The sequence below is a fragment of the Ochotona princeps genome, chromosome 6, assembly GCF_030435755.1.
Source record: "Ochotona princeps isolate mOchPri1 chromosome 6, mOchPri1.hap1, whole genome shotgun sequence".
In the NCBI taxonomy this organism is placed as follows: domain Eukaryota; kingdom Metazoa; phylum Chordata; class Mammalia; order Lagomorpha; family Ochotonidae; genus Ochotona; species Ochotona princeps.
This window is the reverse complement of record NC_080837.1, coordinates 16,118,255-16,381,234: the sequence shown is the minus strand read 5'-3', so window position 1 is coordinate 16,381,234 and position 262,980 is coordinate 16,118,255. Positions and strand designations below refer to the sequence as shown.

General features: G+C 42.9%; 4 protein-coding genes and 1 long non-coding RNA gene across 13 annotated transcripts; 3 read left to right on the top strand and 2 right to left on the bottom strand.

The window, feature by feature from the left end:
- Window positions 1-3,324: 3,324 nt before the first annotated feature.
- Window positions 3,325-46,173, top strand: HACD3 (3-hydroxyacyl-CoA dehydratase 3). Its single transcript, XM_004577972.3, has 11 exons — window positions 3,325-3,592; window positions 22,383-22,425; window positions 24,094-24,167; window positions 32,061-32,225; window positions 33,519-33,570; window positions 35,282-35,392; window positions 37,947-38,074; window positions 40,279-40,391; window positions 41,623-41,729; window positions 42,300-42,431; window positions 44,468-46,173. Exons 1-11 carry the CDS (start codon window positions 3,506-3,508, stop codon window positions 44,542-44,544), a joined length of 1,089 nt encoding a protein of 362 aa, XP_004578029.1. The 5' UTR covers window positions 3,325-3,505; the 3' UTR covers window positions 44,545-46,173.
- Window positions 46,174-46,687: 514 nt separating this feature from the next.
- On the bottom strand, window positions 46,688-70,650 carry INTS14 (integrator complex subunit 14). Its single transcript, XM_004577969.4, has 12 exons — window positions 70,337-70,650; window positions 67,561-67,827; window positions 65,759-65,866; window positions 63,266-63,421; window positions 62,109-62,227; window positions 61,264-61,406; window positions 59,918-60,010; window positions 58,152-58,296; window positions 56,694-56,827; window positions 51,049-51,167; window positions 49,002-49,067; window positions 46,688-47,317 (listed from the first exon to the last, which is right to left on the bottom strand). Exons 2-12 carry the CDS (start codon window positions 67,780-67,782, stop codon window positions 47,066-47,068), a joined length of 1,557 nt encoding a protein of 518 aa, XP_004578026.1. The 5' UTR covers window positions 67,783-67,827; window positions 70,337-70,650; the 3' UTR covers window positions 46,688-47,065.
- Window positions 70,651-81,469: 10,819 nt separating this feature from the next.
- Window positions 81,470-101,674, top strand: SLC24A1 (solute carrier family 24 member 1). The gene is made up of 9 exons (XM_058665664.1): window positions 81,470-83,437; window positions 92,717-92,770; window positions 93,837-93,948; window positions 96,182-96,265; window positions 97,053-97,141; window positions 98,341-98,883; window positions 99,550-99,639; window positions 100,282-100,448; window positions 101,304-101,674. The coding sequence occupies exons 1-9, from the start codon at window positions 81,524-81,526 to the stop codon at window positions 101,551-101,553; spliced, it is 3,303 nt and encodes a 1,100-aa protein (XP_058521647.1). The 5' UTR covers window positions 81,470-81,523; the 3' UTR covers window positions 101,554-101,674.
- A 6,212-nt stretch (window positions 101,675-107,886) lies between these two features.
- On the bottom strand, window positions 107,887-224,444 carry DENND4A (DENN domain containing 4A). 9 transcript variants are annotated; one of them, XM_058665656.1, is made up of 33 exons: window positions 224,279-224,444; window positions 192,618-192,695; window positions 183,170-183,502; window positions 179,933-180,182; window positions 168,850-168,919; window positions 166,488-166,657; window positions 165,499-165,740; window positions 162,326-162,392; window positions 160,621-160,679; window positions 158,837-158,981; window positions 158,388-158,563; window positions 154,244-154,344; window positions 150,217-150,435; window positions 148,780-148,925; window positions 140,031-140,164; window positions 138,746-138,881; window positions 138,164-138,370; window positions 137,943-138,071; window positions 137,566-137,707; window positions 133,395-133,511; window positions 132,830-132,961; window positions 127,203-128,302; window positions 121,664-121,853; window positions 118,110-118,204; window positions 115,406-115,581; window positions 115,166-115,312; window positions 114,040-114,238; window positions 113,558-113,812; window positions 112,371-112,488; window positions 112,235-112,261; window positions 111,575-111,737; window positions 111,346-111,410; window positions 107,887-108,524 (listed from the first exon to the last, which is right to left on the bottom strand). In XM_058665656.1, the coding sequence occupies exons 3-33, from the start codon at window positions 183,478-183,480 to the stop codon at window positions 108,388-108,390; spliced, it is 5,625 nt and encodes a 1,874-aa protein (XP_058521639.1). In that variant the 5' UTR covers window positions 183,481-183,502; window positions 192,618-192,695; window positions 224,279-224,444; the 3' UTR covers window positions 107,887-108,387. The 9 variants fall into 9 exon arrangements, with proteins under 9 accessions (XP_058521639.1, XP_058521638.1, XP_058521642.1 ...); XM_058665655.1 differs by lacking the exon at window positions 224,279-224,444 and adding an exon at window positions 216,678-216,918; XM_058665659.1 differs by lacking the exon at window positions 224,279-224,444 and adding an exon at window positions 216,355-216,376.
- On the top strand, window positions 217,294-238,535 carry LOC131480527 (uncharacterized). Its single transcript, XR_009245588.1, has 5 exons — window positions 217,294-217,413; window positions 223,515-223,596; window positions 223,851-223,962; window positions 227,152-227,255; window positions 238,468-238,535. It is a non-coding gene; the product is annotated as an uncharacterized LOC131480527 (long non-coding RNA).
- The last annotated feature ends 24,445 nt before the right edge of the window (window positions 238,536-262,980 follow it).

Below are 262,980 nucleotides of genomic sequence, written 5' to 3'. Positions count from 1 at the left end.
TTGCTAATGAGCCTGGGAGAGAAGCTAAAGATGGCCGAAGTACTTGGGCCCCTGCCATACACGTGGGTAGTCCACAGTAGAGCTCCTGGCTCCGGGCTTTGGCCTGGCCCACACTTGGCTGTTGCAGCCATTTCAGTAAACATAAAGTTTTTCCTTTCTCTTTCCAGTCATTAAGTAGGGGCTGCTTGCAATGCCAGCACACCACATAAATGCTGTTTCAAGTCCTGGCTGCTCCATTTCCAATCCAGGTGAATGCGGATTCAGCGGAGCCAGTCATGTGGACAGGGAAAGGGTCTGGGGATGAATACCAACAGGAGACCAGTGATGGTAGAAGTCTTTGAGAAGTCTCTCTTTATTGCTCCTTCACCTCTCCTTATATACTCTTCCCCCTCAAGTCCTAATTTAGCCAGGAAATTGGATAGAGATGAGTCCAATTAGTCTAGGTGTTTTTAGCGGCAAGCCCAGATCCTGTTCCCCATGCAGCTCAATGAGCGCTAATCAACCCCTTAGCCCACAACAGGTTGAGGCTGGGTTCAGGACCTTGGAGGAGAATGGGGGCACCCACTTCTTGAACCCCACCTCATAGTTCACTGCACGCACTAGAAGGGCCGGCTGTGCAAAGCAAGACCTTGAAGTTGCCAAGACAACCAAGGCAAAGGAAATTTCCCTTCTGCTTCTCTGCCCAGACCTATGGAGTGGGAGGCTGCAGGTCATGTATCCAGAATAGGACAAGATAATGGCTTGAATACTGTCATTCAAGACACCTCTGTCAGCCTAGACACCTGTGTCCCCCCTACACTCATGATTTGGAGAAGAAAGGAAAAAATAACCTAAAAAAAAGGAAAACCAAGCTATTTCCCCTCTAGTTGGACACTCCACTCCCTATTTCTTCATGGGGGCAATGCTTTCCTATTGGTTCACTTTGTTTTTTTTTTACAGATTTATTTATTTTTATTACAAAGTCAGATATACCGAGAGGAGGAGAGGCAGAGAGGAAGATCTTCCATCCAATGATTCACTCCTCAAGTGGCTGCAATGGCTGGAGCTTCTTCCAGGTCTCCCATGCGGGTGCAGGGTCCCAAAGCTTTGGGCCGTCCTCGACTGCCCTCCCAGGCCACAAATAGGGAGATGGATGGGAAGTGGGGCCACCAGGATTGGAACCGGTGCCCATATGCGATCCCAGTGCATGCAAGGTGAGAACTTTAGCCATGAGGCTACTGCACCAGGCCCCAAATATACCTTTAAAATTTCTTTCATTAGATATAAAAGTGTGAATTCTATAGATTTCATGTATGCAAAATTTAAAGACAAACATTACTTTATGGTGACAATTCGGAATAGTAATCATGGAGAGGACAGAGGCAGTGACACTGAGATGAAGTAACTTTGGGAAGCAGCTGAATGCTTCGGATTGCAACCTAGATAATAATAACACAAGCATAAATGTGTGTAAGAATCCATTTCCTGTACAAAAGTTTTCAAAAAAGACACATTTATTTATTTGAAAAAATGGAGTGACAGCAACAGAAGGAGAGAAATACAGAAAGAAACAAAGAGAGATTTCCCATCTATTGGTTTATTCCTGAAATTCCCGCAAAAGCTAAATATGGCTCACACTGAAGTCAGGATCTGGGAACTCCATCTGGGTCTCCCACACAGGTGCCAGGGGCCCAGATACTCCCACTGCCTTCCCAGGCACATCAGCAGGGAGCTGGATTAGAGGCAGAGCAGCTGAGATTCCAACTGGGAGTGACTTCAATATGAGATACTGGCATGGCAAGCCGGGGCTTAATTTACTGTGTCACAATGCTAGTCTGTCCATGTGTAAGCTGTATCTCATCTTTAAAGCAAGTGCGCTCTATTGCATCTGCGTGGTAATGAACATAATGCAATTTTATCATGGGCAAATATCTTATTTTTCAAATTCAAAGCTATGAAGGCTGCTGCTTCCCTTCCCTTACCAAGCCCATATTTGGTTTCTGCTAAGGTCCTGTTGAAGAACCCTTCTGGGTTCTCATGTGATTGTCCCAGGCTGTGCAGGCACCGCACAGCACCTCCGTGAACTAAGGTTTCCTAATCCACTCCCTTTCTGCGTCCTCTGCCGCTGGTCTTCACCCTGGCCCACAGAGCTTTCCAGATCGTCTCACCTTTGGACTCAGCCCTGTGCTTCCCCTGCTCCACCTATGTGGCTTCCGCAGCTCCTCCTCTCCTGTTACATTTGGGCTCTCCAGCAATCACTCTCCAGCGTTCGCCCAGGCTCCTAGCTACCCCAGTCACGGCTCACCTTCCCGCCTCATTTGCCAGATCAGCCATTTTCAGCCCTCTAAGTTACATGATCCACCCACTGAAATGTTTCCTGACAGTGGCTGGCATCATCTCTCTATTGCTGGATCCCTGCCTTCGGGTGCTTTGCTAAATACACATGGAACTGAATTCTAAGTTCCCATTTTTATTTTCCCCATCAGACTTTCTAGTGTTCACAGAAATACTCCTGCCGTGAAGTTATTCATTGCAGGAGAACTTGGAGATGAAAGTGGATACAGATAACAGTTTGGATAAGCACAATGTATCTGCATTGTGGGTCAAGCCATCACTTGTCACACCTGGCTCCCACAGGGGCTGCTGGTTGGAGTCTCAGCTGCTGCAGCTCCCTGGAATGCGCCTGCGAAAACAGTGCAAGATGGTTTGTGTGCTTGGGGCTTTGCACCCACGTGGGAGACCTGGAAGAAGCTCCAGGCTCCTGGTTTTGACCTTGCCCACCCCTGACCCTTGGGATCATCTTGGGATTCAATGTGCGAATAGAAAAATTTCTGACTCTCCCTCTCTCTTTCCAATTTTCAAATAAATAACTATTTAAAAGGACATACTTCCAGACTCCTTTTAAGAAGAGTCTCTTGCATGGCTCAGTAGAATTGCCACCACTCATTTGAGGCCAACTAAAGGGATATAAATTAAAAAAATTAAAATTCTAGAATTACTTGCGTCTTTTGACAGACCGGACTCCTAGACCCGTGGCGGTTGAGGTTGGGCTGCGTCGTGTCCCTGACGCTGGGCTCAGCTGCGAAACTCAAGCACACAGCAGGCGTTTAATCAGTGCTGAATGAGTGACAGCCAGAAGGGACCCTCCAGAGACAGCGGCGCGAAGCCCTTTTCCTATGCTGACCGGCCCTTGACGCGTCAACAGCCTTTCCTTATTTTTAATTTAATTTTTTTTTAAAGCAGCGCTGCAAGTCGGGGAAAGCCGGCGTCCTCGGCTGACGGCGACCCCGCAGGCGGCCGCGGCCCGCGGTGGCGTCATCGCGCCCCGGCCCCGCCCCTCCACGGGCGCGTCACTGCGCAGGCGCGGCCCGCGAGCGCGGTGGGGGTGTCTCGAGGCTGCCGGGTTGCCAGCAGCGTGGAGGCTTTGGGGTTTGCGGCCTGCGTTCGCCCGGCTCCCGCCACGCACTAAGCGAGGCAGCGAGAGAAGCGCGAGCCGAGCCTCTCCTGCGCCCCGGACAGCGTGGCCATGGAGAATCAGGTGTTGACGCCGCACGTCTACTGGGCTCAGCGACACCGCGAGCTGTATCTGCGCGTAGAGCTGAGTGACGTGCAGGTGCGAGAGCGAGGCGGGCGGCGGGCAGCGCGCGGACCGCGACCCCGGCGGGTGGAGGGCGAGCTGCCGCGATCCTGCTCCGCTTTGTCCGTGCGCGCGCGCGGGGCAGCCCTGCAGGGCGCCAGCCAGCGCGGCGAGGCGTGCGGGCCCGGGTCGGGTCACGGCTGACCCCGCACGCCCAGGGCTTGCAGAGACCTGGGGGACCGGGGAAGCTGCCCATCGCCCCGGGCCTTCTCTTTGTTCGCTGTCCGCGGTGGCCCGACGGGAGCCGGCGCCTCCGGCCGCGGGAGGAATTGGGGCTGTTTGAGGGCCTTGGAGACTGGGGTGGGGATGGAGGGGAGAAGGATCGGTTGGTTCTGGGAGTTGCAGAGTGACCGGGGGCGGGGGGCTTGGCTCTGCGGCCAGACTAGACGTGTCTGGTCCTGGAACCTTCACGAGGCTGCGCCTGGCTGGGGGAGGTGGCCACACCCACCTCCTAACCGTTTAGGGGTAGCGATCATTCTAGCATTTTTCATTTTCACATTAACGGGATCCGAAGGAAAACGATCGCCCCCTCTTTCCGCCTCCCCCCCCCCCCCCAAGCCCCGTTCTGAAGGCTGGGAGCTCAGGTTTACTGAGTTGCGTCAAGATTTCTCTTCAGTTGACGAAGCGTTGATGTTTTACGTCATGCCCCGCCCCTCATCTAGGTGCCCCCACTTCCCTGCCCAGACCAACAAGGCTTCCGGTGTGGGGGGCGCTGGAGTTTTCCATCTAGAATGTTCTTTCCCGGTCACGCTGCCTCCTCAGCGCTCCTTGACGTCTGTGGCCCCGGGCCCGCGTCGGTCCCCTTGTCTGGAATCGTGGCCGAAGTGTGGCTGCCCAGGAAGTGTTGTACTTCATGTTTGCTTTGGAAGTGGAAGATGGAAATCGTTCAGAGCCTAGGGCTCCTTCAGTGGGGTGTGTGGCATTGTGTCATGCGTCGTTTAATGGGTTAAAGCTGACTGAACTATATTTTTGGCTCAGAGGGTGAATGAATGAATGGCGCAGTCTCCCTCCACTCGGCTTCAGGGTGCTTTAATCTTAACTGGGAGAAAATCTCTTGCGGGTGGGGACTTTGATCGCTGTCCAGAGCGAGTTCTTGCAACAGTCAAAAGCACAAGTACAGAATGTGTGTTTTTACAGCCTCTTTTAGTGTGTCATTAAGCAATACATAGACCAGGTTAAAGTCAGACTCCCCTTTCTCTAGATGTCTACCACGTGATTAAGTAGAATATTCTGGAATATTTGTGAAGCTACCAGCAGAAACTTTTTTTAAAAAAATGGGGTGATTTTGCAAAGAGGAAATTAGACAAATTAGAAAATGACCCATACTTATATTTTTTCCTGAAATAGCTAAACCTTTTATAGCTAAGAAATGTGAACATAATACTAATCATATTTGGTATGTTTAGAAATACAGAGGTATAGATATGAAATATGTAATAATTATGAGATATTATGGTAGGGAAAGTAAAATTATCTTTTGGAGATAATTTAAAATGGGATGGTGGGGACATTGGAGACCTGGAGGAAACGCCTGGCTTTCAACCAACCTGTTCTGGCTGTTGAGGCCATTTGGGGAATGAACTACTGAATTAAAGATCTTGTTTTCTCTCTGTCTCTCCTTCTCTCTCTTTAAAAATAAATAATTAAAAAAAATTTTTTGAAAAAGGCATTTTTTCCCCAATTGAGGTTTTGTTTTTCTCAGGTTTTGGCATTTGCAGTTCCGAGGCATCCAGTTCAACTACTATATGTTTAAAAACTACAAATAATGCAATTCTTAACAACAAGTCCTCGGACGTGTGTGAGCTGCTACACATTTACAAAGCTGAGTCAGACAGACTTTGGCTTTCCAAGGACATACTGTTTTAGAAGCATGTATATTATTATATATATAGAAAAAACTAAAGTATTTATTTGTTTTTATTCGCAAGGTAGATTTACAGAAAGAGAAAGATCTTCAGTCTGTTGGTTCACTCCCCCAAATGCCTGCAACAGCCAGAGTTGAGCCAATCTGAAGCCAAGAGCCTCTTCTGGGTCATTTCACTTGGGTGCAGGGGTCCAAGCACTGGGCCATCCTCCGTTCCTTTCCCAGGCCATAGGCAGGGAGATGGATTGAAAGTAGAGCAGCAGGGACACGAACTGGTGCCCAAATGGGATGATGGCACTAGCAGGTGGAGTATTAGTATGTTGACCCACAGTGCTGACCCCAGAGAAAAAGTTTTGTTCATGAATTGGTATTGGTAGAATTAGAACTGGGTGTTGCACTAGAATTTGTTCTGTTTCTTTAGAGATATCTTTCAGAAAGAAAAACTATTCACATCAAACTGAGAGAACTTTCCAGAAAGAGAACCAGGAGGACTTGTGGATACTTTATTTATTTATTTATTTATTTAAAGATTTATTTTATTTTTTATTGCAAAGTCAGATATACAGAGAGGAGGAGAGACAGAGAGGAAGATCTTCCATCTGATGTTTCACTCCCCAAGTGAGCGCTACGGATGGTGCTGTGCTGATCCAAAGCCAGGAGCCAGGAACTTCCAGGAACTTCCAGGAACTTCCTCCAGGTCTCCCATGTGGGTGCAGGGTCCCAAAGTCTTGGGCCATCCTCGACTGCTTTCCCAGGCCACAAGCAGGGAGCTGGATGGGAAGTGGAGCTGCCGGGATTAGAACCAGTGCCCATATGGGATCTCTGCACTTTCAAGGTGAGGACTTTAGCCACTAGGCCACGCCGCCGGCCCTATGAGTACTTTTCATTTGACACTCTTTTTTGTGCCATGGCCCCCTATACAATACAGAGACCAGGGGGAACATACCAGTAATTTGAGAGCACACTCTCTAGGGAAGTGTGGGGTGTCTCATTAAAAGGGTGTTGGAACCAGTTCCAGGATTAGGTGTTGATGACTGGGAGAGGGTTTTAGGAAGTAGGCATCCACTTTAGATGCTGTCAGAAAACAGGGCCAATTCTGATATCTGGTTGGCTGTGTGAGTAAGTTACATCTGCTGGATGAGGAGAGTGGGACAAGAAAAAACTTAAACGAAAGAAGTCACTGCCACTTCAATTTGGTTAAGAAAGGGAGGACATTTAGTATTCTGTGAGTGGCCTGCTGGCCGTGGGTTTGTGCTCACACAGAATTATGAAGAAACCCTGCTTCATGCTACCAAGACTTCAGGGCAGCCTGTGGGAGGTTGATGTTTCGTGAGATTGTTTAGCAGAACCACGCGTGGTGGTTCTGCTCTGATGCTGTGTCTGCTCTGCTCTGAAATGTGAGCACTGCTCTTTTTTTTTTTTTTCCTTTCTCTCCCGTCTCTCTCATCAGTTGATTACTCTGTGCAGGGTCTGTTGAAATCAGTGGTTCTGTCTGAAGATGAAGCAATTCATTTGTTCACTAAAAGCCGTTTAGTAGGCTCTCCCCCAGTCTGGTTAATCTAGGTGCTGGTTGCCTGGCCAGCTCCCTCTGCCCCCTGCTTTCTGTAGCATGTCCCACGGCTTTGTGTGCGTTTGGGTTGCAGTTTGGGGGCATCAGCCATGCCACCATCTCACCTGAGACCCAGGGAACTGTCCAGGTGTCACATCCCTTGGATGGTGGTGTTGGAACTGCATGGCTGGTGACTGACAGGAGACCAGCGCCGATGTGAGGAAACAGGAGGCACAAAAAAGGCTTGTGAGGTGAACCGGAGTAGGGGCGGGAACAGCTAAAGCAGTCTTACTTTTGGAATAGAATTTACATTGAAGATGAGAAGAGTGGGCGGGTTTGTCCCAACAAGCAGACTTGCTGGAGCATTTGCTCACTTCCCAGGGCTGTTGTTTGTCTTACGTGTATGTGGACAAAGGGCATAGCTGTGTTGGAAGCCGTGTGAGGTGAAAAGAGTGGAACTGAACGCGTGAGACTGTGCCCTTGCTGTTTCATTTCCTCTCTGATGACTGTGGATAATTCACTTAACCTTTATGAGCTTGGTCTCTTCATCTCAATAAATGGGATTAAGAACCTTTAATTTATAGGACCATTTTGAGGTTTGGATTGGATAATGGGTTTGGCAGAGCTTTGTAAATTGTATTGTGCTATTCAAGTGTGTGGTATGATGATGATGAGGTTGAAGCTCAGGTGTGACAGACACAAAGAACAAAGGATTGGCACACAGTCTCTTAGCCAATCAGCCTCACACAAGCGCTTCGCTGCGTGAAGGAAGTGGTCATCCAGATTATTGGGGAAAACGTGAAATTGGACTGGGACAGTTGGTGATCCAAATGGCCAAAAAAAAGAGTTAAGCCTTGCCCTATTCCATACAGGGAAGATTGTGAATGACCTTTATGCATAAAACAAATTGAAAGAAAATATGGGAGGCTGTTTTTATGCCATTGACACAGGGAAGAATGTCTCAAGCAAGGCACACAAAACACAAGTCTAAATAAAAAGATTGACAAATTTAAGGCAAACTTGAAGAAGATATTTGCAACATATGTTAACAAATGAGTAGCATTTAGGCTGTTTTGAAGAACACTAACAGATCAATAAAAGACTCATTGGGATGGATATTCAGCCAAAATGCTGCTTAGGCTACCTATGTCCTGTATTGATGTGCCTGGCTCAAGTTACAGATCTGCTTCCAATCTGGCTTCCTGCTAAGGTGAACCCTGGGAAGGCAGCAAATGATGGCTCAAGTAGTTAGGTTTCTAATTCCACAGGAGGGATCTAGGTTGAATTTGAAGCTCCTAGCTTTGACCTGAGCCCTGCTCCAGCTGTTGCTGGCATGTGGGGAGTGAGCCACTGGATGGAAATTTCTGTCGTATTTTCTAGTTGCTTTTAAGCAAAATGAAGATAAATCAATACAAATATAAAGCAGAAAAAGACTTGTTATCCAGCAAAGAAAGGGGTAGATCATATTAGCAGGTCAGAATAAAAAGAAACAGGGCCTGGCACGATAGTGTAGCGGCTAAAGTCCTCACCTTGAACGTGCCTGGCTCCCATATAGTTGCCGGTTCTAATCCTGGCCCACCTGCTTCCCATCCAGCTCCCTGCCTGTGGCCTGGGAAAGCAGTTGAGGATGGCCCAAGACTTTGGGACCCTGCACCCGCATGGGAGACCTGGAAGAGGCTTCTGGCTCCTGGCTTCGGATTGGCTCAGCTACAGCCATTGCGGCCCTTGGGGAGTGAATCATCGGGCGGAAGATCTTCCTCTCTGTCTCTCCTCCTCTGTATATCTGACTTTACAATAAAAATAAAATAGATCTTAAAAAAAAATAAAAAGAAACAAGAATGGCCAGTGATCCTGAAATGATGCCCTATCCCAATTCTCAAATTTGACTGGGACGAATGAAAAAAGCCTTATATTAACTGTAAACAGTGAGTGATGACATTCGGTGGAGGGGCTCTATTTATTTATTCATTCACAAATAGAGACAGAGTGGCAGAGAGGGATCTTCCATTGCCTGATTCACTCCCTAAAGCCAGGAAGGAGCCCACTAATTTGGAGTGGGATCTGAAGAAGCAGAGCAGCTGGGACTCAGGATCTCGGTATGGGATACAAGTTGCATCCCAGTATGGGATCCAGATTGCCAGTCTCACAAGTGGAGACCCACCCTGCCATCCCTAGTGGGACATTTCTAACACAGCTGATTTGTAGAACAATTTGGCTTTACCTGAGGGTATGCACACCCTGTGACTGGGGAGAACTCCTTAGTGAACTCTTATCACATGGACAAGGACATAGAATGGGCACTGCAGCCAGAAATTGAAAATGGTCTCAGTTTTTATTTATAGGAGAGTGGATAAATTGTGGTATATTTACACAGTGCCATGCTATACAACAGCCAAAATAAATGCAGCAAGAGCCTTCATCTATAGAGTCAAAGCTTAGAAACATAATATCAAGTGAAAAGCAAGATGAAGAATGACAGTATAAAGCTATAAAGCTGTATGTGTACCTTGTCTATATTGTGAAGATCCAGTGTGTTGTAAATGAATAAAGAAGTGCAGTGGGAATGATAAGCTTAAATTCTAGACCAGTGGTTACCTGCAAACCAGGTGTGTCCGAGGCATCCTGTGAATGTACAGTTGCATCTGTCTGTTTTCTTTCTTTCTTTTTTAAAGATTTATTTATTTATTTAAAATACATTTTATAAAGAGAGAAGGAGAGATAGAGGTCTTCCATCTGCTGGCTAACTCCCCAGATGACCACTATGACAGAGCTCAATCGATCCAAAGCCAGGAGCCAAGGGTTTCTTTTAGGTCTCCCACTTGGGTGCAGAATCTCAAGGACTTGGGCCAGCTTTCTTAGGCCATGAGCATAGAGCTGGATGGGAAGTGGAGCAGCCAGGAGTGGGACTGTTGCCCATGTGGGATACTGGTGCCTCACTGTGCTAATCCTCTGCACCAGTCCGTTTCTTATTTCCTTAAACGTGATTAAAAGGATTTGTTGTTTATTTGAAAGGCAAAATATCAAACAGATATCAAAGATCTTCAGTCTTAGGGTTTCCTCCCCAAATGGCTGTTTCATCCAGGGATGAGTCAGGTTGAAGCCAGGAGCCAGAAACTATTGTGGTCTCTCACATGGAAGGCACAGGCCCAGGAACTTAGGCCATCTTCTGTTGCCTTCACAGGCACATTATCGTGAAACCTGTATATTGAAAGCAGTAATAGCTAAGACTCAGACCAGCATTCCGATATGGGATGCTAGTGTTGCAAATGGCAGTTTAGCTCACTGTACCACAACACTGACCTCTATTAAAAAAAGCATACAAAATGCTAATGGATGGGTGAAATGATGTTTGATATATCTTTTGAGTTATGGCTGGTTGTGATATTTCAGGATAAAAATTCAGAAAGTATAAGCTGCTGATAACCATGGTATAAAAACATCGAGTATAAATTAAGCATTTGGGATTTTGATCACTCAGTGGTTCAGGTGCAGGGCTAAGCATTAAATATTGTGATGAAGCGGTATGTATTAAGACACCACCTTTAGTTTGAGTGAGACAGACAGTAGATAAGTTAATAAAATAATTCTCTAGATAAGTACTGTGAGAGAAATAAAGAGGGTGGTGAGATAGAGTGTGATCGCTTGAAGCTGTTTTATATTGAGCAGTCAGGGAGGGCTTCATGGAGGAAGTGCTAATAGAGCCAAGTGCAACTTGAAGGATAAAATGAATCATAGAGGAAATGGGGAACAGAACATTCCAGCAAGTGCACAGACAGAGTGGATTCCAGGAACAGAACGGATGTTATTATGTGTGGAGTGTACTAAGTGAAGAATAAATGAGAGGGAGATGAGGTTGGGAGGGTTTGCAGGATGTAGGTCATGTAGAGCCTTGTTGCCATGGCAGGGAGCTTGCGTCTTATTGTGAGAGCAAGGACAACTATTAAAGAGGGTGAAACCAAGGAACAGCTTGTTCGAGTCTATGCTTTTAGCCTTGGGATGACAGTGGAGATGGAGAGCCAGGGGAGGGGGTATCTGCAGAGAGTCTTCTGGACTTTAAGTGGGAGAGGGGGAGGGAGGAAGGGATTAACAGCCTGTCTTGAAATTATGCCCCAAGGAGCCGACGCTATGGCTCAGTTAGCTAATCCTCTGCCTGCAAGCACCAACATCCCAAATGGGCACTGGTTCATGTCCTGGCTGCTCCAGTTCCTGTCCAGCTCCATGCTTACAGCCTAGGAAAGCAACAGAGGATGGCCCACTGCTTTGGGACCCTTCACCCACGTGGGAGACCTGCAAGAAGCTTTTGGCTTTGGATCAACTCAGCTGCAGCTGTTGTGGGAGTGAACTAGTGGGTGGAAGATCTTTCTTCTGTCTCTCCTATCTGCCTTTCCAATAAAAGTAAATAAATTTTGAAAGTGCAGAGTGGATAGTGGCACAGTGTACTGAAATGGTTAAGACTGCAGAGGTTGGGGGGATGCAGACATCCAGGGTTCTATCTTCAGATGTAAGTCGGAGCTTTACTTTAAGCAGTTTTCCATGTAGAAATGTGAGCTAGTCATGTAACTATACAGGGTTCAGGGCAGTTGTCTTGGGTGGAAACAGAATTTTAGGATCGTTTGTCTGGGAGACAGACCTGCCTCTCCTGGCTCGCTCTCTCTCTCACCCAGGCCAGGGTCCAATGCTGCTGCCATGCCCTTGGGCAGCCGGTTGCCCCACTGGCCCCTCAGCCCACCTGCCAGCACATCCTCCATCGCCCGCAGCTGCCCAGGTGGCTGTTATCCAGTCGGGTCAGCCAGGCTTCACTGTGTAGATGGTGTCCATGGCCCCTGAGGTCGCATGGGCTCGCCTGTGAGGCACAAGGCGCCCTGACTGCAGCTTGTGCAGCCTGCTCTCCGGCAGGCTGCCACCCACGCTGCTCTCAGCTGCTGCAGATGGGGCCTCTCTCTTGTGAGCTCAAGCAGTTCTTGTTCTGCTTAGCCACTCGAGTGACCTGACCCAGTGTGAGCGCTTCGGCAAGAACCGGAAGCCCTGCAAAACAACCATGGTTGGACTCCTACCTGAAGAGGCTCTTGGAAAACATGAGGTAATGCAGAGGTGGCTCCTGCTGCAGTCTTGCACCCCTGCTTCCTCACTCCCAGCAGGACCACAGTGCTCCTGTGAGTGGGCAGCAAGCAGAGTTTTTTACTTACAAACAGCCCCAGACTCAAATGTACAATTAAAGAGATTTATTGTAGACCGTTAAAAACAAAGAATATCTTAAGCCTACCTGAGTACAAAATGTGCTGCTTTTATATACTGTGAAGGAGAAATGCTGTTGCTGATTAAATGGGTGGTGCTTTCTTATCCCTTCCAAATCTTTTTTAGTGATTGAAATCTCTTTTATTTAAATTGTCAGTGCTGCCCAGCTAAACACTGCTAGAATCATACCTTGTAGTTAGACATGTTGGCTTTCTTGCTTGTCTCGTGAGAGAGACCATGCACCATGGGAAGCAAGTGATGTGTTGGCAAGAGGATGTGACAAAGAGCCAATGGGAATGGAGTTTGTCAGGGTGGGAATGCCCACATCCCTCATCTGAGCGCCCAGGTGCCATGGAGGGCTCTAGCCTCTGACTGCGGCTTCCTGGCAGTGCAGGCTCTGGGAGGAAGCGGTGATGGTCACCCCTGTGGGAGATCTAGATTGAGTTCCTGGCTCTGGTTGAGGGCCCTTTGCAGACTTCTGGGAGTGAATCAGTGGATGGAAGCTCTCTGCTGATCTGACTGTCATGGTATTCCTTCTTGCCTCCCTATTCTTCCTTCCATCCATCCATTCACCACTTACCCCATCCATTCATCCATCATCCTCCAAAGAAAGAACTGATGACAGGATTTGAGCTGTTGGGAGATTGAGAGAGAGCCCAAGCAGGTTCAAATTCCCTTTGGGTTGGATGTTGTCGGAAAGTTGGAACCATTCTGAGTGGGGATTTTGGGGCTGCATACAGGCCTGTGATTAAACAAAATGATGTGATGGTGCTATTTTCCTGTTGTCATGCTCTTGGAGTAACCTGAGGTGGGTTCTTTTTTTTTTTTTAAGATTGTTTATGTTCAACAGAGAACAAAAGGGCTGTGCACCAGGTCCAGCTCTGTGACTATGACATCAGATTAGAGTATCTGTGGCTGCTTCATTATTTTCTTTCAAAACACAGTTTAAATCAAGTCAGTCACTTCCTTTCTTTTTTTTAAAGATTTAATTATTTTATTACAGTCAGATATACAGAGAGGAGTAGAGACAGAGAGGAAGATCTTCCGTCCGATGATTCACTCCCCAAGTGAGCCGCAGCGGCCGGTGCTGTGCCGATCTGAAGCCGGGAACCAGGAACCTCTTCCGGGTCTCCCACGCGGGTGCAGGGTCCCAAAGCATTGGGCCGTCCTCGACTGCTTTCCCAGGCCACAAGCAGGGAGCTGGATGGGAAGTGGAGCTGCCGGGATTAGAACCTGTGCCCATATGGGATCCTGGGGCGTTCAAGGCGAGGACTTTAGCCGCTAGGCCACGCCGCCGGGCCTAAGTCAGTCACTTTCATATATGTGAGTATGAAAATACAGCCCGAAGAAATTGTTGAAGACATGCCTAAATCAGCTTCCCATTTCAGGATCCACTTTTTCACTTAGAGATGTGTACGCTTTCCTATACAGTATTTTTCTTCTGTGCTTTGAAAAACAGTAGTAGGGCAGACATTTGCTGAATAAGTGGCCTTCTTCACATATTGGAGTGCCCAGGGTATATTTCTGGTCCTACTCTCACTCCCGATTCCAGATTCCTGCCAGTGCAGACCCCGGGAAGCAGTGACGGTTCAAGTACTTGGATTCCTTCCACTCACATGGGAGATCTTGGTTAAGTTCCCACCTCTTGGCTTTGGCCTAGCCCAGTACTTACCATTATGGACATTTAGGAGAATAAACCAGTAGATGGAAGCTTTGTCTGTCTCTGTCCCACATATTTAAAAAAAAAAAGCCAGCAAAGAATATTAGTAATATAACATGAAATTTTACTTGAAAGGTAGTTACAGAGAGTAAGAGGCAGAAAGAAGAGGCAATCACAGAGAAGGAGAGGGAAAGGAAGCTCTCTCATCCTGTGGCTTGCTGCTCAAATGGCCACAGCTGTTGGGACCGGGTCTGGAACTGGGCCAGGCCCAAGCTAGTAGTTGGGAGCTCCATCTGTATCTTCCATGTGGGTGGCAGGGGCCTATGTACCTGGCCCATGTCGTAGTGCCCTTTCAGGCACAGTAGCAGGGAACTGGAACAGAAATGGAGCAGCTAGGATGCAAACCAGCATGCATATGGGATGTTGGCAACATAGGCGATGGCTTAACCTGCCGTACAGCCCTGATGTATCACTTTTGAGAGTACTCTGCTGGTATCTCAGAAATTTTTTTAAGCAATCAACATGTATCTGTTAAGTACAGTGTTTGTATTTTTTTTTTTCTCTTAAGAATTTGAGTCAGACAAAGCTATAGAGCAAGATAGAGCAAGTGCCCCTCCTCACCCCTCTCACTGCTGCCTCCCATGGTTTGCATTAGAAGGAAGCTGGAGTCTGGAGCAAAGAGGCAGGTATCAGAGTCAGGCATCCTGACATGTGTCACTGTGACCTGCTAAGTCAAACACCTGCCCCAGCACTTTACTGACCTGAGAAAAAATAGTAACAGAATGCAGGCGAGAACCAAGACACAGGATAGCATGATGGTGCAGTTTCAATTGGCTAATCCTCTGCCTGCAAGCACCTGCATCCTATATGGGCACCTGTTTGTGTCCCAGTTGCTCCACTTCCCACCCAGCTCCCTGCTGTGGCTTGGGAAAGCAGTAGAGGATGACCCAAGGCCTTGGGACCCTGCAACCATGTGGGAGACCTGGAAGAAGCTCAGGTCCAGCTGTTGGGGCCATCTGGGGAGTGAACTAGTGGGTGGAAGATCTTGTCCTTCTTTCCATAAGTCTGCCTTCCCAACAGCAGCAGGAGCAACAGCCACAACAAAAGAATCCTTCTTCCTGTGGCTTGTTGATTGACATGTTGGGAGAGTTGCTGTCCTCTAGTCCTCCCATCTGAAATAACATCCATGCATGTGCATCAGACGGCAATAGCCGAGGCAACGGTTGCTGCTTCTACAGCAGTTGTGAGATGCTGCTCTCTGTCTTTCAGATACATAAAAAGGGATGCTGCTATCAATTGTAATACATATCCAGATTTTTAATGTGAAAAATGTTTTAGATTTGATAAAATACAGCCAGTTGTGGAGTTGTCAGTGAGGTATAGTGTTTAAAGCATTTAAAATGATGAACTTGTTCAGAAACAAGTGTAAATCAGAGGTTCCCAACTCAAGGGCCCAAAATGCGGTGTTGTGATTGGCAGCACGGGCACCCTTTGCTTTGGTTTAAATCTGTTTTTCCACTTGCTCATTTTGTGATCTTGGCCAAGTTGCTCAGCCTTTCTAAGGCTCAGATTTCTCATCTGCACAATTATTACATGTTGCTATGTAACATGTACCTTTGAGAGACACCTGGAGTACAGCTAATGCCTAGTACATAGTAATTAAGCAGTATGGGGGTGGACGGTGCGAGTGCCCAGTACATGGTAATGAAGCAGTATGGGGGTGGACAGTGCAGTCTGATGGAGGGAGAGTGGGAGAGAGAAGGGGAAGCTGGCACATTGGAGGTTGACATATCTAATTTTTGAAAGAAAAGCTGGAAATTCAGATTTTTTTAGTTGAAAAAAAATCCTTGTAGTTCTAAACTTGGAACTTTGTCATTAATATATGTAAATGCCTACTGTGTGGATGGAAGTCTTCCAGACCCTGGGCTCTGATATAAGCTAGGCTGGCATTGTCCCTGGATGCTGAAGTTGCTGCTGGTGGTCAATGTGTGAGACAATTTCAGCTAATCATTGTCAGGAAGAAAGTAAAACAAAACAAAAAAATTTAGATGACATGAGAATTTCAAACTGGATAATTGTGGAGTGGCTTTCTAAAGAGGTGACTTTTGATCAGAAACCTAAATTTTAAGAAGCCATGCAAAAAATTACAGGGACTGAAGATGACAGGGAGAGAACAGCTTCTGGAAAACCCTTAGATAGAGGGTGAATGCAGATTAAACAATTCATGGGCAAGACACCAAACTTCCTTGTAGGCTGTGTAAAATGCTGCAAGCTGCTTTGGTCTTTCTGTGGCAGAGAGCTGTTCAGCAACTGACTGATGGAGGAAAGGAACAGCGTAGGATTGAGGGCTGAGGCCTTCAGAAATGTCAGCATGGATTAGAGGAGAGTGTGAGTGAGCCAGCTGAGACAAAAGGGTAGACCATGCAGCATAAGACCCAGGACAGGAAACATAGTTCCAGGTACCTGCAACACTTGCAGCTCCAAGATATACAAACATTAAATACCAGACAATGAGGGACTGGTGCTGTGTAACATTTTAGGTTGTTGCCTGCAGCATCACCAACCCCCTGTAAGTGCTGGTTCAAGTCTCAGCTGCACCACTTCTGATCCAATTCCCTGCTGATACCCTGAGGAAAAAGCAGTGGGAGATGACCCAAGAGCTTGGGTCACTGCGCCCTAACTGTTGTGGCCATTTGAGGGGTGAACCAGTGGATGAAACATCTGTTTCTGCTTGTCTCTAATTCTGCCTTCAAATAAATCAAAACTTTTTAAAAGAAAGTAAATTTGAGCAGATTTTAGTATGATGACATCATGTTTTCAAAAACTCCTGATTGGTGCTGCGAAGTGAGAGAGATCACACCGGGCACAACTGTAGGATGTTAGGAGCAGTCTTTATTTCCCAAGCTTGGCCAGCAGCTCCCACTACACTCGAGGAACCACTATGATATGTAGCAGAAGTCACGTATTTTTAAGCTGTCATCCTCCAATCAGATTGAGAGTCATACAGAACAAAGTTTCCATGTATTCAGTTACTAAGCACAGGAGGCAGGAAGGGAGCTGCCAGAGTCCAAAGTTTTCCTATAGTTAAGGAACCTAACATAGCACAATAGGAGGCAGGAGGGGCCTAGCACTTGTAGAACTCCAAACCATTTCTGTGCTGAATGGAGTGGGAGGTAAGAGAGGCGGGCACACTGAGGAGCCACCTGAGCAGTTTTCTCCCATTCAATTAACTTGAATGGAGTGGGAGGAGGTAGGAAGGAGGCCCACAGAACTCCATTCCTGTGCTGTCTGCTGTCAACCCAACAAGCGGGTACTAGCCATCAACCAGGATCAACCCCATTGCAGTTGGGAGCAGACTTTGTGCCACAGTGGGTTACAGTTAGACTTGGGATGCCCACATCTGATGTTGGAGTTCCTAGGATCAAGTCCTTCATTCATTTGCAATATAATTGGCTGCAGATGTGCCTGTGATGGGAGCAAATATTTGGGTCCCATCTTTCCATGGGCATGACCTGAATGGCATTCCTGGTTTCTGGCTGTGGCCTGACACAGTCCCAGTTGTTGCTGGCATTTGAACAGTGAACATTTGCACAGTAAATTTCTCTCTCCTCTGTTCCTTCTCTCTCTATGTTACCCTGCTTTCCAAATAAATAAGAAGTCATGAAAATCTCTAGCAAGACCCTTCAAAGAGGAACCTTGAGTATAGTTGTAATTGGTCACTCTTCTTGAAGGGGACCCAAAGCTCCTTGAAGAAATAGCTAGTTGTCCCAAGTCCTTGCTGCAGAAACTACAGAATCCTCAACGCGTACAAAGTCATGTCTGAACAATGAAAGAGCTAGTTTAAGGGGGATGTCTGCTGGCCAAATTTAGGAAAATTTGAACACCTAAAGCTGTGTAGACCTTTGGCTTTGCAGTTGAGACAGCACGTGGGACACCTGCATCTCATGTTGGAGTGCCAGAGTCCAAATCCCCACTACACTCCTGAGTCTGGCTTTCTGCCAGTGATGGTGCAAGTGATTGGTCTACAAGCACAAAGGGGACCTGGATTATGTTGCAAGCTGCTGACTTTGGCTAATGCCTAGTCTGGGCTGTTGCAGGCATCTGGGGTGGTAAGCCAGTGGATGGGATTGTCTCTCTCGTGTTACTGTCTCATTGCTTTTGAAACAATAAGAAAGAAGAGCAACAGATTTTGCACAGTGGATTCAGAAAGAAAACCCTGTGTCCATGGTGATAGCAAATGAAGACCAAGGTTGGGGAGAGAGGCAGAAAGTGGATGTGGTTGTGTGGTTGAAAGGGGTGCCACGAGGGATCAGAACCTGTTTGATACCTTGACTGTGATGGTGAATAGTTGAAATTCACCCTTGTAATAAGCTTCCATAGAACTAAGCATGTGTGTGTACACACACACATGAAAATGAATACAACTGAGTACACCTGAATAAGGTAGGTGGATTGTGTCAGTGTCCTTATACTGATTGTGATATTTTAGCTATGGCTTTGTGGCACTGTTGGGGAAAGCTGGGGTTCAAAGAAGTCGAGTGAGACTCCAAGGCGAGTTAAATGTCTTTATTCTTCAGTCAGGTGGCCACTTTTTTTTTTAAGATTTATTTTTTTATTGGACAATCAAATATACAGAGAAGAGGAGAGACAGAGAGGAAGATCTCCCATTCAATGATTCACTCCCCAAGTGGCTGCAATGGCTGGAGCTCAGCTGATCCAAAGCCAGAGCCAGAAGCTTCTCCATGAGGGTGCAGGGTCCTAAGGCTTGGAGCTGTCCTCAACTGCTTTCCCAGGCCACAGGCAGGGAGCTGGATGGGAAGTGTGGCCGCCTGGATTAGAACCGACGCCCATATGGGATCCTGATGTGTGCAAGGCGAGGACTCCAGCTGCCAGGCCACTGCGCCAGGCCCTAGGTGGCTACTTCTTGCCATGAAAAAGAAGTGCCCCAAACAAAATAAGTGGGGGATTTTATAGTAAGTATCTACATGACAGTGGGTATCTGTGTGATGGTGAGCATCTATGTGACACAACCCGAAAGAAGGTAGTGAAGATTAACAATGTATAAGCACAGGTGTCTGACCTTACACTTCAGTGCAAACAAAACTACAGAATGCTTCAGAGGTAGCTGTCCTGTAAATCTTTAACACTTCCGTTAAGTGTCTCCTGTTTGCTTGTTGGTATTTCAGGAAGCAGAGTGTTTTCATAACGGGGTGCAGGTGTCTTTGGAGGCTCCAGACTTCCAGGCATATAATCGCCTTTACAATTAACCCTTTCATGGGCAAAGTCTACAAGGAATCTCTTGGTGTTTACGAAAGAATGCCAGCTAAAAACGAAATAGGCATGATTGGATGGGAAATGAGAATTTTAAAAAAAGATTCATTTATCTATTATTGGAAAGGCAGATATGCAGAGAGGAGGAAAGATAGAGAGGAAGATCTTCTGACTGATGGTTCACTCCCCAAGTGGCTGCAATGGCTGGAGCTGAGCCAATCCGAAGCCAGGAGACAGGAATCTCTTCCAGGTCTCCCATGTGGGTGCAGGGGCCCAAAGCTTTGGGCTGTCCTCGATTGCTTTCCCAGGCCACAAGCAGGGAGCTGGATGGGAAGCGGGGTACTGCCGGGATTAGAACCGGCGCCCATATGGGATCCCGGTGCGTTCAAAGCGAGGACTTTTAGCTGCTAGGCCATTGTTCCAGGCCCGGAAATGAGCATTTTGTAATCTTTAGTGTAAAGTAGATTGAGACAAGGATTAGCAATGGAAAGTGTAAGGCCCAGTCGGGATGGGTGAGGGTCGGCCTAGGAGGAGGCTGAGAAGAGTGGCTGATGAGGCCGCACTGGAAGAAGGCAGCTCCCTGCTAGGCCAGCAATTACAGGTCCACCAAGGTCGAAGGGAGCCTGTGACACTCTGAAAGGCACATTCCTTTGTCCTCCACCCCCCACCTCTACAGCCCCTTGATAAAAACAACCCATCACGTCCCATGGTTGCGACTTCCCTGGTCTGCTGTCTGTACTGGACCAGTGACCCCTGCCCAGGAGTGCTCCCAGTAAAGCTTGTTTTAAGCTGAACTCTATTCTGTGTGAATTTCTGATTCTGAACACTAACTCTAACCTTACACAAAGGTTGACTTAGGTTCAGCAGGTTCTAGTAAGTCACTTACTGACAGCAAAAGGAAAAGTATATCTTTATAGCAGAGAGCTATGGCAGTCATCTTTTCAATGAAGTCAGCAAATTTGACATCACCATCTGACAGTGTGGAGTTTTGTGCTGCCCTAAGTACCCACATCACCTGTGAAATTTTTTTTTTTGTCAAAAATGTTTAATATGGGTGCCAGCACTGTGATGTAGCTGCTAAAACTGTTGTCTAGGGCCTGGTGTGGTAGCCTAGTGGCTAGAAGTCCTCACCTTGCACACACTGAAATCCCATATGGGCACTGTTTCATATTCTAACTGCTCCACTTCCCATCCAGCTCTCTGCTTGTGGCCTGGGAAAGCAGGACGACCCAAAAGCCTTGGGACCCTGCTTCCACTTAGGGAGACTCAGAGGAAACTCCTGACTCCTGGCTTTGGATCAGTTCAGTTCCTGCCATTGCAGCCACTTGGGAAGTGAACTAGCAGATGGAAAATCTTCCTCTCTCTCTTTCTCTCTCTCTCTGTCCTTCTCTCTGTATATCTAATTTTCCAATAAAAATTTAAAAAAATCTTAAGAAACTACCATCTACACTGCTGGCATCCAATATGCATGCTAGACTCCACTCTCAGTCCAGCTCTCTACTAATCATCATGTATAGCAGATCTGTCTGGCTGGGCCCTGTAAATCTGCAGAATTAGGTGAAATAATAAAATACTTACTATTAGCTGTCCAGATTTTGGACTTTTAAAAATGTTATAGTAAAGAGCTGAAATAATCAAACGTTTTTGGCATGATTGTCTGAATTAGACTGCGCACCTAGATCAGGGGTTGGTCCTGCACCCCTGGGCTGCGGAAACTGCCTGTTTTTACTGCATTAGGATCTGAAACCTGTGGCTCACAGAGCTGTTCCCTGAATTGCAGGAACAGCTTGTGCTGTAGCTGGGCACTTAAGCCTAGGTTGACACATCTCTTTGCCTGAGGCTAGTAAGCCTGGGCACCCAAACTTTTTGTTTCCTTCCCACTCAGTGAGAGCGTGGGGACCACAGGAATGGACCCACTTCTAACACATCCCAGAACCCCAGCCTCCATGACAATTTTTCCATGGAGAGAATGTTCCTCTTACTGAGGAACCCTCCCTCTTCCCAGGCAGCCTTTTCAGGTGAGGTTGCCTCAGTCCTGCTCCAGCACTGAGAGGAGCTGGTCTGTTTCCAGCCCCTGGGGCGAGCTCTTGAGCCTGTAGGCTCTACTCCTGCTGGGAAAGTTCTTCACTGAAGCCTGGCTCAGTTGTTCCTCCTCCCACAGCACCTTCACTTCATCCCCCCTTTTCCTAGCCCTCTTGGCTATAGATAGAGCACTGAGGTCCCCATGGCCTCTTGGTGTACTCCTTCTCCAGCCCTCTGTCCATCGAGGTGTTTCCTCTGATGAATGATGGAGCACAGAAAGCTCCCAACAGGAGACAAAACCCAAGGAATCAGCATACTACCTTTTGCTTATTAACCTTGGACTAGAGGTAGGAGGTGAGTTGTTTTCCGCTACTGAACCAAGTGTTATAGTAGTTTCACTGTAAATTATGCTGCTAAAAGGTATGTAGGGGGGTATATATACCTTCTGGGATTAAATGAACAGCTTGGAAAAATTTGAGCTCTGCAGGTCTTGAGTTGGTTGGGGCCATTAAACTTGAACATCCTATTTTCCTTCAGCCACCTGTCATCCTCAGCCATTTCCTGTCCCCGTGGAGATTAATTTTCTGCATGCATTGCAGGTCCCACCTTTAGCAAAGCCTTCCCCAGCCACTCTTCCCATTGGGCTTACTTTCCTGACTCCCACATACTTACTGCCTTCAGCTACTATGCTGGTCTTACGGGTATGTGCCATGACAAGTATTTGCTAGAAATGACTTGTCTGTTCTACTGGATTCACGTCCTACACTCATGGCCCCAGTCTTTGAGAGTTGTATGTTATCCCTTAGTTTTTACTGTGCACCTTGCATGCTTTACATGCAAGGGACTGATTTGGTTCTGGATTGTTCTGCACAGTTAGGGTCCTTCTTGTAGGAACCTCCAAATATGTGTGGGGAGAATCCCAGTACCTGTGAAACTGTGTCACATAATACAATGTAATTAATGAATAAATTAAAAAAATATGTTTATAACCATGTAAATGTAGTCTGTGGGGAGACACAGTGTAAGAGGTTGAATCGCACGGGGAAAGTAGGAGGAAGGTGAGAAGAAGCTCCTGGGTTCGTTTCATTTTTGTTAAAAAGCTTTCCTGCCTCTCTGTTTCTTTCTTTCTTTCGTTTTCTTTCTTTTTTTTTTTTTTTTTTGGCAGAACCCTGCGATCAGCATCACTGAAAATGTGCTGCATTTCAAAGGTCAGTACTGGGCAGGTGTGTTCAACTTTCTGTACAGTTCAGGACACTGGATGTCTGTTTTACATGTTTTACATGTTCATTGCTGCTCGTGTCTCTGATGCTCTTGGGGTCAAGTCAATGATTTTGTAAGATAAGGTTAGAAAAGGCAAAACTTGTTTAAAACCACTGGACAAGGCAATAGATTTAGTGGGGGGAGGCACGAATCCTGAACTGGAAATCAAGAGTGTCTTTTAGCTGTAATTCTGTTACAACCTCAGACAAGTTATTGCTTGAATGCTGCTAGAAGGTGAAAGTGCTGGGTTATGATTTGTGCTTCTCAAATCTGAGAAGCCACAGATGCATGAGAAAGTCCCATAGGAGCTGGTTGAGCAACACGTGAGGGACTGATATCTCTTGAAATGGCTATTTGGCACAACTGTAGCTCTGAACGTGGACACACATGGCACTGACCTTGTGTGGCAGGCCTTGATTCTAAGCCGGCCATCCAGATGAGCTGGGGAGTGCTGCTTGGTTTAAAAAAAAAAAAAAAAAGGGAGCGTGAATTTAAAAATTGAAGTGTTGTTGGTGATTCCTGGGGCTCTCTGATGTTACACCTGCAGACCAGTTTGAGAAATGCTGCCCTCTGCATGAGGTCTGATGCTCTGATTCTGTGGCTCTGCCTCTCCTCTGTCTACCAGCAGTGTCCTGTTGTGCCTGCAAGGGAAGGTTTCCCTGCTCTGTCACACAGTGGAGCGGAGTGGTTCTCTCTTGGTTCTAGTTTTTGATGTTATTGAAAAGCAGAGTTCCTGTTTTGCACGAGAGTCCCTCTGCCCTACTACATTTGCATGGAAGTGTAGCCTGGTTTCTGTATCTGCTTTTCAATATTAAAGAAACCACTCCGTTTGTAGGACATTCAGAAGCAAGTTAAAGCGATAAAAGTGATTCTTGTCTCCCAGGAACTTATAGAAGATCCTACCTTAAGGGATTTATAACTTTGAGAATAATTACCATGCATAGTACATTTAAGCAGGTGGCCAGAGGAGGGAAGAGGATCTTAGAAGGGAACCAAATTGTAAATGAATCAGAGTGAACTGGGTGAGCCATGCAGCCTCTGAGCTCTGGGTGTGGCACCTGCTTGCCGTGCACTGGGGTAGGGTAATGGCTCTAATCCAGGGACTTCCCTCTCAGTTCCACCTGTGCCATCCTGTCCCCCTGCTGTCTTCATCTTTCTGTTCCATCTGGGAGGTGCTAAAAAAGTGAGCTTAGTCCTGATTGGGAAGTTTTAAATGCAGAGCTGTCTCTAGGATAGCTTTTCTTAGCCACAAGCAAGAAGGTATGTATATACCCTTGATTCTTTTGTGAATTTAAAGTAAAGGTGAAAGTTCAGTTTATATTAATGTGACAAATTTGGGTTTGCTTTCAATATTATTTTTCCTGCCTGTTACTATGATTTGTTGTTAAGGCTTCTTTGAGAGATGGAGTAGGTGACAGGAGCTGATCGTCAGAGGGTGAGAACCTTCTGTGTAGGATTGGCTTACCTAGCTGTTGTGGAGCTTTGCTCACGAGCTCCCATAGGTTTCAGGAGGACCCATTACTCTTTGTGTATTTATGAAAGGACTGTACCAAAATGCTTTTTGGCTGACCTTGTTCTGTTCAAGTTCACAATAACCTCCATTGCTTTCTTTGTAGCTCAGGGACACGGTGCCAAAGGAGACAATGTCTATGAGTTTCACCTGGAGTTTTTTGACCTTGTAAAGCCAGAGGTATGTTCTTTCCTTTCTCCCCTTTCCACTTTAGGAACTGGATACCAGTGGCTTATGGCAATAGGGGGTAGAAGCTATGAGAGACAAAAAGTTAAAAGCCAAAGGGGGCTGGTACCATTCTGTTATTAGGAACTGCCCAGGCTATAGCTCCAGAGGAGTGGGAAATTAGAGAACCAAGGCTGAATCTGGGCTGTGCCATCTGTTAGCACAATGAACTTGAACAAGTCTCATGTGTTGAGTTCTATTTTTCTCTTGTGTTAAATAATTGGACCAAGTGATCTCTAGGATCCCTTCTCTGTAGGGTGTGTGAAAGACCATGCCAGACAAGTCTAGGATGTATTAGGGAGTCTATATTAACCAAGCTTGGTGGTAACAGGGCAAATGACAAGTCCAATGGCAATCCAATCTGAATCCAAACCCTGAGAGGAACAAATGATCATTACCATGAAACCCATCCATTAAACTGAAGACCTATGTCCCAGCTTCCCCAACAATATAAGCTATATTTTTTAAAAAAGCTTAGTGTATTTTTTATTATCATTTTTTAAATTTTATTTTTGATATTTACATAGTTGATTAGGGCAGGAAGGGTCAAGCATTAGGGGAAAGTGGATGAGACTATTGTTTCCACATTTCTTTCTCTTTATCTAGGGGAAAGGGAGAAATAAGGGGAGAAGCCACACCCAGCCTCCCAACTGCCTCGGCACCTGGGGATGGGGAATGGCCACCTGATGTCATCCCAGGGTTCCTGATATGGAGCATGCTCCGAGGGTTCTGCTAAGCGGTTTTGATAGTTCTGACATCTGTCAATCTCACAGATCCCAGGATGAGGAAATCCTTCCAAGATCTGTTGACTGACATAGCCTGCCTTACATCTCCATTCACACAGATATGCTGTCAACACTTGGCTGGGGTAGTTGACCAATTTGTTTTGTACTCCTTCCTCTACTGTAGTACCAGATGTCCTCTACAGACTTGAATGGTCTGCCATATCCTCCTCTCTCTCTCTTTTAAAAAAAATTTATTTTTTATTAATGATTACATGGTTGATCAGGTTGGGAAGGATCAAGGTTTAGGGAAAATTGTGTGAACTCATTGCTTCCAAATTTGCTATTTTTTCTTATTGTTCCTGGGGTAAGGGGAGAGACAAAGGGGGAAACCACACATGCTTTCCACATGTCCCAGGACCCAGGGATGAGGAACCACCACCCAGTATCAACCCCAGGGTCTCCATGTGTACATATTCTGAGGGTTCTGTCCAAGTGGTTTGGATAGTTCTGAAATGCTGCCGATTTCACCGATCCAAGGATGATGTCATCTTCCCGATGTCCATTGGCTCCATTCACCAAGATTTTTAGCTGTCATTGTTTGTTTGGGATAGTTGTCCAGTTTTGTTCTGCTCTCCTTCTTTTGCTACAGCACTAAATGTGCTGCCATATTCTCCTTTTTACAACAGGGCCTGTGTCCACTGCTCCACCTTTTTCATTAAGTAGGACACGTTCTTGCAGGCAAGTCCAATTACTCGGGCCAGGTGACCCAAGCATCACTGGATCCCCTTCCCCTGGGCTCACAAACCTGGCAGCCACCTAGTAGGCAGACCCCAAGACCAGGGCCACATGACCCAATCCCTGCTGGATCCCCCACCCTTGGATCTCACAAACCTGACACTCACCTAGAAGGTGAGCCCCAGGATTTGGGCCAAGTGACCCAAACCCCACCAGTTCCCCCCCATCCCCAGCCATCACTACCCCACCCACATAGGTGGGCCCCAGGACCTGAGCCAAGCTACCCGAGCCCTGTTAGATCACCTGTCCCTGGGACTCACGTATCTGGCCCTTGCTGGGCCCAGGCTGACATGACTTGCCTCACCTCAGTGTCTGAAATTTTACTGCATAGCCTGGCCTAGTCTAGTCTGCCTCATGTTCCAGCTCTTGCTGATGGGTGCTGCAGCCTATCCCAGCCCTGTCTGATTGCTGTCCTAGTCCTAATGTGAGCTGGCTGGTGTTGCGGCCTGATCTGGTTCCTCCTGCCCCCTGCCCTGGTTTTCAGATCCTGGCCCAGACTTGTCTGTCCCCAGACCTGACCTACACACATGCTGGTGAGTACTGTAACCTGGCATGGTCTGGGCTGCTCCTTGCCTTGCTTCTTGCACTCACCTTCATCCCAATGAGGAGTTTCCCAAGCTGCTCCGTCGAGACTCCTCCCAGTGGTAGTTCTCGCACATACCAGTGGGTCATTGGCCCAGACTGACAGTCCACCTCCTGTTCTGACAAGAACAGTGGCCTTGTTCAACTGGCCACACTCATTCTGGTTCTTGTTGTTGGGTGTTGCAGCCCATTGTTACCTTGTTCGTGCCCAGACACAGCTTTCATATAGTTCAGTGGGAGTCAAGACCTAGTCTGGCCTGTTCTACACCCAACCTGGCTCTCACGAGTACCAGTGGGGGCTGGAGTCAAGCCCGATCTGTTGCTCCACAGTCCCAATGCACACCTACGCTGGTGCAGTCTGTAACCATGTCCAGCCACACATACTGCCCTCAGTCCTACTCTGGTCCTCACCAGTGGGAACCCCACCCAGCTGGGGTGCCCCCTTAACTCCCCAGCAAGGCCTGACCCCATCCGCTGTTCTTGGGAGAGCCAGCAGAGATTGTAGTTCCACAGGGGTGAGGTCACATTGCTTCCACAGATTCTGCTATCAGATCCACTTCTCTTGCGCTTGTTCTCTCTTTCAAACCAATTTGGTGTGAGTTCCCTAGTTACATATACATGTTGTGGACTTATCTATGGAAGTTCCTCAGCTGTAATTCCTAGCCTGGGCATAAACACCACAGATCATCTGTCACTACCACCTGTGTGATCCTATCATCCCCCTGTAAATCAAGATCCTCTAAGTGTGAGGGTGCACTGCTGGATGGCCCAAGGGGCTTTGCCCAATGCCTTTGGCATCCAGGCCCTCCTGGGGATGGGGTGTGTGGGAGGGAACCACATAACCCAGTAAAGGCACCCGTGCGGGTTAAAAAACCTAACCTCCAGGATGGGGTGGTCCTGGAGGCCCGCTGAGCTTCCCTCCCCCTAGGGAGCCAGTGTGCTCACTATACATACCTGCACCAGGTTAAAAAATCCTCCAGGCAGAGGGTCTTGAAGGCCTGCCGGTCTGCCATATCCTCCTGTGTGCATCTGGGTATGGCGTCCACTACTCCATCCAAGCGACTGAGGAGGCCCAGTCCTGACACATGTATACCATGGTCAGACCACAGCTCTTGCAATTCTCCTCATGGTTGGAATTCTGAGTCCAGCAGTTTAATTGGAGGTATACCCAAAGAAACCTTATCTGAAGTGGTCCCAGACCTGACTCTTGTATATGCTTGCCAATACAGGGTCCAACTCTGTCCGTGGTAGTTGCAATTACTGGGCCAGTTCTGTCTCCAGCCCCATCCCTTATGTAAACCAATGTATGCTATGGCCCAGCCCAACATTGTGCACCACACATTTGACCCTCACGTACACCAGCAGGAGCTACAGCCTAGTTGGAGTGATCCACAATAACCCTCACTAGGCCCACCCCCAGCCCTGGTTCCTATGCTTGCCAGTATGTGCAGTGGACTGGTCCACTCTGTCCCACATCCCATTCAGCTCTTGTACATGTCAAGGGGTGTTGAAGCCTAGCTCAACTCAACGGATCCTGCTATCCAGCTCATACTCATGCTGATGAGTATCACTGCCTAAATAGCCAGGCCCTCCTCCAGCCCTGGTTTTCATGCTCACCACTAAGAGTTGCAATACATCAGAGAGGTGCTCACCATTTCCCTACTGGGCCCACTCCCTGTCCTGGATCTTGCACTCCTTAGGTGATTCTGCAGTCTAGCTTGGCAGGATTTGCCCTTAGTCCCATCACTTGCCAGCTGATGCTATGGCAAGCCAGACTAACCTGCCCTTACTCTGTCTCATGCATGCCCGAGTGGATACAGTTGGTTCGCCCAGCCTGGCTCTCCCTGTAACCCAGTTCACGTGCAGGCCAACAGGAGTTGTAGCACTGCCCGGCCTGGTCTGCCTCCGTCCTAGTTCTCATACTTTGCCAGTGGGAGCAGTGGCCCAGCAGGGGAGCCTCCTGCAGCCCCCTTACCAGGCTTGCTCCTCCCCCACCCCTCTGGGTCTCTGGTGGCCCAGTCTGACTTGGCCTGCTTCACCTTGGTATTTGCTGGCAAGCGCTGTAGCCTGGCCTAGCCTGGTCTGTCCCCTGTTCCAGCTCATGCTGATGGGTTCTGTAGCCTAGCCTAGCCTAGCCTAGCCAGATAGCTCCCAGTCCCAGCCCTAATGTGAACTTGATGTAGTAGCCTGACCTGGCCTGTCTTGGATCTTGGATCTGCTAATAGGTGTTATGAAATGGCCCAGCCTGGTCCGCCCCAGACCTGATCCACACAAATGCTGCTGGGTACCGTAACCTGGCCTGGCCTGGGCTGCTCCAAGCCTTGGTTCTTGCGCTCACCTGCAGGGACTATGTCCTGACATAGGAGTTCCCCAAGCTCCCCTCTGGTCTACTCCCAGTAGCAGATTTCACGCACACTGGTGGGTTCTTAGCCCAGACTGACAGTCTACTTCCTGTCCTGGCAGGAACAGTGGTCTTGCCCAACTGGCTCACACCCATTCTGGGTCTTACTGTTGGGTACTACAGCTTAGCTACACCTGGTCCACACCCAGACCTAGCTCTCACATGATTCAGTGTACTGAAACCTAGCCCTATACCCTCCCTGCCTCTCATGAGCTCCAGTGGGTGCTGGGGTCTAGTCCAGTCTGGCAAATCCCAGACTGTGTCCACAGCCATGCCAAGGGACATCCTAGTCATGTCTAACCCAGATTGTCACTCCTGTTTCAGTTCTTGTGGTCACCAGTGGGAACCATAACCAGCCAGGCATCTGCTTGGCTCCCCGACCAGACCTGTTCCCAGCTAGATTTTGTGTGTACCATGATAGCTCTGACCCAGCTCAACATAGCCCATCTCTATTCTTGACTTTTGAAGTTGGATGCTTCAGTGTGGCCTGTCCTGTCCTGTCCCACTCTACCCCCAGTCCCAACTCTCACTGGTGGGTGCTACAGTATATAGCCCTGCCCAGTCTGCTCCCATCCCTGGCTCATGCAAACCAGTAGGTGTGATATCCTAGTCTGGCATAACCAACATTCCAACCTGGCTGCTGCACATGCCAGTGAGCTAAGGTTGGCCTGGCTCTGCCTGATCCACCCCCTTCAGAACCAACCCACACACTTGCTGATGGGTGGAGCTACCTTGCCTTGCCTGACCAACACCCAGGCCTGAATCACATGCTCACCAGTGGGAGCTGCGGCCCACCAAAGGAGTTTCCCAAGTTCCTCCACCAGGCCCATTCCCAGATTCAGATCTCACACATGCTGGTGGATTTTAGGCCTTTACCCAGCAAAATTTGCCCCCTCCATCCTGGCCTTTGTATGAGCTGGTGGTTATTGTAACCCAGTCCACCCCACACCCTCTTCTTGGGTATGTCTGTGGGTGCTACAGCCTGAATCAGCCTGGCCTGTTCTCAACCCCAGTACCCATGAGTGTTGGAGGGTCCTATATGATCATGCCTGGCTCAGCCATCACTACCCCAGCTCTTAAGCAAACCAGTAGAAATTGCAGTTCCACAGGGGTGGGTACACATATCCCTCACAGAATCTGCTCCCAGATCTGCTTCTCTCACATGCTGGTTAGTGTCATGGCCCAGCCTAACATGACCTGTCCCTTCTGACACTCACTGATGTATACTGTGATCTAGTCCTGCCAGGCAGACCCCCGGCTTAACTTTTGTGTGCACCAGTGGGTGGTAGTTGGCAGTGGTCGATGCTAACTAGCCCAATTCAGGTCTCCCAAGAGGTTATGTTAACAGACATGCAGCAAACAACCTGGACACACTTACAAAGTAAACATTCGCCTTTTGCTGGCTTCTCTGTCTATATTCCATTACTGCTAGGCTTTACCTCTCCTAAAACTCCTGACAATAGGCAAACTAGAAATACAAAGCACTTAGCATTAAGATCTTCACTGACTCAGCCAAGCAGTGAATAGAAGGTGAGGAATACAGACATACAGCGGTCATGTTCAGGGACCACCTGTTTTTGGAGTTTGTCTGCAGGAAGCCCCAAAGTAAGCAGGTACCGGAGTCAGAGTACAAAGAGCAACAGAAGCATGTAACCAAGAGAGCAAGCCCCTCCCTATCTTGGGCCTTTGTGGGGGGATTGTGAGGGGAGTGGTTCTGCAACAACACAGTACTGCCCTCTCTCAGGTTCCAGGTGGTGACCGGTGAGCATCACAAGTGGGCAGAAAGGACCACGTAAGTGGGGGAGGAGAGACTTTCAAGCTTGTGACCCTGAACTAGGTGCCTAGGACCACAACACTTCCAACTCTCGTGCCCTCTAATTTTATTTATTTGTTTGTTTATTTAAAAAATAATTGTTTATTTGAAAGGGAGGGAAGGAGAAAGATCTCCCATTTTCTGGTTTACTCCCCAAATGGTCACAACAGTTAGGAGCTGGACCAGACCAAAGCCAGAAGCCAGGAATTCTAACTGGATCTTCTGTGTGGGTGGCAAGGACTCCAGTACTCGGACCATTATCTGCTGCCTCCCAAGAGGCATATTATTAAGAAGCTGTTGTAAGTGGAATAGTGGGGACTTGAGCCAGGCACTGGAGTATGGGAGGTAGGCATCTCAAGTGGCAGCTTAACTAACTGTCCCACAATACCCTAATTATATCACCTATTCCCTAATTATAATGATACTGAAGGATTATGACACTGTTTAAAGCAAGGTTCTGTAATGTAGCTGAATAGGGGCTAGCACCATGGTGTAGTAGGCTAAGCCTCTGCCCTATCATACCAGCATCTCTTGTAGACATGGCTTGTGTTCTGGCTACTCCACTTCTGATCCAGCTCCCTGTTAATGTGCCTGGGAAAGCAGCAGAAGATGGCTGAAATGTCCTTGCACCCATGTGGAAGACCTGACTCCTGGCTTTGGATTGGCTCAGCTCTGGCAGTTGTGGCCATTTGGGGAGTGAAACGGCAGATGGAAGATCTCTGTCTCTCCTTCTCGCTCTATACCTCTGCTTTTCACATAAAAATAAATGAACGTAAGAAAAGTAATTAAGAAAGAAAAGACTAGCTGAAGTCTAGAATAGGGATTACTTTCATGTGATTGTTATAGGGGTGGGGAGAAAAAACAGATCAGCAAGGATGAAGGCAGCTGGTCTTAGAAACAGTGTTAGAAACATAATCGAGGGTCCCCTCCCTGAAGCTGAGGAAGCACCCCCGGCTTATAGATGGTGTATTTTGACTTCCCCTTTACTCTGAGTTCACAGGTTGCTCTGAGAATCTGTTTTGGGGCTTGCTTTGAAGGCAAAGGCAGAGGTTGTGTGAACAAAGAGTGAACAGCCATTCTAGGCTTGAGTGTAGTTGGGTGAACTCCTTAGTGGAGGCCAACACTGGAAATGTAACTGAACCGGGACCTCCTGACATGGATGACCTCTGAAACAAGGGTGTGCTAAACCAGGGACCTCATGTTGTTCATGGGAGGAAGCTTTGGAAGCCATGTGTGCCCCAGAGAAGGGGTTTGGAGCTCCCTGGTCCTGGCAAGAGGTTCCTGGGACCTCTCTCTTGGTTAACCAAGAGCCACCTGCCCTTCTCCAGGTTTCCTCCTGTGTCACACAATGAAGAGTAGCACAAGACCATGTTGCTACCACTCAGTCTCTGTACCTGCCTAGGCTGTCAGGCTGGAGGGGGCAGGGAAGAAAAGGGGTAAACCTGCTGCAGAGCTTCACTGGGGAACCCCAAGAGGCTGGTGTGTTATTGGGGAAGGGTGGAAGCCAATCTCACCTTCTCATGTTCTCTTAGCCAGCTTATAAACTGACCCAGAGGCAGGTGAACATTACGGTGCAGAAGAAGATGAGTCAGTGGTGGGAGAGACTCACCAAGCAGGAGAAGCGCCCACTGTTTTTGGCCCCTGACTTTGATCGCTGGCTGGATGAGTCTGACGCAGAGATGGAGCTCAGAGCTAAGGTTGGTAGTCTTGGGAATGAGCTGTTGAAGACGAAAATCGTGAGGTTAAAGTCGCCCAGGTTAACCTGGATGACTCAGGGTCTTGTAGAAGGCAGACAGAGTTATAGATTCCTTCAAAGACCCGGGGATGTGATTTTAGAGAGGTACTGGTTATCTGGTATGTCGAATGCTGCTCAGCTGGGATTTGTCCACTGTTTTCCTTCTGGATGGACAAGGGTGGGGGCTTTTGAGAAAACCACCGATAATGTACACTCTTGCCAGAGTACATGGTGGTGCACCCTCACTGTGCCCCTGAGCTGTCATTGTCATTGCTCACATCGGGCCAGCTGTCGGGGGGTCTCTCCCTGTACCCCTGCCCGTACCTTCTTATTGGAAGCAAGTCACTACACAGCCCACACATCCGGAACGGGGAGGGGTGGGGCTTTGCTTCTTTAGAAAATATCCACCTAATGTATTTTGAATTCTACACCACAGATTTATGTGTCCTCTTCCCATTTAGTTACTTATTAACCATTTATGTATATCAGTGTGAACTCATGTGTATTTATTTTTGTACTTGGAGTCATCATCAAATACCATTTTTATTTTCTCTTGGCCTTTGTCTCCTTTTGAGAAAGTTCTATCCTTGCAGGACTTTTTCGTTCTTGAGTAATTCATTAATTTCTGACACTACAGTCTGTTGCGAGTTTTATCACGGACTTTCTAGCACAGCCATTTCTCCAAAGAGCTCTCTTCTTTTCCTTAAGAATGATGTTGGAAACCAGCCCTGGAGAGCTCTTTGCTGTAGGATGTCCTTACTTTTAGGCCTACTGGACTAGCAGGGCAAGGAGATACCTACTCATGTCCATGTCCTACATACGTGGAGTCTATGTTAAACACAATATGAGTTCATACTTACATTACAGACATTTTCTTGGCTTCTGGAAAAACTGCACTGAAAATCTAAAAGTCTTGAAAAATAAAATAGCCATCCACTTCCCACCTTAAACTTTGTTTCCCTGTGCCAAATCCTCTAGCTCTAGGACTGCAGGGTTGCCCACTTAGCAGTTTGGAAGCCAGTGGATTGACTCAGTGTTAGGAACACTGGAGGGCCATTCTGCAGTGTGGAGGCCTACAACAGGTTGCGCCAGGTATGCCAGGAGCTAGGAATTGGTGCCCTGGGGAGCACTGAACATAGTCGGAGAGGTGGCTGGGCAGGTGGATGAAGATAATTCACTTATCTAAGAATGTGAGCTCCTGCAAATATCTGGGAATGTTAACTGTGTTCTTGGAAAATTTCTGTCTGAATTCCAGGAAGAAGAACGTTTAAACAAGCTCCGTCTGGAAAACGAGGGCTCCCCTGAATGTAAGTCCCCACCGCTGATGTGACGGTTGCCACTTGTAAAGGCAGGGCAAGTGGGACATGCAGGAAAGCTAATGACTTCACCCCAGAGGACTGTGTGAGTGAGCTTGTGGGAATCCTTTATGTCCCGTACCCACATCCAAAGTTTTGCCCTTGGTGTTTGCTTTCTGTTTGAGGCTTGGCATCATCTGAATGACCAACACTGTGCAGGAGAATGGGAGAAGCTCAGTATCCTGGGCTACCTGATGGCAGGTGGCAGCCAGATCTGACACAGACCTGCAGGCGTATGTGTGGGTTCCAGGGCATGCTCCCCTAGCTGTAGAGAAGTGTGCCTGCCAGTTTTGAAGAGGAAGTGTGCTGGCTACTCCTGCTGCTCATTAACCTTTGAAAAGTTCTTTCTATTTCTATTTCTATTTCTATTTCTATTTCTGTTTCTGTTTCTATTTCTATTTCTATTTCTATTTCTATTTCTATTTCTATTTCTATTTCTATTTCTATTTCTATTTCTATTTCTATTTCTATTTCTATTTCTATTTCTCCAACTACAAAAACCAGAAGCTCTTATCTTCTGGGTAACATAGTTAGATTAAATCTAGCAGCTGTCTATTTGCTTTCTGTGGTGTGGGAAACATTTCACGAGGCCCTTGATGGGGAGCCAAGGGAGGCTGCTGTAGCCCCTGGACCCTCAGGAATGAGTATTCAGTGGGATAACTGTGTAGGTCTGTGCATGACCAGCTCTGAGCAGCAGGTTGAAATAAAAGCCCTTCAGCCATCCCACCAGGGACTTGCCCAGGATTCAGTGGCACTGACTTGTGTGCCATGAAGAAGGGGGAAGGTTTAGAGGAGATTTTGCAAATTGCATTCCATAGTACACCAGAGGAATGCTGAGCAAGCTCCCCCAGGCGTCCCGCCCCCTCCAGCAGCTCTTTGTGTTTTATACCTTGGCGTTCTGGATAAGGTTTCTTTTGCAAAGGATTTTTTAAAACAATATTTGAATAGCCACTAATTAGAGAAAGAGTGAGAAAGCTCTTGATTTACTCCCCCAGATGGCTTTAACTGCCAGGGCTGGGCCAGGCTGAAGCCAGAAGTTGCTTTAGCACTTTAGCAGAAAGCTGGATCAAAAGTAGAGCAACTGGACATGAGCCAGTGCCCATATGGGATGTTGGTATTGCAGGTGGCAGCTCTACCTGCCAAGCCACAATGTCAGCCCTCTGAGGGTACTTTTGAGTAGCCACATTTTTAAATGCTATTGAGCATCGGCCAAGAGTCTATGCTAAATTATCTGTAGCCCAGGAATAACTAAATACGTCAACGAAGACTGGTTTTTTTCATTTGGTGTTTCTGCCTCCTTGAGCTAATTTGCCCTACATGGCTGTTAAAAAAATATTCCTGGAGTGAGGAAGCGGCAGGTTATACCAAGATGACTAGAGCAGGAGCTGAGGAGACCTTCAGGGAGGTCAGGCACCATCTGCCCGGGTGGTCCTTTTCCCTGGACTTATCAATCCGCATCTTATCTCTTGGGAAAGACAGAGCTGCACCCCCAATTCTTCTTCATGTGCTTCTCTGGGGGCAGGAGCTTGGCTGCTGAAGACCAGCTTTGCACAGGGGAGTTCACAGGCATGAACAAGGGTTGAGATTACCCAGATGTGCCCCGTTCACCCTTGTCCAGCGGTGCTCTGGCATCTAATGGCTTCTCTCTTGCTTTGCTTTTCAGCTCTCGCAAGCTTGCGGAAGGGATACCTGTTCATGTATAATCTTGTGCAGTTCCTGGGCTTCTCTTGGATTTTTGTCAACTTGACAGTGCGGTTCTTTATCTTGGGAAAAGGCAAGTAAGGAATTCCTTGACCAGTTCTCACTTTGACTGCTCATCAGAGGTAGCACTCTGCACTTCCGATGTTAACAATAACCCGGACATGGATCTAGCCTCTTACCGTGTCTGCCCACACCTTAGTTCCCATGGCCTTGTGACACATACCAACTAGATACTCCTTCCGTTTAGCAGGTGGGAAAACAGACCTAGGGCTGTTGTGCTGGGACACATCTTGGACCAGCACTCTTTTCTGTGTTCACTACTAGTTTGTTAATAGCTGAGAAGGTGACATGAAGTGTCTAGCCAAAGTTAGGCAAGTCCTAGAGGGACTCACTGTCTTAGAACCCAAGTCTATTCTAGAAGAGACTATGCTACAGCAGCATGAAAAAACTTTCATCAAGGTACTAGTTCTTCCTCCATTCATTTCACTAACAGAGTTCTGGCCAAAGTAGGATTATTGAGAATTTGCTCTAAAGTATTCTGAGCTATTAAGAATAAAGAATAAACAGGTAATAACACTAGAGGGTGAAAAAACATGGGAGAGGACATTCTGTATCAGATATTAAAGTGTGGGAATTGAAGGAGGCAGAGCATTGGCGTAGGAGCACTTAGCAAGCAGGGTAAGGTACGGAGGCCTAACTTACACACATCTGAATTACAATGTGTGGTAAAAGAAGAAGTGTGAAACACTGGAAAAGGCAATGTTTTCTAATTGTTATTATTGTTATTTTTGGATGGGAAATCCAGTGTTTCCAAGGAAGGTTACTGGTTTGTGTGCAAGAAATCTGGTTCTGTTACTGTATATAAAAATAGCTCCCCAAAGCATTTGAATCATCTACCAAAAATGGAGTCATGGTAGAAGATTTAAGTACATGTTTCTAAAAATCTCACTTTCTAAACTAAAAGTGCTAAAAGACTATGTGAATTTTAAGAAGCCAGTATATTTGCATAAAATAAATTCCCGTGTCACTAAAAGCCACCCAATAAAGCTGCATTACAGATGAAGAGCACTCTAAGGTGAAAGGCAGCATAGGAATGGGGCCGTTGGTTTCTTTACCTGTAAGGACCTTGAACAAATTAATTGAAAATGTGAAAATTCCACCTAATAGTGACATCCAGACAATTTATGAAACTGATTTCATGTATGGGAAGATGTTTAACCAGTAGGGGTAGAGGAATGAAAAATAAAGATATTATTTGTGATTTGTTCTGCAAAGAAGGCATGTGCTGAAATAGATACAGCTGTGGCCAGTGGGAGGCCACCCACGGCCAGCAGATCTGCATGTGAGAGGTCCCTGGGCAGGCTGCATGGAGAACCTGGGTCCGGTGTGTAACACGGGGTCTGCGTTGGTCCTTTCTGTTAGGGCTCACAGCCTCTTCCTAAGCGCCTGCCAAAAGGGCACTGCTGGCTCAGTCCTTCCCTGAGCAGTCTTCACAGGTGTGATAAGAGCCTGTGGCCTGGCACTGGGGCAGGTACAGTTTTCTCCTTTTGAATAGATAGCGATAAATGGCCAGTTCAACATGTGTGTCTTTTTAATGTAAATAACAAACTTCTGAGGCTCAGTGCACAACAGCAGCCAGCTCTCAAACTCTGCTAAGAAACACTTAGTACATTTAACACTTTTTTTTCTCAACTGAAGTAATTCTTCCAGGTAGACTGTAGAATGTGGAAATGCTTTATACTCTCACATGTTTAGAATGTTTCCACCTTTTAAGAAATGTTTATTTACTTTTTTTTATTTGAAAAACCATGCAGCAGAGAGGGAGAGACAGGAGTGCCTTCATCTGCTGGCTCACTCCCTGAATGGCCTTAACCAGTTCTGGGCCAGGACGAAGCCAGGAGCCAGGAAGCACATCCTGCCCTCCCCAGGGCTTGGCAGGGACCCAAGCACTTGACCTTCACCTTCTGCTTCTCTAGGACTGTGATTATGTTTCAGAGAACAACCTTGTTTATCATTTAAAATGTGTTGCACTAAGGTAGATCTCAGAGTAAGAATTAATAGGTCTAAAGATGTGTTCAGGGAGCTGGCATTTGGCCCTTGAGATTTTTTTTTTTAAATATTTATTCATTTTATTACAGCCAGATATACACAGAGGAGGAGAGACAGAGAGGAAGATCTTCCATCCGATGATTCACTCCCCAAGTGAGCCGCAACGGGCCGGTGCGCTGATCCGATGCCGGGAACCAGGAGCTTCTTCCGGGTCTCCCACGTGGGTGCAGGGTCCCAATGCATTGGGCCGTCCTTGACTGCTTTCCCAGGCCACAGGCAGGGAGCTGGATGGGAAGTGGAGCTGCCGGGGTTAGAACCGGCACCCATATGGGATCCTGGGGCGTTCAAGGCGAGGACTTTAGCTGCTAGGCCACGCCGCCAGGCCCTTTGTCTAAGCCTTTTGAAGATGAGGAAGGCATGGAGTGTGTGTGTGAGCCTTCTGGAATTTGCTGTCACTGACTATGGAGGCTTGGAAGCTGGGATCCACTGATGCTTGCCATGCGTTTCTTAAAGCTCCTCTGCTGGTGAGACCTGTCGCATGTGCTGATGGTTCATGTGACGTGTGCTTGTCTTTGCAGAGTCCTTCTACGACACCTTCCACTCAGTGGCCGACATGATGTATTTCTGCCAGATGCTGGCGGCTGTGGAGACCATCAATGCAGCGATTGGAGTCACTAAGTCCCCGGTGCTGCCTTGTCTCATCCAGGTACTGAACAGCTGAGCTCAGCAGTGGGACTCAAAGATTCTGGTGTTTGTCTACTAGGGGCACCAGCAGTTTGCTCAGGAAGTCTCAGCAAAGACACTTGTTTGCCCAGAAATAACACAGATTATACAAGGGCATTTTCCAGAGCAGGCATTTACCATTTTAGGTCTCTTGTTTGCAGCATGCTCGGAAAATTACCCCCTTCCAAAGAGAGCCTGGAAACTAAAGGAAGTTGATTTTCAGGGGGCAGAAAAACATGCCCTTGATCCACTTAGAAATGCATGTGGCCCCCTCTCTGACTGGGTAGAAGAAGGCAGTGGCATCTTCGGAACGGCTCTCATGCTGGCCTTCCTCAAGTGCATCTGACTCAGGTGTGGGGATGTCCTCCCCACCCCCACCGATGTTACCTGAGGGAGGTGTGGATAGGCACTGTGGGTCTTCACACTCCATGCCCTGTTTGTGGGCTGTGTGATCATGGACCAGGAAGTACCACCCACCCAGGTGCAGGGCGGCCGTGTGACTCTGTGAGAACCATGTTGCTGTCTTTCCCCTTTCCTCTGTAGCAGTAGCAACCATGGCATTCTGGCAGCAGTGGTTACAGGGTTGATTGGCTTTATTGTTTAGGGTTTTCAGCCTCTGGGAAGAAAGTCTGTTGTGCTTGGTTTTAAAGGTAATAAGACATCGTGAGTGACTCGCTAATAACAGAGTAATATTCTGTGTGTGTTGGCAACGCCCGTGTCGCCACGTACCCCGAGCCAAGCGGAGGGACTAGGGTTACAAAAAAGACAACACACAGTGAGACAACACAAGACAACACGCAGTACACAGAATGCCGATAGATGACAGATTGATCTTTATTGAAACTCCTGGCTTTCTTTTATACTCTGCCTAGCTCCTCCCAGTGTTTATCCAGTCCTCAAGTGGCCACCCTAAATCCTTCGAGTTCTTCCCAGTAGTGGCCACCCTAAACCCCTTGAGTTCCTCTCAGTGTTTATCCAATCCTCTAGTGGCCACCCTAAATCCCTTGAGTTCCTCCCAGTGTTTATCCAATCTCTTGGCAGATAACTTGACAAATAGGAAGCAGGAACTTACGGTTAAGCCAGTGGCTAGATGTATCAGGCCAAAATTGCCCAACCTGTTACCCTCTGAGAATCAAGCTAAGCTGTGGAGTTAATCCTTGGGAGACCGGGACCTACATGTGTGCACCAAGGACAATTAAAAACAAGGCTTAAGTGGAACTTGTCAACACTAGTGCAGCACCTGGATCCAAGGAGTGTCTTTGAGGAGTCCAGTATGTGGGGCTGTACAGTGCCTTAGGACTGGGGCAGGGTGGGTTTGATTGGAAACTGGAGCTGCATTGACCTTAGCAGGTAGATGGGGGCAGTTAAGACTGATGAGGACTTTCTGTGTGTACAGGATAAGTTGTCCCAGCCCTCAAGGATCTGAACATCTAGCATGCATTCCCTGGGAAGCAGCTGTGGGAGTGTACAGAGAGATCTCAGGACAGGGCCCAGGAACGGAGGGTACAAGCGGGGGTCACTTTTTGAGTATTTTGCATTATTATCTTTTTTAATTAAAATTTTTTTTATTTATTTGAAAGAGGAAGAAACAGATAAGGAAAGACAGGAAGAGAGAGGAAAGAGAGATCTTCCATCTTCTGTTTCACTCTCCAAATGGTTGCGATGGCTGGAGCTGAGCTGATCCAAGTCCAGGAGCCTGGAGCTTCTTTCTGGGTTTCCCATGTCAATATAAATTAATGCATATTGACTTATTGGAAGTCCTCAACTTAAATGCAAATTGTATTGAAAGTGTTCCTGGCCTGCTGATGTCCTCAGATGCCAGCAGAGGCAAACTCACACTTTTCGACAAGAAATCAACCCTGCCAGGCCTCAGTGACACAGCTGTAAATGGGGGAAGAATCACACAGGGTGGTTATGGAGAGCCATGCTTGTTGGGCCTTATTTCCTGAGTTGGGTTCTGTAGACAGAGGATTATTTGGCAGTGTCCTTCAAATCGTGTGTGTGTGCATGCATGAAAATACTTTACTTACACACACAGAAGTGGATACCAGAAAGATGGGTTTGCACACTCTAACTTGTTCTAAAACTGAAATAGGATGAAACCAGTAAGGCTCAGTGTTTTCCATTTACTGTTTTAGGTAACAGATTTACATTAACCTTTCTCTCTATCTTTGGTCTTTCCAATAGCTTCTAGGAAGAAATTTCATTTTGTTCATCATATTTGGCACCATGGAAGAAATGCAGAACAAAGCCGTGGTTTTCTTTGTGTTTTACCTGTGGAGCATAATAGAGATTTTCAGGTGGGTGGTTCTGTCTCACAGCCTCTCTCTGTCTCTGGAGTAGCTGTCCTGAGGGAGTTGGGGTCTCAGAGTCTTACTGAGTTTGAGTTCAGATTCTGTCTATGTGGAGAAGTCTGGCTGCCTCTGTATGCCCTGCAGGGTTGAGGCTACATTTTTTTTTTTAAATTTGGGGGTTTTTTTGTTTAACTAGTTTATTTGAAAGACAGAGATAGACATACTGACGAAGATCTTACATCTGCTGGTTCACTTCCCGAATGCCCAGAGCAGCCAGGGCCTCGCCAGGCTGAAGCCAGTAGCTGAGAGCCCCAGCCCCAGCCACATCCATCATGTGGAACCCAAGTACTTGAGTGGTCACCCTCACTGTCAGCAGCAGCTTTTGGGGCAGAGCCGGGACCCAAGCACTCTGACAGTTGTGGGTGAATCAAGTGGAGTCTTACCCACTGCACCACCAGTCACTGCAGCACAGGGCCAGCCTGGTGGGCACTTGGGAGTAGAAGGAGAAAAGCAGAGAAACTTAAGATCCATCCTGCTGTGACTTCTGGATCCTGCTATCTGATTGGGAAGACCTGAGGAACCACCCACCTCGAAGAAATCTTGAAAGGACTGAGAGCTGAGAGCTGAGGGCCCCACTTTGGAACTAATCAAGACCAGCTTGCAATAAAATCACTCAAGTTTTAAATTGATCTACTGTCTGATTTTTCCATTCTAAGCTGTCACTAAAACTAATACCTTTAAAACCAATTGACCCAGGGACCAGTGGTGTGGTATTACATGTTAAGCTGATGTTGTCAATACTGGCATTCCCGTATGTTTTGAGTCCCAGCTCCTGTGCTTCCAATACATTTCCATGCTAATGTGCCTGGAAAAGCTTGGAAGATGGCCCAAATGCTTGGGTGCCTGTACTCACCCAGGAGACCCAGATGAAACTGTTGACTTTGGCCGGGCTCAGCCCTGACCATTGCAGCCTTTTGGGGAAGTGAACCAGCAGATGGAAGATTTCTCTGTCTAATTCTGCCTTTCAAATGAATGAATGAATGAATGTATCTTAAAAAAAAAAAAATGAAAAGAAACCAGTGATCCCATTTGTGGGAGGATTGTTGGGAGCTGCCAGTTGAAGAAGCCACATGTGGCTGGTGGAGGGATGGCCCTTCCACACACACTTGGTGCTGTTCCAGACTGGCACTGAGCACCCGAGGTAGCCTCTGACCCCAGAGTTCGCTGTTTCCTTCAGGTACCCCTTCTACATGCTGACCTGCCTTGACATGGATTGGAAGGTGGTCACGTGGCTGCGTTACACCGTTTGGATTCCCACCTACCCCCTGGGATGCTTGGCCGAAGGTATTTTGTGTAGCTTGGTGCTTCACAGCCACAGCTTGGTCCCAAGGGCTTTCCAGTGACTGAGAAGCCAGGCCTTCCTCGTCCCCATGGCCAGCCTGATGTGATGAGTCAGGTGTAGACAACCTCATGGATTTTGCTGTTGTGGCTGTGTTTCATAATACTTGTAGTGCCCAGAATGTTCTCGGGGAAGTAGTTCCTTTTGTAAGGTCTGGAGGCTGAATGGCTGGACTTTGCCTGATTCCTCTTGTGTGTCATTCAGAGCTGGTTCTCACCGCTGACTTCATTGCATCCTGTCAGACACCTGGTGAATGAGGAGGCAGTTTTCTCCCCATTTTGTAGAATGGGAGACTGAGGCCCATTGACGTAACTGTGCCTTCTGCATCTGTTGGCTGAGGAGGCTGAGACCCAAGAAAGCTAGGAGGAAGGGAGGGAAGAGACGTGGCTCTCTGGGCAGGGGAGGGGGCGTGGCCCCCACACACTCAGAGTGAGGGCTTTATAGGACGGGCCTGTCCCTGTCCCTGTCAGCAACATTCCCCTTTGCTTCTGAGCAACACTTGTGCTTGCTTTCAGCTGTGGCCGTGATCCAGTCCATCCCAGTGTTCAATGAGACGGGACGGTTCAGCTTCACCTTGCCATATCCTGTGAATATCAAAGTTAGATTCTCCTTCTTCCTGCAGATTTATCTCATACTGTTGTTTCTGGGTAAGTACTGGCTCTGTAACAGGCTTTTCCCCGCCACGTCTTGGAGGGTAGTGGAAAATGGTTCAAAGGTTCAGAAAAAGCCGCCGTTTCCAGATACAGTGAAGTGGAGCCAGCTTGTTCCGTAAGAACAGACCTGGTCGGGGAGTCCCCGGCGGCTGCATCCCGCCGGAGTGCTCTCGTTCACTGGGCCAAGATGCTTCGTGTTTCAGACAGCCTAGGGCGCATTTGGAAAGGAGGGGAGGCAAGGCCTCCAAGCAGCGCTCAGCTGTCCTGCCACCCATCCCCATGAGAAGGAACCCTTGCTCCTCGTGTCAGACCTGCTCGCCTACCAATTTGTGTTTGTGTGAAATTGCAGTTCCTGCCCTACTGCGTACAAACTAAGAACTAAATTAAGGGGGGGGGGACGAAACATAAAATGAAAGCTTTACAAGTAAGTGAAAACATTCTTAAGACATGTATTCATTTAATTGGAAGTGGAGCAGCCTGGACTAGAACTGGCATCCTGTGGGGTGTTGGTGTAGCAGGCAGTGTCTTAACCCGCTGTCCTCTGGGAATCATTTTTGCAGCTGGCTACTGAAGTCAGCTAGAAGACCACAAGAAGGAAGCCTGGAAGCCCAGTGGTCTAACTTACTTAGTGTAGAGTGGAAGAGACATACATCCCTTCGAGTCCCATGGTATCAGTAAATGGCAGATGTCAGCTTCAGTGACACACATTGAGGAGTCTAGATCATTTGTGAAAGGTTAACTTTTATTCCTTTTTTTTTCTTTATATTTTTCTTATTTATTTATTTATTTATTTATTTATTTCATTGCATTATGTGACACATTTTTTTTATGCACTGGAATTCCCCCCGCCCCTCTCCCAGCCCCCCCCCCCCCCCCCCCGGTGGATTGCTCCACCTTGTTGCATTTCCATAGTTGAAATTCAGTTGAGATTCTTTCATTGGAGGTTTTGACCAATCATAAAGTGCTGGTTCTACCTTATTCCATTTCTTACTCAGCAAAGAGTACAATCCATTTTAGAAAAATGTCTTACCAAAAAAAGTGAAAATATTTTGTTTCTTAGAGTAAACTAGAGTTTGGAAAATGCACTCATTAAAAGAGCTATAAAGAATCCATTATTCTGTTAGCAAAGGTGCAGTGGGTGTGATGGTGATGAAGAGGAATGACAAAGACACTTGAAATCTTACACTGAAAAATGTAGAGGGATATTTTAATGCAACTCACCCTCAGATCTTTGGGTTCTTCCGATTGTTCCATACTCATTTGCCAGGATTTATGCTCATGCTTGTACTGGATGTGTAGTTCTTGCTGTTTTTCAGAATGAAGTAAGCCCTAATTCACGTTTTCAGTTGTGAAACTGTGCAAGCAGTCAGCTTGCAGAGGGGACTGGGTCCTTCTTTGTATACACGTTCATCGTCTCCCAGGAAGTCTGTAAACCCAGGAACAGTTGGGGAAACGGAGGTGCGGCCAAGCCACAGAGCTAGTCAGCTATTGAGCTGGAGTGAAATTTGTCTGACTCTGAAATCCTAGGTTTCCGAATTCACAGTTCCAAATTGTGTTTTCCTGGAAAAGTGACACATGCAATGCCAGACTGTTGCTTCATAGATGTCCTTCATTTGCCTTGAATGAAAAATGGGCTTGTTTCTCTAGGCTTCAGGAGTGTGCCTCTTGCTCTACACAGAAAGGAAAATCCAGTCTGCCCCCGAATTAGCCCCACGTGCAGGGTGCATTGAGAGGCAGGCAGTAACCAGGTCCCTGGGAAAGCCAGTGCAGCCAAACTCTCAAAGTAGGTGGTGATCACGGTGCAGTGACTTCATCTTGTTTGTAATAAAATAGGTGAGATCCAAGATTGGCAGTTCACTGAGGAAGACTTAGGCGGTCCATAGCACATCGCCAACTGTATGTCCTAAGGTGGACTTCTGAGCAGTAACCATAAGTGCAGACCAAAGACCTTCCCTGCTCCAAGAGCTCTTTGGTTATAAATAGATAAAGACACAAATGCTCACTTCTAACCAGCCTCTCTTCTTTTCCAGGGTTATATATAAATTTCCGTCACCTTTATAAGCAGCGCAGGCGGCGCTATGGACAAAAAAAGAAAAAGGTCCACTAAAAGGAGAGCTATAGATGGCTTCTGACCAGTCTGGGCCTAATCTGTGTTCTTACAGTTTTACCTACTTGCACCCATGTAAAAGGTTTTTTTTTTTTTTTTTAAGTTAAATGATTCTGTTCTCAGCGAGACTTTCTTTCTTTTCCCCAGTCACAGTCCTGAAATTCCCGTAGTATCTTAGTGTAGTAGCTGCATGACATGGATTCCTGATATCTGATGACAGGGTCACTCTTGTGTGTTCAGTCAGTTCGGCAGCAGGCTCAGCCCCACCCCCACCCGCTCTGGTCCAGTCTGGTTCATCCACGCCATAGCCCTACGAGCCGCTGGCCATCCTTAGAGTGAGATTTGTCCTTTTTGGCTTTTGCTTGTAAATAAAAGCACGGCTAGACTGCTCTGTGGAAGGAAGGCTGGGAAAGTGACTGGGAAAGGGCTTGATAGAACCCTGCACCCCTGGGGTGGCTTGGTATTGACTTTTGGTGGGGAGGTATTGACTTTTTTAACATTGAATACACTCAGTGATTGATAAAACAGAGGGGCTGAACCTGTTTTACGTCTGACACCTTTTGGCCTAACAACATCTGTTAGCACAGTGCCACTGTGGGCACTGGGAGGCACAAAATCAGTTGAGAAAATCCAGTCAGAACCTGGCGACACTGTGATCATTGTATTCCTAGCTAAAACAGAAACACTTTTTCCAACACCAAAGGAGGATGATATCTCATTTGGAAAACAGTGAGAGTATAAGCATTCCAGAGGAGGAAACAAGTATCTGGGTCCAACTGGCAGTAGTCCAGCCGCTGGCCGTGCAGCCTGAGGCCAGGGGGCAACACAGAGCAGGTCAAACAGGCCCATGAAACTGTCGCAGCACATGCAAGCCCTCATAGTCCATCTCGGTTCCCACACTAGCTGAGTCGATTTATTGCAGTATTTTCTGAGTGAGTGGGAAGACTCCATTTTTGAATCTCAAAGTCCCCATTTGCTCTGCTATCATTATACTGGCTTTTCTCCTTCGTTTTTAGACCCGTCTGTAGTAGGACCCTGCAAATGATGCAGGAACTTTGGCTGCTACCAGCTAATCCTTTAGCAAGGATTTCTGGCAGGAAACCCACCAAATGGGGAACAATAAAAACAAAACTGAAAAAAAAAAAAAACCCAAAACCAAAAAACAAAACCACCTAGCCATTATGGTTGACCACTTAAAAAAATAAGTTTCCTCTAAGACATTCCAAGTGAAGTTGGTAGCACTTGTGTAGAATTCAAGGCCTGGCAGCTCCTGTTCCACCATTGTTCCTGGGGAAAGGACACTCAGGTAATGAGTTACATTACTGTTCACTGAGCCCAGTGTGGAAACTTGCTTGACCTAACTTGTCTGATGAACAAAGGCTGGCTGACTTTAAAATCCATTGCCCTGAAGGGTATTTTGCATGTCTGTAACTTCTGTCAACACTTGTTTGTGCTACTTCTGACGTTCTTTCAACTGATTTTGTGTGACTGGGCAGACCCGCTATGCAGTAGCTGCTGCTGCATCCTTGTGGCAAAACCCTATATTCTCAGTGTTTCTTTCAAATCCCTTTCTTGCTGTCTGAGAAAGTGAGATTGTGTATTTCTATTAAAGCATTTACAATCAAAATCTGGACAGTGTGTGCTCAAGGCTCATTTCATTTCAGTTCAGGCGTTGGTGATAGAGTTCTTTGTTCAGGCAGTGTTCCGTTGGCAGTTCAGCCTGTTGAACCAAGACGCATTCCTCTGGTTGATGTCTGAGGGAGCTGCGTCAGAGGAGGGTCACCGCCTGCTGCAGGAAACAGAGCCTTGAGAAGTCCTGTGACTTGCCTCGGGTCCTGAAGCTAGCTGGTGAATTGGATCCCTAACTGACCTTTTGAGATTTGCTGGCCAGAAGCTGGTTTAAATAATGAGGCTAAATCAGTGTCACGATTGATGAACTTCTGCCATGTGGGAAACTGTAGTTATATGCAAGCAAATAGGACAGACCAAAAAACAATGGACTAGTAAGTTTACAATGAAACCATTTTTATAGAAAATCAAGTATTTATTTTCATTAAAAAAAAAAGGAAATAGGGATCATTTATTTACACATGTGGTTAAAGTTTCAAGTCTGGAACTCAAGCATACCAGAGGTGCTGTGGTGCTGATCTGTACTCTGCAAGCTCCAGGCAGTGTGGATGGCTGTGCATCCCAAGGACAGAAGCTTGAAAATGTCTTCGGTTACAGAGCTGCTTTCAGTGTGCCCTGTGCTCATCTGTCATTCAAGCGTCTCAGGAAATGTGTCCATCCCCAGAGCAACAGCTGTCCCTGTGTCCGTCCCTGAGCGACAGCTGTCCTTTGGGTTTTAAGGCTCTGGGAAGCTAGCACCCTCGAAGCCTTCTCAATCATTCCAACCAGCAAGTGGTAGTTCTGGGGGAGTCTTAGAGAAGCTCCTGGGTGGCTGTTTTAGGGGTGACCATCCTGGAATGGTTTTTACTCATTTTCAACTGATAGGAAAAAGGTTGGCTTCAAAAGGCCAGCTTTACATCCTTTCAGTGCTGCTCCCAGAGAAGTCTGTGTGCAGAGGTGTGATGTTGTGGTCATAGGCGGCGTACTCGGAGGTGCCCGTGCTGGCCAGCTTGAGCTGCTGGGCAGCATGGGTCAGCTGGAAGGCAGCGTCGGGGTGGGCCGTGTCGGGCAGCAGCGTGCACTCCCTCTCCAGCATGTCAGCCACCCCCTTGAGCAGGTCCAGGAAGCCGAAGGCCAGAGCAGCCTTTCGTAAACGGTTCAGCTCCTGAAAGCAGACAGACATGGATGTTCTGAAGCCTTTTCTTGGCATCCCGAGGACTCAGCTGGACACAAGGTCTCCTTCACCCTGAGCTTTAGGGAGTGCTTTCACATATGCACAACACTGTGGGACTTTGTTTACCTGAGAGTGTTCCTCTCATGTGAGCAGCAGGGACCCAAACTACTGAAGCGGTCACCACTGTCTCCCAAGGTGCGTGACAGCGGCTGGTAGCAGGCTGAAGCCATCAACCCAGGCACCACGATAGGGCTGTGGGCATTGCAGGTGCCAAATGCCCAGCCCCGAGATGTAGATGCCAAAACAAAGTGTGAGATGACTGGGATGTGCTTCCTCTACAGGTGGCCAGTTGCTTGGACCAAGGGGATAGCCCACTCACGCACAAGTGGTAGCCATCCTGGTTAATGAATATCTGCTGTCAAACACGGGGGCCGGCCCACTGCATACATTTGATTTACTTGTTAACTACAAGGAGGGTGCTTTCGCTCTGTTACTCCGAAATGGAAAGGGCGTGCACTAAATCTCAGAGATCACTTGGTCCTCTGGGGCCTCTCTGATGAGATCTCAAGCTCTGGTATGCACATGTTGAGAGGAGATAACCACAAAAAGGCCAGGCAGTGGTTGAAGCAGACAGACACGAAGTGCCCACCAGCCTCTTAGTGTGGGATCTGAGGGTGACCCATTTGGTGTCCCCTGCAGGGGCTGATGCAGTCAGATGTCAGAGGTCCTGGCTCCACTGTGTGTAGGATTATAGTCAAGCAGAGGTGAGGAAAGGGCTTCCTGGCTATGTCTCTACCGTTGTCTGAGAAGCGACAAGTTCAGGAGGCTGAGATACCAACATAGTCGCGTAAGCACACTGCCTTGAACAGGGAGCTGGCAGTCATATGTAGAGAGCTCGGCAGGGACAGACGGGAACAGCAGCCAAGGAAGGGTCAGGAAGGGCCTATGTGGATGATGGATTCCAGCTAGGGAAGGGCCGGGCTGGTTGCAACCTGGCACTGAGCTCTGATGAAAGCTGCCTTTGCTTGATTTGTCAGCTTGCTCATGATTGGGTTTGGAAACCATGCCACAGCTAATGAGATTATACCTAGACAGAGCGGTATTGTATGTTCTCTGAGAAGAGTTGGTAGCCCTAGCCCGAGGCTGCCACCTGTGTGTGCCACATTTAGCAAGATTTAGCAAACTAGGACACAAAGAACAACACAGCTCACCTGACACTGTACTTAATTTCAGCCAAGTTCCAGAAACAAGTAAGGAGTGTAACTGTGTACTCCCTTGTAACTTCCTTGGCTTCTCTAATGGTTCAGGATTGAGTCGGGATGATTCAGGAGGGCCCTCCTCTTTGCAAGCCCTGAGTATGTAGCTTGAGAAGTCATTCTGGAAGTGGCTTCTCCAGTGCAGTGAGAATGCTTTGGGCAGCTTAAGCACTGCTTCCCTTCAGCCCTCCATGGCAGTACCCTGCCTTGTACACACCCACCCTCATAAACACGTCCAGTGCTTACATTCTAGGGCAGCAATAGCCAATCATGTTCACTGCTTTTACTGATAACAAAACTGGGGCCCAAGACACACATCTTTCATCCCTGCCCATGTTTACGCTGCTACCTCACATGCTTGTTAGAGTGATCAGTTATTCTGACCACACCTTCTTCCACCATAACACCGACAACCTCACCTTATAGAATGTTTGTGTTTTCTCAGGTAGTTTCCTTGCATTTCTTAAAATCTTCTGCACATCTGTCTGTGAGGAACAAAAAGGATTCAGTCTGAGAAGGCTGTGGTAAGAAGGGAAGCTGCACACAGGGAAGCCTGTAGATGTTTAAGAAATGAAAATGAGAACAGAACGGCTGAGAATCGTTCTGAGTTAATGTTGGCCTTCTGTTTGGCATTAGTAAGGCAAAACCCTCCTTCAACAGGAAAAGAGATTACCTTGTCTCATAAAAACACTTAATAAACCCCATACATCTTTAGCCAGGTGGTTTTCTTTATAAGGAAGCCAAGATCCTTCAATGGGGAAGCACAGTACCCACTAACTGGACCATGCCAGGACCATGGACAGTCTACAGATAAGGGAAGCTGAACACTTACAGCCCACACACCGTCAGCATAAAGAAGATAAACAAATGGCCAATAAGTACATGAAAAGATGTACAGCAACACTAGTTGTTAGGGAAATGCACATAAAGCAACACTCCCTAGGATGGGATCCCTGTAATATTCTATAAAAAGCCAAGAAAGCAAAGTGTTGGTGAAGATGTGAAAACTGGTGAGAATATGGGGAAAATGAAACATTTCTGCACTGTTGGTGTGGCTGCTGTGAGAACGTTCCTCAATAAGTTAAAGGTAGAATCTCTCCATGACCCAGCATGTCATGCACTTCCATTCTTATGTATGTGTCCCAAAGCACTAAACACAGGTTTAACAAGATTTATACACAAATCTTTGTAACAGTGTTATTCATAATAGCCAAAAGGTAGAAGTAATCTTGATGTCCCTCAACTGAATGGATAAACAAAATGTCACTATGTATACATAAGACATTAACACCCAACAGATTAAGGAATAAAGTACTGACATGCTGTCACAAGAATGAAAACATGATGTTAAAGGGAAAAAAGTCAGGGACCAAAGGCCACTAATTACATGATTCGCTGACAGGAATGCTCTAGAATAGGTAAATCCAGCGAGACAGGAGATTAAAGGCTGCTGGGGCCTGGGAGAAGAAAGGAATGTGGAATGACTTGTATAACATTAGTTTGGACTGATTAAATATTCTGGAATTAGACAGTGCTGATGGTGGCAGAACGCTGTGAAATTGTCTCAAATGTCACTGAATCATATGCTTTAAAACGGTACATTTTGTGTTTCATAAAAATGCACACTGAGGATCAAATTTGAAAAATGGTTTAAGAAAAATTCACTTCTAACTAATGATAGAAGTGGCTCCAATGCTTTTTCTGCCTAGCAAGTGATGGCAGGAAAGAGAAGGACTGAGAAGCCTGGCCCTCGTGTCTGTGGCCACATGTGGAAAGGGGCCTGCCCTGTCGTCAGAGGCTACTCTGGCTGCCAGCGGACCCGACTGCCTCCTCTCCTTTGGCTTACGTTGGATTCACTGGAGGAATGAATGTAGAAAATGTCCCTGTGTCTGTTGCCTGAAGGCAGCACTCCCAGAGAACCATGGTACTGTCTTCCCATGAGTGTTCCTGCGGGCTCCCGATGCAGTGCTGTGGCTTGGATGGAAGAAATAGCCACGTGAAGACGCCTGCAGCTTCCTCCAAAACTGTTGTGACAGATAATCCATAATATATTCAAGGCCTCATCATGGGAAGAATACCACTCTCCATGCTGGGCAGGCATGCTGCTCCAGAAGGACAAATTTCCTTTGGTCAGACAAGAAAGACTACACTGTCCCCAGGTTTCCTTTCTGACCTTGGCAGCCGGAAGGTCAGGGCCAAACTGCTCCAACACAGTGCTCATTTCTGCCCTGGCTTTCTGGCCCAATTATCTCTTTTCCTTTCAGGCTTCTTATTGCTCTAAATCTTATTAAAAGCGATTTGTTATATACTTGTTTCACTGAAGGCTATCTCAAATCCTTTTTGGAAATAATGACAAACACTAGAAATAAATGAATTACGAAGTTTCAAAGGAAAGGAAAATTAAAGCACCTGCCCACTGGCGTGTCCCAATACCTGTGGAAAGCGAGCATGCAAGGGTGAAGTTACCTGCAGGCCACTTGGTTTGATCCAGACGGTCACATTCTGGGCATAACTGCGCTTGTTTTTGGGCTGCAGGGGGAATGGGCTCTTATTGTCATCTTCACCATATGGGTTTTCTTTAGCATCTTAAAGGAAAAAAAACAGGCTTTAAATGACACCTAGCAAAATACAATTGCATTTCCGGACAGGCTAACCACTCTTTGAACCCCTAAATCTTTGTGACCCATTTTCTCATTAGTTCTGAAAACTCATTACCTTTCATCAGGTTCTCAATTCAAGCCTTTCTTCCTAACTGGAAAGCACCTAATGTTCTTAAAGAAACAAGCTTCACTTTACCTACTTCATAAGATCAGAGCAAATGAAACAAATACATATGAGATTACAAGGCTTGTTTAAAAAACAGACATACTGAAACTCTGTACTGTCTAGCCTGGGGGCTTTCCACCTGAACCTTCCGTCAGTTCCTAACCTGTACTGTCTAATGTAGCAGCCACAAGCTCCTGAGCATTTAACATGTGGCTAGTCTGAGGAACTGAATTTTAAATCTTAATTTTTAAAATTATATTTAAGTGTCAATAACAGTGGCCCTAGATCATACAAGTTAAAGTGTTAAAGAAAATTAAAAGGTGGGGCTGGCACTGTGGCACAGTGGGTTAAACCACAACTGCAGTGCTGCCTGTGCAGTGCCTGTTTGAGTCCTGAGTGTTCTGCTTCCAATCCAGCCACCTGTTAGTGCACATGGGAAAGCAGCTGGTGAGGGCTCAAGTACTTGTGCCCCTGCCACTCATGTGGGAGATTTGGATGTAGTTCCTCACTACTGGCTTCGGCCCCCAAGTCCCAGAGAGTGAACCAGTGGACAGAAGATCTCTTTCTGTTACTTTGCCTTTCAAACTAAATCTTAAAAAAAAAAAAAAAAAGAAAGAAAATTAATAGAAAATTTTATATGGAACCAAATTAAGAAAAAAGGACTGGGAAGAAATACCCTACCTTATAACATGAGCTCACTGGTTCCAAACATTTAAAGCCAGTTTGGCATTCTTGTCTTTCTTTCTGTCTTTTTTTTTTTTTAAAAGGCAGATTTTACAGAGAAAAGGAGATACAGAGAGAAAGATCTTCCATCCGCTGGTTCACTCCCCAAGTGGATTCAGTGGCTGGAGATGAGCTGATCTGAAGCCAGGAGTCAGGAGTCAGGAGCCAGGAGCCAAGACCTGGTGCCCATATGGGATCCTGGTGCTTGCAAGGTGAGGATTTAGCCACTGAGCCATTGTGCCAGGCCCAGCGAGTTTGGCTTTCTAGTAACATGGATAAATGGGATGTTTACACATGCTTTTTGAGCCAATGTAACACTACCACAACCTACAACGTACACTCACAGTCTAATGGCTCATTTTACCCTTCTTACCACCTTCTGAGGCAGACAGAGGTCAGGGAGCCTGGGTCTCTTGTTCACAAGTTCATGTTGAAAACTGGAATTCGACTAAGTTTTTGAGTCACATGTTCTCTATCAATGCAGCCTACCTCCCAGTAATAAAAAAAATACCGTGCAACTCTAATCATACTTCTATTCATTGCTGTTGATATATAAACCTTTTGTTGGGCTGAACTTCTACATTCCTCTCCCACACTGAAAAAATATGAGCTGTAAAATGGAGAGGGCACAGTGAATGCCCAGCAAAATGACTTAAAACACCAAGGTACAAAGAGGATCCATGGTACAGAGAATACAGGCCAAGGTCAAAGGCTGAGAGGCTGGGAGGCACTAGGCGCTCAGCTGCAGCACTGGCAGCAAGAACACAGAGCAGAGCAATGCTGTACAACCATGAGGGAAAACGCTTCCAACCTAGAACGCACGATCGGACCCAGCTCATCAAGGGAGGGAAAAGAACAGTCAAGTCACTTCCCAACAGGCAAGATTTCTACACATTTCCTCCCCACGCACCCCTCCTTTTTAGGAGTCATGCAACAGGGTTTTCAGAAAAATGTGAAGGAGACTCAGGATGGCACTTTGCAAATGGCCTGGAGAGTATCCAGTGTGCCTGGGAGACGGGAAGATACGGGACGACTCTAAGATAAACACAGGAACTGACAAAATACCACAAATGAAGTGTCAGGTATTTGGAAAACAAGCAGAGGAAAAAAGCAGTAACTAGGACTGGGCCAGGGGACAAAAAGTTGAAAATCAAAGGAATCACAGCTTGGCTCAGGTATAAGGAGCATTTACATCAACTAACAAGGACTGAATCCTGATTCTACAACAACAAAATTATAACTGTTATAACTGCACTGGGAGGACTGAAGTAGGCAAAATCTGCTTCTTGTGTAGTGGCTGGGAGATGATAGGAGAAAGAGAGCTTTCAATAGTGACGACTAAATTTAATATTATCAAGTTATGTATGTATATATATAATTTATATACTTATTTTGAAATGCAAGTGAATATCAAAAGAAGCAAGTGTTGGAAGTATCTCTAGGAACAAAATTAGGCAGAGAAGGGATGGTAGAACAATTTTTTTTTTTTAAACATGATTTATTTATTTGAAAGACAGAGTTAAGACAGAGAGAGGGAGAGACATAGGTCTTCCATCCATTGGTTTACTCTCTAAATGGCTGCAACAGCCGAGGTCAGGAGCCAGGGCCTTCTTTGGCGTCTCGCATGTGGGTGCAGGGGTCCAAACACCCAGGCTAACTTCTGCTGCTTTCCCAAACATGTCAGCAGGGAAGCTGTGTTGGAAGTGGTGTAGCCAGGACATGAGTTGGTGCCCATATGTGATGTTGGCACTGCATTCAGTGGGTTTAACTTGTTATATCACAACACCAGTCCCTAGCAGTGTTGCTTTCATGTTTGTTTTAAAAGCCGCAGCTTTTATTACTATGTGTTATCATAATGCCAATTCTAACTTCCTAAGATTGTTGTGTTAAATGAGATGGCATATTTCCTTGTGTTTAGCACAATGCCTGGCATTAAGTTCAATAGAATGTAAGCTATGGGGCTGGTGCCATGGTGTTGCAGGTCAATTTGTCTATGGTACCAGCATCCCACATGGGCACTGGTTTGTGTCCTGGCTGCTCCACTTTCCATCCAGCTCCCTGCCAATGGCCTGGGAAAGCAGCAGAGGAAAGCTCAGGTCCTTGAGCCCCTGCACCCACATGGGAGAAGTTGTTCCTGGCTTTGGCTCTACTCTACTCAGGCTACTGCAAACATTTAGGGAGTGAACCAGTGGATGAAGGATCTTTCTTTCTTTCTCTCTGTAACTCTGCCTTTCAAGTTTAAAAAAAAAATCTTATTATCCCTATTAAAAAGAATAGATTGGGGGAGGGGGAATAATATGAATTTAAAGCAGAGTAAATGGCAGTTCAGTGTGACTAAAGAATAAGCCTAATAAGCCAAGTGCTGCTAGGCTGGAAACCAGATCAGAAAGGAGTGTGAATGCTACTTAGATTATGGCTGAGCATCTTTGGTGGAAACTGCCACAACAGTCTATGTCAGGGGCTGTCAGCAGTTTTCTGTAAAGGGATAGACAATAAATATTTTAAGACTATGGGGCTCATAGTTTCTGAAGGAAAACAGCCATTATGATGTATAAATGAATGAGTGTAATTGTGTTCCAACAAAATTTTATTTACAAAAACAGCCATGGACCAGTTTGGTCTATGGGTTGCAGTTAACTGACTCCTGGTTTAAGTGAAAGGTAAGGAAAGCCCAGTCAGAGACAATGAAATGAGTGCAAAAGGCAGAATGAATATAGGACAGGATGAAGAGGTAAGCAGTCTGCACACACACACACACACACACACACACACACACACACCTTCCTCTGCTTTGCGGGCCCCTCCTGTTACTGCCCCGGTTCTCTGTCTTCATGTCCTCAGCTTGAACTTCCCCCTCTCCCTGTCTGCTGGCTGACCATCCACACCGCTATTGCCCTTAGAAAGCCACCAATAATTTCCTGTCAAGTTCAGATGACTCTTCTCTCATAGTATTCACTTGCTTCCATTCGTGTTAAAACAACCAACCAAACAACAACAACAATAAAAACCCTTTCTTCTGAAGGCTTGCAGTACTTCAGAGAGAAATGAGGACAGATAGACAAATAGAGAGCGAGTTCCCATCTCTGATTGAGTTCCTGGCTCTTGAACATTTCAGGAGTGGGCTGGTGCATGGAAGCTCTGGCTGTCAAACAAATACAATTAATGAATCAATCAACACAAGGTCTTGGGTCTTGACCTATCAGACAAGGCCTGGCCACCTGCCCCATAATCCATAATCCAGTTTCTTTCCTCTTGAGGTTATTTCATTGCCCAGGATCCCTATTCTTCCTTTACCAGCCCAGCAAATTCCTCTTTCTCTTTATAAGCTGGTTAGGGTCCTTCCTCTGTGAAGATTTTCCTGAGGCCTCTGGACAGAGCTGAGTTCAGTTAGATCCTCTAGGCTAACCCTGACTCTGTGTCAGTCTATTCTTCCACCTTCCAACTATACCCTGAGTAACTCCAAGCTAATGCTTTTGCCAACTAGGCCTGCCACAAAAAAGGTTGCTTGGTAGATGTCCCTGAAACAGAAATGACTTCAAATGAGTCAAGGATGACTCTGCAGTTGGAGGACTGAAAAGTACAAGGGACCCTCAATCAAAAGGAGTCGGAAAATCAGAACACTTTAAAGAGAAAAGGGGGAGAGACAATCGTTTCTGTTAAAACCATGCTGAATCTGAGGCCAGTGGAATATTCATGTCGGGAAAGACCCAACTCAAAACTGGAGACATGATGTACAAATTTCAGGGAGAGGTCAGGTGGGAGTCCCAGATCTGGGACATTTCAAACTGTTACAGCTGATGAAAGAACCAAGCCAGAGGGCCTGGTATGGTAGCCTAGCAGCTAACTTCCTTTCCTTGCATGCGCAGGGATCCCAAATCCTGGCAGCCCTGTTTCCCATCCAGCTCCCTGCTTGTGGCCTGGGAAAGCAGTCGAGGATGGCCTAAAGCCTTGGGACCCTGCACCTGCTCAGGAGACCCGTGAGAAATTCCTCGCTCCTGGCTTTGGATCAGCTCAGCTCCGGCTGTTGCGGTCACTTGAGGAGTGATTCAACGGATGGAAGATCTTCTCTGTCTCTCCTCATCTCTGTATATCTGCCTTTCCAATAAAAATAAAATCTTAAAAAAAAAAAAAGAACCAAGACAGAGTAAGAACCCAAGAGCAGAGGCAAAGAACAACATCATGGAAACTGATGCAAGAAGGAAAAAAACACAAGAAGATAAGAGAAAGAAGTTGTCAAAGAAAAAGTAGCAGAAACAATGTCAGGAAAGTTAAGGGAAAACACCTTCAAGAAGGAGGGGAGGCTAAATATTAATCCAGGAATGACTAGGGACTACTTAGATTGAAAATAAGATGAAAATAGTATAGTAAGAAAAATGTTTCTGGGAGTAGATTCTCACTCTAAGCACTTAGAGTTTCTATTTATTTAGTGCAGTGTGAATGTCTGCTTCCTGGGAGTGGTGAACGTTGATCACACAATAGGCTCTTTGGGAGCTCTCCACACACAGGTCCAGCATCAGAATCCACAGCACACCGGGGAGCCCAGGCTGCCCTGCCTCTGCCAGACTTCAGGACATTAGAGAGAAGATAAAGATAAGACGAGCAAAATCGCATCTTGGTTATACCTGAAATAGGACCCAACTGTGCCATCTTCCCTAGCCACGGGAGCGGTTCTGGGCCAGGCTCAAAAAGAGACATCATGAGGTTTGATTTCTTCTTGCTGTCAGCTTGGGAGTAGAGCATTCCATGCCATTCAGGACTACATGGAGAGAAGATGGAAGATCAGAAGAATATTAAGCCTGGATTGGTCAAGTTCAATAAGTCTAATCTGTAGTGGGTTTTTTTTTTCCTTCTCTTGAGCTTCAGCTTTGAAATTTACATTACATTTACCTAGGCCGAACATTAAACCTCAAAATACATACTGCTGTTAACTACTATTGCTATTCCTCATAAATGTTTATTATTCAGGTGAAATTATGCACCCAAGGAAGTCATAGTCTTAAGAGAAAACCAAGAACAGCAAGTAGTCCCAGGGGTACTGATGAGCAGGAAGGGCTCTGATGTGCAGGTCCTTCCTTCCAGCTGCCTCGTGGAGTCATGCACAGTGGCACCAGTCCAGGGAGCCCTTCTCACACTAGGCACAAGGCCACCACCTTGTTAGGTCTGGGACACCCTATTTTCAGCTTCTCAAAGGGCCTCAGGTGGTTCTCATAATTGGAGCCAGTACAAGTACTTGGAGTGCCAAGAAAAGCAGGAGACCAGTAAGAATTGCATTCTTCCTTTTTGGTAATTCCAACTCAAACAGAAATAGAGACATGCTTCTTCTGATGAAGCTGAACCTGTTGATCTAGACCATCCTAGGCCATGGCCAGAAGGTGTTCAGTCAGTCATCAACTCTTTTCTAACAACAGGCAGCACAGAAAGGGAAGCAATCATTTTTGCAGATTTCAAGATTTCAGAGGATGGAGAAGCTAGAAGGGCTTTCCTCTCAGAGAGAGAGAACCCAGCACAGCAGTCAAAGGTACAGGCTCTGGGTTCAGAACACACAGGTAAGCATCCTTGCTCTTTCATTTATGAGCTTTGTGACTGTGGGGAAGGTCCTTGGCCTCTCCAAATCTTACAATGTTCTCATCTACAAAATGGAGTTCATGTTGATCCTTCCTGCCTGGAGGAAAGGATGCCACAGTGTGGGCAGAGTGCCTGGAAGCAGCTGGCACATGGGAAGATGCTGAACTTATTGCACTTTTTTTCATTGAGCACCATCTGCTCATCTTACAAATGAAGAGTCTGTGATTTCTGCTTGTGATCCTACTGCAAGTTAGCACTGTGGTTACACACAGAGCCCTGATGCTGTAAATAAGATAAGAGAAAGCATATACCATAAAAACAATAATTAAAAGACCAGTCCCTTCTTAATCTAGGGGATGTTTCACAGAGCAGGTTAGAAGGTCATGGCTAGTAGAAAGGGTGTGACCAGGAAAGAAAAATGGAGATGTTCCTCTCTCCAGAAATGGCTGTGTGGTGTTTCACTTTGGGAACCGATTTTCCATTTCATTCAACAAAATGTAAACAATCTTTCCTACCCTAATTGAACAATCGCCACCATTCCTTCCACTTTGAGGCTCCCATGGAGCAGGACACAGAAGTTGGGTATTTTGCCTGCAATCTGGTTGGCTGAGTTTTCATCTTCGTTGTCGTCAGCGATGCCAGGACCCACCTCATCACCCTCTGTAAAAAGAAGAAGAAACAGGCCAGGTTGATTTTAGCCACAAAAGTTGCAGACTCAACTACACCTTTGGCTGCTTGCAGTCTTGAAAGGAAAGTGTACAGAGTTGTAAAAGAATATTGTAACAAACAGAAAAAAGTTATGCCAGCTCTTCAAGTTCATATAAACCATTTTTCAGGTATCATATGAATTTCCTTTATAGAAAGCATTCAGAATAGGCAAATTTATATAGACAAACAGGATATTTGTAGCTATCTGGGGATGGGGAAATGAAGGACTGGAGATTAAGGAAGGGTTATTATTGGAGTGATGAAAAAGTTCTAGAACTAATTGTGATGGTAGCACAACTAAAATGTAATAAATGTAATAAAGTTTTTTTTTTCAAAAGCTTATACATTTTAGAGCAAAAGAGTTTCTTCTTCAACAAGAATAATTTGCCCCGTTTACTTAGCATTCAACAATCCTTAAAACATTGCCCTGGCGTGGTATGAAAGCCTAGCAGCTAAATCCTCATCTTGGATCCCATATGGGTGCTGGTTCGTGTCTCGGCTGCTCTACTTCCCATCCAGCTCCCTGCCTGTGGCCTGGAAAGGCAGTGGAGGACGGCCCAAAGCTTTGGGACCCAGTACTCATGTGGGAGACCTGGAAGAAGTTCCTGGCTCCTAGTTTTGAATCAGCTCAGCTCCGGCCTTTGTGGTCCCTCGGGGAGTGAACCAGCGGATGGAAGTGCTTTCTCTCTGTACTTCCTTCTCTCTGTAAATCTAACTTTCCAATAAAAATAAATATTTTAAAAAAGTAAAAGAAAACATGATTCTATTTTCCTTCCAATATTTTTCTTTCAATCATTCTCCTATGACCTTAGAAATAAGGGAAAGTTGGTTTTTCTCTAAGAATAATAAGGCAAATTACAGACACAGCCACATGTGGGTATCTATCATGTTCTGTGAATACATGATTGAGTGGGTACTGGGTGCTCAGCAGTACAACCAACAAAACCTGGGAGTAAAACAGAAATGATCATAATTCAGTAAGTGGAAATCAGACTGACTACAACAACCTCTCGGAGAGTACTGATAAACAGGGTGGATGGTCGTCAGCCCAGAACAGAGAAAAAGAGAATCTCAAACAACTGATAAACAGAGGGTGGATGGTCGTCAGCCCAGAACAGAGAAAAAAGAGAATCTCAAACAGCTGGGGTCTCACATTCTCTAGAGATGCTAAATTTGGGGATGTGATACGACAGCACATACAGAGTTATAGTTTGAAGTAGTGAGGACTTGAGAGGACCTAGATCTATGCATTCTTTCAAAAATATCTAATGAATATCTACTACATGCTTGACATTAGTGGAACAAAGGACAAGTGTGGCTCTTCTCCCTGGTAGAGCTGCATTTGACTCCCACATTTATTTGGTGGCTACGCTATGCTGGGAAAGGCAGAGTTCTGGATAAAGAACTAGACCTTCTCATTTCTAAAGAGGACCTCCACTGGAACTGCACAAGCCAACATATCATAAAATACCTATCAGAATGTCCAAGATGAGCTCTCCTGCTATCTAATGTTTAAGACTATCTAGACAGTAGGATAGTTCACTTTTGTCCCTGGAATGGGGAGAGAACTTACCTTTGTTAAGTGCTATGGGTAACACTAAATGTCTGGACAGAACAGGGGGACTTGAAATATCAGCTATATCAATAAATCCCACTATTTCCAAATCTGAAAGGAAGGAATCAACATAGAATTAATTCACAGTATGAGAAAGTACATTGTTGTTTGTCTATGTGTTTGATTTCATAAACACACTGAATAGGAGGGGGCTTCAAATATAAAGACTGATAAATTTGTTAAAATTTTTTGTGGATAACTCAAATAGTTATTTTGGGTAGATCATGAAGTAATAATTATCTTTCACTTAATGAATTTTATATGACAAATCAAGTGAACTTCATTTTTATGAGACTAGTTCCCAACCAAGACAAAAACCTTAAAAGATCAAATCCCTTTGTATCAGATGTTGACGCCACCAGAGGGCATCAGTCACACACATTTCCACAACAACTTAATCCAATCTTCCTAGAAAATTAAGCTATTACACTAAAAAATGTTATTCTGAGAAATAGATACATTCGCTATAAAACCAAGATAAGCAGTCTAATGGCAGTAATCCCTTTGCCTTATAGAAGCTGTATTAAAGACCAAAAGTATTTTTTGAATCTAAAATGAACACAAAATAAAAGTTACACTCAAAAGAATTTTAACTTTTTTTCTTACTCTAAATATATAAGTACAAAAGCTTGGATAACACTAGAGATTGTAAAAAAAAATCCATAAAAGTAAAGTTATTTTATTAAATTGCTTTTCACTCTTTAAGCAAATGAAGACTTATGTTCTCAAGACAATTTAAAAAAATCAGAATCATGGTGAATACAATGTAATTCTAACAAATTAGCAAATGTGCTTGATACATGCTGTCTTCACCTCTCTTGGTGACTAACAAATGAATCAGCCCACGCACCAGGTATTCAGAAAGTCAATGGAAAGCCAAGTGAAAAGGCAGGACTAGATCCGGATCGCAGGAGAGAGCTGTCAGGTTGATCCGACTAAGACCAGAGGAAAAGACTCTGCAGTCACACAGCAGGCATCACACAGTTGTCAGTCCAGCAACTAATCCTTTACAGATGTCTCTAGTATCACTTTTAAGAACCATCTCAAGGATTTCAATGCTAGTGAGTACAGCATGTTTTCTAACTCTAATAATTTGTAGATCTGATCTATGACTGGAGATGAACCTCAGCAGAATAGATCAATTCCCATCTTTTAGGTAATATATCCTGCAATGCAATAACAGCACCCTAGATCACAGTATACATTCCTTTCGCCTCCTCTAGGTGGAGGACAGGGTAAAAGCCTCAGGTTAGAAGAAAGCAACGATAACAGAAAAACTAAGAAGTTTGTTTCAAAAACAGTACCTGTATTAATGACTTTCGGTATAGGATCAATTTCTTCATCTATAACAAAAGGCTCTGGCCTGGGGAAGACCTGCACATCTGCTGTCAGGTGGCCACACTTGAGAACAGCATGGAAAGGTGTATATGCCAGATCTATCAGTTTTCTGGAATATGATGGTTAATGTTAATATGATACAAGCAATTTTTCCAAGATGCAAAGTGTTTTCCCTTCAAGTTGGTGCTAAACCTAGGATTAAAACATCTGAGGAACAGAACAAAATCTGCACATGGCTTTGATTCCTTTTAAAAATTAATTTATCTGAGACTGACAGAACTCTCATCTTTTGGTTCACTTTCCAAAAACTTGCTATGCCTAGGACCAGGCCAGGAATGAGACTGTGAAGTAGGAACTCAATCCAGGTCTCCCCTGGGAGTCGAATGTCTGCCTCCTAGGGTCTGCGTTAGTAGGAAGCTGGAATCAGCAGTGCAGTCACATGGGAAACTCAGGCACCACAATGTGGAATGCAGGTGACTTAGCTGCTATACCAAATGCCTGCCTCAAATTTCACATTTTTGGTGACATTTCAATTATGAAGAGTCTAAAAGCAAGGTAACTCTTGAAGTTGCAAAGTCACTATCGGAAAAGTCAGTATCTTGTAGCCTATTTTTTAGAAATAGATTTAGGCATGCTCAGTTGAAAATGGATCAAACTTTTACAGAATCACTACTAATAATCATTTTATCTGAGAAAAGTATAATTTGGGGGAAAAAAAAGGAACAATCCAAAATAGTAAAATAGACATTCCTGCTAGATGTCAAATTCATGATACTGGATTATAAAAAGGCAAATAACTCAATATACTCACCCAAACATAGACTGTACATTTTTCAAGCACAAGGGGCCATCAATGGTGAAAATTTGCCCTTCACCATTGTTTAAATCTATGAGACGTTCAAGGCATTCCAAAGAATCCGTGCTCTGAAGCTACAAAGCAAAAAGGAAAACCCCTTTAAAATGGCACGAAATGCCAGATAACTCCGAATACCAAGGGCGTGGCCATCATAATTATACAGGTAATAAATGACAGATTTGTTTTTTTAAACAACCAATATGAGAAGGAAATAGCTACAGCAATTTGACTCAAGGTTACAAAGGAAGAATGTCCTGGAAATGACACGAGTCCAGCTATCCCATTCCAAAGCAGTTTTCCAGATTCTCAGAGGTTACAAAGCTAGCATGACACAACATCTTCCCTCCAGAGTGGTAAGAACTGTCATTACCTACATTTAACACAGAAAACAATTATGGTGAAGAAAGGTTAAATAACTTTACCGAATAAATGGGAAACCCTACTAATCCAATAACAAACACCAGTCATCATTTTACCTAAAAAATCAACTGTGTACCTCTGTCAACATTTCTATTAATAGACTTAAGAATTTCTAAACAAGGCAAATAAACTAACTCCAAAAGAACATCTCACTCCTTCTGCGCTTGTTAAGACAGACAATAAGTCTGTTTTCAAAATGGGCAACACTGAAATTTCAGTCTTTTCAAATATATAGGTGGTAGGAGCCAGCACAGTGGAGTAGCACGTAAAGCCACTGCCTGCAGCACCAGCATCCCATATGGGTGCTGGCTATGCCACTTCCAGTTCAGCTCCCTGCTAATATGCCTGGGAAACAGGGGAAAATGGCTCAGGTGCTTGGGTCCCTGCATCCATGTGGGAAACTGGAAGAAGATCCCTGCCTCCCGGCTTCAGCCTGGCCCACCCCTTGCCCTTGGGGCCTTTTTGGAAGTGAACCAGTGGATGGAAGATCTTTCTATATATAACCTAGCCTTTCAAATAAATAAAATCAAATCTTAAAAAAAATATGTGTATATATTAAAGGCTCAGCTGAAAACAATGTTTGCAGAATACAATGTTCAAGTATATACAATAAAGTAACAGTATATTAAAAAGTAAACTGAACCCTACAATCTAACTACTCAAACTAAAAAGAATTTAGTAAACAGTATTACCTCCTCAAGATTTGCCATGCACATGATGTACAACTTCGATGGGAAAGGAAAAGGCAGTGGGAACCTGTTGCTCTCACTTCGTTGATTGTGGGTAGCTAGGGAATGCCGCAACGACCCTCTACCAATGCCAAGACAGCCATCCGTCACCAGGACAATCTGTTTGCAAACAGAGAGAGGAGATACATTACTTTACATGAAGCAATTCAATTGAGCAATGTTTTCACTGCTAGAAAGAGGCAAGAGGGAGCTTTGTGCAGGGATAGAAATGTTCAGTATCTTTATGACAGTAGTGGTTACAGAAGTGCACATATTTGTCAAACTCAATGGGGTTGCATGGAGGCATAACAGGCTAATCCTCTGACCATAATGCTCGTATCCCATATAGGGGCTGTGTCGTGTTCCAGCTGCTGCACTTCTGATCCAGTTCCTTGCTAGTGGCCTGGGAAAGCAGCAGAGGATGGCTCAAGTCCTTGGGTCCCTGCACCCGTGTGGGAGACCTGGAGGAAGCTCTTGGCTTCCAATCAGCTTGGCTCCGGCAACTGCAGCCATTTGGGGAGTGAAGCAGCAGACAGAAGACTGATCTTTTCTCTGTAGCTCTGCCTTTCTAATAAAAATAAGTAAATCATATTTTAATTTTTATTGAAAAGGCAGATTTCTAGAGAGAAGGAGACCCAGAGAGAAAGATCTTCCACCTGTGGCTTCACTGCCCAAGTGGCTGCAATGGCCGGAGCTGAGCCAATCCAAAGATAGGAGCCAGGAGCCTTCTCTGGGCTTCCCATGCGCGCACAGGGTCCCATCCTCCTCTGCCCTCCCAGGGCATAAGCAGGGAACTAGATGGCAAGTAGAACAGCTGGGATGCACCTGTATGAGATCCTGGTACCAGCAAGCTGAGCCATCACACCAGGCCCAACAAGATAAAGCTTAAAAAAAAAAAAAATCAATGAACTGGGTACTTAAAATCCATGCATTTTTACTCTGTCCATCTAATTAAATTTTTTTTTTTAAAAAAGCGTTTTTAATTGCTTAAAAAAAGAATAAAAACATTTATAACTAACTCATACTTAATAGTATTAAGAGTAGCACTCCATTTCTTCCATAAAGATGTTCCTAAGTAGTGCTACCAAAGAGACTGGAGTTACGGCACAGGAGGTGGACCCACCAGTGGAGATACCCCATCCCATAGTGGAAGGCTGGCGCGAGTCCTGAATGTTTTTTATTGGAAAGTTGGGTATACAGAGAGAAGAGACAGAGAGGAAAGATCTTCTGTCCAATGATTTACTCCCCAAGTGGCCACAATGGCCAGAGCTGAGCTGATCCAAAGCCAAGAGCCAGGAGCCTCTTCCAGGTCTCCTGCGCGGGTGCAGGGTCCCAAGACTTTGGGCTGTCCTCTACTGCTTTCCCAGGCCAGAGGCAGGGAGCTGGATGGGAAGTGGGGCTGCCAGGACACAAAGCAGAGGCCATATGGGATCCCAGAGCATGCAAGGTGAGGACTTTAGCTGCTAGGCTACCATGCTGGGCCCCTGAATGTTCTTGTTGAAGCAGATGATGGCCCAAGTGCTTGGGCCCCTGCAGCCCATGTGGGAGACCTACATGGAGTGCCAGGCTCCTGGTTTAGGCCTAATCCAACCCCAACTGTTGCAGCCATTTGTGAAGTCAGTTAGTGGATAGAAGATCTCTTTCTGTCTCCCCCTTTTTCTCTGTCACTCTGCCTTTCACATAAATAACTCTTTCACATAAAATAAAGTTTAATTTGATCCACATGCAGGCCTTTTCATTTACTTATTCGTATAGTTGCTTTCATGCTGCAATAGCAGGGTTGAATGGTTGCCACAGAAACCTACAAAGCCTAAAACAAACAAACAAACAAACAAACAAAAGGCCAACTTGTGTTGTAGACCACTATGACTTTCTTTTTCTTTTAGGAATGTGTCTTTTCCCTTCTTCAAAATACGCTGCTACTTCTCACATTACCTGCTTATCGCAAACTTCCAGTTCCCTTTGCTTGTTACTATCTGGTTCCAGTTGGGCGCTAACTAGGGCTCCGATTGTAGGACATTCCCATACCTCCCTTTCCAGACAGCTCGGACCGGAGACGGTGAAGAGCCTGCCGGACAAAGGCTGTGCTGGGATGATGAAGACAGACTATGCTGCACGGAAGCTTACATTCTACTTGTCAAAATTACAACCAGCCCCTCCAGGGAGCACAGTTCTAGAACTATTGTGGATCCTGTGTGTTTTACACAGATAGTACTAGTCTGGGCAGATGCATTCCTTCAGGCATAATTTTCTCACTTTTCGAGCACATTGAAGTGATTTAGGTTAGATTAGTGGGATGTGATTAGAGTGGTTCAGTGCTGTCTTAAAAAGATACCAGTAGCATAAAATGTGGCTTGTAAAAATGACAACATGTGCTATGTCGGAGCCTGAAGAAACTCAGGGCACTTCAGTTGTGTTTAGCTTAGGGCAATAAAAAAGAATTTGGTCCTTCCTTACCTGGCAAGGAATTGCACCACCCCACTCTTGCTGGACGATGTTGCACACACCAACCAAGGCAGACTCCAAACAGGTTTTGTCATAATCATCCATATTACTTAGTGCTTCCTTATAGAATGAAAGAAAATGTGGGCTGTTATTCTTCATTATTTTAAATTTTTTTTGTCAGAAAACATCTACTGTTCCAAGCAGGAATGTAATGCAGGAGATATGGTGTTTGAGAATCTCAGAGCATGCGTTATTAAAATCAAACAGCAGAACCAGTCTACCCCGATGACTGAAGAGCTTCCCCTCACCTGGTCCTCTTACCAAGCGAGAGTTACAAGTCTACTACTTACACCTTCTTTTTTTTTTTAAATTTTTAAAAAAGATTTATTTATTTTTTATTGGAAAGGCAAATATACAGAGAGGAGGAGAGACAGAAAGGAAGATCTTCCGTACAATGGTTCATTCTCCAAGTGGCCACAACTGAGCCAATCTGAAGCCAGGAGACAGGAGCTTCTTTCTGGTCTCCCACGCAGGTGCAGGGTTCAAGGCCTTGGGCTATCCTCGACTGCTTTCCCAGGCCACAAGCAGGTAGCTGGATGGGAAGTGGAGCCACTGGGATTAGAACTGGCGCTCATATGGGATCCCAGGCATTCAAGGTGAGGACTTTAACCACTAAGCTATCACACCGGGCCCTACTTACACCTTCTTAAGTGGACACTGAAGGAAAAAAACTTCTATGAAGAACTCCTAAACATATTATAATAATATTGAGAACATTGGCTGAATAATAACTGTCCAAAACACAATTCTTGGTACTTCACTTGTATTTCATCTTTGTGACTACAATTTAAGATACAGATTAGTAACCCCTTTTTTATGTGAGGAAACAAGACACAAGAAGACCGAGTACCTCTCCCAAGTCTCGTGACCCGAGGTGGTGGAGCCGAGGTCCGAACCCAGGCAGTCTGTCTCCTGTCATAAGCGTTACTGCTCGATCCTCGCAGGGCAATTCTTTACCTTTCACAAGTGCTGCTGTCCAAAAAGTTTGCTTATAAGGAATCCAGCACAATGATGAAGACACTTTTGAGAGGCTTAACATATAGGAGATGATGCTTTAAAAAAAAACAACTTAAACTTCTTTGGTTTTCCTTCTTAAATAGCCCAACCATCATTAAACTATTCTTTTTAATTCCACAAATACTCAGTGACCACTCACTGGGGCCAAGGCACTGTTTTAGGCACTGGGGGAAATATAAATGAGCTAGAGATGCTGCCAGAAAGTAAATTCTTGGGCTCATCATAGAAAACATCTCTGGAATTTAATACCTGTCGGTTAAGGTTTAACAATTATAATTTCTTGGGATCTGTAAATCAAAGCAATTTCTTGGGAAGAAAATAACATTTTGAATTACTCTACAATAAATGTTTTCATAAGAAAGGGCTATTTTTCATTTTTTCAAGTTTTCTTCTTTTTTTTTCATTTCTTCAAGATTTAAAGAGAAAAGGAAGTTGTTGAACATTAAGACCCTGAACTTGAGGGAATGGAGAACCTAATGCCTGCCTTTCCACAAGGAATCTCAAAAAGCCATGAAAACGAGGAAATAGCACATAGCTTTAACCTACAGTTCTGCCAGAGAAAGAGACCTGAATCCTGCTGGTGGGGAACCCTTGTTTGAGAGTGACACGTAAGAAGCACCTATTGATTTTTTATTACATATTTCTGAGTTCTAGAAAGTCAGTATGATATTAAAAGTGATTTAACTTCTAATACATTTAGGCCTTTATACATACAATAACTTAACTCCTTTTTGTACCTGTAGGGTGTTATAATCTCGTGTGAAGGGGACCATCAGCTCCCAGAGGGACGAAAACACCACCAAGGCTGTGAATTCAAGCTTGTAATTTGTGGCCATGTGCTCAAACAGCATCGTCAAGCCATGGGCTGCTAGGTGCTTCCGCTGGTACTCTTCGGAGCCCTCGATGGACACAGGCCGGGTCATGGAGAGGGAGACGTCCATTACCACCACTGTCGGCATGGTGACAAGGATCCCAGCGTGTCCAACCGGAATGCGAACACAGTCCTACAAATGGAAAAATGTTGTAGAAGATAAATAAGATTTCCCGTGTCATGAAGAGAAAAACATTTTTTCCCCCACTAATTTTTAAACCAATTTCTCAGAAGTGAGTGGAGGCAAATCCTACCTGAATGGAAGTGAGGGAACTTTTCAGAGAATTCCACAATGGAAAGCAAGTAGCTTGGCTCACTGTGAGGACCAGCCTTAGAATCAGTCTTGCAATGGCCATCAGTCATGGGCCACAGGGAGTGTACCCGCTGGGTGGGTGGGGAAACATTAAATTCAGGTAGCCCTTGACTTTCTCACTTTGAACTTGTATGCAATGCAATATAATAAACACTCCTACAACAGTTCTCCAACACTTAACTTACTGAAGGATATTTCTATTTGTCATTTGCTGGTGTATTTAACAACTATTTTCTTCTGGCACTTTCGGTATCTTAAGCAATACAACAGTACTAACATGAATGTTTCTTTTGTTACATGGTACATTTTTCAAAAGAAAACAAAAATAAAATATACAAATAGAAGAACTGGTAAAGTCATAATGCAAATTAGACAAAGCTGGAAATCATTAAGCAAACAAAACAACAGACTTAAGCTCAGCAGTACTCACTGTACACAGAGCAAAGTGAAAGAACATGTACAAAAGCTGGAATTGTCTCATGAAATATGCAGAAAAGTAAAAATGCAGAAATGGAAGAAGCAGAGTTGTCTTTTTTTTTAAGTTAGAACTGAGAGTCAGCATGAAGAAAATATTTCTGTGCTCAAAAATAACCTTTCATAGACACAGACCTAGTGAGGCTACAGCTTGCAGAGTACAAGTCTCTTGGCATAATGAAATATCAAAAGGCAACAGAATGACAAGTGGATATCAGAAATTCATAAATGTAAAATTTACCTCAAGAGGCAGAGAGATGAGTGAGGGAGACAGAGAAGGCCCTCCCTTTGGCTGGTTAATTCCCCAAATGCCTGCAACAGCCAGTACTGGGCTGGACTGAAGCTGGGGGCCAATCCAGGCCTTTTATGTAAGTGACAGGAATGCAAGGGCTTGAGCCATCGCCTGCTGTCACGGTCCCTGCTGGCAGGAACCTAGAATTGGGAGCCATAGCCAGGAATCGAACCCAGGCACTCTGCTATGGGTGTCTTAACTACTAAGCCAAATGCTCACTCCATATTGGAAATACTTATGTAAAGAATGCAGAAAATTTGTTTGGAACGATGACATGTATACACTGATAGCAGCTTCATAAAATCATATTGTATTCATCGTATACAATTAAGAAGATTTCAGCGGGCATAAGCAAGTTAGAAATGTAATGTCCAGCATTTTCTTTCTGGGGAATTCATTTAAAAAAAAAAAATTCACCGTGGCCAGACTATTTGTTTTAGTACAGTACGCAACTGCAAATGTGTGGTATTGTAAACCTCCACTGGCAGGTAGGCTGTGGGGAACTCAGAACATAACCAGTCATTGAAACAATGTTACCAGTGTGGGTAAGGAGGTCAGGACAAACAGAAAAAAGCCTTTCACTACCCAATAGCTTGAAATATTGTTATGTTTCATGTATCCATGCTCAACTGGGGTGGGGTGAGATTACTTCTCCAGCCAAAGGAGTCAAAACATTTCACCATTTTGATAGGGGAAAATTGAAATATATTTCGTGGTCTCAGTGTGTGCTAAATGAAAGTCACCCTAGCAACATCACACCAAACACCAACACGACACAGCACAGGATACCCTGGTATTTACCTTGACACCAGCCTCTCAAGTGTGGCTGGCAGGTTACACAGTCCCTGCACTGAAAAGGATCCAGAGGCTGTGGCTCTTTGCTTTGCTGCAGCCTTGGTATAAACCTCAGGCCATTCACCTGCATCCCACTCTGATCACTAGTCCTCTGTCATCATCCTTATTTGCAGCTGCTTGGCTGTGTGGGCTAAGAAGCCCAAGTGACCAAGCTGTCCAAACTAAAACCATGTCCAGGGACTAATGTTTTGGCAGAGTGGGTCTGTGGTTTCAGCATTCCATAGCAACAACAGTTAAGGGTCCCAGCCACTCCACTTCCCATCCAGCTCCTTTGTTAGTTTGTGTCCACTCCCAGGGGTACTGGTGACCAGGTGGCGGGAGCACTCCGATCGTGAGCAGAGGAGTCAAAGAAGGAAGTCAATGTTCCTGATGACCCACTCTGGCAGGCCAGGTCTCATTTTTAAAAAATACAACGGCTCTCTGCCCACCAGGCTAAGCCATCTGGTAAGAAGTCACCGGGCCGAGTTCTCTCGGCCCACCATGCCCACCACCTCCGGTGGGCATGCAGCTGGAGCTGCAGCCAAGTCGGTGTCTTCCTGCCCAAGCTCAGTCTCCCCGTGGGAAGAGACCCCTCGCCATCTGATCTGATGTAGCTAGAAGGACTCCCAGGGTCCCTCCCGAGTTCTCAGCTCCAACTTCGGCTCTAGACACCCCACCTGGAAACAGAGAATCCCCGCACGGTGAACATCTGCAGAATATACTTTTTACCTTGGAAATCAATGCAACACTGTTACGATCTGGAAGTCCAGCACGGGAACACGGGGTGGGGCGGGCGGACTCGTGTCACGCGGAGCTGGAGACCCCGCTGCAGGCTCCGGGTGTGATGGGAAGCCCGCGGCAGGCCCCGCGCTCTCGCCCCGGGAGCTGGCCCTCAGGGCACGGCGAGCCAGCCGGGTGCTGGCGCCTGCACCCCGGCCTCCTCCACACCCACAGCCCCAGCCGGCAGTGCGGGCCCGGAGCCCATCGCAGGTCACAGTCCGTCCGCTTAAACTTTCCGTGCGCGCGCCACAGCCGGAACTAGAGGGCCGCGCGACACAAGGGAAGCGGGCGGGGCGCCCGGGCTGGGCGGGGCTTCGCGGGGCTCGGCGGGGCCGTGGCGCGGCAGGGCCGCCAGGGGGCGCGCGTGCGCCGCAGCGCCTGTCTCCGCCCTCCCCCTGCGCGCCTCGCTCTTTGCTGGACGGCACCTCGTGTTGGCCGCGCGGGGCGCGGGTCCTCCGCTGACCCCCGGGACTGTGTGGCCGCTTCACGCTCCTGTCCCGTCACCTCCCCGCACCTAGTCAACCTCGTCCCTCGTGGCCTCAAGTAGGCGACAGATTCCTTTTCCTCATCTTAAAAAAAAAAAATCAGTTTTGACTGAGGAGGGCTCCTATCTAAGCCCTGTGTCTTTCTTAGCTAGCCTGACCCCGCCCTGCTTCGCTACTCCTTCTTTAAGGCAAGGTTACTTTAGTTCCCTCAAGGCTGAGGGGTTGGTTGGCACCCCTGGCCAGTTGGTAAGACCCTGGAGGGAGCAACGGGCCTGCCCAGCCACGTGAGGAGGCTTGAATGGGTGCCAGCCCGCCCCTGGGCAGTTAGGGGTCAGTGATAGTGTCCTCCACGTAGGCTCCCAGTGGGAACAGACAAGCCCTCGGGAGACCTCTGGTATTGCCCTGGGGGGGTGGAGGGATGAAGCGAGATGCGTGGTGGGACCGGCAGGAGGGCGCTTGGAACTCAGCAGCCAAATGCACCTGCCGTTTCACAGCCTTTTCTGTGGGAGAGTGTGGGCCTCAGGAGCCTCACCGTTCTTTCCTGTCTTCTCTTTTCAAATCAGAGAGAAGAACACGTCAGGTTTCCGGGAGAGCTTTGCCAGCCTTGAGGTCCAGGGAGCTGCTTGTTGGCGTGGGAACTCTCCCCAGCCTGTCTGGTTCCACCATCTGAGGACCCTGTTGTGCTTTGAGCAGGCACGGGGCTCTAGGTAAGTAGGGCTGCAACCTGCTGCCTTGGCCATGGTGTCTGGGGTTGGGTAGGGGCCTCCTCCAGCTTCTCCCCAGGTGGCCGGGATCTTACTAACCTAACCCTGAAAACTGAAGTTGATTTTTTTGCTCAGAAGTGGTCAGATCTTGGTGACCTCATTCTTGTCGATCACAAAGCTTTTAGGAAGACTTGGAAGGTCTAAAGATTCAGGTATTTAAAACCGATGATAAAAATAGAACCACCAAGAGATCTGTGCACCCAGGGCAATTATTCAGAGTTTTGATATTTTTCCCCCTCCTTAGTGGGATCCAATTAAAAAAATCAGAAGTTGGTTTGGTGAATATCAAATCGAAGCCCATCAGCACAGAGGGGGGGACAGAGAGCTTAAGGAGCTGTCTTTCAAAAGCCATGGCTGGTTGATGTTTTCTCCACACAGGAGACCCTCAACACTAGCACGTTTCCACACACACGTTAAGGGAAATCAATAAATAGGCTTTTTAAAGCATAATCTCCCCTCTCTTTTTTTTTAAGATTTATTCATTTTATTACAGCCAGATATACACAGAGGAGGAGAGACAGAGAGGAAGATCTTCCGTCCGATGATTCACTTCTCAAGTGAGCCGCAAAGGGCCAATGCGCGCCGATCCGAAGCCGGGAACCAGGAACCTCTTCCAGGTCTCCCACGTGGGTGCAGTGTCCCAATGCATTGGGCCGTCCTCGACTGCTTTCCCAGGCCACAAGCAGGGAGCTGGCTGGGAAGTGGAGCTGCCAGGATTAGAACCGGAGCCCATATGGGATCCTGGTGCGTTCAAGGCGAGACTTTAGCCGCTAGGCCACGTCGCCGGGCCCTCCCCTCTCTTTTATTATTATTTTTTCTCTTCCTTGAAATACTGAACTGTGGTCATGCAGGCTTTGGAAGGGCCTGTGGTTTGATGCCCAGTCTGGCAGACTCATGGCTGGTGACAAACACCAAGCTACTTTGCAGGGGCTTGGCACTGGGGGCTCCGAGGGGTGGTCCTGAACCCCAAGTCTCATGGAGCATACACGTGTTGAAAAGTGTAGTACCCAGGCCGTGCTGACGAGGTGCAGTTCTGGGGCTTGCTCCCTGGAGAACTCTGTTGCCAAGTTCCCACATGATTTGCCATTGATGGAGATGAAAGTTAAGGAGAAAACACACCAAAAGTATAACATGGTGGGACTTGGGGAAGGGAGCAGTGAGCCCACCTGCCTGTTCCACTTTCCCTTTCCTCTCTCACATCTGTGCTGCCTGAGCCCTTCTCCTTCCTGCCCGCCTGGTCCAGCCTGCATCTGGTCTGTTCCCAAACTGGACTGCCGCACTCCCAGCTCGCTGTGTGCCTCCATCCTTTCTCCAAAGCAGAAGCCCTGAGAAGTCTTAGGTCTCACCTTTCTCTCTTCTGGGGGAAAAAAATCTTATAATGGAGTTTATTTTTGTTCTAAACATCTATTCATTTATCTTTTTGAAAGGCAGATATATATGGAGAGAGAAAGAGAGAGAGAGAGAAAGAGAGAGAGAGAGAGAGAAAGAGAGAGAGAGAGAGAGAGAGAGAGAGAGAGAAATCTTCCATGTCTGGTTCACTCCCCAGATGGCTGCAATGGCCAGAGCTGGGCCAGAATCCAGGAGCTTCTTCCAGGTCTCCCATGTGGGTGGCTGGGACCCAAACACGTCAGCCAGCTTTCAGTTAAATAGTTGCCTCATAAATAGCATAAATTTGGCTTTTTTTTTTTTTTTTGCATTTTGAGTATTTGTATCAGGATCCAGATAAGAAAGATCTCTGAAGCCCTTTTAATCTGTAGGTTTTTCCTCCCATGTCTCTGTTGCGCTACTATATTAGTTGATGAGAAAATCATAGCCCCTTTTCTTTTGGTTGCTCTCAATCCTGTTCCAGTCTTTTCCAGAGCATGGGAGAAAATCACAAAGCTTCTCTCTATTTGAAAATGCTAGAAAGACTCACCTAGTGAAGAGAAGCTGTTACACATTTCCACCTCCAGGGCACTTTGCCTCTGCTTTGTAGGTCAGGGTGAGTCTGGGCCACCCCTGGTTCCCCAGGGTCTGGTGTGGGATGCTGCTTGTGCGTTTGTGGACGGAAGAGAAGGGATTGGGCAAGAAGAGCGGTTGTTAGAAATAAAGCCAAGGGGAAAAGCAGACGAAATTTGGTGGAAAGAGCTTTCTTTCTTTCTTTTTTTTTTTTAAGATTTATTTCTTTTTATTGGAAAGGCAGATTTCCAAGGAGAAAGAGAGATTAAGATCTTCTGTCAGCTGATTCACTCCCCAGTGGCTGCAGTGGCTGCAACTGAGCTGATCTGAAGCCAGAAGCTTCTTCCAGATCTCCCATGTGTGTGCAGGGTCCCAAGGCTTTGGGTGGTCCTTGGCTGCTTTCCCAGGCCACAAGCAGGGAACTGGATGGGAAGTGGAGCATCTGGCACATGAACCGGTACCCATAAGGGGTCCAGGCACATGCAAGGCAAGGCTTTAGCCACTAGGCTATCGCATTGGGCCTAGAAAAAACTTTCTTGAAGAAAGTTAGGTAGCACTCCTTTGGTAGGGATATTCTCTCTGGAAAAATGTTATGAAGTCTACATTTTAAAAGGCTCCTCATGGCCTGGACTCTCACCTGTCTTGCCAGGCTCACCATTCATTCTTTTAAAATATTGATAACATCTTTCAAAGCAGGTGAATGGGACCCGCATGGTGGTACAGGGGATGAAGCAATTGCCTGTAAACCAGCATCATATATCGGAGTTTTGGTTCAAGTTCCAGCTGCTTTATTACTGCTTCAGCTCTCTGGGAAGGCAATGGAAAATGGTTCAGCTGCTTGGGCTTCTGTCACACACATGGGAAATCTGATTGGAAACTCCAGACTTAGGGCTTCAATTAGGAAAATCGATCAATGGACACACCCACCTGTAGCTGCCTGTCAAATAAATAATCTTAAGAAAGAAAATCCAGGGCCCGATGTGATGGCCTAGTAGCCTAAATCCTCCCCTTGCACATGCCGGGATCCCATATTGGCATCAGTTTGTGTCCTGCATGCTCCACTTCCCATCCAGCTCTCTGTGGCCTGCGAAAGCAGTCAAGGGTGGCCTGAATCCTTGGGATCCTGAAACCTCGTGGGAGACCCAGAAGAAGCTCCTGGCTTTGGCTTCAGATTGGCTCAGCTCCAGCTGTTGCGGCCACTTCAGGAGTGAACCAGAGGTTGGAAGATTCTCTCTCCTTCTCTCATAAATCTGCCTTTCCAATAAAACAAATGAAATATATTTTTAAAAATCCAGACAGAACAAAGGGAAATGAAATTAGGTTTCTTATATCTTGAAAGTGATTTAGGCCTTTGGAGAGAAAATCCAAAGCTTCAAAATAACGAAAAATAAACATTTATTTTCCTAGAAGGAGCCATTTGTATCTCCTTGCCTCAGGCATGCTTCTCCAAGCCTTAGAAGTACAGCCACACTTACGTAATCTTTGCAGAATTGTCTCTACATGAGTGTGTGTGTTTGTGTGTGCATGTTTAGTGTATATGAGGGTCTTTAAAAACTTCATGGAAATTGGTGGTATGAAGAAGCTATATGTGGATTTCAAAAATACTTTGCACAGAAATAAACTTTATGGGGCTGATGTTATGGTGCTATGGGTCAAGCTGCTGCCTGTGTTGTCAGCCTTTCAAATGGCTGCCAGTGGAGTTCCAGCTGCTCCACATCTGATCTAGTTCCCTGCTAATGTGCCTGAGACAGCAGTAGAAGACGGCCCAAATGCTTGAGCCCCTGCGTCCAAGTGGAAGACGCAGATGGAGGTCCAGGTTTTTGGCTTAGACCTGGGGGAGTAAATTAGCCAATGGACGATGTCTCATTATGTAACTGTTTTGCAAATAAATTAATAATTTTTAAGATGTGCATAGAAAATGCAATTAAAAGATTAAAAAAACTTAAATTTAGGTTTACTTGTTAAATATTTTTTTTTATTTGAAAGGCAGAGTTACAGAGAAAGAAGAAAAGAGAGATCTGTGATATGCTAGTTCATCCCCGAAAGTCAAAGTCCAGAGCCTGGAGCTCCATCTGGGTCTTCCATGTGGATGCAGGGGCCCAAGTACTTGGCCATCTTTGTCTGCTTTCCTACTTGCATTAGCAGGGAGTTGGATCGAAAGTGGAGCAGCTGGAACTCAAATCGACATCCGTAGGGGGTGCTGGCATTGTGTGTGGTGGCTTAAGCTACTATGCCACGACACTGACCCCTCCATGACCTTTTAGAAGTGCCCTCATATATTCTACTGAATATGATATACCATGTATATGTAAGTACACATATAAGATTTTCTGTATCTTGCTTTCCTTATCATTTGAGGAACTAGCGTATCTTGGACATCTGCTTTCTTCCTTTTTAACTGCTGTGTGTAACGGGCTGTTGCAGAGGTGTGCTGTCATTTATGTAACAGCACGCCACTGACATTTAGCCCGATTTCAGTTTTCCGTGTGACAAGCAGAGCTGCAGTAGCCCTTGCAGACCACTGGCGGGGCACTGATTCTAGCTGACGTGGGAAGCCATTGGGTAGGTTTGCATTGAAGATGGAGGGATATGATCTACTTATGGTTTCATGAGGTCCCCGGGGCCACTGTCCCAGAGTGACACTCCCTCATCTGTATCTTCATCGTCCCTGAGTTTGATTTTTTATTTCTTAGTCCTTATGTATTTACAAGAAAAAAAATGGCAGCTCCCTACCATTGTTGTTTTGTGTTCATTTACAGAGGGGTTGTGAATCCGAAGCCACTGGCATCACTGTACAACCTTCCCTCCGGATCCAGGCACCTGCAGCAGGTACCTGCCTGTGAGACCAAACCCTGTTTCGGTGCCACCTTCAGCCTGAAGTGCCACCGCTGAGGCAGTGGCTGCCTCAGGTACAGTCCCAGCCACTGACTGGGCGCCATGAGGCATCCTGAGCTGCTTGGAGACATATTTGGTTTGTTTGCACCACGTACCAGTGCATCCGGTTTTAATCCCGTAGACAACAGCACATTTAAAAATAGAAGGTTTTAGGCTGTGGCACTGTCTTGTTTGACAGATCAAAGTACCTTCCCACAGAGTGTCTGGCTGTAACTCTTAAAGCAAGAAGCTTGTCTTAGAGAGAAAGCTTGTCGTTCCTGTTCTACTTGTTAAAATTGCAATAAAAATGATTTAGAGAGGCAGAAAGAGACTAGTGAGGTGGGGGGCGGGGCAGAAGCTGGGAGCCAGCAGCTCGGGCCAGCTCACCCACATGATGGCAGGGTGACCGCTTGCGTCATCTCCACTGCCTGCTAGGGTCTGTGGTAGCAGGAAGCTTGGCTCAAGAGGCACAGATGGGAAGCAAACTCACGCACTGACAGGTGAGGCAGTCTTCCCTATAGGCCTCTGACTTCATAAACTAAATACAACATTAGAACCCTCCCTGCACTTTCCTCGTTGGTTGGTTGGTTGGTTGGTTTGAAGATTTATTTGTGGGGCTAGCACTGTGGTGTAGCATGTTAAGCTGCTGCCTGCAGCACTGGCATCCCCAATGGGTGCTGGTTCAAGTCCCAGCTGCACCACTGCTCAGCTCCCTCTCTGCTAATGGGTTAGGGAGTGCAGTAGATGTCCCAATCTCATGCCTCTGCACCACGTTGGAGACCCAGAAGTTCCTGGCTCCCAGCACAGTGGCTCATCTGGCTAATGTTCCACCTGCAAGTACTGGCATTCCATATGGACATCGGTTATGGCCTGGCTGCTTTATCCAACTCCCTGCCTATGACCTGGGAAAACAGCAGAGTATGGCCCAAAGTCTTAGGGCCCTACACTCATGTGGAAGACCTGGAAGAGGTTCCTGGCTCCTGGCTTCAGATCAGCTAAGTTCTGGTCATTGCAGCCATTTGGGGAGTGAACCTGCAGGTGGAAGAGCTTTCTCTGTCTCTCTACATGTAAATCTTCCTTTCCAATAAAAACAAGTAAATCTTACAACAAATGTTTCTGGCTCCTGGCTTCAGTTGAGCCCTGCCTGGGATCATCTGAGGAGTGAGCAGGTGGGAGAGCTCTTTGCCTCTGCCTTTGTTTTGTAAAAACAGCTGAGATAAGTCTGGGTTCGTGTCCTGGTGTCGGTGACAGTTCACAAGACCAGATGCAATGGTGAGAGTAGAAGAAAAGAAGGGATTTTAAGAAGTTTTATTTATTTTTGTTTGAAAGGCAGAGTGATAAAGAGAGGGAGGGACTGAGAGAAAGAGAGAGGGGGAAAAAAGAGAGTTCTTCCATGTGCTGGTTCAGTTTCCAAATTGCTGCAACAGCCAGTGCTGGGCCAAGCCAAAGCCACATCTGGAGCTTCCTGTAGGTCTCCCACGTGGACGCAGGGACCCAAGCATTCTGCTGCCTTCACATGCTGTAAGCAGGCAGCTGGATCGCAAGTGGAGCAGCTGGAACACAAACTGGCACCCATATGGAAGCCAGTGCTGCACACAGAGGATTAGCTTGTTATGCCACCACACTGGCCCCAGAAATGATGTATTATTTGTGTCAGAGAAAGAGAAACTTTGAACTACAGAGAGACTAAACTACTGAGGTCAAGGGATACCACGTCATTACAAAGGAACAAAGAAAATGTTTGCACATCAGGTACTGTGAAGGCTGGGGCAGTCTTAATGGTGCCCTTGTACTTTTTTTATTTTTTAATTTTTAATCAAAACCTAGATCTTGTCATTTTCTTAGTGGGAAAATGGAATCAGAGCTGGGTGGGGGCTGAAGCCTAGGCATTCTAATAGCCGATGTGGGTGTTTCAAGTACCACATGCAGCCCTTGCGTTTTGATACTGCACAGATGACATTGGGAACATAGAGTGATCATTCCAGGAAAAAAAAATCATAAGGTGTAATTATGACATGCTGGACAGCTAGACTGGGGTCCACTGCCAGGAGTAGGACTAGCAGAGTTCAGCCCTTCTCCCCAGGCTCTCAGCAGCCACAGCCACCCCCCGGGGCACTAGAGATGGCCCTGTGCAGGGAGCTGGGCACTTCCGTGGACTTCAGAAGCAGTGCTGGTTCCCTTTGTGTCGTTCCGGGTTATCTGGGTGAAGTGTGGGAGAGATCAGTCTGGGAGGGCTTCCTGCTTTCAGATGAAAGCCGCTTAGGCTGTCCACATCCTAAGTATACTGTGATGTGCCTGGGGTTCAAGTCCCAGGCCTGCTGTCCACTCCAGTATCCTGCTAATATGCACCATGCAGGCAGCAGGTGATGGTTCAAGTGACTGAGTCCCTGCCAACTCACCCAGGCTGAGTGTCTACCTGCCTGTGGCAGACATTTGGGGGAGTGAACCGGCAGAAGGAGATCTCTGTCTCTGTGCCTTTCAAATTCTAAAATAAATGTTAAAATATACTGAAAGTTTACAAAGGATTTTCTCCACAGCCCCTTGGTTTTAATTTTGATTTTCACATGCCTTAGCAAGAGGTAGGGTGCCTATCTGTGTCCCCATGTTGACTTTGGAGTCAGCCAGTAGCAAGGGGAACCTTGTGGTAACCCAGGTGTGCTGATCTCTTAAGCCTCAGACACTTTCTCTTGGTTTCCTTCGAGCTGAGTCACTGCAGGTGTTTCTGCTGCTTAAGCATGAAAACCCTGGGCCACCTCTCCTCCTGTTACAATCAAATTGGAGAAGTCCTCCCAATTCTCCAGTGGCCCCAGGGCTGCATGACAGGTTTTGTGTGGAAGGTCCACCCCTTCCAGCATGGTCAGAGGCCCTGGGACCCAGAACTTGTGCAATGCCCTGATAAGCTTCTTAAAGGAGGCGGGTATTAGCCAGGATTGGATAGTCTTCCCCTGACATGCCCTTCACACTCGACCCTGCCTTGAATTAAGATTACACAGGGGAAATTGGGGACCACAGGGGAAGTTGTGTCCACTGCTGCCTAGCATCGCCCCACTGTTTGAGACACTGGATTCTGACAAGTCCCCAGCCCTGAGAAGACACCTGGATGTGGAGGTTTGAAGGTAAATGAGTTGATGAGCAGGGAGGGATCGGCTGGGGTGCTAGTTCAGTCTGTCACTCCGGCACACCCCAGGTAGCGAGGCCCTCCAGAGTTCCTGCAGGAGAAACAGGGGGCTCATTGCAAAACAAGTTCATGGCAAGGGACAGAGTAGCTGCACTGAGACACTGTAAAGAGAATAACAGTGATCCTGGACACAGAAGGAAGCTTGCTTTGTCCTGCTTCTCCTTTTGTTTGCTGCCTTTTTGCCTTGTAGGACCATGGCTTTTGCATATCTGATCAACATGGGGTGCTTGGAAGACCGGGGAGTCGGAAGGCCCATCGGCTGTGCTGCTGACTAGCTGTGGATCATAGGCATCCTCTGTCTCACACACGCGGTTGTACTAGATGGACCCTCCAGGTTTAGTCAGCTCATTTCCCGCAGCGGGGTACTTCAGAACTCCTTTGAATAATAGAATCAAATGAGTATTTTATTTTGGTGCTGATGGTTTTTAAATTCATGGATACAATTTTTTATGATATATATTTCCCACGAACATTTTAAAGACCTTACATATGTTGCTATCATATGCAAAACTAAACATTCCCAGACATTATTTTATAACAATGCATGGACATTGATCAGAAATGTAATAAATGTCTACTTGGGCTGGGCCTCAATGCTTTTTAATGCACTGAGGCTCGTTGAGGGCCTTTATCTTCTTCCTTCCTGCATCCTTGTACTAAAGTCACCCAGTGCGTCCCTTGCCTTTAACAGAGCTTCTCTGCATGCTTGCTTAGTCAGCATTTCTGTACCATAGGTTTTAGCACTGCATATGGTATTGTGATAACTAGACTAAAATTTAAAATTTTGCAATGTGCATGTGATACAACATTCAAATTCAGAGTGTCCAGTGGGGAGCTTCTTCTCCTGACCTGCTATCTGCAGTTAACCTTCCCCGGATGTCCTTGCAGAAGTCATCTTTGTGTCTTCATGCCCTCTTCAGTGTGAGGCACCATGCCTCAGTTTGTCCAAGGTGATCCAGCAGAGCTGGGAATCCAGGCCTTTGGCCTCCTTCCCCATGTTCCTCATACCACACTGTACTGTGCCACACTGTGTCACACCATCACCCCACATCACACTACACCACCTCATACCACATCCATCACACCACTATACCACCATACCACACCACATCACTTCACACCACACTATACCAACCACCACATTATACCACATCACACCACTACACCACCATACCACACCACGCCACACTACACTTCACATCATACCACACGGCACCACCACACCATATCGCATAGCATCACATTGCACCACAGTGTGCCACACCACACCACACTGCATCACACCATAGTAAACCGGAAAGTTTCATGACACTGACCGCTAAGCGTTGTCTTCTTTGGGTGTTGTGATAGAGTCATTGTAAGTTGGTCCCATAACACATGGAGCCTTAAACCCTTGACATGTGCTCCTCCACTGCTGCCTCATCTTTGTCTACAGCCTAAAACCCTGTTTCCCTGGCCTCTTCCTGCCTTTGGTAAGCTGAGACCTATAGTCTAGATGCTACTTATAGATGACTGAGCTCCTGGCAATATTGGCTTGGGCCTGAGGAGTACCGGAAAACCCTTTGCGGGGAGTCCAGGAAGGATTGTGTGGACAGCCACCTACCAGAGGAGCCCTTTCTCCCAGCATCAGGGGCAGGGCTAGTTTGCTCCAGCAGAAGCAAGGCCCCTGCAGGAGATCTTTGTGTCCCTGAGGCTTTTCCAAAGGACAGCATGGAAGATCCCCTGTCCCCTCAAGGGGTCAAATAACTTATTTCTTTTTCTTCCTCTCCCACCCACCTCCCGCAGGTTAGTGGATCCCCCTCAGCTGGGCTTCATGGAGGAATCCTCCTCGCTCATCTCCCAGAGCAACCTCCACCTTTCCCCGGACAGAATGAGAGGCTGCTAGTGACCTAGCAGCATGGGGAAACTGCTCAGGTTGGGGCCCCAGGAGAGGCGGGGCCTGCGGCCCAAGCGGCTTCTGTGGAGTCGCCTGCTCTTCCTGTTGGGAATGCTGATCGCTGGCTCCACCTATCAGCATTTGAGGCGGCCGCAGGGCCTCCCATCCCTGGAGGCTGAAGTCTTTCCCCAACAGCCTGTCAAGCTGGCCAGCAGGGACCTCTCCCCAGAAGAGGAGGTTCTAACGGTGAGCAGGGCTCCCCCAAAAGCTGACTCTGCATTGGAGGAGAAGGCATTGGCACCCCAAACCACAGCGGGCAGGGAGGAAGCAACAGCACCCAGCCGGACTATAGAGAGCACCCCCAGGATGCCCCAAAGCACAGCCAAGAGCACTCCAGTGACAACGGAGAATCATGACAGCCCACCAGCCACGGGGATGCAAGGAGGAAAGCAAAATATCCCATCAACACTGAGTAGAGGCCTGCACCTGTATTCCCTAATTGCAGGCCGACAAACGGCACGAAGTTCTACCCCAGTACCCAGGAAAGAAGCAGAGAGCTCCAGCTCCACTTGGGCCAGAGGGGAGGAGGAGAATTATACCCCACGCCTGACCAGTGGAGAAACAGACACGTTGGCACCGCCTGTGTTCACAATGACAATGGGAACGAGCCTAGGAACCAGCCAGGCAGTGGCCTTCAGGACCACCATGGAAGGGGGTGCAGCTAGGGCAACCTACAGAGTCTGGGAGACCAGCCCTGCTAGGAGAACTGTGGAAGAAAGCCCTGCTGCTACTCTGCGGGATGTGGCTGAGCACAGCACCCCTCTGCTGGTCCAGGATGCAGAGGCAGAGCCCTGGACATCTGTAAGGGATACGGTGGGAAAGCACACGGTAAACACCCCCAGAAGAGGGGAAGAGAGCACCTCTACTGGTCCCTGGTGGCCGGCGGGCAGGAAGAGCCCAGCTCCCCAGGGAGCCATCCGGCAGCTATCCCTAGCCATCTCCAAAGGGGCGGGGACCATAAGCAGCATGCCCAACCGCAGCCCAGCACACGCTAAGGACTCCACCACTGCCTGGAGGGTGAGGAGTCCCTCATTCAGAACCAGTGCACCTGTCCTCACCACAGCCTCTACCACCACGGAGGGGCTGGTGAGGGAAGCTTCCACAGCACCTGGCACCTCCATGACCCCCAAACTCAGGGGAAACCCTACCACGCAGGTCCGGCACTGCGTGGTGGTGGAGCCGGCCCTGGCTGTGCCTGCTGATCCCTCCCCAAGCTCCACAACAGCCCTACTTCCAGAAGCCCTCAGCCCCAGCCCTTCCACACAGCCCCCCGGCTGGCCAGATCTCCACTCCAAGGGCGAGTACCCCCAGGACCTGTTCAGTGTGGAGGAGCGGCGGCAGGGCTGGGTGGTCCTGCATATCTTTGGCATGACGTATGTGTTTGTGGCCTTGGCCATCGTGTGTGATGAGTACTTCGTTCCGGCTCTGGGTGTCATCACAGAAAAGCTGCAGATCTCCGAGGATGTGGCAGGGGCCACCTTCATGGCTGCCGGAGGCTCAGCCCCGGAACTCTTCACCTCCCTTATCGGTGTCTTCATTTCCCACAGCAATGTGGGCATCGGTACCATCGTGGGCTCCGCCGTGTTCAACATCCTCTTTGTCATCGGCACCTGTGCCCTCTTCTCCCGGGAGATCCTCAACCTCACTTGGTGGCCCTTGTTCCGTGACGTCTCCTTCTACATTCTCGACCTGACCATGCTCATCCTCTTCTTCCTGGACAGCCTCATCGCCTGGTGGGAGAGCCTGCTGCTACTGTTGGCCTATGCCCTCTACGTATTCGCCATGAAGTGGAACAAGCAGATCGAGCTCTGGGTGAAGGAGCAGCTCAGCAAGAGGCCAGCAGCCAAGGTCATGGCCCTGGAAAGCCTCAGCAAGGTATGAGACCAGCTTCTCTTTGTTCATTGGTGAGGGAAGCCAGGGGCTGAGGAAGAGGAGGCGCTGGGGTGCTCTGGTTCCCTCGCAGTCAGTGTTTCCAACATGCTTGTCCTTTGCTGAGTGCCAGGCTGGGGTCTTTGCATATCTGCCTGGGGCTCAGCTCCTTTGCACCCTCTAAGATGGTGGTCATGGGTGATCCCCACTGGCGGGGGGAGGAAGCTGAGGCCAGAGAAGTGAAGCCAGCTGCTTAGGATCACGTTGCGGATGGGGCGAGAATGAGCCTGGGGCGTGTGCCGGGGCCTGTGGAAGTGACGCTGCAGTTGGGCCTTGGAGAACATCCAGGCAGATGCGAGGCAGGGGGGAGGGAGCTTCTCTTCCAGGTGCATGGCATTCAGGGCTTGCCCAGCACCCTCGCCTTCACTGAGGCCTGTTTGCCCACACTGCACACTTGGAGGGGGAAGCTGGTGACTAGGATGTGGCCCGAGGAGGGAGAGGCTTGGGGAAGACAGGCGCTCCACTCATCGTGTGGCGAGCCCTAGGGCAGGGCCTGGCTCCATGTTGACTGGAAGGCAGGCACCTGCTTTCTCCAGGCCCAGAAGATTCTTTCCAGTGTGCAAAGAGGGGGAAGGATTTAGCTACTTAATCCAGAGCAGTTCTGATGAGTGCGCAGGATGGAGCCCAAACTCAGCAAGTCTGTCTGAGAGTACAACAGGCCAGCGAGATTAAATGTATTTCTTTTAGAAATGTTTTCTGTTGTGTTTGAGAGGTAGACACACACACACACACACACACACACACACACACACACACACACACTCCAGGGTGGGAGAGGAAAAGAGAGCACACTCACTTGCTGGATTGTTCCCCAAATGCCAGCCACAGCTGGGGAAGAGGCCAAAACTGGGAGTCCAGGCCTTCCACGCAAAGCAGGGACCCAACAGTTGAGCCATCCCCTGCTGCCTCCCAGGGTGCACGTGAATGGGAACCTGGAGTCAGCAGTGAAACTGGGAGCCCAGGTGTTGCGATATGGGATGTGGGTATCCCAGCTGGCGGTTTCGCTTTGAGGCCAAATACCTGCCTGCCCTGCTTGAGAATTTTTGACACGTGCTATGTTCTCATCAGGGTACAGGACTAAGGGCCAGGAAACCCGAGTCCTAGTCTGCTTTGCCTTTAATCCCGTAGTTCCCGAGTGACCTTTGCAGGAGCAGAGGTGGTGGCACCTACACTCTGATAATGGCCGGCATCTGAGAGCTAAGTTCCGGCAGGTGGCTCTTTGTCTCGTGTGGTCAGACAAGCTCCTCTGGCCTCGTTTACAGATGGCCCACAAAGGGCGCATGTCCTGGCCAGGCCCTCACAGCTGGGAGAACAGCACTGGACCAGGAGCGCAAGCCCCCATCCAGCTCCTTTGCCACCGTGCTGCTGCTCCGTGGAGCCCAAGGCAGAGCAAGGGGAGCTCGGCGCCACACAGCTGGCGTTTCCTTCTTCCTCTGTAAGGCTCTCAGGGCAGGCCTTCCTCAGCGACTGGTCCCACTGTGCTCCTCGGGGCTTGAAAAAATAATGGGAAATGGAATCAGAATATGTTTGCATTTGGTTCAAAATTTTTTAAAAATCTATGCATATATATGTATATATTTAGTGCACACTCTACTGTGGCCTTTCTGCAGACCCCTTGTATGCATGATCAATGGCTTTCAGGATGTTTCCACTTTACCTTCCCAGCCTTCGTAGTATTCTGCCTTTATTTTCATTTTTTAATGTAACTTTTAAGAAGATTTATTTATTTTTATGGGAAAGTCAGATATGCAGAGGAGGAGAGACAGAGAGGAAGATCTTCCATCTGCTGATTCACTCCCCCAAGTGACCGCAATGGCCAGAGCTGAGCCTATCCAAAGCCAGGAGCTTCCTCCAGGTCTCCCAGGCGGATGCAGGGTCTCAAGGCTTTGGGCTGTTCTTGACTGCTTTCCCAGGCCACAAGCAGGGAGCTGGATGGGAAGTGGGGATGCCAGGACATGAACCAGCACCCATATGGGATCCTGGCGCATGTAAGGTGAGGGCTTTAGTTGCTAGGCTACTGTGCTGGGCCCTGCCTTTATTTAAATTTTAACAATGTGCTCTCTGTCTCTATCTCTACTTCTCAAATAAACTGAAGAAAAGGGGCCAGGGGATAGGGTAGCAGCTGTTTTACCTACTAGTTCAGATGCTGTTTAGATGCCTGGGCCACACATCTGATGGCTCGCCTAGGTGTGATGCCCAGCTCTGGCTCCCGACTTCAGCTCCCTGCTCATGCAGGCCCTGGGAGACAGTGGCAATGAGCCAAGGAGAGACCTGGGTTGAGTTCTCAGCTTCTGGCTTCGGTTCAACCTAGACCCAGCTGTTGTGGGCATTTCGGGGAATAAGCCAGTATATGGGAGCTCTGGCTGTCTGTCTTTCTGTTTGCCTCTGTCTCTCCTTTCTGCCTCTCAAATACATTTTTAAAAAGTTAGCCAAGCAAGTGAATATAACTGTAATTTCAAAAGAGACTGTGGCTGTTCTTCGCCAGCCAGTGGGCAGGGTACCGATTGCCACTCTGGTCTGAGCTATTTGTGGAAGCAGATCCAGGAGATTTTTGTTAACAGCATTATTTTTGTTTGTTTGTTTGTTTGATTTTAAAGATTGTTTATTTGAAAGGTGGGATTACAGAGAGATCTTCCATCCACTGGTTCACTCCTCCAAGGGTCCCAAGAGCTGGGGGTGGCCAGCCTGAAGCTACAATCTTCTGGGTCTCCCACGTGGATGCAGGCAGTCAAGCACTTGGGTCATCTTCTGTGAACAGCATTATTTCTTTTTTTTTTTTTTTTTTTTTACATTTATATAATATATATTTAATATATATATGAACAAAATATAGCACATATGTATAAAATGGATTGACAAAAGAAGAGATATAGATAGTAGCTCATTATTGGAAGGAGACTTTGACATTCCATTTTCAAAAACAGGAACAGAACTTTGAGAAGGAAGCCAATAAGGAAATAATGACTTTTTTTTTTTTTTTTTTCCTTTGTCACAACCTCTAATTTTCTTTTTTTTTTTTTTTTTTTTTAATTATTTATTATTTAACTTCAGTAATTACATTGTATTATGTGACACAGTTACATAGATACTTGGGTTCTCCCCACCCCTCCCCAAACCTTCCCACCATGGTGGATTCCTCCACCTTATTGCATAACCACAGCTCAAGTTCAGTTGAGATTTCCCCATTGCAAGCGTACAGCGAACAGCATTATTTCTTAAAGGGAGCATTGACTGTACTTGAAAATAAATCTGTGTTTATTTAAAATTAAAATCTTGTAGTTAGGGCTTTGCACCACGACCAACTGCCTTCTCAAGATTAGTCCAGGGCAGGTGCCTGGCTGAGGGTCAAGGAGTTACGCCCGTTAGCTTCACTACTGACTCCAGCCTCCGGCTGGCGCAGACCCTGGGAGACAAGCAGTGATACGTCAAGAAGTTGCAGCCTGTACTCCATGTGGGAGACCTGCCTGTGGTTCTCCACTGCTGACGTGGGTCCTAGCCAGGAACTGGTGTGGGCATTTGGGGGAGCAGGCAGACGGGAGCGCTGTCTCTTTCTTCCTGCCCCTCCATTTCTCAAATAGTGTTGTTCATTTGCAGGTTTTTTTTTTCCTTTTTAAGCTGAAGATTTATTTATTTACTTGAAAGAGAGAGAGAAAGAGAAAGACAAAGAGAAAGAGAACGAGAAAAGGAGAGACTTTCATCTGCTGGTTCACTCCCTAAATGCCTGCAATAACTGGACCAGCCAAAACTAGAAGCCAGGAACTCCATCTGGATCTCCCGCATGGGTGGCGAGGACCTAAGTCCCAGAGCTGCTGTCCACGCAGGAGTGGGATGGGCAGCAGCGGAGCCAGAACTCCCACTGTCCCTCCAGTGTGGGATGCTCGTGTCCCATTGGCTTACCCTGCTGCAACACGATGCCCATTCCGGATTTAAAGTCCGCCCGCCCTGCTGGGGTTACTGACCACTTTCACTTGTACCTTTACAGCTGTGCTTGGCTGGCCAACATGTGTGATGTGGTGAGGGGGAAATGAATGATCTCACGTGCCACTGACAGATTGAGGGCAAGTTGTTCTGTTCTGAATTCATGAAGCAATTCTATGGAAATCTTCCATCTAGTAAACCACACTGGTTTTCGTTTTTTGGCTTCATCTAAGTCTGTAATATTCTGTCCAGTATTTTGCCCAACTAGGAAAATGATCAGACCTTGCCCAAACACCTGTTCCCACTTACTAGTTCAGGTCTCTTCCTACCTACCAATGAGTCCTTTCTTGGAGCATCACTGTGGGAAGGCAGGTAGTGAGGGAGATGGGGATGACTTAGTTCCAAGACAGTGATGGGAGCCAACGGACAGGGCTGTGGAGGGAACATCACGGTCTTGGCTGCCATTCAGGGCCATGGAGTGGAGGATACTATGGCCAGCTCCTTCCTAGAGAGAAACAGAAGCAGGAAATACACCATTCCCACCCCTCTGGCCTACTCCTTCCCTTGTTACCAGCTTGGCATGCCCCCTGAAGGGGGCAGCCATGATGGCAGGCTCAGAATTGCTGCTAAGTGGGGAAGCATTTTTTATGCTCCCTGAAGGGAAGCCCACCATTTGGAACCCTGTCCATGCAGGTATGTGGATTTAGCAAGAGCAGGGCTAAGAAGAGGGAATCCATGCTTCTGGAGTGCCTGTGGCAGACACATGAGGTTTCAGTGAGTTCTTTTCTTGCGAGGTCCTACACAGGGCAGAGCAGCCCCTCCCACCCCCCATTTTGCAGCTGAGGAAATGGAAACTCAGAGAAGATGATGAGTTCAGCCCAGTGGGACAGCTAGATGGTGGTGTCGACACTGATCGGGAATCAGTCTGTCTGGGTTTTAATCCAGGCTCCACTGCTTAGGACCAGGGCAAGTCACCATCCAGTGTCACAGAGGCGGGGTTAGGCAGAGACCAAACTGACTACAGGGAGCCCTGTGCGAACCTTGTGCCACTCACCTGCAACACAAAAGGGGAGGAAGGAAGGCAAGGGCTGACACACATTTCCTGTGAAGGATGGACAGCAAATCCTTCAGACTGCTCAGGCCGTAAGGTCCCTGTCACCAGCACTCAGCTCTGTCATTGAGTGTGACAGCAGCCGGATAAACAAACAAGTGCAATGGGCTGCTGGTGTTTTGTCAGGACAGCATACTTGAACGTGTCTCTGGCTTGCCAACACCATCAACAGGAAAGCGTTCTTTCTCCTCCTGAAGGGTTGCCCACTGTCACCCGATAGCTTTTGCAGTGGGAGCATGCTGTGAACAAGTGTCTAGATAGAATCAGGATAAAAGGATTGGGATGGGAAGGTGGTGGGGTGGGGGGAGGGATGTTTCTGATCATTCACTGAAGAATATTTCCAGAAAAAACCAAGTGACTTAGTATCAAACACAGCCAGAAACTATCAAAGTCTTTCTTTTGATACTGGCTTAAAACAATTTCAAAACTAAAAGTACTTCAGGCAGGATTGTCAAATTGACATACTTGCTTGAGGGTGCTCTTTAGGACCCCAAGAAGAAACTGGTAAATGTAAATATAGTTACCACTGCAGTCAGGGTCAGTGTTCTTTGGCAGTTACTACTTGGTCTCCCCAACTCCCAATGCATTCATTCTGGTCAAAAATGAGGCATCTCCAACCTGCTTCGGTCGTGCATAGTTGGACAAAGCCAACAGGTTGTATGGCTAAGAAGCGTTATTGGTATTTGAAACTTTTCTTAATTTTTTTTCAGCTTATGTTTGATTTATTTGAGGGAGGGAGGGAGGGAGAGAGGCTTCCAACCACTGACTCACCCCCTAAATGTCACAGCCAGGGCCAGGCTGACACTTGGGGCCTGGAATTCAGTCCGGGCATTCCACGTGGGTGACAGGACCTCAGCTACCTGAGCCATAACCTGTGTGAGCAAGTCACTGGAGTCAGGAGAGCAGCTGGGCTTGAACCCAGGCAGGTCCTCTAAGGATGGCATGTGGGCATCATCAACAGCCAGGCCAGTGCCAGTCCCTGGGTGGGGGACACGGGAGGGCTTCTCTGTACTTGGAGTGCTGAGAACAGCCAGGAAGAACCCGGCTCCTGCATGAGCTGCATCACTGGCAAACAGGGATGCCAGGAGAGAATGAGCCTTACCTAGGCTCAGAGGGGGCATAGCTCAGAGTATGAAACCCTGGGGGAAAATTCTGCCATTTTCCCTGTATACAGTGGGGACTATGTTCTTTCTCTAATATATATTTTTAAAATATTATTTTTTTATGGGAAAGTCAGATTTATAGAGAGGAGGAGAGACAAAGAGAAAGATCTTCCATTTGCTGGTTCACTCCCCAAGTGACTGCAATGGCTGGGACTGAGCCTATTTAAAGCCAGGAGCCAGGAGTTACTTCCAGGTCTCCCAGGCGGGTGCAGGGTCCCAAGGCTTTGGGCTGTCCTCGACTGCTTTCCAGCCTACAAGTAGGGAGCTGGAAAGGAAGCGGAGCAGCCAGGGTACGAATCGGCACCCATATGGGATCCTGGCGCATGCAAGGCAAGGACTTTAGCCACTAGGCTACCATGCTGGGTCCCATTTTTTCTTTTATTCAGTTAATTGGCAAGACCCCAAGCAGCCGAAACAGGTGCCTCCTTAGTGGCTGCTCCTGCCTGTTCTTGCAGTGTTGACATCAGGGGCTCCTTTCAGCCAGCTGCAGGCAGTGGAGCTGGAGTTGGGGGAGGCATAGAAGGGCTGTGGGCAGGAAGCAGCCAGGCTCCTCCTGCCTTGGGTGGGCCCACTCGTCCCTAGCTCCAGGGAATCCAATCTGCTCCCCCAAGAACTGATTCTGGACTGGGCCAGAGGGGCCCCCTCCTTTTGTTTCTTGAACAGCGGTCATCTTCCGTCCAACGGTCAGGGAAAGAAAGTGAATGTAGACTTCTCAATGTTAAGATCTCTTTTTCTCCTAGAATTTTGTTAAGCTTTGCCCATCCACCCGTGAGCAGGTGTCAGCAGATGGCAAAGTGAATGCATGAGGGACAGAGCTTTACAGCAGAGCCCAAGCATCTGACCAGGCCTAGGTCCCCAGTTTGTTGTTTTTGTGTTGTGTGTGAGCTTGTAAGTGAGACTTTGGCATGCATTCACACACAACACAATAATATTTTCTCCTAGTGCATAGGATGGGATTAACTAGGAAGTTGGATGTTTATGGTATTTCGAGAAGAACAGCATGATTTCCATGTGTTCTGCCACCTGAGTCTATTGGAAATATAAAACCAACAGGAAGTTGTTCAGTGTGGGGGAGTGGGCACGAGGGTGACAGGTAAATAAAGTGAATAAAGGAGATGCATAGTTCAGGCTGTGATTGTGCTGAGTGAGGGGACAGGAGCTGGAGGAGGGGCCTCCTCTAGTGAACAAGAACAGGGGTGTGGGGTGGGCTGCTTTCAGGAAATTTTTCATTTATAATTTTCACTTATTTGAAAGGCAGAGAAAAACACACACACACACACACACACACACACACACACACACACACCAACAGAGAGCTGCCATCTGCTGGGTCACTAATCAAATGCCTGCGATAGCCAGGCCCGGGCCAGCCCAAGCCAGGAGCTTGTAACTCCATCTAGGGTTTCCGAAGATGGCAGGGACCCATGTCCTTAAGCTGTCACCTGGCAGTCCCAGGGAGTGCATCATCAGGGTGGAAGCAGAGGCAGGACTTGGCCCCAAGGAGGTGTGTGTGGGTGTCCCAAGCCGACTCCTGACTGCTGTGCCACTTGCCTGTGCTCCAGGGGAGGCTTCTCAGAGAAGTCCAGGGGAAAGATCTACAGAATGAGAAGGGGAATCTTCTTCAAGGTGTTTTTGCACTTTTGGGTCATAAGCACCGACTTCTCTATCTGATCCGGTCGCTGACCTAGCTGGTCGGTGTCTGCAGTGTGTGAACGCCGGACGAAGGGATGATTCCCATCCCTGGCAGGGCAGACGGGGATGATGCAAGCTTTCACCATGTTTGTCAGAGTTACAGGAGATTGAAGAGCTCAGAATTATTCCCTTCTGGAACTTTCCATTTATCATTTTCAGACTGGTTGATGAAGGGTAACTGAAGCCACAGAGAGGAACCATGGACGGTGTAGGGGAGACTGCTGGTATGCGCGCACACGAACGCATGTACATCCTTGAGGCAACTTTTTTTTTTAAGTATGTATTTATTTGAGACACCAAGAAACACACACAGAAATACAGACAGAGACCTTGGAGAAGTGTGTCGGTTTGAGTAGACCTAAAGGGCAGCAGAGTGTGTTCCAAAGTGTCTCTGCGCCTCTGTGGACAGAGCCAGCCATCCCTTGGGGTTCTGCTCCCCTCCTGTGACCCTGCTGCTGCTGGAAGCCACCTGGCTGGATCTGCTCACTGAGCTCGCCTTTCCTAAATACCTGCAGTGTCTGCCTTGTTTGGGAGGGTCCCCAGGCTGCCTCATTTCACAGGGCTTCCCCAAGATACTAGTCCCTGCTGATTGCAGTGTTACACAGAATGCCCACTGCTGTCACACTGCTTTCCTGCAGAAACACATTGTAGCAAGCTGGAGTGAGGGCAAGGATGCTGGCAGAAGGGCACATTTAGGAAAACTCTGCAGGAGTGCATCCTGAGTGTTCTGGAAGCAAGCAGAGGGCTGAGGAGAACATTCTAGGCCTGGAAGGGGCACGAACCTGCCACAGGGGTTGGAATGGATTGTGTGTATTTGGAGGACAGTTCATGCTCTCATTGACTCATTGACGTTCTGGAATGTTCACATGCCGTGAACAAGATGCCTGGTGGGGCCATCAGCTTATACCTACCTGCATATCCAAACACACAAGCAAGTTGGAGAAAGCCCTATGCGGGAAGGCATAGGCCAAGGCACGGAGCTGCACTGGGCCTCTGGGAGGACGGTGACCTCCGAGTGGGGAACTGAGGCCCCAGGAGCACAGGGAAGGGCAGTGCAAGCAGGGGAGCAAGACTGTGGGGGAGAGCAGAGGGTGCCCCCGTGCGAGGCGCAGGCAGGCAGGGATACTGCTGGGCCAGCCCGCCAAGGACCTCTAACGAAGCCGGCAGGTGGGAACTGGGTTTGAAGCAGGTGGCACTGGATGCATGGGCCTGCTAACATGAGGTTCTCTCTGGGGTGTCTGTGTCCCCACCCGAGGAATCCCCTGGAGAGAGAAGGAGGGCGACAGGTCCACCGTGGGAGGGTGTCTCCTGAACGTGTTATGACTGTTTCACTGTTTGCAGACGGGTGACAGGGCCATTGCTGAGGACGAGCCACAGGACGGCCCGAAGCTGAAGGTAGGTGCCGGATAGGGGCGCTGCAGGCTCTCAGGACCTCGCCAGGAACCTAGGGAGTGATGCTTGGGTGGGAAGGGTCCTGGCTGTGCCCAGGCCTGGGAGGCCCCCTGAGAGCGCTGGATAGGGGACTTCTTGGCCAGAGGAGATTGTAGTTACCTGTAGGTGCTAGTTCAGGAGGAAGTCAGGAATTCCACGCCTTGCTGAATAACCTGGGACCTCAGCCCACGCGTCTGTGAAATGACTAGACTAGTTAAGCCCAGCTCCAACACCGCATGATTGATCCAACTAAATTACGTAGTTTTGGAGTGCCCTAGCACCAAAGGAAACGCAGGGAGCGCCTGGAATCGGGTAAGGGTCTGAGGTTCCCAGAGAACTGTTCTCTGACAGTTCTCCTGGCCGGTTTGAAAATAATGCATCACCTCGGCCACTAGATGGCGGAGGAGTTCAGCTCCAGAGGGATGAGGATGGGAGGATGGAGCAGGTGTTAAAGGGGGTTGGCTTTGGATGTCCCCTTGGATGTCAGTAGAGGTTTCTGCGTGTGTCAGTGTGGGTTAGTGTGTGTCCCTTCTGTGTCTGTACAGTGCAGACATCTGTGAGCTGGTGACATGGGTGCATGGGAAATCAGAGAACCTCAGTGCTGGCCTGACACTTCCACTTCCTTTCCAGGGGAGCTTGGATAGGGCCTCCCGGCTTCCTGGGTGTTACCATTGCCTTTTCTATAAATGGGACCACAGCCCCGCTCTTCCCTGGGTCTGTGTGGTGGTGCTGGGTGGGGAGAAAATGGCTGTGAGGTGCACCTGTAGGGTGTGTGCACCCTGGTTGGCATGCTGGCCTCGCTGCATGCTGTCTGCTTGCTCCCTGTTGCGATCCAAGGGATTGCGGAGTACACAGGACCAGATGGTCTGGAGGAGATGAGGGCAGGGGGGCAAGGGAGGTCAGGATCAGGCCTCTATGCAGTCCCCCTGACTCCGTGGGGGAAGAGGCCAGGCAAGGGAGGCCCTGCTGCAGCCCCACCCTGGGCTCGGGCAGGGCTCACTGAGGCCTTGAGTCTCCTCCCCTTGCACAGCTCCCATCCTTGTTGACCAGAGGAAGCAGCTCAGCCTCTCTGCACAACAGCACGATCCGCAGCACCGTCTTCCAGCTCATGATCCACAGCCTGGAGCCCATGGGGTTCGGTGGTAAGCGAGGCCTCCCAGTCCTGCTGTTCAGTCCCCGCCCCCTGCACTCCTCTCCTGGCCGTGGTGGTGGTGGTGGTGGTGGTGGTGGTGGTGGAGGGGGAGGGTTGCAGAGCGGGGAGAGAGAGTTTGCAGAGCAGAGCTGGTGGTAAAAGTCAGACAGCTGCAAGATGGGGTTAGTGACAGACAGGACAGTCACTGGGAGAGGGTTCCATAGAAGGCCGAGGGCACAGGTGGGCTCCCCCGGGTGTTTGCCAGCCTTGGCCTGAGGGCCCCATTCCCTGCAGCCTGTGGGCTGGGGACTTCTCAGTAGGTCTGTCAGCCCCAGCATCCCACAGAGACTCCAGCCAGGCAGCTTGGCCTAGGCTGACTGGTCGGGGCTGCTTCCCTAGGGTCTTGCAGCTCAGGCTTGGAGTGGTCCTTCCTTTATCTCCACATTTTGCTCTGGAACCCCAGGATGGTCAAGGACACACCCTGGCAACTGCCAGGACACCTCTGGGAGGTGGGGGAGGAGAGACCAAGTGCCAAGTGCAGCAGAGGCTGCGGGTCACCTTGACGGATGACTGGCTGCACCACCTTGCCTTTGCCCTCCCTTGCCTGGGGCCACCCCGGAGACCTCTACAGTGACTTGCAGGCTCCCTCCCGCTGTCCTTGGGTCTCTGCCTTTGAGGGGTGGAGGGGAGAGAGGCTCAGATATAAACCCCAGAGCCCCAGCAGGAGGCCCCTCAAGGAAAGGCTGGGCAGGAGGGCTTGCCTGGCTGAGCTCACAGGTTTGAGGCTACAGTTAGGACCTCAGAGTCATCCTCTCCCGAGGCCACACGAGTTGCCAGCTGTTGAAAACCAGCCCTTGTGTATGATGCCATGGGAAGTGGAATGGCTTCAAAGGCAAGTCTCTTCTGGAAATCCCTCTACTCCAGCACAAACAGCCCCTCTGCGGTGGCTACAGCACCAAGTCTGAAGCCCGGGGCAGCTGCTGGGCCAGGAGCCTGGGGCACTCTTAGCCACTTGCAGAGCAACCATGGCCCCGGCAGCCCTGGGCTGCTTCTCTGAGCAGCCGCCAGCTGGCCTACTTGCACTAACAGGATTATGTGATGTCCAGGCTGGCCGAGGGCAGAGGAGATTGATGCTAAAGAGATGATCCGGCTGCATGAGGGCAAAGGCCACGCGAGGAAACCCAGTGGGGAAGCCCAGGGCCTGGGCTGGGGGCAGGACAGGGGTGGCCTTCGTGGCCAGGGGATGCAGTACTGCCCAGAGAGCACCCCGACTGCCCATTGCGTGATTCGGTCAGGGAGGAGCTGGTTTCCAGTATATACAGAAGGCTGCCTGGTGACCTTGGGCCTCCCTCAGAGCTGATCGCAGGAGGGGTGTTCCCCTGCCCTGCAAGAGGGCTCCTCCTCCTCTTCAGCCCCCACCCCTCCCAGTACGCTTGAGAGAGTGTCGGAGAATGGTTGTAGGGAGCAGGGAGTCCCCAGCTGGGGTGTGTGGCAAGGGAAGCTTGGCTTTTCTCACCAGCCCCTGGCAGCCCACTGCCAATAGATCTCTTCAGCACCAGGACTAGAACCCAGTGGTAGGGGGGAGGCCATGGGGCGCCTGGGGGATTTGGGGTGTGCCCTGCCAGGGGGTGACTTTGCCAGTGAACTGAGCCCCTGAATTGCCACCCAGGGAGAACTGCATCCTTGGGCTGGGGTGGTCTCCAGGGCTCTGCCAGCGTCAGCGCTCTGGACTTTGGGCCTTACTGGCCAGGGCAGCTGCTCTCAGTCCTGGTGTCGCCATGGCTGTTGCCGTCACTCTGGCTCCAGCTGATGGCGACGTTTTGGTGCCAGGCAGCATTTTTAGCATATTCATCTATCAGTAAACTTGCTCTGTTGACAACTCTGGAGGAATTTACTGAAGAAGCAAGGACCAATGCTGCCTCTCGATGCATCCACTATATGCTCCCAAAGGAAACAAATCCCTTGCTCCTGCATCCAACCATGACGATTTGCTGGGGGATTACTTGCTCAAGGTCATGGGCAGTTAATGATGGTGCAGGGAATTCATGACACAGATTCGGGAACTGGGCACCATGGATCAATAGTCCTGGGTGGATGGGAATGCAGCTGAGGCAGCTCCTAGGTCAGCCCGCCCTACCGCTCTGCTCAGTCGCTCTGGCTGCCCAGCTGAATGGCCTATGCAAAAGGGCGAAGTGGGGACGGTTAGGGGGTCCTAGCTAAGACTGATTTCTTCTCATTCGCAGCCCGCTCCTCCAAGGAAAAGGAGGAGAGCTTGAATCAGGAGGTCCGAGCCCAGCCCCAGGCCAAAGCTGAAAACAAACCCGAAGGTGAGAGTATGTGTTTGCAGCTGCTGCCTTCTGCCTCCAGGAGGCAGGCTGCCCGGGCCAGGGCCTGAGGGACCCCTCTTGGCCTCTTGGAGCCATGACTGAGTGCTGCCCAGGTCACCGCCCAGGTTACCTCCCGGTGACCTCCTCGGCACTTTGGTCAGATAGTGTAGGTAGGGCAGGCCAGGGTTGTTGTCTGACTCTTACTTTGTGCTTGCTAAATCTCATCCCACCTGAGACTCTGCTGGACTCAGCTTCCTCTCCCCTGCTCGAGGCCTGTGTGGCTGTGACTGCTCTGGTGACAGGCTCTGTCTGGGCTAGAGTTGGGGACAATGGTCACCAGGCTGGGAGAGTGGGGCTGCTGCTGCACCGTAAAGCTCCGTAAAGACACCAGGCCTGTCTGGACCACACGGTTCTAGAGACAAGGAAACTGAAGTGCCGAGGGGTCAGGTGACCCCTGCTGAGCTCTCCACACTTTCCAAGTCTCCTGCCTCTCAATCCTGGCAGAGAAAGCAGCAGGAGCCTCTCCGCAGGCCTCCCCTGGAGTGCCCGGAGCCCTGCCTTCGCTCTACTCCTGGTAGCCATGGCCACAGTGGCCAGTGAACACAGGGAGTAAAGATGGCCACTGCCTAGCCGCCCTTTCACTTGTGGTGCCAGCAGCAGCCAGGCTGGTAAGCACCCAGACCACTACTCTGTTTTCCTGCCAACATGAGACCCTCCCACCCCCAGGGGTTCACCCACACAGAACCCCAACTGCTCTTCTGACGTCACATGCGTTTATCCTTTAAAGAGGAGGAACTGGCCGAGCCCCCAGCAGTCACGGTCACACCAGCCCCTCTGGATGTCCCAGGGGAGGAGGAGGAGGAGCCAGGCGGTCAGGTAGGTACCCAGCCTCACCACAGGTGAAGGGACGGGATGCTGGGGGAGCGGCGCACTGGCCCCCAGTCCTGCCTCCCCTGGGGTCTGAACACTTGCCGAGTCTCACCCCTCTGGGGTGGGTGCTGCTTGGTACATTCACGGTGAGGTAGTAGGGTGAGCTTGTCCTCACCTGTGTGACTGGTGAGCTGTCATGTGCTCTGACAACACAGGGGCATTGTGGGTGGGTCTGGCAGCAGGCAGACAGAAACATAGCAGAGTGGTTGCTGGGTTGCGGGAGCCCATGGCTCCTTCCTGGGCACATCGCTGCCTGCTGCACTTGTGTTTCTAATAAGCTCCCCAGGCAACCAGGTCCAGGCCCCGAGGTGGAATTAGGCCTGGCATGGACTCTCAGTGGTTCAGAGGCGGAAAGCTGGCCTGTGTTTGAATCCCCACTTGATCACTTACGCATTTTGTGGTCTTTGCACAAATTATTCAGCTTCTCTTTATCCTGCTTACTCCGTCTGTAAGATGGGCATAACTCTTTCTAAGCCACTTATTGACCCATGAAATACAGAAAGCACCAGCTTACTATTAGGAAACCGTTTACCATGGTGCCTGGCACATAAAAGTCCACAATCACCATCATTAGTCTATGTAGATAAAGTAACACGGCCACTCGGGTTTCAGTAGCCTCAGCAATGTGCTACTCTGAAGGATTATGGTGTCCTATTCGGCAATATTAACAGAAGTAAAGCGTTAAGACACTGGAGGCGATGGTCCTGTTCCACTTGGTGCAATGGCCTCTCTGTGGTTTTGGATGCTTCTTCATGGAACAGAAGCTAATGAGAAGGAAGTTACAACACTGGGTGACACACTGAGGAGAAAGCGTCCAGTGACAGGCTTGCTCTGTGCTGTGTCACAGACTCAGCCCATACACAAGGGGTGCGGCTTTGGCAGAAGGGTGAATTTCCCCATAAGAGGAGCTGCCAGAGATGACGGGGCGGAGGGGCTGCTTTGGGTTGCCAGCTGTCCACTGGGTACAAGTGTCATGACAGGAGTGTTGCTAAACCGTCTCTCTAGTTCTCTCATATTTGAAAGTTCAGATCCATCCTGAGCCCAGCCACAGGAAGCTGGGAGAAGCTGGGAGAAGCTGGGCGAAGCTGGGAAGGAAAGCAAGCACTGCAATTCCTACCCATTCACCCGTTGGCTTTGGATTGCAGGAAGATGTGGCGCAAGCTGAGAACGCAGGTGACAAGGGAGTGGCTGCTGGCCAAGGTGTCGTCAGGGAGGAAAACAGGGAGGCCGCTCAGCCAGAGGGGGAAGCTGGGCCCGAGGCAGAAGCAGCTGAATGTGGAAGTGGAGGTGAGGCAGAAGGAAGAGGAGACGAACATGGAGGTGAAGAGGAACTTCCAGCTGAAAGCAAAGGGGCCAATGAAAGTACTGGCTGGGGGGGCGTCCCGGCAGAAGATGGAGTTGAAGGGAAAACGGAAGGCCAGGATACCAGTGCTGAAAACCAAGGTGAAGCCAACAACGATGAGAAGGGTGCGGATGGGGAAGGAGGAAACGATGGAGGTGACAGTGAAGAGGAGGAGGAGGAGGAGGATGAAGATGAGGAGGAGGAGGAAGAGGAAGATGATGATGAGGGAAACGAGGAGCCCCTGTCCCTGGACTGGCCTGAGACCAGGCAGAAGCAGGCTCTCTACCTCTTCCTCCTGCCCATCGTGTTCCCACTCTGGCTGACGGTGCCGGATGTCCGGAGGCAGGTGAGTGTCCAGTGTCTCCTGGGAGGCTGTGGGGTCTCCGGGAACCCAGGGCTTGTACTCCGGAGGGAGGTGAGGGGAAACCCAGCTTGGCAGGGCCCCACGGAGAGATCTGAAGGGGCCCTGAACCCAGGGGGGTACAGCACCTCAAATGGGAGACCTTAGACCTCACGTGCATTTATCTTGTTCCCTCCACTACACAGTGTGAACTGTCCTTCCTCTCCCGCTGTCCCCTGCTTCCTATCCCAATTTGTTTAACTGGGGAGTGATGCCACAGCACTCCTCCACACTTCACAGGGATGCCCGGGGGCAGGGTAAACTGCTCTGTGTAACCCAACAGCCCTGTTTATAGGGAAATGTCTAACTAATGTACTGTACTCGAGGGTAGCCATGTCTCTGGGGGCAGGAGCAAGTTGCAAACGCCAGAGCCAACACCTGGGCTGGCATGGTTCCTAGTGCTCTAGAATTTGGCGATGGCTGAGCTGCCCACTGGCCGCACCCCTGGCTGCCCTTCCACCTGCTCCACTCCTGTCCCATCCAGCTTGAGGTCCTCGCCTTAGCTCAAGCCTCCAGACCGCTCCATCACTTCAAGCAGGACAGATCCCCGTCTCTAGGGCTCCCTCAGAAGAGCTGGAGGCCTTTAGTTTCAGCCACTCCTCTTTCCCACAGGAGGCCAGGAAGTTTTTCGTCATCACCTTCCTGGGATCCATCATATGGATTGCCATGTTCTCCTATCTCATGGTGTGGTGGGCTCACCAGGTGAGTGACGGCAAGGGCCAAGTCCTTGGGACGTGGTTTACCTCAAGGACGAGGGACTCTCGAGGGCCAGGTGAACCTGTGCAGTTCTGAAGTAGTGGGGAAAGGCGTAGCAGAAGTCCTCCCGTCCCAGTAGATGCAGGGGCCGCTCCACCCTAGAGTCCTTACCTCGTGTAGCCCAACCCAGAAAGCTGCCCTGTGGCCTCGTGCCCTGCTTGCTCTGCCATGTCCCAACACCCTGTGAGAGCCTACCTACGCCGGCTTATGTTCACCCGCCCACCCACTGAGCACCATGCTCAAGCCCAGGGCTGAGGCTCTTGGTGGCAGCCTCTCCCTACACAGCCCCAGCCGCATGCACCGCCTAGTAACTGCTTAGACTTCCAGCAGTTCCATATTTCTGAAAACCCACCAACACAAGCGGGTCTTTTGAAGTAGGTAGTGTCACAGCTGGAATGAGCAGGAGGCAGACAGGGTGTCCTTCAGGCATTCAGACATTCCTCTCTGTGTCTACCGCAGCCCTCACAGAGGCCCTGGGGAAGGTGCTCACTTTGTGCAGAGTTGTTGTGTGTGTGTGGTTGTGGCTGTGAGGAGTCTCGGGATTTATTCCTACTGTTGTCATGAGGTCTCACTGTTGCTGTTTACCAGGTTGGCGAAACAATAGGGATTTCAGAAGAGATTATGGGATTGACCATCCTAGCAGCAGGTACGTCAATTCCTGACCTCATCACCAGCGTGATTGTCGCCCGGAAAGGCCTGGGAGACATGGCCGTGTCAAGCTCTGTGGGCAGTAACATATTTGACATCACTGTGGGGTGAGTAGCAATACTACCTCCCAGGTAGGGATGACTGGAAAAGCACACTCAGTGGCTCTGTTGGCTGGTCTGCTGCTGCATCGCTCGTTATATGTGGAATAGAAGGGTTCTCATATTATTGGCCAAGGCAACCAAGTGTCTCTATCACGGCCCTGTGGGATAACAGAAGTAAGATGCTCTCTGAAATCTTACTTGGACTTACAGATGAGTTGAAAAGTCAAGTTCATCACATTGTTATCACCAAATCCAACTGCAGAGCTTCAGGGTGATGGCAGCTGGGTTGCTGGAACTAGAACCACTTCTGGGTACTCCTGCTGCTTTGTGCACGGGCTCTGCACACAGACCAGTGGTGCATGCTCCTCCGCAGCCTTCCAACAGCGCCACAGGGGAGCACCTGGCTATTTTCACTTGCCTTGGATTTGTTTCCCCAAATTTGAATCTTTGTAGGGGGTGCAGAAAGGCAGGGCAGGACCCTGATCACTGGAGATTGAAAGAAATGTTATCCTGGGGCAGGCTTTATAAAAATACAGATATCAGAGAGTCAGATTTCACTGATCCAAACTGGTTCTCATCATACAGAAATCATTTTTTTTTAAGCTTCATCCCAGAATGATTCGCTTTAATCCAGGCTCTTTAGTTAGCAGATGTGTCTTTGGGCAAGTAACTCAATTTCCCTGAGCCTTGGTTTCCTCATCCCTGACTTGGGGACAATTGCTGTTCTACTTCAGTCTCCCCCACCCCTCTGGCCTTGCTGGTGCAAAAGTAAGTGCTTTTGCAAAGAATAAGTTACCAGTTATGTCTACCGGCTTACTATAGATGGTGAAGACCATTCATGGTGTTTCTTCACTCTTGCAGCTTGCCTGTTCCGTGGCTGCTTTTCTCTCTCATCAATGGGTTGCTGCCTGTGCCGGTGAGCAGCAACGGCCTGTTCTGCGCCATTGTTTTGCTTTTCCTCATGCTGCTGTTTGTGATCTCGTCCATTGCATCCTGCAAGTGGAGGATGAACAAGATCCTGGGCTTCACCATGTTCCTCCTCTATTTTGTGTTCCTCATCATCAGCGTGATGTTAGAAGACCGGATCATATCCTGTCCTGTGTCCATCTGAGACAGGCACCTTTGCTCCCAATGCACACCCGTCTGAAGACCGTGTCGGAAGTTGTTGTACCTCCTGTTCCGTTACTGAAAGGACGAGCATGCTCCAGGGCAGGGAGTGGAGTGGACTGACCCTCTGCCGTGGAAGGGATCCAGGACTTGGCGTTCTCTTGCAGGGCTGAGTTGCATCCCTCCCGGTTTCTGATCATTTCTGAAAAGCTGCTGGCCCACAGTTACTCCCCTGGTGCCTGCTCCCAGTGCACAGCAGGATTTGATAGCTCCTCTCGGGGTCCAGATGTGAGGTTCTCAGGGGTCTGAGTGCTACAGGTTCAGTTATTGGACTTAGAGGGGTGAAGGCTAAGGACCAAAACCACCAACCATGGCTGCATCCCAGCCCAGGGAAATGGCCAGCAGGTATTTTCTAGCTGAAAAGGACTCCGTGAGCTCTTGGTGCATTTCTGAGAAATGAACCTGTACAATTTGCCCTTGAACTGGAATGAGTGGAGATTAGGGAAGGAGAACAAAACGACGGGTTTCTGCAGAATCTGTGCTCACTAGAGAATTGAGGATTGTGTCGTCTCCGTCAGTGTCACCCTGAAGGAGCGGATGTTCTAACACAGTGCTGCCTCTGTCCCTCCAGCATGTTCTTGTCAGGGCAAGACAGCTGCCACCGTGCAGTGGGAAAGCCAGTCACTTTCAAGAATCTAAAGCTAGAGGAGCCAAAACTGGTTTATGAAGTGGGAGAGCTAGTGGGGCAATCCTATTTTTTCAATGTCAACAAGGATAGGATTATAAAGCCAGAAGACAGCTTGTGTGATTTCTTTTCTTCTTTTTTCAAGATTTTTTTTATTGAAATGTCAGATTTACAGAGAAGATACAGAAAGATCTTCCATTCGCTAATTCACTCTCCAAGTGGCCACAATGGCCAGAGCTGAGCCAATCTAAAGCCAGGAACCAGCAGATTCTTCCAGGTCTCCCACACGAGTACAGGGTCCCAAGGGTTTGGGCTGCCCTTTACTGCTTTCCCAGGCCACACACAGGGAGCTGGATGGGAAGTGGGGCCGCTGGGACATGAACCAGCGCCCATGTGTGATCCTGGTGCTTGCAAGGTGAGAATTTAGCCATTGAGCCATTGTACCAGGCCCATGCTTGTGTGATTTCTAAGTGGGTATTAAGGCAAAACAAAGAGGAAATTCCAGAAATGCTTAACACAGTGACAATATGGTAAGAATAAGTATATTATTCCTTCTAGGTAGCTAGTCTAAAAGAGACTTGTATTTTCCACAACTCTTGTGGTTCTTTGTTGTATGTGGCATTTGATATGCTTGTATCTTCTCCTTGCCTCCTTTATTAGCATCAAGTTACAGGATACATTAGGAATGAATCAGTCTGGGGTGGGGTACCATGGCATAGTGTGTTAAGCTTCTACCTGTGGTGATGGTGTCCCTTATAGGTGCCAGTTCGTGTCCTGGCTGCTCTGCTTGCAAACTAGCTCCCTGCCTAGGGCTAAAGTCTTTGGGCACCTACACCCATGTGGGAGACCTGGAGGAAGCTTCTGGTTCTTGGCTTTGGATTGGGTCAGCTCTAGTCTTTGAGGTCATTTGAGGAGTGAACCAGTGGATGGAAGATCTGTCTCTCCTCTCTGTGGCTCTTTCAAATAAAAATCTTAAATAATAACAATAAAAAGAAAAACGAAACAGTTTTCTGTCATTGGTTTCAGAGCAAAAGCAGCTTAGGTGACTGAATTATGATGGTAAATATGGCTTTAACTGCCAATGCAAGAAATGATTCACTGAAGACAAGAAGATAACAAGACAAATGTGGGTTAAAAAACCAGTGATTTTGATGTTGTAGGGCTATCCTCTTTTAAGATGAGCTGGTTACTTTAATAAATTTCCTCATTACCCCAGGATTCCTATTGCTTGGAAAACAATATGTATCAAATTTTAACTTCATTTAGCAAACATGGATAGGCTCCTCTCTTACCTTTAGGTGACTTGAGTAAGAATGCTGAAAAGAAGAATAAACAAGCATACAAAGTGCTGTTAGCATTCCATAGTCTGCAGCTGGCGTGATTTCCTGATGTCGCTGCACTGTGGGGTCTCCAGAAAACCTGCTTGTGGAAAGGAGATCCCAACGCCCACACCTGGCATCTGCAGCTCCCCTCGGGGCCGTTGGCGTCCTGCATCAGCCTGAGTCTGACTTTTCATTGGACCCACTGAGCAGGGAGGGAGGGACAACACAATGTTCTGTAATGGTCGCGTGCTCAAATGCTCATTTAATGATAGACACCACCTCTCATGGTCTAACGGCCTTTCTCCATTTAGTTTGCTGAAATTCTGGTTTGCCTCAGAAGAAAATTCTGGTGACTTCACACTATGACAGGAAAGAAAAAATATGAAAAAATGGAAGCTGGGTCGTGATGGATGGTGAGGAATTTAGTGAGACAAAAGCTCCCAGAAGATGGAATGCTTACGTGACTTCAAACTTCAATTTGTTATGTTTTAACATTGGAATTTTTTGTCATATATTTATAAAACTGGCAACTATTAAAATCATGTTTACAGGTAAAGTATCATCTAAGCCGTCAAGTTACTATTGAGACAGTCTTCTCATTTGATAGGTGAAATGATCTGTCTAGTTACCTGAGTCAGATTCTACGTCAGTCAGCCTAGAAAAGTCTGAAAGGCCCGATGTCCAATGTGAGTTGGAAGACAGGTAGCTGCCTGGTTGCCTTCATCCCGTGGGGTTGTTTCCTGGATGGAAACAGGTTTGGGCCAGACTTTCTTTAAAAGTTAAGATGCTCCTTAATTTTAATGAGTTATGATTGTATATATTATGAGGAAAAAAGGGATCTATTTCAAACTTTGAAAATTGTTGCTTAAGTCATTATGATATCTTTTGAATATTATATTGCACTGTTCTCAACAGATGTGAAAAAGTTATCAAATTAGAGGTTTGGTCATTTATAGCACTGCTTATATCAGAATTATTATTTATTTAATATATTTTTTAAAGATTTATTTATTTTTATTGGAAAGATGGATATACAGAGAGGAGGAGAGACAGAGAGGAAGATCTTCCATCCGATGGTTCACTCCCCAAGTGGCTGCAATGGCTGGAGCTGAGCCGATCCAAAGCCAGGAACCTAGGGCTTCTTCTGGGTCTCCCATGCGGGTGCAGGGTCCTAAGGCCTTGGGCCGTCCACGACTGCTTTCCCAGGCCACAGGCAGGGAGTTGGATGGGAAGCAGGGCTGCCGGGATTAGAACTGGTGCCATATGGGATCTCAGCGCATTCCAGGTGAGGACTTCAGCTGCTAGGCCATCATGCCAGGCCCTATTAAGTACCAAACAGGGCAGGAATGGGAATGAATGCCTTTGGGCACAGTCCGATAGATAAATGGGAAGAGCTGATTAGCCTTATGTGGGAGAAATCTCCCGGCAGGTGCAACTTGCAGTGTGTTCTGGGCTGGCTCACTAAGAAAGGTGCAAAGGGAGGCTTTAGGCATGGGTCTGTCCATTTCTGAGGGGTCACTAGACCCTGTCAAGACACCCAGGCCCAAGCTGCAACCTGTGCAACCAAAGGTAGGCTCTGGTCTTTGGGCCCTTCCTTGGGAGAACAAAAAAAACCTAGAGAATTTCATATACAGGTAAATTCACTAGTTGCGCCAATCATTTTTATAACAGCACCATATTTGAGATAAAAATATTCTGAATGTGGAAAGAGGGGGCCACACCCCAAAGAACAGCATTGTGGAAGAGAGTCAATGACCATCTCAGGGCACACGCACATACACACAGAACATTCTTATGTTGATTTGTGCAATGCTCATTTTAGAAACAAAAATAATTAAGTCAGAAAACGGGCTTCCTTGGAAGGTGGAGGAAGCAGGCAGAACGGACAAAGTGTAAGTACTGAGGAACTGAGGTAGGCTGGTATGCAGCTGCCACAGAGCTGAAGTCGGAAAGAGGAAGGGGCAGGGCAAGCTGGCTGTAGCAGAGACATGCGGATCCTCTCCGAGGGGCTGCCTGTGCTTTCCCCTCCTGCCCTGGGACAAAGCGCCCTGTACTCCCCGCAGCAACAACAAAAACCCACAACCCCAAACCTACCACCACTACCATAAAATCGGGTGTTTCCTTACCACATGTTTACAAAGTATTTACAAACACATATAATGTCTAGGTGGAACTGGCTAACACTTATTAATTGTACTAAAGCATTATAATTATCAGCATAAATCAGAAATAAGTATTTATTGCCTAAAATGTTGAATCAACATATTCTGGGGTCATTTCTTTATATACAAAAATAGGGAGACATATTAGAAAACCCAATAATAATCTGATGGTTATAGGATTTTAGAGCAAACACAACTGAAAGCATCAGGGGGAAAATAAAGACAAAATCAGATGAACAGCTACATCATTCCCTGTCTGACAATAGCAGGAGAAAGTTGAATATTTGAAACACTATATAAAATACATATGTGTGAATTCCAAATGCAATGAGAGGAAGTCGTGAACAATTACACCAGCACACTGCATGGCTGACTTCAACAGTTTGAGCACAGAACTAACGTACGAAAATAAGAGCTAGACAACAAAGCAACAGAGTATTTCTTGCCAGCACGGGTGGCCGTGATTTTCTGAAGTGTCCGTTCAATAGAGAAGTTGGAGAAATGTTTGCACAGACTCATTTTAAGAAAAAGATGAACTGGATTTTAACTTTCTCTTGAGAAGGATTTATCAGTTTCTCTTCATGGTTTAGGACTAAAGACTTATTCCTTGGTGATTAAAAATATGGGAAATATGATCCTATCCAAACAAAATTCAGGGTGAGGGAAGACACAATCACTGTTCCAAATGATTCTGAGCATAAACAATGAGCGTTGTCGCTCTCTTCGACACACATTTCAAATAAATAAACTATGGCTTCTACATAGTATTTGTATTTTAGAAAAAGTAAACAACAGTGCAAGCTGTCTATGAGAATAAAAAATAAACAACAACCCCAAATTAGAAGAGAACCCCAGAATCCCATTTGGAGGCATTTTTATGGTCAATGCTAAATGGTCCCCTAACAATCTTTCTCTCAGTTGACCACTGTCAAATGACTCGGAGAACAGGAGAATGAATGACGACGTGTGGCTTGGGTCAGACAAGGGAAGAGGAAGCGGACTGGAGGGGTACCGTACCTACACAGGAGAGGCAGACACGTGTGCATAGCACCAGAATTTTCAAGTAAGCAAGTTCAGTCCCAGCTGAATTGAAGTTTTACATTGTTCAACTCTCCATTATTTCCCAGAGTAGAAAGCTGTGCAATGTTTCAGCTGGGTGCTATTCACTAATAGTGTGAACTCAAAAGTGTTTTTTTTTTTGGCAGATGAGCTGATTTTAAGTTTCAGGACTCCCTTGTGTCTCCAGTACAAAAAGCTGTGGACTCAAACTGGCTCTACAGTCTGAACTTGAAACCACTCGTTTTTTTCTGTCTTTAAAACCGGCTAGAGAATACCTCCGTTAGTGGTACTGTGTGCACTAACCCACACACACACTGAAAATCTATAAATAACTCTAATGGCCAAAGGATGCATTTTCTTTCTCAGAAATTACCCAAAGAAAGTGATTAGCAGTGATGCAACTAAAATTTTTAAAGAAATGTTTAATACCCATGATGTTTAAACATTCAATTTATTATCTGATTTCTGGATGTTCCTGTATTCAGATTCTTACAAACTTCAGATACTGAAGTTTGTTAAAAAATATCTAAGTTCCTCAATATGGGAAATTCCATCTGGTTATATACTTTTAGAGGGCTCTCATTGAAAAAAATATTTTAATATTTATATATACTATTAACAGAACACTCCAGAGTCAGTTATATTTCAGATAAATATTCTATAGTACAAGCTGTGTCACACCCAGTATTTTAGACATCAAAGCAAGGGTAAAAGCTGGAGTAGAGCCAACTGTCTTACTTCCCAGTGTAGAATTTTGTGCAGAATATTCATGTTTCCACTGTCATTTGGGTTTGGAGGCTGTTCTTTTTCCTGTGTGTGGTGTGTTTTCATGAGCCACCGAGAGGATTCTGTAGCCACGGCCTAGGATACCTCTCTGGCTCTCCTCTCAGTGGGCTCAACGCGCCGGGTGGCCGGTGCACACTGACCCTGCCACGGCTCACTGCAGACAGACGGTCCCCGAGCCACGCTGACACCAGGCCTGACATTGGAAAGCTCACTCTGCCAAGTCGTAAAAGATACATAGCGAGACATATGTATGTACATACAGAGATCTGCAGCTGTACTGATTACTCCGAAGAGAAGCAGACAAGGAAACTAAATGCTTCATAAGCTTAAATTCATTTTAACTTTGCTCTATTAAATTTAAAAATTAAAAAAATATCAACTTACTATAAACAATTTAAAATATGTATAATACAACTTCATGGTCAAAATATCTTAATGGGCTATGAAAACAGGAGACACTCTGGTCTTACATTTCTGTCGAGTTCCATATATGATTTTTTTCCCACCTGCTTCAAGAGAAACCATAACACAGTTGTCTTATTTTATGGCAACTAGTTTCATTTAGGGATATCCTCAGCACAAAAATACTTAATTCTTTGTTACAGGAGAGATAAAGGTGAGAAAAAAAAAAGAACTGGGAAAAAAGTGGCTCTCTCCTTACTGGTCACGGTTCTCACAGCATTCTGTACAGAAACTACCTGAGCCTTCCAGAGCATTTACAAAAGCATTCTCAAAAATGGGAGAGAAAGGTTTAGAGTCTAAAAGTGATGCTTTATACACCAACTGTACAACATGTAGCGAATGTTTACACCTGCACACACAGCTCAAAGATAAGGTTCTCCGAAGGTTTTCCGACACTCCATCACCCCCGTACTTGGTGGTCTGTCACAGTTGTGTGTACTCTTGACTTGGCTTGGTGTCAGACGGTCATAGGCCATCTTGTACTCCTTATCAAACGCATCTGCAGATATTTAGAAAGAAAGGCGCAAAGAAAAATAAGTGTCAAGCTGACAACAATCACGTTTCTGCGATGTGATGGGCTCACAAAATGACAGGCCAAGAAATCTTTAAGACACTTCCGCCGTCTAAATGATCACAAATTTCAAAGTCCACTGCAGACAGATCAATGAAACCTAACAGTTTCCCAATGCTAAATTTGACTTATTTTTAAACACTTATTAGAAAGAGATAGACTGATTTTGCTTTTTTCCGCTGATTCACTGGTTAAATGCCTGCAGTGGCTAAGCATTTAAATCTGGGATAGGCAGAGCTAGAAGCTGGGAGCCCAATCCAGATCTGCAACGGGAGTGGTGGGACACAGACTCCCCACGTCACGCCTCCAGGGCTCTGCATTAACAGGAAGCTGGAATCACACGTCAGAGCCAGGTACCAACCCCAGGCAACTCCCTGTGTAGTAACAGTGTCCCCAAGCCCTAGGCTAAAGGTCCATTTCATACATGGTTTTCTGCGGGACTGCAGGGGAACACAGCATTTTCCATGCACTTTTTGAAGAGCTCTTATGGCTCCCCCCTCTATTACTTCTTTATGTTTACTAGATATTTTCTAGCATGTCCTTTTAATTTCCTTATCATTTCTTTTATTCTATCTATTTGATTCTCACCTATTCCTGCAAAATATTTACCATAGTAGCCTTGCAGGAACTGTTTTGAACTGTCTTATTTTTTAGTAGTTTCCAGTGTTTTACAACCATTTTAGCAAAACACAAATATGACCATTCTGCTTAAAATCCCCTCATTGCAATTTGAATCTGCTCCTTTTTCCTTTTTCTAGTTGGGAAGTAGCTCAACACATTCATACAGTACTCTTACAAATTTATAGATACACACAGCTACATTTCCTTTAGTGCTTGCTATCAAATATTCCTTAACTCTAAATAATTTGTACTTTTTTCCCTGAACTTCCTGAAATTTTCTGTTTTGTTTCAAATAAGTGGTGAGCATTTAAGGTGAATTCCAAGTACAGTATTTTCTGGGTCATAATTTCTTATTTTTTTTAAACAAAGATAGTAACCTATATTGGCTTGTGTTGAATAGCTAAATCCTTTAAAGCCATTTTGTTATAAGCCAATTTCCCACCACGGTCTTCTATATGAGCAGATTTATTTTCTTTCTAACTAAATTAGTATTGTCCTTCAAGTGCTTGTTTCAGTTAATATCACACCCAGCAGGGCTTGCCACATCACTCACATACTCCTTGGCTCACAGATGCTGTCATCTTTCTCCTGGCCTAAAGGTGACAATTCCCAGTGGTGGGCATCACCTATGGTCAGAGGGTACCCAGTAGGTGCCCAGCGGGGGATGGCTAGCCCTGGAATTCACCGCTTACTGCTCTGTCACTCAGCCCAGAGTGAACCTGCTGGGAAGCCAGCACACAGAGAGCCCTGGCTTTCCAACCAAGCTTCACCTGGTCTGAATAACTTGTAAAAGTGCATATATTTATTAAGCATCATCATTGTGACTCTGATGCCACTAATGAGCGGCTGTATCTCTTAAAAAGTCAGCGGAAGTGCTGATGCTGAAGAATTTAGATTTGTTTTTCTTAAGGTCAGCAATAAATCACCTAAGAGAAGAATGAGCCATATGTACTCTCTCATTAACCAGTGAGTGGAGTTAATTAAGCAAGGCACTCATAGTAGATACCACACAAGTCAGAAGAGTTTTATGTATCAATTTTTACATTCATAAACCTCTTCACTGAATCACAAATTCTCAAAGAGAAGGTCAAAACTCTACCCGAGTCTTTGATAGCTATTAGTCCTCTAAATTCAGTCTAACTCTAATTTTCTCCTCTTTGCCTACCAATGGGCTATAACTCCTTTTTCTTAGGACCCAGAAATGGGAACTTACAAGAAGCTGGAAATGAAAATTTAAAAGAGGTCAAGCATCACAATCACTGAGAGAAGCAGGTGACCAACCAGAAGTCTGGAAACTTCTAAAATACATATTGAGCTATCTCATATTTTTCTTCCCCAAAAAGCTTTACTTATTTGAAAGGCAGAGTGACAGTGACACAGAGAGATCTTTCATCTGCTGGTTCACTCCCCAAACGCCTGCAACAGATGGGGCTGCCCAGGCTAAGGTCAGGAGTCCGGAACTCCATGCTGTGACACGGCTGCCAGGGACCCCAGTATAAGCCATCAAATGCTGTCTCTCAGGGTGTACATGAGCAAGCAGCTAGACTGGAAGTGAAGCAGAGGCTCAAACCCAGGTACTCCAATATGGGGCACAGTGTCGCCAGCTGCACTTTAACATTTCCGCCAACTGCCTGCCTCTATTACATTCTTTATGAATAACTTTAGGGTGGTTAGTAGCATAAACAAATAGTTTAAAGCATGGGATTGAAAAGTAAGACTGCTTGGTTCAAAGATGGCTCTATTATTACTGTGAAACAAATGAGTTTATTGAACCTCTCCGACCTTCTGTATTCTCAATAATATGAAAATGACAATGGTAAAAATGTCATAAGTAAGACTTGGGAGAAAACGTAGGACATGATACATGGAAAGAATTTGCTACAGTTTGAGGCAACTGGTAGACTAGTTAGGTCTTATTATTTATCATTATTTATCATTATAATAATTTATTATTATATCATTATCATTACTATTATGATAATGTAAAGTACCTTTTACACTATAGAAAAACAAAAAAGACACAAAGAAATAACTCTTCTAACAAATCAATAACAAAGGCTACCAATATAAAAACACTGAAAATATACTGACATGCAAACATTAAACATTATGTATTATGATAGATTACCTATGTCGATGTTTTCTCTTCCCAGGGCCACAAGTGACAGAAACAGTATTTCTCTGTATAAACTCCTGGGGTAGGGGAAGATATGCAGAAAAAAAAGTAATACTCATTTAGTCTATATGTGCCTAGAAGTTTTTATGTTAATAGAAGTAAAAGATATAATAACAAATTATTAAGCATGCAATAGAGGAACAGGAGAAGAACAATATATTCACTTACGGGGATGACTCACCTCTGTCTTTTAAAGTGTGGACACTTATTCAGTGTCTCTAAAATCTGACTCATTGGTCCATAGACATCATTCATTTTAATGCTTTTAACTATATTTTTCAACAGCTCTTGGCTAAATGAGCTATCAGTCTTTTGCAATAAATGGACCATGGGATACTTTTGTGCTGTAAAAACAAGAAAAGAGCCAATGAAAAGAGTGTTCTGTGCAGAAAGGAGAAAGAAATCACAGCGCAACGGACAGTTATTGCAGAAGCCACGGAGCACTGAAAATAAATTAAGGGCAACATATGAAGGAACAGAAATATAAGAATGAAGAGAGCCAGAGGGAGAAAAAAAAAAAGGACAACAACCAAAATAGATCCCAGGCTTTCTGTAGTCTTAAACAGACAATAAATAAAGATACTGTTTCCTTTAATAAAAACCCTGAAGGAAATTCCACATCAACAGCCTGAGATGGAATTAAATAAATAAGTAACAAGAATTGGGACAAGCAATGTGCTGAAAAGCTGAACTCCACGGAACACAATCAACCCCTGCAGCACACACATAGCAGCCCTTAAAATAAAACAAAATAAAAGTGAAACTAAAACCCCAAAACCCCAAATCACCTTAACCTCCATAAGAGGTACCACTAAAAAACAAAATTAAACTTAACACTCACTCTCAAACAAAAGAGTACGATTTTGACCTGTAAGACAAAAAGTAGTAGAGCGGAAGTCAGTCTTGGATTAGTTTGGTTATTTAAAGCAAGCCGAGATCGCACTGGAAGCAAGTAGCTGCTTCCTGACGGCACTTACTGTGGGCATTCCAGAGGATGTACAAGGGCTGTCCTGGGTCCTGATGTAATTTCATATTGTCCCACAACATCTGTATTAAGACATGCTTGCTGTCTTCAGACATACAGTGGCGGGGAATCTGTGTTGTAGAATAAACAAACTTCCATTAATGATCTTTACATGACTACTTTTTGGAAATATTTTATACAGTCCTTACGAATTCTTAAGGATGTTTGTGTATAAGAGAAAGAAAATAGCATGACCTATTTACATGCATACGGTATCTACTACAGGACAATCAGCAGAGTTGAGAAGTCAGTGAAAGGAGATTGAACCAAATAACTGAGATGAGTGAGAAAGAGGGCCATGAAAGGCCAATCTTGTCCTGTTCACGTTTGAGTCCAGAGAAAGATGAACTAGCAGTCCCACCCCACATCAGTCCAACAGCCTAGCCCAGACAACTGTGAGTTAACATTTTTGTCACTCATTTGTGCTGTGTTAAAAATCCAAACTATGTGTATAGTTATGGACATGAAGTATAAGAAGGGAGAACACAAAGTTCCTGAACATACAAACTGCAATTTAGTGGTGGTGCCAGCATACGAAAATGTAAAGAGACTCTCCTAGAACAAAGTAAAATTACAAATGAACATATACCAACCTAACTGCTTGAATTTCAAGTAAATTTTCAGAGTAAAGAAATGAAGAGAATGAATTATAGCCTCCTAAAAAAGGGTTAGGCTTGCATGGCATGAATGGGGTCAATTCACAAACTCTTTTTTTTTTTTTTAAAGATTTATTTTTTTTTTATTACAAGGTCAGATATACTGAGAGGAGGAGAGATAGAGAGGAAGTAGAGCTGCCGGGATTAGAACCAGCGGCCATATGGGATCAAGGCGAGGACCTTAGCCACTAGGCCACGCTGCCAAGCCCAATTCACAAACTCTTAAGAGTCATTCTTGGTTTATTTTTGAATATAACAAAGACTCAAACATATTTCGTATAAATTTTTGAAGGTTTCAAAGGCACCTGATTTTGTTGTACCTCTAGATAGTAACAAGGAAAAAAAATCAACTGTAAATGCAACAATTCTAGTTGTGTAATGATTTTGATAGTCGTTGAAACAAATCTTACTTTATCATGAGGGCTGTGCAAACATTACATTGGTGACAGCATGAAGGCCTTAGAGTTCCTTCGGAGCCTCTTACCTTTGAATACTTGTTACAATGTTCAGAAGAAAGAATCAATCCAGGTAAGTTGCTGGGCAAGTCAAGACGTCTAAAATACCACACCAGGTTCCAAAACACAATCGGATGATGGTCCACAAAGTCGGCCACTGTTATGGCGTGATCGCCTTCATTTTCCAATAAGCTTTCTAGTTCCTTCCAGACCACTAGAGGACTAAGATATGGAACAGTGACAGGATCTGGGCTGGGAAGGTGCCATTCTAATCCTAAAGAATCCTGTGAATAAGGAAAAGCCATAAATGGCAAATGTAAGGCTGATGTTATGAAACCAGTTTATAAAAATTCCCATCAACGACATTGAAAGTAATCTGATTACAACATAGAAGAGGCAATCTTCTAGACACTAATAAAATTGAAGCTAATAAGGGTTTTTTTGGGATGAGGGGAGCAAAACTATTTAGAGGCTCTACTTCCAAATTTTAAAAATGTACCAAAATACATACTGTGGCTCCTTGTAAAGTAGCTGGCAGGCTGCCTGTGGGAATGAGCTTCTGCCCACCAGCCTCCTCCTTATCCAAGGGGCTGCAGGCACTGATGCTTCGGGCCATTGGAAAGACTGGGCATTTTGACACAGTTGCCTTTGATCTGTCAGCAGGGATTTGAATACTTCGGGCACAGGAGTTTTCCTGCAGTTTAGAGTTGCTTCAGTGCCGAAAAAAGGAAAAAGCACATCAGTGTCTACATATACTTCATTTCAACTAGAACTACTCTCTCTTTAGAATCAGAACTAGAGACAGCAAAATAATTGAAAGAAATGTGCTACTCATAAGATTGAGAATCTTATTGGAATAAGATATAGTTTTAAGATGTGTAGTCATGTCAACTATCCTTTTTATCAAGGGAACTTCAAGTAGTCAAGATTCATTCACTTATTCAAAAGCAATTGGTGGACAACTGTTACATCGCAGGAACCACACCAGCTCTAGAAATAGGAAGCAGAGAGAAGGGGCACACATTCTTTCAGGAGCCAGCAGGCCATAAAAAGCCAAAGACAACGGCTACAGGAGAACTTGGAGGAGAGGAGGTGTGGGTGTTTTCTGGGTTAGGTATTTAGGATCACACAGGTGTGGCCTGCTGATGCTATATGAGCACTTCTTTAACACAGAGAACTGCCAATAATGTGCCTCCTCTCCAGCCAAATGTGGTCTATTTGGCACTTCTGCAAAACAGAGACAAGTTTTGCATTTACTTATGTTAGGCTTGCTGGGTAAGTCTTAGGTTAGTATTAAATGTTCCAAAGCATGAGTTAGCATTAACTTAATTCTTCAAGAAAGTAATATAAGAAAGATGATCATTATAAACTTCAAGTGTTCTATAGGGTTTTTTTTTTGTCTTTAAGATACTAATTTAATACTTTAAGATCCAAATTTAACATGTAAACATACAACTTAAACTCTGGGGATTCATAAAGCTTAGCATGTAACTGTTTATACTTAATTATCCAGAGTATTAGCTTTAATACAGTTTTAATTAGCTGAGAAAATATAAGATCACAAATTATTTTTTATAGAAATTTATCATACATCTAAAAGATGTGTAATACATGCTGCTCCACTTAATCACAACTACCTGTTTAGGTCAAAATGTTCTTGAACAGAGATAGCGGATGTGTCAAGACCAGAGGCTGATGTTGAAAGGCAAGACTGCCTTGTTTGGCTTGAAAAGGAAGATGGAAAATGAATATTTTCTGTAGATGGACTTGACTTCAAAAAGTACCTGTAATGTGAATCAAAAAAGCCTTTTGAGAAAAAAAATACTCCAGGAAACAAGACACATAAGTTTTAAGGGGAAAAACACTTATAATATTACCTCCCAGGTCGTCTTAAGTCTCTGATTTCAATATTCAGAAAGGGTAGGAAAAGGTTGCCACAGAACGGGCATGTGGTATTGAGATTTGAATCATCTGCTGTCCAGCCAGCCATGATTTCCTCATCATGTACAAGACAATCACAAGTTCTACACCGAGAACAACTTGAGATGAGAACCTGTAGGACAACATGGCACTTTAGAAAGTCAGCTGGCTAGTGTACATTATGAATTAAATACCATTGCACAGATTTGTTGAAAAACTAAAACACAGCAGGATATAGAAATTATACAGACAAAAAATGGATTTACTATATTCACCGCTGCCATCACAGCTAAATCTCTTCCCCAATTTTGGCCTGGAAGAGAAACTTGCATGTACGTGAGCACTGCCTCCAGTTTTCATTACAACATGTGTGCTGGGGTTTTACTAAGGCAAGACTAAACTCCAGCATTAATTTGTTAACAGTCAGAATAAGTACTTATAATCATTTATACATTATGGATCAGTGTTACACAAAGGGTGGTTATCATACCCATGATGGGACATAGGTTCCTATAACTTTGTGATGGGCTAAATAAATTAAGATTTTTAGAAACCTCTGAAATTCTTTGACATTGCTATAACATATAATTGTATACAATGTTAGTTAAAAAAGAAAAAAAAAAGAAAAATTAAACAGATAAAAAAGGCTCTGGGCTCACTTCCGACAGATCCAGAACCATTGCTGTGGGGTCAGCACCGTGGTGCAGCAAGTCAGGCTGCTGACTGTGACCCCAACATCGCACACTGGAGTGCCAGTTCAAGTCCAGGCTCTTCTGTCCTGAGCCAGCGTCCTCCTCATGTGCCTGGGAAGGCAGCAGACTATGGTTCAAGTGCTTGGGCTTCTGTCACTCTGTGGGAGACCCAGAGTTCTAGCTTTTGTTTCCATCTGGGGAATGAACTGGCTAATAGAGGAAGTCTGTCTTCTTCCTTGTCTCCTCCTCTTTCTGTCCCTCTGCTTCTCACATTCATTCACCTTTTATTTAAGTCAATGTAGGGCCAGCATTGTGGCATAGTGGGTAGAGCCACTGCCTGCCTGTGCAGTTGGCATCCCCTGTGGGTGCCAGTTTGTGTCCTGGCTGCTCCATTTTGTTCCAGCTCCCTGCTAATGGCTTGGGAAAGGGAGCAGAAGCTGGCCCAAGTGCTTGGACCCCTGCCTCCCATATGGGAGACCTCAAGAAGTTCCTGGTTTCAACCTTGCCCAGCCCCAGCTTCTGCAGCCCTCTTGGGAGTGGGGCAGATGGAAGATCTGTCTCTTCTTCTTTCTCCATAATTCTGCCTTTCAAAAATAAAGAAATCTTTTTATTCTAAAGAACCATTATAGAGAACTGTAAATGTTGGCACTACAGCATTACAGCAATAAGACATTTTTAAGCCACCAAAATCTGTTTTTTAAATATCTTTTAAAGATTTATTTTTTATTGGAAAGGCAGACTTACAGAGAGAAGGAGATACACAGAGAAAGATCCTCCATCCTCATATTCACTCCCCACATGGCCGCAACAGCTGGAGCTGACTTGGTCTGAAGCCAAGAGCCTCTTCCAGGTCTCCTATGCAGGTATAGTGTCCCAAGACTTTGCGTTATCCTTTACTGCTTTCCTATGCCATAAACAGGGAGCTGGATGGGAGGCAGAGCAGCCAGGACACAAATGGGTGCCCATATGGGATGCCGGCGCTTGTAGGCGGAGATACAGCCACTTCAGCCATGGCACCGGCCCTGCCACCAAAAACTTTGTAAACTGCAATGTCACTGCTCACTTTTTTCCAGCTATCTGTCAATTTATTTTCCATATTTATGCAAATTAGTATGAATTAGCAACGATACAAATGTTTCTGAAAGCAATTTTTACAGAGAGAAACTTTTTAAAGTATAAAAGCATAACTTTTTCACTGTAAGAAAATGGGATACACTTATGGAAGTCTACCCAGCTAACTCACAGAGAATGAAAAATACAATAGAAGAAACTGCTCACCAAAAAGGGACTGTTTGCATAGCAAAACGAGTTGTTTAGTGTATGAAACAAACATTCAAAGAGAACTTATGTGCAACAAGGCGTAACTACAAATGGTGAAAGTGAAAATGCTTTTTGTATGTTGATGACTCCTAAAGTAAGTATGGGATTGTTCTGAGAGAGAGGAAGTAGTATGACTAACAACCTGAAATAATGCATATCTAAAAACTCCATCTTAACTTGATTTAGATGTGATAAAACATTCTGAAATTTTAGAGCTACACATACATTTTTAAAAAAATATTACTCTAGGGCCTGGCGTGGTGGCCTAGCGGGGATCCCATATGGGCGCTGGTTCTAATCCTGGTGACCCTGCTTCCCATCCAGCTCCCTGCTTGTGACCTGGGAAAGCAGTCGAGGACGGCCCAAAGCCTTGGAACCCTGTATCCTTGTGGGAGACCTAGAAGAGCTCCGGACTCCTGGCATTGGATCGGCTCAGCTCCAGCCATTGCGGCCACTTGGGGAGTGAATAATCGGATGGAAGATCTTCCTCTCTGTCTCTCCTCCTCTCTCTATACATCTAACTTTGCAATACATAAATAAATAAATTTAAAAATGCAATTAAAAAAAGTATTACTCTAGGGACCATCAATACCTAAATGAAACATTTATAACACAGTTCAAGAAAATGCCTGTTTGAGTAGAACCGTACCTCCATTGCATAGTTCTGGAAGAGATTGGTATTACTCATGTTGAATGAAGATGTTACTTCTGACTTCCCAGGTAAAGCAAATTTTGACAGGGATCCTGTTCATTATTGAAAAGCAAAGGACAAAACCATTAAAATTAATGAGAAAAGATATAAGAATCTTTCATTTCCATATATTCACTGATAAAAAAGTAACCCGTTCTATGAAAAATATGAATGGCAATTTAGAAATAAGTAAATAATAACTTTTCAACACAGGCATTTTTGTTTTGAGGACAAATATGCTCTATTTCTATCGATTCTCACAGGTTGGTATATTAAGCACCTTCTGTGTGCAGGCTAGAAAGCATTCCAGTTGTTCATAATTACAGTTACTGGTTCTCTTTTTCCAATCTATAAGCACAGTTCCAAGGTCTAAAAATATTAAATAATCAAAAAATATTAAATAATCTTATTTCAAATCACAACAGGATTTAGCGATAATTCCCCGACTTACAAGAATCCTTAAAGAACTGGTAGAGTAATCTTGCATTTAAAGAATTGGGAAGAGTTCTCAGGAGAAGAGAGAAAGGAAAGATCTTCTGGCTGCTGACTTACTCCCAAGTGGCTGCAATGGCTGGAACTAAGCCAAACTGAAGCCAGGAGCCAGGAGCTTCTACTGGGTCTCCCATGTAGGTGCAGGTTCCCAAGGCTTTGGGCCATCTTTAACTGTTTTTCCAGGCCACAAGCAGGGAGCTGGAAGTGGAGCATTGGGACACGAACTGGTGCCCATATGGGATTCCAGTGCTCGCAAGGCAAGGATTTAGCCACTAGGCTATTGCACTGGGCCCTCTCAGGTATATTCTTAAGAGCAATGAGATGTTATAGGTATTGAAACACAAGAAAAAAGCAAGAGAGCCTGTGGTCAAATCCATTGTCCATGTCAACAGTGGCTGTATCTTGTTAGTAAAACTGGAGGTGATCTAAATCTTTTCTATACATTGTTTCCATTTCATCACCAAATATTATGAATGAATATTGATAATTGATACATTTTTTAAAAATATAAAGATTTAAAAATGATATAAACTACCAGTAAATAAGAAACAAAGGGGATAGGAAAACATTCACCACCACCACAAGGATAACAGGTGATGGCTCAGGTCTTGAGCTCCCTGCCACCCGTGCGGGCCTCAGGGTGGCCAGCCCAGGCTGTTGTGGATGTCTGGAGTGCAGACCAGTGGAAGGCAAATCTCTCTCTCTGTCTCTGGTTCTCTGCATTTCAAATACATAATTAATTTTAAGCAGTCTTAAAAAAAGAAAACAAAATGGACTAGAATCCCTTTGAAATGGAAACTCAGCAACTCAAGATAAGGAAGTCCAAAGCGGAAACATGACCTAAAACACCAAAATAGAACAAACTGCCAAACTGTGGCAAAATATAGTATTTGAAACTTATTTGAAACAGAAGATTAATTTCCTAACATGAAGAGAGTAATATCACATAAAGAAACCAAAATTAGTAGGTTTCTGGCACAGCGGGTCAGACCTCCTCTGGGATGCCTGCGTCCTGCCCCAGGTGCCCAGGGTTGAAGCCCAGCTTAACTTCCAGTTTTAGCTTTTGGCCACAGTGTATCCTGCGAGGCAGTGGGTTATGGCACAAGGTGCTGGGTTGTCACTCGTATGAAAGACATGGATGGAGTTCCTGGTTTCCAGGCATTTGGGAAGTAAACCAGAGGATGGGAGTATGTTCCTCCCAACCAGCTGTTCTCAGCCCCAAAAGACTAACTGAGCAAGATGTAAGCAAAGGATAGTTCACAGAGAAATAAAAAATCCTTAAACATATAAATAGGTCATCAACTTGATTTTCATAAAAGAAAAAATGAAAATAAATCTGAATATTTTCCTCACCTATCATATGACACAAAAATTTTCTGACATACTGTGTTGACAAGGTTCTGGGGAAACAAGTACTCTCATATAGCAATAGTAGGGATGCAAAATGAAACAGCTGAGGAAAGAAACTGGCATCATCGCTCTGAGAAAGTGTTGTGAAGTATCTTCCAAAGATATGCTAGAACAAATAAAGTATGATACATACATATTGGAGGACTACAAAGCCTGGACACTTGATGGCCACTGATATGGAAGTGGTTAAAATCAAGTATGATACAGGTACCCAAGGTGAATTAGGCAGATGCAAAAAAGGAGGGGGAAAGAATGGTTGATGTTGCAGTGTGCAAGCTGCCACCTGCAATTCTAGCGTTCCGCATGGGTGCTGGTTGGTGTCCCAGCTGCTCTACTTCGAATCCAGCTCCCTGCTAGTGGCCTGGGGAATACAGCCAAAGGTGGCCCAAGTGTCTGGGCCCTTGCCACCCACATGGGAGACCTGAATGAAGCTTTTGGTGCTTAGGCCCATCGTAGCTGTATGGCCATCTAGGGAGTAAACCAGTGGATGGAAGATTTCTTTCTGTAACTCTTTCAAATATACAAATAAACCCTTCTTTAAAAAAAATAACGAGGATCATTGATCATTCTGTGATGATATGGAGTGATCTTTAGGATAAGAACTATTCGGCCCCGGCACGGTAATGTAATGGCTAAAGTCCTCGCCTTGAACGTGCCAGGGATCCCATATGGGTGCTGGTTCTAATCCCGGCGGCCCTCTTCCCATCCAGTTCCCTGTTTGTGGCCTGGGAAAGCAGTCGAGGATGGCCCAAAGCCTTGGGACCCTGTACCCTCGTGGGAGACCTAGAAGAGCTCCGGACTCCTGGCATCGGATTGGCTCAGCACCGGCCATTGCGGCTCACTTGGGGAGTGAATCATCGGATGGAAGATCTTCCTCTCTGTCTCTCCTCCTCTCTGTATATCTGCCTTTCCAATAAAATAAATAAATCTTAAAAAAAAAAGGGTAAGAACTATCTGGAAGGCAGTGTGTCACAGAGAGGAAGAGAGGTTGGGAGGAAGAGAGAAAAAGAGAGGGAGAGAGAGAGAGAGAGAGAGAGAGAGAGAGAGTGAGAGAGAGAGAGAGTGTTTTCTGTCTGCTGGTTCCCTTCCCTGGTGTCTAAAACAGCCAGGAAAAGGCCAGGCTGAAGAGAGGAGCTAGGAACCCCATCTTCATCTCCCCCATGGGTAGCAGGAGTCCTATTACTTGGGCCAGCGTCTCTGTCTTCCCAGGAAGTTGCATTAGAAGTACAGCAGCCCGAACTTGACCTGCACTTAGCACACTGCCCTCCCCCGACACATAATTAAGTGAAAAACAGCAGTATGTGAGGAACAATTTATAGTATGCTACTTTCACAGCAAGAAGACAGAAGGTAACAAGAATATGAGTTCATAAATGCCCCCACCCTTTTAAAAGCAACAGTGTAAAGATAAACCAAAAACAAATAAAAAGTTATCTCTGGGGACAAGTAGAAAATAGGATGGAGTGAGGATGAGAGGGGAAGTCACATTCCTCTGAAAGGACCCTCTTTTAACTTTAAGGCCATGCAACATCTTTCACAAAATTAAATAATAAAGAAATGAAATAAAGATACTCTAAATCTAGTGCAGTCGGCAGAACTGTTTGCACAAACCTTCTAAGGAGGCAGAGCTTCCAAGGCTTGTTCGGCTGAGTTCAGTTCCCTTGGTCCCTGACGTGGCACTGCTCTCCTGGGAGGAAGAGGCTCCTTCCAGCTCGCGGCCGACCTCTTCATCTGTCAAAGAGGTAGATTCAGAATCCTGGGCTCCCACTGAAGAAAGACTGGTACGATCAGAACTTTGATCCTAAGGACATAATTGTAAGCTTAATTTCCTTCACATTTATAATGATTTTAAAAAGTCCACTTGTCAGGCAGAGGAAAACACTTATCACCCAACTACTGCTGTGGTCATCAGTTAACGCCATAATTTCTGGACAAATAAATCCGACTAATTTTACAGAGGTCTAGTCATTTGGAGAAACATACTAGAAATCAGCATTTAAAAAATAATTTTAAAATTCCAGCCAAATATATATCCCACTAGTAAGGAGAGCTTGTTTTGACTCATTTCATTTTCTTCCCATAAACACCAGTTCAAGATGATACCATTAGAATTTCACCTTTACTCTTTTCCATAAAAATCTAGATTTCAGATATTATTTGTAACTTTGACTTGTAAGAACACTAAAATAATTGTTTTATATCTACACTAAGATTATATAAGAAATTCCGATATACAATTTCTTATGAAAAGCATTTTTAGATATTTCCATTGCACAACTATTTTTTCCCAATTGTGTATTACTATTATTTTTAATTACCAAGGGCTGTTGTACAGTAAATTTTTTTGCATTTATAGGACTCAGGATTTGTATATTTTATTCACTCCAAAAAATGTTTAAAAGGCCATCTTTCTGTGTCTTTCTAATTTAGCTTAGATTTTTAATTCCTCTAGGGTTTACTTTTTAAATATAACACAAGAATCTACCTTTCCTCCTAATTAATAGCTAATTATGTCTACACATTGACTTAAGATTAGTTTGTTCACCACTGATTTGAAATGCAATCTTCTCCCATTCCAAACTTCTGTGTACATTTAGCTTAGTTTCTGGACTTTGCTCCATTCCAGTGCATTAACTGGTAGACTTGGAATTAGTTTTCTAAAAAATTTATTTATTTTATCTGAAAGCGATAGAAGAAGGGCAATCTACCCACTGGTCCACTTCTCAGATGGTCACAGTGGCCAGAGCTGGGCTAATCGGAAGCAGGGAGCCAGGAGCTTCCCCCAAGTCTCTCACGTAGGTGGTGGCTGAACCTACTACTTTAGAGACCATGCTTTCAGGTACGTCTATTCATCCAATCTTATTTGCTTTCTAATTTCCAGAAAAGCCTGAAAATTGCTGACATACGGAAGACATGCTTTTGTAATTTCACGACTATAGAGTTAGTATATTCTTGTATTTTTCAGTTACTTAAAAGGGATTTGGAGAAAGGAAGACAGATGTGTATTTTAGGGCCCTGAACCAGCACTCTTATTGCTACTTCTTAAAAAAATGCACTTACAATGAGATATTAAATTCTTTAGACATAAACATTTAAATGACAATATATAATTCCTTAACTGTAATAGTAATAACAGTTTCCTTTAATGCGTTAAACAGTGGACCAGTCTGACATATATATTATAGGCTTTCATCCACAGTTCCTGGATCATAACTTCTATAGCTCTTGTTAATTTCTGAATAACTCCAAAGCATTAAAAGTGAAATATAGGGGGCCCGGTGGCGTGGCCTAGCGGCTAAGGTCCTCGCCTTGAACGCACCGGGATCCCATTTGGGCGCCAGTTCTAATCCCGGCAGCTACACTTCCCATCCAGCTCCCTGCTTGTGGCCTGGGAAAGCAGTTGAGGACGGCCCAAAGCTTTGGGACCCTGCACCTGTGTGGGAGACCCGGAAGAGGTTCCTGGTTCCCTGCATTGGATTGGCGCGCACCGGCCCGTTGCGGCTCACTTGGTGAGTGAATCATCGGATGGAAGATCTTCCTCTCTGTCTCTCCTCCTCTCTGTATATCTGACTTTGTAATAAAAAATAAATCTTTAAAAAAAAGTGAAATATAGTCTTTTGCTATAATATTGGGGACCTTTTGGCCTCAGAAAGTTAAAAAAACAAAGAAACAAAAAAACTGACCTTCTTGTCTCCTTTCATCCATTCCCTTCTGTTCCTCGAGGCTGTTTTAGTGAGACTGGCATTGTGATACAGCATGCTCACCACAGTGTCAGTTTGGGTCCTGGATACCCCACTTTTTTTGCTTTGTTTTGTTTTGTTTTGAAAGGCAGAAGGTAGGGAACAGATAGAAGCAGAGGTGGGAGCAGAGAAAGAAGTCTTCCCTCTCCTGGTTTACTCCCCGCATGGCTGTAAAGCTAGAGCTGTGCCAGCCTGAAGCCAGGAGCCCAGAGCTTCTCCTGGGTCTCCCATGTGGGTGGTAGAGGCACCTGGACCATCCTCCACTGCTTTCCTAGGTACCTTGTGTGGGGAGCTGTATCAGATGTGGAGCAGCTGGGATTGAAACTGGTGGGATGCTGGTGCTATGCCACAGCCCTGGCCCTGACATTCCGCTTCTGATTGACGTTCCTGTTAATGTGCCTGGAAGACCACAGATGATGGTACAAGTAGTTGAGTCCTTGTTGCTGAAGTAGGAGGCCCTAATGGAGTTCCGGGATCCTGGTTTCAGCCTGTGCCTGCCTTCGATGCTGTGGGCATTTGGGGAGTGAACCAGATGTAAGGTCTCTTTCTCTTCTGCTACTCTTTCAAATAAGCAACTCTTTTTTAAACAGACTTGAATTTCTCTCCCCTAGTCCCGGTCAAGAAACTAAAACTATAATTTTATCCTGCCCTTTGATCTTGGAGCTGGTCTGAAAGAACTGGCTGACCTGTATTGGCTGACAGATCATCAGATCCCCATTTCAGAGTGGTCTCTGCCCCATATCTGGGAGGAAGGGATGCTGAAGAGACCAGCCTCTCTCAACCTCTCAGCAGGCCATATAATTTTTGTCTAGTTACATTTCTACATGGCTGTCCACACTACTTATTTATGCAATGAATTCTCCATAAAACCCCCAAAAGACAGCATATGGAGAGTTTCTGGACAGCACAACACCTGCCAAGTTCCTGAAAGGTGAGCCCAGACAGAGTATGGAAGCTCTGAGCCCCTCCCATGTGTCTTACCCCATACATCATATAATTCTTTACGATAATAAATATATTTTTCTTAAGCAAATGAATTGAGCCTGAAAAAGGGATTGTGCAAACCCCTAGTCAAAGCTGGTCAGCCAGAAGCACAGGTGAGACAGTCTGGGCTTGTGCCTGGTATCTGACGTGACAGCCCCCCACCTGTGTGCGCTGATGCAGTCTCCAGGTGCAGTTGGACTTGAACCGACTGAGAGGATGTCCGGCTGGAGTCTGCTGCTTGCTTGTTGGTGGAGATAAACTCACACATTTTGCTATCACAGAAATGACCTGTGTCCTGAGTAGGCAGTAGAAGAAGCTATGTTTATTTTTCCTTTTCTATGTTCAGAATTAGGCTTTAAAAACATTATTCACTTTAGTCCTTAATTCTATTTAGAGAAAGAAGAAAGCAATATCACTGTGAGGTCTTTTTGATATTGGTGATTTGTCATTCTCCTTGAGTTTTCTAACAGGGTGAGCGTTGATTTTAATGCTCTTTTTAAAGATTCGGCTTCGGGCTTCATCGATTTTCTTGTTTTATCTCTCCAGGTTTATTGATCCACTTTATTTTTAGCATTTTCTCCTTTTTACTTTGAACTCTGCTTCTATTTTTCTAGTTTCTTGTGTAGAAAAATTATTTTTAAGTGCAGGGGTGGTTTTCTCTGAGTTCATCCTTTCTGTAGTTTTCTGAATCTTAGGCATCTATTTCTTCCAACAAATTTGTAGAAGTTTAAGTCACTGTCCAAATACCTTTTCTGCTTCAATCACTTTCTTCAATTCTTCTGGAACTTTAATGATACATATATGTATGTTATTTGTATCTTTTCATATTGTTCTAGTTATCCCTGGAGCTCTCTGCTCATTTTTAAAAGTCTTTTCTCTCTCTGTTCTTCAAACTGGGTTTTTGTTAAGTTTCAAGCTGGTTCTTTTTGTTTTCATCTCCACTCTGCTATTGAGATCATCCAATGAATTTATTCTAGATAGTGTATTTTTTTTCCAATGAATAAGTTTGTTTTTAATAGTCTCTACTTCTTGCTGAGAATTCTTTTTGTTTCAAATATGCTTTTTCTTACCCTATGTATAGTAGATGCTTCAAAGTTTCTGTAAAATAATTCCTCTGTTTGTCTTGGGGTTGTACTTCCCTTAAAAATTAGTCAATTTTTTCTGGCCCTTGACATGAAATAATTTTGGATTTTATCTTGAACACTGAATATTATATTATGCAGCCTGGTAACTCTTGAAATTGTTTTCAGAATATTAATGTTCTGTTTTACCAGGCAATCAACTTCATTTTGTTTAGACTGTGTTTTGTGTGTATATATGTGTTGCTTTTAAAATTTTATCAATTCGTAAGGCACAAAAACAGAGCAACAGATGGTGAGAGGAGGAAAGTAGAGGGCAGTAAAGGGAGGGTTTGGGGAGGGGGAGAGAAAGAGGGAGAGATGAGTGACAGAGAGATCTCTGGGGTCAGCACTGTGGCATAATAGGTCAAGCCTCTACCTGAGACACTGATGTCCAGCATCTCCTATGGGTCCTTGTTCAAATCCCAGCTGCTACACTTCTCATCCAGTGCCCTGATAATGCGACTGGGAAATAATGGAAGATGATCCAAGTCTGTGGGCCCCTGCTCCTACCTGGGAGACCTGGAATAAGCTTTGGGTTCTTCTCTCCTAACTCTGCCTTTCAAATACATTAAAAAAAAAAAAAAAAAAAAAGCAGCAGCAGCTTGAAAAAAACAGAGTATCTCCCATCTGGTGGTTTACTCTTCAGATACTCATAATGGCTGATATCGGGCTGGGCCAGCAGGTCTCTAACATGGGTGGTAGTACACCAACTGTTTGAACCATTATCTGCTCTCTCTCAGGGTGTGCATCATTGGGAAGCTGGAGATGGGAGTAGAGCCAGAACTCAAACTCAGGCACTCGGACGTGTGTGTGTGTGTATGTGTGTGTGTGTGTGTGTCTAGTTCAAGGATTAGGGACTAGTGAGGGATTTCCCTTAGTCATTGCAATAAACCTCCATGTTTGTTCAAGGGAGGCAGGCAGGTCTACCAGAAGCTATTCTATTCTAATCAGAAAGAGAAACTGGATGCCTAACCAGTCAATTTTGGAGGCATACTGGATTCTCTATTTTTAAAGAATGTGTTGAAGGAAATGTTGAGTCTTAGTAAGCACTTTTATGTAACAACTCTTATTACAGTTTCAAATTAAAACTTTCAATATAACATAGATGGAATTTTCTCTCCTTTAGAGGTTATTATTTTAGTTCAAATTTTGATACTTATAAAACATATATATTCTAGTACCTGTTTTTTTCTTTTTTCTTAGAGCTGTATTTAACAAGAATGGCAATTGCTTACATCTTTGCAAGTTAAGGGACTTCTAGTAATGGTGGTGGGGGCTGCTAAAATCAATGTAGGAGACACTTACCTTGGATGATGTCGTATACATGGTGAATCTTGAATACCATTTGCTTGCTTTCTCTGCAACTCCTTTTCCAGCTGTGAACATACTATTCCTTAGAACATCTAATTTAGGTACCAGTAGTGTATCTAAATTAAACGAAGGTGCTGAATGGGTTAATGCATCTTGAGATTCTTCTCTAAAAGGGCAAGTTTGCGAGAAGGCTGGAGAAGACCACAATCTATCCCGTGGTCTCTCCTCACTTTTTGTGTAACTTTTAGATTTGGTGAGTCTGGCTGGCCTTGGAGAATTAGGAGGTAAGCTACATCTTCTGCAGGCCTTGGCCAGCGTTGGGCTTTTCTTATTGTTTGGTTTATCATCACAGGCCCGTTGTAAATCAATGCTTGGTGTTCGACTTGTCAAAGGACTGCTCATGTTATTCATATACATCACAATTTCTTCAGCTAAATCACGCCTTGCAGATGGTGTTGACACGCTTTTACTATCATCTTCATCCTCCTCTTCCTCGTCTTTTTGCTGCTGCTCGGTCTCAGCAACTAAAAGAGAGAGGGGATCAAATCCTGCTGCAACGTCAGTTTTTTCAGAAGGTTTCACTGAGAAGCTGCTGTTCATTCGCTGAATTCTCTTGGGATGCTGTGCGGCAACATATCCCACTTTGGATCCATCTGTTTCACTGTCTAAGTCCTCCAAGTCAAAAATAACAGGAGAATCCACCTTATCAGCCAAGCGATTCGCACCATCAAAAGGTGTGTCATCATCACTAGATTCCTTTTCTAGACTGTCTCTTTTAGATCTTAAAGGTGGCTTCCCAATATCAAGACTATTTGGTCTTCTATTTCTTGTAATAACATTTGAAAGAATTTTTGCATCAGCTCCTAATTTTTCAACTATATCTCCAGGATTTGCTTCCTGATTAATTCTGTTGAGCATAAATCCCATCAGTACCCCTCCACTAAGATTACGGTTTCTATTTCCCCAGGCCATGTGCTGCTGCAAATTAGATTCATTGTCACTTTTATGTCTTTTCCTGAAGCATCTACTTTCAATGCTTCCTGTTTCATTTGTATCCTCAAGAGATGATCTTAAGAGCATTTCAGGTGTGTTTTCTGAAACACAAGCAAAGTGTTTTATTCGTGAGAATGTAATGCACATATATAAATCTTCTTAAGTATTTAAAATTCTACTAATGAAGATGATACTATGCTAGGCACTCTACTTATATTATCTACTGTAGACATTACAACATCATTATGTGTTGAGGAAAAAAAAAAAACCAAAAGATCGGAGAGACAAATTATCTAGCCCAAAGTTACCCATAGGAGATAGACTTGGGATTCAAATCCAGATTTGTGTAATAAAGAGTATGCTCCTAGAGAGCAGGATGCTCTACTTTTCAAAACACCTAAGAACTAATATCCATATTTAATAATAATGAACTTGCATTAATTCTATGAAACTGATTAATTAATAAGTAGTTATATATTTGTGGTGATGCTAGAGAACCATGACATTCTTGTCTTCTGCATATTTAAATGAAAAGCAAAACTCAAATCATCAAACCAAAAAGAGTCACACAGAAAAACTGTTCATCCCTGAATTTTTTATTTGGGAAAATCACAGTTCAACCTGTGTAAGGCATTGTTCATCACATTTTCTGAGATTTACACTGCAAGCATGCTTTCTGACACATTAGACTTCTCTCAGATCACTGAACATGCTGTGTTTCCTTCCTGCTACCCAGCCTTTTTACAGAGGGTTCCCTCTGCTTCAGATACACTGTCCTTCTCTTCTTCCTTCATTTATTGTCTAATAAATAATTTGCACTAATCTTTTATGTTGAAGTGCAAAAATCATATTTTGACATTTTTCACAAACGACCCTCCAATCCTAGTTCACAGAAACTCACCCTCTTGCTTTCTCTTTAAAAAACAAATGTGATCCTTAACAATATTTAATTATTTATTTGAGATAAAGGGAGAGAGAAAGAGAGACAGAGAGCGAGACAGCGAGAGGGAGGGAGAGAGAAAGAGAGAGAGAGAGAGAGAGAGATTCCCAGTGGTTAATTAACTCTCCAAATGTCTGTGATAGTTGAGGCAGGCCAGGCCCAAACCAGGAGCTGGGGACTCAATCCAGGTCTCCCTGAGGATCACAGAGATCCACCTACTGGAGTCACCAGCTACTACCACATAAGGTCTGCACAGGCAGGAAGCTGGAACTGAAACTTGAACTCAGCTACTTTGCTATGGGGATGCAGGTATTTTAACCACTAGGACAAATGTCCACCCACCACTTTTCTCATGAAGGCAGGGACTTGGTTTATTTTTTTATTCCTTATCATATCCCTAGTAGCACCTGGCATTTGGAGGCATGCAGGAGCTCAAAACTATTTATCAACTGAATATTATACATTAGACAGCAACCATAGCCAAACATTCAAGCTGGAACATATATTTTTCTGAACCAACACATAGTACATTACAATATGATATAGTATGAATACCTGAAGATAAAAATGTATAGAGTAAAATCAGAATTAGGGGCAGGTGTTTAGCCTAGTGGTGAAGACATCTACATTCCATTATCAGAGTGCTTGGAATACCTGCTTCTGGCCTCTAACTCTGGCTTCCTCCTGATGCAGACCCTGGGAGGAAGTAGTGATGATTCTAGGAATGAGGGTCCCACCACCCATGCAGGATACCTGGAGTGACTTCCCAGCTCTTGTCTTGACTTGGTCTATCCCCAGCTGTTGTCAGCATTTGAGGAGTGGTTCTCACTCTTTCTCTCCAATACAGAATATAAATAACATTAGAAATTCAGAATTAGGTTTACAGAAACATTTCAGAGTTAAACTTTCTAGTGGTTGAATTACCAGTAATTTAATATATGACCATCAAAATGTTAAATTCTGAAGATAATGATAATGAAAAAAGAGTAATTTCAGTTCAATACATAAAATTACAATATCTTTTTGCTTATTCTATTGTTATAATTTTAGAAGCTATCATATATATATGTATACATATATATCCAATTAGAATAAAATACCTGTACATTATACTATAAAATACAAATAAACCTGAAAAATTCTTTGTATGTACTAGTATGTAACATGATTAAGAAGTTATTGAAAAGTAAACATTCCCATAAATCTCATATACAGTGTTTAGCAGTAGTGATAAACTCATAGTATACAACACATGGGAAAGTTTCTAAGCTAAAAATATCAAAGATAAACTAACAATTCTAATTCATACCAAGGAAAGACATCACAGGCTTTTATGACTAATAAGCATATAAGGCAACTGAAAAACAGGATCAGATGCTTATTCTGGGTTGAGAATCATTTGAACAAAAAGTTCATAAAAGCAGATATTAAGAAAAAAGCAAGCATGAAGACAGTAATGACATAAACTAAGACCAAAAGACAAGATTCTGGGTTACATGAAAAAAGTTAGGAAGGAGATTATACGGGTGTGAAGCAATTTCATGATACCAATGATTTTAAATTGTTAGCAACTATCCAACAAAGAAATTTAAGAAAGATAGTTACAGGTCATCTGACTTGCTTGTTTGGATAACTACAGTTGGGTTCCATAGGTTTTTTTCTGTAAAGGTCTAGGTAGTAAATACTTCAGTCTTTACAAGCCACATAGTCTCTGTCACAACTGTTCAACTCTGCAGTTACAGTACGACAGCAGACATACACAACTGGTGAGCATGGCAGGGCTCCAATAAATCTTTATTTGTAACACTGAAGTTGGAAACTGAAGGATCTTCATATGCTACCAAAGAACTTGTATTAGTATTCTTTTGATTTTTTGCCAACCATTCAAAATATAAAAGCCATTATTATTTTGTGGGCCAGTACAGAACAGGCTGCAGGCCAATGGGCCACTGTTTGTCTACTTCTGAACCAGAGGTATATTTACCTACGTTACAGAAAGATTACCAGCAAGGCAAAGCTATTTAAAAAGAGATATTTCAGCCCTGACAGCACAATTCCTTCTCTGTCCTTTAGACTATAATAAAATTAAGCCAATAGCAATGTAAAGGTAATTATGTAATTAGATTATTAACATTAGAAGCTCTGCATCTATGTCTGTTTAACTCCCCAAATAGTCTGGTGAAAAATTTAGCGAAGCCAATAGGATCCCAGATCCTAATCTCATGTTTGTATTAACAATTGATAACTTTTGTAACTTGTCAAAAATCAACTTATGTCTTAGTTTTCTCATCTTTTTATTTAATACATACTTTTAAAAAGACTTATTTTTATTGGAAAGGCAGATTTACAGAGAGAAGACAAGACAGAAAGATCTTCCATCTGCTGGTTTACTCCCCATGTGGCTGCAATGGTCAGAGCTAAGCTGATCTGAAACTAGGAGCCAGGAGCTTCTTCCAGATCTTCTACATGGGTGCAGGGTCCCAAGGCTTGTGTCATCCTCTGCTGCTTTATCAGGCCATAAGCAGAGAAATGGATGGGAAGTACAGCAGCTGGGACATGAACTAGCACCCATATGGGATCCCAGTGATTGGAGGTGGAGGATTAGCCAACTGAGGCATCATGCTGGGCCCTAGTTTTCTCATCTTTAAAACAGTGTTAAAAGTTCTTTCTCAAAATATAAGCAATATTTCTATTATTTTATATTATATTACTTATACTTAATAAATATAATCTACAAAAGCACTTTTTAAGAAGAAAAAATATTAGGTGCTATTACCTAAACTGTCTGAGGGGACTGTTCAACAAACGACAATATGAGGCCCAGTGTGATAGCCTACTGACTGAATTCATTCCCTGAGGAAGCTCCTGGCTCTTGGTTTCCAACTGGCTCAGCCCTGGCTGTTGGTGCCACTTGGGGAGTGAACCTGTGGATGGAAGATCTTTTCTTTCTTTCCTTTTCTCTGTAAATCTGCCTTTATAATAAAAATAAATAAATTTTAAGCAAAAACAAAAAGAACAATATGAAGACCAAGGAACCATATCTTTCGTATAAAACTTGGCTGAAGAGTGGGTTTTTTTGAGATGGTTCTTAGAATGTTTGCATCCCATATTGGAGTTCCTGGTTGTGAGGCCTGGCTCTGCTTGCCGTTCTAGCTTCCTACGATTGCACAGCTTGGCAGGCAGGCAGCAGAGGATGGCTTAAGTACTTGGGTTCGACCACCCACAAGGCAGATTTAGGTTGGGTTCCAGGCTCCTGGCTTTAGCCTGGCTTTCTCCTAGCTATTGTATGCATTTGGAGAGTACAATAGAAGATGAAAGACTTCCTTTCCTTTTCTCTTTAAAATGAAATGAAAATAAACTCTTATTAAGAGTTTAAAGAGAATAAAATTGAAAAATAAATAAAACTTGGCTAGGTGTATGACACTCTAAGCCTTTCCTGCTTCTATTTCTCAGCTCAGTTCACTCAGAAGACAGCAAGTGTAGTCTGGATGCTTTCCTCTATACAGGGGTAATAATAAAATCTTTGACAAAGTATCACAAAACACATATCTCAACCCACTGAGCTACACCATGAGAAGCTGCACAAATACATTTTAAAAGAGAATGGAAAATTAGGATTTTTGGAAAATGTTATTCATTAGACACACAATCTATCCTGCATGTAACAGATGTATAATGTTCAACTCACCCCTGTTTTCTCCTGATATTTTATCAGCACTGTTGTTACCTGTACCATTGAGGCGAACAATATTGGAAGAACTTTGCAAATTGATCTTTGGAAGACAATCAGTACTTCCTTTTGTACTCTCGCTCTCTGATACTATAGAAATAGAGATGAAAAAGTCAGCTAAGTGCAATCTATATTGTAAAAGGCCCAGAGAAGCAGCTTTTAGTTCTAAAATTTCTACCTACAAATAGGTAATAAGAATATTATAATGGTATATCTAATTAAGTAGTTCCACTTATTTGAAGCCTCAAAATGAAGTAAAAAGCCTCAAAATGAAGAAAGAGTATTCTGTGAATACATGGTATTAACTTTAATAGTTTTTGATTGGAGAGTGTTTTGTCACTGAGACTATATTTCATACAGAAGCACTTTTATGAAAATTTTTAGGTGGTGGAGAGGCCTCTGGATGGGAGGAAGAAAGTTATAAAGGAAAATGTAAATTAAAACTGATATTTTTGCACTTAAAAGTCAATATTTTTCTATGAATATAAAGTCACAGATTTAACCAATTTTAAACAGTACGTACAGGAACCAGAATCACTCCCTTTTTTATCTTTTTCTTCTGAAATGTCCTCAGCAGAATTATTCCCTCTTCTAATTTCATCCTTAGACAATAAATTATATCCCAGATCAGACTGACCACCTAGAAAAACAAAGAGAAAAAAAACCCCTATATTTGTTTATCATAAACTCCACTGGAAATTTTCCTGGGTAATTCCAATTGAAAGCTTTATTTTGTTAGCTATCTTTCCCTATCTCCAGTAATGTAAGAAAGAAAAGATATCAAAATAATTTATTTTGGCTTTACAATGCAGTCAGAAGGAGTCATGTGTATTCACACTACTATGTGGGATTCCAAATCACAGACATTCTTTATATAAGTCCATGACTCCTCCAGGTGAAACTGAGTTCCAACTAAGCAAAGGCGATAAGGGCAGTTCAGCCCAGAGCATTCAATACAGAGTATTGGAGATGAGTATCTAAATGGGTTTACCCAAGAACTGGGGCTTCCCAAGTTACTGATAATTAAATTTTCTGAAAACTCAATTGAATAATTAACTGAATTGCACAAGAGGAAAAATACATGAGAGGAAAAAACCAATGTTACCAAAAAAAGCAAGTTACATTAATAAACTTCTTTTGTTAAACAGCCTATATATAATTTTCAGCAAATTGTTTTCTCAGGACTAGCATAAAAAAAGTTCTGAATCATGCTGTATCTTAGATGATTTTAAGGAATCATTTATCCTCTTTGTTTAGATCTCATGCTTCCAGATTTGTAAAACACAATTTATGATTATATGGGCCTAGACGTGAAACGGCTTTATAAGTTTTGGGAGCACTATATAAAGAAATGATATTTGGTATCGCTAGGTATTATTTTGAGTTGGTATTTTTTCTAATAAAACTGCCAGGTCCATTTCCATTAAAAATTTTAAAATAGAAAAATTTGAAGATGATTTTGTTGAAACTCATGCTTTTATGGCTAACTTTTTAAAAAGTCATAGCTAAAAATAAAACATTTCCTAATATTAAGAGGTAAGGATGACTACTATAACAGATTAAAATAATTTGCATTAGTTTAATGCAAAGGCAGCGAAGGAAGAATAGCTATGCATACTGCATTTCAATATAATGAGTTATACTTATTAATATTAAAAGTAGACATAAAAGGAGATAGACCAAAATAATGTCATGTGCAGAGATAGATGCCTTCATATTTATTGGTGGCATTTCAATTTTTATAGTTTTTGTCCACAGAGCTTATGTTTATACTGCATCCAAAAGACATGCATAATTTTAAAATGCAATAACAAAAGGGAAAAAAGTAAGCAAATAATTTATTTTTAAGGTTGTCAATTTTAATGATAGTTAGAAAAAGCTTGTGTCCAGGGGTGGGTATTTGGCTTAGCAGTTGGGATGCCTGCATCCTGGATCACAGGATCACAGTACGTGGGTTCAGGTCCCAGCTCTATTTCCTGTTCCAGCTGCTTGCTAAGGTGCATTCTGGGAGGCACAGTGATGCCTTAGCGAGCCGAGTTCCTGCCACCCACAGAGGAGAGACCTAAACTGAGTTTCCTGCTCTCAGCTTCAGCCCAAGACAGGGTGCTGAAGGCATATGGGGAGTGAACTAGTGGATAGTTCTGCGTTTTTTTCTGTAGTATTTTGTATTTCAAATAAAATAAAATTTAAAAACTATGTAAAAATATTGTATTTCAATAATCAGTATCACCTTCACTGTTAGAATAATATTTTTGAAACTTATTTAAGCAGTCAGTATTGTGGTGCAATGGTTAAACCATTGTCTGTGAGGCTGGCATTTCATAGGAGCACCAGTCTGAGTCCTGGCCTTTCTACTTTAAATCCAATTTGCTGCTAATATGCTTGGGAAAGCAGCTAAAGATGGTTCAGGTACTGTGGCTTCTGCCTCCCTTGCAGGAGGTGTGAATGAAGCTCCTGGCTTCAGCCTGGCCCAGCAGCAGCTGTTGTGGCCTTTAGGGGGAATAAACAAGCAGATGGAAGATCTCTCTCCATAACTGCCTTTCAAAAGAAAAAAAAAATTTAAGCTACTTGAAAGATTATTTAAAAATTTTTAAGGTAGTTTAAACATGCACAAGAAATTGGAAAAAATAGTACAGTGAATTACTGGGCACCTTTCATCGAGCTTCTCCGAATAATGTCCTACCATTGCTATAACCAGGACCTGACATTATTATAGTAGTATTAATTTAGAAAAGGAGATAGAAGTTTCTTTTTTTAAAATTTATTTTACTTGAAAGGGTTATAGAGAAAGAGGGAGAAACCCACAGAGAGAAATTTTCCATCTGCTGGTTCATTTCCCAAATGGCCACAAATAACCAGAGCTGGGCAGATCTCAACCCATTAGCCAAGAGCTTCTTGCAGATCTTCTAGGTAGGTGCAGAGACCCAAAGCCTTGGGCCATCATCTGCTGCCATCCTTGGCCATTAACAGAGAGCAGGATTGGAAAGTGGAGCAGCCAGGACTTGAACCGGTGCCCACATGGGATGCTGGCACCACAGGCAGAGGACTAGCCTGCTAATACCACTGTGTCAGCCCCAGAAACTTCTTTAAACTCTAATCATATTTTCATAATTATAAAGGATTGATCTTAGGAAAATTATATGGTAAAAAGATATGTGTAATGCAGAATTAATTGAATTATCATGGACAAAGTATTTGAATAAAGTACTTCATAGCTGTCTTGAATTTTTGTTTATATTCAAATAGAAGAAATACTGTACATAGCTATTAAATGTGCTACCTATTACCTAACTTATAAAATTCAAAGGTGACACAGTTCATGGAAATATACCATTCAAAACTTAAAAAATACAGGCTAGCAAATTCAGTATTTAAGTTGCCATAGATGTAAACATAGGCATATACAAACCTTCACTAGATCTATTATCAGTAGCATACACTTTGATAAAACCCAAATTAAAAGGTGCTTCCTCCACAGTGTGTGTCCCATGAGTACTATCCATGCTGCCATGACGAACAGCAAAAAGGTCATGGGCATCTGCTTGAAAACACACTTTAATAGCATTTTACTACTCAAGGAGATACCAAAAATATCCATTAGTTGTTGTTCAAGTTTATAAACTACTAAAGCAATAAAGTAAAAACTGCCACATAATCAGCAAATTACAATTATATCAAAGAAACGTCTTGTGAATTAAGAAATACTAAAACAAGATCACTAAAGGCTGACAATTTAACAGCTGGAAAAATAAAAGAGAAATCTATTTTTAAAAAAAAGTTTTTAAGGTAGGAAAAGGACTCTAACTCAGATTGATCACACCTAATCCAAAATCAAAACCTTTTAAAATTCCTCCAAAAGTTTCAACATGACATCATAAAATTCCACATTTGATCCCAAGATGGGTCATAGTCAAATGCAGCTGCATTAAAATAGTGTATAAAATTACCTTCAGGATAAATATTAGATGTCTGTGAAACACCAGTAAATTTAGTGTTTAAATATGGGTCCCATGGCAGGCCATGGTACACACAGAGGATATGGTAGATCATTGGGGTCTGCAGAGGACATCTGGTACCATAGCAGAGAATGGAGAACATAACAAATGGACAAGTATCCCAGCCAAACTAGATGAATGGAGACTCTATGGTACACTGTGCCAGCCAACGGACATCCATAGATCAGCAAGACTGACAGTATTTCAGAACTATCGCATCCACCTGGGCAGAACCCTCGGAGCGTGTGCCGCATTGGGACCCTGGGTTGATATCGGGTGGCTATTCTCTATTCTCGGACAGTGGGGTGGTTGGGAAGCTGGGTATGGCTTCTCTCCTTATCTCCCTACTCACCCCAGAAATGGGAAGAAGAAATAGGAAGCTTGGAAACATGATCACATCCACTTTTCCCAATTTTCCCTAACCCTGGGTCTTTCCCACTCTGATCAACTATGTAAACATCATCTAAAATTTAAAAATAAAGTTAAAAATAAATAAATATGGGCCCCAACCCAAATATATCATATATATGTAAATATTTTAAAACCCAAAATTTGAAGTCCTTCTGGTCTCTAGTATTCAGTGACAATAATAACAGACCAAAGTATTTAAAAGTTCCTAAAAATATGAAGTATAACTAACCCGTTAATTTTAGGAAAAAAAAAAAAAAACACATACAACCCTTAAAAGCCTTTAATTACCTGAGAGAGTTGTTTGTGATAAGTATGCATGTTTCTTTAAAGCTCTTTTGAACTGTGCTACTCCTAAAATAACATTTCTTACTTTTGTCCAAAGAAAGTAGCCACTACGACTTCTTGAAGGCCAGGTACTTTCCAAAACAGCCTATTCATTCAACAAAATAAAATAATCAGAAAAATAAATTTTGTAAGTTAACATTCAGAATCATCAAGCTATCATCAAGATATCAAAACATTGCATAAAACAAAGAAAATTAGCAAGTCATACTTGATTTATAAAATATACTTTAGATATTCTAATATAAATATCAAATAAGCTCTGATTATTTGTCTTTAAATTAAGGGGGTATAGTGACAAAAATAATGCTATTTGTCCATACCTTATTATAATAACCATAAGTAATGGCATTGGGGTCAATGCCAGCTTTCTGCATTTCAAACAGCACACGCACGGCAAGCACTGGCTGATCATACTGTCCGCAGAGCTGCATAAGAATGCGGTAGCACACCTGAAACACAAGTTTGAAAGTGTGTAGAAACAAGGATATGTATGTATATAAATCTGAAGCAGAATAGTGCGGTTTACAAAAAAAACTGTTACCTCATCAGGTGGATCCATCCTCTTGGATTGCATTTTTTTTAGCACATCATAGGCTGTTTTCAGAGCCCTGACTTTTGAATGACATACTTTCACATAAGCTGGGAGACAAATAAACCACAATCCATAACAGTGACGCAACAGACACCTGGACCACATTTGAGGGATGGAAGAATATCTCTTGGCAATTTTATGGGCTGACTTAATTTCCTAGAAAAAAATGCAAGGTTTTCATGGATAACTTTACATACTTTAACATCCTTATTTAATTGAATGCTGAAAAAAAGTGACACATTTTTGTAACATTTCCATAAGAATCTGTTACATATTTTCAAACCTCTTCTTGAATCTGTATTATAAAACATGTAAACTTCTAGGACACAATAATAAATTAATTTATTGAAGTCAGATTTTTCTAAATTATCTTTGGAAGACATTCAAAACATCATCTCTTATTATCTTCGGTGAGCATTAACCATTAACAACTGTGCATAGGGTGATAAAATATATTAAAGAAGATAAATGCCAAATTTACTGTTTGCTTGATTATTTGATTTCATGAAGATGGCTAAATTCTCAAAGCACCTGTTTTGTTCTCCTGAACATGGGAGAAGGGCTACTAGGACTACTTGATTTTGAAGGCAGTTTGTTCTTTCGAGCTTGCAGAAATCCTTCTGGTCTCTCAAATAAATTGTTCCTAAGAACTGGAAATCCATTATAGCTGTTTCAGAAAAGAAAAAAAAATTCAAGTACACATAGATGATCACAATGGTTATAAACAGAAAAAACAAACTTACATGTATTTTGTTTGTTTTTATTCATTTCAGAGACACAGTAAGTGATTTCCACTCACTGATTTATGCGCCCCCCCAACCCCCCGCCCCAAATGCCTACAACAGCTATGTCTGAGCCAGGCTGAATTCAGGAGCCTGGAACTCAATCTGGATCTCCCATGTAGTTGGCAGGGACCAAAGTACTTGAGCCATCATCATTGTCTCCCAGGTTACACAGGAAGTTAGAATTGGACCTGCAGCAGGACTCAAACCCAGGCACTCCAATAAGGGTTGCAGGCATCTCAACTGGTATCTTAACTGCTGCACCAAACACCTAGTCCTCAATTAATAACTTCTTAAAATTCAACTATAAATTTTTCAATCAGACTTTGACAGATAGTCAATAAATGTTCACACTAATTATGTGCTTTTACTGCAATATTTAGAAACATAACAGCTACTTACAAACTCTAGTACATAGAGGGAATATATTTAACTTATCTTTAATGTCATCAAATTTCATAGTAACTCAAGTAAATGACTAAAGGTTAATATTTAGACAAATATGCAGCAAACATATTAGAAAACAAGACAGTTGGTAAGGGGCCCACCAAATAAATTTTTTTCAAACAAGGCATCTATTATTTTCACAGTTTCAGATTACCACATTTACAACAGACTCTCCTTGTTAAAAATGCAAATAACAATCAGGGCTATCTTTCATATTATCATGAATTGACTAATCAGGTTAGTCCAGGTTCAGGGCCTAATTCATAAGATGGTGTTATTCAAAATTCTTTAATAAAAGTACTCCAATGGGTGGGGAAATCTAACTGAATTTAATCAATATTTATGAGGATACTTGGGTAGACATGGAGAGCTTCCCAAATCTACAGTACACACACACACACATACACACACACTTCTGTTTATACCTCAAAACTTAATAATGGATGTGGGATAAGCTTGCTTACCACCTAAAAATTATGAATCTGTAAAGTTTGGAATTTTGAAAATACCACACTCCTTAGAAAGCTATGTCTCAGATGATGGATTGCTTCTCACTTTCAATCTCAACCAGTCTGCCTCTTGAATACCTGTACTGCAAAGGGGGTTCTTCGCCATTGGGCAGATAGGGAATCTCGGGTGGCGTTACAAAAACAGTATGTTCACTTTTGAAAGATTCATCCAGTTCTATAAGTCGTACTTCACCACTCTTGTCCATATCCACCTGAGTTAAAAAATAACGTACATTATAAAACCCAAAATAGTTAGCAAAAGTTTATCTATATGATATGTTGGAGCTTCTAATTGATCGAGGTGACGCTCTGCTGGCTCTGCCTTCAAACCTGAGAGGGCCTCCCTAAGAGGCCGTTGAACTTGACTGGACAGTGGGATGCTGGACTCTGTATGGTGTGAGCTTGTAATCAGGGAATCCCAACGGAACCTGAGCTGTGGTTATGCATCACGGTGAAGGAATTCACCATGGGGGAAGGGTTTGGGGTGAAGGGGGGAGAATCCCAGTACCTATGAAATTATGCCATGTAATACAATGTAATTAATGAATAAAAAAATAAACAAATATTAAAAAAAGTTTATCTATAGCATTGATTTGCACACATACTGAAGTTATTTAATAATACAAGTGGAATAAGTTCTCTATGTATCACTACAGAAAGAATTCCAAAATAAAGGTGAAAATTATTAGGCATGCTATACTATCTTTGGAGTAAAAAAATGGTGAAAATAAGAGCATGCTTTCATTCTAAGTTGCCACACCTCATTTTAAAATGCTTTTAATAGTTCATCTATCATTTGCAGCAAGCTGGACAACATGTGGACATGTTTTAGAACTTTTAATTAATTGCAAGAGAAAATGTTAACCAAATAATGATAAATGAAATAAAATGGTTATATATGTATGTGCTGAAATTTTTAAAGATCTTACATATATTATATAGATATAATTGGGTTCTCTTTTCTCTCTCACATATTACTACCAGGATGTTCGTTCTAGATAGTGTATTACCAGCAATTTAATTAATTCACTTATGTGTATTACTGCTTTTCAATTCAAAATGATAACTAAAAATTCCACAAGGGAGAATATGTAGTTTTTATATCAAGCACTTATTATTTCAATTCTGTTGAAGACTATTTACATGAATTTATGTTTAAAAAGGTACTTTTAAATTTCTGAGCTAGTCAAAGAGGCATTTATATGGTGAAACTAGCTATGATACAGTAAAATAAATTGAACCGGGTAACCACATACCCTACTATTATTCAAAGTTGGTACAGTCATTTTTCCACCCAGATAGGTCAGGGTGGAAAAGTGCTAGGTGCCCTTTAAGATAGGGGTACAGCTGGGATTGCATCAGAAGAACTAGCCAAAAGCCTCCATTTAAAGAACTCCCAGGTCCCTGTCCTAACTTCTACAGTTAAGACACTGTTCTCTAACACTAGCACTATTAGTATAGAGTTATCACTATATTATTACAGTATTAGTATTAACACTATATTCTCTAATACTACCTTTCTGTCTAAACTCTGCTTTTCAAATTAATCAATCAATCTTTTTAAAAAAATGCTTTTAGAAAACATCAGTAGAAACATGGCGACAGGGAAGGGTATTTGGTCTAGAGGTGAAGACACTGTTAGATTCCTGCTTTCAGCTCTTGCTTGTGGCTTCCTGATAACCTGGACCCTGCAAGGCAGTGGCAGTGGCTCAGGGAATTGAGTTCCTGCTGCCACCCAAAGGAAGGACCTGCATTGAAGGCCCAGCTTCTACTTCTGCTGGTGTGGGTATTTGGAGAGTAAAGCAACAAATGGAAACTGTCTTGATTTCTACCTTTCAAATGAAAAAAATAAATAGTTAATGACAAATCATAGGCATCTTTGTAGGATATGGTGCTCAAGACCAAATAAGATTTTATATTCACAAACATTTTTATGCAGATAAAAATGGAGCAAATTTAATGAATAAGGATGCAATGACAACAAGATAGAAGGCATGAGCCAGAACAAACATCCAAGGTCATCGGGAACAAGTGTGCCAGCCACCCCTGTCCCAACAATGGCACACTGCAAGAGGACTGTTTTGCCTGTGGGTACCAGATGTTCAACTGGTTCTTACTTAATAGTTACTTATTTCATAGTTTCTTCCTCTTTTTTTGTTTTGATAGCTTTTCCCTTTTTAGATCTATGCCTTATGTCCTACTCTTAAGTCATTTTGTTCATGTGAAAAAACCTTGAGTTCTGGGACAACTGCTTGAATCCTCCACAATGGAACATTTATGAAGATATTAAAATTTTGCCCTGTACATTAAACAGTTTGTTGAAAAAAGTTTCCTTTTACTTGTAGACCAATACACTTTCATCTTGACATATAGTAAATCCCACGTTTATCATTATTTAGGTACCTCTGTCTTTTGGAAAGCACAGTGATATCTTTAACTATTGACAGAAAAAGAACTCTGACACCCACAGAAGGATAAAATTAAAATAATTTTCATATTCCCTTTTATATTTTTCCATAGATATTAATATACTTAGAAAAAATTGCACAGGATGTTTAAAAAAATCAAGAAAAAATTTACCAGACTATTTGTTACACAAAATTGTTCTTAGTTAAGCACCACTCCACAGAAACAGATTGCAAGGATTTAAAATATGAAGAGCAAGAACACATGGCTCTTAAATCAGTCATAAGTGAAACTCAAATAACTTCCATACATTATTTGTTTAATCAGCATTATCTGCTCCCTCTTTTTAAGTCAGTCCAATGTTTCTGTTTGGATGCGCTAAAATCAACAGAAGAATATATGTAACTTCTGTTCAACCTTAGTCATGGATTGGCTTTAGGCAGTTAACACATATCTACTAAGATTTACTTTTCATAATTCATCCAACAGAAGTAAGAAGAGTTATTCATTAAAAAAATATTAGTTTGGGATATGTGTTGTAGTTAAAAACTACTTAGATTCCCCACATTCCAACTTGTAGTGCCTGGGTTCAAATCCTGCCTCTGTTTCGTATTAAGCTTCCTACATCTGCATTCTGGAAAAAGAGGTGATGGCTTAAGTGTTGAGTTCCTCCCTGCCACCTGCCTGGACTGAGTTCCAGGCTCCTGCCTTACGTCTGTTGCAGGTTTGACTGTTGTGGGCTTCTGGAAGGTGAACCAGAGCATGGAAAAATGTGTCTTTCAAATAAATAAAGCTGTTTTTAAATATATGAAAGATGGTAACAATCTGTATGCTTAATAAACACAGAGATACAGTTCATTTCTGCTTCAACTTTGTATGAAGTTAGTAAGAGATATTTTGGATTTTGTGACTAACTTTAAAAAATATTTATTTATTTTTATTGGAAAGGCAGATTTAAAAAGAGAAGGAGAGTCGGAGAGAAAGACCTTCCAACTGCTGGTGCACTCCCCAAATGGCTGGAGCTGAGCCAATATGAAGCCAGAAGCCAGGAACCCCCTTCCAGGTCTCCTAAGTGGATGCAGGGTTCCAAAGCTTTGCAACATCCTCTACTGCTTTCCCAGGTCACAAGCAGGGAGCAGAAACAGAAGTGGAACAGCCAGGACACAAACTGGCACCCAAATGGGATGCCACAGCTGGAGGTGGAAGATTATCTAGTCGAGCCATTGTGCTGCTCCCCCACCTTTTTTTTTTTGTAATAAAAGAGTTCTTTGAACTCTACTATACACAAAAATTATTTTAGTGTTATTTTTCAGCTTTGATATTCTGACCAGGCATTAAAATCTATAAGTACAATGTTAATTCATCATATATGTGATCTTGTGTTGGATTTAGAGTTTCTTCTAGCTTTTTTTTTTTTTTTTTTTTTTTGAAAAGCAAAGAGAGACAAAAGGATCTTCCTTCTGCCAGAGTTGGAACAAATCAAAGCGATAATGTGGTAATTCAATCCTAATCTCTTGTGTGGGCCTTAGTGACCCAAGTACTTGAGCCATCAGCTGATGCCTCCCATGATGCTCACTACAACCAAGCTGGAATTGGGCATAGAGTAGGACTTGAACCCAGGCACTCTAATGTGCAGTGCTGGTTCCCAAGCAGCATCTTCACCATCATAGCAAATGCCCTATCCATGAATCCAGACTTTGACTAGGTAGTAACGCTTTAAGTACATAGTCTACCTGGAAACAATGATAATACAGCTAGTAGAAATTCCTTTTATGAGAGGTCTCAGAATTTACATTAAAAATATATTTATTTATTTTTATTCGAAAGTCAGATGTACAGAGAGGAGGGGAGACAGAGAGGAAGATCTTTTGTCCATTGATTCATTCCCCAAGTGGCTGCAATGGCCGGAGCTGAGCCTATCCAAAGCTAGGAGCTTCCTCCGGGTCTTCCACACGGGTACCAGGTCCCAAGACTTTAGGCCATCCACGGCTGCTTTCCCAGGCCACAAGCAAGGAGCTGGATGGGAAGTGGAACTGCTGGGACTAGAACTGGTGCTCATATTGGATCCCGGTACATGCAAGGCAAGGACTTTACCGACTAGACTGCCTCACCAGGCCCAGAATTCATATTCTTTAGGAAATCGCTTGAACATCTACTGCAATAATTTCCATCACAAAAACAGCAGAAGATCCAAGAGAATATAACATATTAATTATCAGTACCAAGACAGTCTCCTTTGGGCATGATGCCCTGGGTACAAAGCAAAATTACAAGCCTTGAAACTCTTACACTAATGAGTGTATCTTTAACCATGAGAGACTACCATGAGTTCCAGATGAAACACAAACCTAAGAATAAGATGCATAAGAGATCAAAATAAAGGGCTACATTATAATACTTTTATCTTTTCAGCTATTGATCAGATTTCTATAATTAATTCAGCCTTGGGTTAACAAGTTCATTGGCTGAAGCATGCTACTTGCAAAATCTTGTCCTTTAATCTGGTGCCTTATGATTCAGTTAGTTAGTTTGATACTGGAAACAACTATTACACAGATGTATATCAGTCTTCAAAAAGGGATGTTCAGAGTGTACAAATGAATGACCAGTAAATTTTCAGCATATGGGGGAAAAAACATTCAAAGTTCACAATGCTAGTAAGAAATACCATCCTTACATAAAAAACCAACACAATTATTTCTGCAAAAAATTATTTTTAAACATAGCTTTTTATTTTTGCCAATGTTTAATTTTATAAGCATCAAACAAGATGTAATGTGGTGAAATATAGAAAAAAATGAGTCCTTGGTACAATGTTATAATGAAGACAAAACTGTCAAGAAGCTATGATATTATTGCCTTCTCAAAATAAGTAGGATTTCAAAACTCTATGTAGAAACAGATCAAGTTACAAAAGGATTAAGTTAGAAAAAGATTATTCAAACATACAGAAAATAAATCTTTCTTCCTAAGTATGTCTTTTCTGGGGTGATAAAACCATTCTGTATTCTATATTCTATATTCTAGTCACAGTTGTATGGAAAACATGCATTATAAAACATGCATTTATAAAAACATGCATTAAGGATACTGTTACGGCCTGTACATCTCAGTACACTTATTGTTTTAATGTACCAAGAAGTGGCTAGAATATTACTACACACACAAAATTAATATATATTTAAAACATAACACTTTCCTTCTTTACCATTTGAACTATAGGTACCCATCATTTCTACCATTGTTGTATGAGTTCTGAGCAGGAAATAATTGTATTCATTTTTATCCCTCTTTCTTTTTTAAATTAAATTATTTTATTTATATAAAGCAAACAAATTTCATCTATTTCACAATAGAGATTTTGGGGCATAGTGTTACCTTCCCTTCCCGACCCTTCTGAAAGGCAGAGGGAGAGTGATCTACCAATCAACGGCTGCAATATCCAGGCCAAAGCCAGGAGTCAGGAACACCAGCCAAGGCTTCTACTTGGGGGGCAAGGTCTTAAGACCTTGGGCCACCTGTCACCACCTTCCCAGGGGCATCAGCAGAAGCTGGATTGGAAGAAGAGCAGCTGGGACTTGTATTGGCACTCTGATATTGGACATCAGCACCCCAAGCAGGGCCTTAACCCACTGTGCCAAAATGCCTGCCCCAGAAATGGTGTTTCTTTACATCAATCTTTCCTCAAATATTTTCCATTGTCAGAAATGATAGATGTATACACAAAATTCTGTTCATACTATTTTACTCAAAAATTACGCATTTCTATGATGAAATAAAACAAAAATGAAACACTAATTTGTAATCTTCAATAAAACCGAGCCAATACAAGAGGGAAGAGGAGACAGGAGGGGATGGGAGAGGAAGGAAGTTCTAAGTCTGAAAAACTGTAAAATGGAAAATAAGAATAAAAAGAAACCCAACAAAACAACAAAATTAAATTTTCTACTTCTTAATTTACATAACCTTGCTATTATGAGACATGCAGTTATAATTATGCTTTTTCACAACATTTTTTAAAAACATAGATAAGAAGACAGCATAAAAAAGCTAATAACTAAAGTCATAAGTGTAACAGCAGGGATTAAAGTTAATTTTAATTTCCAATGTGCTGTTTTTCCTATTATACCATGAACAGTGAAACTCATTCCTTATTTTCAAATGACACAACAATCAGTAGGGTTTTATGTCATATTCAGAATTCAGGCAATTTCTGAATATTAAAGAATGAATCATATTTATCTTTCACAGTAGCATAAATCTGAAAGTGACAGACTTCTTTAAATAATCTTACACTTGCAAATTGCTGAGATAATACATGCAAAAGCTTTGCTTTCTTCCTTTTTATTTATTATCACGGACTTTTTAAGATCACAGGTACTATTTATATTTAATACATATATTGAATACATGCAGATATGTATCTATACTATATATATGTTTACATTATCACAAATTTATAGAAAAGAGTACAAGTAACTTCTTTTTCCCCTAATTTTTTAGCTTAAGATGCCTCTCTCATGTTCTTCATTAATACTTGAGTATGTAGGAAATTTCCACAAATAAGGACATTCTGCTATGTAACTACAGCTGGAAATTAGCATGAATAAACTACTACCTAATTCTTACACCACACTACAGTTTAGTTTATTACCCTAATAATGCTATACAAAAGGAATTCTGTTCTGAAGTATGAACTGCATTTAGATGTCAAGTCTCTTTATCTCAAGTTTTTCAGTTTTTCCCTTATTTTGACAGCAGATATTTTGTAGAACACATCTTAATTTGTATTTGTTTGATATTTCCTTGAGATTACACAGGTTATATATCTTTTTCAGAAATACTTCAGAATTGATGTCATATTTTCTTTACTTGCTTTCCATTATAAAATTATCATTTCTCCTTTTTCTTATTAATGTATGTTTTGTGGGGAGGTACTTTGAAACTGTAAGATTTTGATTCTCACCACACTTTCAACTAACTCATGTGTATAGTTATGGCTTCTTATTTTATTTAATAGAGTAACCTATTACTGATACTTAATGCTCAAATTATCACAGAAATTTTTTCAAACTGGTTTCATTGTATGGGTTTTAACATATCTTTCATTATTCTTGGAGCAAGTCGTTGTTTTCCAGCACACAATATTTTATTATTACTTTTGTATTTTTTGTATTTAATGCTTGTATTTTCCTTGCCCTAAACTTGGAACCAATTGTTCTCTAGGGAGTCCTGCTTTCTTTTAGTAGAGAATAGTATTTAGAAGTCAAAACCCTATTATCAGCTAAGCTCACTGCTACTGGAATGTAGCAGTTCCCAAGTCCTTGCAATGTACAGAACTACGGAATGAATTAATACGTTAAATATAGACATCTAAACTAACATGCATAGTGATATGAGTCATTGAAAACCACAACAAACTTCCAAACAAACTTCGATCTCTGTAAGTTCATTCTAGTTTTCTTAACCTCAATATTTTTAAGATCCTTCCCTGACAGTGAGAAATATTATTTTTAACATACTTACTTATTTGACCAAGGCTTTTCATCAGCAACCTTCTCTCATCTCTACCACTACTCCTCCATCACGAAGATGACTTTTTCTCCCTAATCTGTCCTTAACAGCCCCAACTCCCACCATGTTGACACCTTCTTCACATACACTAAACTGACACTCCACCCATTTGTTATACCTCATGGGGATGCTTTCCTCACCCTGTCCAAATTCTGACACTCCCTGTTATCCACATCTTTGTGGTCAGGTTCTGAGAAGCTGTACCAATTTGCTTCCCGTCATGGGCATCCTCCTTCCTGTTTCTTCTCCGACTTATCATGCTAGGCTATGCATCTGCATTGGGTACGTCCCTCACTTGGCCTGGATTCCAACATTCCAAACTAGGCTGCTCCTCCTTCCTAACTCTATTCAGATTAGATAATACCCCTCTCTTCTCTCCTGCATGGATACTCAACACTTCGTTTTGTACCACATAATAATACTAGGATGGAATTAAAAGGAGATGGCCTCAACATGCATTTAAAAGATCAGAATATCTTATGGTACAAGCTCACTCTCAATTGTAGAAATAATCAGGTGAAATATTTATTATACTTTACAGTATGATAGAATACGTGACAACCCCCTCAGACAGACAGTCAAGTTGGAGGTCTACAAGTTTGGAAGATTCCTAGCCTTCAAGCAGACAGGTAAGGTTTGGGACTGACCACTAAAGCAAGGTTCAAGATGTAGTAAAATCATGCAAAGTACTTCTAAGAGGTGTTACTCTACAATTTCTAGTAGGAAACCACAGTTGCCATTTTAAGTGATCACTGATGAAAGCAAACAATTTAAATTTTGGCAAAATCTATAACTCCTAACAGTTATACAAAGTAAGTTAGGAAACTATAGATACACTGTTACTTACTTTGTCTACACAATCATCAAAAAATGCCAGGCTTGCATCTTTATCACTGACAAAAGAGCATTCTTCAATGAAGCGAATAAACATTTGTGTTTTGGTCATCATATTGTAAAATTTTTGATGTGACCGGTCCCGGCTTCTTAAGAAAGCTGTTCAACACAAATATGTAATATCAGAATACAAAATATCAATCTTACATTATTCATAAAGTTTTGAGCTAGAAGGAATTTGGTCAATTATCCTGTCTACACCCTGCATACTCACACTACTTTACAGGACAAAAAACCTAAGATTTCTGAGAAGAGATCTGAGAAGAAATGTCTAAGAACAAAAAATCATTTGACAAGGAAAACAGCAAAGCGATAGAGAAGGAATGCAAACACAGACAGATAATCTCAAATCCACATCTAGAATATCTCCATTGTCCTCTCACTATCCTGAAGATTATACCTAAACCAGTGAGTCAGAAGTTGCTATTTTTTACCTAAATGTTTTGTGTGTCATGTTTATGTTTACTCCTATGAAAATAACTTCCTAAAAGCAGTGATCCATCTTAAGTTCATTTACATTTGTCCACTACTTACAGAAAACAGTATAAAAGTTTATTTCCTGATTTCACATTGTGCTTTATTTATTATGCTCACTTATACACACTACTTGGGCTTTCCAGCCTCAGTATTCTGCATGAACACTGCATGAACTCTGCTTTAAACACTCTCCCCGCCCTCTCCCTAGGCCGGATGATTTCTACTGAGTTTGAGATCGTAGCTCAGCTGTTACTTCTCCAGAAAGGCCCTGTGTAGTCTATGTTGTTCACTTATACTATTTTATAATTGCTTTTTCTCTTAATCTTAGCCAGATAAGTGACATATGCCTCTCTCTTTTTGTGACCATGTCTGTTTTCAAAACAGACATGGCAATCAACCTCAATTATATTTATTAAATGAATCTCTCTCAGACGTTAAATACAGCAAAAGAAAACAAATACATAATATGATACCAATTACAGTCCAGATCTACCCAGCCTTTCGACTTCATAGCACAGGCAAAAAATATTTGGAAATCATATTGAAATCAAAGAAATAAAGGTACTCAAGCCTGGAAATGACCATCCCAGGAGACCTTCCTATCTATCACACTGCTTAAAAGCTGAAAACACTGAAATCTTAACACATAACAGAGTGCAATGCTATATGGTTAGGAATTTTGTACTTTGCAAATAATTCTTACAGCACATTTTGCTAATGGGATGATATCTAACATGCTGGAGAAAGCACTAGTCATTAGGGAACAGATTATCAACAGAGCTACTACTCATTTTGGAGGTATCCTCAAGATAGGTATGAAAACAGGTAACTGGGCTGCCGACCCAGAGAGCAATTGAATGATCTCAAAATTAAGTCAGCAGTTAAAGAGCTTTAAAACTATGCACTCACTTACCCTGAAGGGCAAAAAGAGAGGTGGCATCTGTGGCTGTTTCCGAAGGAGCTTGTGTTATTGGTCTTAAATATGATCTATAGCCTTTTAAAATAGAGGCCATGAAAAACAAAAATGCCTCTTGAATTTCCAAATCTATCATGTGCAACCTCTTCCCAGAATTAAAATCATAGTCATTCATTGCCAAGTCCATCAGTCCATCATCTCGTGGTCTCTGCTGCACTGTGAAGAAACACAGTGTTAGTGTTTTCTCCAAACTATCAAATCGATGCCCATGATGGCAGCAGTACAAGTTTGTGACATTTTCCAAAGCGTTCAACCCTGATCAAATATCTATTTACACTACTTCATAATATGGAAATCTTGGCAAAGGTTTTTTTTCTTTTTAGGCTCCGTTAAGAACATTTTATCCAAATTAAACATAAAGACATCAAAAATGTTTTTGATGTTTTTCCTTAGGGTAGATAAAAAGGATTTATCTATCCTAAGAAAAATGGTTCATGTTCCAAAACAGCTATACATAATAGCTAATAAAGACCAAACAACACAGCATCTGAAAGCAATAATAATAATTATCTGCAACAATCATTCTTCCTTTCCTTTTTAAAAATATAAGTGAACCCAGAAGGAACATAAGGTCTAAAATACGAACAATAACTCTGGGATTGATGTTGTGGTATGACAGGTTAAGCTGCTGTCTGTCACAGTGACATCTCATATCAGAATGCTGGTTCAAATCTAGGTTGATATGCTTCCTATCCAGTTCCTTGCTAATGTGTCTGGGAAAACAGTGGAGTACGGCCCACGTACTTTGGCACCTTCCACCGACATGGTACACCCAGATGAGTGCCTGGTTTCTGGTTCTGTCCCAGCCCAAACGTGGATATGGTGTCCATTTGGGGAGTGAACCAGCAGAAGGAAGATCTTCCTATCTCTGTCACTTTGCCTTTCAGATAAATAAAACTAATTCTTTTTTTTTTTTAACCATGATTAACTATGTAAAGATTGTCAACAACAATACAATAAAATAAATTAAAAAAAAATAAAATTCTTAAAAATAAAAACCCAAATGTTTCCTACAAATTCAGAGATGTTATCAGATAACAAAAGAGCAAGCTGGCATTAGATAGATACCACCCTGATCAAGTGATCGAAGTCAGAACCTTAACTGAAATAGTGTGAAACAGCATAATACCTAGTAAGATTCAATGCAGGGAACAAGCACCACTCCTGCAGTACTGCTGCCAGAAACACCTGACTTGCTACCTACTGTGGGAAACTGAAACTCAGAACATAGCCCGTCCTACACTGGTGAGTACAACCTTCATGAATGTCAAGAAAATGAAGGAAAAGCTGAGGAACTGCTTTAGAAAAAAAACAGACTGAAAAACTTGAAACTGAATCAATAGCTGATTTGGAACTGATCCATTTGCTATAAAGAATAGTATTACGATAACACAAAATGTAAAAGTGATCTGAAGCTAGAAGGAAAGTAATGCTCAATGTTAATTTCCTGATTTTCATAGTTATTTTATGGAGATGTGAAAGAATGCACCTGTTCGTAAAAAAACAAAATTTACACAGAGATGACAGGACATCTAAGCTCAAATGGTAGGGGAAAAAATGCCATGTGATTGTGTTAAACTTTAAAACTTCCCAAAAGATGAGAAAAAAATATTTTGAGAGCTTCTTGGCTGTTTTTATTGTCCAAAACTAGGAGTACTCTAAAGTGGGCATTAGAACCAGAAGACCTAGTTTTTTATTCCTGGCTTCATCACAGTTAAGAGTATGATCTGTGACAAGCTACTTCACCTCTCTCAACCATAACAAATGTAATATAGTGATACACGTGAAAGAGTTCAGAAGCTATGAAGTAATATACAGTCCTAATTATCAGGACTAGTTAAGCACCTCTACGTTTAAGCTTTAAGATTCAGCCTTTCATTAGAGCAGACTGGGCTGGATTACTGATTTTAATATGTTTAAATATCATTACAACTGGTGCTAAACTTCTCAGCTACAAGAGAAGTGCAAGTTCTTTTAGAAAACAAGTAGCTTGAGGTCAGCACTGTGGTGTATGTGTTAAGCCTCCACCATCAGCACCTGCATCCCGTCATGTGTCACTTCTAATCCAGCCCCCCACTTGTGGCCTGAGAAAGCAGCAGAGCATGGCTCAAGTCATTGGGTCCTTGCACCCACATGGAAGACCTGGAAGAAGCTCCTGGCTCCTAGTTTTGGATCGGATCAGCTCTGGCCATTTCAGCCATTTGAGGAATGAACTAGTGGATGGAAGTGCTTTCTTTCTCCTTCTCTAATTCTGCTTTTCAAGTAAAAATAAGTGAACCTTAAAAAAAAAAAAAAGAAAAAGAAAACAAGTAACTAGGTAACAAATATGTGTATCATTTAAGCTTTCCATAAGATAAAATTTTGCTATAGTTGGTGTCTTCTCTCTTTTTCCCATATCTTGATATTTACAAGTTTCTTTATAATTACCTACTTGGTACAGAATTTACTCTATAAAGTTTATTTATACATATAATAGGCAGAGTGACAGTGGGGTAAAAAAAGAGGAGAGCAAGAAAGGCAAAGAGGGAGAAAGGCAAAGGGAGACAGGGAGGGAGGGAGCCAGAGAAAGAGAGGAAGGGCGAAGAAGAGACAGAGAGAGAATAAATATCTTCCATTTGCTGGTTCACCTCCCTGTACAATGGCTGCAGAAGCCATGAACCTGAACTCCATCCGGGTCTTCCACAGGGGTGGCAGGGGTCCAAGCACTTGGGTCATCCTCTGTTGCTTTCCCACGCACATTAACTTAGAGATGGATTGGAAGCAGAACAGCTGGGACTTAAACTCGCATCTCAATATGGGATGCTGGTAGTTGAACCTGCGGCAACACAGTGCTGGCCAAGTCTGACTCTGAAGACACTCTCTCCATGCTTATTTCCAACTACACTATACGCACTTTGAACTCTCAAATGTGGGGGTTACTGCTGCTGTCTATATTTCATCTAAAACATAAATGAGAACTTAGGTCATATTTCACAAATAACTATAAATTATGGACTCTGAAACTTATTTAGATAACAAAATGAGGATCTAATTATTCTTATCAGTAATTCTGAATCACTGTTAATATATACACCTATATAAGATGTATTACAATATTTTACATCTGAATAAATTCTCATTTTGATTAATTTCTTTTTTTTTCTTTTAAAGATTTATTTATTTTACAAAGTCAGATACAGAGAGGAGGAGAGACAGAGAGGAAAATCTTTCATCCGATGATTCACTCCCCAACTGAGCCGCAATGGCCGGTGCTGTGCCGATCCGAAGCCGGGAACCAGGAACCTCTTCCGGGTCTCCCACACAGGTGCAGGGTCCCAAAGCATTGGGCCGTCCTTGACTGCTTTCCCAGGGCACAAGCAGGGAGCTGGATGGGAAGTGGAGCTGCCGGGATTAGAACTGGTGCCCATATGGGATCCCGGGGCATTCAAGGTGAGGACTTTAGCTGCTAAGCCACGCCACCGGGTCCTTGATTAATTTTTTAATGCTTTGGCAAACTTGTACCTTCCAACTATTTGAGTAAGCTCAGTATGAAGAGCTCAATGCTTCTCCAAAGATGAAAACCATACGACCCAGTTCTTACCCAATGAAATCATCAGCATTTTCTAAACTATCTGTCTTAGGTTTTAAAAACTTATCTCATTTATATGAGGAAATTATACAAGTGGAAGTCCTTTTTTATTTTTCATTGTGTTTCAGTAATGGTAAAATTAGAGTACCTACTCTAATATCTTGAAAGTTTTGTATTATTCTAAAACTTCTATGAAAATTTGAGCAATATAAAATATATTTTATAAATATTTCATTCAGTTTCTAACTAATTTTGCTTTAATGATTGTTTTCTTTAAAGATTATATGAATATTATCCTTTAGATAAAACAAATATTATCCTCTTATAAGTAAGGCAAAGTAACTGGAGCCCCATTCTCAAATTAAATTATCTTCATTAACTGGATTATGCACTTACATTTTGCCAGTTGCTGGTGCAAGTTATTCAATGTGTTCATCAGATTTTTGCATGGCTTCTTTGGAAGTATCTTCCAGGCTACATTTTTCTTGTCACCACTTCTGGGATAAATGACAACAATAATATATATGTTACATGGACTTTTTGACGGGGGTGGAAGGGGATGTATAAACTTACCACATGAAAAAGGAAAAAAGAAAACTCATTGAACAAAAAAATAAAACATTTTAGTTAAAAGAAGAAAAACTATGGGTAAACACTGATGCTGCATATTTAAAAAAACACATTTTAAAAAGGTCTAATTTTGATTTATTTGGAAGAGGGCAGGAGAGAGTGTGTGTGAATCTATCTGCTGGCTTGCTTCTAAAGTTGCCATAGCAGCCAGGGCCAGCCCAGGGGCCAGGAGCTCCCTCCTAGTCTCCCACATGGTGGGTGAGGGCCCTAGTACTTAAGTCACCTTCTGCTGATCTGAATAGAAAGATGCATCAAAAGCAGAGCAGCTGGAACTCAAACCAACACATTGATAGAGACTGCCATTGTCACAAGTGGTGGCTACAAGAGCAGTCCCTAAAAACCGGTATCAATCAGGGCAAATCTTGTAAACAGCTCAAAACTTGTAATTACAATGTTACTCAGTGAATCCTTTGTCCATTGGAATGATGCTAATCCCTGCAAAGCTTAATGTGGTGATGATCATACTCTTAATCCTCATTTAAGAATGTTTATATATGTTCTTATTTTAAAAATTCTATTGCAAGAATTTTTTTTTTAATTTACTGTGAGAAAACAGTACCATAAGTGCTGGTGTGGTAGAACAGCTAGTAAAAACAATGCCTGCAGTGCCAGCATCTCATATGGACAATGGTTCAATCCCAGTTGCTTTGCTTCCAATCCAGCTTCCTGCTAATGCTCTAGGAAAGCAGCAGAAGATGGCCCAGTACTTGGGCCCCTCCACACACAGGACACAAGACCTAGAAGAAGCTCTGTTCTCCTGGCTTTGGTTTGGCACAGCCCCAGTGAACTAGTGGATGGAAGATTCTCTGTCTCTACCTTTCTCTCTGTAACTCTGCCTCTCAAATAAATTTTAAAAATCTTTTTAAAGAAAAATTTCCAATAACTTATGAATTGTAGAGTTTATCAAAGACAGTTTGATACACATTGAAGTATTTAGTTTCTTAGTTTTCTGAAAGTATAAGTAAAGATTATTTTTGTTTCTTTTAAGAAAGAAATTCTGTAAATTACTCGACTAAAGCAAAGCGTCCCCACAAGACTGTCATAACTGAGAAGATATTGGTCAGACAGGTTCTTCTGTTTATGGAAGGCTCCTAAATTCTCCTTTACTACAGCTATCACCATACAGCTGATCTCTAAACTATACACAAGGTAGGAGAAGAAAAGAACTTAATGATAAAACACAACCAAACTTTTGGACTTAACAACAGTTTTCACTTTTTTCCTATTTTAAAAGAATAGACACTCATTTTAGAAAATACTTGAAAATCAGAGAAAAAGGGGAAAAAAAGTAAGTTACTTATGGTCTAAATCGCAAAAGCACAATATAACCCAGGTGTGCTATGGAATTGGCAATACTTTTTCTGATGTTCGTAAACTTCCCAAGAAAAAGAAGGAAACTATCAGTTTGGCAAACAAAAAAGAAAAGCACATGGTAAACTTTAAACCTATGAAGAATGACTATCCCTGAAATCTGTCCTGTTTTTCCATCAAGCAGAATAAAAATATAGCACAGGGTCAAACTGCAGACATCCTGTTGTGAAGGTGTTACTACATTTGTTACCAAGAGCATGGAATTCTGTGCTATCCTTTGAACACAGCACAGAACACATTGTGTTATTTTTTTAAAGCTTTTTTCAACAGAATCCCCAATGTATCTTACATGCCTATCTAGCAAGACAATAATATAAGTAATGTGAAAATTTTATTTATTTGCCATTTTACTTTTTTGCCAGTGACTAATCAAAAAAAAAAAAGGTTCTCAAGATGTGTTCATGGCATGAAGCAATGAAAAATATTTTGGCACATTCAGATCCCATGAAATTACTGGGGTTTTACTCTCATAATTTCATCCTCTTGTTCTTGATTTCTTTATTCTAGAATTAGATGAGTTTAAAAACTCACTAAGTTTTACGCCACAATAATATTTTGTATCCTTATTTGTTGTTACTTCCAATTACAAGATTACTATTACATAAATAGTTACACAATCAATAGTTGGTGGTAAAGTATTAGTTTTAGAGGCAGATGTCACAGTTTCAAAACTGAACTCTGACAGTGGTTAACTATGTGTCCTTTGATAAAGGGCTTTAAAAATCTAAATTTGGGCTTCCTTCTCTGCCAGGTGGGTCAAAAACTATCTCATAGTGAGAGATATTAACAAGAGATAGATTATACATCCTTAAGTCTAGTGCATGCTAAGTATTAACTTTTCCCCCTTTCTTCAGAAAATTATTGCTATTCAGAACAAACTCTGAATTGTGGGCATCTAAAACAGAAAAGGAAAAGGAAACTCAGAATTTCACACTTGGGATTTGTTTTTCTTTCAAATTTCAGGTTGGGCTTCCAGAAATTCTGAATACAGGAAAGTTGAAAGCTGTCAGTGCACAAGTCCAGTCCTCTTGTAAGTGCAAAAAGAAGATAACAGCATGAAAGAGGAATATTTATGAGTTTAAACAACACATGTATCTTTGGTTCTTTTAATTCAAATCAAAGATTATGGGAAGTAGGAAGTAAAAAATTCTCTTGAACAAATGTTCAAGGAGGTAAGTGTTAATTATCATGATTTGATCATTATATAATATATATATATATTCAATTATCACACTAAATCTAATGAACATGTAAAATTATGGATCGATTAAATTTAAAAATCCTTTCTGGAAAAAAGCAAAATATAATTTTTTTGGCTTTAAAAATTTTCATTTTAATATTTATTACAAAGGTGAGAGAATTACAGACCCATGTAGGCCTCCGAATAGGATGGAGAGGACTGGAGTGGTGTAGAGGAAAGTGGGAGACATAAATGCTTCTTTCTGTGTTGGCAGAGGAGGGGTATATATATATATTTTTAAGATTTATTTATTTTTATTGGAAAGGCAGATCATATTTTCAGAGAAAAGTAAAGACAGAAAGGTCTTCCATCAGCTAGTTTACTCCCCAAATGGCCTCAACGGCCAGAGCTGAGCTGATCTGAAGCCAGGAGCCAGGAGCCTACTCCAGGTCTCCCACACGGGTGCAGGGTCCCAAGGCTTTGGGCCATCCTCGACTACTTTCCTAGGCCCCAAGCAGGGAGCTCAATGGGAAGTGAAGCAGCTGGGATATGAACCGGTGCCCATATGGATCCTGGTGTTTGCAATGGGAGGATTTAGCCATTGAGCCATGGCACCAGGCCCAGCTGTATAATTTTAATAGCTACAACTTAAATATTCCACGATAAAGGAAAATTTTATATTCCTAGAATATAAAGGTAAAGACTTCATATATGATTTGGAGTTACTTAAAAATATTAATATATGTTACTTTAATTTTCCTCTGATGTACTGATTAAAGTTTCAGGACGGAGGTTTATCTTCTTTTTATTTTATTTTTTTTTTTTAAGATTTTATTATTATTGGAAAGCCGGATATACAGAGAGGAAGAGAGACAGAGAGGAAGATCTTCCATCCGATGTTTCACTCCACAAGTGAGCCGCAATGGGCCGGTATGCGCCAATCCGATGCCGGGACCAGGAACCTCTTCTGGGTCTCCCACGCGGGTGTAGGGTCCCAAAGCTTTGGGCCATCCTCGACTGCTTTCCCAGGCCACAAGCAGGGAGCTGGATGGGAAGTGGAGCTGCCGGGATTAGAACCGGCACCCATATGGGATCCCGGGGCGTTCAAGGCGAGGACTTTAGCCGCTAGGCCACACCGCCGGGCCCAAGGTTTATCTTCTTTCCAGTAATACCTGCTCTAATACCCTAAAACTGCTCCATCAGTGTATAGTGAACATGGATTCCAAAACAGTAATGCACCAGGGACAAAGAAAATAATACATTTCAAAAGAATACCACTTAGCAATCATAAAATATACAAGTACACATATACCATGAATTTGTAATTTATTAGGTGAAACATCATTAAAACATACTTACTGAGAAATGGTGTTGGTATCTAGGTCAACACAACTGACATCTGGTGGAGGATCATAGAGATCAAAGTATCTTGAATCAATCCCAACTATGAACGGACATGGTGCACTCAAGACATCTGCTAAAGCCAGTGGGCAGAGAGGAACATACGGACATGGCCAGTGGAAAGGAAATATCATCTTGGATAAACAAATGGTAGGAGAGTAGTTAGCTGTTGATACATAAGCATAATTAAACAGCACACACACAAATTGTCTTTTTAAAATTATCACCAAATTTTAATGCTTAGTAATAAATTACAACTAATGATATAACGTCCAGGAAATTAAAGTTGGTTTTACAACATGATTCATTATTCACTAAATGTTAGTTGAGCATTAAAATAGCCTTAAGTCACATAGGTAAATTATGTTGAAACTAATTAACTGTCAAGAGGAAACGGAGATACTTACAGATACTAATGCCTCTGTCACACTCGTAAGCACAGAAGGTCGTAAGGAATGGATGAGGATTTTATGTTCTGTTACTGCAAACACCAGTAGTGTTACAGCATTTTCAGGGCCAAGATTCTGAAGTAGTGTTGAGAACTTGCCACCACTGTCAACCAAACAAAAATATATAACTAAAAAATATACATAAGCACTTAGCTATCTAAAATAAATTGGGAAAGTTCATGGTTAAGGTCTGACTATTCTCTTACATAAGTATGAAACTAATGAAGCTTTAAGGGTTTCCAAAATCAGTCATTCTTCTGCCTTAGATTCAATATGGAGAACAAAGATTCATTGTTTCCTTTTATATTAAAAATATTTAACAGGTCTATCATTCCAAATAAAGGACTCAATTTAAGAAATGAAAATTTATAAGTGGAAATCTTTCAGCATGGCACATCTTCTACTGCAAGTATCAGAAAAACTACATGAGTATAATCCCAACCCACGTAAATAAGTATGCATCTTAAAATATTTAAGAGCAAAAAATCCTTACTATAGTGATGGTAATACTTACAAGAAATCAAGAGCTACAAAATAATGAAATATACATACAGAGCAAATTAAGAGCTAAAACAATAAGCTTAAGCATCTAAAGGTAATAAAACACTGAACTGACAAAGCTGATCATCCTGTAAGTTAAGTAATATTTGCCTACCTAATGTTAAGTTTCAGTAGATTTTTAAAAATAAAGCAAAACTAATAACAAAAAAGTCTCTTTAGCAAGACAATATCTGTAAGAAAATTACATATGTTCATGGCAACATTATTTGCAGTAGTCAGAATATGGAAACATTCCAACTGTTGAATGCATCCATATGGTATCCCTTCACGATGGAAGTAAAACATGGATACATGCTACAACATGGATAAAATTGGGGGAACATTTTGATGAAAGAAAACAGAAACAAAAGGTCACAAACAACATCATTCCATTTATATGAAATGCCCAGAAGAGGTCAATCTATAGAGACAAAGTAATTTGGGGGATGCGCAGAGATGGAGCATGTGAAAAAGGGTTTGTTTGTATGCATGTGGGATATGTTTGTGACTTATATCTCAATGAAACTGATAGCTAAAGGAAGTCCATGGGGGTGAATTAGAACCACTTATACATAGTCAAACTCTATGTTTCCAGTTAATTTTCAGCTCAGACAAAGGTCAGGAAAACACTGGTCAACACCTTCGATTGAGAGTAAGTGATGAAATAATCTGTAATTCTTACAAAAGTTCCATCAAGAACGCAGCTGGTCTCCCTTGGGTATGTGCCACATAATGACTTAATTACATTATAACTATTTCTCTGATAGAAAAATTATACAGCTAATTAAACTGTAAGAAATGAAAATGTAGTGGAAACATCCTTCATAATTTCTCAGAACTCATAAGGTGACAAAATACATCATTCCATAGTTAAATAATTATAACTTTTAAATCCTTGTTAATTTTAAGATTAATTGCATCTGAATGTTCTTCAGAGAATCAAGTTCAAAATAATTAAAATCTCTACATATCTATCAATTATATATAAACATATGCTTATTTGAGTCATAGTAAGTAGTTGATGTTGATAAATGGACATATAGTTTCTCCTCAAGTACTGTAACTCAAATATTTAAGGGAATTTAGACAAGAAACAGGTAAATGAAAAGTATCTTCATCAACATTTAAACTGTTAGGTAGGAAAAAGAAAACATTTGTTAACTTCATTTCACATTAGAAGAGAAACATTAAAATTTACTTGCCTTAGTGGAAGAGGTGACGAAACAGGTTGACTGAGAATCAGATTATCATGGGGTGATAACTGGAGGATTTAAAATAAAATATTAGAAACATAAACTTTAAAGCATCACCTTCTGGTCAAAAGCATACAGACTAATGAGTATATAAAATTTCACTCTATTCACTTAGCATAAGAAGAAGAGTTCTATAACTAAGGACCCTAACCACTCACTCCTTCCAAACAACCACTAATTCTTATTTCAACTCCTCTCTTGTTATTTCTACCCTCCACATTTTGATGATGCCATTTTAACAAATCCACACTGAAAGAATTCATTATTCACTTACTACCAACCAGATTAGCAAGTCTGGTCTACAGGTAAAATCCACAGGTTGCCCATTTTCTTGTAAATAAAGTTTTACTGGAACATAGCTATGTTCATTCTTCGTATGTTACCTAGCTACTCTTGTATATAATAACAAGACAACAGAAACTGGATGTACTGCAAAGACTAAAATACTAGCATATAGCATACAGGTCCAAAAATAGATGCTAACCAACTACTACTGCTTTGTGTATTCAAATTTAGTATGCTATATATATATATTCTGGCACTAGATATCAAGAAAGAACACAGCATCAATGTGTGGCTATGTAGAATAACTGTAAAGCTCATCAAAATGATAAACATGTGGACATTTGATCAGTATCCAGAAAATACAACAATCATTTTTATCCACATTCTCAAATATACACAGGTATCCATAAACTAGTAAATATTTACACATATTTGTCAAATGATTTCTAAACTACATTAAGGATTTTGAATAAACACAGTAACACATACATAGTGATAATACATGATAATATTTTCCTTATACAAATCACTTTGGGGAAAAGACATTGTGGCATAGCAGGTAAAAGCCAAAGCTGACTACACCAGTATCCTGGTGAGTCCTGGCTGCTCCACTTGCTCTGCAGCTCCCTGCTAATGGTCTGGGAAAAGCGGTGGAAGATGGTCCAAGTGTTTAGGCCCTTGCACACACAGGGCAGACCCAGATGAAGCTCCTGGCTCCTGTCTTTGGCCTGGCACATCCCCAGAAAGCCACTTGGAGAACCAGAGAATGGAACTTTTTGTGGGCTCTCTCTCTCTTTCCCTTTCTCCCCCTGTAACTGCTTTTCAAATAAAGCTAATCTTTAAAAAAAAATTCAAAATAAGCATTAAGTAAGTAAATAAATAACATTAAGAGCACATATAAAACCAATATAAAGACAGTAAGAGGAAAGATATAATCAGTGGGGGAAAGAATTGGGTTAAATGGTTTATATTTATTTTCGACTTCCCCATCATATCAAAATATATGGCATTCATCCTGCAATATTTGCAAATATACATATTTTCCTTATATTTATGCTAAAATATTTAGCTTAATAAATGATCACAAAAGGCATAAACTTTTAAATACTTGGAGCAAATTTAGGAAGAAAAGTCTTATTCTTTGAGTTCAAAACACTAACTTCTGCCTACTTTAACTCTGCAACCCTTTCTTAGCTATCTGACAAAGAGTCAATAAAACATTAGGGTCCCAAGCTTCTACCTGAAACAGCACATGGTTTTCTTTAGATTTCACTAGATTTTTCTCTCATTTAAAACTGTTATTCTTATATGCGATAATTTGACACAACCAATAATAATCCACAGTGCCCTCAATTTAAGAAAACCTTACCTGAACCAAAATCCGTGGTCTCTGAGGAGATGGAAAAGGAACTTTATGCATAAAATGAGAAATATGCCTTAAAAACAAACAAAGGAAAATCCAAATGATTTTACAGTGAATGCCACAGGTTACAGATGTTAACATGTCATCACAAAGCCAAGCTGAGATAAAAGTGTTGTAATCATGTAAGTATAAAATCCCCAATGCTGTGAAAACAAGAGAACAAATGACAACCAAAATAACTTGTCTAATTAAAACCCTTCACAAATAGCTGCTCACATTCAACAATATTTTTATTTGTAAATGTCTCAAAAATCATTTCAACTTACCTCTCCCAGAGTCAATTTATAACAGATCACATCACCAAAGAGGTTAATCCTTACATTTTTGTTACACTTTTTAATTAGTTGCTCATATGTTAAAAGCAAAGCAACTAAAAGCAAAGAGCTTAACGATTTCTAAAATATGAAAAGTGTAAGTTCTAACAATAAGTTCTAAATTCTATCATCATGAAAAATTCATTGTTTCTTTTAAGCAATAACCTAGTTCATTTCTGCATTATTTTTTCTTTTAAATGTTATCTCAAAATCTCTTTGATTTCAGAACTGAAATAATTCCAACTAGAGAAATGTATTAATTTTGCAAACGTGTTTGGTCTGTTTCCTATGTATAATACAGTCAGTCAAGCAGGATGACGAATGTGAAAAAAGACATGCAGTCATCAATCTCTACCATTAGGCGCTCACAATCCAGAAAACAAACAAAAAGGTTAAAGTGGGATTGAGTGTCACTGGACACACACCCGCTTCAACTATCTACAGTGGTTGGAACACTGACCAAAGTGAGTCACAAACTGCTAAAGCACTCCAAGGTTCATTCAGGGAAGATCTGCAAGGCCAAGATCACTTCTATGATATACACTAAAATGCTATCTGCTTTTATTCACTATGTTGATATTTGTAATTCGATGCAAAAGCATTATGGGTAAAACTACTGAATTCCTGAGGAGAAGGAAGGCAGTGACAGCAAACCATACTATGGCTGTTAGCTATCACACATTCTCATGAAAAGGTCAACTTTCCTTAAAAACAAAAACAACACACACACAAAACAACACTGCTGGTAAGAAAGTACCATTAATTAAGCACATCAATAACATACACAAGGTAGATTTTGGAAAAGCACTATTGCAATCAAATTAGTTACTTCTTTTTTCATAGAATGCCACTTTTGCTTAAAAGATGACTAACAAGGCATGGTTACTGGTGTTGGGTATTCAGCAGATATTTTCTGTGCGAAAATGAATAGAGCATTCATGTTGCTTAATGGAAAACAACTGGAGGCATTTGTTGCCAGGAAATAAATTCAAAATTCTCAGTGAAAATGGAGTTCTGCCACCTTATGTTCGACAGTTTTCAATACTTAAAAACTTGTCTCAGAATGGTGTCGTGGCATAGCAAGCTAAGCACGGCCTTCGGCACTGGCATCCCATACTGGCGCTGGTCCATGTCCTGACTGCTAACTTCTGATCCAGCTTATGGTTTGGGGAAGCAGCAAGAATGATTCAAGTCTTTGGGTCTCTGCACGCAGAGGAGGCCCAGAAGAAGCTCCTGGCTCTTGGCTTCAAGAATCGGCTCAGCTCCAGCCCTTTTGGCCATTTGGGGAGTGAACCAGCGGATGGAAGATCTTTCTCTCTGGAACTCTTTCAAATAAAAGTAAAAGAAATCTTAGGAAAAAAAAAAATCTCTGATGAGAAAGTGGTAATATCAACAAATAAGACTTAATCAATATTGATAATTAAGTCTGCCTACAAGCGGAAGATGTGCTTAATTTAGTAAAAAAAAAAAAGTTTCTAAACAAGCAATGCACAGTGCTACAAAATCACACCCATGAGTAGAATTTTCATGCGTAAAATGAAGCAGACCAATAGGTACTAATGAAACAGAAAGCTCCTAGCTAAGCTTTCAGATCTCACACTACAACTTCGCTTGTCAAGCTTTGATGCAGTCAAAAAGAGGAATACCTACAATTTTCTGGAATGACATTCAAACATTCCTCATTTTTCCATGTACATACCCGTGGGCCAGATTTTCTCACATATTTTAAACAAAACAACTAGTGCAATAGACTGAATAGAGAACTGTATATGAGAACCTAGCTATGTTCAATTAAGCCAGCCATTAGAGATTTGCAGAGATGTAAAAACCATGCCACTCTTCTCACTGATTTTTGTTTTGGAAAACAGTTATTTTCCAAAAAAGATATTTAAGGTGTAACAGGTTTATATTTGTCAACTGATAAATATTAAGATTTTTATTTTTATTTCTATTATAGTACGTATGGTTAGACGCAACAGTGTACGGCCATACCACCCTGAACGCACACGATCTCGTCTGATCTCGGAAGCTAAGTGGGGTTGGGCCTGGTTAGTACTTGGATGGGAGACACAACAGATAAAAGTTCTTCAGAGTCTCCATTTTTTTAAGATTAAAAAATAGTCCTCAGGCCAAAAAACTGGAGAACTACTGGATTAGAATTCTAACGTGAGAGTAGAAAAAGGTAAGGAATATTCTGTGTAATATTGAGTACGGATGCTCTTACAAATTCCTAAGCATTTTAGAGTAGAAAAATTCTGCCAAAGGACACAAAAGAGCTTAAATGATGTACAAATAATAGGCAGACAATGGAGAAATTTGCATCTTATTTTCGTATCATGTCATACTGTAGTAAACATTCAATTTCAGCTACCTTATAGTAAACCACTAAAATTAAAGTTAAAAAAGGATACAGTCAAAATTTTCCTTTAAATTAGTAAGATTCAAAAACATTACATAAAAGGTTCATGACAAACCTAAATTTTATGTAAAAAGAAATATAAAATTAGTAGAAAAAGTTCCATTATTTCTCTAGATAAAGATCTCTAGATAAACTTCACAGGAAAATTTTAAAAATTTAAATAATTCACTTCAATATAAATAAAACACTTATTTAATTTTCTTAGAAACAAAATTATTTAAAATAACAAGACTATCAAAATGTAATGAAGAACTATTACCTAATTGAAATAATCAGACCCTTTTGCTCAAGTCATTCTTGAGGAATTTATTTTCTAAATCAAGTTTGCTCAGTTACCAATACAATGGAAATGTCTGCAGATTTTTTAACTAAGACATCGAACTTACTTCTCAATTGGAAGAACATGAGGTCCAGATATGGAATAACGGTATAGAAAAGTCAGAAACTTCCTGAATGCATCAAAAAAAGGCCAGTGAGAAAGAAGACAGATGCATTTGTTAGTGTGAATTGTTTTGGAACTATCAGACTTTCCATCTGCTGATGATGCTAAACCTAAAAGAAGTCTCTGTTTTTCTGTGAGATTCTCCTCAGAATATGGTTCATAAAACTGAATAGCAGCACCATAGACCTGCAAGATAAGTAATAAATGGAATAAATATACATTGTTTCACTTATTGAAATAACATCATCAGTTAAATGGACTTCGCTATGTACCAGTTCCAGGTCCTAGGAACACAGTGGGGATCACATTGCTTCCTTATTTGTAACTGTGCTCTCTTCTACATATGACAGTTATATACGTCTTTATTATTACCCATCTCATGCATCTTTATCACTGAAAAATGCTGTTTAATTAAACTGTGTTTTTAAAATAAAAACAATTGTATCACTATTCTTAAGAAAATGGCTAAAAATAATGATTTACTAGAAAGTTTGCAGAATTTTCGGTAAGAAAACATAAAATCCAACTTTGAGCAGTTCACAGAAGTGTTCTCAATCCCTGTTTACTTACATGAGGATGTCAGACTATGTGATTTCTAAGGTTCCTCCAAACTATCATAGTTTATAAAATGTATTACATATTAAATAGTCTCTTTTGTTTTTACTTTAAAAGTTTTGTTACATAAAATGGGCCAATGAAGGATCATTATCTGATAACAAAAAATCTTTCATGCTACTGAAAAATAAAGTATTTGACAGGATGGAACAGACTGAAATTCTTTTTTTCCTATGTTTTCATACATATTTAAACCAAGCGCTGAATGGATTAAATTTAAACAGGTATTGTTTTCTACTGTTCCTTGTATTATATAAAACATTAGACTTTGCAATATACAGGCAACCTGCAGATACCGCTTGTTAAAATAGACAGTACCTTTTCAGCTGAGGCTCCAGTTAACACAAATGTAGAAAACACAGGGAGAGGGTACTTGCTATTTGGTGGCCAACATTCAATAGTTGCACCCATTGGTAAACAAAATAGGGGAACGGATTCTGGTAATGAGAATGACTCATAATCTTCTTGAGGATACCTACAAATCAGACCTATAAAAACAACAGAAACAATTAGGTCATCATCTTTTGAGTTTAGGTAGACATGACTTGAATGATGACAAAACACTTTTTCATTTCACACATCTGAAAGACTAAAACATTACATATATGTTCATCAAATAACTCTATGTTTCAGTTGGATTCTGATAGACTTCAATCTCCCAATGTTAAAACTATTAACATTAACTATCATACTTTATCCACATAGGCTAGGTTAAGGCCAATAAGGAAAAAAATAACCTTATGGAAACAAGATACACATTTCTCTCTGTTTCTTTTTAAGGTTTATATATTTATTTGAAAGGTAGAGTTACCGACAGAGAGTGGGAGTGAGAGGAAGGGATCTTCTCTCTACTGGCTCACTTCCTAGATGGCCATATGGCCAGGGGCTGGGCTAGGCAGAAGCCAGGAGCTTAGAGCTTCATCTGGGTCTTTCACGCAGGAACCAAAGTTCTTGAGCTTCTCAGACATACTAGCAGGGATTTGAACTGGTACTTGCATGGGATGCTGGCATCACAAATCACAGACTTATAACTATGCCACAATGCCATCCCCACATGCATACACTTCTAAAAATTCAGTTTGTAGCCATATTTCCTTATAGCATATTAATTCCTGAAACTTCCAATGTGGATATTTGCATACATTCACTTTATTAGCAATCAATAGCCCTCTCTCAGGGGACATTTATACAATCCAAGACTATTAAGTATTTATATGAGATCATGTATATATGCTTACAGAACTTTCTAGCACAAACACAAGAAAATTATTCATAAAAATAAATGGAAGAATCACAGATTTACATGATGTTTACAATACTTTCAGAACACAAGCAATTTACACTCAGATTCTAAGTAACCTTAGAGTATATGAAGATAGAGGTGGACCACTCTGAAGAATGGTGTAGGCATCTTCTATTAAACACACGCCAAGAAAAGGCCTCATTTTGTGGCATCAGAAATAGAAAATAGTTTCCTGACTTGGAAACCTTTAAATTAAAGTGGAAATCATTAGTAGACATTGCCACAAAAGCAACATCAAAAACCAGGAGTAAGAGTGCTTGGTTCTGATACGAATATCTATGATTACAGACAAATTACATACTGCTCAGACTTTGGTTTTCTCATTTTTAAAAAAGATTTTTTTATTTTTTATTTGAAAGGCAGATTTACAGAGAGAAGGAGAGACAGACAAGAAAAAGAAAGAGATCTTCCATCCTCTGGCTCACTCCCCAAGTAGCTGCAAAAGCCAAGCTGAGTTGATATGAAATTGGAAACCAGGAGCTTCTTCTAGGACCACCCTTCTCCAGGTGCAAAGGCCCAGACTTGAGCCACCTTGTACTGCTTTCCCAGGCCATAAGCAGGTAGCTATATTGGAAGTGAATCAGCTGGTACTTGAACCAGCACCCATATGGGAGTGCTAGTAGTACAGGTAGAGGATTAACTTGCTACACCACTGTCCTGGCCCTCTGGTTTTCTCATTTATAAATTGAAATGATGTAGATAAACTCAGGTTCAAGGCATTTCTGAAGTTTTCTAAATACATGCTAACCAGTTGATCCATGAAGATCTGTAGTTAATTCTATACTGCTACCTGAAGTCATGAAGTACCCTTAGAGTTAAGTTAGAAAGTGCGAAAGTTAAGAAAAGTCAGCAGGTACAAAAGTAGTGATGAACTGTGGTTCCTAGAATATCAAAACTAGAAGAAAAACTAATTTTTAAAATATATATTTCAAAAGGCTGAATCCTCTCTTGTGTAAATGAGACTGATATTTTTTACATCTTGAGGTCTGAAAATTAAACATTCAAATAACGGCAAACTATTTTATAATACTTCTCAGTTATGAACTAAAGATATGTAAGAACTACGAATGCTACTAATTTTAATGCAAATATCAAAGAAACATTAATTTAAAAGAAAAATAAGGATCTCTCAAACTTCCTGCTGACCTAAATATTTAAGGAAATTCACATTATTATTAATTTAAAACTAAAATTTAAAAACTCCATTCTTTTCAAAGCAATCCTTTCATCAAGCGACTAAAACAAACAGATGAACTCAAAACTGAAAATTAGGAGGCTAGGGTTGCAGAACCAGCCCTGATATTGGCATATCATAGGTGAGTTTTCTTTAATCTTATTGCACTCCATACAACAAAATACATGAAAAATTATACATACCAGCTTTGTAAGAGACAGTGTTTGTCTTTGCCACTGATTTTTTATAACACAAGTACACTGCTGATCCCCACTGCATTAAGATAAAAAAGAAATGTCATTTAATACAATTTCTATGATATCTTCAGTATATATTGTCTAATATGCAGTAGAACCATGTTTGTTGTAGCTCAGTTCACAATAGCTAAGACATGAAGTCAACTCAGATGTTCATCAACAGATGACTGGATAAAGAAAATACTGTATACATACACCACAGAATACTACTAGCTATAAAAAAGAATGAAATCCTATCACTTGCAACAAAATTGATACAGCTTTAAACCACTATACCTAATAAAATAAACCAGTCTAAAGAGAAAAGTTATGTTTCTCTGACATGTGGAATACAGAATACATAAAAAGTATAGGAATGAAATGGTCCCTAGAGGATAGCATTGATGTTTTTAGCCCAAGGTTATATTGTAGTGGACATGTGGTCTTGTGATCTCTCTTTTTTTTTTTTACTTCTTATTTCTTGAATATTATGATTAGTGGCAAGGTAAGCCTGTGAGTATAGAGTGGATTAGAACGAAGACTCTGCAGGTACCATTGAAGACAGGAAGGGGAGGAGGGGGAGGTATAGACGTGGAGGAAACAGGGGCGCAAGGGAAAAGTGACCAGCTTCTTGGAACTGTACCTATAGAATGCATAAAATATCTTCTCTCTATAAAATTAAAAAAAGAATGAAGTTCTCTCTGATATTTACTTATTTATTTAGGATTTGATTAATATATTTGAAAGGCAGAGAAACCTTTCAGTTACTGTTCGGTTTACTCCTCATATGCCCACAACAGTCAGGGCTGGGCCAGGTTAAAGCCAGGAGACAGGAATGCAACCTGGGTTTCTCACGTTGGTAGCAGAGACTGCTGTCTTCCGGAGTGTGCATTAGTAGAAAGCTGAAATTGAACACAGAAGGACTTGAACCCAGGTACTCTGATACGGAGCTCAGGCATCTGAAACAGCATCTTAACTACTGCACCGAATGTTCACCTCTGAAGGCTATTTTCAATTGGCTACTTTGTGGCATTTTATCGGAGTCATTTGCCACTTCTTCAGAAATGAAAGAAATAAAATTTGACAATTTCCTATTACAACAACAGTAATAAGGAAAAATTAAGCTGCAACAACTTGGTTTTTATTGTAAGTCTAAACTTTGGCCAGTAATTACAAATTAAAAAATAAGTACTTATGACCATACCTTTCTTTTGACTCCACAATCTCACTCAGTTACTGTCCGAATTTCCGAACCCCTTTATGTCAAAACTTTTCAAGAGATGTAATTCTCTATATTCATTTCCTTACTTCTCATTTTCTCCTGAAAACATCCCATACCAGACTTTTAATGTCTATCCCCCTTAAAATAATGCCTTCTCTGGTCTGAAGACCAGAGAGGGTATACCTAAGAAGCTGTTGAACTTGACTGGACAATAAGATGCTGAACTCTATGTTTGGTATATGCTTGCAATGGGGGAATCTCAACTGAACTTGAACTGTGGTTATGCAACAAGGTGGAGGAATCCACCATGGTGGGAGGGTTTGGGGAGGGGTGGGGAGAACCCAAGTACCTATGAAACTGTGTCACATAATACAATGTGATCAATGAATTAAAAATAATAAATAATAATAATAAAAAATAATGCCGTAACAATTTCCACGAAATCTAATAGGCGACTCCTAATCTTCATTTTACTCAAACTCTCAGCAGATTTTGTTACTCATTTTCCTAGGCATCAATTTCCTGTCTTCTTTCCACCAAAGCTCCAGTCGTTCCTTTTTCGCCTTGTGATATCCTCATTCTTTTCCTGATCATTGAATCTGATTTCTTCTTCTCTTTACTTTTTATAAAAGATATGCATCCTGCACACTGGGGAGTTTCAAATTTCTAGTATCAGTTACAAACCCTACCTTCACCACTAACTCTAGACTCATGTCCAGCTGCCTACTTGACACCCATACTTCTATGTTTAATAGCACCCGACATTCAAACATGACCTTATCCCTCTCAAACTTGCTCTTTCACCTGGTGCTTTCCACCTTAACAATGGCCCTGTCAATTACTCCGTCCCAGCACTCCGGAGTTGCCCCTGATATTTTCCCTTGTCTCATACAATATAGCCAGTCCATCTACGGATTCTGTCAGAGTAATTACCTTCAAAATATACCTGACTCTCATCACTTTGAACTGTTTTTACTACTACCACTCTTGACCACGGAACTTCGATTTTCTCTTTCATTGCATAAGCTTGCTCTCAACAGTTCATTCTCCATAGCCAGAGTGGGCCCATTAGACCATGTCATTCTCAAATGGCTTCCTGTCAAACTAAGAACAGAATCCAAAGTTCTTACTCTAGGCTATGGAGTTCTTAGAACTCTGATCTCTGCAGCTGTGTTCCAAGCCTTACTGGGCTCTGCCTCTTCTCAAGCACACAAGTACATGCATGAAGTGAGGGCCTTCACACCTGCTATTTTTGTGTTCAGTCTCTCATTTCACTAAGGTCTGTGCTCAAATGTCTCCTCCTCAGAGAAGTCCTTGATAACTGTCCTGACCAAAATAGCTTTATCCCTCTAACCTCCTTATTCTCCAGATCATTTGCTATTTCTTCCCCACTTGAATGTAAACTCATTGGGGACATAGATTTGGTTTTCTTAACCACTGTACTCCCAGTTTCTCACACACAGTAAGATTTCAATAAGTATCACTATATAAATAGCTAAATTGATTTATTTAAAGGCTTTTGAGTAGTCAGCTAACCTTTGACAAGAGAACTGAAAACAACCTAGGGAGAAAAGATAGTTTCTTCAACAAATGCTGCTGGGAAAACTATATATCAGTTTGGAGAATTAAAGCATAAGACACCTACGTTTCACCTTATACAAAAATCAGCTCTAAATGGATCAAGGATCTAAACTATGCCCAGACACCATCAAAGTACTAGAGGAAAACACAGGGAACACCCTGTAAGGAATAGGGGTAGCAAAGAGTTCTTGGAAAAGACACCAAAAGCACAGGCAGTTAAAGCCAAAATAAACAAATGCACTACATCGAACTTAGAGGCTTCTATACAGCAAGGGAAATGGTCAATAAAGTGAAGAAGCAACCAACAGAATGGGAGAAAATCTTTGTACTCTATGACAGATAGGAGACTATCCAAGATCTACAAAGAGCTTCAGAAACTCAGCAATAGCAAAACAAAGAACCCTGTTAAGAAATGGGCAAAGTTGGGATGACACTCTGCCAGCTCTACCTTCAGACCAGAGATGGTCTCCCCAACAAGCCAATTAACTTACCTGGACAATAAGATGCTGGACTCTCTGCTTGGTATATGCTTGCAATGAAAGAATCTCAACTGAACTTGAACTGTGGTAATGCAACAAGGTGGAGGAATCCACCATGAGGGGAGGGTTTGGGAGAAGGGTGGGGGGAATCCCAATACATATAAAACTGTGTCACATAATGCAATGTCAATGTAATTAATAAAAAAAATTTACAGGAAAAAATGGGCAAAGGACATGACCAGATATTTCTCAAAAGATGAAATTCAAAAGGCTAATAGCCACATGAAAAAATGCTCAGGTTCCTTAGCTATCAGGGAAATGCAAATTAAAACTACAATGTAGTTCCACCTAACTTCAGGGAGAAAGGTCCACATCCAGAAATCAGCAAACAACAACTGTTGGTGAGGATGGAGGGCAAAAGGTAACCTGATTCACTGTTTCTGGGAATGCAAACTAGTACAACCACTTTGGAAGTGAGGATGGAGAGTGCTCAGACAACTGAGAAATGATCTGCCATATGACCCAGGTATCTCACTTCTGGGAAAATATCTAAAGAAAATGAAATCTGCATTCAAGAGTGATCTGCAATGTTACATTTATAGCAGCACAATTCAAAATAGCAAAGACTTAGAATCAACCCAGATGCTCATCATTAGAGGATTGGATAAAGAAATCGTGGTACATCTACTTATTGGAATGAATACCACTCAGTCATTATGAGGAATGCAATCTTGCTGTCTGCAACAGAATAATCCCAGCTGGAAACCATTATGCCAAGTGAAGTAAACCAGTCCCAAAAGGACAAACATCATACATTCTCTCTGATATAAGACAACCAATATGGAAAGTACTACATGTATAATATACAAATATATATATATATATATATATACATAAAAAGAATACATGAACTGTACTCAAATTTAACTGTACAAGGAGCCTAGCATCCAAAGAAGTAAAGATACTTGTTTAAAGAAGTTTGTTAAATTTAATCCAGCAGCTGAGACACTACTTGGGATGCCCTTATAATATACTGGAGTGCCTGGGGTTAAGTCTTGGATATTTCTGGTTCCAGGTACCTGCTACTGTGTATTCTGTGAGGTAGTAAGTGATGGTTCAAATACTTGGATTCTTGTCACTCACATGGGAGAAGCATACTGAGTTCTGGGCTCCTAGTATTGGCCTTGGCCAGCTAAGGTTCTTGCAAGTAACTTGGGAAGTGGACGAGAAAACGGAAGTCATTGGTCTTTTTTCTCCCCTCTGATTTCTAACAAAGAAGTAAGTAAGGAAGTAAGTAAGTAAGTAATAGGTGAATGCGAGAGTATGTGTTTGTAAATATGAGGGGCCTGCATTGTGGCACAGCAAGTTTAGCCACTACTTGCAATGCTAGTATCATATAAGAGCACTAGTTCCAATCCAGCTCCCTGCTAAAGTAGCTGGGAAAGCAGAGGATGGCCCAAGTGCTTAGGCCCCTGCCACACACATGGGAGAATGAGCCAGAGTTCCTAGCTCGAGGCCTCACCCTGGCTCAGCCTTGGATGTTGCAGCCGTTTGGGGAATAAACTAGAAGATGGTAGCTCTCTCTCTCCATCTCTACAATGCTGCCTTTCAAATAAGCAAAATGAATCATAAGTAACAAAGAAGTCCTTGGAAAACATGTATTGTGAAAAAACTATTCATGAATTTTGAAAAAACATTTTTGAATTACAATATTTATCTTTAAATTCTATTTTTGCATAAACTCTTTGAAGTATTTGCTTATAAATCTGCTACAGAAGTATGTAAGGGCAGATTTACAGCATTTAGAGCAAATGTATAGAGAAAATGAATTCCAAGAAATATTCGTTAAATATGAAAAGACAACTATTAATACTTATGTACTAACCACACAGATTTAACACATTTAACAATAAAAATCACAGTTTACAGCAAATGAGAGCCTCCTAAGTCTATTTCCCTCCCTTTCTCCCTCTCAAATAATTTAAAAATTATAAATTTAGCTGAAGTCCCATAATTACTTTTCCTCCTCAAGAATTAACTGCTTAGCCAGTCTACTTTAATTAATCATTCACATTTTAAAAATTTATTCATGAATACATACATCTACAGTATATATTCAATAGTGTTTTTAAATTTTTCATAGCTGTATAACTAAATATGCCCCTTTAAAGTTTTATTTTTACTCATCAGTGTGTGTTCTGAGAATCAGTAAAACTGAAGCAGTAAATCTAATTTCTTCATCTTAATTTTTGGAGAATATTCTATTGATGAATGAATTTCAGCTTATTCATTCTCCTACTGATGAACAATTAATACATTCTCTTTTATTACTATTATGACTAATGCTGCAACAATTACTCCTAATGTCGAAACCTTCCTTGCTTTCTTCACCAGTATAAACATTTTAGTGAGGTTCATTAGGATCACCATATAGAAATTAATTATGGTGCTGACTATTCAGATGCATAGAGATATTGAAGCCTGTTACTGCAAACAACTGTTTTTAAATTCCTAACATTTGCTTGTTCACTTTTCTTACTCCCGGATTATCCTAGTGATTACTGCTATTCTTGATCACCTTTTCCCTGTGTGCCTTCCCTTTCTGCCTTTCTAATATTCTTTCTAATATGCACCACTTATAAGTGAAGAAAACTAAAGTAGTGGGTCTGAGGGATTATAAACTACAAGCTCTTAGCGTATGAAGTTTTCAACTCACATTGAATGTTCCAAAGCCATTTTTTGCTTGTTTCTCATGTTGTCCTTTCAAAAACTGAATGAGAATTCAACTTACGAAAGTCATTTCTGAATAAGCGATGCATTATATACATGAAAAAGATCAGGTGACAAGTAGTCATTATAAGGTAAGGAGTAAGACAGGTTTTGTGAAAATGGCAGTAATAACAGAATACTTAAATTGATTTCTTACTGTGGCTCCTTTGATATATAACGCACATGTTTAATAAAGTATACTTAAAAATCTGAAGACCAACAATCTGAGACGCTACCAGAGTTAGAACTATACAATCATTTTAAAAACCTTTTACCAAAGATAATCTGGGGACTGTTGCGATAGCCTAGTGGCCAAAGTCTTTGTCTTGCATGTGCCAGGATCCCATATGGATGCCAGTTTGTGTCCCAGTGGCCATTGCCTGTGGCCTGGGAAAGCAGTAGAGGATGGCCCAAAGTCCTGGGACCCTGCACCCACATGGGAGACCCAGAAGAGGCTCCTGCCTTTAGATCAGCTCAGCTCCAGCCATTGTGGCTACTTGGGGAGTGAATCAGCAGGCAGATCTTCCATTCTGTCTCTCCTCTTCTCTGTATATCTACTTTCACGATAAAAATAAATAAATTTTCAAAAAAAGAAAGAAAGAAAGAAAGAAAAGATACTTTGGGGCCAGCATTGTGGTGCAGAGGATTAAGTTACTGCTGTGAACGCTAACGTTCCATAGCAGAGTCCTGGCTGCTTTGTTCCCGATTCATCTTCCTAATAATGTACCTGGAAAAGCAGTGGACCAAGGATAAAGTAACTGTCCCTGCCATCCATGTGGGAGACCCAATAGTTCCAGGAATCTGGCTTCAGCCTGGCTCAACCCCTGCTATTGTGGCCACTTGTGGAATGAACAAGTGATGAAAGATTTTTTTCACTTTCTGCCATACTGCTTTTCAAATAAATAAAATAAATCTTTTTCTTTAAAATATTTATTTATTTTTATCACAAAGTCAGATATACAGAGAGGAGGAGAGACAGAGAGGAAGATTTTCCGTTTGATGGATCACTCCCCAAGTGGCCGCAATGGCTGGAGCTAAGCCAATCTGAAGCCAGGAGCCAGGAGCTTCTTCTGGGTCTCCCACACGGGTGCAGGGTCTTAAGGCTTTGGGCTGTCCTCGACTGCTTTCCCAGGCCACAGGCAGGAAGCTGAATAGGAAGTAGAGCTATCGGGGTTAGAACTGGCTCCCATACGGGATCCCAGAGCATTCAAGGAGAGGACTTTAACCGCTACACTATTGTGCCAGGCCCAAATAAAATAAATCTTAAAAAGAAAAAATAATATCTCCTGAAGATTTAAAAAATGTAACAAATTGTTCATTTTCAACTCTAGATATCTGCCAGTCTTTTGAATATGTCTTTCAAACTGAAAAACTAACCCCATAATATGATAAAATTAAAATTAAGTGGAATAATATCTCATCAACTCTCTTATTTAAATGGCATGGTACACAGAAAATAATATGCTTGGGTACCTGCGAATATCAGGCCAAAACAACAATCAAAACTCCTTGACCTTTTATTTTAAGATAGTTTAATGGATCATGTTATAGTTGAGATTATAGTTTCAGGAAATTTTCACTGGATGCAAAAATGCTAAAACACTAAAAAGAAATTCAACATAGTTATGAAAATAACTTAATATACAAAGGAAGATTTAGCATACTAATCTCCTGAAGACACACATTTTAAAAGTCAAGTAAGTATATAAATGTCAAGTAGACTTTATGATATAGGCAAGCTGGAGTTCTGGTTTACCCAATGGTTAAATATAAAATAGGAGACTGAAGTTGAAAATTGTGAAGCTGATGCAGTGGTGTAGCAGGAAAGCCTGTGATCCAATTTGAGCAGTGGTTCATTTCCTGGCTGTTCCACTTCTAATCCAGCTCCTTGCTAATATGCTCTAGAAAGCAGCAAAAGACAGTGCAAACCCTTGAGCCTCTGCACTCACGTTGGGAGACCTGGAGGAAGCTCCCAGCTCCAAGCTTTGGTCTGGCTCAGACTGGTTGTTGATTCTTTCTCTGTAGCTCTGCCTTTCAAATAAATAAATAAATAAATAAATAAATAAATCTTTTTTTTTTTAAAGAGAGAGTTCCAACTCCAATTCCTACTAAGTCCGAGTTTTCAAGATAAAAAAATTTTCAGTAACTTTTGTGATAATATAAACAGAATTACATGCTAGAGCTGAAAGCAGCACTCTAAAATGAAAAGTACTGGGAAATAACAGCAAAAGTTCTGAGGCTTCATAGAAGAAGAGCCACAGAGACCACAGGGTGTAGCAGGGTAAATCTCTGGCTGCAGAACCAGCATTCCATATGGGCACGAGATCAAGACCCAGCTGTTCCACTTTCGATCCATTCCCTGCTGGAAAGCAGGGCCCCTGAAGACATTTGAAGAGTGAACCAGTGGATGGGAGCTGTCTCTCATTTGCTCACTTGTTCTCCCTGTCTCTCAAACAAATGACACTTTAGAAAAAAAAAAAAAAAAAAAGACCATCTAATTAGGTATCATGTAGTTGCAGATACACAGGATGCAATTTAGATAATGTAACTATCTACTTTTTAAACTATTTGATCATTTTTTAAAAGATGTATTTTATTTTTATTTGAGAGGCAGAGTCACAGAGAGAAGGAAAGACAGAGAGAGAGATCGTCCATCCACTTGTTCACTCTCCAAATGGCTGTGACAGCTGAAGCTGAGCTGATCCAAAGCCAGAAGTCAGACATGGTCTTCCAGGTCTCCTGCATGGGTGGCAGAGGCTCAACCAGGTGGGCTGTTTGCTGCTGCTTTTCCCCAGATTAGAAGTGGAGCAGCTGGGACTCAAACCAGCACCTATATGGGATGCCTGTGTTTTAGACAGCAACTGTACCCACTGTACCACAACGCCAGCCCTGAACCTATGATTTTTTTTCAATGATTTACTCTATTCCAGCCATCTCATTAAATAGTCAAAGAAGATAACATAGGATGGATTAAATCAGCATTATTAGAAATAGGAAAAACTGGATGTAACTTGCATTCCTCATTCTGTATTTGTATTTTCTGGACTACACTGAAAGTCAATGAAATAAGTTATATGAACTGCAAAAGATGGGCAGTGAAAATAAAGCTTACAACAGAATACATAGACATTTTTAATCATAAAAAGGATAAATTTATTATATATATATATACACAAACACATATATATACATGTCTTTCCACACCTTTGTGTGTATATATATTCCACAAAGGTGTGGAAAGACATGAACAAAATTGTTCATTGCTACCCTAGCAAAAGATAAAGTCTACTTTTCAGATCAACAATTTGCTTTTAATTTTTAAATTATTTGCATTTAATTTTTCAAAAGAGAGATGATGACTGTGGCTTGCACAAAGGGTTGTGGTAATTATGGGGTTAGATATGTACTAAAGTTAGGATCAACAAAATGAGGTCTAGTGCGGTAACTAGTGGTTAAATCCTTGCCTTGCATCCACGGGGATCCCATATGGATGCCAATTTGTATCCCAGCTGCCTCGCTTCCCATGCAGCTTCCTGATTGTGGCCTGGGAAGGCAGTAGAAGATGGCTCAAGGCCTTGGGATCCTGAGCCCACATGGCAGTCCCTGAGGGGGGACTCCTGGCTTTGGATCAGCTGACCTCCATCTGTTACGGCCACTCGGGGATTGAGCCAGTGGACGGAAGATCTTTCTATCTCTCCTCTCCGTAAATCTGCCTTTCCAATAAAAATAAGTAAATCTTAAAAAAGAAAAAAGAATCGATAGAGTTTAGAGAAAAGGTGAATGAGAAACACAAAAAAAGTCTGAAATCCAAGTTGATCAGTCTGAATAACTACAAAGGTGGAATGTCCATTTATTAGATGAGCAAGGCTGTGGAGACAAGCAGGTTTGGAGAGTACATTTAGAGTATGGGTGATATTCTATTACATAAGATATCCAAGAAAAGAGGAATTAGGTCCATACTAGGCAGACAAACTGAACAGTCATCAACACATCATAATTAGATGTTTAACACACAATTTAGATGGTGAAGATAAATGCTCTGAGCACTGAACCTCTGTTGTATAGAACTTAGGGAGACAAGACGCAATTAGCAAATACAGCAAGGAAATGAATGGTGAGGTAGGAAGAAAAGGAGGACAAGGTATTCAGAAAGTCTATGGAAAACACTACTAAGAGGTAAGTCCATTTTGATATAAGAAATCTGGAAATCCAAACACGTGAACAACCTTCAGAAAGTTCATGGAAACTGCTTTAAAAAACTGTCCATGGATTTCAAAATAATTTTACATTGAAAATAATTTACTTTTTAATTCTATTTTTCCATGAACTGTGAAACTTTTGAAGAACCCTCACACATCCTCTTTTCCTTCTACTGTTTTAAGAGGGGAAGAAATAATCACTCATGTCAAAATCTGCTGAAATATAAAGATGAAGCCTTGATCAGTGGATTCAATAATACGAGGAGTCTTAGTGGAATCCATGAACACAAAAGCCTGAATCAGAAGCTTTAAAGTGAGGAACAGGATCGAATATACTAAAACTCTCAGCAAGTTTTACTGCAAAGACAATAAATGTGTCAATAGGAGGAAAAAGTATAAAATCAAGAAGTTTGGTAAGGGTGGGAGATTTTATGACATATGCCACATGCTGGAGGAAATAATGTGATAGAGAAGGAAAATCTGAAGTTCCAGGAAAAAAGGTAGGGAGACTTGAAACCATGTCATTAAATGATGCTTTTTGTATGGGATCTACACAGACAAAAAGGGGCCACAGTTGGTGCACTTCTGAAGTTAGAGAAAAAAAAAATTTAATTAGAAATGGGGAAAAAAAACTTCCACATATCTTATTTTGAAAGTACAAGTAAATGACTTGCTAAAAAAAAAAATCTCACTTCTTTAAAAACATACTTAATTCTGAAAGTATGACGCTTATACAAAATTTATTTTAAAATACGCTCTTTTCATTAGTGGTTAATTTTGTCATTAGAAAAGTCACTTACCATACTGTTATTGAGATTCTTGTCGACTTTGCAGAATGTATGTGGTGGGCTTTCTCCTTTACTGGGTATAATAATACATATGTCTGTGACAGCCAACGTATTCTGAGTCATGTTTTCCGAGGCTCGTCGGTAAGTGATATAAATTCTTTGTGATGACGTACTGCCACTAATATTTGCAGGGCGCCCATAGGGAGTACTCTGAATAATTTCACAGCCCTGTTTCAATCTTTCTTTCCAGTCATATAAAACCCTAAAAAACAAATTTAAAAATTAATATACAAATACCCAAGGCACCTTCAAATGTGAAAAGTAATATTTCCAGGTATTGTGAACTGATCCTTAAATGTGGTCACATGATAAAAATGTTTCCTATTATAAGCTTAAATTGTATAATGTAAAGAGAAATTCAGGTAAGTCTTTGTGCTGCCCCCTGTGACACTGACATCCATATGGCTGTGCTGATTCATGTCCCAGCTGCTCCACTTCCATCCATCTCCATACTAAGAGCCTGGGAAGAGCACTGGAAGATGACTCAAGTGCTTGGGCCCCTGTGAGAGACCAGGAAGCAGCTCCAGCATCCTGTCTTTAGCCTGGCCTCACTGCTGACCATCTGGGAATAAACCAATGGATGGAAGATCTCACGATCTCTCCCTTTCTCTGATTTTCAAAATAAATAAATAAATAAATATTTAAAATTGTTTTAAATAAAATATTACTTCAGCGAAAACCTAGAACATATATGTTTACTTCCATTTTCAGTACTTCCTTCACCTTTAAGAATGATTTCACAAAAAGAATATAACTTTAAATCTATCTTTAGCAAAAAATCTGGGTGAAAGGTTACTGAATTATTTAACTCTTCTAAATATTGGGGTTGGTACTGTGTCATACGGGTAAAGGTGTTAACCGCAATATCAGCATCTCAAATGGGTGCCACCTTGTGTTCCAAACACTGGACGTTTGATTAAGCTCCCTGCTGATGGCAGAGGGTGATGGGCCAAGTACTTGAGCCTCTGTCACCCACATGGAAGATACAGAAGCAGCTCCTGGCTTTGGCTTGGCCCAGCCCCACCACTGTGGCCATCAGAAGAGTAAAGCAGAGAATGGAAGACATTTGTGGGTGTTCTCTCTGTAATTATGACTTTCAAATAAATGTTTTTAAAGTCTCCTAAATATCATATTTAAAAGCATTTGAGGATGCCAGGAAAATATTCTGTTTGAATAATATTACATTTTTCCTTCATAGAACTGATTTGTACATAAAGTCCTCAGCATTCATCACAAAGCAATTTTAAAGCTCTACTATACCAAACATGCCTGAATTTTCTATAGAAGTTGTTATAATAAGCAAGTTTTCAATATCAATCAATATTTTCCTATTTATTGGGGTGAGCACTTAACACAGAGGTTAAGATGCACAAATCCCGGGCCTGGCGCAATGGCTTAGTGGCTAAATCCTCCCCTTGCTTGCACCAGGATCCTGGTGGGAGCTGGTTCATATCCCAGCTGCTCCACTTCTCCTCCAGCTCCCTACTTATGGTCTGATAAAGCAGTAGAACATGGCCCAAAGCCTTGGGACCCTAGATAACCCCTCCCCCGCCATCAGAGACCCAGAAGAAGCTCCTGGTTCCTGGCTTCAGATCAGCTCAGCTCAGCTCCGGCTGTTGCGGCCATATGGGGAGTGAACCAGCAGATGAAAGATTTCTCTGTCTCTCCTTCTCTCTGAAAATATGCCTTTCCAAAATAATAATAATAATAATAATTTATTAAAAAAAAAAAGATGTGGGCCCTGTGCTGTGGCCTAGAGGCTAAAGTCCTCGCCTTGAACGCCCCGGGATCCCATATGGGTGCCAGTTCTAATCCCGGCAGCTCCACTTCCCATCCAGCTCCCTGCTTGTGGCCTGGGAAAGCAGTCGAGGAAGGCCCAAAGCCTTGGGACCCTGCACCCACGTGGGAGACCTGGAAGAGGTTCCTGGTTCCCGGCTTCGGATTGGCGCGCACCGGCCGTTGCGCTCACTTAGGGAGTGAATCATCAGATGGAAGATCTTCCTCTCTGTCTCTCCTCCTCTCTGTACATCTGACTTTGTGATAAAATAAATAAATCTTAAAAAAAAAAAAAGATGCACAAGTCCCACATCAGATCACCCACACAGTAGACCTGACATGAGCTCCACACTCCTGCTTCTGGACTGGCCTGTCCCGGCTGTGTAGGCATTTGGGGAACCAACTAGCAGAAATCTCAACTAGGGAAATCTCTCTGCCTCTCATTCTGTATCTCTTGCAAATAAACAAAATAATGAATGTTTAAAAATCCCCTTATACAAAATCCTGACACATAAAACTTTATAATGGGAATTGTTCTAATTATTTGTAATATAACTTTAAACATTTTACTTATTTGAGAGACACAGAGTGACAAAGGCAGAGAGACAGAACACTCCATGTCTGCTGCTTTGCCCCTAAATGCCTGCAACAGCCAGGGCTGAGCCATGCTGCAGCAAGAAGTCAGGAATTCAATCCAGGTCTCCCATTATAAAAGACAGGAAGTCAACTTCTTGAACCACTTGCTTTCTCCCAGTTTGCACCTTAGCAGGAAGCTAAACTCAAAAGCAGAGTTGGGACTCAAACCTACATACTCTGATAAAACATGTAGATGTCTCAGCATTAATATTTTGATATTTTTCTGTAAGTGATTTTCAATCTTTTCCCCTGCACCTAAAGAAACCCATGCAAGATTTGAGTGCTGATAAGTTGTAGAACAGAGGCAAAAGGAGTTTAGGAAGAGGAACAGAGTTCCAGATAAAAATCTATTTTCCTGAAGTTGCCACATCTCTACTAATGAACTAGATGAACAGCTAATTTCAAAACCTACAAAGCACATTATTTGGATCAATAACAATAATAATTAAAGAAAAACATGAGGGAAGCATGTGGCATAACAATTACGATACCGCTTCTGATGGCTGCATCTCAAATTTGAACGCCTGGGTTTAAGACCTGGCTCCAAGACTTCTTACTAACATACACCCCAGGAGCCTGCAGTTTTGGGGCTTAAGTTTTTGGGTCCTAGCCACCCATATTGGAATCCTAGTTTGAATTACAGGCTTTTGGCTTTAACCTGACTCAGCCGTGGCTGTTGCAGACACGTGAGGAGTGAACCAGAGAGAGAGAGAGAGAGACCTCTGTGTGTGTGTGTGCCTTTCAAATTAAATAAAAATTTAAAACACCGTATCTTACCCCAGATCTGTAAGTGGAGGCTTATCTCTTCCTCTTCTATAGCAAAGATAAATCTGTGGCCCCACGAGACTTCCATTATTGAGATCAGCTGACAGTCCAGTTGGAGTGACATCAATACACATGTAATCCCGTGGCACTTCCTCCCCAAGGGATTTAATAATAACAGAAACATCTGTGATGGGTTCTTTCGGTCTAGCTACTTTATGACAGGCATCATTGAAGTGAATTTCTTCTTCAAGAGGCTTTGAAACATCAGTTAATCCTGCCACAACAAAGTAGTCAGCAACACGAGGCCCCTTGTCTTCAATCATCTTCCATTACAGTAGATTCCATCTAAAAATATAATAAAAGACCAGTATTCTATAGTAACTCAAATAAATGTAAGTGATTGTCAGACAGATAAGAACAATAACAACAAAACTATAGAGTGCTACTTCCATAATAAACCAGTAGTGTTTTTTATTTCATACATAAAAAGCATCCTTTTAAAAAATAAGACTATCTTTAGCATTATTGCTTTTGTTGTAAAAATGATGCATATATTTATAATTTTGGCAGCATGGAACCTTAGGTTACCTAAATAGACAATTTTAAAAACCTTTTAAGTGTAAAGATTAATTTAGAAGAATGTAAAGGAAATTCCCAAGGCTTTATAAAATTGAGGAATTCAAAAGCCAGGATGTAGTCTTTACGTTAACACTTGGTGGAAAAATTTGCTGATCTCAGTAATCAAGGGTTTATGTTTTAGAAGGCATTTCAGAGACAGGAAACAAGGTTTGGGACCATCTAAAACAGGGATTTAGAACTGAGTCACCTAAATAAAGGCAAGAGCTTCAAATGACTATTCTCTAGGTAGAGAGATTTTCAAAATCCACTGACACAGAGAGATAACAAAGTTAGCCCCAACCTGAACATCATGCTGGTATTTACAAGGTGGGGGAAAGATCTCCTCTGAGAGTTCATTTACAATAGGGCTACTCACTCTCAGATTTGAGCTTAAGTCACCTTATGGTCCCAAGAAGTTTCAGCAGAGAAATTAATGCTGAAAGTGTTCCCACGTGTAGTCATACACTTGGGGAAGCCAATGCAAACTAGCTCTAGAGGGTGAAGTGTCAACCTGGAGATAAAGCCCAGCTGGAGACAGCTACTATTCCAGAACCCCCAAAACACATGGAAAAATCCACTATGAATGACACTCAGAAGCTACAACAGAAGAGTCTCAAATAATAAGTGCTGAAAGATAGCAATAATGCACGCTTTGAAACAAACTCAGAGATATACAAAGTGCAATCTCTGCATTTGCAAACACTTTGATAGTAAAATCCCTTTCAGTTGCCTAGTATCACTGAAACTTTATTTTTTTAACTAAGAATATACTCCACAATATTCTCCTTACTTATATACCATTATTAGAGAAAGAACAGTTAATATAAAAGTTTCCTAGTTTTTCATATTAGAATCAATTCCATTTCCTAAACATTCTATGAAAATACTAGCTGTAAGTAAACTTCCCCTTACAGTCTGTAAAAAGATTCTTATAGGGAACTTACTTATTAGAAAGTTACAATAATTTTCATTATAATCCCCAATCTCACTGAATTTTCTGTATTGCTAACATCATGAGTATACATAATTCATGTCACATTTTTCTTGGAATCTATATTCACTGCTCTAATATTCTCTATAAATAGTACCATTGTTTGCTTAGCAAACAAACCTAAAGAAGGATTAAATGTTCCTATCAATTTTATTCAGCTATATATGGCTCCTCTGCAGCAATTCCCTTACAAGTAAGATTCCTGCATATAATAAAACATGCCAACTTTTCAGAAATGCCTCCCAGCCTGACAGTTTTAAAAAGGTAATAACCTGTTCCCCTGAGAAGACTAGCAAATACTGAGTCATCACTCTTAGCAGCCTACATATAACATGTGCTCCACACACAAAAAAAACTAGCTTTACTTAGTTGATGATGTTAATTTTTTTTAAAAGTAGGGTAATTTGAAAAGCACTTTGTATTTAGCTTTTCCCCTCCATTTCATTAATATCTGAAAATAATATTTTTAGGTTGATTTGTATTTTATTTGATGGATTTGTTATTATTGATGAAACTACTTGCTTACCACTACTCAATTACTATTTCTATTTATTTTGCTAATAATCTTACATGCTGCAATGTAAACCCTTGAACATAAACCTTTAGTTACAACATTTAGTTACTTCTTTAGGATAAAATCATTAAAGTGAAATTATTAGGCCAAAAGTCACCTCAGTCTTTTTAAGTATTTGTTTGCATGAATTTTTAAGTATTATCCCTTAATAAAAGCTAGGCTTAAACATTACATTGGAAAAGCGCTTTCCTTTCATCATAAAAAAAGGGATGAAAACATCTTCCATTGTATAGATTCTAAATTGATCTTATTTAAAACTAAAGAATAAGGGTGGGCAATTGGTTTAATGCTGAAGATCCTGCTTGGGATACACTCGTCCCATATCAAAATGACTAGGACTGAGTCCCAGCCAGGCTCCTTTCAATTCCAGCTTCCTGTTGACACACACCTACGAGGTGATATGTGATTACATTCCTGGCTCCTGGCTTCAGACTGGTGCAGCTCCACCTGTCACTGTTTTAATTTAGTAAGTAAACCAGTGATGTTAGATTTTTCTGTCTGCCTTTCCAACTAAATAAAAAAAAAAACCTTTCGGTTAAGTAACTAATTTGAACATCATAATCACTACCGCATACAATTGAGTATGATATCTTGTTATGTAATAAGAAGGAAAATAAATGAGAAACAGTGCTATCTTGAAAGTATATCTATCTAATAACTTTTTAAAATTAATTTCTTTACTCTTTGAAAAAACTGCTAAGCAAATATTGGGAACAAATTTGTTTGGAAAGTTCCTTTTTATTAGATCTTCCTGGTTTACAAATTTTAAATGTTGTCTCATTCCTGATGTAATACAGTACATAATTACTAAAAGAAAATAAAGTATTGTTATTAGAACAATAAATTATAAGGTGGTGATAAAATCCTCTTACATTTATTGACAGGGCAGTAAATGATAAATCATTCAATTTCCCTTGCCTTGTTACTATTTTCTACTTATTCATTTGGAGCTTGGACAGGCTGAGAAGGTAGGAAAATATTGTAAAGCACAGATGACAAAGTATATAATTTTGAACTAAGGTGGCAACAATTCAGGTAACAAAAATCCATCTGAAAGCTCTAAGTGCCCTTAAATTCTTTCAGGAAGAGTCTATAATACTTACATGTACCTCTATTTCTAATTTTAAATCAACTACATTTAAAGTGAGGTATGGTTTAAAAATTAGAAGGAAGACACTATTAAAAAATACAAGCAAAGAGAATATTGAAGTCTTCATTATATAATTGACACTTCACAATAGCTCCATGGAGCCAAGTGATTTTGGAATGTGAAATGTGCAATACTAAAGGAAAATAATAAATACAAATGAAAGCAAAATGTCTTGTGCTGGTGAGAGCCAACATAAATTACTTGGAAAGAGAACATCAGGACAGCATTCCCAATGACAGAAAAAACAGGCCTTAATAGGGAACATCACAGCAAAACCCTGAACAACTAGGTGGTAAATTTCCATAAATTCTTTTTTTGAGATTGGGGACCAAACAATCATACATTTAATCCAAAAGTACTCTAAATAATCACAGCAATATGAAATTCTGACATAGTTTTATTCAAGCTGAAGCAACAACAATTCTGTACCATTAAGCAAAGACTGTTTTGCAATTCTTTGTTCAACATGGATAGATAACAAGTTAGTTCATAAAATACAAAAATTCATGCAGTTATTTTAAAATGTCAGATACCTATATGGCTTACCTTTTACTTTAAACTACATGTATTTGCACAGAAAACAGAAAATAAGGATGATATTCTCTCTATTCCTAAAAGGTTCAAGAGAACTGAATTCAGGAGTCATTACAAAACACTTCCTTCCCATTCAGCAATTAACAGAGAATGCCTTTTCCTCCCTTTGAGTCCCTGCATAATCAAGACTTTTTAAAAATTTCTTCTATTACTCCATTAGATCATTGTATTTAAGCATTCACTATCCAAGCTAATAACTCTAAAGACAAGAAAAATGCAAAAGGAGCAATCAGAGGAAAAAAATTAATGATTTATCTATTGTAGCCAGCATGATGGCTCAACTGGCTAAGCTGCCGTCAAGCACTGGCATCCCATCTGGGTACTGGTTCACACTACACTTCCTATTCAGCTCCCTGCTTGTGGCCTAGGAAAGCAGCAGAGGATGGCCCAAGTCCTTGGGCACCTGTATCCATGTGGAAGACCTGGAAGAAGCTCCTGGCTCCTAACATCATTTGGATCAGCTCAGCTCCTGCCATTGTGGCCATTAGAGCAGTGAAGCAGTGAATGGAAGATCTTTTTGTCATCTCTCCCTCTTTCTGTAAATCTGCCTTTCCAGTAAAAACAAATAAATCTTTTAAAAAATGATAAAGATTTACTTATTTATTTGAAAATCAAAGTTACAGACAGAAAGACACTGATTCACTCCTCATCTCATGACAAATGCCAAGGCTGGGACAGATTTAAGCCAGGACCCAAGAGCTTCACCTGCATATTATATGTAGGTGACAGGAGCCCAAACACTTTGGCCATCTTCTGCTGCTTTTCCCAGGCCATCAGCAAAGAGCTGGATTGGAAGTGGAGCAGCTGGAACAGGAACCAACACCCATGCATGATGTTGGCAATGCAGGCATTAGTTTTGCCCACTACATCACAACACTGGGCCCTAGAGGAAACATTTTAAAAATATATGAAAAGCAAAATTTCCAAACATAAAAATTTTACATAATTATTAATTATTACTGAAGATAGGTAACAAACTCCTCTGTCAGGAAATAGTCCCTGAAGTTGAGCAGCCCAGAACAAGCCAGGCTATGGTACCAGCTGGCATATGTGTGGGTCAGGTCTAGAGGTAGGCCAGACTGGATCAACTCATAGCACTCACTGGCCAATGTGAGAAGCAGGATAGGGTGCAAGACAGGTTCGGCTGGGCCACAGTACCAGCCAGTTCACATCAGGGCCCGAACTGGGGGACTGGCTGAGTTGGGCTAGGCTGCAGCACCCACCAGGCATGAGCTGGAACTGAGGGTAGACTGAGCCAAGCCAGGCTGCAGCATCCACTGGTGAATGCTGAGGTGAGGCAAGCTATGCCAGACTAGGCCTCAGCACCCAACAGCATACATAAAACCCACAATGGGCAGTGAACCCAACAGAGGAGCTATGGGGGTTCCCCTGTTGGACCACTGCTCCCACTGGTGAGTGTGAGAGCTGGTACTTAGGGTGAACCAGGCTGGACAGGGCTACAAAATCTGTTGGCCTGCATTGTGGGTTGGGTTAGGAGGATACCAGGCCGGGCTAAGCGACTGTGTCCGCTGATGCATTCATGAGCTAGAGTAAGTGCAGGCTGATTGAGCTTTGCCATAGCATCAGCTGGCAGATGCTGGGACTGGGGCAAGTCCTGTCAGGCTAGACAGCAGAACCACCTGGAGGTTGCAGGATTGCCTAGTGCAGAAATTGTGGGCACCCCTCTATGGGCTGTAGCTCCCAGTAGTGAGCATAAGAACCAGGAATGGGCGTGGACCTGGTGGGAGCTATTGGGGGTCAATCTGACCAGGCTACAGTTCCCACTGGTGTGTGTGAGGGCTGAGTATGGATAGGCAGGTTTGGGCTGGGCTGCAGCATCCATTGGTCTGTGTATGAAATGGAACTAGAGATAGAACTGACCAGGTGACTGCAGCTAATAGTGTGTATAGGCTGATGTGGGTAATAGACTGAGCCAGACCCCACACTGGCTGGCACACACAGGAGTCAGGTTGGAATCACCTCAGGCAAGGTTTCTTTGGAGATCCTCCCCCTCATCCCACTGGATCACATGACTCAGAACTCCAACCATAGTGAAAATCGCAGGATCTGGGGTCTGACTGTGGAGTGCATGTGTCAGAACTAGGCTGCCTCAGTTGCTGAAGATGGTGCAGAGAACAGCATGCCCAGATGCACATGGGGTGGGGTGGGCATGACAACCAGTTCACTGAGGTCCTCCTGCAGAGGACGTCTAGTATCATGAAGAGCAGAACAAATTGGACAGCTCTCCCAGCCAAGTTTTAACAGCCAGTAACTGGGCAAGTGAAGACTCTAAAGTGTACTATGTCAGCCAACGAACCTTGGAAGGATTTCCTCAACTTTGCAGCAATAAAATCAATAGCATCTCAGAACTACTGAAAACCCCTGAGCAATATCCTCAGAACATGTTGCATATTGGGGATGCTGGGATCAGATTGACCATTCCCCATTCATGGGTACTGATGCAGCTGGGCTGCTGGGAGTGGCCCTCTCCCCTTCTCTTCTCACTTTCTACAAATATAGGAAGAAAAAAGATTAGAGGCAGTTGCTTCATCCACTTTGCCCTATTCCTCAACCCTCCCCACCATAATCAACGGTCCACATGGGCATGTTTACCTATCAACTATGTAAACATTATCAAAAATAAAATGAATTTATTATAAAAAATCCAAATTTGGCAAGAAAAAGCAGCCTTCCAGACAGGATGTGATAGTTCCAAACTCAACTTAGATTTGTAAAAACGTCAGTAACACAATGGACCAGTTCTTTAATCCAGCCCTCTTAAAAAGATGTCTCTGCTTTAAAAAACAAACAAAAACAAACAAACAAAAAAACCTAATTCCCCAGTTATTCTAACCTATTTTTCTATCAAAACAGGAGACGTTTATTTTTCTAATTTTCATCTGTTATCTTTCTTCCAATCAATCATCTAATCTATTGTCCTTCAAACTTTGCTTTTGTGTTGTTGTTATTTATTTATTTAGTATTCTTAAAAGTGTTTTTTTTTTTTTTTTAATTTGAGAGGCAGAGAGAAAGAAAAAACAAGCAAGCAAGCTCCCTTCTATGGGTTTACTCCACCGATGCTCACAACAACCAGGGCGAGAGCCACAGGAGCTGGGAGTACACTGCAAGTCTCCGACAGGATGGCAGGAACCAAGCAGCTTGAGCCACTGTTACTGCCTTCCAGCATCCACACTGGCAGGAAGCTGGGGTTAGGAGCCAGAGCTGGGAATCCAGCCTAAGCACTTCAAGAGGGGATGCAGATAGCTTAATCAGCATCTTAACTGCTAGGCTACAGGCCTGCTCCAACAACTTCATTCTTTGCTACTTTGTCTACATACTATTTCCTCTTTCTAGTCAATCTCATTTTTCAAAAACTACTTTAATCTATATGGGACAGGCACAGCCAAAGATGCCCACATCCTATATCAGAATGCCTGATTTGAATTTGAATTCAAGCTCCACTTTCAGTCCCAGCTTAATGCTAATGTGCATCCTCGGAGGCAGTAAGTGATAGTTCAACATATGGATCCTGGTCACCCACATAGGAAATTCAGAATTAATCCTGTGCTGCTGGCTTTGGTCTGGCCATTGCAGTTATTTGGAGAATGGACCAGCAGATTCTTTCTCTCTCTCTCGGCATTTTCAATATATCACATTAAGTAAAAATTTTTAAAATTAGCTTGGCTATTCTTAAGACTTTGATGTAAAATGTTTTAATGTATCACTTCTTGGCCTTTTGGCTAAGATGAACTGTGTTTTTAAATGTAGACATTAATTTAAATTTTATGAATTGTACTAAATAAGTAAAAGAGTAATCTCACTCACAAGAAAAAAATTAGGTTTGTATTTTCTATCCAGTAGTTGGGAACAGAAAATATCCTTCAAATGCTCATGTATGGCTACAAAGAATTTAAATATTCATAATTTTATTTAATAAGCCTTTCCAACTGCTATAATATGCACAATTATACTAAACTATGTAATATTGCATCAAATACAAATATACACTTAACTGGTATCCCATTTTTTTCATTCTTATATAATACTTAAAGTATGGTAGACAAGTGGTTTAAAAATACATGTTATTTGAATGTTCACTTTATAATCTATAGTAAGTATACAATATGAAACATAAAGTCTTTTTTCTGTTTCTCAATCATTTTCTATAGCTGCTGATACAGACAGTAGTGTATTTACTCTATTAATCAATTATCACCACAAGCAGGGTCCTAAACGAAATTAGAAATGTACAGAATAAGTAACTGATTCATTTATTTAATGAGTTTTTAATAAACATTAGAAACTGATGACAACCAGGATAAAAGCAACAGCTTCTGCCATCAAAGAGTTTCTTGTTTATCTACCTTTTCTCACTGCTTTACATACTTTAATTCCAGGTGTTATCATCTTTTCTCCCATTATTCTTCCAACTCCAGGTACTTGACTTCAACCTGCCCAAAGTTACCCACACCAGTTTCTCCACAAAGTCTCACACACAAGAAGTTAGACAACTTTCTTCTCTCTTTCCCCATCTCCTTAAAAATTGGCGATCCTTCCATATCAGTATTCCATAGAGATTTTTAAAGGAAAGAAGTCTTATTTGAATACCATATTTAAGAGCACACTGGAATTTTTTCAATAAGTTCAACAATCCAAGACAATCTTTTTTTTAAAGTAAGTATTTGAACATAAGCTTTATTGGAGTGGGCATTTGTTCTACAAGGTAAGATGTTGCATCCTACAGAGTGCCTGGCTCCTGTCTCCAGGTTCCTGCTAATGCAGACCTGAGGAGGTAGTACTGACGGCTCAAGCAGCTAGGTCCCTGCCATCATAAGGAAAATCTGAATTCAGTTTAGCTCCTGGTTTCAGTCTTGTCCTATCTGTGGCTATCACAGGTAGCTGGGAAATGAGGCAGCAGATGGAAGCTCTGTCTCTTTCTGTGTCCCAAATAAGTTTTATAACTCCAATTGATGTACTATGTAGGTACAATTTCCTGAGGAAAGCGAACCCATTTTACCCCTAACCTACTTTGTGCTTACCTCAACATCTATCCTCAAGCAACACCACCACCAACAGAAAAAAAACATAAATGTGCAATTTGACAACTCTCTTTTGAAGTATTTTTAAGCCTTGATTATAGAAAATATTAACAATGTAATAATAGGCATTTATAGATGAAGAGATCTTATTATAAATCATAACTAGTCAAATCCCTCATTTTATAACCAAAGCAGCACAGAAGTAAACTATTTAAAGGTATCCAACTAGTTGGTAATACAACCTGTGCAAGAATTCCATTCCCTTAATTCAGGATTCTTTCCACTAGGGAGTTTGCCCCTAATAAAGTGCTAAATTAATACTGATCCAAAGGAAGATCTTGGACATCTTCTTTCAACAGGTTATTCTGTGCTACTTTTTACTCAAAATTGTTATACGATAAATATATTCCAACTTCTTAAGAATTCTGATAAATGAAGATTTTACTATTTAAAATATATTTAACTTAAATAAATAAAAAACAAAAACTACTTACACATTACCGAAGGCTTCTCTCTGCAAATGGTGCCAACCTCAATCTGTGAATTCTGGAGGCCTCAGATTTTGAGAAATACTACAAGGAAAAGAATAAGAACTGGATTTAAATCAACTGCAATCAAATATTTCCCAATATGTCTATGGATAAAGTTGCATTAGCAATAATTTTTTTTTAAAGATTTTTTTTATTATTATTGGAAAGCTGGATATACAGAGAGGAGGAGAGACAGAGAGGAAGATCTTCCATCCGATGATTCACTCCCCAAGTGAGCTGCAACGGGCCGATGCGAGTCGATCCAAAGCCAGGAACCTGGAACCTCTTCCGGGTCTCCCATGCGGGTGCAGGGTCCCAATGCATTGGGCCGTCCTCGACTGCTTTCCCAGGCCATAAGCAGGGAGCTGGATGGGAAGTGAAACTGCCGGGATTAGAACCGGCGCCCATATGGGATCCCGGGGGCTTTCAAGGCGAGGACTTTAGCCGCTAGGCCATGCCGCCGGGCCCAAGCAATAATTTTTATAAAAAGTGATTTCACACATTGTTTTCATGGGCTTAATAATAAGCAATTCTGAAATACCAGAAAACACATTTCAGTCTGAACAGATATACACTTGAAAAAATAAGAACAGGAGGGGGGAAGTGAGAGAGAAAAAGTAAAAAAAAAAAAGGAAAGAACAAAATAAATGTATATACAAGCAAGGCATACAAGAAAGGAAAAAATAGGTCTTAAGTATAGCATTTTCATAAAGGAAAAATACATACAAGGTACGTGAAATACAGATTCTGGTAACTGCAAACTAGTCAACAATCAAAAAGCACTTTCACTTTATCATAAAGTTTAAATATATTAATTAATCTGTTACGTCAAGTTCTTAACAAGAGATATGGTAGGGAGTCTCAGCAAGGATCTAATGTCCTCTGACCTGGATAATAAGCAATGTTGTATGTACTATGAGATTCAACATGTCTCAATCACATTTTCTTTAAACTGAATAACTGGCTAAGTTGTAGTTAGGAGTCATCTTAAATATATAATGGAAAGCTGGTACCACTAACAAAGTCTTAGAGTATAGCCAAACCGATATCATACCAATTTAGGGTAGGTAACTTTTTAACACTGGGCACACGCACGTACAAAAGGACTTTCAGTAATAGTTCAAAGTTGTGTCACGCCCACAAGTAGAAGTGCAGAAATCATGAGCACATCAAGAGGAAGAATTCACAGCTTCAACCCACACGAAATATCTACTAACTAAAAAAGAACAGCAGTCACAAACAGATGTTCCTTGGCTGGTTGGTCCTTGCTATGTGTTGATCTATGAAAAGCGGGAGACAGGTGAGGAAAGGGCCTATTTCAGCCAAGAATTTGATCGTGTCTTGGAACGGAGTATGAAAACAATGATTGAGAAATAAGTGTAATCTTTTTTCTTTTTAGACTGCTGAAAACGGTCAGGATGGATGTATGTGTTTTTAAAAACTAGGACATCTCTCTAGCTCAGACCCACTGAACAACTGGAGGCAGTAAATACAGAGTGGTCTTCAAATGTTTCTAAAATCTTATTGCTAACTAGCAAAAAGGGAAAATGCAAATACTGATGTACTGATTTTTTAAAATCACATATCTTATAATCACAAATGGTTTCCACTGAAAAGGCTGTACATACATAAAAATACTTTCAGATTTTTTAATTAGTTATTTTATTGATAGAATATTAGGCTTATATAGATGAAATTTCGAATTATGAATGTGTTACAACAAATTCAAAATACATTTTCTGGTACATTGAGTTTTTTCAATATAATAATAACATTTCGTTTAACCATGGTTCTATGCTCTAGTAAAGTTATTTGTATTATTACACAAAAATAGATTTAGAGTTTTTGATGTTGAACACTGGTTACTTTGAAGTAATACTCACAATAGTATCAAATGTTTCTTCCTTGACAGAATGAACTTCCAAGAATTTATTCTGATTATCCTTCACAGATGGTAGGGACTCAAGTATTTGAGCCACATGTTGTTGCTTCCCCAGGTGTGCATTAACAAAATGTTGGGGATGGAGTAGCCAGGATTTGAATCACACACTATGATATGGGATGCAGGCATCCCAAGTGGGACCAAATGCTCAAGCTCACCTGTTTTATTCTGATTTCGCCAGTTTTACTTGTATTCCTCTGTGTGTGTATGTGTGTGTGTGTGTGTGTGTGTGTGTGTGTGTGTATTTCAATGAAGTTTCATCACATATGCCTAAACTTCCTGCATCTATCACCAAGATCAGGAAAATATACAGTTCCATCATAAAGCTTCCTGATACTGCCATTTTCTAAGCACCTATTTTTTCACTACTGACTCCTCCATCCCACTGTCCCTATATCCCTGTGGAGTGGCATAAAGTACATACAGCCTATGAAGCAACACCCTATATAATAAAATACGTACAGAGACAAATCGAAGCATAAACCATATCTGCATAGGGTGTGGAAAACGCATGGTATGGAAAGGCTTTTAAGTCACAATTACCCAGCTATGAGTATTACCTTGAACATGATTATACAAACTGATATATACAGACAGACAGACAGACACACATACACACACACACACACGTACACAAAGAAAGGGCAGAGAGTGATTCTCTATTAATCATTAATGAAAGGCCCGGCGGCATGGCCTAGCGGCTGAAGTCCTCGCCTTGAATGCACCGGGATCCCATATGGGCGCTGGTTCTAATCCCGGCAGCTCCACTTCCCATCCAGCTCCCTGCTTGTGGCCTGGGAAAGCAGTTGAGGACGGCCCAATGCATTGGGCCCCTGCACCCACGTGGGAGACCCGGAAGAGGTTCCAGGTTCCTGGCTTTGGATCGGCGCGCACTGGCCCGTTGCAGCTCACTTGGGGAGTGAATCATCGGATGGAAGATCTTCCTCTCTGTCTCTCCTCCTCTCTCTGTATATCTGACTTTGTAATAAAAATAAATAAATCTTTAAAAAAAATCATAATGAAGGCCAGTCTCCTTAGTTCTGAGATAAAATTTCTTACCATCATAAGAAACTACGGAACTATTGAGAAGATTCCTAGGTGTATAAGAATATTAAAGGGGGTCTTTTCACTGTGTATAAGAACAACCCTGTCACTTGCCCTGAAATCTGCAGCTGAAGTAGCTAGCATCTCCTTGAGTACACAGAGCTGTTTGGAGAAAATAGGAACCGAGTAGAAATAACTGAGGACTGATATAGACACCTCTTGTGTTCCACCCCAATGGCAGGAACCTTTTTGTCTGTGTCTTTTCATCTCTTCACGTGCACAGAAGTTACAAACACAAGGAAGGTACAGAAATACTTATCAAATGCTTAAGGATGGCCCGGCACAGTAGCCTAGCAGCTGAAGTCCTCACTTTGCACACACTGGGATCCCATATGGTGCCCCGGTTCATATCCCAGCAGCCCCACTTTACATCCAGCTCCCTGCTTGTGGCCTGGGAAAGCAGTCGATGATGGTCCAAAGCCTTGGGACCTTGCACCCGTGTGGGAGACCCAGAAGATGCACCTGGCTCCTGGTTTCGGATTGGCTCAGCGCTGGCCACTGTGGCCACTTGGGGAGTGAATCAGTGGACAGCAGATCTTCTTTTCTGTCTCCCCTCCTCTCTGTATATCTGACTTTCCAATAAAAATAAATAAATCTTAAAAAAAAAAAAAAAAAAAAAAAAAAAAGCTTAGTAGGAGACCTGAGACCTGGCTTGAATTATTGGCTCCTGGCTTTGGCCTGGATTATTTCTGTCCTTTGCAGATACTTGAGAAGTGAACCAACAGATGAGAAAGTGTAACAACATTGTATCTGGAAAAAGTTGACTCTGCAGACCCTGGGCAGGCAGGTGGTACCCCAGGCCAATGTGCACTGCGCTGCCAGAAGACTGGTTCCCAGCCCCATGCAGACTCAACTGTGGAAGTGGTAGTTGTGAAGTATTCCTGAAGAGGGATCTGGAGATGTGTGTCAGGGGGATTGCTGAAGAAGTACAACACAGGTGAGAAATGATTTCTGGGGGTACTTCCACAGACTGGTCTCTGCAATTACAGATAAATGAAGGGGCTAAGAGTGGGTGGTTTGGAGTAGCAGAAGCCAGAGGAAATATCTGGGGCAGACTAGGACACATACTCATGTGGGAGACCTAGGCTGGGTTATCTGGCATTGATCACAGCCCACTGGCCCACAAGAATGCTAGCGCTGGGGGTAGTGTGGAGGATTAGGCCACAGAAACTGCCAGTGTTGTGGCAATGGGTGGGCCACCTTAGGCTGGGCCACAACACTAACTGGCATGCAAGAGAACAGGGTTTGGGGGCAGATTCTGTGGGGAATTTGTGGGCTCATCCCTATGGAACTGCAATATCCACTGGTTTGTGTGAGTTGGGAGTGGTGATGGCCAAGCTAGGCATGATCATGGGGCTTACCAACACTCATGGGAACTGGGGTTCAGAGTAAGCCAGATTGGTTCAAGTTGCAGCACCCACAGATGCACCTAAAAATTGGGTGTGCGGTAGGCTAAGATGCAGTATCCTTCAGCACACAAAGGCTGAGACCTGGCGGTGAAGTGTGCTGGGCAGAGCCCTGGCACCTGCTGACATGTGTGAGAGTCAGGTCTTAGAATAGACCTGGTGGGAAGACTTGGGGAACTCCCCTAGTAGGCTCCCAGTGGTGAGCATGTGAGTTGGACTCGGTTTGGGCCAGATCAGACAGGGCTGCTCCTCTTGTCATCAGGTATGTGAGCTGGCTAGCAGGGTGGACCTGGTAGCACTAAGCCAAGTTGTAGCACAAACTGGCTTATGGGGAGGCCAGAACGGTGTGGGCCATACTGGATTAAAAATTTGTACCCATCCGTTTGCATGAGAACTGGGGGTGGGGACAGGGTAAGGCAGCAACACCCACTAGCAAGAGTTGGAACTGGGGGTAGGCTGGGACAGAACAGGCTGCAGCAACTGAGGCCAACCCAGGATAATGTACAGAGCAAAGCTTTCGTATATCTTTGAAAATAATTTTTTTCCACAGCAAAGAAAAGTTCAAAGACTTTTCCTCTACCAGACCTGCCCTACAAAAGATACTTATAGATGTTCTCTTGACAGAGAAAAGGAATACCACCCACTCAAATCAAAAGCAAATGTAAACAACATCCCAGTAAAACGACAACAGAAGACTAAATCAATGAACAACCCATTGCTAAAAATGACAGGACCAAATTACCACCTATTCATATTAACCCTGAATGTAAATGTCTTAAACTCATCAGACAAACATCATAGATTAATGGACTAGATCAAAAAATAAAACTCATCTATTTGTTGCCTACAGGAGACACATCTCACCAACAAAGATCAGCAGAAACTGAAAGTGAAAGAATGGGAAAAAGTATTTCAGGCTAATGAAAGGAAAAATGAGCTGGTGTAGCCATTCTTATATCAGATAATATAGATTTTGACGTGAAAAACATTAAAAGAGAAGAAGAAAGACACCACATAATAATCAAGGAATCCATCCAGTAAGAAGAGATGACGATAATAAATATATATGCATCAAATACAAGGGCTCATAGCTACATGAAACAAATATTAATATATTTAAAAAGTGAAAAAGACTTTGAAATTAATGAATACTTGAAAACAACTTTAAGAATCTAGTTATTCTTCTAATTAACACTTAGTTTGGAGGAGCTACTAAACAAAGAATATAACCAAGTATTTTATAAGGAAGGATGTCCAATAAATCCAAACAATAACACAACTTGGAAGGACCAATAGTGGTGCAAATAAATAAAGAAACAAAACTTTGAGGTTTACATCAAATCCATTAAATTAACAAGTTAAAAAATTTGTAATTTATTTGAAAAGCGAGTTACAGTGAGGGAGTCAGGGGCAGAGGGAGGATGAGAAATCTTCCATCTGTTGGTTCACCCCCTAGATAACCCTGACAGTCAAGGCTGGACCAGACCAAGGAAAGTAATTCTGGCTTCCCACTTCAGTGGCAGAAGCCCAGTTTTTGGGCCATTATCTGCTGCTTTCCGGGGGTGAATTAGAAGGGAGCTGGATCAGAAGTGGAACAGCCAAGACTCAAACTGGCACCAATTTATGGGATCCCAGAGCTATAGCTGCTAGCTTAACCTCAGCATCCCAGTGCTGGCCCCACAAACAAACAAACAAAAAAATTAAACTCAATTCTAGAGTGTTGTAGGGAAGTAAGCACACTTCATAACTGTTAATGAGGGCCAATGTTGAGGCAGAACAGGTAAGGCTACCACTGGTGACACTTGCATCCCATATGGGCATTGGCTTGTCTTCCAGACTTTCCACTTCCAATATAACTTCTTGCTGATGGTCCAGAAAAAGCAGCAGAGAATGGCCCCAGTGCTCAGGTCCCTACATCCACGAGGGAGACTCAGAAGAGGCTTCTAGCTCCTGGGTTTGGCCTGGCCCAGCCCTAGCTATCACAGCTGTCTTGAAGGTAAACCAGCAGATGGAACAGCTTTCTATGTGTGTATGTGTATAACTCTGACGTTCAAAATTTTAAAACATTTTTTAAAAATTGTTTATAAAAAACAAATTGTTAAAAAACAAACTGTTAATGGCATTGTGATTTTGAACAATTCTTCTGAAAAGTAATCCATGAATTTTAAAAAATAGTTATTTCAAAATCTTATTTTGATAAATATCATATCAGGAAAATACTGTTGTAGAAACCAAATTCTTAGCCTAAGACTACAGTGACAACTATATTTTAAAGGTTCATATAGTTTGGAGCTGGCATTGTGGCACAGTGTGTAAAATTACACCTCTGACAGCAGCATCCCACATGGGTACCATTTCTTGTCCTGGTTATTCCACTTCCATCCAGCTCCCTGTTAAAGGCCTCAGAAAAACAGCGGAAGACGACACAAGTGTTTAGTCCCTGGAACTCACACGGGAGACCAGCCTGAAGCTCTTGGGTCTAGCCCTGACAACTGCAGGCATCTGGACAATGAACCAGCAGGAGGACCTCTCACGCTATGTCTTTCCTTCTCTAAAATTAACTCTGACTTTCCAAATAAATGAATGTATCTTTAAAAAAAAATAATAAAAGGTTCTAAAAATTTATCATAGAAAAAGTCCTTAGAAATCTTTAGTTCAATTTCATCATTTTACTGATAAATACATCAAAGTCTAGGAAGGCTAATTTTTTTTAAGATTTATTTATTTTTATTGCAAAGGCAGATATACAGAGAGGAGGAGAGACAGAGAGAAAGACCTTCTGTCCAATGATTCACTCCCCAAGTGAGCGGCTGGTAATGTGCCAATCTGAAGCCAGGAGCCAGGAGCTCTTCCAGGTCTCCCACGCGGGTGCAGGGTCCGAAGGCCTTGGGCCATCCTCGACTGCTTTCCCAGGCCACAGGCAGGGAGCTGGATGGGAAGCGGGGCCACCGGGATTAGAACTGGTGCCCATATGGAATCCCGGTGCGTTCAAGGCGAGGACTTTAGCTGCTAGGTCACCATGCCGGGCTTAGGAAGGCTAATTTTGATTTGCCCAAAGTAGCACAATTTATCAGCAACAGAGCAGGGACAGAAACTCCTTATCCCAGATCTCCTGTGACTACACCATGAAACTACTGCACATCAGCTTGAAACAAGGCTTCAGAACAGATGTGAATGGGCACATCAGCTCACTGAGGTTTCAAGGATACATCCTGGTAGTCAATCAGCCTTAGACAAGGTCTGTCTTCTTTGACTCTCTTAATCAATATTCAGCAATCAAACCATCCATGAAATCTTCCTTTCTTCTTAGTTCCAAGAAAACTTATGAATCTCACTAAAAACTGATTACTCTCAAACCTATATCACCATCATAACTCACCACTGAGATTCAAAATATCCACTTCACAACCTTACTTACACAGCTAATGATCAGATCATTTCTCTGGAAAATCTCCTAAAGGCTTAAAGCCACTGCTTATTCCAAACACATACTCAAACTCCATAAATTCACCAGGAAAAAGTAAAATTTTGACCTCGGGATTTGGCCTGTATATTTCATAAGGTAAGGCAGCTAATAATCTCAAGGATTTGTGGTCTCTAAGAACAAAACTTTTTTAGGAGTAAAAGTAGCAGTGAGGAAACAGATTGGTAGTTTTTCACAAAATTACATATAACACACTCTTACTATTTATTCCAGCAACAGCACTTCTTCATATTTAAACAAATGAGTAAAAAATGTATGTTCAAACAAAATCTTACACATGGATGTTTATGGCACATTCTCTCCTTTCCTGTTTTAATTTTCTCACCATAGCATTTTTCACTACTTAAGACAGTATACATTTATGTTTATTTCATCTATTCTCTCACTCACCAAAATTGTAAGTTCTATGGTAGAACTTTGCTGTTATAATCACTGCTCTAAAACCAGTAACTAGGACAGTGCCTGGTGAACAATATGTGGCAAACGCATGTGCTAAGTGAAAAAACCAACAAAGAAATGTATTCATATCTAAAGGACTAATTTCAAAATGTGGTGAATATCTTGATTGATACCAGAAAATAGCCAGAAGCAATGAAATAGATGTAAAATAGCAATTTCTTAATCTAGTATTGACTGAAAGCAGTTCAAAAAAAGGAGTTTACAGCAAAACTGGATTTATAAAAATTTAAAATACTTATGAGGGGAAAGGGAATGAGAGGGAAGATGAGAGATAAAAATAATTAAACTTCTACACAGGCAGTGACAAAAATGTCATGAGAAATTGTAATTAATGGGGCAGATATTTGTGGTACAGGGGTTAAGTGATCACTTAGAATTTCCATAATCCTTATTGGAGTGCTTATTCAAGCCCTGGCCCCTCTACTTCCCATCCAGTTTCTTGCTTAAGGAACCTGGAAAGGCTGTGGGTAATGACCCAAATACATGGGTGTCTGCCACCTACATGGGATCCAGAAGGGATTCCAGGCTTCTGGAATTCTGGCCCAGTTCTAGTCGTTCTGGGCATTTAGCATATGAACCAACAGACAATGGTCTGTGTCATTTTGTCTTTCAAGTAACTAAACAATAAATCTTCTTAAAAGATAATTATGATTAAGGTAATTATACCTGGGATATTCTTATCCTACTTTAATCACTACTTTCAGCTCAAAACAATGTGACCCTGAGAAAAAAACACTTCAGTAAAGTGCTAGGATAGAGGAAAGCCCAACTGGAATAAACTCGGGCAACCACAGGAGGTGAGAAAGTAAAAATAAGCCCTTGGACTTTTGATTTGAAGGGGGAGAAATAGAATGGTAATGGGGAGAAAGGCACAAAATAAAGAGGGGTTTTTAAATTAAGGGAGAATTAAGGGAGATATGCCTGGCAAACATCCAACAGAGAGAATAAGGATGAACAGTGCTGATGAAAGCAAAAGCCTCAAAAGGTCTCAGAGGGTGGGATCTAAAACACAGAGGGCCAGGATTTATATCACTGCAAAAACAAGCTATACACAACAGACGTTTGAATTTATTACTCCACTGAATACGCAGACTTGGGTGATGTAGGCTCTTAACCTCTTCTGAGTCAGTAATCTTTCTGAAGATCTGATTAATGCTACAAAACTTCCCTGCCCTAAAACACGCTTACAGATATTTAATTGGCACTTTGCACACAACTGCAGAGGGGTTGCTCAGCCATATTCACAAGATAATACACGCACAAGTCTATTTTTTGGTTTTTTTTAGTTTTTAATTAAAGTATAACATGCATTACATTAAATTACCACTTTTATTACAAAATGAACATATCACTCATTATAAATACCTCCCGGTCAATAATTGAGACATTACTAGTAAGCCCTCTCTAACCATCCCAAAGAAAATGAATGTCTGGACCCAGCGCAGTAGTGCAGCAGCTGAAGTCCTCGCCTTGCACACACTGGAATCCCATAAGGACCCCGGTTCATATCCCAGCAGCCCTGCTTCCCAACCAGCTCCCTGCTTGTGGCCTGGGAAACCAGCTAAGAATGGCCCAAAGCCTTGGGACCCTGTACCTGTGTGGGTGACCCGAAGAGGCTCTGGAAACCCGGCTTTGAATCAGTTCAGCTCCAGCTGTTGTGGCCACTGGGGAGTGCATCAGCAGACAGAAGGGCTTTCTCTCTGTCTCTCCTCCTCTCTGTAATATCTGACTTTCCAATTACAATAAATAAAAATCTTTCTAAACAATCAATATCTTAAATTCTAATACTATACTTCTTTAGCTATTGGTGTACTTTGTATAAAATGGAACCCTGGAGATGTATACAACACACACCCTTTTCTTCTAGCTTTCTTTATGTATTGTACTATATTCAATTGATAATGGACATTTAGCTTGTTTCCAATGTTAGAGTATTTTAAATAACCACAAATTTATGGGTAAATTAGTATTCATTTACTTTGAATACAAGTGTATCTGTACAAAATACCTCATAATTAAATTGCTAGTATATGCAGTAGATGTATATGTAACTTTGGTAGATTAACACCAAATAATTTTTCAAAGTGGTTATAAGAATTTATATATATAAATCATAATTTATATATAATTATAATTATATATTATATATATTTTATAACATCTTAAATATATATTTAAGATTTATTTATTTTTATTAGAAAGGCAGATTAACAGACAGCAGAAGAGACAAACAGAAAAACCACTGCTTCACTCCCTAACCACTGCAACAGCCAGAGCTGAGCCCATCTGAAGCCAGGAGCCTGGAGCCCTGGCTTTGGGCCATTCTCTATTGCTTTCTCAGGCCACAAGTAGGTAGCTGGATAAAAGTGAAGCAGATGGGTCATGAACTGGCACCCATATGGGAACCTGGAGCTTCTAAGGCAAGGATTTAGCCACTCAGCTATCGCACCAGGTCTAATACTTTATAATTTTATGGATAAGATGACTTGGAAATAAATTAAATTATATAAGATAAACATGTGCTGACGTACCACAAAATATCTCATTAATGTACTATTTTTATTTATCAGTTAAAAATAAAAACTAAAAGAAAATAACTTTTTTGGCATAAGAGTACCTAACTGTGCTCTCTAAAATATTGCTTTGGGTCACTTCTTGGCCTTTTTGTTTAGATCAAGTATAAAACACTTCTTTGGATACAGGCATGTGGCATAGTGGTTAAGATATCAACTAGGACTTCCACATCCCATAACGGAATGCTTGGTTCTGAGTCCTAGCTCTGCTTCTGATTCCAGCTTCCTGCTACTGCACCCCATGAGGTAACAGTGGGAAACCTGGATGGAATTTCTGCCTCATGGCTTTAGCCTGACCCAACTCTGATAGTTGCAGCCTTTTGTGGAATGAACCAGCAGATGGAAGATCTCTCTCTCTCTCTCTCTCTCTCTCTCTCTCTCTCTCTCTCTCTCTCCTTCTCTCTATGCTCTACCTTTCAAACAAAAATAATAAACTTTTAAAAGAAAATTCTGTATCCATACACTTCCATAAAGCTGAGGGCTACATATTCGAAGGGTTAATAAGATAGGAAACATCCAGTCCAGGATCCATAAAGGGCATGAGAAATCATATGGTCTGGTTCTGCCAGGGAAAGTGCAGGCAGGATTCAACATTTAATAAATCTATAGCAGGCTAATTTTTAAGTTGCTGAGTCTATATTATCTGGGAATAGTGTTGTAAATATCCATTTGGTCCTCAGCAGAAAATGGTTCCCTGTCTGTGAATGAAAAAGTAAGAAAAGGCTACTTTGAGGCCTTGTGAAAGGGCAGAAACAGTCACAATTCTGATGACACCAGTGATGTTTTTAAGCTTGCTATATGCAAATGAACCTCATACTTTAAACACACACACTGCTCACCACCATCACCTGAGCCGCACAGAGGTGATCACAGGTTCCCTGGCCCCTTCTTCACTTCAGCTGTTTTTCAGAACATCCATTGGGGTTTAGGGCAGGTGGGGGTTGCTTGGTTATTTGTGAAGGGGTGGAGTAGGAATCATGAATGAGTGGATAAAAGAATTGAAAAGGGAAGTAAAGGTGTTAATCAGCTGGTTGGAGTAGTGAAGCAAAACGCATCCTGCCAACTGCCAAACATGGGCTTTGGCCTAGCAGTACACCATTCTCTTTGAGGGGGAGAGAGGAACTGCTGTGAAGTAATATTTTATAAAGTAACACAGACATACTCTTTTCTGTAAAATTATAAAATCTCAATATTGTTTTCAACTGTTCAAGATTTATCATCTAAAATTAGGCTTATACTATGTATCCCTTTCCCTGTTTACACTTATCAAAAACTGTGCTATTCAAAAGTTCTGTAAGAACTACCATTTTCAGTCATCCACTACATGGAGGAAAAGATCACAAAAGGAAACTAACAAACCACTGAGCCAATCACTATTAGAAAAATTCAAGAAAGGAATCTAATGATTCTAAAGCAAATGATCAATGGTGTCTCATTCTCAAAAATAACATCAAAGTTATAAAATAAAATTATTTGCCAATTCTAAAATCTACAAATGCCTTTTGAAAAAGGTAGGGCTTATCACCATGTGAATAGGAATGAAAAGTTCTAATTTCAGTTTCAGTTTAATGATGTAAAATTCACTTCAGCTATACTAACCTACTTAACAGTAATCTCCTTAATCAACTCCATATTATCTTTGCAAATTCAGTTCCTCCTACCAAAACACTTATTCAAATGGCCAGCTCCTGCTTTGAAGCCTTTTTTACCCTTTCCCCATAAGAGACTCTCATTTCCTTATGTTTTTTTTTTTAAGATTTATTTTGTTTTTATTACAAAGTGAGATATACAGAGAGGAGGAGAGATAAGAGTGGAAGTGGAGCTGCCGGGATTAGAACCGGTTACCATATGGGATCCCGGCGCATTCAAGGCAAGGACCTTAGCCACTAGGCCACGCCACCAGGCCCTCCTTAGGTTTTAAGAGTATACTGCACATTCCTCTATGATTGTCAGATTTGGGCCAAGGTTATGGCAAGGAGGTGAAAGCTGTCACATCTCATGGTTGTCAGATTAACCACTTCTTTGATTAATTCTTTGAGAATAAGCAATATTAGATCTGCATCTCTGAAAACACCTGTTTTAGCACAGTCCTTGGCAGAATAGGCAGTCACCAAATATTTGCTAATTGAGAACAGGCATAACTTGTTAATAATGACATTATCATAAGGTTAAAGGTATATGCCAACATATGTGTTCATAAAATAAGTCAGCCTTCAAGTTCTATGTGCAAAAGATAAAACAGTATCCCCACTGGCTTTAACATGAAAAGGATATTCTTTTACACCTTTCACAATAATCATTTAAAGACTGAGGATGGCATGACTTAAGTGCTCTACTTCTATATAAAGTCACTGAAAAATTTTTATTCATAGAACATTAAGTTTACATATCATGATTTAATAGCCCTTGTAATCCCCACCACTTAGAATACCTATTTGGCTCACATACCTGTACTCTGAGAGCTCTTTGTTCAGGACCCACTCCTGCCAAAATTGGGCCTGGAAATTATGTTCTATAAAACCCTGATTTCCATCAGACAGATACTTATGTCAAGTTGAATCTTCTCCCATGGGGTTAGGACAGGATTGCAGAACTATGAGCAAATACATGAATGTAAAAGATATATCCAACCAGGGAGGGGAAAAATGAAGTGAGCAAGTAGGGAGAAGCAGACATGTTGATGCCCAACTGTAGTAAAATCAACCAACCAACGCCAGCTGCCTGGGTTACTGCTGAGTTACAGTCCCTGACTCTGCTCCTCTTTGTGAAGCAGGACCATCCATCAGACACTGTGAAACTCCCAATGTGTGTGTCAATAATTCCTTTCTTAACTAAGTTATGCCAAATTGGTTTCTTTTACTTGCAAGAAGAGAAATCTGGTTCAACAAATCTCAAAAAGACAGGGTTAAGCAGGAATATCAAAGTATCTGTTACATGGGGCTGGCATTGTGGCACAACAGATTATGCTGTTGTTTGTATTTCTTGCATCATGCTGCTTGCATGCCATATGGGTGGCCATTTCCAGTCCCATCTGCTCCATTTCTGATCCAGTTCCCTGCTAATGTGATCTGAGAAGCAAAGTGGCACAGAGAAAGAAGTATATAGAATACATTTCTAAAAGAAATACATAGAAATACAGAGGGAGACAGGTAGAAAGAAGGGAAGGGAGGGAAGGAGAGAGAGACAGAGAGAAAGATCTTCTATCCACTGGTTCATTCCCCAAATGCTTGAATTTCCCAAGAAAGGCCATGCTAAAGGCAAGAATCCAAAACACAGTCTGGGTCTTCGATGTGCATAGTAGGAAACCAAATACTAGAAAACCATCCTCTGCTTCCTCCCAGGATGCATTGGAGCTGGGAACCAAACCTCAGATCTCAGAAACGGAACAGACATCTTAACCATTAGTCTAAATGTCTTCTGGAGATAGTTTGGGTCTTTTCAATATTTCTTTTGGAGGCAAGTGTTATGGTAACAAGATGCATGTTTAACATGCTTATCCTATATGGAGTTTTAATGACATGGTAAGGAGTTCAGACTTCATCTGGTTGACAATGAGGAATTAAGAAATTTTTGGAATTACGTAGAAATATCATTTTAGTAATTCTGAGAAGGTAGATCTCAAGGAGACAAAACTGAGGACAGGAAACCCTGTGAGAAGGTAAGGAAAGTTTCTAATAGTGACAACAGTTGAAATAAGGATGGTGGGGAAACGATTGGGCCTAAGAATATTTAGCAGACAAGTCTAGCAGAAAGCAGTAAATGAATGGTTATGAGGAAAGAGGGAGGCATCCTAAGTGATTCCTACATTTCTTCCTAGGATGATGAAGACAACAGTGGTCCATGATGCATCTGAAATATCAAAGTGGTGAGGGGGAAAAAAAGCCTTAAGTAGGTAAACAAATTCACTCCGGACAGGCATCTGAGTGATGAAGATAAGTCAGCAGTTAGGTAAGGCAATCTGATACTTTGGGAAGATACTGATGGCTGGAAAAACAACCTGGGGAGTAACTGGCAGATACCTGATAACTGAACCTACAGGGATAACTATAACTTAGGAAAAATGCAAAGGCTGAGGAGAACAGGTGGCTAACTCCGGAAATACTCCTCCTTATGCGACAGGTAAATCCTCAAAGGAAATGATCCATGAACTGAGAAGCTCCTGGTTGCACACAAAGGACATAATGGGAGCCCAGGAGCAGTCTCCGGAGAAAGTGACCAACAGGATTACTGTCGCTGACCATTTTAGCAAGCAAGAGCAAGCTTAGTGAGAGGAATTAGCAGAATTTTGACTACAATGGGATAAAAAGCTGAAAAAAAGATAATTTTAAGACAATGCAGAATATGAGTTTTCTGATCTGCAAAATTAAGGGTGACGTGATGTGTTACAGGGAATTACATATCTGAGTCCCAGAGGACTTAATGGACCATTTTCACTCCTGCTTACCACACTTAGCCACAATGATTATTCACCCACCTATTCTCAAACAATCCAAGATCGGCTACATTGTAACACTCTACACTTAATGTTTTCTCAAACTCACTCCTTCCTCAGCTCATCACCACTGCCAGCTCTTTCTTGTCTGCCAAGTGTCATTTTCTAAAAGAGAGCTTCCCTAACATGTACCTTGAGGATCCTCTCAGATCACCCTATTTTACTTCCTTCATAACTCTCACTGCTGTTTGATCTTGTTTATTTTGAAATAATACACTGATAATATACCAAAGTGATTAAAAATGTAGGCTTGGGGACAGTGTGCTGGCATAGCACGTAAAGCCATTACCCGTGATGCTGACATCCCATATAAGCACCGGTTTGTGTCCCAGCTGCTCCACTTCTTAATCCAGCTCCCTGATAATGCCCTAGAAAAACCAGCATTGGATGGTCCAATTATTTGGGCCCCTGTCATCCACGTGGGAGACCTGGATAAAGCTCCTAACTCCAGCCTGACTTAACCTTGGTCATTGCCGCCATCTGGGGAGCAAATCAAACCGATGGAAGATCTCTCTGTAGTTCTTTCAAATAAATAAGTCTAAAGTTCTAGCATATGTATAACATACAGGTAAATGGTTGTCAGATTGTGAGAGACAAGTTTCTCATTTTTAGAGACAGGGTATGACAAAGGTAGTCTGACCTGACCTGCAGCCCCATCGTCACCACCTAAACCACACACACACACACACACATACACACACACACACACACACACCCATCACTTCCATACAGCACAAAACCCATAGGTCCTAACAATGGTCACTCCTAACTAGTGCCAGTCATAAATAACCAATATGGCTTCCAGAAGCACTACCACAATGACCTTTAGTTTTTTAAAAGGTTATCTTGATAAACTTACCATGTCTGACATATCTACTTCCATCACACACCTGACACCATGACACTTCGAGGTTTTCCCAAAAAGGGAAATGAGCAGTATTCAAGCCCCACACCAAACCCTGTTTCTTTTAATATCCAATTAAGGTCCATTCATTTGAGTATTCGATTAACTCCTCCTCCAGACACCACCCACCACATCTGCTGTTCACATAAAGTGATACAGTTGAACCTCGTGGAGTACAGCTCTACCTTGAGCATGGCTAGACTACTTCTTAGTATATACTTTCACTTTGCACATAAATAAATCTTGTTTCTCAGCTGCCCTTCACCTATGTCTCATGCCTGAATTCTTTTCTTGCAACTGAGACAAGAACCTAGACCCAGTTACTCCACAGCAGTTACAGATAAGCAAGGAGTAAAGCTAGAATGGACCATGTACAACCAAATTAGTCAACAATATCAGTATGAATTCATATTTAACTTAATAAAAAAACACAAAGTAGCTATATGCTTGTATTCATGAGTTCATATACATTTTGTTCTAAGTCTATACACTGATATTGCCTAAAAGCAATGTTATCCCAATAGCAAAGAACACATCTTATGCCCAGAATTTATCTTCCAATAAAAGGAACCAGGAATCCTGGGAGAAGTGACTGCTCCAGGGTTGGGCAGGAAATATAAAAGCTGAGACTGGAGTATCTTGTGGATCCAGAAAGTAAGGAAGCACTCAAGAAAGCAAACAGTGGGATATGGTCTATCCCACTGGGGCCAATCCAAAAGAGAACAAAATAAGCAACAAAATTAAGTAGTATAGGATAATGACTGATAGCATAAAATAAATATTTGAATCTACCTTGATGTAAATAAATCATCTGAATAAGTGAATATATGGGAGAAAGAAAAAAGATCTCCCTTTACTAAAGCATTTCAGTTTCTTCCCCCAGATAAGGCAGAGTTCTCTACTGACGGTGATGTGCACTTAGTAACTGCTTTCCAAAAAGTAAAGTGTGGGACAGCCTCTCCACAGAGAAATCTAGAAATCACTATCACAGACAAGTTATCAAAATTGAGTCATATTGTTAGTATTTACCCTTGCTAGGTCACCTTCCCCCAGACTTACAAAAGAGATTTTCTACAAAATTCCTGACTAGTACACTTCAAAATCAAAAGTCATCAAAAATAAGGTAGCCCAAGACACTGTCACAGCCCAAGGTACCTAAGGAGACACTGCAACTAAATGTACTTTGGTATTCTGAACGAGATACTGGAAACAAAAACAACATTAAATCAAACAAAACAGCAAAATTCAAATGAAGTATAGACTTCAGTTAATAGTAATATACTCATGAAGGTTCCTTAATTGTGACAAGTGTAACATAGAAATATCAGATATTAACAACAGGGTAGACGTGGGCATTTGGCCCTAGTGGTGAGGGCACTCTTTTTGTCTTTTTTTCTCCGCTCCTCCCTACCGTGCCCACCCCAAAGGCACTCTTGCTGCACACTAAAGCGTCTTGATCTAATGCCTCCTTGGGAAACACCAAGTAATGGCTCAAGTAAATGGTTCCCTGCCATTCACATGGGAGGCCTAGATTAACCTCTCAGCTTGGCCTAAGGCTGTTACAGGCCTTTGGGAAGTGAAGCAAATAATGGGAGTTTCTCTCTCTCCATCTCTGTTTCTGTCTCTCTCACTTGGCAAATGAACCAACAGATTAGAGTGCATCTCTCTTTACATTTTAAGTAATTTTTAAATATGGAAAACTGAGTTCTACATATATGCTAACTTTCTGTAACTTTTCTTTACATCTAGATTATTAAGAAAAAGTTTATCTAGTAATAAATGGGGAAATTACTGCTTTCAGCAGGAAGCAGAAGACTCTGCTCTAAGTAGGAAGTCACTCAAATTTTGGACTAAAGCAAAATTGTGGCACTAATCTGTGTTCACACAAAGTTCATCTGGCTCTTGAAGTCCACAAAGTTTAAAGTAGTTTTAGGCAAATATAGCTGAAGACACTACTGAAGTATTTCCTGAGTCTCAGAAGAAGAATGTAACTATACATATTTTAAGAAAGTCCACTGAAAAGTTCACTACTGGGCTGGTGTGGCAGCACCGCAGGTTAATTCTCCATCCTCTGGCACTGGCAACCCATTTAGGTGTCTGTTTGTATCCTGACTGCTATACTTCCCATCCAGTTCCCTACTTGTGGCCTGGGAAAGCAGCAGAGAATGGTCCTTAGGACACTGCACCCATGTGGGAGACCCAGAGTAAACTCCTGACTCCCAGTTTCTAATCAGCTTAGCATTGGTCACTGTGGTCGTCTGCGGAGTGAAGCAGCAGACGAAGACCTTCTCTATCTTTCCTTCTCTCTGTAAAATCTGCCTTTTTAATAAAAATAAATAAATCTTTTTTAAAGTTTATTATTAACAACATACTATACTGCAAAATTACAACTTGGGTACATATTGTCATCGTTCAATACATCTAGAAATGTCAAAAAAAAAAAGCTCACATAATGTCAGTTAACTATCTCGAAAATCTTTTAAAAAAACTGTATAAAACACAAAGATAGTTAGGGACCAAAGTTGTGGCGTAACATTTAAACTGTTGCCCGTAACACCAGATCTCATAGGGGTACTGGTTTGGGTACCAGTTGCTCTACTTCCCATCCAGCTTCCTGTTAATGTACCTGGGAAAGCAACAGAAATGGACTGAGTCTGTGGACACCAGCACTCATGTGGAGACCTGGAAGGAGCTCAGCAGACAGAAGGTATCTGTCTGTCTCTCTTCACCGCCTCCCCACCCGCCCAGCCCAAATTCCTGGTCACTCTGCCTTTCAAATAATATTATAGGTACAGGTAAACCACTACAGAATAATCCAAAAATACTAATAAACAAGATGAAGAGAAATAAAAGTAGGGCAAAAATGAAATGTCAGTGCACACCATTTGGACTGTGCAAAAATGATGACATTAATTTTTGCAGCCATTTGGGGAGTGAACCAAATGAAGATCTGTCTCTTCCTCTCTCTCCCCGTGTCACTATGCCTTTGAAATCAGTGAATAAATACTAAAGCAAATATTTACAAATGTCTCATCTACAAAACAGAATTACAAGAAATTTAGAATCTTCATGTTTCTGGTATTTTTGAAAATAAAAACAGCTAAACTGTGTGACTAGCAGTGTTTGGCACCTGCATCCCATTCAGAAGTACCTTCCTGTCCAAGTTTCTCTGCTTCTATTTCAGCTTTGGCTAATGGGCACCTGGAAGCCAGCAGATGATAGCTCGAGGATATGGGAGACTCAGATTAGGTTCCTGGCTTCTGGCTTCAGCCCAGCCCAGCCCAGCAAGTTGCAGGCATTTGGGGACTGAACTAGCATGTGTCTCTGATTTATTACTTTTTTTTTACTAGCTCTGTCTCTGATTTATTACTTTTGTTCAAGTGAAAATCAATACATAAAAACCCAAACTGCATGAGTTTGTACATGCATATATACTTTAACAAATATATAGAAAGTGCACTTTTCTCTCTTGCTTACTACTTGTTTGTGATTTTAAGTAGATAGAAGTAAAAAGGGAACCAAGACAGTGTAAGATATTTAAAAAATAACTGTAACAACCATAGATGAATATATATGCAGGTCTCTTGAATGTAAGGTTCCCCTAGCTACAAATAAGTACTGATCCAACAATTTTTTTGCAAACTGTCTGGAACTTAGAACTTATTTTCCCATTAAGAATGTTAGGAAAGGGTGTGAGCACAAGGAAGATACTGCCTGAGGTGGCAGGCTAATAGTATTGAAACAGAAAAAGCAGAATATACGTGTGCTGATAGTCCCAAAAATAAAATAAAAGTATTCTCAGAGTTTGAGGACAGAAGTCATGTTTAGTTTACCTCTTTATCCTTATTAACTAGTAAAACACCTGGTACCTCATAAACATTCAATGGCCACTGACAGATGAAGTTATAAGGAAAAGACTGGAGAAGTCCATTGACAAGATCTTTTCTTAAAGTCCTATCAAAACAGGCTCTTTTCTTAAAGTCCATGTATTTATTTATTGATAAGTGGAACAGCAGAGAGAAGAAAAGTCAGAGAGAGAGACAGAGAGAGAGAGAGACTGAAATGTTTCTATTTGCTGGTTCACTCCCCAAACAACTACAGCAGTCAGGGCTGGAGCGTGGAACCAGAAACTCCATCCTGTTTCCTCACATGGATGGCAGGGTCCCAGAACTTGGGCCATCTTCCGCTGCCTTCTTTGGTGCATTAGCAAGGAGCTAGATTAGGAAGCAGAGGAGAGATGCCTGCATGGCAAGAGGCAGCTTAGTCGTTTGGCCCCCAGAACAGCTTCAGTATAGAAAAGAGAAGTTGGAGAAAAACAATGTGAATTCATATGAAACAGCCACATAACTGTTATAAGGTTGGTGTTACTAATTAAGAGAATGTCTTCACCTATATTACCTGTTGTTTCCATTGTTGCATATTTTAAATAAATACCATATGTGACTCAATTTTGCTGACAATGAATCATATATAAGATTGCTTTTCTATTAGATTTATATGGAATTTTTCAGGATTTTTTTCATATGATCCTTGAAAATATTTTATTTCATTTTTGTAATTACAAAAGTAGCAATAGTTGAGAAGGGAAGAAAAAACTAAGCATCATATGAAAATCACCCATTATCCTGTGATGATCCTGAGAACCTATTAATATTTTATTTCCTATTCAATTTTTGCCATTTACAAATAACATGCTACAAATAAGAACCCGGTATCTACTTCTTTATTTTCTGAGATTTTAATCAATATTATATTATACTTTCTCCTGTCAGTAAATTTTTTTTAAAACACAGTTTTTTAATAGCAACATCCCCCACAAAGAGTCCCACATAACAGCACATTTTTACTTAAAATTTTTCTCTCTATAATAGCACACCACCCAAGTTAACTACTTTTTTTTTCAAGTTAACTGCTTCTTAAATGTAAAGTTCTATACTTCTCTCTGAGAATTCAAAGTGGTAACTCTGACTCTGTGTCATACAGTGTGGAATGCTTGATTCTCCCAACTCCCCCTCAAATTCTACTCAACAATAAACTATCAATCAATCTAGGGCATTAACAAAAAGCAAACAGCGGCAGGCATTTAGCTTCATGGCAAAGACATCAGTTAAGATGCCTGAATCGGAGTGCCTTGGTTTGATTTCTGGCTTGGCTTCATTCCAGCTTGCTGCTAATGCAAACTCTGGGAAGCAACAGTGATGGCAGAAGGGGCTGTGTTCCTGCCTCCCACTAGAGACTTGGTTTGAGTTCCTGGTTCCCAGCTTTGGCACTGCCCAGTCCCAGCCATTGCTGGCAAGTGGGGAATGGACTAGCAGATGGAAGTTTAATCTCTCTCTCTCCCTCTAGCTATCTTCTCAAATAATTTTTTTTTAAATCACAAACTTTGCTTTCTTTTTCTACCTCTGGTAGGAAGAAGGAAAGTCCCACAAAAACAGGTTCCTGACAACCAAGTAGGCAAGAACAGTGAGTCAATTTTCCTGGTAAAGCCACTTTTGTTTTCCATTCACCATAATGTACCATCACTTTCAAAAGGATAGAAAAAAGATTTACAATATGCCAAATGTCTCAATCTGTATCACTGCCTAAATTAGGTTTCCATTGTAAGTGGAATGCTTAGAGAAACCCTGAGAACAAAAGATCATGTAAGCAGAATCACTCAACGGGAATACAGTAAGGTTTTTGTCTACCACTTGGCCATTTTTATTATTTTTTGAATGAATAATAAATGTCATGTACTCTGTCCCCTTCTTTTAACCTTCCCATTATACCAAATATAATTCAAGTTGCTCAAAGCAGGACAACAGTTTCAGGAACTTAAGAATCAATAACTATTTAAACCGGTGGTAGTTCATGTGGAAAAGTTCAAAATAAATCAGCATCAGACTACTAGCACTTCTGCACAAACAGAAAAGTCACACTGCTTCATCAGTTTTCAAAAATGTAAATTTGTGGATGCCAGTTTAAAGTTCCAGCCAAAATTGGCTCACATTTGTTCTCAAATACTGGCTGGGGTCAAGATCAACAATTAACATTCCCAACAAGCACATGTTTACTAATATCACAGTCTGTGTGTACACATTCAAGAAGATTATGTGATATAGTTGACATGCATTGTTGATGCCACTCTCACTGAGAACTGTGGTTCAAAGCGAAATCATGAAAATGAAGTAAAGCTTTCCAAAATGTTCGCTTCTACCCAAATCAAAATTCCCATAGAAGAAACAAATACAAGCTTACCATTATTCTAGGTTCAAACAGGGTTCAAGCAGCTCAGAAATTCTATACACTTTAGTTTTCAGGACCTGAATTCCAGGACTACTACTGTAAAGATACACAGAATAACTTGTCCCAGAGTCCTGACTTATTACACAGATTGTGGGTCTCTAGCGACTCCTCTTTCAATAATCTCAAATGTATTTCAATAGATGAGGGTAACCTGGGCTACACTGTTTACAGCTGTCTCCGCCTCCTTCCCTCGAGGAGAAGAGGTGGATGGGGTAAGCAGAAAACAGAATGAACCTGTATCCACGCCCAATAACTGCCCGTCATCCAGCACGATTGGTTCTTTTACACTTGGGCTATTCTCTTCACTAACGTATGTAATACATGTTCAAGAATAGCATATTCACGGAGTAACACAATTTCAACCCTCACGGGTCTCCAGCTGGTTGACACGCGTTTTCTCCTCAAATAAACACATGCCTGTTGACCGATGCCTGTCTCGCTGTTGCCAACAAGAAATAACTGTCCTAGAAGACAAAACCTCTCTCTGAGGCTCCCAGGCACAACATTACGTTGGAGTTAGAAACCACACTGGAAGAACAACAAAAATCTCCCAGCACATCTGTCATTTAAAAACCATGATTATGAAAAGCTGTTGCTACGACCCAATTTTAGATCACAAGCCTTTTTTTTTTTTTTTTTTAATTTTCTCCTCCCCTCCAGAAAGCGATAAACTTCCAAAGGAATGGTGGTCATCAAAAATCAGTCTCCTCCCTCTTCTCTTTAGCCCCCCCCCCTCCCCTGCGAATAAAGACTGCAAAAATAAATAAATAAAACCTGGACGCTCGCTGGGCTCACGCGAACGTGTGCCCGCGGGCCAGGGAGGACTCGGCTGACCACCAGGAGCAAAAGCGGCCTGGGGCGCCCGGACTCCCCGCCACCCCACTGCACCCCGCCCCGCCGCCTGTTTAAAATCCCAAGCAGGTGGGATTCCGGGAAGCCACCTCCGACTTACGTAACGCGGCTTGTCAAAACCCGGCTCCAGGACCTCCCCCGGCCCGCCCCCGCCCCCACCCCCAAACAACAAGCGCCCCAGGCCCGCCTGAAGAGCAAACCTGGAAGGAAAAACATTGGAGCCCCCCGCGCGCCCGATGCTCCGGCACGGGTGCTCCTCTCAGCACCGCCGCTCCATTCCGGCGCGGCGCGGAGCGGACCACCGAGCACCGCACCACCGAGCACCGCCGCCGTCCTTCTCGAAGGAAGCCCTTCCTCCCCATCCCCCGGTCTCCGGGCCGGAGGTCGCGGCCATCCGCGCCGCTAGCTTGAAGCCCCGGCCGCCCAGCCGCCCAGCTCCTGCGCCCCTGATTGTCACCTCCAGGGGCCGTGACAGCTCCACATGCCACACCGCTATCCCGCGTGTCACCGCCCCCGCACTCACCTCCCTTGCTGGCTCCTGGGCGTCCAGCGGGTTGCACTCGGAGAGCGGCACCCGATCCCCTCACGCGCGGCCGCGGGACACGAGGGGCTGAATACCGCGGCGCTAAGCCCGCTTAGCTCATCCCCAGCCCGGCGCTCCGCCCTGCGCGGCACCCCCGCCCGCCCAGGCCTGCCGTCTCAGTCAGACGGGACTCCCCCTCCCCTCGCGGTCGCCGAAGCCTCCGCCTCCTTCTCCGGCTCCAGCCGCGGCAAGCGCCGCCACCGGCGCCATCTTGATAGTGACGGAGAAGGCGAGAGGGCGGGAACCGAGCCCCCAAACGCTAATCGCAGACCCGCTCGACCCGAGGAGGCGGGAGAGGGCCTGGTTAAGGGACGCGGGGTCCTAGTGCCCACCGTGGAACTGGGCGGAGAAAGGCGGGGCTGAGTTGGTGCTCTCGTGACGTGCGGGAGAGTTGGGGAAAAGCTCCGTGATTCCCCCTCAGGTCGGGAGATCCCGAGCCCCAGGCCGGCGTGGGCGAGACACGCAGTCCCTTCCCCTTTCACTAGCCGGTGCACAGGCATCCGTCGTCACCAGCTGACCCTGGCCTTGCTGAGAGTATCCTGAAACGGCCCTGGCCTTGCTGAGAGTATCCTGAAACGGCCCAGCCCGAGCCCAGCGCGGCGTTCTGGACTGCGGCTCCCTCAGAGAGGGCGCGCGGGTTCACCAGGAAACCCCCTGAGAGGTTAGCAACCACCTGGTAGGTCTCAGTCCCCCACACAGACGGTTTGGTAAAACGGGGAATTCAGAGGGGGTTCTCTAAAAGAAGTACGTTGATAAAACATTATTGCCTGAGGGGGTGCATCATTGGAGCTGGACTATTGGAACCTGACAGTGGCTCCACCATTAATGGCTCTTGGCAGATTGCCTCGGAAAAATGAGGATCACCAAGGTGGATCACCCCCTGCAAGGGGACTCCGAGGGATACGTTGTGCGGCACCCGCCTCAGCATAGTGCCTGAAAGTCTTCAATACAGGTTAGGTTGTTATTTCAGGAACGAAGGGCTGGAGAAACAGGCCCCTAAAAATCCCTAGGGCTTCAGGTCAATGTTCCTAACATGTCCGAATAGGCCCTCCTTTTACTCGTTGCACTCCTTGCACTATTTTCAGCCACTCCATCAACGTTCATTCAGACTCAGAGGAAACTGGTGGTGTGGGAGACACACAATGTCGGCCTTCAGGGAGCTACAGTCTAGCAAAAGAAAAAAAGACAATAAGCATCTCATCCTATTTTGAGGGAAAGCACGCCTTAAGAGGTATGAAAACAATTCTGGGACAGTAAATAACAAAATGGCCTTTTTTTTTTCCTGAAGCGGTCAGGAAAGGAAGGAGAAGTGTGTGAAAGGCTCTTGGGAATTGCTTCAGGCGGTAGGGAAGACCTTGGGAATGTCCTGCAGTAGGAGAGAGCTTAGCTGTGGACCGAGTGGAATCCGTCAGATGGGTTTTCACGAGTCTCTTGTATAAACTGGAGAGGTAGCCGGACCGCTTCCTGGGTCCCCAGGAGACGAAATTGGGAAGGATTTGCAGGAGGGAAAAACAGAGCTTGGGTGTTGGAATCAGTGAGGCTTGCACTATGACATCCTTACTTGTAGTCCTGGTCATTGGTAGACGGAGGAACTGGATTTAAAGGTTTTTTGTTTTTTTTTTTTTTAAGTCTTGAGTAGAGTCTTGTTAACACTAAGTAAGCCAAAACGTATCCTTTCATCTTCATTTTCCTAATTGTGAAGAAGTGAAAATCACATTAAATGCACAAGAAAGCACTGGATCACTGAAAATGGCTAAAATTGTAATTTCTAAGTGTTTTGTGTCATGTTAGCATCATATACAGTTGCCTAACCAATGCTACTTTATCTCGTATTGAATGCAAATGGCAACTATCAGTCCTTTTTTAGTCATTTTTGTACAATCTGCTACTTAGGGAGAAAAATAGGAACAATTGTAGTTTTGTTATTTATATATGCCTACAATAGCCAACAGAATCAGGACTTCAAGCAACCTTTCTGTTTAGAATGCAGGCTTCCCAAGCCCAGTGTAGCCCACTGTCCCACAATGGGACAGTTATTAATGTCATTAATGACAGTCATTAATGTATACATTTTTGATGCTATGTTTCCCAGCAACAAAACATGATTTTAAAGATATTTTATAGAATACACAACATGAGATTTGTCATTTTTAATCATGTTTCTGTGTACAGTCCAGTGGCATAAAGTGTGACCACACTGTGTGCAGCTTTCACTCCTGTCCATCCCCAGAGCTTTTCTTCATTTCAGATTGAAATTCTACCTATGAAACACTCATCCCCCATTCTCTCCTACCTCCAGCTGGCACCTGCTATTCTAAGACATGGAGTTTTTTGGGGGGAGGGGAGGTGCTAATAGTGAAATTTTTCTTTTTGCCACCCCACAAGATGGCTCACAAGCTTCATGGTCAGTGGGGTTATTGGTTCCAATTGAAGGGTTCAATGGACCATACCAAATCAGTTTAGAAACCACAACACCCAAGGAAAAAAAAGGTACATGTCTAGGTCAGATGACTACCTGTGGTACTAGTGAGAAGTACTAGTACAGGAACAGTTCATTTTGAGTGCTGAGGCACTGTTCCATATCCATCACACATGCTCTCTGGGCTTCTAAATGAATGCTGCATAATGACTCAGAAACCAGCCTGCCTCTCCTAGTATGTACAACTGCTCTAAACTAATGCTATTAATTTCCATTAAAAATAAATAACTCCAACCCTGCATAAATTTAATTTTCAAAATCAGTCTTCTAAAGGGCAGAAAAGGAAGCATATTTTTGCCACATTTCCAATAACCAAGCATTCTATAACATATTGAAGCTCAAAAAAAGATCAAAATTTTAAAAAGAATGTTTACTTAATTTTATTTGAAATGCAGAAAGAGAGAGAGAGTGAGAAGTCTTCCATCTGCTGTTCATTTCCCAAATGCCTATAGTCCTTAGGGCTGGGCCTTGCAAAGCTGGGAACTCACTGAAGGTTACCCATGTGGGTGGCAGGGTCCTAAGGACTTGACCCCATCACACAAGTGATGGGAATTGGAATCTGGGTGCACATTAGCAGGAAGCTGGATCCAGAGAGGGTGGAATTAAGACCAGGTCCTCTTCCACGGGAAGAAGGCATCCCAAATAGCAACAACTTCTGTGGCAAACGCCCACTCCAAGATCAAGATTTTGACCTCAAGATACGTGTGAGTCAGCAACTTTTTTCAAAACACACCCTGGATGAAGCACTTCAACTCCAGTAAACCAAAAGCCAAATATCTGTGTTAAACGAGATCCTTTCTGTTGCCACTTAGTGGTTGCAAGAGGCAGTGGTAGTATAAAGGAATAGAAGGAAACTTTAGGGAGTGGTGGATATGTTCATACCTTGATTTAGGATGATGGGCTCAAAGGCATATACATACATCAAATTTATCAAAGTGCACATTGCAAATGTGTCAATTATACCTTAATAAAACTATAAATATCTTTCTCCAAAGTTCAGTTAGGAACCTCTCATTCTTTCCACATTGGACAGATTGAGCTTTTCATTGGTTTTCAATGTTGTTAGACTTATTAAGTCAATTCCTCTTTGGTGAATAGCTTGGCATAGCTAAATGTTTGACTAACAGCAGAAAATACTCTTAGTTGGCCTTTAAAAAGCAAGTATTTTCACATCTGCTACAGAGTATCAATTAAAACATTATAGATACATTGTTAATGTTTCAAAAGTTGGAGTGTTTGCAAATGTTCTCTTTTTAATCAGAGAAAATGGTTTCTGAAAGAACCGTATGAAAACAGAGAGGAGTGGGTATTTAGCCTGCTGGTGAAGCAGAGCCTGTGTCCCACATAGAAGTTGGGAGTCATTTCCTGATTCTGGCTCCTGACTCCAGCTTCTGGTTAGTGAAAACCCTGGGAGGCAGTGAGAACGGTTGGAGTAATTGGGTTCCTGGCAGCTCTGTAGAAGAATTGGAGTGTAGTCCCAGCTCCTGGCTGCTGTCTACCAAAGCCCTGGTTAGTGCAGACTTTTGGCAAGTGAACAATCAGATGAAAGAATTCTTTTTCTCTGTTTCTATGCCTCTCAAATAAACTTTATATATATATATATATATATATATATATATATATATATATATATATATATATATATATTTAAGCAGTAGAGGTTGGCATTGAGGTGCAGCCTGTCAAACTGCCTGCAACACCAGCATCCCATTTAAGAGCACTCTTTGGGTCCCAGCTACTCTGCTTCCAGCCCAGCTGCCGTTGATGCACCTAGGGAAACAGCAGATATAAATGCCTGCCATCCATGTGAGAAACCCGTATGGAGTTCCAGGTTCCTGGCTTCAACCTGACCCAGTCCTAGCTGTGGTAGCCATTTGAACCAGCAAATGGAAGATCTCTGTCTGTCCTTTTTTCTCTATCAGTGTCTTTTAAATAAGTAAAATAAATCTTTAAAAAATATCTTTAAGCAGTAGAAAACTAGTAAGAGTATTTGTATACTCAGGAAGTCTCTTGAAGTATCTCAGTGCCCTTAACTGTCTTATCATATTACTTTTCAACACACCACTGTAGTCACGTTAAACAAACCCTAAGTGTTATTTGGGCAAGGGATTTCAACATTGAAGACTTGAACCAGATAGAAAAGTGTGACCTATACATTTCAGCCCCCATGCCATTTCTGCAATTGTCATCTTTTACATTTGAAAATCCATCTGGCCAGTTCTTAAAGTTCTATTCAAAACTTGAACTTTTTTGAATTTTTAATTTGAAAGGTAGAGAGACATAAACATTACATCCACAGGTTCATTCTCCAAATGCCCACAACAACTGCAGCTAAGTCAGGCTGAAGCAAGAACTCCCAATACATTCTGGATCTTGTTCATGAGTGGCAGGAACCCAAATATTTGAGCCATCACCTGCTGTTTCCCAAGCTGCGCATTAGCTAGATGATGAAATTGGATGCTCAGGTGGGACTTGAACCCAGGCCCTCTCAGGAGATGCAGGCATCCCAAATGGAGTCTCAGCCACTGCTCCAAGTGTCCGCCCCCATATTTCTTCTAAGTTATTTTTAAACCCTGTGGGTTGAATAACACATGAAGGAAAGCTATAAAACCAGCAGCCACTTAAAGCACTAGAAGCTCAAGCTATTGTACAACCTCATTTCCACCTGTGAAATCTGTGCAACTTAATTGCTGTACCATAAGTTTTCCATGTCTTCATATGGAAACTTGGAAGCTTCTATAAAGCTAAAGTCCTTGCCTTGTGCGTGCTGGGATCCCATATGGGCGCCAGTTCTAATCCTGGCAGCCCCACTTCCCATCTAGCTCCCTGTTTGTGGCCTAGGATGGCAGTCGAGGACAGCCCAAAGCGTTATGCATGGGAGACCCAGAAGAAGCTCCTGGCTCCTGGCTTTGAATCGGCACAACTCTGGCCATTGCAGCCACTTGGGGAAGGAATCAGTGGATGGAAAATATTCCTTTCTGTTTCTCCTCCTCTGTATATATCTGACTTTCCAATAAAAATTGTAAAATAAATCTTTAAAAAAAGAAATATCATTTAAGAAGTGGCACATTCTTAACCTGATGCTTGAGAACAGTGGCTAACGGCAGGCAAGAGACAACAGCTAAGTCTTTGCCCTTTTGGTGGCCATCTGAGAAGTCACGCTTGACTCAGCACTTTTTCACAACTTTGAAAATTATCACTTCTCAACATTCTCAAGTTAATCGCCTTACCTCCTTCAACAACTTCTTACAAAATTCAGTTTTTGCTTTTATAATGATCTGCAAAGTAAAATTACTTCTAGAAGTGTCTTTTTAAATGTAACTGTTCATGGAAAAGTATATCCCTTAACTTTACGTGTTAAACCCTTTCTTTATAGCTTCTTAACTAATCCATTTCAGTTAGCGTTTATATGCATACAAGACACTGGGCAGGGACAGAAAGAAGGAAAATGATAGATAAGCATATATTAGGACCAAAAAGGCTTGTTCCCCAGGCATGGAACTTCAGTGTCAGACTATGACAGATTGTACAAATGAATAAACTTGTTGCTGTGGGAGGTGTGGGGATCTGAGTGATTAAGTCTCATCATGAAGATTGAAGGTGCAAAGTAGATAGCATTTGAACCAAATCTAAGGGTACTTAGATTTTCTATGAAAGGTGAGGACATCATTGTCAATGGCTGAGGGTGATACCTGCAGGAAAGACTTTTTTTTTTTAACTTTGAGTCTTTGTAACAGACATCACAAATGAAAGAGATGCTCATAAATTGTTGCAACACTTTGATGGTCTTTGGGAGTGGCCAAAGGTTACAATTATTTGGAAGGATGGATATCTGTGCTGACTTGCAGGAAATGAGTCAGCTTTTCTCCTGTGCTTTGCACTGCTGTGACAGCTAAGCTATTTGGGAAACACGAAGCTGGACAAATCAGACCCCACGAGGCTTTTCTTTTTATTGATTGGTTCAGATGTGCATCCTGCAAGGGTAGACAACAGAGAGACACCCTTTTTATTGTCAAGGTTTAAGGAACCCTGCCAGCAAAAACGGAAACACCTGCAATTCAAAAGAATAAACTTACACCACACACACACACACACACACACTCACACACACTCACACTCTTCTGTTTTCTGCAAAATATCTCAAAAGAGGAGAGCCACAGCTGTAGTCTGTTTCTCTCTGTCTTCATGCTTCAGGATTGTGCCCGAAGAAAGTCTAGGTAGCAGGTTCTGTAAAAATTAGGAGTGCCTTTTCAACTTTTCACATCCAAATGCATTTTTCCTTTACTCAATTTTCCCAGGATTCTTTGAAGTTCACCCATCTATTCAACTGCCTCCAGAGAGCTCAGTTCCAAGTACACCTGAAACTCAACGTTTTCAAAGGTGAACTTGTTATCTTTGCCCTAAACTTGTTATTCCGAAATCCTGACTTCCTTGTTTATTTTTTAAAGATTTGTTTATTTATTCATTCAAAAGGCAGAAAGAAGGAGAGATGTCCCATCCACTGGTTCACTCCCCCACTAGCTGCAGTGGCTAGAGCTAGACCCGGCCAAAGCCAGGAGCCAGAACTCCATTCAGGGGGTCTCTCATGTGGTAGTCCAAGCACTCAGGCTAATATTCCCCACTGCTTTCCCAAGGTGTACAGCGGGGAGCTGTATTGGAAGTGGGGACTCTAAGCAACGTTCATGTGGAATTCTGGCATATGAACCATCAGTCCCTCTGATTTATTAACTATCACCCATTATGCAGGTAGTCACAAAAGTCAGGACCTGTGACTCAGTATCCCCTTTTTGCTCATTAAGAGGCACTTAGTCAATGACTAAAGCCACCTGATGACTTCCTTAACAAATACACCATCCTTCCTCGCCTTTCCATCTGTGCTGCCTCTGATCTAACTTATACTCTTTACGTGAAATCTTAATAGCTATCATCTAATTGGATTTCCTATCTCCTGTCTTTTCCCTCTCCAATGCATGCATTCCTGTATTTTTAAGCTGATCTTTCTATAGACGAAATATGATTGGCTGTTCCAGTCCTAGTTGGAAGTTACCAGCTTCTTCGTTACCTTTTGTTCTGAAAGTTCTTTCTGGAAAGTTCTTCAGTGTCCAGTCTTGATGTTCTCTAGGAAGAACGGGCTGATAGGGATTGTATCCATCTTTCCTCTGCCCATCTCTAGTTTCTCACTGGAACATTTTCAAACTGACAATGCAAGGATTTATTTGTTTGCAAGTCAGAGTTACATAGAGAAAGACATACAGAGAGAGAGAGAGAGAGAGAGAGAGAGACCCTCCTCCACCAGCTGGCCCACTCCCCAAATGGCTGCAATAGCTAGGGAGGGCCAGGCTGAAGCCAGGAGCCCAGAGCTTCCTCCAGATCTCCCACATGGTTCCGGGAGCTCAAGCACTTGGTCTTATCTTCTGCTGTCATCCTAGGCATATCAGCAGGGAGCCAAATCAAAAGTTGGAGCAGTTGATCCCTGAACTGGGGTTCACATGAGATATTGGCACTGCAAGTGGTGGCATTACCCATTAAACCACAGCACCAGTCCCAACACAGGGATCTAAATTGAGAGAGAACATTTAAGACTCTTCTGCCCATCTGTTCACCTTTTTAACACATGTGCATACACAATTACAGATCAGTGTTGTGGTTTGAATAAAATGAGGCTCTTGAAGCCATGCATAGATGGGTGAAAATTTCATCCAATTACCATGTTCAGGAGGTAAGCTTAGTGGGAGAGCCTCATTTAGTAGGAGATCTTGAGGCAAACCCTCAGATCTCCCCAGATCCTGAATCTAGCCCAGCCATGCTTTCTGCTTCCTGGCTCACATTGTAGTCCTTCCACACACACTCCTTGCTCTGTGCCAATCCAGGGATCTGCCAACAGAAGCACCATTGCTAGCTGCCAAACTATTGGGACCACTGACCTTGGATGGGGAGCCGCAGAAAATGTGAGCTGAAACATGCCTATTTTCCCCACAAGTAACTTGTGTTGGGTATTTCGTTCTAATAACAAAAAGCTGACTAGTGCAATTAGTTGGTTATATCAAGGACAAAGTAAACCCAGAAGGGAAAAACTCTAACAATTAGCTCATTCAATCTTTGAAAAGTAATAGCTTTTTAAAAATAAATATTTAAATTTGAAGCAAAAACAGATCTATAAGATCCCTTGAGAAGTAGTTTTTCTGTTAATTAAATGATCCCACAGGCTATTTTAAGCTCTCTAGTATCAGCATTACTGTACTATCTCAAAGGAATTGATATCCTTCTTCTATATTCTCTATTCATAACCCTGCATGATTTCATATTTGGTTACAATTATCTTAACAGCATGTTTAATAAATGTCATTTTATTCATTTAATGAAATTTAGAGATTATAATAATAAAGCACAGCATTTAAAATGATGTTCAAAAGGAAACAGAAAGAAGTTGAGTTGAGGCTTTTATTTGAATGTGTTTGAATTGAAATGAAAGGAGGACTTTTAGGAAGACAACACCATGGGGCAGTGCTGTCAAACTGCCACCTGCCTGTGCAGTTGCCTGTCTGGAAGGTGATGGATGATGAGGAGAAGAAAATAGAACTGTGGTGTTCTCTTTTTACATTATTTTTCAAGAAGGTTTATTTATTTGAGAGGCAGAGTTATAGGGAGACAAAGAGAGAGCATCCATCCACTGGTTTGCTTACCAAATGACTGCAGTGGCCAAGGTGGGAGCAGGCACAAGCCAGAAGCCAGGAGCTACATCAGGGTCTCCCATTTGCATGTTAGGGGCCCAAGGACTTGGGCCATCTTCTGCTGTTTATCCAGACTTGTTAGCAGGGAGCTGGATTAGAAGTGGAACAGCTGGGAATTGAACCAGTGCTCATATGGGATACTGGCATCACATGCAGAGAGTTAGCCCGTTACATCACAGTGTCAACTTCAGATCCATAAAATTGCTGATTTAGGGATGAAAATGGTCTCTAAAAGTATGTCAGAAAGTTTTTGGGTAAATGAAATTTGAAGATAAGTTTATTTTGATGCAAACATTTTTTCGAATCCATGCATACTTTCTTTATGATATGCATATTCCATGAACTTTAAAAAATTGTATGCATGACCTAAAATTATAACACAATTACATTTTTTCTTAAATTCCACTTCCCATGAACTGCTTGAAGTACTCCTTATGTAACAACACAGATTACTAAAAAAAAATTTTTTTGTTTTTAATTTGAAATACAGAGAGACAGAGAATGTTCCCACCCTAGTTCACTCCACAGAGGCAGGTGATGGCCAGGGCCGGGCTTGTTCGAGCTAGGCTAAGTCTGAGGATCATGGGAATGCAGTTTAGGTCTCCCAGATGTGTAGTAGGGACTCAACTACTTGGACATCACCTGTTACTTCCTAGAGTATGCATCAGCAGGAAACTAGACTCAGGAGTGGAGCTGGAACTCAAACCCAGACACTCCTATATGGTGTCCCAAGCAGCAGCTTAGCTGCCAGGTCACATGTCCACCGTAACTCGGGTCACTTTTAACTAGCTGTATGCTGAAAGAGAATAGGGGATCTGTGGCATTATGAAAATAGACAAAAATTTATTCTTTCATCTCAGAGTTTCATGATGACTACATGAATCAAGGCAATTTTTGCCATAAAACAAGGGCCAAGAATTGAAACACTAGTGATAATAAACATCATCACTGATTACCAAGGAGAATCTTGAGGGTGGAGTTCAGGTAACACATAGGATGATTGGACAGCAGTAGGACTAAGTGGACTGAGTTAAATAATAATTGCATGGGGTAGCCCCATGGCCGCATGGAGGGTGTTGGAAGGGGACATCCTCCCCCAACCGGGTTCAGGGGCACACTCTGGGAATTTGGGGTTATGGATTTGCAGGGAGATTGGTATATCGCACGGGTGAGAATGAGCGATGACCTGTGTATTCATGCCCAGGTGAGAAATTACTGCTGAGGGACATCCTTGGAAAAGACCACCATACGTGTAAGTGAGGAATGACTCCAGAGGGACTCCCAAGGACAAATCCACTGTACTTGCAGGTAAGTGAGAGGACTGAGACATGGTGGTTTGAAGGGGAGAGACTGGAAGACTTTCATGGGTTAGACCAATGCATCAGCCCATGTGGGAGTTCTGAGCTGGGCTTGTTAGCATGGAACATTGCTGACTACCACACACCAACCCACATGAACGCTAGGGCTGGGGGACTGTCTGGCAGGGCAGGATCCCAGTAACTGACAGTGAGAATTGAACACTTGGATGGGTCACACTGGACAAGGGCAATGACACTAACCAGCACACAAAAGAACCAGGTTTGGGGGTAGATTCTGTGGGGGATATGTGGGCCAAACCCTGTAGAAATACAAGTCCCACTGGTTAGCTCAAGATTTGGAGTGGGGATGGGCTGAGCTAGGTGTGACCATAGAATCCACCAACACTCACAGGTACAGGGAATGGGAACAGTCTGGGCAGGCCCATGTGGCAGCACCCACATGAACACCCTAAAACAAGATGTGGGGCAAGTTGAGCCGCAACATCCACCAGCTCATACAAAGGCTGGGACAGAGGGGGCAAGCTGTGCCGGGTGGGTCATGACACCCACTGGCATGCAAGAGATCTGATTCTGGGAGTGGGCCGAGTGGGGCAACCCCCTTTGGGTCATAGCTACCACTTACAAGCACATGGTCCAGGCCTGGGACTTGAATAAGCTGGGCAAGGTAGCTCCAACTGTTGGCTAATGTCTGAGTTGGTTTTGGAAGGGGCTAGACTGGGCAGGGCTGAGCAGACTTTAGCCCATGGGCAAGTACAGAAACCAGGAGGCAGCACAGGTCACGCTGAACTAGGTTGCTACACCTGCCGGTTTGTATGAGCCAGGGATGGGAGCAGACTGATCATGGCCAGGGTCCAGCACCCACCAGCGAGAGTTGAAACTGGGAGCTGACTGGGTCAGGTCAGGCTGTAGCATCCAAAGGCAAAAGCCAAGACAGTGAGGGGCTATGTCAAGATGGGTCAGAGCAACCAACTGGCACAAGCAAGACCTGTGGCTGAGAACAGGCCTGGTTGGAGAGCTAAGGGCTCTGGCTGGGTTGTGGTTCCCGCTGGTGAGCAAGATGGCCGGATTCAGGGCTGCACTGTGATCTGGACATGGCTGCAGTCTCCCTCAGCACAAGTGTGTCCGGGGTCTGGAAGTGTGCCAGGCTGGGCTAGACTCCAGCACCCACTGGAGCTTGTGAGAACCAGGATAGGTATAGAATGGGCTGGGTCTGGTTTTTGTCCCTACTGAGCCATGCATGAGCTGTGCCTGGGTGTGGACCAGGCTTGGCTGGGCTGTAGCACCCAACAGTAAGAACCAGAATGGGTTGAAGGCCAGTCAGGAAAGGCCACTGTTTCTTCTAGGACAGGATGCGGACTAAGTAGGGCTGGCCCATGGATCCACTGATGAGCGCAAGATCTGGCAATGGGAGAGGTTCTGATTTAGGAGCTTAGGGAACTCCTCTGTTGGGACACAGTCCCTGCAGTAGAGCACAAGAACCATGATAGGGAGCAGCCCAGACCAGGTCAGGGAATGGTACCTATTGGCATACATTTGGCTCAGGTCTGGGGCAAACCAGGCTAGGCCAGGTCACACCACCTGCAGGCAAACCTGGGAACCAGCATGGTGTTTGAGTCATGGCGGGTTGAGCCATAATACCAGCCAGTTCACATGAGGGCCAGGACTTGGGGCTGCCTGGGTTTGGCTGGGCAAGGCTGTAACCACTACTAGCATGAGCTGGAATTGGGTGTGGGGAGGCTGCCAGGTTGGGTCAAGCTATAGCACCCACTGTCAAATGCCAAGGTGAGGCAGGCCATGCCAGACTTGGCCACAGCACCCAACCAGCACACATGAGAACTGGGAGGGTGGGATGGGTATGGAGTGAACATGGTATGGGGGCTGCATGGGTCTCCCATGCTGGACTGCCACTCCCACTGGTGAGCGTGAGAGCTGAGATTGGGGGAAAACCAGGCTTAGGTAGGACTACAACACCTGCTGGCCTGCATGTGAGCTGGTTTGGGGGAAAGCCAGGCTCAGTTGACTATTCCTACTGGTACATGCATAAGCCAGGGTGGGTGTGGGTTGGTTGGGCTTTACCGCACCATCAGCTGGCAGATGCTGATACTGGGGGCTAATTCTGTCTAGTTAACCTGCAGAATTAACTGGAAAGTGCAGGATCCAGGAGTGGGAATGGGTCCATTAGTGAAAGAGTGGGCACCTCCCTCTTGGGTTGCCACTCAGACTGGTGAGCATGAGAACCAGGACTGGGACAGACATAGCTAGACAGAGAGTGGCACCCACTGGCATATGTGTGGACTGGATAATGGGGCTGGTTGAATTGAACTAGGCCCCAATGCCTATTGACATGTATGAAAGCTGAATGGGATGTGGGACAGACTGAACCAATCTGCTGTACATATTGGCAAGCATGGGAACCAAGGCAGGGGGCAGGCCTAGACGGGGTTTTTGTGAGTTGCTCTGACTAAGCTGCAGTTCCCACCTGTTTGCTTAGGGCTGAGTGTGGTGGGCAGGATTGGGCTGGGTTGCAACACCCATTGGTTTGCGTAGAAGACAGGGCTGGAAACAGAACTGATCCAGCAATTGCAACCACCAGAATATGTATAAGCTGACTTGGGTGATGGATTGTGCTGGATCCTGTATTTACAAGCACACACAAGAATCAGGTCTGGAATCACCTCAGATGAGGTGTCTCTGGGGATTCCCTGAACTGAACTGCTGGACTCAGAACTCCAACCATGGAGAGAATTTTAGGTTCCATCGTCTGACCATGGAGTGCATGTGTCAGAGCTGAGCCTCCTCAGTGGCTTGGAGCAGTGGACAGCATATCCAGGTGCACATGGAGTATATGGCAGTACATTTGAACCTGCAGAGGACAGCTGGTACCATAATAGAGGACAGAGTACAGAACAAATTGATCAACTATCCCAGCCAAGAGTTGGCAGTGAAAATCTGGGCAAACGGATGCAAAAGGTGGACTATGTCAGCTAGTAGAGAGATTTTATCATGCTTGGATTGGAGTGATGAGATTGGCAGCAATTCAGAATTGTTGAGCTATCAAATCCACTTGAGCAGCGTCCTTGGAGCATGGCCCACATTGGGGACCCTGGGATGGTTGGGAGGCTGGGTGTGGCATCCCCTCTTATCTCCCCTCTTCTCCCAGATATAGGAAGGAAAAAAAGAGAATGTGGAAATAATGGTCTTACCCCCTTTTCTCTAGCCCTTGACCCTTCGCATCCTAATTAACTATGTAAAAATCATCAAAATAAATACATAAAATCTAAAAATAAAGAATAATTGGATGTGGGGCAGAAAGTTAGGATAAGATTTAAATTTTATCATCAGACTCACATCAAATGATTTTTTGAGAACAGCACTTTATAAGTTGATTTGGTGCTTCTCTGACCCAGAACATAAGCTTTTTGAGTAGAAATGAACTTCAGGAGCGCTCCTGATGGTTATTACGAGAGGGGGTGGGGACCCAAAATTGGAAGAAGGCAAGGACCAGAGAAAGCTCCTCTCCCTAGTCCTGAAGGAAGTTTATTGTTCTTCTGTTTCTACGGACCGCTCAGGGATCCTGGCTGCTGTTCCAATGACCTTGGATCCTGCAAGGCAGGATTTGGGCTTCTTCCATCCCATGTGGTAGATCCAAATGGGGGTGGGTGACTTCAGAGTTCTTGGTCTCCGAAGGCACTCCATTTCCCCGTAGTCTCCTTGGCAGTAGGGATGTAGTCCTCGATGCTCATACTGATATCCTTGGTGAGGATATAGGAGTCTTCAGGGTTGGGATAAAAGCCTCTTCCTGTCTACCTGCTCCCCTCTGGGGACCCCTCCCTGCTCTATGCCCATGACCTCCTGTTAAAAGGTTGTTAGGATTACTCCTAATTCCCCCATTTGCCTTTGTAGTTTTGCTATTGTCTAATGCTAATTTGAGTCTGTTGTCTATGAGTTACCAGTTAGGATCCTGATAGGTTATATTTCCCATCTTCCTCACACCTTCTAGGGTGATGTAAGATTTCTCTGCTCTCCCTCCCCATTTCCAAGTATCATGGGGCCTTACAAGTACATTAGGTTTTACAATTCTTTGATATAGATCATAAGCAATCTGCCTCATATCATTGGTTACTTCACAACATCTTATTGCAACATGCTTCAATGCTATAAACTGCTAAATACTAAAATTAAAATGGGCATGAGATAGTTGAATAACAATCTAAGCCATTTTAAGGTGTATAGAATATGGTTGAATATAAACCAAAATTGAAATGTCTATGAAGAAGTCACAGTTTGTGGTTGAGAACCTGCATTTTCCTATTAACATATTGGTTAATCAATACCATGTCAATGCCACAATGTTGTAAATGGTTGGAAATATTATGTTGGGGCTTTTAATTGATTGGGATGATACTCTGCTGGCTCTACCTTCAGACCAGAGATGGTCTCACCAAGAAACCATTGAACTTACCAGGACAATAAGATGCTGGACTTTATGCTTGGTAAATACCTCCAATGAAAGAATGTCAACTGAATTTGAACTATGGAAATGCAACAAGGTGGAGCAATCCGCCGTGGGGGGAGGGTGTGGGGAGGGGCGGGGGGAATCCCAGTGCATAAAAAATGTATCACATAAAGCAATGTAACTAATTAAAAAAAATATATATATATATATATATAAAAGAAAGAAATGAACTTCAGAGATCATCTAGTGTCTGTTGCATTTTCAAAAAAAAAAGGTGATCATTTGTCCACTTGTCTAGCTTGGACTGGAACCTAGATTTCCAAGTACCTAATTCTTTACTTTCTTTTACCTCAATGGCAATCGTTTTGAGAGTTCAGTGCTCCAAACTCTGCCTGAAGTAATCTGGATAGGTACATGGAGGAAATCTTTATATTAAAGATGAAAAAACTGCAGTTCAGAAAAAGATGGTTTTCACCACATCACCAGGCTGGACTAGGCCAGCACCCAGGCATCTCTATCTTTTTGGCCAATATGCACGTACCATGTCACACTGTCTTGTGGATTTAAAAAGCAGATATTAAAAAAACCATGTGCCTCAGCATGGAATTTGCTTCCTTCAGGCTGGTACAATGACTCAGTTGGCTAATCCTCTCTCTCAAGTACCAGGATCCCATATAGACACCAGTTCATGTCCCCACTGTTCCACTTCCCATCTAGCTCTGTGCCCTGGGAAAGCAATAGAGGATGCCCCATATCCTTGGCACCCTGCATTCACATGAGAGACCTGGAAGAAGCTCTTGGCTCCTGGCCTCTGACCAGCTCAGCTCTGGCTGTTGCAGCCTTTTAGGGAGTAAAGCAGTAGATGGAAGATCTTTCTCTCTGTCTCTCCTTCTCTCTGTAAATCTACCTTTCAATAAAAATAAATAATTCTTTCTTTAAAAAAAATAAAAAGAGAAGAATTTGAAATATCACAACACCTAATAAAAAAGTTATTTTAACAAAACAATTTGCTTCCTCAGTATGCATGTATTTTACTTTGTGCCGTTACAGGCAATACTGTCTGTTAGGAAAATGTTGCAAGACTGTTTTACACATACGTTTTTGTGTAGACACATTTCTTCTGTCTCTTTGGGTAGACACAAGCAAGCAGGCTTGCTGGGTCTCATGATTAGTTTATTTGACTTTGTAAAAAGCTGTCAAACTATTTCAAAAAATGGCTGTAACATACTGTGTTTCCACAATATGTAGTGTGAGAGTTCCAGTTACTGTACTTAGTATTGACAAGTTTGGGGTGTTTGGATTGACATGGATCTTAAATTTTCTTTTTAATTAGTTTATTTTCATTTGTGAGGCAGGGAGACAGGGATAGAGAAAAAGAAACCGAAAATTCTTTTCTACTGATTCTACCCCAAATTCCAGCAATGGCTAGAGCAGGGCCAGGCTGAAGCCAGGAGCTGGGAAGTCAGTCCAGAACTCCCATGTGGGGACAGTTCCAACCCTTTGCCGTCATCTGCTGTCTCCAGGATGTGCATTAACAGGAAGCTGGAATTGGGAGCAGAGCCACACCTGGAACTTAGTTACTCTGATAGGGGATACAGGTGTCCCAGCTGGTACCTTAACTGCTAAACCAAATGCCTGCCTCTGTTATGTGTTTTATTAAAAAAAAAATGTTTTTAGCCAGTGGCATGATGATGATATATCATTGAGAGTTTCCTTCGCATTTTCCTGATGACTGATGACGTCCAGTAAGCTTTGATAATATTTCAATGTGTCAAAGGTTGATACATTACTAAATCACCCTTCCTACCCTGAAGATGATAGAGGTAGGATTTTCTCAAGTTCCCAGCTCTAAAGCTGTTGTCTTCTTCAAAGCCCAAAATGGAAGCATTAAAAAACAGACAAGGCCAGTGTTTTTGCAGCAAAGTACCCAGCTGAATCCCACGGCGCTGGTAGTGATCTAGCTCCCTGCTAATGTGCCTAGCAAGAAAATGAGATAACAGTGCAAGCATGTGACACCCCTGTTATCCATTTGGAAAATTCAGTTGGAATTTCAGGCCACAGGCTTCAGCCTGGCCAACCCTAACCAGTGATGCCACCCTTGGAGTAAACCAACAGATGGAAGATTCTCCCTCTACCTCCCTCCACCCCTTTCTGTATCTCTTCCTCTCTGTCACTGTGCCTTTCAAGTAAGTAATACTTTTTAAAATAAAATAAAATAAAAAGTAAACGAGAGTAAGCATTAGTCTAGCAAGATACCCATAACCCATGTTCTGAGAATGCATCTTATGAAAAAACTCCATGCATTTTAAAATGTTCGCACTAATACAAGTATCTTAAAAATGTATTTCATTTCATTTGGAAGGCAGTGAGACAGAAAGAAAAACAGACAGATCTGTCTGCTAGTTTACTCACCACATGACCACAAAGGTCTGGGTTGGCCCAAACAAAAGCCAGGAGTCCCAAACTCCATTCAGATCTTCCATCTGGGAGTTAGGAATCCAAGTGTCAGAGCCATCACTACTGCCTCCTAACATGCATGCTAGTAGGAAGATAAATCCAAAACAGTAGAGCCAGGGCTCAATTTAGGTACTCTGGTATGGGATGTGACCAGCCTAGCTGGGGCCCCGGACACAAAATGCCCACCCCTAAATTTAGGTTTTAATTATGCTTTTTTGGTGAACTTTTTAAAATCCTCGTGTAAGGGGGCACCTAGAGTTCAAATGAAGCTTGCCAAGTTATATTAGAAAGCCAGCAGAGTATATTATTCATATCCAAAGGCATATGTAAGAAATAGATCTAAGGAAGAAACTTTAAAAAGTAAGCAGAATAATAATGCAGCCACAAGTGGAACTATAAATTAGGTTAAGAAGTGGTTGTAGCTTTGGGAGAGTTCCTTGTTTGTTGGCTTGACCCTTTACTTTACTTAAAAGTTTCGTTTTATTTGTCTACAGAACATGTGCAAAGTCAAACAAGTTGCCTAAATACATTTAATACACTCTAAAAAATTGAGTGCAGAAGCTTTGTCAATACTTAAGCAAATGCCCATATTTATGGAAAAACAGAATTTTCTAATGTTAGTAAGTTCCAAATTTTAAAATAATAAGTTTAAAACAAATCTTTGTACCTAGGGAACATAATGAGTCTGTTTATAAAGAAGTATAATAATGCAAAATTGACTCTAACTAATAATATATATGCCTTTCCAAAGAAACAAGGAAGTTGAAACAAGCACATTTGGGGGGTTAAAGTCTGTTAGAAACAGTCGTAGGAGCTGGCATTTGGCATAGTGAGTAGAGCCATCCATAGTGAGTAGAAAACTCTATAATCCTATGTGGGTGCCAGTTTGCTTCCCAGCTGCTCCACCTCTAATCCAGCTCTCTGCTAACAAGCCTGGGAAAGCAACAGAAAATGACCCAAGTGTTTGGTTCCCTGCACCCACTTGGGAGACACAGATAAAGCTCCTAGTTCCTGGCTTTGGCTTGGCCTAACCACGAACGTTGCATTCATTTGAGGAGTGAATCTCATCTCTCCATCTCTCCCTCTCTTTCTTTCTGTAACTCTACTCTTTTCAAACAAAATAAAATAAATCCAAAAAAAAAAAAAAAGAAGAAGAGGGCCCGGCGGCGTGGCCTAGTGGCTTAAGTCCTCACCTTGAACGCTCCGGGATCACACATGGGCACCAGTTCTAATCCCGGCAGCTCCACTTCCCATCCAGCTCCCTGCTTGTGGCCTGGGAAAGCAGTCGAGGACGGCCCAAAGCCTTGGGACCCTGAACCCGCGTGGGAGACCCGGAAGAGGTTCCTGGTTCCCGGCTTTGGATCGGCGCAGCACCGGCCGTTGCAGCTCACTTGGGGAGTGAATCATCGGACGGCAGATCTTTCTGTCTGTCTCTTCTCCTCTCTGTATATCTGACTTTGTAATAAAAATAAACAAATGTTTAAAAAAGAAGAAGAAGAAAGAAGACATAATGCCCAACCTATGTCCTCAGAACTGAAAAAACCCAAATAATTTGATTAATTGGATTAGAAGCTGATTTGAGTCAATAAAAATACTGCTCTAACTAGAATGGATCAAAAGATATCTTCCAAAAGACACTCCTTTTGTCCCTACAGCCACTTTGACTCATGAGAAAACAATGCATGGTTTCAGTGAACACACTGTCTAGAAAACAAGGTTTGATTCCAGATGTTAAGCAGCTGTAGAGTACTATCTGTCACTTTCTGGGGCTGGAACTGGAAGATACTTGCGAAGTGTCTTGTTGCTAAGAAATCTGTGCCATTGCATCACGACGATTATGTTTCAGTTCCTGGGAAACGTCATAGCTGGAGTCTAAGAATGCACACTTGGGTATTTTTCTTTGTGACCTAGTTAACTTCCTTGAAATGGGAAGCTATGATGCTGTTGTTTTCAAGAATGGTGCAAATGGTTTTGAAGCTTTTGTAAGGTCCTTTCAAATAAACAGTCTGTAACTCCAGAAAGAAAGGGACTGTTCCCTTACAACAGGACTTTTGTGGAAAGCCAGGACAGGAGATGGTTCATGGAAGGACTGTGTGTGGTTTAGTTTTATGTGGGGGAAGGGAGTCTTTTCTTCTTCTTCTTTGATATTGATCATAACTGAGAGGCTATTATGATATTAATCAATCCTAGTCCAGCTTCCAGGATACTAAAGAAACCATGTTTTTTTCTTTCTTTTTTTTTTCTTTTACTTTCAATGAACCATCTCCCCTCTACTCTGAGAACAAATAATCTTTCTGATTATTTCATAACAAAGGACCTCTCATGTCTTGCATTACATTACATGTCATTCATTTTGTGAATAGTTGTCCCAGTTCTTCATAATATAGCTTGTAACAACCTGTGTGTTTGGATAGAGTACTTGTCAGTTCTCATCTCCGGAGCGAGCATTTGTCACAGTGAGTAAGATGCTGTTTGAAACACCCACATCCCATATCAGAGAGCTGGGCCTAGCTTCTTGTTAACGTGCACCAAGACACAGCTCAAGAACTTTGGTCCTTGCCACTATTTAGGACACTGTATTTGAGTTCTGGGCTCCTGGCTTCAACTCTGTTGTACCCAGTTAAGAAGAGAACCGGTGGATGGAAAATATTCTCTTTTTCTCTTTCTCTCTCTGTTACTGTCTTTCCAATAAAATGACGAAATAAATAAGTAAAAATTGGGGACTGGCATTGTAGCTCAACAGGCTAACCCTTCACCTTCAAGCATTCCTTATGGATGCTGTTTCGTGTCCCGGATGCTCAACTTCTGATCCAGCTCCCTCCTTATGGCTGGTTCATAATCTAGGGTCCCTGCACTTGTGTAGGAGACCAAGAAGAAACTCCTGATTCAGATCAGCTCATTTCCAGCCACTGTGGCCATCTGGGGAATGATCCAGCAGATGGAGCATCTTTCTCTCTTTTTGTATGTATCTCTCTGTGTCTTTCAAATTAAAATAAATAAATTATAAAAAGAAAGAAAAATTAGTAAACATTTAAAATCTAAGATGAAAACTAAGTTTTAAAAAATTATTATCAAAAACCTTTGGGAGTAGGCCAAACACGGTAGCCTAGTGGCCGAAGTCCTTGCCTTGCATGCTCTGGGATCCCATATGGGCTCCAGTTTGTGACCCACCTGCCCAACATCCCACCCAGCTCCTTACCTGTGCCTGGGAAGGCAATAGAGGATGGTCCACAGACTTGAGACCCTGAACCCACATGGGAGACCCAGAAGAACCACCAATTCCTGGCTCCTGGCTTCAGCTCCAGTCATTGTGGCCACTTGGGATGTGAATTAGTGGATGAAAGATCTTTCTCTCTGTCTCTCCTTCTCTCTGTAAATCTGACTTTCCAATAAAAATAGGTCTTTAAGAAATAAAATAAAAACCTTTGGGACTTCAAACTATGCATTTACAATGGAAATTCTACAGTCTTACTCCTTTTCCTCAATCAGCCAATAATAATCTACAATTAATTTATATAATGGATTTCCTAGCTCCCATTTTTATCCTTAGGCCCCATTTCAAACCTTAAAACTTCAAAGAAATTGCATAGGACTACATATCTTACTGGTTTCAGCAAGTGAGAAGCCATCTTTGTTCTTTCAATAGGCTTCAGAATTCTCTGGTATAAAGATGACAATCATTTGTTTAGATGATGATTTTTTCTTATTCCAATGTTATGCTAAACTTTAAAGTTTCTACGGCAACCTTTAATAAAAACAGGATTTATGTAGGGTAGAAGCATAGAGAACTTAAACTTTCTATTTAAAAAAAATCAGTTATCTGGGGCCAGTGTGGTGGTGTAGCTAGCTAATCCTCAGCCTGTCATGCCAGCATCCTGTATGGGCAGCTGTTCATGTCCTGACTGCTCCCCTTCAGATCCAATTCCCTGCCGATAGCCTGGAAGGCAGCAGAGCATGGCTCAAGTCCTTGGGTCCCGGCACCCATGTGGCAAACCCACGAGAAGCTTCTGGCTTCTGGCTTTTGATCAGCTCAGATCTGGCCACTGTGACCATGTGTGGAGTAAACCGGTGGATGGAAAATTTCTCTCTGTGTCTCTGCTTCTCTCTGTGTAAATCTGCCTTTCAAATAATAAATAAATAAATAAACAAATAAATAAATAAGTAAGTCAGTCAGTCTAGGGAAAAAATCAGTTATCTACCAGATGACTTTCATGTGAGAATGATGTGCTATATTCTCTCCCCTAATCTTGGTTTTCTTTTTCCCTTGCTGTCCTTTGGTCTACAACAGAAACAATTATGTTACAACCACACAAGCAGGGTTTTGCAACAGAATGGCCTTGAAATAGAATCCTGCCCAGTTGAAAACTTAGGCAATCCAAATTGAATAAATGAAACTCTGCCTGCCGGATGCACATGCTTCTGCTTTAGAAGGAACATTTTCTCTTTTTTTCAAAATGTTACCCTTTAAGGGAGGGTGTAGTTTCTCCATATCACAGTTCTTACTTGCTGTAATATTTAGTCACAGCCTGGCAACTAAAACACAACCCTGTCATCTACCAGGGTCACTTTTCATCGCTAAAATGCAGCTTCAGAAAGTACGTGTGTGCTAGTGTGTGATTACCTACCATAATGTCTCTCATTTCCTTTAAAACTGGTAAAATTCTTGGAGGCACACAAAACTTTAAAAAATGTACTGTACATGTCTACATCCTTGAACTGCATCAGCAAATGAATTAAATAGCTGCCATAGTGCTCTACAACCAAAGTCTGTTTCTCAAAAATGTGTTAATCTGTTTTTGTTTTGTTTTTCAAGAAGTCTCACTTACTCAGACCTCAGATGACTTGCCTGGGTTTCAAAGTTGGGGTTTTTTTCCCCTCAGTTTTGATTCTGATATGAAACTGAGATGCTAAATAGCAACATATGGGCCACCCTGATACCAGGAAAATTCTTCCAAGGCAGCAAGTGGCCCATGATAACTCTGTGACATGCTGTCATTAGAACTGTTTATCTGAACATCCCCAAACATTTTATACGCATGACACATCTACTTCAAACTGATAGTTTTTCCTCATTGCTCTCCATTCCCACATCTGTAATTTTTTTAAGCATGGAAACTTGAAGAAAGATTTAGAAAAATTTTTCAGTAGTTGTGGGTAAGTTGTGAGGGTTCTTTCAAATGTCACGAGTGAGTGGCTAATTAGTTTAGTAATATGGTTTTCCTGACCACATAAAAGCATGTTCAGTTGAACAGTTACACAATTTTAATTGGGTGACTAGGGGCACTATTTTAAGATGGTTAGGTAAAACCGAAGCCTCACAGTAAGTATGGTTCAAATCAATATAGAATGCTAGGTTCATCTGAGCATGCTAGCTCTCATTCTCTCTTTTTTCCATGTAAGTTTCTTGGGTTGTTGGCTAGTTGGAATACATTGTTTGCTTGCTCATTTGTTTATTTATTAAGATTTACTTATTAGAAAGGCAAAGTTACAGAGAAAGAGAGTGATCTTCCATTCACTGATACACTCTCCAAATGGCCTTAAAGGCAGGGGCTTGGCCAGGCTGGAACTCCACCCAGGTCTCCCCCCGGGGAAAGCAGGCAGCCATCCTGGTTGTTCCCAGAGTGCACATTTGCAGGAAGCTGAAATTGGAAGTGGAATCAGAGCTCACACCCAGGAAGTCCGACATGAGAATCAGACATTCCAATCATAATAAACCAAACACCATCTTGCCACCATCTGTATTTTAAAACTCATGATTAAAAGGAGCTGGAATTGAGATTTTATATAAGTTAAGTGTAATTTTTTTGGCTGAAAGATTTTGCTTAACTTAGATTTATGATTTAGATAATTAATGCGCTGCTGGCTTGGTTCAGAAAACCAAGCACCCCCTACAACTCTGAATGAGAAGTCTCAAAAAAAAAAAAAACACTAAAACCCTACTTTTCTTAATTACACTGTATTTTATAAGAAGATTACTCTTTCTAAAATTAGCTCTATGATGGCAAAACAGCTGGATGGAAAGGGAAAAATTCAGGAACTCATTTTGTTATTCTAGACACACGAATTTAACCACCTCTTTGCATCTTAATTTCCATGTTTTGCGTTTGTATAAGATACACAAAATTACAGAAATGTATTTATTTGAATTTGATGTATTTAAAGTTTCTTTCTTTCAAAATGTTTATTTTCATCTGCTTGAAAGGCAGGGAGAGCAAGAGAATTCTTCCATCCACTGGTTCATACCTGAAGTGTCTGCAATAATCAGGGCTGGGTTTCCCATATGGGTGTCAGAGTTCCAAGCACTGCCTCCCAGGAAGCTGAATAGGAAACAGAGCAGCTGGGACTTGAACTGGGACTTGAACCAGAACTCCAATACGGGATGTGGATGTCCCAAGTGACACCTTAACCCATTTTGCCCCAGTGTTAGTTAGTCCCACTGTATGGACTTTTAAAAATTTACTGCTACATGTTAGCAATCTGACAATAAAAATACTCTTTAAAAATTTTTTAAACTTGGTAGCCTACTGGCTAACAACTTCAGCTTGCATCTGCCTGGATCTCAGATGGGAGCCAGTTCCCTTCCAGCTCCCTGCTTGTGGCCTGGGAAAGCAACGGAAGATGGCCAAAGGCCTTGGGACCCTGCACCCACATGGGTGACCTAGAAGAACCTCTAACTCCTGGCTCCTGGCTTTGGATTGGCTCAGCTCCAACCATTGAGGCCAGTTGGGAAGTGAAGTAGCAGATGCAAGATCTTTCCCTTTGTCTCTCTTTCTCTCTGTAAATCCGATTTTCCAATAAAAAATTTTTTTAAACATTTTTTAAACTTATTTGAGAGACATATAGAAACATATAGACAGAGATCTTCCCTTTGCTAACTGCATGCAACAGGCCCCTAACAGCTGGAGGTGGGCCAGGTCAGAAAAAAAGTCCAAAATTCTGTGCAGGTCTGCCATGCGGGTGGCAGGAATACAAGTATTTGAGTCATCCCCTACTGCTTCCTAGGGTGTGTGTTAGCAGGAAGCTAGAATCAGGAGTGGTGCTGGGTCTGTAGCCCATGTATCCCAAGGAGAATTGTTAGACCAAACACTTGTTCTGATCCTTTTCGAACAAAAAAAGTTTGTGCAAAATCTTATACAAGTCCTTAGAATGAAAAGTGACTTATTTTTTGGAGCACAGTTTGCCTTTGGGCCATAGGGACTGTTGGGATCATACTGTATTTCACCTTGTCTTTGATTCTTTTCTTTTTTTTTTTTTTTTTTTTAATTATTTATTGTTTAACTTCAGTAATTACATTGTATTATGTGACACAATTACATAGATACTTGGGTTCTCCCCACCCCTCCCCACACCCTCCCACCATGGTGGATTCCTCCACCTTGTTGCATAACCACAGCTCAAGTTCAGTTGAGATTTTCCCATTGCAAGCGTATACCAAACATAGAGTCCATCATCTTATTGTCCCGTCAAGTTCAACGGCTTCTTAGGTATACCCTCTCTGGTCTGATGACAGAGCCAGCAGAGCATCATCCCAGTCAATTGAAAGCTCCAACATACCATCAGCAAAAATTTACATCATTATGGAATTAATTGACATAGTAATGAGTAACCAATATGTTAAAAGTAAATGCGAGTTCTTAACCACCTTCTGTGACCACCTCACCTATACTTCAATTTTAGTTTATACACAACATATAACATTCAAAACATAACATGTTATACTTAACATTATATCATCTTAAATTAAGGCAAACATGTGGTATTTAACCTTTTGGGATTGGCTCATTTCCCTTAGCATTATGGTTTCCAGTTGGGCCCATTTGGCCACAAAGAACTGCATTTTGTTTTTTTTAATAGCTGAGTAGTATTCCATGGAGTAGATGAACCATAGCTTTCTTATCCAATCCTCTGTTGATGGGCATTTTGGTTGTTTCCATGTTTTTGCAATTACTGATTGTGCTGCTATGAACATAGGAGTGCATGTTGGTTTCTCATAGAACAAGTGTTCTGGATATATTCCTAGGAGTGCTATTGCTGGATCATTCTTTTCTTTTAAAAAAGTTATTTAAAACACCAAAAAATAAGCCTTGGCAGGTACAGGCCTATGAAACCACTGCTGTAATAAAGATAGAGAACTCACTCCCCTATAATCCTTTTTCGAATAGCTTTGGTTTTTCTAGAATAAATGAATTCATGTAATATATTGTCATTTGAATCTGGTTTCTTTTGCTTAACTAAATGCTTTGAGACTCAGTCATGTTCTTGTGTGGGCTAAATTGATTCCTTATTTTATTGCTGAAGAGTATTTAGTTGTATGATTGTCCATTGGTTTATTCCATCATTGGTGGATATTTGAGCTATTTCTCAGGGTTTTTTTTTTTTCTTCTGATAAATAAAGCCACTACAGACATTTGTGTTCAGGTTTTTGGGTGAAGTTTTAATTTCATTCTGGTAAATGCCTATGAGTGAGATTGCTAGGTCTGTGATAATTCTATTTAACTTTATTAAAAAACAACCATCACCACCAAATAGTCTAACAATTTTTTAGAATTTCCCTGCCCTCATGCATTGCCACCCACAAAGTATGAGAGAATTCAGTGGTTCTTGGTTTTTGCCAGCTGTTGGTTAATATCAGACTTCTATTTTACTCTGATAGATTTTTAGTGGTATCTAATTGTGGCTTAAATTTTTGCTTACCTATTGACTGATGATGCTAAGCAACTTTTCATGCGCCTTTTTTTCTTTTAAATTTATTTTTATGTATTGATTCAAGAGGCACAACACATATAGAGGCACAGAGAGAGAGAGAGAGAGAGAGAGAGCTCTCATCTGCTGGTTCACTGGCCAAATGCCCACAATGGCTGTTGCTGGCTAGGCTGGTGTCTGGAGATGGGAACTCAATCCAGGTCTTTCATATGAGTGGCAGGAATTCTGCTATTTGATCAATCAGCTGCTAATCTTCCACAGCCAGCACTGACAGCTGGATTTGGGAATCGGAGCCAGATGTTGAACCAAGACGCTCCAATATGGGGTTGAGCCATCTTAATTACTAGGCCAAATCAATATTCCTTTGTGCCTATTTTTCAACCTGCCCTTTTTTTGATGAAGTATCTGTTCAAATCTATGACCCATTATTTTCTGCCTCATCTGTCAGCATGGAGTAGGTAGAACAACAGCTATAGACCCACCTCTGCCAGCAGTCCAATCATAGTGGGAACATGACTGGATTGCAGAGCTGAGTCTGAAACATGAGAAGGGCCAGGCTTGGTAGAGAGACACTTCTGGCCTGGTGACAGCTCTGTTGAACACCTACACATAGGCATGCTGCTCATGACCAAGCCTGCAGCCTGGCAGGAAATGCCTGTCAGAGTCATAGTCAGGAGCCAATCCTTTCTGCCTTGCTCCTGTCAGTTCTGTGTGAAGTGGGAATAACAAGACCAGCCTCCTTTACCAACAGCCTGGTGTTCACCAAGTTGACATCCAACTGCTTGGAAGGCTCTTTTGGGAAGCCAGCAAGCCCTGTGGGACTCAGGCAGTTCCCAGCATTCTTTAGATATTATCTGTATTATCTGTATTATCTGTATTATATTATCTGAGTGATCCCTTTTGAGAGCCCAGCTTAGGCTTGCATCTGTATCACCGGAAGTTCTGCCTGATCAAGCCAAGATTGGGTGTGTGAAAAGAAGGCCCAGGTAAGGGACTATGCATTTTACAACCCCTCTTCCCCACCTAGGAATTTCCTCTTCACATGTCTATCACCTAGACAGCAATTTCCTCCCTATAGTGACTCTGGGCCACCTAGGTGCTGGCATTCATGTGACAGCAACTGATGACATTCACATGGTCCACTAAAGCTCAGTATACCATGGCAGCTGTTCTTTGAATACGTCCAGTACAGCTCCAGGACTCTGGTTGAATTCTAGGACCCTAAGCAGGGTGCTTTTGTCCACAGATCCTATGAGCATAGTTCACCACCTCTACTTTCTTCTTGCACTGGGCAAAGATACAGGCCTGTCACAGAGGGGAAGAGGTATATATACCATGATGAAGACACACAGTGGTCAGACCTCCCTCACGGCAGGTGCTGAATACCAGAGGATGCCAAGACATCTGGAGGAACGATAGGGACTACATGTGGGCATCTTCACATATAGACCAAATACCTGCCTACAACTTCCTGTTTTTAATAGATATTTTCCACTTGGCAGTCTATTCCTTTAGGGATATAAAAAGTAGTTTCTTGTATGTTCTGTGTGTTATCATTCAAATATTTGAATTGCTCATGGATTTTTTTCTGTGGTGTTATTTCTGCTGGTTCTTATCTAGAATGACATTTCCTCAGTGTTTATCACTGTGAATGTTCAGTTTCCTTAGAAAATACTTTTTGGGCTATTGAAGTGCTTCCTCCATGCACCTGAAGCCTGCCTGCTCAATTTCTAATAACAGCTCAAGACTTACATGGACCTATTTTAACTGCAGGTCATTACCAGTTCCAATATTTTAGAGACAGCATATATTGGCTCTTATTTGTGTTTAGCACCACAGGAACTTTCCATCCAGTCCCCCCAGGATACATAGATGTGTACATTTTTACTCTCATGTAGAGGGTCCAAGCTTTGTTGGAAGAGACTCTCTTATAGGATTTTTCAAACCTTCAGCTTTATCTTCTGTTCCAGCCTCCCCTGCCCCATAAAACCAAAGCTAAGCTTCACCAGGTTGTGAAATTGCCTTTAGGGCAAAGTGACCCAAACAGTTCAAAAATGACTGAACAACTCTAGTCCAGGAGGTAAATAGAAATAATATTGTACCTCTTTGTGTTGTACATCCTGTCCAACTAGCTGCCTGGATTCTTCCTTCACTTCTCTTTAACCTGATTATTCCTTTCTTCCCTGTTTATGCCTCTGAAAATTTTAGGACTAAAAAATATTCAGCCTTTCTAGTTGTTTCCAGTGGGAGGTTTGAATGCTTCTATTCTGTCACATTCCCACAAACTCAAAACTCAACTTATTGTGTCCTACAATTTTAAAAAAATAGCTGATAGCCTGATTTGTTTAAATAACACTTTTTTTTGGTGGGATACTAAAGCTTTAAGTAGGCATAGTTTGATGGAAGAAAGAATTCACAGTCCTTGTACTGAATGAATCTCTTGCATGTGTTGAATTTACATTGAAATACCAAAATAGCTCAAAGATCTAGTAGTTATCACAATTTTTTTAATGTTTCTCTGAAAATGAGCACAGTAAACCAGAATCATATGTGTCATTTACATAGAAAATGCTGTGTCTCCATAGTGACGGTAAAACATAGCAAATCAAAGGGGAAATGTCTTTTGGTGGTTGATAAGCTAAAAGGAAGTGAGTTGTGTTGTACTACAATATTAGAAGTGCTTTTCAACTTTCGCTGGAGGATGGAAGGTTTCAGATCCTTCTGTGTCACTCTGTGCTTAAACGTAAGAACAGCCATGGAAAAATCACATGTGCCATTGCACAATCTCACTGTACTGATGTCATATAGAAAAATGTTATGCAGAGATCCTTTTGTGTGGTCTATTTAACTCACTCTGTTATTTATAGCATCGTCTCTGAAATAAATTCAAGCAACTAAAGGCAAGGAAAAATCTGTCTCGGCCCTATATTATATTCGCCATCTTTCCAACTTGGAACCACCCATTATATCAACCTTGGAAACCATAGAATTCAATTGTGTCTGCCGTATAATAGCTCTTTTATAAATGCTTATTAAATCTATATATTAAAGGGAGAAAGTTAAACAAGGAAGATGCCTAGAATTCAATGCCCATTCTGAGACTCCCTAGCGCTGTGGCCTTGGGTAATCCATAACCACCTAGGGCCCTGGCTTCTTCAATGCTTGTCCTGTTCTTGACCAGCTGCACTGCTACTCCCTGTACACGCTGCTAATTTCCCAGTTTGGCTTCTTTGTCCTTACAGTTATCTGTCTAAAGTGCCCTTCCCCCATCGCCGTATGACTAACCCTTCTGAGCCCTGGCTTCCTACTTCTTACAATCCTCCCAGCATAATTACTTCCCCACTGAGCTTCCTTGACTTCACTCTGGGTAGAAGTTAACATTCTCTGAGCTCCTACAGCATCTCTTTTCCTTTATCTCAATGATGTTATTAAATACTTTATAGATTTTATTAGGATTTTTAAAATGTGGATCTCTGTACTGTACTACTGCTCTGCTAAACTGGAAGGTCAGGAAAGTAGAGCCCATGCTTGCTATATTTGTGTAGCTTCCAGCCCACCAGCCCTCAACACCTAGCAAGATACGTTAAAGATTATATGTACTCAATAAATATCTCTTAATCTGAACAAAGTATAAATAATTATACATTTCTTAATGGTAGTAGAGGGCTGCACCAGATGATAACTGGAGGCCATTTTCAGCTTCTAGACCAATGATTGTACAGCCCTGATGGGAATGCTGGATATAAATAGGAAAGAAAAATGGCACAAGCTGTTTATCCATTAATGAGGGAAGGGAAGACACTGCTTAGGAGAGTCAGAACCTTTCTAAAGGTACACATGAAAATGGAAATTGATGACACAAAGTGACAAGAGCAGTGTAGCTTGTGCCAGTTATTTTTAAAAGGTTTTTTCCAACTGCTTTTTTAGGGGGAAGGACTTTACATACCTGACTTTAACTGGTATGTTGTGTACCTGATTTTGAGATTCCCTGAGGACTTAAGTCAGAAGGTACTTTACATTTTTTAGAATATTGTTAATAATCTCATAAACACAATTTGAGTGAAAGAAAGCAGAGACAATATCATCCATACTATCCGATGCCTTTAGTATGAAGTTCCAAAAAGACAAAACTGATTTGTGGTAATAGAAGTTGAAATAGCTGTAAAATTCAGAGAATGCTAGCTCCTGGATGGCACGAGTGGTCATAAGAGGGGCTAGCAATGTTTTGTAGATTGTTCTAGGTGGCAACTGCATGGTATATATACATGTACACAGGTTTTGAGTTCTACATTTAAGATTTTTACACTCCAGTATATGTCAGTCTCACTTCAATTTAAAAAAAAAAGAGGGGTGAGCATTGTAGCACAGTGAGTTCAGTTCCACTTGGGATATGCACATCCCATATCAGAGAGCCTGGTTGAAGTCCCAGTGGCTACTCCCTTACTTCAATCCAGCTTCAAGCTTATATGCCTGGGAAGCAGCTGATGATGGTTCAAGTACTTGGATCCCTATCACACACCTAGGGGACCTTAATGGAGTTCCAGGATTCTGCTTCAGCTTCACCCGGTCCTGGCTATTGGGGACATTTAAGGAGTGAACTAGTGGATAGGAAAAAATCTCTGTCTTTTCCCTCTTCTCTCTTCCTCTGTCTCTGCATTTTCAATACATACATAAATATTAGAAATAATGCAATTAACAAATCTGATTGTCTTATCACTGATGAGCAGGTAAGGGATAGTTTGAAGCTATACAGTTTGTCCCCCACTAAAAAAGGCACTCTTTTAAAAAAATTTTAGAGTTCTCTCTGGGAACCTGTGACCAGATGGCTCTTATAAATAATGCATCAAAATATGGTTAGGACTAGAAGAATTTGTGATGTGTGATAAAAAGGGGGGGAAAGCCCAAATATGTCCATATAATTTACTCTTTCTAATTTTTGTTATGAAATTTTGGAAGAGCTGAGACTACCAGTAAATGATCATATAGGGGCAGGCATTTGACCTAGAAGTTAAGATATTGGTTACTAGTGTCTCATATCATAGTTCCTGGCTTCACTGTGTGGCACTTCTGAATTTGCACTTAAACAGACGCTGGGAGCAGTGGTAAAGAATGGCCCAGTTAAGGAGGTCTTGCTTCCCATGTGGGAGATCTGAATTGAGGTCCTGGCTGTCTGCTTCAGCCACCAACACAAGACAGATCTCTCTCTCTCTCTCTCTCTCTTTCTCTCTCTCTCTCTCTCTCTCTCTCTCTCTCTCTCTCTCACACACACACACACACACACACACACACACACACACATGCACAGAGGGTCGCAAATAAATAAATAGACTGTTAACAGCCATCCCATAGATTTAGAAAAAGTACTCGGTATGGATGCTTCTCTGCTAAATGGAACATATTTTTTTAAAATTTACTGAAAGGATCTAATGATCTCCAAAGACTCTTTCTAGCTCTTACAATCTTGAGCTTATGGAAATTGAAACTGTAGAGAACCAGGGTGGTTAAAGCTTTCACATGATTGTAAGTCGGATGGGGAAAATAAGTCATTTTTATAATGTGTCATAACCAGCCATAAACAATGTTGGTGACCCTGCCAAATAGGAAAATATCCAGGCAGAAAACATCTTTCCTGATACACTGAACTATCCCCCCAAACCATTTGCTATTGTCCCTTGGTGATTTCCCTACCCCTTTTGCAAGGGTTTTAGCTAATAATGCTGTGGGGGTGGGGGTGCTGCGGGGGAAGAGAAAGGAACAGTTTTAGCTTCTGATCAAAGAAGGCATTGTATGGTAAATTTTTTCTTAAGAGTTCACATTTGTGGAGAATAATTCTATTGCCAAAAAAGAAAAAAAAAAGTGTTTTGTAAAATGGGTAGCCAGAGAAGGAACACTTTTTGGTTCATACAAAAATCTTCCAGCTAGGAGGAAGTGCACTGTGCATCATCTCTGCTTTCAGTACTAGTAAGTGAGCATCAGGTCAGTTTTCATAAAAGGCAAATGAGACTCAGTGAGCTGAATGAGTTAAAGGCTAATTCTCCAACTCCCAGCTGGTTGCACACTCAGCCATGCGTGCAGTGCTGCCCCTTGTGGTTCCTTTGGGTTTGACCTGAAGTCCCTCCAAGAAGCAGGGAGGGTATAAACAGTCCTTGGGGTTTTGTTATTGCTGTTGCTGTTTACTTTAAACTTTTATTTGAGAGAGTGAGTTTCTGTTTGCTGGTTCACTTCAAATGCCTACAACAGTTCAGAGTTGGACCAGACTGAAGCCAGGAGCCAGAAACTTCCTCTGGGTCTCCCATACGGCTAACAGAAATCCAAGCACCTGAGGCATAATCGGATACTTCCACGGATGTGCATTAGCAGGAAGCTGGAATTGGGAATGAAGCTGAAATTCAATCCCAAAACGTGCAAGTGTCCCAAGTGATGGTTTAATGGCTGTGCCAAATGCAAGCCCATATTTGTTTTAAAAGACATGGAAAAAATATGAACTTACTGGAAGTGGGAAGTGAGAAGACTTGAACCCTTCAAGTCATAATACTTCAACTCAGAAGACGTCAAAGTGATAATGTGACCTTGGAAAATCATTAAACTTCTCTGAGTGTCAATTTCCTGATCAAAATATAACTCATACTGCCACTGAAGCAAGATCAATGGAAATTACTCAATGGTAAACCAGAATATGGTTATTAAAATGCAGACATTCTTATCAGTAAATTATAGAACTGGTGATGACAAAACAATGGCTGATAAAAATGCTATGAGTGAGGGTCCACGTTGTAGCTCAGTGAGTGAAGCTGTGGTCTACAGTCCTGGCATCCATATGGACACCAGTATAAATCCTGGCTGTTCTACTTCTGATCCAGCTCCTTGCTGATGTGCTTGAGAAAGCAGCAGAGGATGGTTCAAGTCTTTGGGTCCCTATACTTATGTGGGAGACCCAGAAGAAGCTCTGATTCCTGGCTTTGAACCAGTCCAGCCCTGACCATTGCGGGGAGTGAATCCGTAGATGAAAAATCTCTCTTTCTTTCGCTCTCTCTCTTCTTCTCTTTCTGTAACTCTGCCTTTAAAGAAAAAATGTTCAAAATGAGCACGTTTTCAGCAATGCTGCTATTAGCACACTTAGAAACCAATGATCCTGTATCAGAAATGCCTTTTACTTATATATCACAATCACCTAACATAGTGATTTTAAATAAATCTTCAATGAACATTTCCTAATGTGTAGATGCTTGTTTTAAAAAGAAATTTTACGTAAAAGAAAAATGTCTTTATATTTGCCCATACTTTTCATTGTCTGTCTTTTCAGATTCACATTTCCAGCGGGTAAAAATTTTGTCCTGTTGTTATTCTAATCTTCATTTTCCTGATTATAAGTGAGGCTTGGGCCTGGTGCAATAGTGTAATGGTTTAAGTCCTCGCCTTGCACACGCCGGTTCTAATCCCGGCAGCCCTGCTTCCCATCCAGCTCCCTGCTTGTGGCCTGGGAAAGCAGTAGGGGACGGCCCAAAGCCTTGGGACCCTGCACCCATGTGGGAGACCTGGAGGAGGTTCCTGGCTCCTGGCTTTGGATAAGCGCAGCACCGGCCGTTGCGGCTCACTTGGGAAGTATGGGGAGGAGACCAAGATAGCAAGTGGCCTAGAGAGATTTTTATGTGGCTTGAATATTTTTTATAATACATTTTTATTAATATAAAGAGAACAGATTTGTAGTTCATTTCATAAATTCAATGTGATTCCAACCAAAATACCAAGGACATTTTTCTTAGATCTAGAAAAAAATAAAATAAAATTCATATGGAAACAAGAGAGATCCTGAATAACCAAAGTAATGTTAATAAAAACAAAGCTTGGAGGCATCATAATACCAGATTTGAAGACATACTACAAGGCTATTATAATCAAAACAACCTAGTATTGGCACAAAAATAGACATGTGGACCAATAGAACAGAGCAGAAATCCCCCGAATTAGTCCAACTCATCTATTTAACAGATGAGCTAAAATCATTCCTTGAAGAAAGAACAGTCTCTTTCACAAATGGCGTGGGGAAACTTGGATTTCTGCATGCAGAGAAACAAAGCCCCTCCCTTATGCCCTCCACAAAAATCAACACAGAATGGATCAAGAGCTGAAGCCATAAAAAGCAGAAATAGACAGACAATTGGGATTACATCACTCTTGAACCTTTAGAATAAGAGTGTATTTATTTATGAATTAACTTAAATATATTGATTAAATAATATTGAATGTCAAACTATCAAATGTAATAAAAAGAACATTATCATCTAAATATAGGGAACACATTTTACATTTTAGAAATTTTATGGATTTTCTAGAGTTGAGAAAAGAGTCTTGGCGTTTACTAGCTAAAGTCCTTACCTTGCATGCACTGGGATCCCAAATGGGCACCAGTTTCTGCCCTGGCTGCTTCACTTCCCATCCAGCTCCCTGCTTATGGCTTGAGAAAGCAATAGAGGATTGCCCAAAGCCTTGGAACCCTGCACCCATGTGGGAAGACCCAGAATAAGCTCCTGACTCCTGGCTTCGGATTGGCTCAGCTCTGGCCATAGCAGCCAGTTGGGGAGTAAACAAGCAGATGGAAAATCTTTCTCTCTGTCTCTCCTTCTCTCTGTAAATCTGACTTTGCAATAAAAATAAATAAATCAAAAAGAAAGAAAAGAAGAGTGTAACTGCAACTGGATTGGTGTTAGTTGCGATCCAAGTGAAGAAAATCAAGGGTGGCTGTTTAGAATAGCACTTGGGATGCCCCCATCCCGTGTTGGAGTGTGTGGGTTCAAAGTCCTGGTTCTACTTCCATTCTGGCTGCTTGTTAAAGCACACCATGGCAAGCAGTAGGTGGTGGCCCAAATGCCAGCATTACCGCTAGCTAGTAGGAAACACAGACTGAATTTCTGGCTCATGCCTTCAACCTGGTCCAGTAGATATATGGGGAGTGAACTGCTAGATTAAAGACCCTGTCTATCTGTCTCTACCTCTTTCTCTCCCCAACTATTTCTCCACTCTCTCTCCCTCGCTTGTAAATAATTTTTTTTAAATGGAAAAAACTAAAGTATGTGAAATGTATGGGTATTTAATATAGAAATTTAATGATATTCATTTCACTTTTTGTTCAGATAACAAACACAGATAGAGGTTTAGCTTTCTTGTTGCTGGTTTTAATTTGTTTAAACAACTGTTGTGTCCTTTATTAATATTTTGGATTAAACAGAGTACATTTTTGTGGGATGGACACTTTTTTGACATTGTTTTTCTCCTTCATGCCCATCACAGAAGTATAATATGTTTAGTGTGTATGTATGTATGTGAGGAAGTCACTGATAGTCATGAAAAAAAACCAAAAACATAATTCCATCACCAGTTAGCATTTTTGAGTGTTTTTCCCTTTGCACATACCTGCACATGGAATTAGGTTAAAACTGTACATGGAACTGGTTTCCTGTTTTTCTCCTAGTTGACATTATTTTTTAAATTCTATTCATATATATAAGGTAAAGGGAATATTGAGGGAGAAGTCCCACCCAGTCTCCTACCCATCCCAGGTCCCCAATGTGGGGCATGCTCTGAGATCCTTGCTCAAGTGGTTTTTTTTTTTTTTAAGATTTATTTTATTTTTAATTACAAAGTCAGATATACTGAGAGGAGGAGAGATAGAGAGGAAGTGGAGCTGCCGGTATTAGAACCAGCGGCCATATGGGATCAAGGCAAGGACCTTAGCCACTAGGCCACGTTGCTGAGCCCTCAAGTGGTTTTGATAGTTCACCAGTTATGAATCGCTGCCAATCTCGCCACCAGACACGATGAGGTTGTTGAAGAATCCACTGATTGACATAGTCCATCATAGAGTCTCCATTTGTCCAGTATTTCACTGCCAACATATAGCTGAGGTGATGGATTGACCTGTTCTGTCTTCTGTCTTTTCTTGGTTAGGGTTCCGAGTCCGCCATTTTGATTGGGGAGATCCCCAAAAGAAACTTTGAGGTGTTCCCAGACCAGATTCTTGTATGTACTAGCAAGGATAGGGCCCGCCACAGTCCATCACCCTGATCAGCTGGTGGTTGCAATTGCTGGGTTCGTTTTGTTTTCAGCCCTGACTTCCACTGGAACCAATGGGTGTTGCAGTCCAGCCCGGTTCGGCCCAGCACACACTCGGCCCTCACACAAACCAGTGGGAGCTGCAGCCCAGTTAGAGCGACTCACAATAATCCCCACCAGGCCCGCCCCTACCCTGGTTTGCCAGTATGTGTAGCAGACTAGTCCAGTCTGCCCCATATCCCATTTGGCTCTCATATATGTCGAAGGGTATTGAAGCTTAGTTCCATCCAACCAGCTCCACTAAGCAGCCCTCATAGATGTTGTTGAATGCCTCTCTGTCTAGCCACCCCAGCCCCTGTCCTAGTTTTTTTTTTCCCTCCATGGGAGTGGTAACCCAAGAGGGAGGAGCCCACTATTTCCCTCCCAGGTCTCTCTCACTCCCAGAATGTGCACTCTCCATGTGGTTCTGTGGTTAGACTTGACAGTATCAGCCCCCAGTGCCAGCTTCTGCTGCAGCTAAGCCCCAACAACCCTCACCCACTCTAATTTTGTTTGCACCAGTAGGCATAGTCCGCCCATCCTGGCTCTTCCCTGATCTGGTCCACATGAGGCGCACAGGTGCTGAAGCCCTGCTTAGTCTGGTCTGTCCCCATCCCGGCTCACGCTCTCCAGTGGGAGTAGCTGTCCAGCAAGGGAACCACCTCTTATTCCCCTGCCAGCTCTACCCCTCCCTTCCTGATTCTCACGCGTGCTGGTTGGGTGCTGCGGTCACATCTGGCACAGGCAACCCCACCTTGGCATTCTGTGTTCTGTACTGCTTTCCTCGCGACCGAACCTGGCTTGACCCACACTCTGCTCCAGCGTTGGAATTTGCCAGTGGATGACGTGAACTGATTCAGCCTGGTCCGCTTCCGACCCATGCCAAATGTATGCCAGTGGGACACTTTCCATGATCTCTTCTCGGCTGTTTCCTTCCATGCTTCTTGCGCTTACTTGCAGGGTCTGTGTCCTGTCAGAGGAGTTGCCCAGGTTCCTCCATCAGAACCCTCCTAGTGCCAGGTTTCGTGCATACCAGTCCCAGTTGACATTTTATTGTAAGCCTTTTACATGTCTCCAAAATTTTTAGAATGGCATCATGATTTTCCAAACTATAGATACACTATAATTTTTTTTACTCTTCTACTATAAAAGAGTATTTTGGGCCCAGCACAATGGCTCAGTTGGTTAATCCTCTGCCTTGCAAGTGCCAAGATCCCATATGGACACCAGTTTGTGTACCAGCTGCTTCACTTCTCATCCAGCTTCCTGTTTGTGGCCTGAGAAAGCAGTTGAGGATGGCCCAAGTCTTTCGGACCCTGCAGTCACATAGAAGATCCAAAGGAAGCTCCTGCCTCCTGGCTTTGAATGAGCTCAGCTTGTGCCATTGTTGTCACCTGAGTGAACCAGCAAATGGAAGATTTTTCTCCATTTCACAGAAACTGCATTTCTGCATTTTAAAGAAATTGTGGTACATCTACTCCATGGAATATTATCCAGCTATTAAGAAGAATGAAATTATACTATTTACAACTAAGGGATCCCAACTAGAGACCATTATGCTCAGTGAAATGAGTCAATCACAAAAGAACAAATACCATATATTCTCTCTTATATAAGGAAACCAACACGGAAAGTGTAACTTCAGTGATCCAATCTATACTGTTTTTTGTTTTGGGGGATGTATCCCATGTGCTTTAATGTTTTTATTTCAGTTTTGTTTATTCCAAATAATTTCTTTTCTCTTGTTGACTTCATCACTGGCTCATGGATTACACGGTGGCATCATTTTTCCCAAGAGACTTTTGTGTTTCCTTTGTCAGTCATGTGTTGGTTACTCAGTGGCACGGTTTTTCTTTAAAAAAAAAAAAGATTTATTTATTTTTTATTACAAAGTCAGATATACAGAGAGGAGGAGAGACAGAGAGGAAGATCTTCCATCTGATGATTCACTTTTCAAGTGAGTGCAATGGCTGGTGCTGTGCCGATCCGGAGCCAGGAGCCAGGAACTTCCTCCAGGTCTCCCACACGGGTGCAGGGTCCCAAGGGTTTGGGCTGCCCTTGACTGCTTTCCCAGTCCACAGGCAGGGAACTGGATGGGAAGTGGAGCTGCCAGGATTAGAATTGGCACCCATATGGGATCCTGGTGCATTCAAGGCAAGGACTTTAGCCTTTAGACCACCGTACTGGGCCTGGCGCGTTTTTTTCATGGTGCTGTAATTTGTTCTTGATATTGATGTTGTTATGGCTGTTCTAATTCATACCAGTTGTTGACCTTATTTCATGGCTTCTCAATTATGGAAATGTATACTGATGGAGTACTGGGGTCTATCATATACAGATGCGGGGGAGTAATGGAACATGCATCCCTGCTTTCAGACAAAACTGTTGGGCATGTGTAGACAATAGGATGCTGCACTGTCTGACATTGTCTGTACCAACAATGCTGGGGTATAGTTAAGTAAGAGACTGATAGAATTAAGATTCCTTTTAAAGGACTACATCATTGTAGTAAAATGGGGAGAATCTGTCAGGGATGGGAGTTTCAGGGGGAATCCCAGCCTATATGAAACTGTACCACATAATTCAAAATTCAAAATAAAAATATATTTTAAAAAAAGATCTGTCTCTGTCTCTCTGTCTTTGAAATAAAATGCAGATCAATAAGATTTTTTTACAAAGGGACAGAATCAGAGAGCCTCTGACAGAATAAGCTGCCTCTCCTCCCAAATGCTCACAATGGCAGGGGCTGGGCCAGACCAAAGGGATCCTGGAAGCCAGAAACTTGATCCAGGTTTCCCATGTGGATGGCAAGGACCCAATTACTTGATCCATCCCTACTCTTTCCCAGGGTATGCGTTGGCAAGAAGCCTGAGCTGGAAATGAAAACCAGGTACTCAAATGTGGGACAGAGCATCCTGACCTGAACTGCTGGGGCAGACACTCACCCACTGCCTCATGTCTTCATAGATTGTACCTCCAGGATCCCTTGCCCTCTGGATCCAGTCAGTGGGATGACATCCAGCAAAATCTCATAGGATTCAAAATAACAGGAGCCAGAGCATTCGCTCTTTAGTCCCCTGTTGCTTTGAGCCACTGACTGTATACCCCTTCCCACCTCTAGCTCAGGTCCTTTGTTGGTGATGTCTGCTCCACTGCTCCCACAAAAATGCCTCCCTTTGTTCCTTTAGCCTCGGTGCGGTGGCTGCTTTTTGGGTGTCTCCACATCCCATGTTTACTCGCTGGGCTGTAAGTAGTTCTTTGATTAAAGTCTCTTCATTTCAAACATTCTGGGTATAATCCCTTTTCTTCAGGGATCCTGATAATCACAAGGTTGAAGTGTATAAGTCTTTAAAATACCTTCTTGCTGGAGGCTGCTATCAGTTTACACTCCCAGTAGTGTAAACTGGGAAGTTGTGTTTGAAGGCATCCAGTCTTTCTGTTATCTGGTGCCTTCCTGTCTGATGTCACTCATCAACCGAGGAGTTTGACCTCTAAATAAGCCATTCCACAAAAAGGTATGTACAACATTGGTGGAAAAAAGCATTTGTGCATCATTTCTAAACCTGAAATCCACAGTGCAAAACCGAGACCCTGGGTTGTATAATGAATGACTCGTTTGATTGAGATTTGTGGCCAGAGAAGAGCACATCCTGCTCAGTAGACAGATAGTTTAGTGAGGTATGGGGATGTCACCTCACATGCAGACCACAGCAGGCCATCAATAGGCCAGGACATCAGTGTGAATACTGTGCCATCGCCTATCTTAATGCTCATGTTCTGGTGCAATTCCAACTTCATTTTCTTAGTTCTGGATTTCCTTTTCTTTAAGATTTGCTTATCATTTTATTTGAAAGGCAAATTTTACAGATAGAAAAGGAGAGAGAGAAAGAAAGAGAGAGATCTTTAATCCAATGGCCACAATGACCAGAGCTGAGCCATTCAAGAACTAGGAGCCAGGAGCTTCTTCCAGGTCCCCCACACATGTACAGGAACTCAAGGACTTGGGCCATCCTCTACTGTTTTTCCAGGCCATTGAAAGGGAGCTGAATCTGAAGTGGAGTAGCAGGGACATGAATGGATGCCCATATGGGATGCCAGCACTGCTGGCAGAGGATTGAGTCCTGGCACCACCACACCAGCTCTAGTTCTGATTTTTTAAGGGTAGTTTGCAGTTACAGTATGTGGAATTATAAGAGAAAAAAATCCACCAAAACAAGAAAAGAAAGAAAGGACGGAAGAAAGAAAGAGGGCCCGGCAGCGTGGCCTAGTGGCTAAATTCCTCACCTTGAACGCCCCGGGATCCCATATGGGCACCGGTTCTAATCCCGGCAGCTCCACTTCCCATCCAGCTCCTTGCTTGTGGCCTGGGAAAGCAGTCGAGGACGGCCCAAAGCTTTGGGACCCTGCACCCGTGTGGGAGACCTGGAAGGAGGTTCCTGGCTCCTGGCACCGGATCGGCTCAGCGCCGGCCGTTGCTCTCACTTGGGGAGTGAATCATCAGATGGAGGATCTTCCTCTCTGTCTCTTCTCCTCTCTGTACATCTGATTTTGTAATAAAATAAATAAATATTTTTTAAAAAAAGGAACAAAGGAAAGAAGGAAGGAAGGAAGGAAGGAAGAAAGAGAGAGAGAAAGAAAGAAAGAAAGAATTAGGAATTTCAGAGCCAGGAATCGCAGTCACCACTGGTCTATATTGCATAGCTAAGATGCATTATTACATATACTTTATAGTACTTGAAATTTTCCAAACTTCTTTCAGCATCAAGTTTCTCTATAACAATAAGGACTAAAGTGTCCCCTACTAGGTTGCCAGCTCCACCAGGAAGAGGCAACATGGATTCCCTCCCAGACAAGCCCAATGTCTAGTATTGGTAAACATGCTATGAACTCAACTGATTGGAACACCCAACCCAAGAATTGGAATAGTTTCTGAGGTTTCTTTTTTTTTAAGTGAGGAAACAAAATATCGAAGAATAGAGAGAACCACCTTTCAGTTAGGTAAAATCCAACTATAAACCTTACCTGTACTCCCTGACTTTTGCCCATGCCCAGACCATGTGGGGAAGCCACCTTGTTCATGTAAATGCCTATTGGCCTTCCTCTATATTTTGAGTTAGATCATCCATCTTTATTCCATTGCTGTTGACTGTTTTGTAAAGTCTTAAAGGGTCCAAGTTGGGATAGTTGATTCATGATCCAAGTAAGGGGCCCTGGTAGGAGGCCTTCTTCAAAGAAGCTTCCATGTTAGATCTCCAGATACCACACTCTACTGTTATCTCATGCCAGGTTTCATGCATGTCTATTGCCATAGGTCACATGCTCTAAAAGTACATGGAGTAATACATTTATGTCACAAGGGTTTAGCCATGGAACTTGTAAGTCCCAGAGTGTCCCTGGCCAGACTTTGTGGAAATCACTTATGAAAGTCCTTATCACAGGGCCAGTGCTACAGTGTAGCAGGTATAGCTGCCACCTGTGGCACTGACATCTCATATGGGCATCAGCCAGTTGGAGTCTTGGTTGCTCCACTTCAAATCCAATTCCCTGCTAATGTGCCTGGAAATGCAGTGTAGAGAGGGGCCCCTGGACCCACTCTGGCCATTGTGGCCATCTACAGAGTGAACCAGCAGATAGAAGAGCTTCTTCTCTCTGTGGTTCTATCTTTCAAATAAATAAGTAAATCATTAAAAAAAAACAAAAGTCCCCACCACACAACATGTAAAAGAATAACAGATTTGTTCCTCAAGTTGGAGTTCATGGATTCTTGGGAGTGTTACTGATTTGTGCTCAGAATCTAAAAGTTTGCAACACATATTTGCACTTTTGGATTTCCATATTATAACCATAAAATTCCCTTTTAGACCACCTGTTTGGCCACCTCATATGTGGATCTGGACTTGAGAATCAACTGTTCCACACAAAACCTACTAATCAATTCAAATAACACCATGTAATTTTTTTTTGGCCTGGATATTATGCACATGTCATGAAATTCTTCCTTTTAAAGCATGTAACTGGGTGGTTTTGGGTGTATTCACAGGGCTGTCTAACCACCAGCACTATGTATGTAATTCCAGGACATTCTCGTCACTCCAAAAACAAAACAAAACAAAACAAAACAAACCCAACAACAACGACAACAAACAAATCCCCATCCACATTAGCAGCCACTGCACGTTTCCCTCTCCTCAATCCCTGGCAACCACTAGCTACTTTCTTTTTGGGTTTGCCCATTCTGGAAATTTCACTGAAATGGGATCATATGATTTGTGGGAGCTCTTGTGTCTAGCCTTTTCATTTAGTGTATTGTAATGATTCAGCCATGCTGCACTACAAATCAGCAGTTGATTTTTTCCCTGTATATATATTTTTTCTTTCTCTCTCCTCCAGACACTGCCCAATTAAAACACTAGTGGCCAACTTTATTCTCCTTTCCTTTTTTAAAAAGATTTATTTATTTTTATTGGAAAGGTAGATATACAGAGAGGATGAGAGACAGAGAGGAAGATCTTTTATCTGATGATTCACTCTCCAAGTAACTAAAATGGCTGGAACTTAGCCAATCTGAAGCCAGGAGCCAGCAGCTTTTCTGATTCTCCCACGTGGGTGCAGGGTCCCAAGGCTTTGGGCCATCCTCCAAGCTTTCCCAGGCTACAAGCAGGGAGCTAGATAGGAAGCAGAGCAGCCGGATTAAAACCAGAGCCCACATGGGATCCTGGACGTATAAGGCAGATACTTTAGCCATTAGGCGACCTCACCAAGCACTGTTCTCCATTCTTTTTATTATTATTATTAATTATATTTATTTTTGATGATAGGGTGGTAAGGGTCAAGGGCTACAGGAAGGTGGATGAGATCACCATTTCCACATTTTCTTTTTTTCCTTCCTGTATCTGGAGGAAAGGGTAAGACAAGGACAGAAGCCACACCCAGCCTCCCAAATGCCTCTGCACCCTGGAATGGAAGACAGCCACTCAACACCACCCCAGGGTTCCCAATGTGGGGCATGCTCTGAGGGTCCTGCTCAAGAGGTTTCAATAGTTCACCAGTTCTGAATTATTGCCACTCCAAGCACAATAAACTGACTCCATAATCCACTGGTTTACATAGTCCACCTTAGTGTCTCTGTTTGCCCAGATATTCACTGCCAACACTTGGCTGGGATAGTTGATCAATTTATTCGGTCCTCTGTCCTCTGTCATGGTACCAGGTGTCCTCCACAGGCTCCAGCAGACTGCCATATCCTCCATGTGCACCTGGATATGCCATCCACTGCTCTGACCCAGCCACTGAGGAGGCTCAGCTTTGACACATGCACTCCACGATCAGAGCATGGAATTTGCAGTTCTCTTCATGGATGGGGTTCTGAGTCTAGTGAATCAGTTTGGGGATCCCCAGAGACACCTCATCTGAGGTAATTCCAGACCTGATTCTTGTGTGTGTTTGTAAATACAGGGTCCAGCACAATCCATCAACCAAGTCAGCTTATACATATTCTGGTGGTTGCAATTGCTGGATCAGTTCTGTTTCCAGCCCTGTCTTCTACGCAAACCAATGGGTGTTGCAACCCAGCCCAATCCTGCCCACCACACTCAGCCCTAAGCAAACAGGTGGAAACTGCAGCTTAGTCAGAGTAACTCACAAAACCCCCGTCTAGGCCTGCCCCCTGCCTTGGTTCCCATGCTTGCCAATATGTACAGCAGACTGGTTCAGTCTGTCCCACATCCCATTCAGCTTTCATACATGTCAATAGGCATTGGGGCCTAGTTCAATTCAACCAGCCCCATTATCCAGTCCACACATATGCCAGTGGGTGCCACTCTCTGTCTAGCCATGTCTGTCCCAGTCCTGGTTCTCATGCTCACCAGTCTGAGTGGCAACCCAAGAGGGAGGTGCCCACTCTTTCACTAATGGACCCATTCCCACTCCTGGATCCTGCACTTTCCAGTTAATTCTGCAGGTTAACTAGACAGAATTAGCCCCCAGTATCAGCATCTGCCAGCTGATGGTGCGGTAAAGCCCAACCAACCCACACCCACCCTGGCTTATGCATGTACCAGTAGGAATAGTCAACTGAGCCTGGCTTTCCCCCAAACCAGCTCACATGCAGGCCAGCAGGTGTTGTAGCCCTACCTAAGCCTGGTTTTCCCCCAATCTCAGCTCTCACACTCACCAGTGGGAGTGGCAGTCCAGCTTGGGAGCCCCATGCAGCCCCCTACATGGGTTTGCCTCCGCCGCTTATGGGTCTCACGTGTGTTGATTGGTTGGGTGCTGTGGCCAAGTCTGGCATGGCCTGCCTCACCTTGGCATTTGAGAGTGGATACCATAGCCTAACTGGGCCTGGACACCCCCCAATTCCATCTCACACTAGTGGGGGCTACAGCCTCCCCCAGCCCAAGCAACCTCCAGGCCCAGCCCTCATGTGAACTGGCATTTGTTGTGACTCAACCCGGCCCGACCCACACACCATTCTAGTGCTTGGTTTTACCAGTGGGTGGTGTGACCTGGCCTAGCCTGGTTTGCCCCAGACCTGAGCCAAATGTATGCCAATAGGTACCATTCCCTGACCTGGTCTGGGCTGCTCCCTATCATGGTTCTTGTGCTCAACTGCAGGGACTGTGTCCCAACAGAAGAGTTCCCTAAGCTCCTAAATCAGAACCTCTCCCATTGCCAGATCTTGTGCTCATCAGTGAATCCATGGGCCAGCCCTACTTAGTCCGCATCTTGTCCTAGAAGAAACAGTGGCCTTTCCTGACTGGCCTTCAACCCATTCTGGTTCTTACTGTTGGGTGCTACAGCCCAGCCAAGCCTGGTCCACACCCAGGCACAGCTCATGCATGGCTCAGTAGGGACAAAAACCAGACCCAGCCCATTCTATACCTATCCTGGTTCTCACAAGCTCCAGTGGGTGCTGGAGTCTAGCCCAGCCTGGCACACTTCCAGACCCCGGACACACTTGTGCTGAGGGAGACTGCAGCCATGTCCAGACCACAGTGCAGCCCTGTATCCGGCCATCTTGCTCACCAGCGGGAACCACAACCCAGCCAGAGCCCTTAGCTCTCCAACCAGGCCTGTTCTCAGCCACAGGTCTTGCTTGTGCCAGTTGGTTGCTCTGACCCATCTTGACATAGCCCCTCACTGTCTTGGCTTTTGCCTTTGGATGCTACAGCCTGACCTGACCCAGTCAGCCCCCAGTTTCAACTCTCGCTGGTGGGTGCTGGACCCTGGCCATGATCAGTCTGCTCCCATCCCTGGCTCATACAAACCGGCAGGTGTAGCAACCTAGTTCAGCATGACCTGTGCTGCCTCCTGGTTTCTGTACTTGCCCATGGGCTAAAGTCTGCTCAGCCCTGCCCAGTCCAGCCCCTTCTAAAACCAACTCAGACATTAGCCAACAGTTGGAGCTACCTTGCCCAGCTTATTCAAGTCCCAGGCCTGGAGCATGTACTCACAAGCAGGAGTTGTGACCCACTAGGGCATTCCAAGGTCCCCCACTCGGCCCACTCCCAGAATCAGATCTCATGCATGCCAGTGGGTGTTAGGCCCTTGACTGACATAGCCTGCCCCACCATCTTGGCCCTGTATGAGCTGGTGGATGTTGTGGCCCAGCCTGCCCCGCACCCTGCTTTAGGGTGCTCATGCAGATGCTATAGGCTGGTCCTGCCCATCCTTCTTAAAGAGCTTCACAGCAGTGAGATCCAACAGACCCCTCTATTATCTTTGGAATGTTTTCTCTGGCCCTGTCCAATACAGCAACTATTAACCATGTGGATACTAAGCATGGGAGTTCTGGCTTGTACAACTAAGGAACTGAATTTCACATGGCATTAAGTTTTAATGCATTTCCATAGCCATATGTGACTAAGAGCTACCCTATTGAACAAAATCGAACTCTACTGTAGAAAACTCACAATTTAGTAAGATTTACAGCTTACAGCATCATTTACAACAACTAGCTTTGAAGAAATTTTACTTTTGGGCTGCTGTTGTGGTACAGTGGGTGAAGCCA

What these genes read in the sequence shown, in the direction of transcription:
- SLC24A1 (XM_058665664.1), top strand. Translation starts at nt 81,524, where the DNA reads ATGGGGAAACTGCTCAGGTTGGGGCCCCAGGAGAGGCGGGGCCTGCGG. An exon ending in AGGACGGCCCGAAGCTGAAG is followed by an intron (nt 92,771 to 93,836) that starts GTAGGTGCCGGA and finishes CCCCTTGCACAG; the next exon opens with CTCCCATCCTTGTTGACCAG. An exon ending in TGCCGGATGTCCGGAGGCAG is followed by an intron (nt 98,884 to 99,549) that starts GTGAGTGTCCAG and finishes TCTTTCCCACAG; the next exon opens with GAGGCCAGGAAGTTTTTCGT.
- INTS14 (XM_004577969.4), bottom strand. Translation starts at nt 67,782, where the DNA reads ATGCCGACAGTGGTGGTAATGGACGTCTCCCTCTCCATGACCCGGCCT. An exon ending in TCAAACCAAGTGGCCTGCAG is followed by an intron (nt 49,068 to 51,048) that starts GTAACTTCACCC and finishes TGTTCCTCACAG; the next exon opens with ACAGATGTGCAGAAGATTTT. An exon ending in AAACACAAACATTCTATAAG is followed by an intron (nt 47,318 to 49,001) that starts GTGAGGTTGTCG and finishes GTCTGCTTTCAG; the next exon opens with GAGCTGAACCGTTTACGAAA.
- HACD3 (XM_004577972.3), top strand. Translation starts at nt 3,506, where the DNA reads ATGGAGAATCAGGTGTTGACGCCGCACGTCTACTGGGCTCAGCGACAC. An exon ending in TAGAGCTGAGTGACGTGCAG is followed by an intron (nt 3,593 to 22,382) that starts GTGCGAGAGCGA and finishes TTTTTTTGGCAG; the next exon opens with AACCCTGCGATCAGCATCAC. An exon ending in AGCATAATAGAGATTTTCAG is followed by an intron (nt 40,392 to 41,622) that starts GTGGGTGGTTCT and finishes TGTTTCCTTCAG; the next exon opens with GTACCCCTTCTACATGCTGA.
- DENND4A (XM_058665656.1), bottom strand. Translation starts at nt 183,480, where the DNA reads ATGATTGAAGACAAGGGGCCTCGTGTTGCTGACTACTTTGTTGTGGCA. An exon ending in CTGGAGCCTCAGCTGAAAAG is followed by an intron (nt 165,741 to 166,487) that starts GTACTGTCTATT and finishes CTTATCTTGCAG; the next exon opens with GTCTATGGTGCTGCTATTCA. An exon ending in AAGCTCTGCCTCCTTAGAAG is followed by an intron (nt 118,205 to 121,663) that starts GTTTGTGCAAAC and finishes AATAATGAACAG; the next exon opens with GATCCCTGTCAAAATTTGCT.